At 46.0% G+C, this 257618-nt stretch overlaps 16 protein-coding genes and 16 non-coding genes across 47 annotated transcripts; 21 read left to right on the top strand and 11 right to left on the bottom strand.

Annotated features, from left to right (window-relative positions):
* Positions 1-390: 390 nt before the first annotated feature.
* On the bottom strand, positions 391-18057 carry LOC118081362 (E3 ubiquitin-protein ligase TRIM7-like). The gene is made up of 9 exons (XM_060270931.1): positions 17977-18057; positions 17700-17825; positions 14985-15080; positions 8674-8904; positions 7432-7454; positions 5184-5302; positions 3715-3747; positions 2488-2517; positions 391-1730 (listed from the first exon to the last, which is right to left on the bottom strand). Exons 1-9 carry the CDS (start codon positions 18055-18057, stop codon positions 1213-1215), a joined length of 1257 nt encoding a protein of 418 aa, XP_060126914.1. The 3' UTR covers positions 391-1212.
* A 590-nt stretch (positions 18058-18647) lies between these two features.
* Positions 18648-56842, bottom strand: LOC118081201 (uncharacterized). The gene is made up of 17 exons (XM_060270932.1): positions 56402-56842; positions 54347-54442; positions 52916-53146; positions 52037-52059; positions 51423-51541; positions 50097-50624; positions 48624-48815; positions 37627-38186; positions 35921-36016; positions 33564-33794; positions 32071-32093; positions 30670-30788; positions 27783-27815; positions 27176-27205; positions 25218-26222; positions 21544-22694; positions 18648-18943 (listed from the first exon to the last, which is right to left on the bottom strand). Exons 1-16 carry the CDS (start codon positions 56825-56827, stop codon positions 22177-22179), a joined length of 4230 nt encoding a protein of 1409 aa, XP_060126915.1. The 5' UTR covers positions 56828-56842; the 3' UTR covers positions 18648-18943; positions 21544-22176.
* On the top strand, positions 39000-45200 carry LOC118081219 (zinc finger protein with KRAB and SCAN domains 8-like). 3 transcript variants are annotated; one of them, XM_035107559.2, is made up of 4 exons: positions 39000-39372; positions 40327-41295; positions 42369-42495; positions 44028-45200. In XM_035107559.2, the coding sequence occupies exons 2-4, from the start codon at positions 40573-40575 to the stop codon at positions 45023-45025; spliced, it is 1848 nt and encodes a 615-aa protein (XP_034963450.1). In that variant the 5' UTR covers positions 39000-39372; positions 40327-40572; the 3' UTR covers positions 45026-45200. The 3 variants fall into 3 exon arrangements, with proteins under 3 accessions (XP_034963450.1, XP_034963449.1, XP_060126673.1); XM_035107558.2 differs by having other exon boundaries at positions 39021-39372; positions 42366-42495; XM_060270690.1 differs by having other exon boundaries at positions 39021-39372; positions 40330-41295; positions 42366-42495.
* A 3915-nt stretch (positions 56843-60757) lies between the features above and the next one.
* TRNAV-CAC (transfer RNA valine (anticodon CAC)) lies at positions 60758-60830 on the top strand. The gene has a single exon. It is a non-coding gene; the product is annotated as a tRNA-Val (tRNA).
* A 1832-nt stretch (positions 60831-62662) lies between these two features.
* Positions 62663-71001, top strand: LOC118081143 (zinc finger and SCAN domain-containing protein 2-like). The gene is made up of 4 exons (XM_035107372.2): positions 62663-62778; positions 63737-64746; positions 65357-65474; positions 67453-71001. The coding sequence occupies exons 2-4, from the start codon at positions 64021-64023 to the stop codon at positions 69258-69260; spliced, it is 2652 nt and encodes an 883-aa protein (XP_034963263.1). The 5' UTR covers positions 62663-62778; positions 63737-64020; the 3' UTR covers positions 69261-71001.
* Positions 71002-72782: 1781 nt separating this feature from the next.
* On the top strand, positions 72783-91327 carry LOC118081515 (uncharacterized). The gene is made up of 8 exons (XM_060270933.1): positions 72783-73155; positions 74681-75390; positions 77002-77134; positions 78160-79043; positions 84051-84288; positions 86017-86684; positions 88045-88168; positions 89361-91327. Exons 1-8 carry the CDS (start codon positions 72948-72950, stop codon positions 91085-91087), a joined length of 4692 nt encoding a protein of 1563 aa, XP_060126916.1. The 5' UTR covers positions 72783-72947; the 3' UTR covers positions 91088-91327.
* Positions 91328-93954: 2627 nt separating this feature from the next.
* On the top strand, positions 93955-111672 carry LOC118081179 (zinc finger and SCAN domain-containing protein 20). 2 transcript variants are annotated; one of them, XM_060270590.1, is made up of 6 exons: positions 93955-94115; positions 98533-99236; positions 99859-99955; positions 102319-103055; positions 105636-105765; positions 111621-111672. In XM_060270590.1, exons 2-6 carry the CDS (start codon positions 98559-98561, stop codon positions 111638-111640), a joined length of 1662 nt encoding a protein of 553 aa, XP_060126573.1. In that variant the 5' UTR covers positions 93955-94115; positions 98533-98558; the 3' UTR covers positions 111641-111672. The 2 variants fall into 2 exon arrangements, with proteins under 2 accessions (XP_060126573.1, XP_034963363.2); XM_035107472.2 differs by lacking the exon at positions 111621-111672 and adding an exon at positions 108080-108766.
* LOC132591576 (zinc finger protein 501-like) lies at positions 108847-111651 on the bottom strand. The gene has a single exon (XM_060270787.1). It carries the CDS (start codon positions 111649-111651, stop codon positions 110293-110295), a length of 1359 nt encoding a protein of 452 aa, XP_060126770.1. The 3' UTR covers positions 108847-110292.
* Positions 111673-114782: 3110 nt separating the features above from the next.
* Positions 114783-114853, top strand: TRNAG-CCC (transfer RNA glycine (anticodon CCC)). Its single transcript has one exon. It is a non-coding gene; the product is annotated as a tRNA-Gly (tRNA).
* Positions 114854-115198: 345 nt separating this feature from the next.
* On the bottom strand, positions 115199-115272 carry TRNAN-GUU (transfer RNA asparagine (anticodon GUU)). The gene has a single exon. It is a non-coding gene; the product is annotated as a tRNA-Asn (tRNA).
* Positions 115273-115589: 317 nt separating this feature from the next.
* TRNAN-GUU (transfer RNA asparagine (anticodon GUU)) lies at positions 115590-115663 on the bottom strand. Its single transcript has one exon. It is a non-coding gene; the product is annotated as a tRNA-Asn (tRNA).
* Positions 115664-115771: 108 nt separating this feature from the next.
* On the top strand, positions 115772-115843 carry TRNAM-CAU (transfer RNA methionine (anticodon CAU)). The gene has a single exon. It is a non-coding gene; the product is annotated as a tRNA-Met (tRNA).
* Positions 115844-116283: 440 nt separating this feature from the next.
* Positions 116284-116355, top strand: TRNAM-CAU (transfer RNA methionine (anticodon CAU)). The gene has a single exon. It is a non-coding gene; the product is annotated as a tRNA-Met (tRNA).
* Positions 116356-117179: 824 nt separating this feature from the next.
* On the bottom strand, positions 117180-117251 carry TRNAM-CAU (transfer RNA methionine (anticodon CAU)). Its single transcript has one exon. It is a non-coding gene; the product is annotated as a tRNA-Met (tRNA).
* A 3490-nt stretch (positions 117252-120741) lies between these two features.
* On the bottom strand, positions 120742-120813 carry TRNAM-CAU (transfer RNA methionine (anticodon CAU)). Its single transcript has one exon. It is a non-coding gene; the product is annotated as a tRNA-Met (tRNA).
* Positions 120814-121067: 254 nt separating this feature from the next.
* TRNAV-CAC (transfer RNA valine (anticodon CAC)) lies at positions 121068-121140 on the top strand. Its single transcript has one exon. It is a non-coding gene; the product is annotated as a tRNA-Val (tRNA).
* Positions 121141-121601: 461 nt separating this feature from the next.
* Positions 121602-121673, top strand: TRNAE-CUC (transfer RNA glutamic acid (anticodon CUC)). The gene has a single exon. It is a non-coding gene; the product is annotated as a tRNA-Glu (tRNA).
* Positions 121674-122472: 799 nt separating this feature from the next.
* TRNAN-GUU (transfer RNA asparagine (anticodon GUU)) lies at positions 122473-122546 on the top strand. Its single transcript has one exon. It is a non-coding gene; the product is annotated as a tRNA-Asn (tRNA).
* Positions 122547-123284: 738 nt separating this feature from the next.
* On the top strand, positions 123285-123366 carry TRNAS-GCU (transfer RNA serine (anticodon GCU)). The gene has a single exon. It is a non-coding gene; the product is annotated as a tRNA-Ser (tRNA).
* Positions 123367-124906: 1540 nt separating this feature from the next.
* Positions 124907-124979, top strand: TRNAV-CAC (transfer RNA valine (anticodon CAC)). Its single transcript has one exon. It is a non-coding gene; the product is annotated as a tRNA-Val (tRNA).
* Positions 124980-126443: 1464 nt separating this feature from the next.
* On the top strand, positions 126444-126515 carry TRNAE-CUC (transfer RNA glutamic acid (anticodon CUC)). The gene has a single exon. It is a non-coding gene; the product is annotated as a tRNA-Glu (tRNA).
* Positions 126516-127385: 870 nt separating this feature from the next.
* TRNAN-GUU (transfer RNA asparagine (anticodon GUU)) lies at positions 127386-127459 on the top strand. Its single transcript has one exon. It is a non-coding gene; the product is annotated as a tRNA-Asn (tRNA).
* Positions 127460-128778: 1319 nt separating this feature from the next.
* On the top strand, positions 128779-128850 carry TRNAE-CUC (transfer RNA glutamic acid (anticodon CUC)). Its single transcript has one exon. It is a non-coding gene; the product is annotated as a tRNA-Glu (tRNA).
* A 1112-nt stretch (positions 128851-129962) lies between these two features.
* LOC118081414 (zinc finger protein 160-like) lies at positions 129963-137434 on the bottom strand. Of its 3 annotated transcripts, none has more exons than XM_060270748.1 (3): positions 137371-137434; positions 135706-135801; positions 129963-133287 (listed from the first exon to the last, which is right to left on the bottom strand). In XM_060270748.1, exon 3 carries the CDS (start codon positions 133166-133168, stop codon positions 131783-131785), a length of 1386 nt encoding a protein of 461 aa, XP_060126731.1. In that variant the 5' UTR covers positions 133169-133287; positions 135706-135801; positions 137371-137434; the 3' UTR covers positions 129963-131782. The 3 variants fall into 3 exon arrangements, with proteins under 3 accessions (XP_060126731.1, XP_060126730.1, XP_060126729.1); XM_060270747.1 differs by having other exon boundaries at positions 135702-135801; XM_060270746.1 differs by having other exon boundaries at positions 129963-133290; positions 135702-135801.
* A 322-nt stretch (positions 137435-137756) lies between these two features.
* On the top strand, positions 137757-147196 carry LOC132591577 (zinc finger protein 664-like). 3 transcript variants are annotated; one of them, XM_060270789.1, is made up of 3 exons: positions 137757-138165; positions 141243-141367; positions 143968-147196. In XM_060270789.1, the coding sequence occupies exons 2-3, from the start codon at positions 141334-141336 to the stop codon at positions 145278-145280; spliced, it is 1347 nt and encodes a 448-aa protein (XP_060126772.1). In that variant the 5' UTR covers positions 137757-138165; positions 141243-141333; the 3' UTR covers positions 145281-147196. The 3 variants fall into 3 exon arrangements, with proteins under 3 accessions (XP_060126772.1, XP_060126774.1, XP_060126773.1); XM_060270791.1 differs by having other exon boundaries at positions 143971-147196; XM_060270790.1 differs by having other exon boundaries at positions 137770-137842.
* A 4156-nt stretch (positions 147197-151352) lies between these two features.
* Positions 151353-168288, top strand: LOC118080239 (zinc finger protein 665). Its single transcript, XM_060270934.1, is given in 10 exon segments — positions 151353-151572; positions 153577-153659; positions 154064-154190; positions 155075-155161; positions 155340-156292; positions 158330-158339; positions 158737-159016; positions 160001-160079; positions 161136-161262; positions 163691-168288. Coding segments are annotated over 9 exon segments (3345 nt in total). The 5' UTR covers positions 151353-151572; positions 153577-153644; the 3' UTR covers positions 165358-168288.
* Positions 168289-170076: 1788 nt separating this feature from the next.
* On the bottom strand, positions 170077-189754 carry LOC118080240 (zinc finger protein 420-like). The gene is made up of 11 exons (XM_060270151.1): positions 189629-189754; positions 187548-187628; positions 183976-184050; positions 180424-180630; positions 179749-179771; positions 179022-179134; positions 177758-177808; positions 175187-175266; positions 174190-174316; positions 173247-173366; positions 170077-172643 (listed from the first exon to the last, which is right to left on the bottom strand). The coding sequence occupies exons 2-11, from the start codon at positions 187566-187568 to the stop codon at positions 170413-170415; spliced, it is 3048 nt and encodes a 1015-aa protein (XP_060126134.1). The 5' UTR covers positions 187569-187628; positions 189629-189754; the 3' UTR covers positions 170077-170412.
* A 4637-nt stretch (positions 189755-194391) lies between these two features.
* Positions 194392-206972, top strand: LOC118078704 (zinc finger protein ZFP2-like). Of its 6 annotated transcripts, XM_060270387.1 has the most exons (9): positions 194402-194442; positions 195157-195235; positions 195638-195713; positions 196381-196452; positions 198205-198414; positions 199239-199261; positions 199728-199840; positions 201743-201775; positions 202657-206972. In XM_060270387.1, exons 3-9 carry the CDS (start codon positions 195699-195701, stop codon positions 204378-204380), a joined length of 2190 nt encoding a protein of 729 aa, XP_060126370.1. In that variant the 5' UTR covers positions 194402-194442; positions 195157-195235; positions 195638-195698; the 3' UTR covers positions 204381-206972. The 6 variants fall into 6 exon arrangements, with proteins under 6 accessions (XP_060126375.1, XP_060126378.1, XP_060126370.1 ...); XM_060270392.1 differs by lacking the exon at positions 195157-195235 and having other exon boundaries at positions 194392-194442; XM_060270381.1 differs by having other exon boundaries at positions 195157-195713.
* Positions 206973-206995: 23 nt separating this feature from the next.
* On the top strand, positions 206996-218349 carry LOC118081178 (zinc finger protein OZF). Of its 4 annotated transcripts, XM_035107470.2 has the most exons (9): positions 206997-207932; positions 208268-208342; positions 210897-210968; positions 211321-211392; positions 212599-212775; positions 213707-213729; positions 214546-214658; positions 215376-215408; positions 216129-218349. In XM_035107470.2, the coding sequence occupies exons 2-9, from the start codon at positions 208319-208321 to the stop codon at positions 217247-217249; spliced, it is 1635 nt and encodes a 544-aa protein (XP_034963361.2). In that variant the 5' UTR covers positions 206997-207932; positions 208268-208318; the 3' UTR covers positions 217250-218349. The 4 variants fall into 4 exon arrangements, with proteins under 4 accessions (XP_034963360.2, XP_034963361.2, XP_034963359.2 ...); XM_035107469.2 differs by having other exon boundaries at positions 206996-208342; positions 216132-218349; XM_035107468.2 differs by having other exon boundaries at positions 206997-208342.
* A 1174-nt stretch (positions 218350-219523) lies between these two features.
* On the top strand, positions 219524-225621 carry LOC118081231 (zinc finger protein with KRAB and SCAN domains 8-like). Its single transcript, XM_035107592.2, has 4 exons — positions 219524-219653; positions 221321-222087; positions 222229-222355; positions 223368-225621. The coding sequence occupies exons 2-4, from the start codon at positions 221362-221364 to the stop codon at positions 224264-224266; spliced, it is 1752 nt and encodes a 583-aa protein (XP_034963483.2). The 5' UTR covers positions 219524-219653; positions 221321-221361; the 3' UTR covers positions 224267-225621.
* Positions 225622-229910: 4289 nt separating this feature from the next.
* On the bottom strand, positions 229911-234471 carry LOC118081248 (zinc finger protein 397-like). The gene is made up of 4 exons (XM_035107634.2): positions 234299-234471; positions 232478-233345; positions 231324-231456; positions 229911-230737 (listed from the first exon to the last, which is right to left on the bottom strand). Exons 2-4 carry the CDS (start codon positions 233186-233188, stop codon positions 229911-229913), a joined length of 1671 nt encoding a protein of 556 aa, XP_034963525.1. The 5' UTR covers positions 233189-233345; positions 234299-234471.
* A 15698-nt stretch (positions 234472-250169) lies between these two features.
* LOC118081240 (zinc finger and SCAN domain-containing protein 31-like) lies at positions 250170-256157 on the bottom strand. The gene is made up of 4 exons (XM_035107616.2): positions 256069-256157; positions 254016-254918; positions 252747-252876; positions 250170-251146 (listed from the first exon to the last, which is right to left on the bottom strand). The coding sequence occupies exons 2-4, from the start codon at positions 254739-254741 to the stop codon at positions 250290-250292; spliced, it is 1713 nt and encodes a 570-aa protein (XP_034963507.1). The 5' UTR covers positions 254742-254918; positions 256069-256157; the 3' UTR covers positions 250170-250289.
* Positions 256158-257618: the final 1461 nt, after the last annotated feature.

Consider the following 257618-nt stretch of genomic DNA (forward strand, 5'->3'; position numbering starts at 1 on the left):
CCTCTTGGGTGCTGGACCAAATGGGCCCCTTTTGTGTCCTTCAATGGGGTGAGAGGTAGCCCTAAGGCAGGTGGGGGGGAATGTGTTTATTCTGAAAGGAGAGCAGGCTGCACCGCTCAGTAGTCAGTGGCCCTGATAGTGGAGCCAGAGTGAGTCCTGCCTGATCTTGAGAGGGGTAATAAGCATTTGTTGTTCCAGCTGTTAGTATCCAAGGAGAGAAATCAGATGCAGTTGGTGCCGAAATGATGCTCTTTTGGGGGAGCATTGTGTATTTGGGGTGGGGCTGAGGAACACAGGGAAGGTGCCCTGCATAATGTATAGGGCAGCACAGCCCATGGGGCGCCTTCCGGAAGCTGACAGATTGCAGCGCCCATCCTCTGTGCCCCCTGGCCATGCTGGATGGGTCGGAAGGGGGGTTGGAGTCCAGCATTTTCCAGAGGAGACCCCATTTGATGCCCCCGATAGACAGAATCCAGCCTGTAAATAAGGAACATTAATACATCCACTCAGAACACCTATAACTGGGCAGAAGCCCCACTCAATGCAATGAGGTTTATTTCTGACAATGTGTGGAGATGGTGAGCCTGTATTTGCAGAGGGCATTTGAAGCTGATGCCCAGTTCAATTTCATTTTCATTTTCTTCCCCTCCAAGGTCTCCAGAGCAAGGAGCTATTCTGACTGATGTGGGTGAAGGGAGTTCATTTTCTAGTCCTCTATTAATCCAATGATGCATGCATTTTAAAAGCTGCATGAGGTATTGTGGGGAGAGGAAGGTTTCCTAGAATTGCAGAGTTGCAAGGGTGCCTGAGGGCCATCTAGTCCCACCCCCCGCAGTACAGAAAACCTTTGCTGCACGTGGGGCTCAAACCCACAACCCTGGGATTAAGAGTCTCGTGCTCTGCCAAATCAGACATCTCAAAAGGAAAACAAGATTGAAGGTGAGGAAAATATTATTTATTGGGACTGTTAAAAGTGTGACTGTCTCCTGAAGAAGTAAGCTGCAGAGGGAATTCTGGGGAAAGAGAGGAAAATACAGTACAAAGCAACAGCAACCCATTTTTGATTTGCTGCTGCTTTTGACTGGAATGAATCCTCTCAAAGGGCCCTTGAAAAACTGCCCAATGTACTCTTGGCGGGTAAATGTTTTTTATATCAGTCACTCTTGTCTGGTGAGAAACTCCTGCTGGGCCTGAGAGGCAGATTTAGTCTCCTCAGGAGATCCTGAGGTGGGTTTTAATGTCATCCAGATAAAAGAAAGGGAGGAGGGTCTCTCCAGAGAACGAGGCTCCTGAGAACGTGTAGAGTTCGGCTCCTGAGTCAGCGTCAGAAAAAGACACACATCCCCCTTCATAGTCCAGAGTCACCCGGATCCTCCTGGGCTCCTCATTCAGGGACAGACGAGAGGAAGAAGGGGAGGTTAAGGCCAAGTACTTGCCTTTGCACTTCTCCACAGCCCAGATCCCCTCCTCAGGCCTAAAGGGGAAGCTGCCCTTTCTCCTCGCAGACTTCCTGGCAACCCCCACATCCCACTCTTCCCCACTTCCCACATTGACTTCCCAGAAATGTCTGCCTGCTGTGAATCCCTCACGTCCCAACACACAAAACCAGTAGCTGAATCTCTCAGGGTTGTTGGGCAGGAATTGCTTTTTGTTTCCCAATCTCACTATTTTCCGATCCTTGGACAGGATGAGCCAGGGATGGGCTGTGTCTGGATCCAGAGTGACATTTGCTGTTGGGGAGAAGATGAGGGAAAGAGAAGATTAGGCAGAGTCAGCCAAGAGACAGAAACAGACATCCTTTAAACAAAATAATAATAGTAATAGTAGTAGTAGTAGTAATAATAGCTTGCCACATCTTTGTGAACATAAGTGTGCACAAAACAATTTATTAAACTGTTAAATATGCACATACTGTATAAACACTCTTTAAGGACAGGAGGATGTTAACTCTTGCCCTCCCAGACTCCTTCTCCAAGATCTTGTAGCTGAGCCAGTGTCCTTTTAGTTCAGCCACAAGAGAAGGGATTTATACAGTAGGTCGCTAGCTTAAGATACAGCTCTGGTGTGATTCTCTGCTACAGACTAGCTTAGCTGGATGCCTTAGATATGAGTCTAACGCACTAGAAAATTAACCAAACCAAACAAAAAATCTTGGGGCATTTCCCCAAATTTTAACCCACCCTGTTAGAAATTTTAATCATTAAAATAGAGGCTGTGGCAGGGAAAAAGAGGACACGTGGCAACCAGGCCTGAAAAAGGTGACATGGAAAAGCAACCCAACTCTAGGCAGGAATGAAACTCTTCCCTGCTCAGTCTGATCCTTCTGGGTAATTTATCTCACCCCCTCTGCATCTTCAAGTCCACCCTCTCTGCCTTTGTGGTACAAACAGTAGGGGCTAGAGTCAAGTTGGACAGAACAGACTCTTTACCCCCCATGAAACACTAGTCCCCCCCTCCTGTGAATTGGGGTCTCCATGTGAAATTTACCTCTCTGGAGATTTCTGATTGACTGGACATCTGAGGAAACAAAAAGAGAGGCTTAACAAGCTACAATGCAATAGAGAATAAGAATTAATCTTTTTTACAAAACATTACCATAACATAGCATCTGTTGTTTCCTTATTTCAAGCAAAATATTAAATCATAGAACAAATAATTGCAAAGACAATAACTGTAGGCCTAAGGAATTAAAACGACTAACGTGTTTAGCTATGTTTCTTGCATTTCAGGGGGTTGGACTAGATGATCCTTCGGATGCTCTCAAACTCTACTATTCCATGATTCCATGGGAAAATTAGGAATGGTAATCCATACTAGAAAATGGTGGAATACAATCATTCAAATCCACGAATGAAATGAGGTTGTGTACTGGAGGGCTGGAGGAAGGTAACATCTGCCCCAAGTAATCTGGTGGGGAAAAGCTGTTGAAACCGGAATTTCCAAATATGCTGACAAACCAAATTGCAGAGGAAGAATCGGCAGAGCTTTGCCATGGAACTCCAAGGGTCTCTTGCAATGGAAAGTCCTCCCTCATGGAATGGGGCTGATCTCAAAAGGACTGTGAGAACTCTGAGGAGATTGGGATGGCTGAAGCACGAGAAATGGCTAGTGAGGTTGAAATTCTGAGGAAGAGGGACATCAGTCGTTGCCTCTGCTAGGTGGAGGAGGGACTGGGTGCTTGCGGGTGCCCTTTAAAACACTTCATGAGGGGGAAATTCAAGCAAATCTCGAGAAGCTGCAAAAAACCCTCTCCAGATTATGTGGAATAAAAAATGCAAGGGAGGTTCTGTATACATGAGAACTTGACAAGATGGACATTGGACTGACCCTGCAGGATTCTCCTTAAGAGCTTTTGTAAGATATTGTAAGGCTCTGAGGCTTTTTCCTACAAACAAGCAGTATATATATTTTATGAAATAAAGCAAAATCTATAAAATTAAGGGGGGAACCAGGATACTAGTCTATAGGCAGGAGTGAAACTCAGACTGGTATGCAGGTTCTTTGCAGGGGAAAACTCTGCCCCCAATGCAAGCCTTCAAACCCCCTCCCAGTTCATTCATGGGACAGACAAAGAACCCAAACACCACTAGAGGACTGTTACCCAGAGTTACGACATTGATGGGGGTCCCAAAGTCTGCAGAACTGACGGTTCAACACCCATGAAATGTCAGTCCCCATCCCTCCTGTAAAATTGTTCCTCCCCTGGAAATTTACCTTTCTGAATCGGTTTTCTGAATAACAGAGCATCTGAGGAAGCAAAAAGATATAAAGTGTAAGGGCAACACTCTCCCACCAGAAATAAATCTCCCTACAAAAATAACACTTCATAACATAGCATCCTTAAATTCAAGTACAATTATTAAATAGTAGAAAAAATAATTAAAAACAAGAAAATCATAGGAAGAATCTATGACAATAACTAAAGCTTTAAAACTCAGGAGTCATAAAGCAAGCTTACAAATAGATAGCAGAAAAAAAATATTCCGCATAAATCTTGATGGTCTCTGAACTATGTCCCTGAAATTGGGCTCTACATTGGAGGACTGGAAGGGGGGGCAGAGCAATAGGAACCCTGTAAAAGGATAAAGAGGGGAGATGGAGGCAGCCTTAACATCTTCCCCAAGTAAAGTGGTGGGGGGAATAATTAAAGCCAAAATTGTGAAACATAGGGACAAGCAAAGGTTGCTGTGGAAGGATTGGCAGAGGTCTCATGCAAAAGGAAGCCCTTCCTCACAAACATTTAAAAAATCTTTCAGATACCACACTGGCTATAAAAAGAATAATTGTGCCCTTTGGGGCTCATGTGGTCTTGCTTCCATCCTCAGTGTGGGAACTCTCAGGAAATCTTGTTACAGGTAGGTAGCCGTGTTGGTCTGACATAGTCGGGGGGGGGGGGAATAAATCCTTCCAGTAGCACCTTAGAGACCAACTAAGTTTGTCATTGGTATGAGCCTTCATGTGCATGTGTATCTGAAGAAGTGTGCATGCACACGAAAGCTCATACCAATGACAAACTTGGTTGGTCTCTAAGGTGCTGCTTACTACATTGCTAATGGCTGACTGTGATTGTGTGGAATAACATATTAATTCTCCTGCTACTAAGAACTCTCCTGGAAAGGTCTCCCAAATATTTTGTAGTGTTGGGGGTTGGTAGTTGGCAAGGGGGATCATCTCGAAGCTATCAACATGAGTCTGACCAAACTGTGGAAGATCTTGACAGCTGAAGCACTAGATAAAGCAGCTGCAGGGGGACGTCTGAGAAGGAGATGGCTCAGGCCTTGGCTCCACTGTTGAGAAACAAGCCGGAGCAGGAGGCAGAGGCGGAACTGGGGACTTCTTAATGCCCTTTGACTCCATTCAGAGCAGGAAAACCTCCAAAAGGGCAACCCCAGATTGTGTAGAAGGGAAACCAAAAGGAAAAGGAGGTTTAGTAGAACTGTAAACAGATGCACATTGGATGAAAAATCCCGATTTTGCTCTATACACTGGTTCAGGACTTATTTTCAAGCTCCAGCGCTACAATATACATGGGCCATTATGGGGGCCTGGAAATGACAGCAGGAGCACCAAGAAGGAATGTATGCTGGGGTTACTCAATTCCATGCAATAAGAGCCTGGCATGTTCAATTCTGAAGAAGGAATAGAATTCCCAGTGTGAAATCCTGGCAGCCATTATGCATTACCTTTCCATTGTTTCATTGTATCCTCCACAAGGTGATTTAGATCACAGGATTCCAAGTTCTGGTTCCTCAGTTCTGGAGGGAAAGGCAGTGGCTTCTCTGGACTCTCTCTTTTCTCATACCTGGTGAAAAGAAAAACAATGAATGGCCCCATTGTGGCCCCATCTGCCTAATCATTGCAAGTGATTTCAATAAAATGGAAAAAGCTGATTTCCCAACAGGTTTATTTCCACCACCGATTGGGGAGACCTCAGTCCAAAACCCCTCAGGACAGCTGTCAGTGGCTTCATAAGGATGCTAAACAGCACAAGGGACTAGATCGAAACAAAAAAAAAATCCCTTCCAGCAGCACCTTAAAGACCAACTAAGTTTTTTATTTTGGTATGAGCTTTCGTGTGCATGCACACTTCTTCAGATACACTGAAATAGAAGTCCCCAGACGCTTATATGTAGAGAAAGGGTGGGGAGGGGTATCACTCTGAAGGGTGGTGGAAATGGGTGATTGACTGACTGAAAGCTGTTGATGACTGTAAACGACTGCAAATGGTCTTGCATGAAAAGGCAAGGGGTGAGATGGCTGAAGATCGCTTTATCATGTATAATGAGATAAGAATCCAATGTCTCTGTTCAAACCAGGTTTTTCCATGGTTTTAAGCTTGGTGATACGGTAAGTTGCAAATTCAGCAACTTCTCTTTCCAGTCTATTTCTGAAATTCTTTTGTAGTAAGACAGCTACTTTGAGATCTTGTATAGAATGTCCTGGGAGATTGAAGTGTTCTCCTATTGGTTTCTCTTTCTTGTAATTCCTGATGTCAGATTTATGTCCATTTATCCTTTGGCGTAGGGTTTGGCCTGTTTGTCCAATATAGAAAGCTGAAGGGCACTGTTGGCATTTGATGGCATACACAATGTTAGAGGATGAGCAACTGAATAGTCCTGAGATGGTATGTTGGATGTTGTTGGGGCCAGTAATGGTGTTTTCTGGGTGTATGTTTAAGATTGGGTGGCTGTCTGTAGGCAATGAAAGGTCTTCTTCCCAGAGCTTGAGAAAGAGAGCTGTCATTGTCTAGGAGAGGTTGTAGATCTCTGATGATGCATTGTACTGTTTTAACTTGGGAGCTGTATGTGATAACTAATGGTGTTCTGTTATTTTCTTTTTTGGGTCTGTCTTGCAGCAGGTTCTCTCTAGGTATCAGTCTGGCTCTGTTGATCTGTTGTTTAACTTCATCAGGTGGATATTTTAGTTCTAAAAAGGTTTGCTGTAGATCTCTTAGGTGAGATTCTCTGTCTGTAGAGTTGGAACAGATGCGGTTGTAACGTAGGGCCTGGCTGTATACAATGGATTGTTTGGTATGTTTGGGATGGTAGTTAGAAGCATGTAGATATGTTTGTCGGTCAGTTGGTTTTCGGTATACGGTGGAGTCTATACGTCCATCCTGTATTTTTATAGTAGTGTCCAAAGGGACAAGATGTAACTCCAAGAGACACCACCAGAGGGCTCCAATGGCTTCCAATTATGCTGCCCCATAACAACTTTCTGGTAAGGTCTCAGGACGTAAGAACCAAACCCCTGAAGTGGAATGCCTGCCATCTCTCCATCCCTGAGCCTCTCCAGAGGATGGGAATGATGTCCAAAGCTGCCCAGCGGTCAAGGAGAACAACCTCCACCCTTCCTGCCCCCCTCTCTCACCCAGGAAGGGCACAACTCCATGTCCCATGGGACTCTCCCTCCAGAGGCAGGAAACAACCTGACTTTCACCCCACTCTCCAGACCACCTTCAGCCTCTCACGCTGGAAACGCTTCCATGAAAAAGAACCTACCTATTCTAGACCAACAGACCTTCCCTCCCTAAGTGCCTCAAAGGGGCTGAGTTACCAGAGTTGGGGGGCTTCTAGTTGGACATGGAAAAATATTGGTACGTCCTAAGCTCGTCAAAAATTTTCTTTGGCACTTTCTCTTCTAGATGTTTGAAATTACCAAAATGTAAATGAAGAGAAAGTGCAAGGGAAAGAAAAGAGCCCCTATCCCTGAGTGATGTGGGGAGGGAGGAGGCAGAGCTCTGGCCTTGATCACAGGAGGGAGAATTGGTGTGTTACAAGTTCAAAAGACGGGGCCCTGTTTTACCCGTGAGATGCTGCAGAGTGTGAGTCCTACAGTCTCTCCCCTGCAGACCCTGGAGGGCCATGTTTGAGGTTCTTGCATCCCGGCCTCATGGGGTGATGCTAATAGGAATGAACAGGATCCACTTACCTCTGCAAGGTGCTTCTCACATCCTGGAGGGGAAAAGAGAAGGGAATTCACTGCACACCACAGGCCACACTAGGAAGACCCCCCTCAGACCCCCTCAGAGTGGGGGAACAGCCTGGCCCTCGGATGTCAGTCTGCCTGGCACATGCCAAGGTTTTGGGTAGGGATGGCGGAATCAGCCAGTTTGAGTTTCTCACAGCTTTTATTTTTCCAATCTGAAATGATTGATTTTTTAGATATCATGTTCTCTACATTTCAGTTTGCAATTATTATTTTTAATCCTCAAGAAAATCCACCAGCATTTTAGAGAAATTTAACATTTGTGGTTCAATAGAAGATTCCACCACATCTCTCTTCTTAAATTGTAATTTATTAACTTTAATCCAGTTTGCATTGTGCAATTCAGACATAAGTAAGCCTACGGGATAATCCTACTTGGGCACTGTCCCAAATTGTCTTCCATAGAAGTACCCAAATTTCAAATGGTATTTTCCACCTGGAAATGTAAAATAGAACCTGCAGCATAAAATGCCTCCAAAGAGATAAGAAAACAGCTCCATGTTTCTTTGGGTTAATCTAAACTTCTGCTTTTTCTGTGCCCAGAAAACACAGGTCCAAGTGGTTTTGCCTTTGCCCTGCCACTTTCCCTCAGGAAAAACCTGCTCCTTAGTGCAACATCAAAGCAAACGTCAATCCAGAAAAAAACTGTCTGAGGTTTGCTCTAATTCATAAGTAAACAGCAGGTTTTCCTGGAGGGAAGGGGTAGGACAAGCAGCAGTCTGGATGAGTCCCTCTGTCTTGTTCTTTCGTTACTGTGACTGAGCAGCATTTTGGGCTGATCTGGATCCATTGTGAATGTGATCAACCCAGAAGTTGTGGAGGGAACGGGAAGAGAAGCTTGGTCAAGAGACTGGCTCATGTTGGAAGGAGACCAGAATGCATCTTCGGTGAAGCCCCCCCACAGGGCATGAAGGCAGCATTGCCAAGCTGGAAGGCATTTGGAGACAAATCATCAGCAAAGAACAGAAAATCACCTCCCGCTCCATCAATAACACAGGAGAATATCTACTCTACATTCAGGTGAGTTAAGCATCCCAGGTCTCTTGAGTGTTCCTGTCCATTACAAACCTGACTAGAGGCTCCATCAACTGAGCCCCTGAACTCCTTGCATACATGAAAGGGGCACAGAAAGGATGGGAGGCAGCCTTTTCCTGGAGCCTTGGGCTGCTCCTGCTACCATCTTACCTGCAGGAGTTCACTCGCTGGCTGCTGACACTTTTTCTCCATCTCCTGGATGATGCTGTCAAGAGAGGAGAGTTTCCTGGAGAGTTTGGCCAGCTGCTCATCCCTTCTCCCTGCAATCTCCTTCTCCACCTCTTCCAAATGATTCAGCAGATGTTTTTCTTCTTCTTCCAGGAACTGGCGCAGTTGTCTGAACTTCTCCACAGCCTTCAGCCTCTCAGTTTCTGTTAATTTCTGCAAGAAAAGAGGAGGTCTGAGTGTGGAAGATGGTCAGCCTTCAAAACATCAGGAAGAGAATGATGAGAATTCCACAGGGAGGACACTTCTGATTTTTCATAGACATGAGACCAACACCCAGTGGCTAAAGAAGTCCCTCTTCTGCCCCCAGAAAGCTCAATCTGGGGTTCTTCTGGGGGGCCACGTTGCTCTCGCGGCTCTCCCCTCCCCTCACAACGGCAGGAACCTCGGAGCTCGAAGATTCCTCACCAATCAGCGCTGGCGGTAGACCGGAAGGTGACTCCTCTGCTCACCGGTAAGCTCTCTTTGAGAGCCCTGAGCTAGAGCGGAGTTGCAGTCGCGGGCACCATTTTCGAGCAAATCGCTACCCTCACAGAGCAAAGCTCCGCGCCGGCAGCGGAGAGTGGTGGTATTTTTTGTTTTGTTTTTAAGGATTTGGAATACATTTGACACCGTGAGTAACACAAAGAATTAATTTTTTTTTCAATTGAAAGAATTGGCCACAGGAGGAGATTTAAAATAGGAAGTCAGTCTCCCCCATTGAGAGAACGGCGACACAGTTAACTTGCCTGCAGCCAGAGAGTTTGACAGGACTTTGACAGGACTTCCTGAATTGCTACCTATCTCTGCAGCTCCCATGGAATGTGAGATAAACAGGATGTCAGTAGACACAATATCATCTGGCTCTACAGACACTGTGGATTATCAAAAACTCCTGGAACTGATTTTGGACGTGAGAGATGAACTGCGACAGAACAATATAGAGTTTTGTAAAATAAGACAACTGAAGCAAGAGGAACAAGCATCACCCAGGGGCATTGTAAATGACTTTGAAAAAGAGGAGGAAGACCTATCAGTCCTGGACAATATAACTGAACGTAAAAAAGAGGAGGAAGATGTACGGAATACTGTTCCCCCAGTGGGAGAGGGGGAACAAGGCTTGTATTTGATTCAAGGAGTCCTCAAAGAAGAACCAGTATGGAATAATGCCTCCCAGTGAGAGAGGGAGGGCAGGATCCATTCTGGGGCCTGAGTTTAACGGGGGGGGGGAATTGAGATAGGGCTGAAAAGTGGAAACATATCTGGATGGTACTGTGCTACAGCTAGAAAATTGGGGGATCAGCAGAAGACAAAGAAAGGAGAGTGGTGGACAGGTGGCGAAAGAGTGGGAATAGGGTGAGGACTAACAATGGGTTATCTTCTGACTGATTAAGATGGTCCGAAACTGGAACGTTTTATGGAGCTGGTTGATACATCTGGGAGATCCAGAGTCCAGGGGAAGGGGGGTAGAATTAGACAAAAGTGGTTAAAGGTAAGAAATAATATTTGAATGTATAGAAAATTTGGGGGGTATAAAATGTGAGGCTAAAGGAAGAAAAAGAGATGGATGGAAAATAAAGTTAGATTTGGAATAATTAATGAATTATAAGTTGAGGGTAGTCGAGGTTTTTTTGTTTTTTGAGTAGATTAGAATTGGTTGGGAAATAATGGAAAAATTGTGTCAGAATGATTTAAGATGACAAAAGAAAATTGCTTAATTTAGATTTAATAAATGGACCCAGTGTGGGGAGAACCGAGGAAGTCCACAATGTCAAGTTAATGTAATGAATTGATATGTTTTTGCTTCTTTCTTTCTTTCTTTCTTTCTTTCTTTCTTTCTGTTTTGATTATGTTTTATTTTTGCTTTTTTTGTTTTTCTTTTTGTGTTAAAATGTTTGAAAACTAATAAATATTATTTGAAGAAGAAAAAATAAGTCCCTCTTTGAGCATTAAAGTAAACATTTGGGGGGGGGGTTGTGGGGGGCAGGGATGAGCATGTTCAGTTTCTGATAATTAGTTCTCATGGGAAACTTACAGATTCTTGCTTCACACAATTAACTCAAGGCAGTGTCAATTTACTCTTGGCAGGAAGCCAAGGTCTGCCTGGCCTGGCAAGAGCTCTCTGATTGGTTAATGACCAGCACTGAACTCTGTTATCTAGGAATACTAGCACAGTTGTTTCTTGTTGGGTGTTAGGAGTAGGAGTGCTGCGTATGGTTGGAGAGAGAGAGACAGAGAGGATTTATTTTGCTTTGCTTTGTATGCAGAAACTCTGCTGCCTTTTCTTTTAATAAATCCTGTAAATAGTTATTCTGCGTCTAGCCGACTAGTCATTTCCACCTCAACTAGCTTCTGCGCTGTGCAGGAAAACTCTACGTTTGGGCTAAAGCCACTAGACTATGCCTGACACTTCAAAATTCTAAGAGAGCAAACACTGTCTTCCCTCTCCATTGCCATTTTTGTTGCCTTCCATTTTGAGTTTTTCTCTAGCCACCAATGTTCCCTTCACTTTTTCATACCTGGCATAATCAGAGTTATAAGATGGACATAAAACAGTACCCACTTTGGACTGGAACCTCCATTCATGCATAGGAAAGAAACAGAACCAGACGAGAAAAGCAGAGCTAGCATGAGGAAGCCTGGAAAAGAGGAGACTGAAAGGAGATATGAAAGCCATCCTCAAATATCTAACGGGCTGCCACATGGAAGATGCAGCAAGCTTGTTTTCTCCAGCTCTGGAGGGTAGGACCCAGACCAATGGATTCAAGTTACAAGGAAGGAGATTCTGACTGCCAGGAGTGCATGCAGGAACCAGGCCCTGTTATCAGTAGGGCTTTGCAGGACTGGGGCTTTCCTAAGTTTGTTCTGAAGAGGCAAGGCACGGCCGCACAGGAGAGGCCAATTGATAACGTAGAGCACTTGGTGGCAAGAGCCAGGAACGTCAGCATTTCCCTTTGGCTCTTTGCTACAGCAACACGCTTCCTGCCTTGCTGCATTTGGCTTCTTGACTCCTTGCTTCCTGATCCTCAGACCCTTGGCATCTTGACTCTCGGGCTCTCTGACCCTCAGACCCTTGGCTTCTGGACTCCTTGCTTCTGGACTCCCGTTCCTGCTCCCACACCGACGTCTTGCCCCCGGTCCCGACGTCCTCAGCCAGGACTTTGACCGCCCATAGACCAGACTGTGACACTGACTAAATATCAGGAAGAACATTCGACTCCCTCAGGAGGTGGTGGACTCTCCTTCCTGTTAGGTTTTTCCTTTCAGACTGATGTGGTCAATGGTGCTACACAGAGATGTGTGTTTGTAACCTTGATCTGAATGATAATACACCTGTGAGCTTTTGCTAATTTGAATAATTGAAGGTAGAGTTTGCTTACTGTAATGTGATTGGGTAATTGACTATTTTGAATTCTGTATTTAAGCTACCCAAATGGTTCATGGGTGTGGTGGTGATGGATTGTGAAATGAAATGAATGGAGTAGAGGAGTGTGTTGTATATAATTGTAAATAAAAGCAAGCAAAGATACTGAAGACGACTTTGTTCTTTCGTCGACCCTGCCGCTGTTGCCACTCGGTTGGTGCGTATTGCCCAACATCCGGTTATGGGCCCTGAAACTGCGCATGGGTGTTTGAACTGCTTGCTAAGAGGGCTGCGAAGCTGAGCTATCTGCCGGTCGAAAAGTATATCCAGGAGCCGGAAGTATATCCAGGATGGATGATAGTGAAAAGATGGCGCTTACCTTTCCGCAACTAACTGATGATAATTATAGTCTTTGGTTCTTTAGAATGAGAGGATTACTTGAATGTAAGGACCTGTTTGACTACACCACAGACGACCCTCCTCAGATAATCACTCCTGAATGGACATGGGGGGATAACAAAGCCAAAGCTTTTATAAACATGGCAGTGTCCGACCAGCAAGTTGTATATATCAGAGATAAAACGTTGGCTAAAGAGATGTGGGAGAGTTTGGCTGTGGTCCATTTGAGAAAAGAGTCCGCATCAGCCTTGGCTTTTTACCGCCAGCTTTATCAGGCAAAGCTGCAACCTGGCGGTGATTTGGCAGCTCACCTGAGACATTTACAGGAAATCAGGTTGGAGCTTTTGAGAAGAGACATTGTGGTTCCTGTTAATCAATTTTGTTTTATAATCCTCTGCTCATTAAACAAAGAGTATGGAGGCATGGTCTCCGGGGAGTGAGGGATTGCGGGAGTATGTTTGTCCATTGTTCGTTGAATGTCCACTGGAGGGCGCAATTTATTTGACCACAAATCCAGGTTTTTACCTGTGTTAGCCGTGTCAGTTGATCAGTGTAAGCACATGATTACCTGCTCACATGTGACTCTGAGGTTGTGGCCAAATTTCAGGACGATCGGGTAAGTGCTTGTGGGGAAAAAGTGGGGAATAACACACATGCACCTTCACCATTTATATATATAGACTAGCTGGCTCTGCCACGTGTTGTTGTGGCTAATCCCTGTGATTGTCCCCACCCTGTCCCGATCCATGATCTATTCGTTTGCCCCCCCCCCTTCGGCTTATTCCTGTGAATCCCCCAACTCCCTCTTCCCGGTAACCCCCACCCAGGGGAGGTGCGGTTCCCTGGGTGATCCTGGTATTTGGGCGGTTGGAGGGGAGGGTTGAGGAGAGGTGAGGGTCCTTGGGTGGTGTTGGTATTTGGGGGGTGGAAGGGGCGGGTTGAGGAGAGGTGAGGTTCCTTAGGTGGTCCTGGTATTGGTGGGGGAGGGGAGGGTTGAGGAGAGGTGAGGGTCCTTGGGGGGGTCTTGGTATTGGTTGGGGAGGGTATTGTGGGTGGTGGGTCTGGGGGTAGAGGGTTGTAGTGGGGGGTTGTGGTGGGGCGGGATTCCAAGGGGGTTAGTGTCCATGAGGTTCATGGGTCTTTGATTGTGGAGAGGCATGTGGAGGGTGTAAGTCCGTGGGGTGTGGAGCGAGTTTGATCGGGGGGGGAGGGTTCACGGGAGTTAGTTTGGAGAGGCCTAGGGCTGTTGTGGAGGCAGCCTGGTCCGTGGGGGTGGTGTTATCGGTGGCGGCAGGATCTATGGGGTGGGGGTGGATCAGTGTGATCTCTGGGGCGGGGGTGGGTCCCGGGAGGCGGCGGGATTGGCGAGGGTGTGATCCGTGGGGTGTGGGGGTGTGGAGTGGGGTTAGGAGGGGGAGGGGTCGCAATAGGTAGTTTGGAGAGGGCTAGGCCTGTTGTGGAGGCGGGCTGGTCCGTGGGGGTGGCATTATCGGCAGTGGAGGGATCTGTGGGGTGGGGGTGGATCGGTGTGATCTCTGGGGTGGTGGTGGGTCCCGGGAGGTGCGATCTGTGGGGTTTGGGGTGTGTGGAGTGGCCTTGCTCGGGGGGAGGGGGTCACGGGAGGTGGCGGGATCCGTGGGGTGTGTGTGTGTGTGGAATGGGCTTGGTTGGGGGGAGGGGGTCGCTGGTACGTGATCTCCTGGGCGGGCTTGGTTCCCTGGGTGGGCTTGGTTCCCTGAGGAGCGGCTTGGTCTCCGGGCGGTTTGCTCTCTGTTGGAGGCGTGGTCTCCAGGGCGTGAGGGATTGTGGGAGTATGTTTGTCTGTTCGTTGAATGTCCACTGGAGGGTGCAATTTTTTGACCACAAATCCAGGTTTTTACCTGTGTTAGCTGTGTCAGCTGGTCAGTGTAAGCGCATGATTACCTGCTCACATGTGACTCTGAGGTTGTGGCCAAATTTCAGGACGATCAGGTAAGTGCTTGTGGGGAAAAAATGGGGAATAACACACATGCACCTTCACCATTTATAAATATATAGATTTATGGTAAATCAGGATATCCCAACTAATGGAAATCCAATTCACTCTGCATTCAAAAGTGAATTTACCTGATTAGCACTGCAATCCTTTAAAATTTACACTTCTCCAGATTTTTCAAGGTTTTCCCAGCCAAAATTCATTTATGAACGTAAAATATGCATAAAGATGCATTTTTCAATGATAATGACATAGAAACATAAATTATATTAGGGAAAACTGCATCGCAAAATAACATATATAGGGGAAATTAAATATAAAAGTATTTATACAAGAAGACAGCCACCCTAAAATTTCAATCATTTTCAGAAGGATGTGGGTTTTTTGTTTTAAATACAAACTGATGTGGAAAAATGATAAATGGAGAGAACCTGAAATGGAGAGGTTTCCCCTTCCTCTTTGGTCCCAACTTATTCTCTGAGTACATGCTCCCTCCCGAGTAATAAGAGTGGCACTTACAAGGAGGTCTTGGCTTTCCTTTTCTGTGTCTGCTTGATAAGACAGAATGTTCTCTCTCTCTTTCCTCAGAATCTCCAGCTGGCTATAGAACAGCCGCTAAAGAGAAAAGAAATAAACCCATCAGGCACTAAGTCAGGAAGATATTGGGCATCACACGGCAGGACAGAGTTTCAAACAAAGATGTGTCGTACTCTCCCAAGCTCACATTCCCGGCATGCTTGCACTCTTGTCTCAACAACGTCTATGCTGGCTTGGTCATGTCCATAGAACAGAAGATGGCAGGATCCCCAAGGATGTGCTCTATAGGGAGCGGGCTTCAGGCACCAGGCATTACAAAGATGTCTGCAAATATGACATGAAGGCCGGCAACATCAACCCTGCTGTGTGGGAATACCTTGCAGACAACCATCAGTCAAGTTGTGCATCCACAGCAGTGACCAAAGGAGGAATGACTGCTGGGAGGAACTGGATTCCTTCACCTGTCCTACCTACAGTCTCTACAGCCACAGCAGGTGCTGTGACTCTCCAGTGGTTTGATTTCACCCCCAAAGGCGCATTCTTCCATTGTCTCCCGAGACAGACAGATGCCAACCTTTAGCGCCCAGTTTATTTAAAAAAAATAAAAATCATTTTATTTTATTTTATTTGAGGAGATAATATATGTAACTATTAATGTTTGTATTTTTTGATAAATAATAAATAAATAAATAAATAAATAAATAAATAAAGATAGACTGTCAAAGTTTACATTAAAAACACAGAGTATTTATTGTAGGGGCCTTTTTAGCAGCCTTTGCCAACCTCTTATTTTTATTGTTGTTTTAATTAATATGCAACAAACAAATACAAAGAAACAAACAAAAATAACCCAAGTTACAAAACATAGGAGCAGCACAGTGGTTGCATTTTCCAAATAAACAGAGCAGAGAATGTAGAAAAATGAAAGCAGCAAAACACTTCAGCTCACCTTTTGGGATGCAAAGTGAATCCTGGTTAAAAGGGTGGTGTTATTGCGCTTGCATTCAGCACTTATTGTTGTTGTTGTTGTTGTTTAGTCGTTTAGTTGTGTCCGACTCTTCATGACTCCATGGACCAGAGCATGTCAGGCACTCCTGTCTTCCACTGCCTCCCACAGTTTGGTCAGATTCATGTTGGTAGCTTCAAGAACACTGTCCAACCATCTCGTCCTCTGTCGTCCCCTTCTCCTTCTGCCCTCAATCTTTCCCAACATCAGGGTCTTTTCCAGGGAGACTTCTCTTCTCATGAGGAGGCCAAAGTATTGGAGCCTCAGCTTCAGGATCTGTCCTTCCAGGAAATCAGGGCTGATTTCCTTAAGAATGGATAGGTTTGATCTTCTTGCAGTCCGTGGGACTCTCAAGAGTCTCCTCCAGCACCATAATTCAAAAGCATCAATTCTTCAGCGATCAGCCTTCTTATGGTCCAGCTCTCACTTCCATACATCACTACTGGGAAAACCATAGCTTTAACTATATGGACCTTTGTCAGCAAGGTGATGTCTCTGCTTTTTAAGATGCTGTCTAGGTTTGTCATTGCTTTTCTCCCAAGAAGCAGGCATCTTTTAATTTCGTGACTACTGGCACCATCTGCAGTGATCAAGGAGCCCAAGAAAGTAAAATCTCTCACTGCCTCCATTTCTTCCCCTTCTATTTGCCAGGAGGTGATGGGACCAGTGGCCATGATCTTGGTTTTTTTTTTTAATCCTTTATTTAGGTTGTTAAAAGCTTACAAAATTCCAAAAAGGAAAATTATATAGTTCCAAAAGAAAAAGAAAAAAGAAAAGCATAAAACAAAATATAGCATAAAGAAGCACATTCACAAAATCATATAATACAAAAAGTCAAATAATACAAAATTTCACAAACAAACAAAAGACAGAAAATGCAACAGAAAAAAGAATATTTTACAAAAAAAGAGAACAAAAATCACTTTCTATTATTTACAGCACGCTTCCCTTTTTATATCTGCTTTCCCTTGCTATACCTCCTGTTTCCCCTATTTCTATGTCAATCAATTTAACTTCTCTTATATTTTCATTCTAAGCACATCACTAGCTTATTTTCTATAATTTCTTTTTTCAGATAGTTTTGTACATATTCCCATTCCTTCATTGTTTTCTGTCTTTGTACGTTTCTGATTATTGCCGTTAGTTTCGCCATCTTCAAATAATATTGGTTTTTTTGATGTTGAGCTTCAGACCGTATTTTGCACTCTTATCTTTCACCCTCATTAAAAGGTTCTTTACTTCCTCCTCACTTTCTGCCATCAAGGTTGTGTCATCTGCATATCTGAGGTTGTTGATATTTCTTCCGGCACAGTCAAAGGCTTTTGCATAATAAATGAAGCAGAAGTAGATGTATTTCTGGAACTCTCTAGCTTTCTTCATAATCCACCGCATGTTTGCAATTTGGTCTCTGGTTCCTCTTTCCCTTCGAAATCCAGCTTGCACTGTATTCATTTCAAAGGAGGATCCCTTTGCCCCTCTGTCAGAGATAAAAAGATCTCACCACGCTCCTCCCAAACAGCCCAAGAGTCCTCTGGTTTCTCCTTGGCTATTTTTTACATAACAAATAACCAGCATGTAAACTTCATTCAGGCAATTAACATCATGCTTTGTTCAGCTTTAAGAATTACAGATACCTCCCAAAAAGAATCCACAGATATTCATCCCCTTCAAAATCAATAATGATTTCCTACCTTGTACTCCTGGGATGCCTCCTCCAGAGGAATCACTTCGTGGTATTTGTGCTCCTTGGACCACACACCACACAGATGGGGGCTCCGTCCTCTTTGCAAAAGAGTTTCAGGTGCTCCTGGTGCTTCTCACAGAGTCTCCCTTTTCCTCCTTCCTCCTTTCCCTCTTGAAGGCTGAGATTCTTGATTAATTCTACAAAGTTTGCCAGTTGCCGACTGGGGATGAGGCTCCTTCTCTCAACTCTCTCTCTGCACTGAGGGCAGGAAGCCGGATGGTCACTGGATCCTTGAAGTAATCCAGGCAGATGGAGCAAGTGGCTTCATCGTGGAGGCGCTGGATGTGACCCCCAGAAGCAGCCATGGCTCCCTCAGGACAAAGTCCCCAGTTATGTTTCGCTTTCTCAGTTTTCAGCCACTGGGTGTTTCCCTTCCTGAAATGACTCAGTATCTCAGGCACCACGTGATGTAAAAAAGAAAAAAGTTGACAGGTCCATGCAGTTGCCTCATATTTTCTCAAGTAGCTGTGAATGTTTATGGATTGCTCCCTCCTTTTTTTAATACACACAGAAACACACATGGTTGTCTCCTGCAGACTAAAATCCCACCCCCTGACAGCCCCCCCCCCTCCTGACTGGAGGCTTTATAGCACAAGCCTCCGGCTGCCTGCATTGAGAACCTTGCCAGTTGCCTCTTACTCTACAGATGCAGCTCATGGGAACCTTTTCCACCCAGAGGAGAGATCTTGTGGAGGAAAAACCTCCTGGGTGCCTCCTGCATGCAGAGCAGGAGATGGCAAGCATGATATGATTGTCCAAAGGTGGGAAGGGACCTTCTGTTGCAGGTTGTATCTGAAGCAAAAGCCACAGCCAATGATATGGATGAGAAAAACCATATAGCAGAAAAAGGCTAAAAAAGAAATTATTGTTCCTGTTACATTTCTTTGGAGGGAATCCAATTTGGGGGTGTGCATGCACTCTCTCGCTGTTTCCCTGTGCTGTGGGCACTAACAGGTGGACGATGGAAGTGGACTCTGCATGTCCTCCTGGTTGGGAAAAGAAACACTCACCAGCTGCTCCTCCCTGCCCTTCCTGCCTTTGAACGGACAGCTGGTAATCATCGGTGTTGTTTAGTTACCTATTTGGACATGTTGTCTGTATTGATTTATACGTCTAAGTGAGGATCAATGGAGTGCTATTCCGGTAATTGTTAATGCCAGCTGTTGATATTTCTTTTCTTTTTCTCTCTATCTGCAAATACAATAATTATAAAAATGAAAACAAAAAACTTAAAGGTCCGGCAGTGACTGCACTTGTTTTGGCAGAGAGCGTCCTCTTTTTCGGTCTGCAATCTCTCCGGCCCCTCTGAGCTGCAGGAAGCTCTAGGGCAGGCATCCCCAAACTGCAGCCCTCCAGATGTTTTGGCCTACAACTCCCATGATCCCTAGCTAACAGGACCAGTGGTCGGGGAAGATGGGAATTGTAGTCCAAAACATCTGGAGGGCTGCAGTTTGGGGGTGCCTGCTCTAGGGCTGCCCCTTCCTCTGGACTCAAGCACCCAGCCAGTAGGAGGCACTGCTCAAAGCAGCTTCTGGCACTGTGAGCTGAAAGTGGCATTGCAATTCAGTCCCCACATTACCAAGGCTTTAGCACACAGATGGAGAAATCTGTGATGACCCTCCGGATGTTGATGGGCTCTAGCTCCTAACAGCCCCGTAGGCATGGCAGATATTATGGGAACTGGAGCCCCACATCTAGAGGACCACATAGGTTCCCCAGCCGTGCCCTAACCGACCAGCCCCCTCTATAGCCTGCTTGCCACAGGAAGAAGCACATCCGCCTCAGAATCTTAGGTCCTGAGGCTGAGCCTTAGAGAAGGCATATTGCATGTTACCTGGTTTTTCCTACAAGTGTTGTAGGCTGACCCACTATGGCCAGTGATCAGGGATGATAGGAGTAGGAGTCCATCAAGATATGGAGAGCAGCACATTGGCTACCCTTGCTCCAAGGGCATGGCTGCTACTTTGGGTCTGAGAAGTTGTGAGTTAAGCGTTCCAGATGTGCCAATGTGTTCAGGCCAAACAGAGAGACATTTAATTCTCTTCCACATCAAGCTGAAGAACAGAGGATGACAACCTCATCCATCGTTCCTGGTGGTCTAGTGGGCAGGATTTGGCATTTTTAGCACCACAACACAGGTTTAAGTCCTAGCAAGGGACTCCCTTTTCCCAGGTGGATGAAATCTAGGATTCCAGCTGTGGCCTCTGCACTGAGCAATTTGGTGAAATCCCTACCTGCTGAGACTCCTCTTTTGACTTATTCCCAATTGGTGTGGGATAGTGGTTTGAGCCCACCTGGCACAGCAGCTAATAATAATAATAATAATAATAATAATAATAATAATAATAATAAGTAATATATTTATACCCTGCCCATCTTGCTGGGTTTCCCCAGCCACTCTGGACAGCTCCCAACAGAATATAAAAAATACAACAAAACATCAAACATTAAAAACTTCCACAAACCGGGCTGCCTTCAGATGTCTTCTAAAAGTCAGATACTGTAGTTGTTTATTTCCTTGACATCTGATGGGAGGGCGTTCCACAGGGCGGGCGCCACTACCAAGAAGGCCCTCTGTCTGTACTCTTTGCAGGTAGGAACAAATTCCACCCTTCTTGGCCCTTTCCCCCAGTGACTGGAAGGTCTATACCATTTTTATTTTCTGTTGCGGGGCATTGAAGGGGACATACTACCGGTAGGAGGCTGTGGGGTGGCTCCTCCCAGGCCCCTGTGGCACAGTGGGTTAGCACATCTAGCTGTTAACCAGAAGGATGGTGGTGTGATACTCTGCCTGTGAAGAGGTGGTTGAATGGTGGAGCACTAATCTGTTGTGCTCTGTGCACATGGGTTCAAATCCCACCCTCACTGGCTGTTTTCCCCACCAGCCAGAACCTCCACAGCGTGAACTTTAGGCTGCCTGCATTGTCCTTTCTTCTCTGAAAGGCAAAAGGCAGGGGAAGGAAGGCCCAAGTCAGGACTCACACCCAGGACTTTGCAAGATGCTTCTGCACCCCTGGTGCAGCTGATGAGGACTGTTTCCACCTAGAAGTGAAAAGTGGCAAGTAGTGCCCACGAGTTGTAGTAAAATAGCCGTGCTAGATTGGTCCAGCCAAAGGAGTGGTTGCCACACAGCTAGAGGGTGAGAGTTCTGCTTACCTTTAGAACTGTGTGGCAAAATGCATCTTGGCTTCCAGTAGAAAATGACCTATTTTCCCCTCTGGGTTATGAGCTTGCCATGCTCCTCTTGCGCCACTCAGCTGGAGAGGCCTTTTTCAGGTGAGTTGGACTAGAACGGCATGATGGTGAAACTTTCATATTTACTCCCTTTCCTGGTGATCCCTAAGATGGAGTTCACCTTTCACAGCTGCCTCACACTGTATTGACATCTGCAATTATTATTATTTATTTATTGAATTTATATACCGCCCTATACCCGGAGGTCTCAGGGCGATTCACAGAATAAAATCAAAATATAAAACCACAAAATACATAATAAAAACAACAACCCAATACCCTCCCCGAAAACCCCACATTTTAAAAGGGCATAGGATGTCAATCAAATCAATCAAAGGCCTGGTTAAAAAGGCAAATTTCCCTGGGGAGAGCATTCCACAGGCGGGGAGACACTGCAGAAAAGGCCCGTTCTTGTGTTGCCACCCTCCAGACCTCTTGAGGAGGCGGCACACGAAGAAGGGCCCTTATAAGCCTCCTCCCCACTCAGCCCCCCCCCTTCAGTCATCATTACCTTATAAGTGAAGTTAGGAGCTTTTGCCCCAAATTTCATTACTTACCATTTGCATATTTTTATGTCCATTCAGTTTGGAAATATCCTTACAATCAATCCCTTTTAGTTCCTACCACCTTGGACCATTTAAAGTCCTCAGTGAATTTGGCCACCTCATTTTCACCCAGAAGCCCAGATCATTTCTGAATAACAGATTTCTTCTTTTTAAATTTTAATCTTCTTCTTAGTTGTTTACCACAGAGAAATAAGGCCAATCAAAATCCACATCCCACCCGCAGCTCTCCAAAATTTGGTGCACTCGCTGACACAGTCGGGTTTCAATTCCCAGTCAATGAATATTTGTTTCCTTTCATTTACTTCTTTATTTATTGCTAATGCTTAATAAAGATAGATAACAGCAATCAAGTGATGGAGGCTTTTGAGGAAAAATTATTTATTGGGAATGTTCAGGTGTTTCTTTTTCTTTAAAAACTCAGCTGCAAATTCAGGGAAAGGGAAGGAAAAAGAACCAATTTTTGTTTGTTTTGTTGCTTGTGCCGATTGTGACTAGAATAATTTATCTTAAAGGATCCCGGAAAAGCTGCCGAAAATGCTCTTGAGAGGGAAATGCTGGTTTTATATCAGTCATTCTGGTCAGGAGAGAAACTCCTGCTGGGCCTGTTAGGGAAATAAAGTGTCTTCAGGAGATACTGAGCTGAGTTTTACCACCATCCAGACAAAAGAAAGGTAGGAGGGTCTCTCCAGAGAATGAGGCTCCTGAGAACGTGTAGAGTTTGGCTCCTGAGTCAGCGTCAAAAAAAGACACACATCCCCCTTCATAGTCCAGAGTCACCCGGATCCTCTCGAGTTCCCCACTCAGGGACAGAGGAGGGTCATCAGGGGAGGTGCAGGGCCAGTACTTGCCTCCAGACTTCTCCACAGCCCAGATTCCTCCCTTAGGACTGAAGGGAAGATAGCTCTTTCTCTTCACAGACTTCCTGGCGACCCCCACAGTCCACCATCCCTCGCTTCCCACAGTGACCTCCCAGAAATGTCTGCCTGCTGTGAATCCCTCACGTCCCAACACAGAAGTACAATTGTTGAACCTCTCAGGATTGTCGGGCAGGGATTGCCTTTTATCTCCCAATCTCACACTTTTCCGATCCTCAGACACGATGAGCCTGCGATAGGCTGTGTCTGGGTCCAGAGTGACATTTGCTGTTGGGGGGGGGGAGAGAAGATGAGGGGAAAAGAAGAGAGGCAGAATCAGCCGAGAGCCAGAGACGGACATCCTGATCCAAGAAACAGCCCAGGAACCAGGTTCCCTCTCATAAAAAAACAGGACTTATTTTGCTTTGCATTTAGGGTTAGGGCCCTCCTCTCCTGCTTCCAGTCTCTCATCAGAATAAAGTTCGAATAAAAACCATCCTTGTTGTTTTTATATTCAATATACTTCCTATATTGTGCCCTTCCTGTCAATTCACAAATCTTCGGAGTAAAAACCCCCTATAATTTTTTATTCAGCTCTGCTGTGTCAGCTAAGGAGAGGGAGAGGGCAGAAGAGAAGGGAAACTGCCCTCCTCTGACACATTCTGTGTGAATTGGCTACTTAGGGCTCCCAGGGGATGGGGAATGAGGACAACCAGTTTAGATAGGCAGAAAACAGCAATGGACCCTTTAATGACCTCAATATGGTTAGAATGTGTTCTCGAAGCTACCAACATGAGTTTGACCAAACTGCGGGAGGCAGTGGAAGACAGGAGTGCCTGGTGTGCTATGGTCCATGGGGTCACGAAGAGTCGGACACGACTAAACAATAACATGGTTAGAATTGGGGAGAGTGTCAATGCAGACCCAATTCTGCCTCAGCTGGAGGCAGGACTAATACTGCCTCAAGGGTTCCCTCTCAATGAGGGAGACAAAATTAGGCAACCTTAGCAGATAAATGGCATTCCTGCTGGAAATTCCCACCGCAATTGTGTTCCTTTGTTTCTGAGAAGAGGAGCAAATGAACAGCTGTAATTTCCCTGGTGTTTCTATTCTCACCACAGGGTGTCACCTCGCCACCAATCCAATTCTCAACATCAGATCCCCTTTTAAATGTGTTTGGGTTAAAAAGGTAAATGTACCCCTGACCATTAGGTCTAGTCGTGACCGACTCTGGGGTTGCAGCGCTCATCTCGCTCTATTGGCTGAGGGAGCCGGCATACAGCTTCCAGGTCATGTGGCCAGCATGACTAAGCTGCTTCTGGAGAACCAGAGCAGCGCATGGAAATGCTGTTTACCTTCCTGCTGGAGCAGTACCTATTTATCTACTTGCACTTGATGTATTTTCGAACTTTGGGGGGGAGGGGTGTTATTGATTTTTATTCTTGTTTTTATCCTGTATTTAGTATTTTCTATCTTTCTGTTTTTAATGTTGTGAACAGTCCTGATATCTACAGATGAAAGGTGGCATACAAATTTAATAAATTATAATAATAACAAGATATTTAATGGTTTTTCCTGCAAAATAAGATTGAACCAAGATATCTACAATTCCTGAGTCCTGACATGGGGGGAAGATTCAGCTATAGGAGGCTCTAACAGGGAATGTGGCTATTTACAAGGCTGCCTCTGAATCCTGGGGGTGTGAGGCTTGAGGAATTCTCTCCCCCTCACCCCGCTGGCACCAAGAAGCAGGAAACAAACAAGAAAGTTATTACGTATGGTTTATTCAGTCAACACTGTAAATACAATGTATTCTGGTTGTTCCTCCATAATGGAGTTGCTTCCACTGAACTCCTCCCCCCTTCCCCCACTAGCAACAGCATTTGCTTCTATGGCGTCTGTCAGTGGACAATTGTCTTTGAGCTCTTTGTTCTTGGACCATTAATGAACGCCGCGTTTTGGGAGAAGGGGGGCTGGTTGTGCTGTCCAATGACATGTCAGCTTGCTGCACTGCTTCCCCTTCTCCTAACACTGCATAACTTTGCTGTTCTCTTGTCTCAGAGCTGCTATCTTCCTCAACACCCTGCTGTAATTTGAGACTGTCTCTGTCCTCTCTTGTAGCTACAGGACGTCAGGCTTAGTACGTCTCTCCCACACACGACACAGCATGATGACAGTTTTATTACTTTCAGATTTATTCAGCAATTATAGGGTTTCAGCAGTCCGAGCTTCCTCGGGTCATCCGCCACTGTCGGAGTCAGCAGGATGTCTGATAAGAAAGGGGAACTCCTGGAATGTGGCCATGCACGACTGTAACCCAAACAGCATAACTAAGTAATCAAAGCTTCCATATCTTGTACAAAAAGTCATCTTCCACTCATCACCTTGTCTTGCACGTATCAAGTTGTATGCCCCCCTTGGGTCTTGTTTGAAGCCCCCTCGGGTCTTGCTTGGTGAAAATTTTTGCCGGCCACAGTCACTCCAGCAAATCACCAATATGGGGCAAGGGGGATCGGCTAGAAATCATGATCCTGTTGACCTTTCTAAAGTCCACACCAACTAGCCTGCATTCTGGGGTGTCCTTCTTATTCACAAAGAGGACTGGGGACCCTCCCAGCACTTGGGACGGCCTAATAAACCTGTGTTCCAAATTCTTTGTCAGGAACTCCCTCAAATCGGCCAATTCTGCCTCCAACACGGAGTATAGACAACTGGTGGGCATCTGGGCACCAGGTCTATCTTGCAGTCACAAGGCCTATGAAGAGGTAGCCTATCTGCCTCCTTTTCACAGAACACGTCTCTATAGGCCTTATAGTGCGGGGACATGAACTGGTAATCTCCTGTGAGAACCCCCTGCCTTTTTGCTTGGGCACTGTCGTGCCAAATGTCCTGCTTTGCCACATGCAAAGCAACGGCGAGTCTCTCTGCGGCATCTGCCTCCCTCCATCCATGCAGCTTCAGGAGTCACCCTCCCTGCTGAGCCCAGCTGCATCGGTTCAGGAGAACCTTCCAGTGTGGGTGTACTGCCAGCTCTCTGTTCTGGCATCCTAGGAATGTGGCTTCTTACAAACATTGGCTGTCCTTGCCACCTCTTCTCCAACATCCTCAGCTGCTGTCTCAGGCCAATTTGCAGAGAAGCTCGTACTAAATCATCCAAAGATTCAAGGGGCGCCATTCTCGACAATTCATCCAAGACAGATTCATTCAACCCCTTTCGGTACAAAGCGGCCAAAGGCGGACTGTTTGCTTGCCACCCAAGCCTCTGCACCAACGAGCTGAACGAAGTCCAATAAGTAGAGACTGAATCACTGCCCTGACGTAGGTTCAGCAGCTGCTCCGCGGCCATATCATTCAGCAGGGGATTTTGGAACATGCTATCCATCATTTCCAAAAACTCCCCCAGGTTTGAGAGTGCGCTGTGCTCTCTTGCCATAAGAGTATGAATAGCCCATAATTTAGCGTCCCCTTCCAGCAAACTGATTAGATAAGCGACTCTCTTCTGATCAGTCTCAAATTCTCCCGAATTTAAGTCTAGAAAATAAAGCGCTTCCGTTTTAAAAGCTGGATATTCCTCAGGCTCTCCGGAGTATCGTGGTGGGTTAAACACATACATCTTACTTGCCCTGAAAGTCCTCTCTCCCTCTAGGTGCAATCTATGTTCTCCCAGGGCTCCTGCTAATGTATCTAATTGTGATTTCAGCTGCCAGCTGGATTGCGGGAGTTCATTCAGGGGGTCTCTTGGCTCTGCTGCTCCAGCTCCCACTGCTCCAGCCCCCGCTAGGTCTTGAACTTCCATTGCCGCTCTCTGCCGTCCTTCTGTGTGAGAGAGATTGTAGTTGAGTCAAGCTGTCAGGTTTAGTATGTCTCTCCCACACACGACACAGCATGCTGACAGTTTTATTACTTTCAGATTTATTCAGCAATTATAGTGTTTCAGCAGTCCGAGCTTCCTCGGGTCATCCGTCACTGTCGGGTCTGTCACTGTCAATTGACTCGACTAGATTCCTTTTCCGGCCAAGCCAAGATACTCTCCACCTTTCCCCACACCTCCTTCCGGTTTTACACTGTTCTTCTAATTACTCTTTCTCCTGCTTTTTGGAGATTCTGACACTGCTAGCCCCTCCTCATCTGGAGTCAAGTCTAACCCCCTCCTTTCTCCTGTATCCTCCTCTTTCAGCTCTGTGTTACTTTCAGAACTGACAGGCAGCGTTCCAGAGCGAGAGGAGAGGCTTATCTCACTTTCACTGTGTGAAGGAATCAAGTTTCTACTCCTCTCTGGATCCTCTCTGTCTGTCAGAAAGGGAATGTCTCTGACACAGGATAAGGATGTGTGTGATCTCCATCATTCCTCCTCCTCTTCCCACTTGCCCTTATCAGTCCAGTCCCTGACAGGGGTTTTGAGTCAGAAACTGACGAGATTGGAGGCTTCCTGGTGGCATCAGTTTAGCTCCTGCTGGAAAGAGGATTCTGGGCAAGACAGACTCTTCTTCTGACCCAACAGGGCTATCGAAAAGTGCTTTGATCACACGGGGAAGTAACCACACACTCTCTAGGAAGGAAATAACTCTTTCCTCCTTAGTCTGCACCTTCTCACCCTGTCTGCGCCTTCGAGCCCACCCTCCCTGCCTTTGTTGTACATAGGAAGAACTCAAACAGCAGGAATAGACGCAAGTGCTGGGTCGCTTGAAACTCTGCAGCACAGACACTTTCACCCCCATGAAACACCACCACCACCACCGCATGAATTTGGGACTCTATGTCAAATTTACCTTTCTGAGGTTTTCCGAATGACAGAACCTCTGAGGAAGCAAAAAGATATAATGTTTAAGGGCTACACAGCTATATCTAAAATAAAAATAAAAAATATCATTACAAAACAATGCTTCACAACTTATCTGTTGTTTCCTTATTTCAAGTGAAAGGTTAAATCATAGAACAAATTACTAATGAGAAAACCATACGACTAAGAAATTCAAACAGCCAACTTGTGTAGCTGCTATTCCTGCATGGCAGGAGGTTGGATTAGAGATGATCCCAGGAAACCTTTAAAACTCTTAAAACTATTCTATGATTCTATGTGAAAATCAAAAATGGTAAACCGTACTGGAAAATGGCAGAATAGAATTATTCAGAATCCATGAATGAAATGGGGATCTATACTGGATGGCAGTGCAATTTCCGTCTTTTAAAAGGATGGAGAGCTGGAGGAAGGTTAACATCTGCCTGAAGTAAACAGGTGGGAAAAAGCTACTTAAAGCTAGAATTTTTAGACATGCTGACACTATTGCTGATGGTTCCAAAGTCTAAAGAACAGACTGTTCAACACGCATGAAACACCAGTCCCCCATCCCTCCTGTTCCTTCCCCAGAAATTTACCTTTCTGAAGCTGTTCTCTGAGTAACAAAGCATCTGAGGAAGCAAAAAGATATAAAGTGTAAGGGCAATTCTCTTCCACCTGAAATAAATCTCCATACAAAAATAATGCTTCATAATGTAGCATAATTATAGTTTAAGGAAAAGATTAACTAGTAGGAAAAAAAACAAGAAAACCATAGAAAGAATCTATGGAAATAACTAAAGCTTTAAAACTCAGCAAACATAAAGCAAGCTTACAAAAAGCAGAACAAAAATACTCAGCATTAATCCGGATGGTCTCTGAACTTTGTCCCTGAAATTGGGCTCTACAGTGGAGGACTGGAAGAGGGGCAGAACAATAAGAATCCCGCAAAAGGATGCAGAGAGGAGATGGAGACAGCCTTAACATTTTCCCCAAGTAAAGTGGTGAGGAAAATCATTAAAACCAAAATTGTGAAACATAAGGAGAAGTGAAGGTTGATGAAGAAGGATTGGCAGAGCTCTCATGCAGAGGAAGCCCTTCCTCACAAATCTTTAAGATTGTTAACGAGCATAATTGTGCCCTTTGGGGCTCATGTGCTCTTGCTTCCATCCTCAATGGGGGAATTCTCAGGAGATCTTGAAGGCTGAAGCACTAGGTATGGCAGCTGCAGGGGGACATCTGCAGAGGAGACGGCTCAGGCCTTGGCTCCACAGCTGAGAAACAAGGCTGAACAGGAGGCAGAAGGGGAAATGGGGGCTTCTTAATGCCCATTGACTCCATTCAGAGCAGGTAAAGGTACCCCTGACCATTAGGTCCAGTCGCGGACGACTCTGGGGTTGCGGCGCTCATCTCGCTCTATAGGGAGCAAGACTAAACCGCTTCTGGCGAACCAGAGCAGCGCACAGAAACACTGTTTACCTTCCCGCCGGAGCGGTACCTATTTATCTAAAGTGGTGTCTCTGATTAAGAACTTAATTCGTTCTTAACCTGAAACTGTTCTTAACCTGAAGCACCACTTTAGCTAATGGGGCCTCCTGCTGCCGCCATGCCATCGGAGCACAATTTCTGTTCTCATTCTGAAGTAAAGTTCTTAACCTGAGGTACTATTTCTGGGTTAGCGAAGCTTGTAACCTGAAGTATTTGTAACGTGAGGTACCACTGTGCTTGCACTTTGATGTGCTTTCAAACTGCTAGGTGGGCAGGAGCTGGGACCAAGCAATGGGAGCTCAGCCCGTTGCAGGGATTCGAACCGCCAACCTTCTGATCAGCAAGCCCTAGGCTCTGTGGTTGAGACCACAGCGCCACCCACGTCCCATTCAGAGCAGGAGAACCTCCCAAAGATTGTGTAGATAGGTAACCAAAAGGAGGCTGTGTATAATTGTAAACAGATACATACTTGTCAGGGAATGTTCTAGCAGTGAACATTCCTTGACTATCGAACCGGAGAGGCACCAAGGCTCAGACAGCATCCTGGAGCCCTTACTGCAATCTGAGACAGACACTCAGGGGGAGGGGTTGGGAGAAGTGTCCAGTGAGGAGATGGCCCGCCCTTTCAAGTTTGTGCCTGAATTGAGACATTCCAGAGCATGTAAACCTAAGGGGAGGAGGTTCAGAGTCCCACGGTTGTTATGCTGGGCCAAGAGCAGACAAGGGGCATTAGGGGAATCTTCGTCAGACTGAGCAGACATGTTTTCTTGAAACTGTATTGCACTGTATATATCAGGCACAATAAAAGTCTTAAAGACAGAATGGCTTTGGAAAGCATTTCTCAAGAGTAGACAGAAGCAACCTTGACAATACTGAATGAAAGAACCCTGATTATTATATGCACTTTTATATGCCTTTTCTTCTTCTTTTTAATCGTGACAGACACAATTTCTCTTCTCCGAACCCTCCTGCACCAGAATGACAATGTATATGGGGAATTCTGGGGGAAGTAAAATAATGGCTGCACCAACAAGAAGGAAGGTATCCTGGTGGTGGAAGGAAGGTATCTCATCATGTCTGTGGTGAGAACAGAATACGAAACACTAAGAGCCTAGCGTGCCCAGTTTTGGACCATAGGCAATGACCGTTTTGCACAGGGGTTATGTTCTTGACCCCTGCCCCTACCCCTTTTCCGGTCACTTCTGGGTTGCGGTGATGCACGTGGTCACGGTCCCACGTAAATTAGTTGTTGCCTGTAATATATGCTCAATATAAAACCCTAAATCAACTAACCCGTGTTGCACACTTTGGACTTGAGATAACAGAGGCAACATGTGTGCCAATAAATGATAAGGGCATAAATGTATATCTTTATAAATCTTTATACGTTGCAGTGAAGCAATCCTCAAGAGTATAGTCCATATAGTATCAACGTAAAATTCATTCAAAGAATACAGTCATATAGTATCAAAGTAAAAGTCATCATCCAAAAATTCATCCAGAAAAGTAAACTCATATCGTATGAAACTCATATCGTATTTTTCGTTTGTTGGCATTCAAAAGCTTAGAAAAATCAATATTAGGTAGACTAGATCCAAAGTCCATGGTAATATGATATGAGTTTCATGCATCCTCACTTTCTAATTATTTGAAGTCTAATCGGATACCCAGAGGTTTAAGACTGCAAAAAGCACCTACCCTGTTTCTTCATGATATGGAACTTAAACAAAAATGGATCGCCATTCTGAATAAGTGCTCATTTGATTTAATGTTACTTTTCTGGATGAATTTTTGGATGATGACTTTTACTTTGATATTATATGGCTGTATTCTTTGAATGAATTTTACTTTGATACTATATGGACTATACTCTTGAGGATTGCTTCACTGCAACATATAAAGATTTATAAAGATATACATTTATGCCCTTATCATTTATTGGCACACGTGTTGCCTCTGTTGTCTCAATATAAAACCCTTGCAGCCATTTTTCATTACCTTTGAATTGCTTCATGACATCCTCCAGGAGAGGGTTTATATCACAGAATTCTGAGATTCTCCCCTTCAGCTCTGGAGGGAAAGACAGTGGATTCACCAATGTCTCTCTTTTCTCATACCTGGTGAAAAGAAAGACAATGTGAGTCTGTTCAAATCCACAAATCCACAGAAAGGAATTGAGAGAGAGGAAGGGAGTTGCAGACAGGCAGGCACAGAGGGGAAAGATTCTTCTTCTGCACTACGGACTCCACAGCCAGACATCTCAGGACCAGAACAGCAACCGCAGGCCTCTGAGTCTCCCTGCTTATATTTACGCAAAGAAGAAGCGCCATCATGTGATATCAGGGGGCATGAATTCTCTGAGTGCCTGATGACAGCACAGCATCTTTCTCTAGATGTCCCCCGAGGTGGTGTAGAGAAGAAAAAGATGGCGGCTGCTGTTCATATACGCAAAATGTTCCTTAGAACCTCTCTCCTGAACCTGAATGGCACATTGAAGTTACAAATGACAGGATCAGGAACAAAGGTACACCACCAACTCTCTTCCTCGTGAGATTCCCCCCGCCTGGGGATATATCACACTTGATGAAGTGGCCAAGAGGCAGTAAAGTTTCTCTTGTTTTGTGTGCAAGGAGAACAGCTTTCCATTAGAGTAAATTCAAAGTACAGTGGTACCTCAGTTTATGAACACAATTGGTTCCGGAAGTCTGTTCATAAACTGAAGTGTTCATAAACTGAAGCGAACTTTCCCATTGAAAGTAATGGAAAGTGAATTAATCCGTTCCAGATGGGTCTACGGCGTTCGTAAACCGAAAATTCGTAAACCGAGGTGTTCATAAACCGAGGTTCCACTGTATTTGTTTCTTGAGCTTGGTGATATCTTGCTTTGATATGTAGATAACCTCTGCTCTAGAACCAAGTGATCTCAGAGGATGAGACGGACCTTCCACAGGTGTACAAGCAGACCAAGTTATTTGTCAAAAGCCCATCCAGGCCAATACAAAACAACATTATACAATTTAAATAAGTAAAACAAAAATTAGCAGGGGATATGGCAGTACTTCATTTGGAAACCACCTCTGCCTGAAAGGCCCCATCATGGCACAGTCTCCGAAATTTTCCATGCAACTTCAATAAAATGAAAAACCCTTACAGTAGAAAGATATTTTCCCACTGGGTCATCCATGACCTGCTTAGCAGGATAGCCTGCGGCCATATCCAGAAGTTCGGGGAGCAATTTGAAGGGAAAACAGAAAACAAACTCCAGGACCCCTAAACCCCACAGATCCTGGTGTATTTCAGAGGTAGAAGTCCTATTATCTCCCCCACAATGGTCTTATGTGAAAGACTTTCCCCAGTCTTATGGAGTGATGCTAATGGAAATGAGCAGGATCCACTTACCTCTGCAAGGTGCTTCTCACATCCTAGAGGGAAAAGAGAATGGAAATCACTGCACACCACAGGCCACACTATGAAGACACCACAGACCCTGCAATGGAGGAACACTCTGGCCCTCTGATGTCAGTTTGGGGTAGGAACGGCTATATCAGACAATTTTCTGCAATCGGGTGAATTGCACACACTACTTAGCTGGAGAGCTGCCTTGGAAAGTCCATAGAAGTGCAAACGTTGAGGCAGGTTCACCTTTACGCCTGGGCTCAGTGGAAGCTTGGGATGTCAAAAAAAGTGTGCTCAATGCTGGAGCTTGTGAGGGATTCCCCGTTTCCCACCCCTCACTACTTTAACAGCAGAGGCTCTCCCTGTGCTTCTATACAAATGTGAGTAAACCTCCAGTGTCCAAATTGGACTTGTCTCCAGGGTTCCTCAGGGCTCTGCGTTCGAAACCTATTGCCACCAGTGGAGTCTCCCTCCCATGGATCCCTACTGCTACAATTTGCCTCTCCCTTAGGCAACTATGTGGCTCCCTTGGCTTCACTAACCATCCCTTTGTATGACAGGAGGGGGGGGGAACCAGTTTCCTCTTCCACAGGAAAGCCTTGTTCTCGCCTCTTAGTCACACCTCTGAAGGTACTGAGACACTGCCCAAGTCCACAAAAGTTTAGGCCAGGCTTCTCCAAACTCGGCCCTCCAGATGTTTTGGGACTACAACTCCCATCATCCCTAGCGAACAGGACCAGTGGTCAGGGATGATGGGAATTGTAGTCCCAAAACATCTGGAGGGCCAAGTTTGGGGATGCCTGGTTTAGGCACATTTAACTTTATTATTTAACTTGAAAACATGGATTTCTCTGGTTCTTAAAAGTGCATATTTTCTTTTCATATAATACAGACTTGTTAATACATCTCCTGCATCCTGATAATGATGGTTATAACCTTTCTTCCCATCCACCCAAACCTAACCTCCTGCTCCCTCTCTACCCCTCCACTCCCCAACTGCCAACCCCCAACTGCTTTTTCATCGGTTGTTCCCCCTCCATTTAGAACGCCATCTAGCTCCGCCTCCCAGGGAACACTTGCCTATCATGGGAGTGATAGGTTAACCCATGATGAACCGGAATCATCATCAGGCACTATTCCGCCACAGAGCTCACATCTGCTTTGATTTGTTTTACTTTTGGTAAGCTCTGAGGTGACCAAAGCAGCTTCTGGGAAGCTCACTACATGGCATGAAGACAGCACCGCCAAACTGGAAGGCAACAGGAGGCAAACTATTAGCAAGGAGGGGAAAAACAACACCTGGTTTCATCAACACCGCAGAAGAATCTCTAGTTTGCATTAAGGTAAGGAAAGCATCACAGGTCTCTTGGTGCACCTGTGCATAAGAGACTGGACTAGAGACTCCACCCACTAAGCTCTTTTACTACTTGCGTAAATTAGGGAGGCACAATTTTTTTTGCAGACTTGTCCTTAGGCTGCTCCTGCCACCACCTTACCTGCAGGAGTTCGTTTGCTGGCTGCAGACGCTTCTCTTCCATTTCCTGGACCACCTTTTCAAGAAAGACACGTTCCCTGGAGAGTCTGGCCAGCTGCTCATTCCTTTTCCTTGCAATCTCCTTCTCCACCTCTTCTATATGACCCAGATGGTGTTTTTCTTGTTCTTCGAGAAACTGTTGCAGTTGTCTGAACTTCTCCACTGTCTTCTGCCTCCCAGTTTCTGTTAATTTCTGCAAGAAGCAGGAGGAAAAGAAGAGACCAGAATCTGAAATACGGCCAGTCTTCACGACATCAGAGGGGAGTTATGACATCTCCGCAGGAAGTGCACTTTTAATAACTTTTCATAGGCATGAAATAAACTTCCAGTGGCTAAAGAAGCAGGGGAGGCAAAGATGAATACGTTCTATTTGCCATTTCCATTTCTGTTGCCATCCATTTTGTGGGAAGCAACAGCCCTAAAGCATGGAACATTTTTCTAGACATGGAGGTTTCCTGCATGATTTCATATTCGGCATAATCAAGGTTCTAAGATGTTCAGGTTCTAAGATGAGAAGAGAAGAATCCTTGGAAAAGACCCTGATGTTGGGAAAGATTGAGGACACTAGGAGAAGGGGACGACAGTGGACGAGATGGTTGGACGGTGTTCTCGAAGCTACGAACATGAGTTTGACCAAACTGCGGGAGGCAGTGCAAGACAGGAGTGCCTGGCGTGCTATGGTCCATGGGGTCATGAAGAGTCGGACACGACTAAACGACTAAACAACAACAACAACAAGATGTTCAGAGAGCCTCCATGGGCACAAAATACAGTGGTACCTCAGTTTAAGTACACAATTGGTTCTGGAAGTCTGTACTTAACCTGAAGCGTACTTAACCAGAAGCGAATTTTCCCATTGAAAGTAATGTTAAGTGGATTAATCCGTTCCAGGCAGTCCACGGAACACTTAAACTGAAGCGTACTTAACCTGAAGCGAACTTTCCTACCGGAAGTAATGGAAAGTGGATTAATCCATTCCAGACGGATCCACGGAGTACTTAACCTGAAGCGTACTTAACCTGAAGCAAACTTTCCCACTGAAAGTAATGGAAAGAGGATTAATCCGTTCCAGAGAGGTCCGTGAAGTACATAAACTGAAAGTACTCAAACCGAAGCGTACTTAAACCGAGGTATGACTGTACTCCTCACTTCAGACCTGTGCCATTCACAAGTACTGTACAAAGACAACAACAACAACAACAACAACAACAACAACAACAACAACAACAAATGAAGAAGGAGTCGGGGTGGCAGAGCTAGCATGCTCATGCCCAGCACTCTCCTATTTAAGATAAAGGTAAATATAAATATAAAGGACCCCTGGACGGTTAGGTCCAGTCAAATTTGACTATGGGGTGCAGTGCTCATTTCCGCTTCAGGCCGAGGGAGCCGACATTTGTCCACAAACAGCCTTCCCGGTCATGTGGCCAGCAAGACTAAACTGCTTCTAACACAACAGAACACTGTGATGGAAACCAGGGCGCGCGGAAACGCCGTTTACCATCCCACCAGTGTGGTACCTATTTATCTACTGACACTGGCATGCTTTCGAACTGCTAGGCTGGCAGGAGCTGGGACAGAGGAACGGGAGCTCACCCCGTCGGGTGGATTCAAACCGCTGACCTTGCGATCAGCAAGCCCAAGAGGCTCAGTGGTTTAGACCAGGCATCCCCAAACTTCGGCCCTCCAGATGTTTTGGACTACAATTCCCATCTTTCCCGACCACTGGTCCTGTTAGCTAGGGATCATGGGAGTTATAGGCCAAAACATCTGGAGGGCCGCAGTTTGGGGATGCCTGGTCTAAACTCTCAGCTATGACCTGTTCGTCTTGGGTGGCCCTGCACGGCATAGCTCATAGCTTCTCTGAGTTATTCAAGCCCCTTCGCCACAACATGGCAGTGATCCACTGCGGGAGGCAGTGGAAGACAGGAGTGCCTGCGTGCTCTGGTCCATGGGTTCACGAAGAGTCGGACACGACTAAATGACTAAACAACAACGTCAATATGAATAGGAAAATGTGAGTACCCCTAAACATTTTTTTAAGAAAAAAAACACTGATATTAGGGAAGATTGTCTTGCAAAATTTTAAATATAGGGAAATTGCAGATGAAAATATTTATATACGGAGTAATCCACCCTAAAATCTGATTAATTTTCAGCATGTTTTTTTTTATTAAAAAAACAAGCTAACAAACAAACTAATGTGGAAAAATGAGAAATGGAAAGACACCAAAATTGACAGCTTTGCCCATCCCTACGCAGCCCTGACTTGATTCATAAAGTACTTGCTCCCTGCCTAATAATAATAGTGATACTTACAAGAAGGTCTTGGCTTTCCTTGTCCAGGTCTGCTTGATAGGCCAGAATTTTCTCTTTCTCTTTCATCAGAATCTCCAGGAGGCTGCGAATCAGTCCCTAAAGAGAAAAGAAAAAAAACTCAGGTTAGACAGGGTGGGGTGGGGAAGAGGAATTGACTATTTTGCTGATTTCTAGTTTCAGAAGGCCTTGCACATAATGGTTTGTAGCTTTGTAGCCCCCCCAACTTCTATTTTATCAATTCTTTTTGAGAAGATATAAAATGCAACAGTTAATGTTTGCATTTTTAAAATAATTATAAAGAAATCTTGATAAAAACATAAGAGTATTTGTTTGGGGGGGGGCATTTTTAGCAGTCTTTGCCAACCTGCTGCCATCCAGAAGTTTTTATTGTTATTTTTATTAACATAAAATAAAAAAATACAGACAAAAGAATAAACAAAAATAATAAAAGTTACAAAACAGTGTAGAGGTTATACCCGCAGGTCCCACATCCCAAACACAATTAGATCCCTGGAAATTGTTCATTACGTGACCTTTCGCATAATGAGGCTATGATTTCCATTATTTCCTATGGAATTACTTCTAATGTGGGATCTGTCTGCTTCCTTTCCCCCTCTCTCCGTGTTTTTTTCTCCTGAAATGGCTGCAGCCAATCAGCAAAAAAGAGACAAAGTAAAACAACTGATTTGTCCGATCTCTCCTGCTTTGTAATTTGTCCAATCTCATTTCCCCCACCTCTGTGGTCTCTGCCACCAAAAGGCTGCCACCAACCAGCAAAACACATGTGGAGTTTAGAGCAGTGTTTGAAATTTGCCAGGTGTCAGGCATATTTTGCACCTGGCTATTGGCCACTTGCGACCAAGATGACTGGGTGCCAGGATGGCGCCTGGTCTCCCACCATCTGGAGGTGCATACATCTGAGTTTCTAACACTGGTTTAAGCTCTTTCTCTTCCTGCCATTGTGGCGACACAAATCTCGGAAGCTGCCGTTTGCATTTCAAGGGAAGCTCCTTTTGGTACCCTAGCAAAGAGAGAAAGAATCCAATGCCCTTCTCCCAGCCAGCCCTCAGGTTTCTCCTGAGCTGCTTTTTACATAATATAACCTTAGAAGACATCTGAAGGCAGCCCTGTACAGTGGAACCTCGGTTTATGAATTTTCGGTTTATGAACGCCGCGGACCCATCTGGAACGGATTATTCCACTTTCCATTACTTTCAATGGGAAAGTTCGCTTCAGTTTATGAATGCTTCAGTTTATGAACAGACTTCCGGAACCAATTACACCCATGCTTCAGGTTAAGTACGCTTCAGGTTGAGTACTCTGCGGACCCGTCTGGAACGGATTAATCCACTTTCCATTACTTTCAATGGGAAAGTTCGCTTCAGTTTATGAACGCTTCAGTTTATGAACAGACTTCCGGAACCAATTGTGTTCATAAACCGAGGTACCACTGTATAAGGAAGCTTTTAAAGGTGTATTCTTTGATTATGTTTTTATACATGTTGGAAGCCGCCCAGAGTGGCTGGGACAACCTAGAAAGATGGACGGGATACTACTACTACTAATTATTATTATTATTATTATTAACAAGTATGGAAACTGCATTCATGCAATACCATGCATAATTCAGGCATAAGAGTTAAAGAAAATTGCTGAAGAAGAATCCACAGCTATCCCTCTGCCCCTCCCCCCCTTTAAGATCCTACCTTGTATTCCTCGAAAGCCTCCTCCAGAGGAATCACCTTGTGATTTTCATGCATCTTGGATTTCTCACACACTACACAGATAGGACTTTCGTGGTCCTCACAGAAGAGGTTCAGGGGCTCCTGGTGCTTCTCGCAGACTCTCCCCTTTCGTCCCCCCTCCTCCTCCTCCCTTTGGAGACTGAGCTCCTTGATCAATTCCACAAGGTGAGCCAGTTGCCTGTTTGGGATGAGATTCCTTTTCTGGACGGTTTCTCTGCACTGAGGGCAGGAGGCCTGCCTTCCTCTCGCCCCACAACACTGGACCAAGCAAGACCGGCAGAAGTTGTGCCCACACTCTGCGGTGGTCACTGGATCCTTGAAATACTCCAGGCAGATGGAGCAAGTGGCTTCATCGCAGAGATCTTGCACGGGACTCCCTGCAGCAGCCATGGCTCCCTCGCGCCAAAAAAAATCCACCTCTTCCGTTTTCAGCCACTGGGTTTTCCCCTTCCTGAAAAGGACTCCGGAACTCAATGCCCACGTGGCTTCTTCTTCTTCTTTTTTCCGGTGCTGACGGGCCTCTGCTTAATGTTTTCTTGAGCAGATTTGCAGAGAGAGAGAGGGGGTGAGATGTGCACTGACCCAAGAAGGCAATGTGTAAATAATGTTTAAAACAAATAAACTTAAGCATTGTGGAGAGACAGGCTCTGTTTAAATAAAATCCATCTTCCAGCTCTACAATTCCCCCTCAGTCTAACTTTCCCTGAGGGTTTGTTGCCCGAGCTGGAGACATGACAAGCCAGAGTATGCATGCTCTGGTTATCTCCTGCTTGGACTACTGCAATGCGCTCTATGTCGGAACTACAACTAATCCAGAGCACAATTCAAAGTGCTGGCGCTGAACTTTAAAGCCCTAAATAGCCTTGTCCCTGCCTAAAGGAGCGTCTACACCCCCATCATTCAGCCCAGACACAGGTCCTTTTCCAAGGGTCTTCTACTGGTTCCCTCACTGTGAGAAGCAGTGAAGGAGGCAGAGAGCCTTATCGGTAGTGGCACCCCCGCCCTGTGGAACACCCTCCCTTCAGATGTCAAGGAGATAAAGAACTATACAACTTTTAGAAGACATCTGAAGGCAGCCCTGTATCAGGAAGTTTTTAATGTTTGATATTTTACTATGTTTTATATATGTTGTACGCCGCCCAGAGTGGCTGGGGAAACTACAGCAGTGTAGTGCAGAGGGAGCATGTTGGGCAACTAAGAACACGTTTTCACACTAGTTATCTGATTACTGATTTCAACCTTTTGTATATTTTTTATTGTATGGTTTTATGTCCACTTTGATTTCTAAAATAAACTTCCATTCTAATTTTTTTTGGGGGAAATGCAGGCATCGCTTTGCACCATTGACAGTCAGTTATGAGACTTCCAGCCCATCCATAGCTGCCAAGTTATCCCTTTTTTAAGGGATTTTCCCTTATGCTGAATAGGCTTCCTCGCGAGAAAAGGGAAAACTTGGCCGCTATGAGCCCATCTCTTGCTCGGGCAAGTTTTGTGACAGCAGCTAAGGGTTACAAGCTACGAAAGGGTTAAAGCAACAGAGCTCCGAATCCTAGAGCGGCCCAAGCATATGTCAAAGGAAGATGAGGCGCAGAGGCGGGCGGAAGGAAGGGAGACGCTGCTTTCCGGTTCCCTCCCTCCCTCTCTTGACTGGCACCTGAGAATGATGTAGCTGGCTGCAGTTTCTCTGCGAGGGAAATGAGAGAGCAGGTGAGTGAAAGGTGGGAAGAAGCGGAGAGTCTGCCCAGGTCCGCTTATGTTTTAATTTAATTTCATTTTTAAATTGTTCCTTATTCTGAGCTTGGGGAGGTCTCTTAAGACAAGAGGACCAGGGCAACGGAGGCATCCCCATCGCTTGGGTCAACTGCTGTTAAAAGTTGCAAGCTGGTCCTCCCATTAAGCAGAATGAATTGGGGAACTGGTTTTGAATGGCTAGGTTTGGGTGTTGTGCCTTTTGTTGCTGGATAGCTCCGTTGGTTAGAGCATGGTGCTGATAACGTCGAGGTTTGGGTTCAAGTCCCCATATGGGGCACCTGCATCTTCCTGCGTTGCAGGGGGTTGGACTAGATGACCCTCAGGGGTACCCTCCCATTGCACGGTTAGACTTTCCAAGTGCAGGGTGCTATTTTCCACCCTGCTATAGGCAGCAAAATCTCTTAGGCCAGCCCTGCTTCTGGGCTGCTGAGATCCCTCACCCACTCCCAACCTTATGTATGGCCTTATCTGCACTATACATTTAAAGCAGTCTCATACCACTTTCAGCAGTCACTGCCCCCCCCCTAAAATCCTGGGGAGTGCAATTTGTTAAGGGAACTGAGAGTTATTAAGAGACACATGCCCACATTCCCCTCCAATTCCGACAGGGTCTTCACAATCCAACCCTTTTTCTAGGGGACTCTGGGATTGTTTTAAAGTGTTTTAGAGGCTGCAGCAAGCTACCCTGGCTGTTTACATCACCTTGGCTTGTGAGCACAGGAGGGGAATTAAATACATGTGCATTGAGTATTTTTGTATGTCTGTGGGCTCCTTAGGAATTAAAATAGATTTTTTGGAGGTATGGATATAGCAGACCCAATTAATATGGGGTATTCAGAGATTCTGAGGGGTTTTAGTCTTCAGTCCTATAGATTTTCTCTCTTATTTTTCACTCTGCTTCCCCCTCAGTAGGTGAAGTTTGGTTGTATTAGCTTCAAGGACAGTCAGTTTCTGCTGGTTGTTGAAAGATCCAGATGTTTTGCAGTCTCACTTGAAGAGTCCAGTTGAATGAATATCTTTAGCTGAAGGACAAGGTATTAGCAAGAGTGCTGAGACATCCCTAAAGGGTTGATAGTGAAAGAGAGAGCAGAGAAGAGGCAGAACAAGGCCAGTCCCTGGGGGAAGAAGAGGCTGCGGCTGGTGCTAAAGCTGGTCATGGAACCCGAAATCAAAATGGAGGAGCAGAGCTGGAGCCCTGAATTTGGAGAGCAAGGATCAATTTGTCCGAAAACTGGGAGGCTCAAGGAAGTTCTCCTTGGGGAAGCCCAACAAAACGTGAAACAGGAGCCAAACGATGAGCCGTCAAGGAACTGGGACGCCCAGTTGCAGGAGTTTTTGAAGATGCTACAGGATTCCCATTCTGGAGAGGGAAACCCACAAGTACCTGAGACAAGGGATTGGGACAGTCCCAAAATATTGGAGGTTACTTCTGAGGGAGTGACAGGTGACTACAGCTGGCCCAGAGCATTGTGTGCTTCCCAAATCCAACCACGTCTTGCTGGGGAAGCCCAAGAGGACCATGAGACCAATCTGAATGCCACTCCCAGTGGGAAGGAGGAGGCAAGAACTCCATCTGGGGATGGTGCCGAGATGGAGAGGCAGCGCCGGTGTTTTCGTGAGCTCTGCTACCAAGAGGACGATGGGCCTTACAAGCTTTGCAGGCAGCTCCAGGCGAGTTGCCATCAGTGGCTGAAGCCAGAGACACACACCAAGGAGCAGATCCTGGAGCTGGTGACCCTGGAGCAGTTCCTGGCTGTCCTGCCACTGGAGATGCAGAGCTGGGTGAGAGAACGTAACCCAGGGAGCTGTGCCTGGGCAGTGACCCTGGCAGAGGAATTCCTTCTGAGTCAGAAGGAAGTCAACAGCTGGAAAGGGCAGGTGAGACAATGTTTCCAAAGTTGTGTCCTTGGTCACATCCACAGCATACATTTGATGCACTTATGGATCATGTGGCTTCCTCCAAAGTAACCTGGGAAGTGTAGTGTAGTTTTTTTAAGGGTGCTGTGTGTAGTAGCTCTGTGAGGGGTAAACTAAAGTTCCCAGAACTCAACGGGGAGAAGCCAGTGTGGTGTAGTGGTTAAGAGCGGTAGACTCGTAATCTGGTGAACCGGGTTCGTGTCTCTGCTCCTCCACATTCAGATGCTGAGTGACCTTGGGCTAGTCACACTTCTTTGAAGTCGCTCAGCCCCACTCACCTCACAGAGTGTTTGTTGTGGGGGAGGAAGGGAAAGGAGAATGTTAGCTGCTTTGAGACTCCTTTGGGTAGTGATAAAGCGGGATATCAAATTCAAACAACTCTTCTTCTTCTTCTTCTTCTTCTTCTTCTTCTTCTTCTTCTTCTTCTTCTTCTTCTTCTTCTGTGTACTGCAGGCATTGCAAGCATGCCTGAATTGGGTTTCAAAAATTGTGCCCTTGAAGCACTCTTGGGTCTTGAGTTGCTACTACTACTATTACTATTACTACTTCTTATTATCAGTCTTCTTCTTTTTGCCAATGCAACCCAAAGCGACTTACAACAATGTTCGTAAGCACAAAGCCCCAATTGGGCACCCAGCCACCTTGACAAAGCCAGTGTCAAGGCAGGAGTCAGGAGCAAGTCAGCAGTAACTCACAAAGTGTCCATGAAATCCACTATTTATTCAAAGAAACAAAGCAGCTCAGGCCTAGTGATCACAGCAACTCTTCCCAGTAGATCTTGAGCCAATGAGGCAGTTGGGAGGAACCTGAGACTCCTTCCTCTTGTCTCCCTTTGCTCCACCCTCTTCATTCCCCTTTGTGTTCTGGGAGACTAGGGGGCTCATATTATGTCCTTCCATTCTTGTGATAGATTGTGATAATATCAAGTCCTTGTAATAAGTAACATTTATTGCCGACCCCTAAACACACATTTTGCCTGCACTGTGACTTGGTTTTGAACTGACGCTTCTCCCCTGCATCTTCCCCACCAGCAGATCATAGGGATGTCAGAAAAGGAGCTTGTAAATCCCCACAAGGCAGAACAGGCTCTGCCAGGCATGGTGAAGATGCAGCTTTCTACACGGCCCAAGCAGGGGGACGAGGAGAGAGTGAGTTTATTGGGTGAGTTCCTCCGGGGTCTGTCCTTTGAATACCTCAGGGACTCCAGTTTTGTTGCTTTCCCCCACCTAAAATGGAAGGCTCGTCTTCCCAGGTCACCTTCAAGCTCTGTGGGTTTGGGGGCCATTTTAGAAATGCATGATTCTTAAAACTGTCCACACAACTGGCCATTGCCTGCTAAGTAGTGGTCCTGCTCAATTATGGGGCAGATTAATCATTTTTGCAAATGGGGCAGGAGCACGGAAGGGGAAGCTTGTCAGTCTAGACCAGTGGTGGGTGCTGAGCTTCCCTATTTGGCCAACAGGTCCATTTTTTAAATTGCATTTGTAATTCAAAAAAATTCAGTACCCAAATATGCAATTTAGAAACACACAGATAGATAGATTTAGAACTGGAAAATGTGCAGAAAGGAACTTCAAAAATGATCAACTCCTCTAGAATAAAAGGTTCTGCATTTGTTAGAAATTGATCTCTTATTGTGGTGACACCTACACATTGGAACTCCCTGCCTGTTGACATTAGGCAGACATACCCTTTTTGACTCCTGCTAAAAACATTTTTTTATAGACAACCCTAGCAAGATATTAATAATAATAATAATAAATTTTTATTTATACCCCGCCCTCCCCAGTCAAAAACCAGGCTCAGGGCGGCTCACACCAACAGAATTACAATAAAACATAAAAACAATTAATTAAAATACAGATTAAAATACAGTATTAAAATTTAAAGTGCAGCCTCATTTCAAGTAGTCCATAAATCCAAGCCATGAGGGAGGAAAACACAGGGGTCAGGCTGAGTCTAACCCAAAGGCCAGGCGGAACAGCTCTGTCTTGCAGGCCCTGCGGAAAGAAGACAAATCCCGCAGGGCCCTGGTCTCCTGGGAAAGAGTGTTCCACCAAGTTGGGGCCAGTACTGAAAAGGCCCTGGCTCTAGTAGAGGCCAATCTGGCCATCTTATGGCTCGGGATCTCCAGAATATTGTTGTTTGTGGACCTTAAGGTCCTCCACGGGGCATACCAGGAGAGGCGGTCCCGTAGGACCGTATTAGAATGCTGGTGTGTTTTTAGTTTATTGCTGGTTTTAATTTTCTGAGCATTTTAATTGTTTTTACTGCAATCTTACTGTTTTATTATTTTTTAAAACTGTTTTGTTTTCAAATGGCTTATAAGTTTTGGAGGCTATTTATTTTGGTGGGGGAAACATAGTAGAGCTGTCTACATTTAGGCATGGAATGGAGAAAGGGAATAGGGACAAAAAAGAAGTCCACTTTCTCATAATACTTTGTATCACAAGTGGTAGAAGATTTATGATAGACAAAAAGGGAAGCACTTCTTCACAAAGAGCAAAGCTGGAGCCAGTGCTATTTTTTCTAGAAAAAGAGGTGCCGGAACTCACCATGAATGCTTCTGTGTTCTCTTTGAATGGCAATGGCGCCCACCTGAGAAGAGCCAGAACCAAATTCCAATGTGTTCCGGCTGAAAAAAAATCCCTGGTTGGAGCTGCTTCTTACCCTGATTCTCTTCTTTCTTCCAGCAAGGGATGGGCGACCGAGTGAAAGCAAGGGGCAGAAGCGCTTGCGAGAAAGTCCTGAACAAACAGAGCAGAAGAAGACAACCTTGAAGGCAGGCCAAAAGAAGGATTTCCTGTGCCAGGGAGAAGCTGACAAGAACCAGCGTAGGGCAGAGAGACAGAAGAGAAATGACACGGAGAAGGCAGCACAGCCACTTTTTATCAAACTATGTGTTTGTAAAGATGCCGCCCAGCAGCACAAAGAGAAAGACATGGAATGTGACACGGGTGGGGAAATCTGTGGTCAAAAGGCTCACGGGAGTACGGACGGGGGTATTCCCACAGAGGAGACGCCATACAAGTGTTGGCAATGCGGTCGGAGCTTCAGCAGCAGCTCAGACCTTTTGATACATGAGAGAAGCCACGTAGGTGAGAAACTGTATACATGCACCCACTGTGGAAAAAGAGAGACAATCCAGACCGGCCAGACTGCGCATAAATGTTCCCACTGCGGGAAAAACTTTGACTGGATCCCTCAAGTAAAAACCCGTGGGAGAGAACGTTTTTCCTGCACAGAGTGTGAGAAAAGCTACATGTCCAAGTCGTTCCTCCTCAAACACCAGCAAGTCCACAGAGGCGAGAAACCTTATAAATGCTGCTTTTGCCCGGAAGCCTACACAAATTGGTGGGAGCTCAAAGCTCATCGGCAAATTCACCAAGACGACACGCCGCATAAGCCATATAAATGTTCGCATTGCGGGATGATCTGCCATTGGAACTCGCAGTTTCTGTCCCGCGAGAGTGGCCACACAGCCTTCTGCTGCTACTGTGGGAAAGGCTTCACACAAAACTCGGAGCTCGTTGAACACGAGAAGACCCACACAGCAGAGGAGCCGTTGGCGTGTTTTGTCTGCGGGGAAAACTTTGGAGTCAGTGCCGAACTGCTTGCCCATGTGCAGAAGCACAGAGAGAACCCACTTCAATGCTCGGTTTGTGGAGAGGACTTCAAGAACAGTTTGTAAGACTGTGAACTAGAAGTCATGGGTGACAGCCAATCACTGCCTACCGCTTGCACAACGTACTGTATTTTCCGCTCCATAAGACACGCTTTTTCCCTCCTAAAAACGAAGGGGAAATGCCAGTGCATCTTATGGGGCAAAGGCTCCCTGTCAAGCAAGCAGCGAGAAGCCGGGGGGGGGGGGCGGAGGAGGAGGAGATGCTGCTGGCTCTTCCCCGCTGCCTCTGTTCGCAAAAACAAGCCTGCTTTTGCGAACAGAGGCGGTGGGGAGGAGCCAGCAGCATCTCCTCCCTCTCCCCCATGTTCAGCGAGAAGCGGCGGGCAGCGGAGGAGATGCTGCTTGCTCTTCCCTCCTGGCTCTGTTTGGGAAAACAAGCCAGCAGCATCTCCGCGCCCCCCCCCCCCGCCTCTCACTGAACACGGCGAGAGGCAGGGGGGTGGGATCTAGCGGCCCGGAAGGGGGGAGCTGCCCAGATGCTATGGTCCGTCCCTTCTCCCCAGCTGGCTTTAAAGTAAGCGGGGGGAGAACCGCTAGTTTTGCGCACAGCGTCAGGGCGATTCTCCCCCCGCTTGCTTTAAAGCCAGCTGGGGAGAAGTGACAGACCATAGCGTCCTCCCCTCCTCCCCAGCTGGCTTTAAAGCCAGCGGCAAAGGGGTGGGGGAGGAAGGAGGAACGTCCCCCCTCCGCCCCTTTGCCGCTGGCGGCTACGGCTGCGGAGGGGGAACGTGCAGCCCAAAAGCTGCTTTCTTCTCTTTTGTAGCTGCCACCGCCAGGTTTGAGGCGAAATATTTTTTTTCTTGTTTTTCCCCCGGTGCGCCTTATGGAGCGAAAAATACGGTACTTCTCTTGGTGTTGTATATTTTAGCCATCAAATGCTTCATTTACAAATATTAAAATTGTAATGTTTTAAAATTCCTTGTGAATATGAATGGCGTGCGTGAACCTGTGCTTGGTCAGATTTCAGAGGCATTTCAGGCGGCAATCGATTTAGCGGCGTCTGATTTCGCAGGAGTGTATGGCACCAAACCCACCCAAAGGTCATAAATTGTCACAGGGGGGGGGGGGAGGACGGCGACAGGGCAGAATAGGTTTATGCGTGCAAGCATCCAGAACGTAACCGCCTTGCAAAACGAGGACTGCCTGTGTATGCATCTGAATACTGGTTGGTGGAAAGCAGAGGAGAGGAAAGGACTTTTGTGCCTAGTTCCTGCTTGCAAGTTTCTCACAAGCATCCCTTTAGCTCTTGCGAGAACAGGATGCTTGTGGAATTGGGCCCTCTGAACCAGGCAGGTACCTTCGCCACATTCTTTTTGGCACATGTTGAAAAGCATTTTGTCCAGACATGTAGACATTGGAGTGTTTTAACTTCTCTCCAATTTACTGCTTATTTAAAAAATTTTTAATGTTTCTAATTACTTGTTTTTAACTGCTTTTAACTGATCCGTTTAATATTTCTTGTAAACTGCTTAGAGGTTTTGTCTTTACAATCAAGTGATATACAGTGGTACCTCGCAAGATGAATGCCTCACACAACGAAAAGCTCGCAAGATGAAAGCGTCTTGTGGTTTTTATGGTGACTCGCAAGACGAATTTTTCTATAGCCATGCTTCGCAAGACAAATTTTTTTCCTCCCCCCCCCCCCCGGTTTTTTTGGCTTGTTTTAAATAGCAAAACCATCAATACCCAGGATGCATTGTGTCTGCTTTCTCAGGGCTTTTTTTTAAGGTTTTAACTGCTAGGCAGCCTGGACCGTTCCTGCCCACTCTGCAGCACCTTCTACCAGTTGAACAGCGTTCATGCCATCCCCAGAGAGACCCTCCACAGCTCTGGGTACGTAAAAGATGGTCCTGCCTCAAGTTTGCTGATTTTAAAATGTTTTTCTGTCATGTTTAAAAAGTTGAAGTTTCTGTGCTTGAAATTTTTGAAATCCTCTGTACAGTATTTATGCTTTTACAGAGCACTTTATAAACACTCTGTAAACCAAATTTGACTTCGCTCTGACTTTTTTTGCCCATAGGAACACATCAATTGAATTTCAATGCATTCCTATGGGAAACCGCGCTTCGCAAGACGAATTTTTCGCAAGACAAAATGACTTGCGGAACGAATTAAATTTCATTTTGCGGGGTACCACTGTATTTTGTTATATAAGGCAATAAAAATGCTGGGCTAGATGGACCAGGACTGATCCAGCAGGCTCCTCTTAACGTTGTTGTGCCACCTGTGTGCCAGCCATCAGCTAGCCTGCTTCATCTGCTGGAGTACTCCAGAAAACTAGCTGGAACGTGTGCAGAGGAGAGGGAGGGCGACCAAGGTGATCCAGGGTCTGTAAACCAAGCCTTATGAGAAAGGGTTGAAGGAGCTAGGTATGTTTAGCCTGGAGGAGACTGAGGGGATAGCCATAGGATAGCCATCTTCTAAAAAACGTTGGCATGTGGGTAACCTGATTGAGAGAGGTTAACAATGACCTTTTGGTGTTGTAAAATGTTTTCAGATTTGTAAACTGCTTTTAAATGGCTTAAATGTGTTTTGTGTTCCTTGGCTACTCAATGGTTTGCCACCCTGGGCTCTCTTGGGAGGAAGAAGGGTGGGAATTTAAAATAAATCAATTGATATTTATTAAGGATTGGAAAATTCTTGTGGGCTTTTTGCGTGAAAGAGAGTGAACTTGCAATATCTGGATCTGAAGATTGAAAACAATATTGACATAGAAAATAGAATGATTGGATGTCAATTTGAGTGAATCCTTTGAACAAGTTGTTATATTTACTTGGCAGAGAATCAGAAGTCTTTCTGTCTCTTTCTATTTCTCCCTTTTTTCTTTTATTTTTCTTCTGTTTCTTTTTTCCTTCTCCCTGCTCCTGTTTCTTTTTAGATTAGATTTTTTAAAGAATATTTCTTTTATTCAGGTATAAGAATATACTTTGCACTGTGTATAAACTTTTGAATTATCTTCGGATGAGTATCAATAAAAATAAAATGTGGAAAAAAGGAACCAGTAGTGTTGTCCATAATCTGCCCAGCCCCATATGTTACTCTTAGGTGGATTTGTAGCTGGTTGACTGACTGACCCCAAAGATGATGGTTCCTCATCATCCTGGAAAAAAGTGACAAGTGGGGTGCTGCAGGGTCCTGGGCCCGTTGTTTTCCAACGTCTTTATAAACAACTTGGGTGAAGGTATTTGAGGGGATGCTGGTTAAATTTGCAGGTAACACCAAACTGGGAGAAATCGTTAACGCCATAGAATACTATATCGGGATTCAGGATGACATTAACAGATTGGAGAACTGGGCCCCCCCTAACAGAATGAATTTCCATATGGACAAATGTCTGGTTCTACACTTAGGCAGGAACAGCACAAATTTAAGATAGAGGACACCTGACTTGTTAGCAGTTCACTCCTCCCATTGCTGATATGTTACATGTCACTGTTTATTTTCCTGAGCTGGGAAAGTCTGAGGACAGAAGTTACGTATTATCTCTTCCGTTATGTTGTGCTGTTGCACTGTGTTCCTCTCTCTGTCTGCGGCTGAAGAAGAAAGCAGACGCCATTATGATCTGTTCTGTAAATATTGGTTAATAAATCCTTGGGATGCTCACGTTCATGCTTCCAATCGTTACTGCTATCTCTGCTGATTAACAGAGTGCACAGGATCAGCCGACCTGTGTCACTGGGAGCACCGGGATGAAGATTGATGGCCATCCTGGGGAAGCGCAACACTGGAGGATGCCCGGAGAGGTTTGTCTCATATCGGGGGTTGCTGGGGGCCCCCAGGGTGTATTCGGACAAGACTTGCCAGTTGTACATGTGAAAAGGGTCTAGGAGTCTTAGCAAACCGCAAGCTTAACATGAGTCTACAGTGTGATGCAACAGCATAAAAATCTAATCCTACACAGCCGCACAAGTGCTTAGTCTTTTGGGAAAGTTTTCTGAAATGTCCCTTATCTTAAATCGTATGAAAAGACCCATGCAGGTGAGAAGCCATAAAAATGCTTCCACTGCAACAAATGCTTCTGGAGGAGTTCCTACCTTGCATTGCATGAGAGATTTCACACAGGTTCCCAGACGGCGGGAGAACGTTTGATAGGAATTCCGTCCTTCTCATCCATATGAGAATACAGTACACACAAGGCAGAGACTGTTCATACTGTGGGAAAAGTTTTACCTCAAGCTCCATTCTCCTTTAACACCACAAAATTCACATGGGAGCGGGTGGAGATGAAGTTGTTGTACTGGACTGGAAGGTTAATATTGTTGATATTTAGTGATAGTAACAATTGAAGAGCCCCTTTTGGACTTTTTGCGTGGAAAGGAAATGAACGAATTAGAGGTGTCTGAGGCTGAAGATTGGGGAAAACACTGCTTAGCAGTTTTTCTGTAAAGGCAAAACTGACCGGAAGGCTTAGGAACCAAGAAGACAAGAGTTTTAAGAAAGAATGGGAAAGATTTATAATTTATTTAAGGATTTTAACAACACTTGTAACAAATATGTTGGATAACATGGACTTAAAATATAGATGATGAAATAATATGCAGCTGAAAATGATGACAATAGGACCCATGGAGAGGATGGTGGGAAGTCTTGATTCAGAGAAATCTCTAAATTTGAGTGTATTAGATAATGTTATAACTTTATACTTGTAAAACCAAATAAAAACTATTTTTTAAAGAAGAAGAAGAAGAAGAAGGAGGAGGAGGAGGAGGAAAAGGAGGAGGAAGAGGAGGAGGAAGAGGAAGAGGAAGAGGAAGAAATGAACAAACCAATAATCCACACTCCCACAACACACTTAAAAGGGCATTAGATGCCAATCAGCCAAAGGCCTGTTTGAAGATAAATTCAGTGAATTCCAATTGAGGTATTATTTATTGGAACTGTTACAGTGTTACTGTCTGCTACGAGGGAAAGGCAGGGGAGGGGAGCCTACAATTGTTGTCTGTTTTGCTGCTTCTGCAGATCATTACTGGAATGAAGCCTCTCAAAGGGCAACCCAAAAACTGTTGGTCTTTATACCTGTCATTCCGGTCTGGAAAGAAACTCCCAACTGGGCCTGAGAGGCAGATTTAGTCTGCTCAGGAGATACTGAGGTGGGTTTTAATGTCATCCAGATAAAAGAAAGGGAGGAGGGTCTCTCCAGAGAACGAGGCTCCTGAGAATGTGTAGAGTTCAGCTTCTGAGTCAGCGTCAGAAAAAGACACACATTCCCCTTCACAGTCCAGAGTCACCCGGATTCTCCTGGGCTTCTCCCTCAGGGGCAGAAGAGAGTAATCAGGGGAGGTGCGGGCCCAGTACTCATCTCCCCACTTCCCCACAGCCCAGATCCCCCCCTCAGGACTGAAGTTAGGACCTAAGGAGAAGAGGCCCTTTCTCTTCACAGACTTTCTGGCAACCCCCACAGCCCACCATTCCCCACTTCCCACAGTGACTTCCCAGAAATGTCTGCCTGCTGTGAATCTCTCACGTCCCAACACACAAAGCTGCTCATTGAATCTTTCAGGGTTGTCGGGCAGGTCTTGCTCTTTGTCTCCACATCTCACGCTTTTCCGATCCTCGGACAGGATGAGGAAGGGATGGGCTGTGTCTGGATCCAGAGTGACATTTGCTGTTGGGGAGAAGTTGAGGGAAAGAGAAAAGAGGCAGAGTCAGCCGAGAGTCAAAGACTGACATCGTGAGCCAAGAAACACCCCAGGAACCAGATTCCCTCTCAGATATTGCATCCAGTATTGGGACATTCCTCTCCTTCCTCCAGACTCTCATAAGAATGAGGGGGAGTGAGAGAAAGCAGGAGAGGAGAGGAGATAAATTCCCCTCCTCTGAGACTCTCTGTGTAAATTGGGCATTCAAGGCTTCAGAGGTTTGGGGGATGAGAATTAAGAGAACAGCTATGGGCCTTTTGTGCCCTGAATATGGTTAGAGTTGAGGAGGAGAGTGTCAGGGCAGACCCACCAGGAGATGGATCAGGCCTTTGTTCTACTGCTGGGAGAAGGCAAAGAGGGGAACAGGGTGTTTCAAAATGCCCTTTTATACTGCCCTTCAGAGTTTGAGAACCCCCATGAGGGCCAGTCCAGACTAGGGAGATGGGTAACAAATGAAAAAAGTAGTTCTGCATAATTGTAAACAGATACACATTAGGCAGAAAATCTTGGCTTTGCTATGCACTTCGGTTCATCCTTCCTCTCTTTGCGGCAGACACCATTTCTTTCCTCTGACCCTCCATGCATCAGAGTGACAATGTTTATGGGGTATCCTGGGGAAAATTAAATGATGGCTGCAGCAACAAGAAGGCAGGCATCATGGGGATACCCCTGTCTGTGGCAGGAACAAAACACAATGCAATGCTGCTCAGTTTTGGACTAATTATAACACCCCAAATAAAACCCTTACAGCCATTTTTCGTTACCTTTGAATTGCTTCCTAACACGTTCCAAGAGAGGGCTTATATTACAGAATTCCAAGACCCTCTTCTTCAGCTCTGGAGGGAAATCCAGTGTCTTCTCCAACCTCTCTCTTTTTTCATACCTGGTGAAAAGAAAAACAATGTTAGGCCATTCATAAAATCGTAGAATCGCAGAGCTGAATCTGCCCTTGAGGGTCATTTAGTCTAACCCCCTGCAATTCAGGAATCTCAACTAAATCATCCGTGACAAATGGCCATCCAACCTCTGCTTTTAAACCCCCAATGAAGGAGAGCCCATGAAGGAGTCCTTCCACTGTCAGAAAGCTCTTTATGATGTTGAATTGGAATCTTATTCCTTACAACGTGTATGCATTGGTTCAAATCCTACTCTACTGAACAGGAGAAAACAAGCTTGCTCCATCTTCCATGTGGCAGCCCTTAAGGGTGCTACAAAGCAAAAGAGAGATCTGATGCTTACCTATCAAATGCTGTAAGGTGTGGAGCCTTACAGCCTCTCATAAGGCAGACCCCTGAGGGCCAGGTTTTATGTACTGGGGTCCTGGACCTTTTCTGACCTCACAGAGTGATGCTAATGGAAATGAGCAGGATCCACTTACCTCTGCAAGGTGCTTCTCACATCCTAGAGGGAAAAAGAGGACAGAAATCACTGCCTATAACAGGCTACACTGGGAAGAGCCCCTCAGACCCTGGAATGGATGCACCCTGGCTCTCTGATGTCAGTCTGCCTAATACACACAATTAATAAAGCAATTTTCTATAATTTGATCAATTGCTGCACATATTACTTGGCTGGAGAACTGCACTGGAAAATCCAGAGAATTGCAAATGTTGATGGATGGCTGTGATTCAGTCTGCTTCTTGAGCATAAAGCGCAAATGAGGCAGATTCATCTTTAAGTGTGGGCTCAGTGGAATCCCCCCATACCTAGTTTTCAGTTTTAACCTTTTAATGTGCATCCAGTTTTGTGTGCTAAAAATCTCCCGCCTAACAAACATTTCATTGTGCCGTTCAGACATCAGTACAGTCATACCTCGGTTTAATTATTATATACTAGCGTGAAGGAACTGCAAGATCTGTTACTACAAGTGGCTATTAGCGCTGGGTGACATTTGTGAGTATCTCTGTACTATTGGCTTCACATCAGCCCCTAAAGCAATGGAAAACTGTTTCTGTGGGTGGTTGTCCTATGACCCACCATTTACCATTACAAAACTGACTCTGAGTGAGAGAAGGTGGGGGAAAGGGGGAAAGGACTGGAAAATCTGGGGTGTCATTCTGGAGAGAGAAATCCACATTCTGCTCCATTAACACTGAATCAGCACCACCAGTCTGCATTAGGGGAACAAGCTACATCAGTTCTCTTGCCCCTGTACATGAGAAACCTGGCTAGAAGCCGCATAAGCTGAGCCCCATAAAGGTTTGCAGACAGCCTTGCCCTGGAGTGGAGCTTCGGGCTGTTCCTGCCATGGTCTTACATGCAGGAGTTCACTCTCTGGCTTCTGGCGCTTCTCCTCCATTTCCTGGATGATACTTTCAAGAGAGGAGAGATTTCTGGAGAGTGTGGCCAAGTGCTCATCCCTTCTTCTTGCAATCTCCTTCTCTGTCTCTTCTATCTCATTCAGCATATGTTTTTCTTTTCCTTCCAGAAACTGGCGCAATTGTCGGAACGTCTCTGCTGTTTTCTGCCTTTCAGTTTCTGTTAATTTCTGCAAGAAGCAGGTAGAAAGAGGAAACGAGGATTCTGGAATACTGTCAGTCTTTAGAACATCACAAGGAGCGACATGAGAACTCCGCAAGGAGGCCCTTCTAACTTTCCATAGACATGAAATTGACTTCCAGTGGCAAAAGGAGCTCTCTTCTTCAGACATTAAAGTAAATGGGATGCCCTCTGCAATGCCCTTTCTGCTGCCATCCAGTTTGCCTAAAGCAATCAGCTTTTTTCTAGCCATGGAGGTTCCTTGCACATTTTTGGACCTGGCATAATCACAGTTCTAAAATATTAAGGGAGCCTCCATGGACATTAAACACTTTTAGAACTACTCACTTCCACAAGTAGGAAGGCAACAGAAACAGAACTAATCACCAGTGCTTAGAATGGCCTTTCATTAACATTTTTATGGTAAATCAGGATGACACAACTAATTTATGTTCAGTAGAGCTCGGCTTCCTCAGAAGGAAGAAATTCAATTCTGCTTGCATTCAAAGGTGAACTTACCTCATAACCACTTTCCGGCGGGGAGGAATGCAGACTAAAATACAGTGGTACCTCGGTTTAAGAACAGTCCTGTTTACAAACAATTTGGTTTACGAACTCTACAAAACCGGAAGTAGTGTCCTGGTTTGCAAACTTTACCCTGGTCTAAGAATGGAATCCGAACGGTGGAAGGAGGCCTCATTAGGGAAAGCGCGTCTCTGTTTAAGAATGGTTTCGTTTTAATAACAGACTTCCAGAATGGATTAAGTTTGTAAATCGAGGTACCACTGTACAGCAACCCTCTGAATTTAACATTCCTCTGAATTTCACAGTGTTGCCCTAGTCAGGGGATGTGTACAAAAAATGAACATTCCAGGGTAAAGTATGCATAAAATGCATTTATGAATGAAATTACATAGAAGTATGAAGGGGAAAATGACAGAAGATTGTTTTGAGATATTGTTTAATATATTGGGGAAAATGCATATATATATGCATATATATAATGTATAAAAATGCATTTTCCCCAATGTTTGTGTGTGTATGGGAAAATTCACACTAAAATGCTGTTGAATTTTCATGAGGACTTTCCCCCCTCTTAATCACATGCTACTGTGGAAAAATGAGAGACAGGGAGAGGCTGGAATTGACAGATTTCTCCATCCCTTCTCAGTCCTGACTCCCTACCGGTAGTAATAAGAGTGGCACTTACAAGGAGGTCTTTGCATTCCTTTTCCAGGTCTGCTTGATAGGCCATTATTTCTTCTCTCTCTCTCCTCAGAATCTTCAGGCAGCTACAGATCTCTCCCTAAAGAGGAAACAAAATCTCAGGTTTGACAGAGACAGAGAGTATTTGTGAAGGTTAGTTGAAACTGTTGGGGAAAGAGTGTTTGGTATATCTGAATTTGACACATAAGAAATGAAATCATACCAAACAACACAGAAATGTTCCAGGTCTTCCTTGCCCTCAGAAATTCCTAGTTTATGAATATAAGCATATGTGAGCACATTGATGAAACAACTACCAATTAATTGTGAGGATAGCTTGACTGCCAAGATGGCGTTTGCAGAGCTTCTAGAACAGCTCAACTTTGGTCCAACACACTGGACCAAAAGCAAAATTTAAGCAAAATACCCGTAAGCACGTGCTTAGGGCATCAAGGGAAGGGGGGCACAGAAATTTTCCATTGCCGGATTTACCATGGACCATATTTGTCAGGTTCACACACATTACACACACGTATAATTATACACCTTATAATCATTATACACCTTTAGGCGCCAGACAAAAATGTTCCTCTTAACCAGGCCTTTGGCTGAATGATATCCAATGCCTTTTAAAATATGTTGGGGAGGGGGGGTATTATTGGGTTGATATTGGTTGTTTTTTTTAATTATGCATTTTGTGTTTCTATACAGTAATGCGATTTTTATGTTGTGAAGCACCCTGAGACTTGCGGGTGTAGGGCGGTATACAAATAATATTAAGTAGTAGTAATAATAGAGTGTAATGCTATACATTAATCTTGGGAATACAACAAAATTAGAGACTGGTAACTGGTAAACTGCCACTCAGCCCACTGAGGCTCATATCATTGTTCTTGTTTGGTCATGTCAGCTGTTCAGTCATCCACAGAGAGTGAGTGCAGCAGCGCTTAGTACAGCACTTACAGATTTTTTTGGGGGGGGTATTCAGCCCACTGCTGAAGAATACACTGCCAACAGGCACCTAGGGGGCCAGATCCTGGCTGTCCGTCCCTCCAGCTGAGCCCATGTTGTCAGCTGCTTAGCAGGGCACTAAAGTGGCATCCTGCCAGCTGCAGAAGACATGGACTTACGTGCAATTAAAATGTGTAATGTTTTTATTATGTACACAGGAGGCTTGGGGCCTTGTATGTGTGTATGTGTTTGTTGATCCTTTCTCACCCTGCCACGGTCCCAACACAAATCTGCCATTTGCATTTCAAAGGGAGCTCCCTTTGGCACCTGGCAAGGAGAGGAAGAATTGAACTTCTATCCTCCCAACCCAAGCTTCTCCTTCATGGGCGTACCCAGGATCAAAACTAGGGGTGGGGCAAGGGGAGGGGCCAAGGCACGGAAGGGGAGGGGCCACAAAGTGGGCGGGAACGGTGAACTCGCGCTCCGCCGGGCTGTGCCCCTCCCTAGAAGCAGGGCTGGTGGGTGGAGGCAGAGCCCAGCCCAGCGGAGCGCGAGTTCAGCGTTCCCGCCCGCCGCGCTCTCTGGTTCCCCGCCGTGCTTGGCCTTGCCAGAGGGCGCGACGGGGAGCTGGAGGGAGGGTGCAGCGCGGCGGGCGGGAACGGCGAACTCGCGCTCCGCCGGGCTGTGCCCCTCCCTAGAAGCAGGGCTGGTGGGCGGAGGCGGAGCCCAGCCCAGCGGAGCGCGAGTTCGGCATTCCCGCCCACCGCGCCGCGCTCCCTGGTTCCCCGCCGCGCTTGGCCTTGCCTGAGGGCGCGCCGGGGAGCTGGAAGGAGGGTGCGGCGCGACGCGGTGGGAATGGCGAACTCGCGCTCCGCCGGGCTGTGCTCCGCCTCTGCCCACCAGCCCTGCTTCTAGAGTAGGGCAGCTGCCCTAACTTGCCCCGTGGTGGGTACGCCCTTGTTCTCCTTGGCTGCTATTTACATAATAAACAAGCATTTAGATCACGTTCAGGCAATTATTGCCATGCCTACTTCAGACCTAAGAGTTGCAGAAAACCTCCCAAGAACAATCCTGAGTTATTTCTCCTCAAAATCCAGGGATCTCCTACCTTGTATTCCTCAAAAGCCTCCTTCAGAGGAATCACCTCGTGGTGTTTGTGCTCCTTTGATTTGTCACACACCATGCAAATTGTAGCTTCATCTTTCTTGCAAAAGAGTTTCAGGGGCTCCTGGTGCTCCTTGCAGACTCTTCCTTTTCTTTCTTCTTCTTTCTCTCTTTGATCTCTGAGATCCTTGATTAATTCTATGAAGTTTGCCAGTTGCCGATTGGGGATGAGGCTCCTTCTCGGGACTCTTTGTCTGCACTGAGGGCAGGAAACCTCTGCCTTGGATTCCCCCCAGCACTGGATCAGGCAGGACCGGCAGAAATTGTGCCCACATTCTGGGATGGTCACTGGATCCTTGAAATACTCCAGGCAGATGGAACAAGTGGCTTCATCACTGAGACTCTGGACGGGATCCCCAGCAGCAGCCATGGCTCCTTCGCACCAAGGAGAAAGCAAACTTTCACTTTGTTTCTCTTGTTGTCCACTGCCTGCAGAGGGCAATATGTAAATTCTTTTATGAATAAATAGTCAAGTAAATCATTGGCATCGTGGAGGAACAGCCTCTGCTTCTCTAAAACAGCGTTTTTCAACCACTGTTCCGTGGATGTTGCCTGGTGTGCCGTGGGAGAATTACTTTATATATAGTCAATATAGGCACAGAGTTAATTTTTTTAACATTTTCTAATGGTGGTGTGCCTCCTGATTTTTTTCATGAAACAAGTGGGCCTTTGCCCAAAAAAGGTTGAAAAACACTGCTCTAAAATACACCTCCTTGAGGGAAGAGCTGTGTATCAGCTAGGGAGCTGCCCTCCCCTCCTGGCCTGGGCATCTTGGGCCCCTGCTCAGCTCCAGGGTCTGGGCTGGGGTTGGGGGCAGAGTGGTATTACAGTCTGGGCTGCACTTTCTCTAGTGCTTGGAATAAGCTAGTTTGGGTGAACAAACTTCACCGAATTCATTCAAACATAATCTCTGAACTGTACCCGAGAGTAGCCTCCATAACCATCAGCTGCGGTGAGGACTGCTGGGCCTGCTCCCTTACAAGGCCTTCGCTGGCCGGCCTAGGGGGCAGGGCCCAGGCCTCACACTCCCAGCTCTAAAGGGACACCTATAGCAGTAGGACTGGACCATCGGCTGCAGTGAGGACCGCAGGGCCTGCTCCCTTACAAGGCCTTCACCGGCCGGCCTAGGGGCCAAGGCCCAGGCCTCACACTCCCAGCTCTAAAGGGACACCTATAGCAGTAGGACTGGACCATCGGCTGCAGTGAGGACCGCAGGGCCTGCTCTCTTACAAGGCCTTCACTGGCCGGCCTAGGGGGCAGGGCCCAGGCCTCACACTCCCATCTACTTACTAGAGGCTCCTGGGAAACCGAAGGACCATCTGCTGCAGTGAGGACCGCAGGGCCCATTGGGTGGGGCAGGACTCACTGAAGTGAATTCTTTTTTTTCTTTTTGAAATTTTAAAAAAAGTTTATTTAGATTCTTAAAATACAAACACACATACAGTACATACCAAACAAACAGTAAATAATAAACAAAATGTACAATAATCAAAACATAAACAAATCAAGAAATACAAAATCAGAAACCATACAAACATAAAGACATAAACCTCACATTAACTTTCCATAATTCATCCCATTGTGATCTATAAATTGGCCTGCCTAAGTCTTGATCCTATTTTATCATTACGCATTTCACTTCGTCTTTTAATTCCCACTCTAATAAGTAATTGTATATTTTCACTAATGGTTTAATGGAATTTTCGACTAGAAGGTCTTGCAATTTAGATTTTTTTCCCCATGAACCCCATCTCTTTATGTTTTTTAAATAAACTCTGCATTTGAAGATAATGTAACCAACTTGCACAATATTGTTTAATTTGTTGATATGGTCTTAATATAACTTGATCTTTTTCCTTCGTTATTAATTCTTGAGAAGTTAACCACTTCCCTTCTTTGAACCAACTATTCATTGCAGTCATTTCCATCGGTGAAGCCCACCAGGGTGTCTTTGGCTCTAATAAATCCCTATACTCCTCCTAGATTTTAAACAATGACTTTTTAATTATATGATCTGTATATATATATATATATATATATATATATATATATATATATATATAATTCCCCTTCTTTCCTTGTAATAAATATGCATGCCAGCCTCACTGGAGTGAATTCTTGGGGAAGTGCTTGCAGGTTACATTGAGGCATGAGCAAAAGGCAACTGCTGCCGAGCAGAGGATGGTTCTGATCCATCGATATCTGGGCTATGGGCTCAGCACCCTCCTTCTGTGCCACTGGAGGGGAAATGGCAGGGCGGATTAGATTTAATTAGATTTATGTGGTGGTCGTGTCCAGAGATGAAAAAAATCTGTGACACGATCTATGAGGAAATGAAGATTACATTTCCCCCAAAAACGGAAACGTTCCTTCTTGGGATCTTAACTGATAATATCCCAAGAGGAAGAATAAGACTATTTTTCTACACAGTGATGGTGACTAGGGTAATAACAGCCTGGTACTGGAAGAGTGGCCATATACCAAGTAGAGAAGAATAGCTAAAAAAGCTGAGTGAGTACTTGGAACTTGCGAAGTTGACTGAAGCCCTAAGGAAAAAGTCTAATAAAATAGTCCAGGAGGAATGGGAATGCTGAAATACTTACCTATCGAATCATGGTTCAGCAACCAAAATTTGGCTGTGTCTAGAATAAATCTGTAAACGGGAAAATGTCTCCTTATACCAAGATGAGGAATAGATTGAAATACGGATAATTTGTTGCAGTTATAGGAAATGAACGTTTGTGAGGCTGACAGAAATCAAATTATGATCATTCTGTATTATCTTTATGTAACTAATTTTTTGCGTTGTCTTTGTTTTTGTATAATTTTCTTTTTTCGTCCTTTTCCTCTATTCTTTTTCTTGTTATTTGTCTGTATAATTTGTTTTGTTTGTATTCACATCTGTATTTGCATTTGAATTTGCATAACCCAATAAAATAATTAATTAAAATAATTAAACCCAATAAAATAATTTTAAAATTATTTAAATCACTAGTCAGTAAGACTTGATTTAAATCATTTATTTATTTATTACAGAAAGACTCATTCTTGCTGGTATAATCTTAATATTTACAACCAGAATAATTATTATTCTGGAATAATAAATTTTCGGAGTAGTTTTTTACAGTTATATCAAAAATTACTGATTTGGTTGTACACAGATAATTATGAAATTATTGTGAGATTTAATAAGTTAACTGTTTATATTTGAACAACTTTTCTGCTGTACTTTATTGAAAGGAGAAAAATAATCATTTCCTTAATAACAATTTAAACCATTTATTTAACTAAAACAATACAAAACAATAACATTATAGCATATGCATCAATGTTTGTTAACAGATGTGATTAAACATTTTTTTTAAAAAAACTTAGATTGAGTTTTAGCTCACATGAAAAACTTAAAAGAAATCCTTATTTCCTGTTGAAATGGAAAACTATATTTAGAATGATTTTTCCTCCAAAAGCATTTTATTTTAAAAATCCAATTTGGGCTTGCTGATTAGAAGGTTGGCGGTTCGAATCCCCGTGATGGGGTGAGCTCCTGTTGCTCGGTCCCAGCTCCTGCCAATCTAGCAGTTCGAAAGCATGTCAAAGTGCAAGTAGATAAATAGGTACCGGGAAGGTAAACGGTGTTTCTGTGCGCTGCTCTGGTTCGCCAGAAGCGGCTCCTGCCAATCTAGCAGTTCGAAAGCATGTCAAAGTGCAAGTAGATAAATAGGTACCGGGAAGGTAAACGGTGTTTCTGTGCGCTGCTCTGGTTCGCCAGAAGCGGCTTTGTCATGCTGGCCACATGACCTGAAAGTTGTACGCTGGCTTCCTCGGCCAATAACGTGAGATGAGCGCCACCACCCCAGAGTTGGTCGCGACTGGACCTAATGGTCAGGGGTCCTTTTACCATATATATTTGTTGTTTAGTCGTTTAGTCGTGTCCGACTCTTCGTGACCCCATGGACCAGAGCACGCCAGACACCTCTGTCTTGCACTGCCTCCCGTAGTTTGGTCAAACTCATGTTCATGTTAGCATGTTGGACGCCTTCCGACCTGAGGGGCTCATCTATAATTTATTTTTATCCACCCTGGGAAATGGTGATATCTCAGGGGACAGTTTGAGTCTAGGGGTTTGGAATCTACTCTGTTGTTGTTTTTAAGTTTCTCTTGTTTTTTAATTTCCTTCATGTTCATGTTGTTCTTTCTCCTCGATTGCTCAGCATCCTGTACTATCAGTGGTGCAGGTTGGGTGGATTGACACAGGAAAGGCTGGTCTTCAGCTGGAGGGTGGGAACCAAGGCACAGCACAGTTTCTGTAGTGTAGTGGTTATCACGTTCGCCTCACACGCGAAAGGTCCCTGGTTCGAAACCAGGCAGAAACAGTTTTATTCTTTATTTGTTGAGCTTGTTTTCAGTTGCTCCTCTAGATGGTGCTCACAGCATCCAAAGGCAAAGAAAGTATAATACAATTGAAACAAAATAATAATAATAATGATTCCTTCCAGTAGCACCATAGAGACCAACTAAGTTTGTCATAGGTATGAGCTTTCGTGTGCATGCACACTTCTGGTGCTACTGGAAGGAAAATTTTTTAATTTTTTTGTTTCAACTACATCAGACCAACACGGCTACCACCTGTAACTAATACAATTGAATAAGCAATTATTATTTAGTGCAGAAACAAGCCTGCTGACCAAACGTAAAATTCACATGAATTGTGCCACTCACTTGTACCTCTGGCTCCACCCACCACTGGCAAGGATAACCTCCAAACCATCCTAAATATCTTCACAGAAGCTTGTGGAAAACTTGGCCTATCACTCAAAATTCAAAAAAACAAATGCTGCACCGACAAGCACAAAACAACCCCTCTGAAGTTCAACAAATCCAACTCAATGGTGTAATGTTGGAAAGTGTTGATCACTTCTCCTACCTGGGCAAGTACCTTTCCACAAGGGCCGACATTGATGCTGAAATCCAGCATCGCCTGAGCTCTGCGACTGAAGCTTTCTCCTGTTTGAGGACCGGCACATTATCAGAGAAACCAAAATGCTTGTTTACAAAGCTATTGTACTACCAACTTTACTGTACTGCACGCTTGTGAAACATGGACCACTTATAAACTCCATCTCCAACATTCCATCAACGGTGTCCCTGAAAATTTTTACACATCACTTGCGAAGACAGGCGAACTTATGCCAGTGGACTGGAAGAAGCAAAGATCCCCAGTGTTGAAGCAATGATTCTTCAACATCAACTTTGTAGGACTGGTCATGTTGTTCCGATGCCTTACCATCATCTTCCAAACTTCCAAACTTTAAAATGGAAAGTGTAATGCTGGTGGTCAACCAAAAAGGTTTAAAGATTCTCTCAAGGCAAGTCTTTTAAAATGTAGTATAAACACCGACAACTGGGAAACACTGGCCTGCGAGTGCTCCAATTGGAGAACAGCCTTTACCAAAGGTGTCATGGACTTTGAAGACGCTTGAACTCAGGACGAAAGGGAGAAACACGCTAAGAGGAAGGCACGCTTGGCAAACCATCACCGTAATCAACTCCCGCCCAGAACCTATGTCCCCACTGTGGAAGAACATATGGATCCAGAATTGGTCTCCACAGTCACTTACGGACTCACTTTTAAAACCATGTTTATGGAAGACAATCTTATTTGGCTATGAGTGATCGCCAAAGAAAAATAAGAAGATAGAAGAGGGATTTTCCTGCATTTGTTGAACAAAGCAAATTCTCATTTTAAAAAAGTATTTAAAAGTGTATCAACCAACCCAAGCTAATCATCTTGGATGGGCTAGGCACATAGCTGCCAAGTTTTCCCTTTTCTCGCGAGGAAGCATATTCAGCATAAGGGAAAATCCCTTAAAAAAAGGGATAACTTGGCAGCTATGGCTAGGCATCTTAAGAAGAATGTGTGTGTGTGTGAGAGAGAGAGAGAGCGAGAGAGAGCACAAGCCTTAAAGCAGAGTCACCCCAAATGCAACCACCACGAAAGGAATACACCTTTTTTGCAAACTTAAAAGTAATTGCAGGCTCTTTAAGTTACGCATCGCTCCGCTCCTTTGACTGTTAGCGGGACGCAGCTCGCAGCAGCCCAGCCGCGCGCACTCGAAGGGGTTAAGGCCACTGAGCTCTGAAGCCTAGAGCGGTCACGGTCACGTGAGCAGAGGAAATGCCAAAGTGAAGGCTTTTTCTTTCCGGTCCTCTCCCTGGGATAGGAGAAGCTTCTTTCATTCTATTCTCGGTCTCTGCAGCTTGGGAAGGACTGAGGGGGTTGCAAATCCCCAGCGAGTGAAATGCAGAGGACTAGAAAGACAGGTGAGCGAGAGAGGCACTGGGGAGAGAGAGCAGGGTTTTGCCAGGTGGCTTTTATATCTGTTTTTAAAAATCGCCTTTTCTTCTTTTGCAATCTTGGTTACCTGGAAGCCCTGCTATAGGACAAAATTCATACGAGGGGGATTTTTTTGTATATGCGCTGCTGCAAAGGAGCAATGCAACTTAAAACATAAATAAAATACTTTTGAAACATTTTAAAGCACGAAGAGTATCTAAACAGCATCTAAAGAGATTTTAAAACAATAGCACGTCCTCACAGCTACCGGTAATGCAGTTCCTGGCAAGCTTTATAGTATGTTTTACCCATCAGATGCCTGGGGGATCAAGAATGTTTTAAAATTCCTTCTGAAAGTTATTGATTTGTGGTGGGAAGGAGATGCACCTCACCAGGGAGAGCATTCCAAAAGGAGGGAAGTATCACTGAGAAGGCTGGATGACATGGGTGTTTTGAGAGAACAGAATATTAGACTAGGAAAGCCATTGGCCTCGTCCAGCAGCCACGTGTTTGTCTTTCCTGGTGCTACTATCTGAATTATGAGATGCTGGGGATTGAACCCAATATCTTCTTCATGCAAGGAATATATATATATATATATAGCTGCTCCCCATGATAAATAGAGGCTGCAGGGAAGTGTCCTGGTCTAAAGCACCTGCATTTATCTAACTGCCATTATCAGAAATGTACCATGAAGGTTTCCATCACCTTGATTGTGATCACAGGTTAATGGAAGTGGCTGGGAGGGGAAGGTAACACATAACATATATTTAGTATTTTTGTAGGAGTGGGGAGGTTGTTTGCTTGAAAATCGGATCTGAATTTTGGAGGTTGAAGAAGAAACTAACTGCATGACTGCATTGCATTCATTAATAGATTCCCATGCATTCTCACCCGCATTACAATATTTTTCTTATTTTTCTTCTATGTACATTTCTTCCATAGCGGCAGAAGGCTCAAGACTCCCTCAAGTTGCTGAAAGGTTCAGATGCTTTGCTGTGTCACTTGAAAATAGTGTTGATGGATGAGTGTGTTCTGCTGATATCTCACAGTTGGATTGGTCTCTTGAGCTGATGGATCTTCAAGGATTTAGCAAGAGTGTTGAGGCTTCCCTCAAGGGTTGGTGCTGAAAGAGAGAGCAGCAAACAGCACAACAAGAACAGTCCCCCAGGGAGGAAACATCTGTGACGCAAGAGACAGTGACTGGTGGATCTCTGCTAAAGCAGGGCATGGAACCTGAAATCAAAATGGAGCAGCAGAATGTGGCAGGTCCTGACCCAGGGGAGGGAAGGGAAGGGGAGGCTCTTCCAAAAATGATCAAGGAAGCTCTCTCTGAGAAAACTGAGCAAAATGTGAAACAGGAACCAGATGAAGGGCCATCAAGGAATTGGGATGCCCAGTTGCAGGAGTTCCTCAATACACTACAGACCACGTATTCAGAAGGGGGAAACCCACAAGTACCTGAGCTGAGGCAATGGTGTGGTCCTAAAACATCTCAATTACTATCCCAAAGAAAACTGGATCCCCAAAAGTGGCCCAGATCTTTGTGTGCTTCCCAAATCCAGCCACAACTCATTGGGGAAGCGCAGGAGGACCATGAGACCAATCTGAATGCCACTCCCAGTGGGAAGGAGAAGGCAAGAACTCCGTCTGGGGATGGTGCCGAGGTGGAGAGGCAGCGCCGGTGTTTTCGTGAGCTCTGCTATCAAGAGGCTGATGGGCCTCACAAGCTTTGCAGGCAGCTCCAGGCGCTTTGCCATCAGTGGCTGAAGCCAGAGACACACACCAAGGAGCAGATCCTGGAGCTGGTGACCCTGGAGCAGTTCCTGGCTGTCCTGCCACTGGAGATGCAGAGCTGGGTGAGGGAACGTAACCCAGGGAGCTGTGCCCAAGCAGTGACAATGGCGGAGGAATTCCTTCTGAGGCAGAAAGAGGCCAACAGCTGGGGAACGCAGGTGAGACAACATTTCTAAACTGGTGTCCTTGAGTCACTCTTGGGTCTTCTTGTGTTCACATCCACAAAACCCTAATTGTGCACCCTGACAAGCCGGTGGCTTGGTTGCCAGCAAGAAGGAGCTATTTTAGTTTGGCATATGAGAGTGCCTTGGAATTGGGGGGTGAGAAGTAGCCTGGTACTGCTGCTCAGTAGCTGGAAGAGAGTAAGTAGGACAGCTCCCATCATCTCTGATGAAATACAGTTTAATAGAATCCTAGAATTGTAGAGTTGGAAGGGACTCTGTGGGGCATCTAATTCAGACCCTTGCAATGGTTTCCATCATGCATTTGGGTTCTGAGGACATCCCTGAATTGTTAGGGGTTGAACTAGATGACCCTCAGGGATCCTTCCAACTCTACAATTCTGTAAGTTATCCAAGAACTACAGGCGGACTGGCAGCGGTTTTTAATCATTGTAAGTTGCTCTTAAATGCTCTCCCTCTCTGTATCTTTTCTACACAAGAGGTGGGATAATAGAAGTCCTTGTAAGACTTAAATATGCCTGCCTAAAACATTTTGCCTGCCTCTTAACGTCACTTTAAACTGATTCTCTTAACCTCACCTCTCCAGATCACAGAAGAAGAGTTTGTCAATCTCCCCAAGGCAAACCAGTCTCCCCAGAACACGACAATGATGCTGCTTTTCACACAGGCTGAACAGGAGGCTGATGGGAGTGTGAATATATTGAGTAAGTTTCTCTGGGGATGGTCTCCCTGAGCACTGGGGGTTCCCAAAGCAAGTTAGTCTCTGGCTTTCTCACTTTGATGGACTTGTCTTCCCATATCTAAGTCACACCCCACAGGACTGAGGACCATTGTAGAAATGAGTAATTGCTAAAAACTGTCCACAGATGGACTGAGCATTGGTAGTTGCCCAGTCTGGCCTTTGTTAAATAAAGGGCCTATTTCTTCTGTAGGGGACAGGAGATAAAAGGTGGAGAAGGTGACTTGTCACCCTAATTGAGAACGATGCACTTGGACTAAAAGTGAGTCAATTTTGAACAGCATTGTAACACCTAGTTAGCTTCATGGCTGAGTGGGGATTTCATCTGGAACTTCCCAGGCCTGGCCTAGGATCTTAACCATGATGCCAACCCACAAAAGCAGGCATTCTGATGATCTGGGCAGATGAGGAGGAGTGGTGGGGCCCTCTACCTGAAGAGGTGTCTGGGTAGGAGGAGGATGGAGATACTATGGACCCAGATTCGTGGTGGTGGTGAACAGGACACACCCCAGAAGAAGCAGCAAAGAGTTGGAGGATGAGGAACTGGAGCAAGCTAGCAGATGCTCTAGTCCTGAACAGAGAGACAGGACTCAGATGTGGGAGAAACAGTACAGCAGACAGTGGATACTACGTCACTTGAAAGCCTGGTAGAACCCCCTCCTTCTCCAAGGACCAGGCGATCCCTTCATATCTTAGTGCTGAAGGCTAAATGGAGACAGAAACCTAAACATTAGGAAGAACATCCTGACAGTAAGAGCTGTTCGACAGTGGAATTTGCTGCCAAGGAGTGTGGTGGAGTCTCCTCCTTTGGAGGTCTTTAAGCAGAGGCTTGACAGCCACCTGTCAGGAATGCTTTGATGGTGTTTCCTGCTTGGCAGGGGGTTGGACTGGATGGCCCTTGTGGTCTCTTCCAACTCTATGATTCTGCCACTATAGGCAGCAAGGAGGGGTTTGGAAGCCAGGAAGTGCTGCAAGGGGTGGAGTGGGTACTCTCAGCAACGTCTCAAGACTGAAGGGAGCATAATCCATAGTCTCTCTGTGTATTCTGTTGAATTAAATTAAAGAACTATCAGAAGTTCTCTGCGTCTCTGATTTCACTGGCAGCTAGCCTGGGAGTCGTGACATTCCTGATGGTTCATGCAACCTGGGTTTCTGAGGCCTTCTTCCACAAAGAAGGAGTAGATTTCTATAGTGGAACATTGAAGGGGGCAGGAGGAGTTACCCATTTCCCAAGGACACCACAGAGCAGATGGAAAGAGATGAGTAGTAGTAGTAATAATAATAATTTTATTTGTTTATTTGCCTCAGCCACTCTGGATGGCTTCCAACAAATATAAAAAGACAATAAATATTATTATTATTATTATTATTATTATTATTATTATTATTTATACCCCGCCCATCTGGCTGGGTTTCCCCAGCCACTCTGGGCGGCTTCCAACCGAATATTAAAACAGTACAGCATTAAACATTAAAAACTTCCCTAAACAGGGCCACCTTCAGTTGTCTTCTAAAAGTAAAATAGTTACTTATTGCCTTGACATCTGCTGGGAGGGCGTTCCACAGGACGGGTGCCACTACCGAGAAGGCCCTCTGTCTGGTTCCCTGTAACCTCACTTCTCGCAATGAGGGAACCGCCAGAAGGCCCTCTGTGCTGGATCTCAGTGTCCAGGCTGAATGGTGGGGGTGGAGACGCTCCTTCAGGTATACAGGACCGAGGCCGTTTAGGGCTTTAAAGGTCAGTACCAACACTTTGAATTGTGCATTAAAAAGCTTCCCCCTACTGGTCTACCTTCAGGTGTCTTCTAAAAGTTATATAGTTACTCATCTCCTTGACATCTGATGGGAGAGCATTGAAGGTGGTTTGTGCTTTGTTACCTACCGTACTTCCTTAATTTTAGCCCAATGCCTGATTCCTGTCTGGCTTCTCTCCTTTCTTCCAGAAGGTGGTGGGTGGCTCAGGAAAAGCGAGGATCAGAATCCGTTGCTGGAGAGACCCGAGCAACTGGAGCGGCTGAAGACATCGCTGAAAACAGCCATAGAGAAGGATTTCCTGCATCAGCATGATGCTAATGAGAACCAACATGTAGCAGAAAGACAGAATGGAAACCACAAAGAAAATGGAATGGATCCATTTGTTCTCCAACAAAGTGTTTGCAAAGATGCCAATGAACCCGTCATCCAGCAGGATAAGGAGGAGGCAAAATATGACAAATTTGGGGAAAACTTTGTGGGAAGGTCACTCCTTACTATGCATGAGAGTGTTGATGCAGAGGAGAAGCCCTACCAGTGTTGGCACTGTGGGAAAAGCTTTAGTAGCAGCTCGGATCTTGTGACGCACGAGAGGACCCATGTGGGTGAGAAACTGTACAAATGTTCCCACTGCGGCGAAAGCGAGAGAACCCACACAGGACAGAAGCCACATAAGTGCTCACACTGTGGAAATACCTTTGGCTGGAACTCTCAAGAGGGGCTCCTTGCAGGAGAGAAGCCTTACACATGTTCCGAGTGTGGGAAAAGCTGCAGTCAGAGATCAGACCTCCTTAAACACCAGAGAACCCACACCGGTGAGAAACCTTACAAATGCTCAGTGTGTGGGAAAAACTTTAGAAACAGCTCAGGCCTCAAAGTACACCAGAGAATCCACACAGGTGAGAAGCCGTATAAATGTTCGCACTGTGGGAAGTGCTTCAGTTGGAGCTCACACTTCATATCTCATGAGAGGATCCACACAGGGGTGTGCTCCTACTGCGGGAAAAGCTTTGGCCAGAAATCCGAACTCATTGAACATGAGAAGACCCACACAGCAGATGAGTTGTTTGCGTGTTATGCCTGTGGGAAAACTTTTGAAGTCAGTTTGGAACTGGTGGCACACGTACGAACCCACAAAGAGAAGCCGTTTGAGTGCTCGGTCTGTGGGAAAACCTTCAGAAACAGTTTGCAGCGCATCGCTCATCAAAAGGTCCACACAGGAGAGAAACAGCATAAATGTTCCCACTGTGGGAAAAGCTTTAGCCAGAGACAGAGCCTTATTATTCATGAGAGAATCCATACAGGAGAGAAGCCACACAAGTGCTTAGTCTGTGGGAAAAATTTCCGAAATGTCCCGAATCTTAAATCGCATGAGAGAACCCACACAGGAGAAAAACCATACAAATGCTCCCACTGCGACAAATGCTTCCGGTGGAGTTCCCACCTTGTATTGCATGAGAGAATTCACACGGGAGAGAAGCCCTACAGATGCGCAGACTGCGGGAGAACCTTTGATAGGAGGTCGAACCTTCTTGTCCATGTGAGAATCCACACAGGGCAGAGGCCATACATCTGTTCAGACTGTGGGAAAAGTTTCACCTCAAGCTCTGTTCTCCTTCGGCATCAGAAAATTCACCTGGGAGAGGATGTTTGTAGGTGCTCTGAATGTGGGAAAACATTCAGGCAGCGGTCAGACCAGGCAGAGAAGGCGTCAAAATGTTCGGAGTGCGTCAGAAGCAATTACTTCAGCTCGGATCTTGTCAAACGCACACGGACTTGTGTGGATGAAAAGCCATTCAAATGTTTGGTCTGTGGAAAAACTTTTGGGAACAGTTCACACCTCCTTACTCATCAGAGCGTCCACACAGGAGTTCAACCGTATCAGTGTTCAGACTGTGGGCGAAACATCGTCAGGCGTCCCAATCTCTTAGCGCCCATAAGTGACCAGGCAGGGCAGAAACCCTATAAATGTTCCAGCTGCAAGGAAAGTTTCAGCTAGAGATCAGTTCTCACGAGAACTTGGAAAAAAATTGATATTGAATCTGCTTCTTTTCACATCCCTTACCTTTTCCTTTTTTCCTGGACCTTTAAAAACGAAATATACCTTGTGTTTACCGTGCTCTTGTTGGGGGCCATAGAAGCTGGTGGCTTTAAATAAATAATACTCCATTAGGAGAGAAACCAGGTTTGTGGATAGCATATATGCTCTGCAGACTATGGAAACACTTTCCTCCAAGGGATGACCTTAAAGAATTAGTTTTGTTTTTATTGGCAATCACAAGGATTCAAATTGGTGGGAAACCTATGGCCCTTTAAATGTGATTGGACTACAGTTCCCATCAACCCCAGCCAGGATGGCCACAGTGAGGCAGTTGTAGTCCAGCAAGTTCTGGAAAGGCACAGATTCCCCGTCCGCACTATTAACAAAGGCAAAGCCTCCCCACTTAATCACATGGGTTTTTCTAGAACTGGGATGTTATTGCTATGGGGAAAATATTCCTTCATATCCCAGATACAGCAACCATGGCAGATTCTATTAAGAACTGGACTTTGCAAATTCATATATTCTATTACATTTTTATATATTTTAGGATCCATTAGTGTACCATTTCACTTAGAGGTTTCTGGAAGCCTTCTCCAGTACTCTTTCCTAAGGCCTAGGAACTTGCTCCTTGAAACAAGAAGACGAAAAAAAAGAGCAAAGCTGTGATTGTCAGAAGAATTTTTTATTGATAACCATCATCATGTGAGTTGTCTGAACTTGTACAAAATGGCAGTGTTCAGACACACCTGTTCTTCGATCCTCTATCTCTTTTTCATCAGTTGCCATAAGCATTGTTGGGCTGATTTTGCCATCAAGCATGGATGTGATTTACGCTATATCGTTACTATGTGAAACAGAATGATTAAAAAGCAGACATGTGGTTTATGAGATATAAAAGGCTAGCTCCAGAAAAAGCTTTTGCTCTCACAAGGACAACTGTTAGGATGGTAGAAGCCAAAGTTGCTTGTGGGGGTAATTCTTTTATGCAACTGTTTATCAATTCTCTTCCCCCCCCATCCCTGGTAAAGAGGCTGGCACTCAAAGACCCTAGTGTTTGAAGTGCATTGGGATGCATATCCAGGCACCCAAAATGTTGCCATGGGGAGTGCGCCTGTCTGGTGTCCCATCCAGCCACACCCCCTTTTCCAGGATACTCTATTACATCTCTTCCCACTCCCAGTTTTCCATTTTTCACCTGCAACGGAGTATCTTGCAACCAGTGACCTTTCCGTGCTGCTTTTGGGGTTCCCCCACCCCAATGTTTTTGCCTGCTTCCCCTGAACTTGCCAACATGCCCCTCTTTTGCAAAGATGGTATTGTTTTGGCTACGTAAGGATTTGCACTTGGAGAGTGAGCTCCCTATTGGTGTATAGAATTTGAATAAACTTGCCTTTTGCACCTGTTGCATTTTGTCTCCCTTTTCCTACTTTTTGGTGCTGCACTTTGTGTTTTGTCCAGCAGAAGGCGGGAGGGTTCTCTTAAACCAGCACCTGCCTTGTCTTAACCACAGAAAGGAACAAGGCAGTTGAAGCAGCCACTGCAATTTCCTTCCTTTAGGCTTGATTACTTTCCTTTGAAACTGTTTCCCCTGCAATCTTTCCTTGTTGTGAATGGGAGGGTCCCTGCAGCTGTTTAGAGAAGGGCTATAACTCAGTGGTATTACATCTGTTTTGCATGTAGAAGGTCCCTGCTTCAATCCCAGGTACATTATTGAATTATATTGCTCCTGTAACTAGAATTATATATATATATATATATATATATATATATATATATATATATATTCGTAAAAGGGACAACGTGGATCATATTGGACAACCCCCTGCCGTGCAGAAATCTTCCTCAGTGTGAGACTGGAATTCACAGCCCTGAGATTAAAAGTCTGATGCTCTACTGACTGAGCTAAATTGCTTCTATTAATAAAAAATAAAAAATATCCAACAGCAGTAGAATAAATGAAGTGTAAAAACAGAATAGACTGCAAGCAGTAGCATCTGTTGCTGATATTAACAGCCCTGGCTTCACCTCAGTTTGTATAAATCACCTTTTACTAGAGATTTTTGCGGGGAGGAGCATTTTTACGTTTCTAACTGATTTTTTCCAGGTCCTGCTTCAGTGGGACTTGGAGTAAAAACAGTCCAGGAAGAACTGAGTAAATGAAAAACATATAATGAAGGTGCCAAAAAGACCTGTCCAGTGTTAATACAGGGGTGTGGCCTGAGGGGTGCAATCCCTTTTGTTTGGGGGAGGGTGAAGAGGGGATTTCAAAAAATGATTTAAGTATCTCCAGCCTCCTGTCTCTGGCTTATTATATGTATCTTCGTAATCCAGCTCTCCCAAGCTGCCCTTTGGGTTCCATTGCTTTGTTGTTGTAAGCGTTGCCCGTAGCAACGGGGCCTCCGGGCATTCCAGAAGCCAGGCCCCTCACCAGCTTGCCTTCCCTTTGGCCTTGGTGGTAGAGGAGAGGGTGCAAACTCAGGATGGTGGCGACTTGACTTGCACCTGGGAAGCGGCCCATGTGCTTGGTCTGCGATGATCATTTCCCATTAAGCAACCAGTCATGTTGAGGAAAGAGTTTTACTCAGGTTGATGTTGGGGCTGACAGCTCTCAGCCCCACACACCCCACCAGCAGTTCTGTATAAGAGACAGAAATTCAACAGGTGAATAAGGTTGCTGCCCACAGGCAATCCTAGAAAACAGCTTTTCTTCAGGACTCCAAGCAAGCCAGCCTCTGGCTGTATATATCAACATTTAAACAGAAAAGAAGATGTGAATTTATTCCAGGGCTTGTTTTGAGGAGGGTGTTATTCCAGCTTGTAGCTTTCCCCCAAAACTTATTCCTGTTCCTTTTATAGTAGTAGCCTGAGAAGAAAAGTACATAAAGCATTTCTGTTTCTTGACAGCTGTTTATTAATTATGCTGCCTTTCCTCCAGAGAACTTGGTGCTGCGAGCATTGTGCTTCACTCACATTCAGTTTTAATTACCCCAATTAATTAGAACATTTTATAAGCCCTTCATCAGAAGGTGGGAAATTCATCCAAATTAAAGCAAATATTAAAAATCTCCAATGAAGTAGAGTCTGTTCCACTGTCTAACAGCTCTTCCTGTCAGAAAGTTCTTCCTGATGTTTAGTCGGAATCTCCTTTCTTGTAACTTGAAACCATTGGTTTGAGTCCTACCGTTTGGAGCAGGTCTGACCAAGGCCATAGCTGCCAAGTTATCCCTTTTTTACAGGGATTTTCCCTTATGCTGAATAGGCTTCCTCGCGAGAAAAGTGAAAACTTGGCAGCTATGACCAAGGCAGAATAGAATGGTATTTATAACTTCCCTTGATCTGGATACTGCAGCCTAGAATAGCATTAGCTCCTTTTGTTGCTGCATCACACTGTTGATTCATGTTAAGCTGGTGGTCCACTAAGACCGCTACTGGCAAGCCAGGTGTCTCCCCATCTTATACTGGTGCCCTACTGCAGAAAAGGTGAAATTTGCATTCATTGTTCCGCCCTCTTTCGCCTCTGGCCCCGCCCACTGCTGCTATGTGCCCCGACTCCCCTCAAGCGAATGCAACCTTTGGCTGAAAAGGGTTCCCCTCTCTTGCTTTAGTGTCTCCTATGCATCGCCCAAAGGGGCGGGGGGTTAAATGCACAGAGATGTCTTTCCTAGAGAGACCCAGCAAGGCACAACAGATGCAAAAACTCGGAGGACCGCTCTTCCGGCTTCCTCTCCTTGCAGCTGCATCTCTTTTAAGTTCTGCACATATATATTTTTATTTCTAGTCTGGAAACAGGTGCAAGATCGCCAGATTGCAGATCGCCCGAAGAGTGCAATGCAACGGCTGAAAAGGGAAGGTGAGTTTAACGGAAGGGGGGAAAGAATTCAGAGGAACCGGAATGTTTGCGCGGGGGGGTGGGGAGTGGACCGCAGAAAATCCATGCTTGCAGAGAGGGAGCTTTGCAAACTAGAGGCACTTTAAAGCCTCTTTCCCCCGCCAGTTTAGAAGGCGCTCCCCTTCACTGGCATCAGCGGGGTATAGGGAGGTATACAAAGTTAATAAGTTGTTGTTGTTGTTATTTCACTGGGACCAGGAGCAAAGCTAGGGGTGGTGAGGGGAAGGAAGAGAGGCTCTGGGTGCAATGTTTGTTGCAACCATCCATTTCCAAGGGGGGTTGCAAGCAGCAGGAACATTGGAAGCTGCTGTGCACTGAGTCAGACTATTGGTCCAGCTAGCTCAGTTGTGTCTGCACACTGACAGGCAGCAGCTTCCAGGGATCTCTCCCCTTCCTACCTGGAATTACTTGGGGGGTAGAATCTGGAACCTTCTGTGTGCAAAGCAGATGCTCTGCCACTGAGCTATGGCCTTTCCCAAACAGAAAACGTTGTTTATGAATAAACAACGTGGGGTGGGGTGGTTTAGCAAGAACTGAGTTCCCTTACCTTTTCAGAATTAAATAATTGGGGTTTTTTTTGTCTGGGAGGAGCTGAAATGGATATACACTGAATGCCTGAGCAAAAGAAATACCACCTAAATATGTAATAAATAAAGCTGTGGTCATTTCTAATCCAGATCACTGTCAGCTTGAGTTTATTAATCACCCACCGCCCGGGGTGTGTGTGCGCATGTGGCACTGCGACTAGGCCTGAAAGAAAAAAATAAATAAACAAACTTTGTGGTGAACTCGCCCTCCCCATTCCCACAAAAAAGCAGTGACTAATAGTAAGGACATAAAAAGAGCCCTGAACCAGGTGGCCTGATCCAGCAGAACTTCACATTCTTATTTCTTCATGAGGCCTGTTGCCATCATACTTCGCTTGCAGGCACCCTGTATGTATGTGTCTGGCACCTGAGTGAAAAGGATTCTGAACTACACAGTCTTTTGGTCTGATCCATCAGGGCTCGTCTTGCAGGGTGGAGGCTGCCCCAGTCGAAAGAGGCGGATCATTTAGTGCACCTGCTTCTCTTTTACAACCTCCACAGAGAGGCAATAGCAATAGCTGCTAGCTCTGGGGGCTATGTTATCACTCCACTGTCAGAGGCAATGTTTGCCAGCTGCTGGGAGTCACAGGGAGCGGCGGGCAGAGCCCTGCTCCCGGACTTCCCACAAGCATCTGCTTAGCCAAGGTGAGAACAGGATACTGCACTAGAAGGACCATAGACCCAATCCAGAAGGCTTGTCTTGTGTTCTTACGGTCTCCCCAGACAGGGCATATGATTGCTGGATTGCTGTCCTTGTGACTAGTTAAATAGTTACCGTACCTGATGAGGGGCTGATAAACCTTCCTCAGCAACAGATTACTTTCAACACCTTTGGGAGGAAGGTGGTGAAATGAGGTCAAAGATTTGTTGTTGTTGTGACACTGATTGTTAATTCGCAGGGCAGAAAGAAATAAAAACAGAGAAGCAGGACTCTGATGGATCTGAAAAGGGGGACAAGCCAGAGGAGGGCGAAACAGACATTCATGTCACCCAGGTGGGGACCAGCACAGAGCTTCTGGCTGGGATGGCTCCAAAGCCAATTAAGCAGGAACCCGAGGAGGGGCTGCAGCCGTGCTGGGAGGCCCAGTGGCAGGAGTTCCTGAAGACCATGCAGGCCCCTTGCTTAGGATGGAGACCCTCACAGCTGTCTCTGCTCCACTCAGGGGAAGGCCCAAAGGAATTCCGGGCCTCCTCTTGGCCGAGAAGAGAGAGTGCCACCCCGATTCTCCCCAGCCTACCTCGAGAAGCCCTCCAGAAGACCTATGAAAGCAGCCCAGATCCCCCTGCAAGAGTGAAAGAAGAGATTATGGAGGAGGAAGAGCCCATTGGCCTGGAGACTCGGTGCCAGTGCTTCCGGCGGTTCTGCTACTGGGAGGCTGAGGGCCCCCGCGAGGTGTGCAGGCGGCTCCAGGGGCTTTGCCGCCAGTGGCTGAAGCCGGAGAGGCACAGCAAGGAGCAGATCCTGGAGCTGGTGACCCTGGAGCAGTTCCTAGCTGTCCTGCCCCAGGAAATGCAGAACTGGGTCAGGGAAGGCTGCCCGCAGACTTGCGCCCAGGCGGTGGCCCTGGCGGAGGATTTCCTGCTGAGGCAGGAGAGGAGGGAAGAACCGGTGAGTGCATTCTGCTTGGACTCAATCCTGAAGACTTAGACAGGAAATGCACCCTACTCTTGCATGCAATTAATCTCTCTACCAGGTTGCACATCATGCCTCTCTGTGCCATTGTGGTGGGGAATAGTTATATCAGGGGTGTGGAAACTGAATCATACCTCAAGGACCACGTCTCCCCATATGAAGCAACCTGAGCCCTGCGATCATCATCTGAGGCCCTTCTTTGTGTGTCTCCTCTGCAAGAGGTCCGCAGTGTGACAACGTAAGAACAGGCCTTTTCTGCAGTGGCTCCCCATTTGTGGGATGCTCTCCACAGGGAGGCTTGCCTGGCGCCTCCATTGTTGTTGTTGTTTAGTCGTTTAGTCGTGTCCGACTCTTCGTGACCCCATGGACCACAGCATGCCAGACACTCCTGTCTTGCACTGCCTCCCGCAGTGGCACCTCCATTACATACAGACAAAAACCAGTCCTCTTTTCCCAGCCTTTGACTAATTAAACAATCTATAGCCTTTTAAAGGGACCCAGGTGGCGCTGTGGGTTAAACCACTGAGCCTAGGGCTTGCTGATCAGAAGGTCAGCGGTTCGAATCCCTGTGACGGGGTGAGCTCCCGTTACTCGGTCCCAGCTCCTGGCAACCTAGCAGTTCGAAAGCACGTCAAAATGCAAGTAGATAAATAGGAACCGCTACAGCGGGAAGGTAAACGGCGTTTCCGTGTGCTGCTCTGGTTTGCCAGAAGCGGCTTTGTCATGCTGGCCACATGAACTGGAAGCTATACGCCAGCTCCCTCGGCCAATAATGCGAGTGGAGCGCGCAACCCCAGAGTCGGTCACGACTGGACCTAATGGTCAGGGGTCCCTTTACCTTTACTTTATAGCCTTTTAAACTGCGGGGGGGATTGTTTTTGTTTATTATTATGATATGCATTCTTATATTTTTTATATTATAAACCATCTGATTTTCAGATGGGCAGTATAGAAATTTAATAAATCACCATCCCTGATGGTTGGCATGTGCTGGCTGGGGCTGATGGGAATTGGAATCCATTCGGGAGGATTCCTCACCTCTGAGTTAAAGGAGTCCTTCGTGTGCAGAGGCAGTCTATCTTTGTAATACCAGGTTGCTGGGATAAACAATGGAGGCAGGTGAAGTTTTTAAAACCCCTTTTGTTTAAAGGGGACATTTAGTTGCCTGTTGTGCTGAATTATTATTATTATTAATAATAATTACATTATTATCCCATCTTGCCTCCCAGGAGCTCAAGGTGGCTTACATATTCCTCCTCACAACAACCCTGTGAGGTAGGTTAGGGTGAGAGTAAGCAACTGGCCCAAGCTCACCCAATGAGCTTCATGACTGAGTGGGGATTTGAACTTTTGTCTCGTAGGTCCTAGTCCAACACTAACCGTTATACCACAATGACTCATTGATACATATGAGATAGTTACCTGCTATATAGATAAGCCTTTCCCAACCTGTGGTCCTCGAGATGGCAACTCTTGCAGGTGCTGCTCCACTACTGCTCCCATCACCTTAGGCCTAGCTGGGCCTGATGGGAGTTGGAGTTGGCCTGATCTAGCAGGGCTGTTTTCTGAATGGTATCCCCTGTTCAGTTTCAGGAGCTGGAGCCTTTCGAGCAGGTGATTGTTAATTCCCCCAAGGCAGAACAGGACCCATCGGACACTGAAGAGTTGCAGCTCCCCATAGCGGTTGAGCAGGACAGTGATGGGGAGACGAACTTGCTCAGTAAGTGTTGCTGGAAGAGAAGAGCCTGGGGCTGATTTAACGGGCTCATATTGGAACCAGATCTGGTGAAGAGAGAGGCATTCCCTTAGGGGGGGGGCATTCCTCGGGGGATGGGGATGAACATCTATCTTCTCATGCCAATGATACTTCTCCAGTGGGTGGAGGGGTCATGGTAGTGGGCAATTTGACTTGCTGCATTTACAAGAAATCTATATTTTAACGTACACTTTGGAACTCACTGACTGTTGATGTCAGGCAGGTGCCTTCACTGTATACTCCTTTTGGTGCCAGCTAAAAACATTGTTGAGGCAAGCCTATGAAGACATGTTGAACATTGACATTGAATATTAACCTGTTTTTTAACTCATTGTTGATTTCAGTTATTTTTGATGGTTTTAAATTGTTGTTTTAAACTCTCTTCTTCCTGATAGTTTTGTTGTTTTATTCTTTTTGTAATCCTCTATGAGGGTCCCCCCCCCCCCGCAATCAAGTGGTTATATACAGTTTATGAAATAAACTGATAAAATATTGAAGATGGATATACTGACTTTTTCTACCCCCTGCCTATTTTTTTTAGCCTTCTTTCATGCCACCCCCTGTCACTGCTCCATGCTTTTTCTAAATGGAAAAACATCAAATTCTTTAAAGCAGTGGTTCCAAAACTGTTTCAGGGCATCACCCCCTTGATTCCATAAACTCATATGACTCCAGTGTCCCCTACCCTATAAAAAGCATTCTTCAGAATAGTGGTTTGCACAAGCCACAAAAAAAGACAGTAACACAATAAGGTTCTAAACAGTAACAATCAATTGCGCATTTATTCAAAATCCAGTTAAAACTATTTAGTTTAATTACTTCAACAAAATGGATGAACTTGATCCAGTAATCACAGCTTTTCAAAGTCCGATAGAGACCTCTAGGGCCTGCCCTGCCACCCACTTGCCTCTTAGCACCCCTCCCTAGCACCGCCCACATTGGGAACTATTCCTTAGACCCACATTGTTGTTCTCTCTTTATTTTATTAGGTGATGGGCAGCTTAGCGAGAATGAGGAGGAGAATTATCAGCTGGAGAGACATGAGCAAGCTGAAGCAAGCTGGGTGCCCAGAGAAAAAGCCCGAGGGGAATTTACCCCGGATTCTCTGTTTGTATCTGGAACTGAGACTAAGGAGAAGAATCTTCATGTAGAAATACCCAAGGAAGTGGAACTTAGCGAGATCTCCTTGGAAAAGGGCAGGGGGGCTTTGTTCCAGGTGTCTGAAGGGCCCGCAAGTTGGCAGGGGGTGAAGAAACTTCAGGAAGACCCTCTGGGAAGCACCCTGAGGAAAGGCTTTGAGTGCAGAGAGGAAGATGCTCTACGCTTCAACAAAAAGCCCTCCCAAGAGAGAATCCCCGATGAGATGCCCGAGAAGGCGGAGTGCAGGAAAGGCTTTGCCCAGAGCCCCGACATATCTCATCCGGAGAAGGCGCCATCGTATGAGTGCTCCTACTGCGGGAAGAAGTGGCCTTGCCAGTCCCAGCTGCGCCGGCACGTGAAGATCCACACAGGGGAGCGACCCCACAAATGCACAGACTGCGGGAAAAGCTTCAGTACCAGCTCCAACCTCAGCCAGCACAAGCGGGTCCACACTGGGGAAAGGCCATACAGCTGCAAAGACTGTGGGAAGAGCTACCGGCGCCGAGCATCGCTGCTCCAGCACGAGCGGGAGACCTGCCGGAAGGGTAACCACTTAAACGCCCCGGCGATGGGTTATGTGGTCCTGGGCAACTGCACTTTGCTGTGCATGAAAAAGTCGGCGCAGGGCGGGAGGAACCGCGTGATCGCACCAAAGGGAGGGGAGGCCCCCCTAGCCCCTCAGCCCTTAAATACGTTGGTGGGATATGTGCCGGAAAGGAGCCATCCCAATGATTAGAGCGCAAGGGGGTGGGGACAGAAGCAGGATGGAGAAATCCTTCAAAGAGCATGGTTGGAGCTTTATTTGGGAATCGACAGCGGCAGGAAGTGCACCCTTTGTGATGCTGATCCCCTGTGGCAGCTCAGTGTGTAGAAACCGGTCCTAGCTAAAGAGTTTGGCCTATAGAGGAAGGGCGAGAGCAACCAAGGAGATGCACTGAAAAGGTGTGGTTTGTTGGGCCTGATGCATTACTGAGTGGGAATGATTTGCCATTGCTTTTAATGCAGAGTGAAAATATGCTGGCCCTGATAACATCATACATCAGGAATGCACTGAAAATGTTGTTGGACTTCAGCTCCCCATCAGCCCTAACCAAAATGGCCAGTGGACGAGGGTGATGGGAGCTGCTGGTCCAGCAACATGTGGAAGGCACCACATTGGCGATTCCCACCATACGTTTTCAAGAAGCAAGATCTGCCACATCAAGCAGAACACGCTAGCCATGTACGGGTGGCCTGCCAGGCACTTAACAAGCAGCCTTGTTTTTGCAGGCCCCAGCAGGCCACCGTACATGGGCTATGTAACATCTGGGCTCACTCAGCTGATGGGCGAGGAATCTGTGTGTCACGTGTTGTGCAGGCTTCAAATGCAGTATGCAACAGGAGTGGGTCTGGAAGTGTGTTCGGATTGTGAAAATGCCATGAAACCTTGGTCAATGAGCACAAGTCTTACCTACTTGCAGGAACTATATAAATATACTGTTTGAGATAAACATCAGCTGTTGCCTTTGTCTGTATTCAGTATCAGAAAATAAACCCTGGGAGATCAACCAAAAGGGAGACTGTCATTGGGAATGTGAAATTCTATCTTTTAATTCCTTAGGAGGAGGATGTGGGGGATTCTTAAAAAAAGGTTTGAATTTTCATCAGCTCAAGCTGGATGTCAAATTGCAACCCTCCACACTACAGTGAAATCTCCTAAAATTTGAGTTATGAGATAGAGGTGAGACTGAGCTTCGGACATGATCAGCAACTCCATCAGGGAGTTATTATTATTATAATAACCTCCTTGTGTTTTCTTTTTGTATTCCTTTAAAATATGCAAATAAAGATTTTTTTTTAAGGGATAGGAAAACCTTTGCCCCTCCTGATGTTGCTGAGCTACAACTTCCCTCATCTCCATAAGCTTCCTTGCAGGTAGACTGACCAGCTATACCAAGACTGGATCAAAACCTTCAGTGGCATTTCTCAGCCTTTTTAGTTAACAGCCAGTTATTTGTTTTGGCTAGGACTGGCTTTGTACAACAGCAGCTATACACACCCATACCTCGTGTTAGAAAAAGGTTGATAGGATCCACAGACTTTCCACCACTACCACACCTTGACAGACCATGGGGGGTTGCTCGTAGCATTTCAGGATATCATGCTCCTCCATTTATAAAATGTATTGTTTTGGAATAATATGGGTTGTACTAAAGGTTTCAAGCTTCCAATGCTCATTCCCTAGTATAGTAAAGACCACACGTTTGGTAAGTTAAAAATGGTTTACTTACAAATTCTCCAAAGGACAGGTTCATGTGCTTTTCCATACACCATTCACAAAAGGTTGCACAGGCAGGAAACATGGCTTTGTTACAGTGGCGAAAGTTCTTAAATTATTGGTATAGGAACTCAGTGGGGCTTGTTGGAGTTACGCGGCCTGAGCTTGGAGCAACCAGCTCTTTACATGCTGAGTTTCTCAGGTTACTTGAGGGTACAACAATAGGCTTGATTACCTTCCTCCCAAGGTGAGGGGGAGTGACCTAGGCTAAGCCTGGCAGGACAGCTTACTCTGTGGTATAACTTTGTCTATTAATTAGACTTGGTTATAGAAGGTTGGTTATCCCACATGAATGGTAATCCTCACAAAAAGAGAAGAAAATCCTTGCAGAATCAAAACATGGCATGAGTGAGGTTCAATTACAGTCTTTCCCCACTGACATTTAGTTTTCCCTATACGCAGTATGGAGGCGAGCCCATTAGGGCCAATAGGGCACTGCTGCATCAAATAGCTTTCAGCCAGCCCAGACTGGCCTGCCTTTTTACTTGCCTCCAGCCTCAATTTTACTTTCATGGAAATCAGCACAGGAGAGGATCGGAACAAAACCAGAATAGTTGGCTGTGTGTTTCCACCTCTACCTGCTCTTGATTCTGGTTCCACCTACTGTTGGCCCCCATGCCACCTTCCTGTAAGAAAGGCAAGACTTCCCCAGACATTTGTCCCCCCTGCAGCCAAATGTCTGTGACTGGCTAATTAAAGGACAGGAAAGGTTCCTCCTGTGAAATTTTACGTGAGCTTCTCTTAGGATCCAACCGTCCTCCATCCCTGCTGGCCACTGATGCTCGCTCTCTGGGCTTTCAAGAAATTAAAGAACCTTTTAATGAGAAGAAAAGAATCCTTGGAAAAGACCCTGGTGTTGGGAAAGATGGTGGGCACTAGGAGAAGGGGACGACAGAGGACAAGATGGTTGCGTGTTCTCGAAGCTACGAACATGAGTTTGACCAAATTGTGGGAGGCAGTGCAAGACAGGAGTGCCTGGCGTGCTATGGTCCATGGGGTCACGAAGAGTCGGACACGACTAAACGACTAAACAACAGTAGTAGTAGTAGTCGTCGTAGTAATAAATTTATTATTTTTATACCCCCCTCCAAATCTGGCTGGGTTTTCCCAGCCATTCTGGGCGGCTTCCAACAAAAGATTAAAAATACATTAAAACATCAGTCATTAAAAACTTCCCTAAACAGGGTTAAACAGAAGACAAGAACTCCAAGAAAGAATGGGAAAAAATTATAATTTATTTAGGAGACCACTGTAAGCAGATGAAAACATTAGCAGGATTTTAATAACACTTGTAACAATATAGACAATATGGAGAAATACAAACTATGGATTACGAAATAATATGCAGCTGAAAATGTTAACATTAAGACCCTTGAAGGGGGTGGTGTGAAGTCTGGAGATTCAGAGAAATCTCTAAAGGTTTGGCATTGTTATAACTTTACACTTGTAAAATCAAATAGGAATTCTTATTATTTTTTTAAAAAAAGAAATTGGCCTTCTTATGGTGCTGTTGGATGAGCATTTTAGGAATTTTGTATTGCACCTTTGTTTTAAATTTGGCTTTTAAATTCAGTCTACACATTTGTATTTTGTTTTGTTTTTACACATGTCCTTTTTGAAACATGTCCTTTTTGGGGGTTGGACTAGATGACACTTTGGGTCCCTTCCAGCTATACAAATTAATGATTTTATTGGCCAACATCCAGTCCTCTCAAGCCTGTTTTCGGCTCTGAACGTCATCCATATATTAATAAAAAGCCTTAGAGGGCTGGACTAGGTCCTGGGACTGACTGGGTTTCAAATCCCCACTCAGCCATGAAGCTCACAGGGTGACTTTGGGCTGGTCACTGTCTTCTCTCAGCCCAGCCAACCTCACAGGGTTGATCTGAGCATAAAATGGGAAGAGAGAGGATAATGAAGGCCACCTTGAGCACCTTGGAGGAAAAGTGGGATAGAACTGTAATAAAGAAAGATGGAATAAGAATAAAAGGAGTGCCCCAAAACAGGTTACCGTAAGTCATGTGTCTGTATGTATGAACTGCTCCTAACCACAAAACAATCCCTGTACACCAGGCATCCCCAAACTGCAGCCCTCCATATGTTTTGGCCTGCAACTCCCATGATCCCTAGCTAACAGGACCAGTAGCCGGGGAAGATGGGAATTGTAGTCCAAAACATCTGGAGGGCTGAAGTTTGGGGATGCCTGAATTAAGCCATGCATAACAGAAATAGCAACCTGGGGCTGCAGTTCTGTGGTCTCACAATTGGAAGCTAGTTCTATTGAACCCAAACATAGACAGGTCTGGATTACATTGTATTTTAAATATTTTATTGGAATACGCCCAGAGTGGATGGGAAAAACCAGCCAGATGGGCGGGGTATAAATAAATTATTATTATTATTACATGTCAGACAATTATTAGCCACTCTTCCTACCACACACCTCCATTCACACTTTCTAAACTCATCTTCACAGGGGTGGGGGGTTTGCAGGGTTTTCTTTAGGGGAGGGGAACCTATGGCCCTCGGGATGCTGGTGGCTTCAACTTCTGTCAGTATCCGCCACCATAGCCAATGGTCAGTGTTAATTAGTTATACCCAATGGTCAGTGGTCATTAACGTTATATCCCAGAACATCTGGAGGACCAAAGGCTGACCAGGATTGCTTTAGAGCAGGCACCCCCAAACTTCGGCCATCCAGATGTTTTGGACTACAATTCCCATCATCCCTGGCCACTGGTCCTGTTAGCTAGGGATCATGGGAGTTGTAGGCCAAAACATCTGGAGGGTCGCAGTTTGGGGATGCCTGCTGTACACAGTCATTCAGGAGCCTTGTTTGTCCTGACATGCTAGTTTTCTATCTGCAATGCCTTATCTTAAAATATCATAGAACTGCAGAGCTGGAAGATACCCCACGGTCATCTAGTCCAACCCCCTGCAATAATGTACAGCAATCTCAACTAAAGCATCTGTGATAGATGGCCGTCCAACCTCTGCTGCTATCTTTCTATGGGCAGGGCCTTTCACGTGTGTGCGTGCGAGGGCGTTTCAACCTTAAAGCAGCATCCAGTCCTGTCCCCCCCCCCCACCTCCCCTGAAATCAAAGGGCGCCGAAGGCTCCCTTGAGAAAGCCTGAGGACGCTTTTCAGAAGTTAAGCCACCGCTCTCAGCTTAGCAGCGGTGCCTGCCCTGCAGCCAACCTGCATTTTATGCATCGCGGGCAGGCAGGCAGGCATTCAACCGGCGCAGCTTCTCCCGCGCAAAATTAAGACACGGCGGGGAAGGTGGGCGCGGGTCGAGTGAGTCATCCGATGCCCCACCGCTGCATCCTCCCGCCCCGCCGGTGCTTCTGGGGGGCGGCGATTTTAAGAGGAGGAGCCGCTGGGCTGAGAGGTGGGGTTGAAAGGGGTTAAACGCACCGAGCTCTTATTTCTAGACGGGCGCGGCCGGCTTGCAGAAGAGGAGCCGGGAGGAGGTTGGCTGCTTTCCCCAGCCTGGTCTCTCCTTCCAGGAGGTGCATTTCCAAATCCGCCCATCAAATCCGCCTTATCTCTTTGCATTTATTTTTGCAAAAAGAATAAAGAAGAAGAAAAGAAGAGTGGATGGGGGAAAGCCGCGCATACTCGCAGGACTAGCGCCATGCAAAGCCTTCCTGGATCAGGTGAGTGCAAACCAAGGAGGGCTGGCCTGGGACGAAGCATCCTTGGCTGGAAAGATGAAAGCAGAGGCTTCTCCCACCTACGAAATAAAAGATTCTCACCTGTAGCAGGTCAGAGACACAGGCCGGCAGCTTATTCCCAGTAAGAGATCTCAGCCTGTTTAGTAGGGAGAAGAAAAATGCTGCCGGCACTGAGGATATTTGGGGGGGGGCATGGTACTATTTGGCTTTTTTGTGCGTGCAATCGATTATGCCGGTCGGGGCTTACCTGCACACCTCTCCCCCAATATTTTATTCAGGTTGGCACCCCTGGGAAGGCTTGTGTGATTCTCACTCCTGGTTGAACCTGGGTTCGAATTCTGTGCAAGCCCATAAGAAGTTGAATGTCTCCCTCTATGCATGCAAAAGCTCCCTGGTATTCCCAGGTAGGGCTGGGGAAAGACCCCTGTTTAAAACCCCTGGAGAGAGGCTGCCAGTCAACTGTTAAGGACTGTGCAATTGGTCTTACAGGAAGAGAAGAGAGACAGGAAAAAGCAAGGGGTGAGATGGCTAAAAATAGCTTTATCATGTGATTCCAAGACAGAGAAACAGAATCAGGGGACAGAGAAACCAGTAGGAGAACACTTCCATCTCCCAGGACATTCTATACAAGATCTCAAAGTAGCTGTCTTATTACAAAATAATTTCAGAAATAGACTGGAAAGAGAAGTTGCTGAATTGCAACTTACTACCAAACTTAAAACCATGGAGAGACTTGGTCTGAATAGAGACATTGGATTCTTATTTCATTTTACATGATAAAGCCATTTCTAGCCATCTAATCCCCTTGCTTTTTCCTGGAAGACCAATTGCAGTCATTAACAGTCGTTCAACAGGTTTACCACACCTATCAGCCAATCACCCATTCCCACCACCCTTCTGAGTAGTACTCCTCCCCACCCTCTCACTATATATAAGGGCGTGGTGACTTCTGTTTCAGTGTATCTGAAGAAGTGTGCATGCACACAAAAGCTCATACCAATAACAAACTTAGTTGGTCTCTAAGGTGCTACTGGAAGGTTTTTTTAAAAAAAAAATCGAACAAACACAGTGTTTTAATTTATTGGAATTTGTTTTTACTACAGCAGACCAACACGGCTACCTACCTGTAACTGAATGAATGAATAAATGAATGAATATGAAAAGGGATGGCTAGGCTCTGCCTATGCTGCCAGAGGCAATATGCCTGGGTACCAGTTGCTGGGAACCACAGGTGGAATGACTCGGGTCTTGCTTGCGGGGCTCCCATTGAGGGATCTGCTCGGCCACTGTGACAAAGTATGCTGTACTAGAAGGGCCATTGGCACAATTGAGCAGGACTCTGCTTATGTTCTAGAGCAGGGTTTCCCAAACTTGGGTCTCCAGCTCTTACTGGACTACAACTCCCATCATCTCTAGCTAGCAGGATCAGTGGTCAGGGATGGTGGGAATTATAGTCCAAAAACAGATGGAAACCCAAGTTTGGGAAACTCTGTTCTAGAGGCAGCCTGCCTCTGAATACCAGCCACTGGGGAGCTTCAGCGGCTGTTGCCCTTCTATTAGCTCGTGGGCCACTGGCGGAACCAGGATGTTGTCTGAGATGGGCCCTTGTTCTAACCCAGCGGAGCTTCTCTTCTTAAGTTCCCTGAATGAGTAGCTCCCGCCATCCATCACACATGACTTCACACTTTTCAATGCTGATTTTGTTTGCAGCACAAGGAACGAAGATGGAGGAGCACGACTCAGCGCAACCTGGGGAGAAGTCAGAGGCAGGTGGGCCGGCCCCTCACGATATCCAGATCAGAACGGTCCGGGAATTCTGGACAGGGGTGCCTCCAGGAGCGATGGGGGAACCCCTGTGGCAGGAACTCTTGAAGATGATGCAGTCTCCTAATTTTGGGCTGAGAAACCCCCACCTGATGGAGGAAAGTTCCTTGTGGAACGACGCTGCTGTTTTCCACCCTTCTTTCAAGAGGGCAGCTGATGCTGGCCAGTGGCCTAGAGGAGAGCAGGCCCCAGATCCAGGGGGAGGCCTCCCCGAGGCCTACATGAGCCCAGAAGCCTCCGGGAAAGTGAAGGAAGAGATTCCAGATGAAGAAGACTTGGAGGCACGATGCCGGCACTTCCGGCAGTTCCGCTACCGAGAAGCGGAGACCCCCCGAGAAAATGGCCGGCAGCTCCTGGAGGTTTGCCGCCAGTGGCTGAGGCCCGAGGGACACACCAAGGAGCAGATGCTGGAGCTGGTGGTCTTGGAGCAATTCCTGACCATCCTGCCTCTGGCGATGCAGAGCTGGGTGCAGGAACGCAGCCCCGAGAATATGTCTCAAGCAATGGCACTGGCCGAAGGCTTCCCTCCCCTCTCTGAAGAGTGGGAGCAAAAGGTGAGGCGTTTTAAGCGGTGTGGCTGGTGCCCCTTTGGGACTGGTAGGGCAGAAGGGAGGGAGCCCGACAGTAGGTGGCGCCACTTCCCAATGAAAGCCAGAGCCAATGAGTTGTGGGTTTGTCCCCCATCCTGTTTTTTCCTCAGCAGGTACATATATTGGCCTGGTTCTCATCGAATGCTAAAAGAAACTGTGGCTTAGTACAAACGAGCAAGATCACATCCACGCCATACATTTTAATGCATATTTAGCACTCGCCCCAAGAATCATGGGAACTAAGTTACAAGTAACGCAAAGGCGTTTACATTCCTCTGCACTTTATTATTGCAGTACATTATGAAAAGGCTCTATTTCTCAATGAAGGCATTATTTTGTCTACCCTCTGGAAAAACCATCTATGAGAAAATGGATAACTAAAATTTGGAGCACAGTATGTATGGTTAGCTTACATATATGGTGAGAACCAGAGGGGGCAGAGTTCCAGTGGTGTCCAAAGTTGTTGACCTTTTTTTAGTATTGAAGTTGTTGAGCTTTTTGAGCTTCTTTTAGGGTTGAAGTTGTTGAGATTGAAGTTTTAGCGTTGAAGTTGTAGACAGACATTCATTGAGAAGTGGAGCCTTTTTATAACGAACTGGAGGAGTAAAGGGCAGGAGAATGTTTGTGTTACTTGGAACTTCGTGATATTAATTCATTGCATGTGATTTTGGTATGGAATTCTGTTCCTATATGTTTGGCTCTATATATCCCCTTTACTCCACATCTATTTCATTTTATTAAGCATCTGTTATTAGATTTTGCTGTGTTTTATTATAAATAAATGTATACCGGTGTGTGTGTGTGTGTGTGAGAGAACTGTTGTTTACCCCTCACAGAGCAGCAATTCCCAGGGCCCTTAACAAACTACTTTTCCCAGGATTCTTGGGGTGTGCTACAAATGTATTTGGGGAAGAAGAGGGGAAATGTTAATCTATAGCACAACTTTCCGGCAATGGATTAAATTTTGTCAAACTTCAATCTTAAAACGGTGTTAAAACTTCAGTGTGTCTTAATTAACTGCAAATATTTACTATATTCAGTAAATGGCTTGCAGTTTGTTGAAAGTTTATCTTGCCTTTGTCTCCCCCCCTTTAAATCTGACATTATGTCTCAACCTGGCCATTGAGACAAGGCTCCAACATTCTTTAATGTTCCAGTTCACACAGAATGATGCAGCAGAGCAGCTAACTTCCTGCGTCTTCTCGGTAGCCAGACTTGAAGACCTTTGAACTCTAGACATTTACCGTATTATATCTGTAGCATTGACTGGGGATTCCCCACAGCATCCCTGCAAAACTCCCTAACCTGCCCGCTTCTTTTTCAGCCCCCAGGACCATTGAAGGAGGACCCTGTTGATTTTCCCTTATCGGAGCAGAGCCCATCAGACCCTCACCAGATCCTCCAAGGGGAGGCCAAGCAAGAAGAGACGGGAGCAGCCTGCTTGCTGGGTGAGCCTTCTTGCTGGGATGGCAGCTGGGACCTGGGTTCCGCAGTACCTGTCCCTGTCTGCTTCCTGTCACCCGGACCAACATCCGAGGCCTTGCCCCATGCTAAACTACAGGAATCATAACATCTTGTAGGGATGCTCATCAGCTTTAAAAAGGTGATTAGGCAAATTCAGGGATGATACGGCTATCAATGGCTATTAGCCTCTTGATGGTGGATGCTGACGGTTTCTGCAAAAAGACTAAAAAAAACCTCTGTCCGCAGTTCGTATACAACAGAGATCACAGACTTGTGGAAATGAAAACCAAAGCACCCTTGAGGATAGCACACACATCCCAGCAGTGGGAAGCTAACTAACACCTGGAGTGTTAAACGCCAAGACGTTCCTGTTCTCATCAACACTTGTTTTATTTAAGGGCCTTTGATGTCATTGTAACATGTATTTATATATATATATTGCATTTCTGATCTCCCTGCTTGAAATTCCATGATACACAAGCACACACTTCCAACTGTGTGAAACTTTTACATAAATTTTAACATCACAATTTACAAGATTATTCAAAATGATTTGCGTGCCGAAGCGTTTTCTTTCTTATTTGATAAAGTTCATCAAAGATTGCTACATCGCTTATTCTGGCAATTTAAAATAAATTTAACAGTTTCAAGTTGTGTGCTTTTCATTTTTTTCTGCAAGAGATCTGGCTTTTAAAATTGACAGTAGCAAGTCTTTGGGGGGGAGGGGGAGAGTAGTTAACCTTGCCTAGGGCACAAAGTAGCCTACTACTGGTACAGACTAGACCCCATGATTTTTTGGGGGGTACACTTAGGGGGCTCTGGCAGCAGTGACTACAGCTTGGCAGCCCTGTAGTTTCCTGCTCCCCTTCCCAACAGGCCTTTCCCACTTCCTCCCATTTCCTACAGCAAGACAGGAGAGGGAGGAGGCAGAGGCCGTTGATTTTAAACGGTTGAAATATGTTTTTATCTCATATTTAATTGTACTGCTTTATCACTTTGGTGTTTGCTGCCCTTGGGAGCCTTTGCGGGGGAAATGTGAGCTAGAAACATATTTTCCACCAGCAGAGTGATGACACCGTTGGACACAATTCATAAGAACAATAGACAATCCGTAGAAGCAACTGTCGTTTCCATGGACCATGTTTGACTGAAACCAAGATCCTCTTTCTGTTCCAGCAGGTGACCAGCAAGTGAGGGAAGATGAGGTGGAGACATTTCAGCTGGCAAAAGGACCCAAGCAACGTGAACTCAACGGGATATTACTGGATGGAGCAACCGGGAATATTTCTCAGGGACCAAACACACAAGAAACATTTGGAAACCAGCAGGTTCGGGAAAACCCTTTTGGTGGCAGAAATTCTCCTGAAGCTACGTCCTTTGAGAGAGAAACAGAGGGACCCAACCGCAGAGAAGGACACAGCCAGAGCTCTGACCTCCCAAAGCGGCGGCTGGCCCGCAGGCAAAAAAAAGTGCATGTGTGCTCTGAATGCGGGAAAACCTTTGACCGGCTCTCTGTCCTGGCAAACCACCTGACCATCCACACAGGAGAGAAGCCCTACCAGTGTGTGGACTGTGGCAAGGGCTTTGGCTACAAAGCGCTCCTTGTGAGGCACAGCCGGAGCCACGAAGGACAGAAGCCGTACAAATGCTTGGCGTGCGGGAAGATGTTCAGCACCAGCACTATCCTTTCCGATCACGAGAGAATCCACACGGGAGAGAGGCCCTTCACCTGCGCCGACTGCGGGAAGTGCTTCGTCAAGAGGGGCCACCTGATGAGGCACCAGCTGACCCACACGGGGGAGAAGCGCTACAAGTGCTCTGAGTGTGACAAATGCTTTGGCGACAAGAGCCTCCTGACCACCCACAAGAGGAGCCACACAGGGGAGAAGCCGTACACATGCGCCGAGTGCGGGAAGAGCTTCAGCCAAGGATCACACCTCATCACTCACAAGAGAATCCACACTGGGGAGAGGCCACACCAGTGCTCGCACTGTGGGAAGAGCTTCAGCCGGCGCTACGACCTCCTCATCCACGAGAGGACGCACACGGGGGAGAAGCCCTACCCGTGCCCTGAGTGCGGGAAGAGCTTCCGCCAGAGCTCGCAGCTGTTTGTCCATGGGAGGATCCACATGGGAGGGAAGCCCTACCAATGTGCCGAGTGCGGCAAGAGCTTCCGCTGGGAGAGCAGCATCAAGATGCACATGAAGAACCACGCCGGCGACCGGCCGTACGCCTGTTCCGAGTGCGGCAAGCGGTATGGCAGGTCCTCGCACCTGATCCGCCACAAGGCCACGCACACGGGCGAGAAGCCCTTCCAGTGCTCGCAGTGCAAGAAGAGCTTCACCCAGAGGTCCATGCTTGACCTCCACGAACGGACGCACACAGGAGAGAGGCCCTTCCAGTGCTTGGAGTGCGGGAAGTGCTTCCGCTGGGAAAGCAACTACCAGATGCACGCCAAGAACCACACCAGGAAAAAGCCGTTTGAGTGCACGGAATGCAGCGAGAGCTATGACAAGGAGTCTCAGCTCATCAAGCACCAGAGGATCCACACGGGGGAGAAGCCCTTCAAGTGCAAGGAGTGCGGTCTGTGCTTCGACAGCATCTCAGCGCTGACAGGGCACCGCAAGGCCCACCGGAGCGAGAGGCCCTTCAAGTGCGCCGACTGCGGCAGGAGCTACAACGAGGAGCCCGAGCTCCTCAAGCATCAGAGGGCCCACACAGCGGGGAAGCCGCACAAGTGCCTCGATTGTGACAAGAGTTTTGACTCTCGCTCTGCCCTGAGGGTGCACCGGCGCATGCACACCGGGGAGAAGCCCTACAAGTGCTCAGGCTGCGGGAAAAACTTCAGCCAGAGTTCAAACCTCCGGACGCACATGAGAATCCACACAGGAGAGAACGTGTGAGAGGCAGGCCTCCCAAGGATGCACGGGGGAACATGGTGGCCACTCAAGTCCAGGAAGCTCTGGGAGGCCAAAGGTTCCCCATCTCTGATTTTGCAGATATTTTTGCCTGGTTGGGTAACGTTAGGGATAGAGCTACATGATGTGGGTAGAACATAGAGAGGTGGGTTTAGAAGAGACATTGACTGACCTTTTTTCATTCTTTCCTTTCTTTTTTTATAAAAAATAAATAAATGTTTTAATTCCAAATGTCTGTGTGTGGTTTTGTTTTATGCTCCTTTCTGATGGTGAGGCTTGGGGTGGGGTGGGGGCGCTAGCTCTCTTATGGTGCAAAAGGTATTGGATTAAAATAATCCTGCACAAGTTGTTTCGTTTTGTTTCCAACTAAGGTCTACTCAAGGAAATCAGCCCTGAGTGCTCCCTGGAAGGACAGATCGTGAAGCTGAGGCTCCAATACTTTGGCCACCTCATGAGAAGAGAAGAATCCTTGGAAAAGACCCTGATGTTGGGAAAGACTGAGGGCACTAGGAGAAGGGGACGACAGAGGACAAGATGGTTGGACAGTGTTCTCGAAGCTACGAACATGAGTTTGACCAAACTGCGGGAGGCAGTGCAAGACAGGAGTGCCTGGCGTGCTATGGTCCATGGGGTCACGAAGAGTCGGACACGACTAAACGACTAAACAACAACAACAAGGTCTACTCATGACCATGGCCATCAAGTTTGATGGGTTAACAACAACATATTATTATTACAGTGGTACCTCCGTTTTTGAATGCTTCCATTGTTGAACGCTTCAGTTTTCGAACGCCGTAAACCCGGAAGTAAATGCTTCTGTTTTCGAACACGCCTCGGAAGTCAAACATGCCACACTGCTTCCGTGTTGAGTTTTCTGTATAGAGGCTTCTGTATTGAGTTTTCGGTTTTCAAATGTTTCGGAGCTCAAATGGTCTTCTGGAATGGATTACATTCAAAAAACCGAGGTACCACTGTATGTGCTACCCATCTGACTAGGTTGCCTCAGCCACTCTGGGCGGCGTCCCACAAATTATAACCCTAACACTAACCACAGTTAAACTTCAACCATTAAAAACATCCCTCAACAGGGTTGCCTTCAGATGTCTTCTAAAAGTCAGATAGCTTTTTATCTCCTTGACATCTGACGGGAGGGTGTTCCACAGGGTGGGCGCCACTACTGAAAAGGCCCTCTGCCTGGTTCCCTGTAACCTCACTTCTTGCAGTGAGGGAACCGCCAGAAGGCCCTCGGAGCTGGACCTCAGTGTCTGGGCTGAACGATGGGGGTGAAGACGCTTCTTCAGGTAAGCTGAGCAGGAATAGGACTGGAGACCATGGGTTCTTAACCTGAAGTCCACAGATTGGCTTCACATGGTCTGTAAACCGAGAGGGGGGAAAAGAAAGAAAGAAGTGCATAAAATGTTTTAATGTGCATTTTTCTGGTGACAGGGTCCACAACTTTCATCCAAATCCCAAAGGGATCCGTGACCCAAAAAAGGTTAATATCCGCTGCCAGAAAAAATAAAATAAAAAAGAGAAGTGTACTAAAGAGAATGAATGGGTTTTAAAATGCACTGACTTGTTCCAGATGGCTACCTTGGGTTTGCAAATGGTTACTGGATTTCATAAGCTCCAGGGGGGGTTGCTGTCCCACCTTTTTCTCCAAGAAGCTCAAAATGACTTAAATGGTTCTCCCACTCCTTAGTTAATGCCAACAACAACCCTGTGAGGTAGGTTGGGTGTGAGCTTCATGGCCAAGTGGGGATTTGAACCCTGGTTTCCCAGGTCGTAGTCTGACACTACTACTATACCACACACCGTGTTGAATTTCTGCCTGCAGGGCAGGTGCTTTCTTTTTTATCCCCACCTTCCTATGGCTAACCTAATCAAAACATCCTCCCTCCCCACTCACACAAGAAACTAAAGATCATCACAGCCAACCACAAATGAGCAATCACACCCCAAGGCTAATCCCAACCTCTCTCGCCAACAGAGAAGCACGAACAAACAACAGAGAACCTGCGCAAATGACGCTGACGCCGAACCCCTACATATATCAAGAAAAACAGAAACATTGACAATCCACCACAGCCAACTCCCCATCCCACCCACCTCTTTCCCCCCTTCCTCATAATGTCTCAATAAGTAAAACCGAGAGATTATTGTTAGACCAGTATCATCTGGTCAGCTTTAGTGTTACAGAGGGGAATGTCTTTCAGCCTGGTACAAGCCACCACAGTATCTCGGCTGATGAGCATGTGCTCTTCACGCATGCAGTGGACTCAGTCAAAGGGCTATCACATGGAAGATGGAGCAAGCTTGTTTTCTCCTGCTCCAGAGGGTGGGACCAGAACCATTGGATTCAAGTTATAAGAAGGGAGATTCCAGCCGAACATCAGGAAGAACGTTCTAACAGTAAGAGCCCATTAGTTGATTCCAGCATTGCAGGGGGTTGGACTAGATGACCGTCGGGGTCCCTTCCAACTTGACAATTCTATGGAATTGTAGAATTAGAAGGGACCACAATTGTCATCTAGTAAAATCCCCAGCAACACAGGAATCCGTTGCCCAAGAGTCTCATGCTCTACCAGCTGAGCTATCCAAGGTATTGTAGAGGTTCTGTTTCTATGTTTCCAAGTTAATAGATTAATTTAGGTCCATTAGTTTCACCGGGTCTAGTCTACTCTGAGTAGGACTTAGTTGGCCTTTGTCTTGACTTCCCGCTCCATAAGGAAAAGTCAGCTTTCCTGAAAAGAGACTGAACGGGTTAAATGCAGAGAGTTCTCCTGCCTAGAGAGCTCCTGAAATGGGAAAAGGGAGCAATGCCAGTCACTTTCCTGTCCCGCCCCCCCTCTTTTTCCCTTTCTCGGTAGGGGAACTAACCCCCCCCCCAAAACAAAAAAAACTTCCCTTTTGCACATTCCAGCTTGCGATCATAATCGCGCAAGGCGTGTTACCCGGGGACTTCCTGCCCGCCTCCCCTCGTGGAAATCCTTGCCAAGGAGAGCTGGAAAGGGTGAGTTAAAGGGGGAGGGGGGAAAGCATGATTCAGAATATGAGATCCCCCAGTACGAGAAGCAGATGCAGAGGAGGCAGAAGGGCAGGCGGCGGGGGTGGGGGGGGGGAGAGACACCTGCCCCTTGAAACAGCTGCGTGCAAGCACGTGGCTTGCCAGAATGCTTTCCTCTTTTGCACATTGTTGTAAAACAAAATCCTGTTCTATGTATTTGGGTAAGCTAGTTGCTTTTACACACACACGCGGCCCCATTTGCGTTGCACATTTCAAGCAGTGTCATACTACTCCCAGCTGTCATGGCTCCCCCCCGGAGAATTGTGGGAGCTGTAGTTTCCTAAGGGTGCTAAACGTTGCTGGGAGACCCCGTTCCCCTCACAAAACTACAGGGCGGCATATAAATTCAGTAAATAAATAAAAAATAGAGAAGGAGAGATGGAATGCGTAGGAGGGAGAGACTCACAAATGCAGCACACACGAAATTCAAGGCTAATCTAAAATGTTAAGTGCAATTAAAGTAGCACTATTAGAATAATGAAATTATACACCTGGAGTCTCTAATTCTTATATCAACCCTAGGCCCACTTTGAGCTAAAATTAGTTTGTGATGCGCTCCCCATTCACAGCAATGGGGTTGGAGTTGGTCTTCACGGTCAGATGAGTCCTACTTTAAAGGTTTGCCGTTGGTAACCGTGTACATCAGACAAGGAGGCAAACCTACTTCCTAACTCTGCCAGTTTAGACAACAGGTGAAAGCTCACATGACTGAATGTTTCTCCATTAAAATATAGCAAGATTACCTGTATTTGGGGAAACTAGTATGTCAGGGAAAAGCTTCTTCCTGACCAGCTACTTTTCTATGTGCAAGATATGTTTGTTTGTTTGTTTTGTGTGTATGTCATGTGAGTTCACCTCATTAGGAGACTCAGAAAAAGTTTCACGACCTCCTCTGCTTGTGAGAAGAAAGCTTTCGTCACAATTAACTTTAGCAGGATTTTAGGCCTTGATGTTCCTTTGTTTCCATGGCAACCACAACCAAGCAGCCTCTGAGCAGATTACACAGATTAAGCAGGTGTGCGTGCATTGTGGGGATTAATTTTCACATCCATTGTAATCAAATGCCCTATTTCATATTCAGCTTCTTTTTTTAGAAAGAATTATTAAAAAGTGAGGGTTAATAAAAGGGGATTTTTAGATGGTTTTGAATATAGTTAAATCAGTTACCTGTGGGTTTGGCAGGAAGGTAAACGGCATTTCCGTGTGCTCTGGCACTCATCATAGTGTCCCGTTGCGCCAGAAGCGGTTTAGTAATGCTGGGCACATGACCCAGAAACTCTCTGTGGACAAACGCCCGCTCCCTCGGCCTGAAAGTGAGATGAGTGCCTAAACCCCATAGTCGCCTTTGATTGGACTTAACCATCCAGGGGTGCTTTACCTATTAACTTACCAGGTCAGCCTGTGAGCTAACTGGGCCTTTGGTCTCGCAAATGGACACTTCTTGTCTTGTCTTGCCAAATGCAAGGTGGTTCTTTTAAAATGAGATCCAGAAGTAATACAAAACACAAGTGAGTGAGAAGGTTAGAGATTTTATTCTACACAGCACACAATATATACATACCAAGCAAGCAATCTTTTCTGCCACTTGGAAGCCCTCAAGAAGTGGCGAAGCGACTTCCCAGGTAGCCTTAGTTTGCTGATCAGTCCCTGCAAGAGCTTCAAAGAACTCGGCCCAAAATCATCTGATTTATAGATAGCTAACCACAGAGCCTAGGGCTTGCTGATCAGAAGGTCAGTGGTTCGAATCCCTGCGACGGGGTGAGCTCCCGTTGCTCGGCCCCAGCTCCTGCCAACCTAGCAATTCAAAAGCACATCAAAGTGCAAGTAGATAAATAGGTACCGCTCCAAGCGGGAAGGTAAACGGCGTTTCCATGTGCTGCTCTGGTTCGCCAGAAGCAGCTTTGTCATGCTAGCCACATGACCTGGAAGCTGTACGCCGGCTCCCTCGTCCAATAGTGCGAGATGAACGCGCAACCCCAGAGTCGGTCACGACTGGACCTCTAATGGTCCGGGGTCCCTTTACCTTTACCTAGCCTGATAGCTTGTGTGGCTTGCCTGACTGGCTACGCGCAGATTATTCATTAGCCGCCTCACTTTCTTCAAACAATGTCCAACCTCAAAAGAAGGGACCCAACAATATCACTTCCTTCCAACAGATTAGGGCATTAAAGGCTGTTCTCAGCCATAAAAGAGCTCAAAAAGGGGGGGGGGAGCAAAGAGAGGCAGGAAGGGTAATCACTAACTCCTTGAAATGCAATTTATCTTCCAGAGATTGCCCATACAGGTCTTATACTCCACCGGCTTCTCTTCAACTGTAGAAGAAATTTTCTTCCAGAAGCTTCTCTCCCTTTCTGACTCTTCCCAGCTAGGCCAAAGAGATGGATCCACCCCGGAGCTGAACACAGTCCCTTCCCTCGCCTTTTGAGACAAAGACCCTGTCGGGAAACGCTGGCAGCCAGTCACCTGTCGTTTCATGAATTTTCAAATATATAAAACTCCACAAAACAACTGCTGAAGGAAGGGTGCCGGTTTTCTGCACCATGAGCAAGAGGGCCGCCGAGAGGAAGAGAGAGAGCCGGGCAAGGCAAAGCGACGAGCAGAGACTCCTTGAGCGAGAGAAGGCGAGGAGAGCAATGAAGATGACCAGGGAAGACCGGAAGATGGACAGCGCATACCAAAAGAAGCACAGGGAAGACTCTTGGAAGAGGATGCGCCTCATGAGGCAAAGGAGGAAAGATGCTGAGGAGGTGCTGAGGAAGACAGGCTCCTCTCAGGCATCGCCGCTTACGCCACACCAAACATTTGGTAAAAGCTACAGAAATGCATTTCCGTGGCTCTTCCTGGGTTGAGTTTAATGTCATCCCTGGGTGTGGGGGAAGCGAGTTTTATTTTTAATTTTATAATAATTTTTATTAATTTTCAGTTACAGTAATCCAATACTTGCCTCATTAGAACAATGCTAAATTATAATACAATTACTAATACCAATCATTCAGATACAAAATTATATAATTTAGGTGCACCCCCCCACACACCCGCGTGCTAGAATTGATGGTTTGATGATTTACTTTATTTCTGCGTGCCAAAATCTTATTAATTTCAATTACACTCTGGTCAAAATACCAATCCTTTATACAACAACTGCAATATTAACAACTTCCATTCGTATTGACACATAAAATAATTATAAAATTATTTATAAAACTACAGCTGAGGCACTCCTGTATGTGGCAATTACTCTGCGGGGGGCGGGGAGCAAGTTTTAAATTATGTTTTACAGATTGCTTTTATGAATGCGTTTAATTTTTGTGTTACCGTACACTGCTTTATAAGAAATATTTAGTCAGACTGTTGGTCTGCTGAGCTCAGAATTGTCTTCAGTTGAATTCCATGTGCAAGGAGGGGTGAAAGTGAAGAGAAACAAATGCAGCAGAAAGAGAGAGAAATAAAATGGGGTTCCCCACATCCTTTTTGGTCCCATCCAGTTTTGGCTTTCTCACTGCAGCCCTCCCTGCCCACTGCCAGTACACAGCCCTTGACAGATGACCGCTGAGAGAATTCAACTCTTGCTAGGAAAAAACAAAAGGTTCCTCATCCCTGGTCTAAAGCTCTAACCATGGGAGTACAGTGGTACCTCAGTTCTCAAACCTAATCTGTTCCGGAAGACCGTCTGACTTCCAAAATGTTTGAAAACCGAAGCACAAAGGGCTGGCTACAAGTTCAATTGGAAAAATGGAAAAACACACTGTGGAAGCCGTTCGACTTCTGAGGTGTGTTCGAAAATGGAAGCAATTGTTAAAGATTTGTAGGCTGTCTGTAAATACCAACTACACCAGTTGGACTTTAACAGAGTAAGCGCAGGCACAGTGGAAACTTTTGGTCGCAGTTGAAGGCAAGTAGCTTGACACAGGAACTCACTGCCACTAGTACTGAGCAACTATATACAGGTTTATTTACAAGAAAACAACAAAGAGTACATAGATCAGTAATTCTAATTCTCTCTCTAGCTCTAACAAACTCCAGCATAACCTCTTCACACCATCCACCATCTCCACTAACTCTCCACACCTCTCCACACAGAGCACATGTCTTTATTGTTCTCTTTACCAATCAACTGGCTGTTGCTAGGTAGAACTTGGCAGAACTTCAGCCACGTGCAAAGCTGAGTCATTCCCCAGGTGCTTAATTGGTGTGGTGTGTTGAACTGCATGTTCACACAGAGAGGCCAGATCTCTAACAGCAATTACTTCCAGGTTTTTCAGCGTTTGAAAACTGAAACATTCAGCTTCTGAGACGCTCAAAAACTGAGATACCACTGTACATAGTTCTGATGTGCCTGGTCCAAGATGTCTTTTATTTACAGGGCACTGGATACCACCAGAAGTAAAAATGGAGGACCAGGACCTTGAAGAGCCTGAAACAAGCTTGATGCCTGAGGCCGGAGGAAGGGACCTGCATGTTGTCCAGGTTGAAGAGCTTTCAAGAAGGCTGCCTCCATTCCCAATAAAGGAGGAACTGGAGGACGGATACTGTGAAACCCAGTGGCAAGACTTCATGCAGCTGGCACAACCCCCTCACACAGAACATGTTGACCCATGCTTGCTTGATCCTGAATCTGGAGAGCGCCCTGGGGATCTGCTCATTCTGTCTGCGAATGGAGTGACAGACACCACTCAGTCGCCTCGGAGCGAGCTTACAAAGCGAACCCTGCCAAAGGTCTGTGAGCATCACCTGGATTCTCCCGCAAAAGTGAAAGAAGAGAGTCCAGACCTTGGCAGCTTGGAGGCACGCTGCCACCACTTCAGGCACTTCTGCTACCGAGAAGCCGAAGGACCCATGGCACTGTGGAGGCATCTCCAGGAGCTTTGCCACCAGTGGCTGAGGCCAGAGGAGCATACCAAGGAGCAGATCCTGGAGCTGGTGATCCTGGAGCAGTTCCTGGCCATCCTGCCCCCAGAGATGCAGATCTGGGTTCAAGGACATGGCCCAGAGACTTGTGCCCAGGCGGTGATTCTGGCAGAGGATTTCCTGCTTGGGTCGCAGGAGCCTGAGGAGCAGAAGCAGCAGGTGAGAACAGCTCTTTCTTTGTGAATCCTTCAAGGGCCCCCAGAGACAATCTTTGCAGGGAGGCAGCGGAGGACACTTCCAGATACCAGTCACTTCAGTTTACAATTTCATTTCACTTTTAATTTGCATACGGTCTTTCTATGTTACTATACACAAGGCACTTCAGAATACAAATTTTAGAGGAAACAAATTTTATTGTTTTTTCTTTGTTTTTACTCCCTATTTCATTTTGTAATACAATCGTACCCTGGTTGTTGAATGCCATGTGACTCGAACGTTTTGGCTCCCAAACACCGCAAACCCAGAAGTGAGTGTCCCAGTTTGCAAATGTTTTTTGGAAGACGAATTATCCAACGCGGCTTCTGAGGCTTCCAATTGAGTGCAGGAAGCTCCTGCAGCCAATCGTAAGCCACGCCTTGGTTTTCAAACTTTTTGGTAGTCAAATGGACTCCCAGAACGGATTCCATTCGAAAACCAAGGTACGACTGTATCTTGCTTCTAAACTGTTAAACAATAAAAATAACAATACTGGCCTATTTTGCAGAGTTGTCAAAATCACACAAACTGCTTTGGGTGCTTTGCTTAACGTATTCTATAAATCCTTCATATTTTTTGTTTTTAGGTTAACCTGATGCTTGAAGAGGCGGTTGCTAGCTCACCAGAGGCAGAGGAGGAGCCAATAGCACAACTTAACACAGGGGGACTGTGGAGAGGCAAAAGTAGAGCCATCATGTTGGTTAAAGATCTGTTCCTCAGTGTGGTGTAGTGGTTAGAGTGCTGGACTACAACCTGGGAGAGCAGGGTTCAAATCCCCACCCTGGGAGAGCAGGGTTCAAATCCCCACCCAGCCATGAAGCTCACATAAGTCCCTAAGAGGGGCCTAGCTGATAATTTAGCATAATTTAGCATCCTGTTCTCACAGCAATCAGCCAATCGCCTGCGAAAAGACCCCAAGGAGGACCTGAGCACAACTGCACCACTCTCTACACTTGTGATTCCCAACAAACTGGTGTCTTGCCTCAGTATTGGACTAGATGAGAGCCAACAGACTGAAGCTCGATCCAGATAAGACTGAAGCTCTGTTGGTGGGTGGTTCCCTAGACCAAACGACTGGGAGGTTGCCTGCTCTTGATGGGGTTACACTTCCTCTGAAGGAGCAGGTTTGTAGCCTGGGGGTAGATCCCAGGTCCTTTGCTGTCGCTCGAGGCTCAGGTGGCCTCAGTGGCCTAGAGTGCCTTCCATCAGCTTCAGCTGGTGGTCCAGTTGCACCACTGTTTGGACAGTGATAGCCTAACTACTGTTGTCTATGCTCTGGTAACCTCAAGGTTAGATTACTGCAATGCGTTATATGTAGGGCTGCCTCTGAAGACAGTTCAGAAACTTCTGCTAGTGCAGAATTCAATAGCCAGGTTGCTCAACGAAGCAAGATGCTTTGAGCATATTACATCAATCCTGGTCTGACTCATTGGCTACCAATTAGTTTCCGGGCCCAATTCAAAGCGCTGGCTTTGACCTACAAAGCCTTAAACAGCTCAGGACCACAATACCTCAAGGACACCCTCTTTCCATATGACACTACGCAGATCCTGAGATCATCTTCCGAGGCCCTCCTTTGTGTGCCTCCTTCTCGAGAGGTCCGGAGGGTGGCAACATGAGAACGGGGCCTCCTCTGCAGTGGCTCCCCGTCTGTGGAATGGTCTCCCCAGGGAAGTTCGCCTGGCGCCTTCATTATACACCTTTTGGCACCAGGCAAAAACGTTTCTTTTTAACCAGGCCTTTAGCTGATCTGATTTACATCCTATGCCCTTTTAAAATGTTTTTTTTTGGGGGGGGGTGCTATTGGGTTGTTGTTTTTATTTTTATTATGTATTTTGTGGTTTTATATCTTGATTTTATTCTGTGAACCGCCCTGAGACCCCCACGTAAAGGGCAGCATATTAAATAAATAAAAAAATAAAATATACCACTTATATGCCAAAAATGGCTTCTAAGAGGGAAACTGCCTCTGACAGAGAAGAGCACCTTGGGCAAGTCACTGTCGCTTTCTCCGCCAGGGTGGCTAAACTGGTGACCACGGGGATCATGGTGACCATGACGGCTCTCAGTCGTGCTGCAGGGCAGGTGTCCCAGACACTGAGCTTTCACTTTTAAAAAGCAAGTCTTTAACCCTCATGGGTTAAAGACCATCAAGGGGCAAATTGTGCAGGTACTTTCTAAGCAGCTTCTGTGAAATGAGAACCCCTAACAGCAGCCACTTTATGTTATGCCACACCTTCCCCAGTTACCTTTTGTAACTGCACCTCCTCTCAGAATTTGAAATGTGCCCACTAGTTCAAAAAGTTTGGGGACTCCTGTTCTGTTCTTTGCTGCTAATATAAGAGAGCCAGTGTGGTGTAGTGGCTAAGAGCGGTAGACTCATAATCTGGTGAACCGGGTTCGGGTCTCCGCTCCTCCACTTGCAGCTGCTGGGTGACCTTGGGCTAGTCACACTTCTTTGAAGTCTTCTCAGCCCTGCTCACCTCACAGAGTGTTTGTTGTGGGGGAGGAAGGGAAAGGAGAATGTTAGCCCCTTTGAGACTCTTTCAGGTAGTGATAAAGTGGGATATCAAATCCAAACTCTTCTAAGTGTAAACTGACACACAGGATGCTTTCATGAGCACGTGCTCCTCTGTCTCTTCCCAAAGATCCTTGCATATAGAAAGCTACCACGTCAGAGGGAAGGCTAGGCTAGACCTCTTTTCCCTGACAAGCTAGTTTTCTGTGTGCATGGCTTCCGTATTCCTCATGGAGGAGCATTCCATTGTTTGAACCCTCTACCCACCGCCTGAAGTGAAACAGCCCAAACAGAGGCTGACCACTTGGGTGAGAATTAGACCTTTTAGGGTGAGAATTAGACCTTTAGTCAAAATGGTGCCTTGCAGATCTTGATGGACTACAAGTCCCATATCATTGGCCATGCCTTCTAGGCCTGGTGGGAGTTGGAGTCCGGCAGTATCAGGAAGGCACCACACTGGCTACTCCTGGCTTGTGCTGGTGTTTTAAGGGAGCTAGCAAATAAAACCCATTGCTTTCTCCTTTGCAGCTCAGGCGCGGCCTGAAGCGAAAAGGAAGGTGCAGGACCAAGGACAAGCCGAATCGGGAGAGAATTTGGCAGCGCAAGAAGGAGACCTGCACGTGGTCCAGGTGGAGACCACAGGGGAGTTCCTGGAAGGGGCAGCAGCATTGCACCGTGTTAAGCTGGAGCCTGAGGAGGGACTGCGAGGGCGCTGGGAAGCCCAGTCGCAGGACCTCCTTAGGACAATGCAGTCCCCTCCCTCAGGGTGGAGGAACCCACAGACCCCTCTTGCCTCGGGGAAGCCTGCAGAGGAGGACAGCAGGGTCCTCTCAACGATGGGAAGGAGTGATGTCAGCCAATGTCCCAAAGGACTGTGGGTCACCCAAAGGCAGACAGGCCTGAGCAGAGAAGCTGACGACGCAGACTCCTCTGAGAAAGCAGAAGAGGAGGTGCTTCTTGACGAGGACGCAGTCAGCGTGGAGGCGCTGCGCCAGCGTTTCCGGCAGTTCCGCCGTCGGCAAGCCGAGAGGCCCCGAGACGTTTGCAAGCGGCTCTGGGAGGTTTGCCACCAGTGGCTGAAGCCGGAGAAGCACTCGAAGGAGCAGATCTTGGATATGCTGATCCTGGAGCAGTTTCTGAGCGTCCTCCCTGTAGAGATGGAGAGCTGGGTGAGGGAACGCCATCCAGAGACTTGTGCCCAGGCGGTGGCCCTGGCGGAGGTCTTCCTCCTGAGGCCGCAGAAGCCAAAGAGCCAGGAGCCAGAGGTGGGTGTGCCAGCCTTTGGGGTCATCCCAGCCACCTCCAGGAAAGGCTGTAGCTCAGTCAGAGAGCATCTGCTTTGCCTGAAGGTCCCAGGCTCAATCCCTGGCTTGTCCAGTACAATGTTGGCAAAGATCTCCCAGTGCAGCTTGGGGAGTATAGAATCATAGAATCATAGAGTTGGAAGAGACCACAAGGGCCATCCAGTCCAACCCCCTGCCAAGCAGGAAACACCATCAAAGCATTCTTGACATATGCCTGTCAAGCCTCTGCTTAAAAACCTCCAAAGAAGGAGACTCCACCACACTCCTTGGTAGCAAATTCCACTGCTGAACAGCTCTTACTGTCAGGAAGTTCTTCCTAATGTTTAGGTGGAACATTATCCAGGTATGCTACCTGGAGAGCCATGGCCAATCAGAGTAGACAGTATTGAACTAGATTGACCAATGGTCTGACTTATTATAATGCAGCGTCGTATGTTCCCATCTTAATAGTACGCCTGCCTCTTTTACAAACTTTCCTCTTCAGATAGCCCCCAAATGGAGGAATGTTGTGTGGGAAGAGGGCAAGAGCTACTAGAGCACAAAGCAGTTTCCAAGTGCCTTATCTAGAACCTTGAGGACTAGAATCTTACTTTACAAAGGTAAAATTTGTATTGGTTGCTCTGCCGACTTTTGCCTCTGGCTCCACCCACCACTGATCTCAGAAGGTTGCTCAGATGGGAATTTGCACCCTTGGGCTGAAAAAAAATCCCCCCACTCCTGACATAGCTTTTATTATTAAGAAAAGTTTAACTGAACAACGTAAAATAAAAATAAAGCTGTACTATATCATTGCAAGTTAACAGTTCCAGTTCCATATAAATGCTTATCTAATGTATAGTCATTATTACTATCCATATATGTTTATTTTTAACCTGCTATATTTTGTATAAATGCATTCCAAATGTCATTCTACTTGTCCATGCAAAGTCTACGTCCATAAGCAGTCCATTCATAAGTTGCAAGTCTAGTTATATCTTCAATCCATTGATTAAATGGAGCTGTCCAGTTGTCAAATTCCATATAGCAGGCATGTTGTTCAAAAGAATAGATTCCTCTGAAAATTTTAACTTTTTCCACAGACATATTCATATCATCCCTGGTAGATATAGCTTGATACAACACATATTATGCTTCTATGTGTTGTATAAAGACCTCAAAGGTATTTCTCAATATCCCAACATAATTGAATTCAGATGTCTGATTAGGGTAAAAAAAAAAGCAGTGTGGCTTAATTTCTATGTTCAGACCATTTCAAAGCTTTATGTGGAAATTATTTTTATTGTATTGTTTTGTTTTCCGAGACAAAATGGCAAAATAGAACAGATTTCCCTTCCATTGTTTATATTTGAAGGGGCATGGTGGAGGTTGAGACAAATAGATGTACTTTTTAGGGAGAGTCCCCCTGAATATATATATATATATATCTCAGGGACGTTGAACTCCCAAGAGACTGTGATCTACTCACAGAATACTCTACCAATTGGTAGCGGGGCAGGTCAAAGTTGTTGACCTTTTTTTAGGGAGCACAGGAAAAAGTCACTCACCAGACGATCGCTCAGGAAAAATAAAGTCTTTTGTTTTGCGATTGTGCACAAATGGAGGAGGGGGCAGATGTTCTTTTTTTCTCTGCGAAGAAAAAAAAGCCGAGCAGTTGGACATCCCTGATATATATATATATTACAGCTTCAATTGGCATTGAATGCACCCCAAATGCCCAGTTTGCCTGGTGCTGTGTTAGCCCAGTACAGCTTCCTGTATTTCCTGAGTCAAGCCTTTGGTGCATCTAACTCAGTCCTGTCAGTCCAGGGATCTTTTTCTCATCCCTGCCTGGAGATGTCAATTGAACCTACAACCTTTTGCATGCAAAGTAGATGCTCTAGCATTGAGTCACCGTCCCTCCTCATTCATTCATTACGTTACTGCCTAATTGAGGGGAGTGGGTTGTTTCGAAAAGTGGGAAATTTCCCGTGGAAAAAATATAGCAGCAGAAAATTTAGTCATTTTGTTTAGATACCTGTATTTGTAATGGCAAGGGACCCAGGTGGCGCTGTGGTTAAACCACTGAGCCTAGGGCTTGCTGATCAGAAGGTCGGCGGTTCGAATCCCTGTGACGGGGTGAGCTCCCGTTGTTCGGTCCCAGCTCCTGCCAACCTAGCAGTTCGAAAGCACGTCAAAATGCAAGTAGATAAATAGGAACCGCTACAGCGGGAAGGTAAACGGCGTTTCCATGTGCTGCTCTGGTTTGCCAGAAGCGGCTTTGTCATGCTGGCCACATGACCTGGAAGCTACACGCCGGCTCCCTCGGCCAATAATGCGAGATGAGCGCGCAACCCCAGAGTCGGTCACGACTGGACCTAATGGTCAGGGGTCTCTTTACCTTTACCTTATTTGTAATGGCACAAAAGTCCATCCGACGTTGACCCTGGTTCCCACCTTCCTGTTTTGCACTGGGACTGCCACTTGATTTTTCCTCTAGGCCAGAGAAGGTCCTAGTCCCTTGTCATTTGTTCACTGAACTATAGATACCTATTTGAATTGCAGGTGCTGCTCCCATCAGAGGATGAGTTGAATTCTCTGAAGTCATCCAGAGCCCCTTCAGATTCCCCAAAGATGATGCAGCGGCTCCCCCTGGAGGCCAAAACAGAGGATGAAGTGGACATCAGCTTATTAAGTAAGGGTTCTGGTGCCTGATTCATTAACGTTTCAATATTTCTGAGGTCATTAAACCATGGCTTTTGCACTTGTGCTGGGGACATAGGAGTGTGTGTGGAGGGGATGCTAACCCTGTATCCCTTGCAAAGCAGCCCTTAAGTAGATTGCTTTCCCCCAGAGCTGCTGTTAGCTGCAGAGAAGGAAAAAAATGTAAGGGCTTAAATTTGTAAACCTACACATTTCTCTCTGCAGCTAACAGCAGCTCCTGAGGGGTGAGGGGTGTGACCTGATTGGGGCTATGGCACAGAGGAAAAGTCTCCCTCTCCCACAGGTGCACATAGATAGATAGATAGATAGATAGATAGATAGATAGATAGATAGATAGATATGGTGGGAGTTTGAACATCATATAGTTTGGCCCCAAGGATGTGAGGTTCAAGTAGTAAGGCAGGAAGTCCCTAGTTTGCAGATCTCATAGAATCATAGAGTTGGACGGTACCCCCAAGGCTGATCTTTGACGCCTCCCTTTCCATGGAGGCGCAGGTTGCATCCACAGCAAAGGTGGCATTTTTCCATCTCCGCCGCATCAAGCAGTTGGTCCCTTACCTCTCTCGCCCCGATCTGGCCACAGTGATCCATGCGACGATCACCTCCAGGCTTGACTATTGTAACTCGCTCTATGCAGGGTTGCCCTTAAAGCTGACCCAGAAACTCCAGCGGGTGCAGAATGCCGTGGCGAGGCTCCTTACAGGGTCCCGGCCGCGGGATCACATTCATCCAGTGCTTTACCAGCTGCACTGGCTCCCGGTGGAGTACAGGATCAGGTTTAAGGTGCTGGTTTTGACCTTTAAAGCCCTATGCGACTTGGGACCCTCGTACCTACGGGACCGCCTCTCCTGGTATGCCCCGCGGAGGACCTTAAGGTCCACAAATAATAATATTCTGGAGATCCCGAGTCATAAGATGGCTAGATTGGCCTCTACTAGAGCCAGGGCCTTTTCAGTACTGGCCCCAACCTGGTGGAACGCTCTTTCCCAGGAGACCAGGGCCCTGCGGGATTTGTCATCTTTCCGCAGGGCCTGCAAGACAGAGCTGTTCCGCCTGGCCTTTGGGTTAGACTCAGCCTGACCCCTGTGTTTTTCTCCCTCATGGCTTGGATTTATGGCCTACTTGAAATGAGGCTGCACTTTAAATTTTAATACTGTATTTTAATCTGTATTTTAATTAATTGTTTTTATGTTTTATTGTGGTTCTGTTGGTGTCAGCCGCCCTGAGCCCGGTTTTTGACTGGGGAGGGCGGGCTATAAATAAAAATTTATTATTATTATTATTATTATTATTATTATTATTATTATTATTATCTAGTCCAACTCCCTGCAATGCAGGAATCTCAGCTAAAGCATCCATGCAGATGGTCATCCAACCTCTGTTTAAAAACCTCCAAGGAAGGAGAGTCCACATCCGTAGTCATTGGGTTTCCCCAACCCAGCTGCTCTCTCTGTCACATAGGCACATCAGAAGTTGCCTTGTAACAAGTCAGCCCATTAGGGTCTCCAAGGCTGCAGACAGAAGCCTCTCCCAACCCTACTGCACCCAAAACATTTTTTAAAAAAAATATTTTGGAATGTTTTTGAGCAACTGAAAGTGCTTAAACGTTCTTTAATAAAATTCACTCTTGGCTCGGAGACCAAAAGGAAAGTGGCCATGAATATCACATCCTCTTCCATGTCTAAGCAAGATTAAATCAGGACTCTGGACAGCTCCCAGGGAGCTCTGCTAGCTGAACATAGGGAGAGGTTGGCTCAGCAAAGACCTTCAAAAGCCTGACAGTACTTGAACTTCCCAGGTACTGCTTCCTTTAACCTTTACCTTTAACTATGTTAGCTGTTTAAGTGCTGGACTAGGTTTCAACCTCTCCAGGTCCGAGTTTAATTGAAACTATTCTGGGTTCAGGACAGACTTAGTGTTTATTTGAAGAACCATGATAGCAAATAAGGGGAGGGCCATAGCCAGGTGGCAGTGCATCTACTTTGGGTGCAGAAGGTCCCAAGTTCAAAACTCAGCATCTCAAAGTAGCACTGGGAATGTCCCCTGAATGAAACTTTGGAGAGCTGCCCCAGTCAGAGCAGATGGTTTCGCTCAGTAGAAGGCAGCTTCCTATGTAAAGTCTGCCAGCAATGCGACTTAAACATTCTCACATCGCCAATCCCCTCTTCCCTACCTCTTCCCACTTACTTCAACCTTCCATGATCCAAGCAATTTCTTCCTGCCCTCCCCTCCAAACGCAAACCCCAAATACAATTCGTCCCGCATCAATTTTGACATCCTTGCAGATCAGTACATACAGATGAACGTATGCTTCAACGTGGAAACTCGAGAACTGCGGAAGAGGCTCCTAGCCAGGCAGCGGCAGAGACGCCACAGAGCACGGCAGACCCCAGAGCAGCGTCTGCAGCGTCGGCGCCTCGAAGCCGAAAGGAATGCGCGGCGCCGGGCTACTGAAACCCCCGAACAAGCGGCGGTTCGCAGGCAAAAGGATGCACAGAGGAAGTTGCAAAAAAGGAAGTGTCCCCTTGATGCCCATCCTTTGGCTGTTCTTCAGACAGACTCTTGTGAGACCTTGGTGGGGGCAGAAGATTCCATGATCACCCCCAACGTCCTTGCCACTGGAGAAGCCGGTGAAGTGGTTGAAAACAGCTGTGGTTCCCCGGCCCTTTCCACTTTTGGCGTTGTACCAAATATTTATCTGGATGAACAGGGCTAGAGGAATCCCAGGCACTGGGTCGCCGGGGCACAGAGATATTTGAAATACTTTTCTAGCTCTGTTGGAGAATGTATACACTCAGCCATAAGAAAAGTTAATGTTTGATTGTGTAGGAGGGATATCAGTTCTAGCGTTTCGTCGTGTTTTAACTGTGTTTAATTTATCTGTGTTTTAATTTATCTTTTGGAGTCTGTTACTTGCCCAAGAGCTGACATGAAATACACATGCATAATAAAAAGTTAATTTTTATTTATTATTTTGAAGTACTGTATCTGTCTGTACAGAGTTTTCAGTTGAGCAAAATACCTCACCAGACCAGCATGAGTCACTGGTATCGACTCGCGTTGGCATCTGTCTTGTCTCGAGAGACAATGGAGTGCGCCTCCAGGGGTGATGTTCTGCAGTTCACCGCAGACTACAATTCCCATCTTCCCTGACCACTGGTCCTGTTAGCTAGGGATCATGGGAGTTGTAGGCCAAAACATCTGGACGGCTGCAGTTTGGGGATGCCTGCTCTAAATGGCAACAGAAGTTCCCCCCTTGCCCTCCTCTTAATGCAGCACAGCCATGCTGGCCTAAGACTGATGGGAGCTGTGATCCAAAACATCTGGAGGGCACCAGCTTGGGGAAGGCTGCTCTAATGGGACGTGTTGTGGCATCACAACGAGATCGGACAATACCTCTCCCTGATCTTGCCCACATGTGTAGCTGGTGGTGGTGTGACGTAAGACTGAAAGAGGGCGGCATCAAGTCCAGCATCCTGCTCTCAACAGTGGTCAACCAGATGCCCCAATGGAAAGCCCAAAAGTAGGACCCGAGAACAAGAGCCCTTTCCCCTCCTGTGGTTTCCAGCAACTGACTGGTATTCAGAGGCATGTGCTGCCTCTTGACAGTTAAGGTAGAAAGTAACATTGGAATATCCAGGGTGCACAGGTTCAGATGACACAGTGGAACCTCAGATTATGTTATCCTCAGGTAACGTAAACTTTGGGTTTCAAAAGCGGCAAACCCAGAAGTATTTAGTCGCTCGCACATGCTCAGAAGAGGTCTACCACGAGCGCATGCACAGAAGCGGTCTCTCTGGTTGTGAAAACTTTGGGATACGGCTGGACCTCTGGAACGGATCCCATTCACAACCAGAGGTACCACTGTATCTAATTTCAGATTTTAAAAACCCTAGCACCACCTCCTGGTTAATTTTGTCCCAATGTGGAATAGGTCTTCTAAATGTTTTGCCGAAATCTGCTTCCCTGCACTTTCCACCCAAGTCTTGCCCTCTGGAGCCACAGAAAACAAGCCTGTTCCATATTGTGTGTGGTTATTTGAAGACTGGTATAATCTCTCTCTTCCCACAATCTTCCAGGCTAAGCACACCCGGATGTTTCAGCTATTCCTGAAGGGGGATTTTCAGACCCCTTGCCAGACCCCTCCTCTAGAGACATCCCACTTGGGCAATGCACAGCCCAGAAATACACAGTATTTCCGATGCTGTCTGAAATTCCTGTATTGCATGGGGCTGAACTAGATTACCCTCGGGGGTCCCTTTGCCCTCTACAATTCTATGACCAATGTAGGCCAGAAATGGACCACACTCTATCTGGGTACTGCCCACACAAATTCAACCCAGGTACACATCCATATTTCAATATATGGTCCCATGTGGACAGCTGGTGATGTCAGAGGTGGGGAAGCACGAAGTCTGTAGTCTCCCCCCCTACCATGCATTTGTAGGTCAGACCAAGGAGAGGCTTTGTCCAGTCAGGCCCACTGAATTATACTGTTCTATGAAAGCACTGAGTTGCACCTGAAGCGTTGCCCACCATCTTTACAATCATAAGCTTTCTCTCCTGTATGGGTTCTCTTGTGCTTAATAAGCGACTTTTTATCAATGAAGCTTTTATCACAGTCAGAACACCGGTATGGCTTCTCCCCTGTATGGATTCTCATATGTGAAACAAGGTTTCCTTTCTGACGGAAGCTTCTCCCACATCCTGAGCATTTATATGGCTTCTCTCCCGTATGAACCCTTTTGTGATTCACAAGCAGGGAGCTAGTGTTGAAGCTTTTCCCACACTCAGGACATTCGTAGGGCTTCTCTCCTGTATGGATTCTCACATGTTTAGTAAGGGATGATTTAACCCGGAAGCCTTTCCCACACACAGTACACTGATAGGGCTTCTCTCCTGTGTGGGTTCTCTTGTGTGTGATAAGGTTTGATTTTGAATTGAAGCTTTGCCCACAGTCTGAGCACATGTAGGGTTTCTCCCCTGTGTGTAGCCTTTTATGCTCTATAAACTGAAAGCTGGTGCTAAAACTTTTCCCACAATCTCTACATTCATAGGGCTTTTCCCCTGTGTGGATTCTCACATGTGAAACAAGGTTTCCCTTGTTGACAAAGCTTTTTTCACAGATGGAGCATTTGTAAGGTTTCTCCCCTGTGTGAGTTCTCACATGCATCATCAGCGAAGTGCAATGAGAGAAGCATTTGCCACACTGGGAACATTTATATGGCTTCTCCCCTGTGTGGATCCTCATGTGGGAAACGAGATTTCCTTTCTGGCTGAAGCTCTTCCCACAATCTGAGCACCGATAGGGTTTCTCTCCAGTGTGGGTCCTCTCGTGCGTGACAAGATGTGATTTCTTACCAAAGCTTTGCCCGCATTCAGAGCACTCGTAGGGGTTCTCTGCTGTGTGGGTTCTCTTGTGTGCAGTAAGGTTTGATTTCAGATGGAAGCGCTGACCGCAGTCCGAACACATATATGGTTTCTCCTCTGTGTGTACTCTTATATGATCAATAAACCCATAGCTCGTGCTAAAGCTTTCCCCACAATCTGTGCATTCATATGGTTTATCTCCAGTGTGGATTCTCTCATGTGCATCCAAGTGGGTTCTGTCGTGGAAGGTTTCCCAGCATGATGAGCATTTATATTGATGTCCCCCTGTCTCCACACTCTCATCCTCTAGAACCTCAAAGCTCTGGTGGAGGCTTTTCCCACAGCCTGTGCCCATAGTTTCCCCTTTACTTATGAGGATTCCTTCTTGGAAAGTACTTTCATTTAAACTACTATCTCCATCTTCACTGAGGAAAGCTCCTTCTGTTGCCTTTTCAGGTTGTCCTTGTCCCTGTTGACTTCCAGGCATCTCTTCAACCCCAGAACTTTTGCCTCTTTTGGATGATAATAGGATGGAGAAGCTCACACCTTTCTAGTGAAAGATCTTCCTCCTGCTTGTCTAAGTCATCACCTTCTGGAACAAAACAGAAAACACGGGACGATACTTTACATTTAGATGTGTCTAATCCTGCCAACCTAGCAGTTCGAAAGCACGTCAAAGTGCAAGTAGATAAATAGGAACCGCTACAGCGGGAAGGTAAACGGCGTTTCCATGTGCTGCTCTGGTTTGCCAGAAGCGGCTTTGTCATGCTGGCCACATGACCTGGAAGCTATACGCCGGCTCCCTCGGCCAATAATGCGAGATGAGCGCGCAACCCCAGAGTCGGTCACGACTGGACCTAATGGTCAGGGGTCCCTTTACCTTTACCTTTTTAATGAGCATATATTGATTTAATAAAGGTGATATAAACCAGACTTTGGGCAGCCTCTTTACTCCTCTGTTTGCAGGAGCCAGCAAATAAGTCAGGATTTCTTTAACCCACTCTAGTTTCCATTTCAACTGAACCAGGAAGCCATGATTAACAGCTTCACAACAAACCAAGATATTTAGCCAGCTTCAAACAATGGGTTTATATATACCCTGGCTTGTTCTGAAACAGTTAACCACAGTTTCCTGGTTTGGACTAAACTGAAAAAGCTATTGAGTTGAAGAGTTCCTGGTTTGTATATATTTGTTTTTCCTTTGGAGTGCAATATCTGGAATGGGATGATTCCTCCTAAGAGTTGTTGCTAAGAAAAATGACAAAAACACACCACAGGTTGGCAAAGCCTGCCCTAGAAGATGCATTTGTATCAGTTGTTTCTTTGTGATGTTTCATTACCTCCTTGTTATCGCCCCACCCTTGTTTTTGCTCTCTTTATTTTATTATTTTGTTTCAAGTATTCCTTTGCTGCTTTTCAGGACAAGCCATCCGAAGGCAGCGTGCACACGTGATTCAAAACCTAAAACAGAACTGAAATAATTAACTTTGCCGTGACAAAATAAAAAAGCCACAGTCTAATGGTTTTAAAAGACAAATTCACAGTGGGTAAGGCTGTCAAGTGGCTACTAGCCACGATCTCACATAGTAAGCTGCCTTCTACAGAGTCAGGTCCATCCAGCTCACTATTGTCAACACAGACAGCAGCTTCCAGGTGTGCCAGCTTGAATAAAATATTGGCGGAGGGACAGGTAAGCCCCACCCCACATAATTTATTACATGACACAGCACACACACCCGTTTGAATGGCAATGCCCATCAAGTTTGGGAGGGGGCCCTGAAATACAGGTGAAACTCGGAAAATTAGAATATCATTGAAAAGTGCATTTATTTCAGTAATTCAACTTAAAAGGTGAAACCAATATATGAGATAGATGCATGGCATGCAAAGCAAGATATGTCAAGCCTTTATTTGTTGTAATTGTAATTATTTGTCATTAGGCGGTTCAATTATAAATGGAATGTAATTAATGAAATGTAATAGCGATGCTTATTTTTGTATTATTGTAACTATTTGTTTTATTACTGTGGAATTTCCAAAAGAAAGCATTTGTAAAAATTAAAAGAAAAATTAAAAATAATAAGTTGCATTACTGAAATAAATGCACTTTTCAACGATATTCCAATTTTGCGCGTTTCACCTGCATTTTATTGAGGGGGCTGAAGGGACCTCGGTTCCTAGGAGTTGGCTCCTAGGGCAGCTTCGCAGTTTCGGACAGAGCTGTTTCCCAGCCCCACTTGGCGATGCCGGGGACTGGACCTGGGACCTTCTGCATGCAAAGCAGAGGCTCTAACACAGGCATCCCCAAACTGCAGCCCTCCAGATGTTTTGGCCTACAACTCTCATGATCCCTAGCTAGCAGGACCAGTGGTCAGGGAAGATGGGAATTGTAGTCCAAAACATCCGGAGGGCTGAAGTTTGGGGATGCCTGTTTTATGACCACTACCTCTACCATGGCTCTAACCACTGAGCTGCAGGCTGCAGCCCCTCCCCAAGAAAACAAACACCTGCCTGGAAGCTCTCTCAGAAGCTCCCTTCCAGCTCCCGGCTCCTCAGCAATCTGATAGCCTTCGAGGCTCCACAGGGCTCTTTGTCTGCATTTGGCTGCTGCAGAAATGGGCTCCTCTGTTCTCCCCCGCCGCCTAGCAGCTGTTCCTCCTAGGCTTTCTGTCTCTCCTTCCTTGCTTTAGCTCACCTGCTCCACACGGTCTTTTTTCTTTGCATTGCACCCGCAGCCAGGAAATGCAATCGGCAGCAGAGGCTCCAGACCTAAAGGCTATTTCGCAGCACTGTGGAGGCGGAAGAGGAAGGTGCCCTGCGCTGTTTACTTATTTTCTCCAGCCTCTCTAGGATCCACAACTCTGTTATGTTAACTCCTAGTCGTCTGGAAGAAAGTATAAGTGTCCAAAAAAATCCCCAGGGCTTGAGGGAACCTGTTTGCCTGAAAGGATTTATGCCAAGGAAGGGACCGCTCAGTTGCGCCACCGATGTAGAAAGAAGCCTCATCATGCAACAGTGTCAGTCCTGTGTATGGCATTCATTCAACGTTGGCAGTGCTACGGGTGACCTGGGTGCGAATCCAGACTGGCATTTTCCCTGCTGACATGCAGAGAAGGCAGTGGCAGACAAAAGCTTGCAAGTGTCCTGTGAGGGTGGGATTCAAACCCACAGCACAGTGCACAACAGATTAGCAGTCCATGGCCTTCACCACTTGACCATGTCACTGGGAACATGATACCGGCAGCTGGGTGGCCTTGCATCTTTCCAGCCAAAGCCAAGATGTGCTAAAAAAAATTCATCACAGAGATCTCCACCCCTCTTGGCCTGAGGTTTTACTCAGCTAAGAGAAAAACAGTTATACAAGCCATTTCAGGCTCCTTTCCCCAAACCAGAAGGGGAGCATGCTGGGCACATATCCCAGAGGTTGATAGAAGAAAAATATCATCTTCTATTCTGCTGTTGCCTTTTGCTTCTGCATTGGACACAACATGCAAAAGGCTAGAGATCCCTACACATTTTTGGTCAGGATGCTGAAAATCTCCTCTGAGCCATCCAGCCACACAGGAGGTTTTTCCTCGGCAGACATTCTGCCCAGGAAGGAGAAGGTCCTCATCGTCTGCACCAGTGGTGTAGAGGCATCATACGAGGTTCCCAATCTTGTGACCCGGGTTCGAGTCCCGGCTGGTGCATACCTTCCTGTGTTTTTTCTTTCCTTTCAGAGAGTTGAAAACAGTATTAGCCTGCCAGCTAGAAGTTTATGCCCTAAGACAGGGTTTCCCAAACTGGTGGTCCACAAGCTTCATTCAGGTGTTCCGGAGAGTGCGGTAAGGCTAAAATTAAAAATCATTTAGCACAGTGCATTACAACTGCTACAAGAGGCAGGAAACGTATTAAGTGGTCCACCCTCAGCAATTGTCAAGTGGTCCTTGGGGGAAAAATATTTGGGGACCACTGCTCTAGGACTTCCAGCCAGTGGGGAAAAGGGTTAGCAAAGATAGGAACTGAACTGATTCAGCCACCTTAATGCCTGCAAACGTCCCTGGGTGGGCTTGAACCACCAACCTTCTGGTTAACAGCCAGACGCGCTAACCAATTGCGCCACAGAGACCTGGAGAAAGGTGCCCCTCAACCTCTTATTATGCTTCCTTTGATGCCATGCAAAAGAAAGAGGTCCAATTTTATGCTCTGCAAATAACTGCTGTGGGCCAGGCAAGCCCACTGGAGGTTTTCCTTAGGCAGGATCACTCACCTGGAAGGAAAAGACCCGCATCAGCTGCACCAGTGCTGTAGACCAGAGGCATCATGTGAGGTTCCCAATCTTTTGACCTGGGTCCAATTAATGGGAAAAAGGGATGGTGAGATAGAATCCAAACCCACATGTGCAGAGGACAACAGATGTCTCACCCTGAACAAAGTGCCTGCAACCGTCCCTGGGTGGGCTCGAACCACCAACCTTCTGGTTAACAGCCAGACGCGCTAACCGATTGCGCCACAGAGACCTGGGCAGGGCTGACCCTCAGTCTCTTTTATCCTGCGGTTTTGTTGCTGGAACTGGATAGATGACAAACGAACTGATGGTACACACTAGGCTCTTTCTTGCTCCATCCAGCAGAGTGGCGCAGCGGAAGCGTGCTGGGCCCATAACCCAGAGGTCGATGGATCGAAACCATCCTCTGCTACGTACTTTTGCTTTTGCCTTTGCAAAATGTGGGTGCGAGTGGAATTTTTTCCCCTGCAGCTCCTAAGTAGGAAGCTAGGAAGATGATGTGCTCTGGCACATCCTCTGGCAACAGGCCTGGGAAAATGAATATTGTTGAAAAGAAGGGAGAGCTGACATGCTAATATTGCTTTGCTTTAAGACGTTAGCAGGATCCAAAGGCACACGCCTCCATTGTCTCCTGAGATAGGTGGATGTCAACCATCTGCAATAGCCCAAGTGGGAAAGTCTGTATCTTCCATTTGTAGAATAAAAATAGCCACAGCAACTGGGGACAGTGAATGTTGGCATGATACTGCCTCATTACAGATTAGGGAATCCAAATAAAGTCATTCCCAGACTGGAGACATAGCTGACAAATGATGCAATGATCCACAGCCAGCCACTTTCTCCCAACCAGCCAGCAGAGTGGCGCAGCGGGAGCGTGCTGGGCCCATAACCCAGAGGTCGATGGATCGAAACCATCCTCTGCTAGGTAGAAGTGTCCGCCTTTTCCTTTTTCCTTGGGCAACCCACAAAATAAAAGGGAAAAGGGATCCCTTGTTGGTGCTGCTGAGTAGGACAGCACAGCAACTCCCTCCTCTGGCAAAAGGCCTGGGAGAAAGGATCCTACCACCACTTTCCATGTTTATTCTCTTCCAGCAAGAAAGCAGTTTTTCCTTTCCCTTATCTTGGCAGGGGGTTCGAGGTGGATCCATCTTGGTTGGCTGCTGAGAAAAAGCTGTGTGCCTACCTAGTTTATCCTTTGAATCAGAATGTGAATGTTGGAAGGGCTCCTGGGGGTCCTCTAGTCCAGCCTGATGCTGAATGCCACATTGACAATGCAGGGTGCAATAATAGTTTGGATGCTGGAAGCTGGAGACAGAGGCATGTATTGCTCAGCGCTGGACACAGAACTGTGGCTTGGGGCTTCTACTGCAGACTGAATGCTGCAAACCCCTAAATCTGGTGCTCAGATTGTATAGCTTCAATTAAAGTCATATATCCTAAAGGCACCACAGTCTCCATTGAGCTTTGTTCAAAGGAAACTGAACCCTGGGTAAAACACTGCAAGCCCTGGAATCTCTTGCCACTTGGAGACTGGGGTGTGTGCAACACTATCAAAGCAGAGCAAGCACCTTACTAGCAGGTTGGATCAAAGCAATAGCAGCACACCATCTTCCTTGGAGGCGATTCCTTCTACCAGGCCTTTTGCCAAAGGAAGGAGTTGCTGTGCTGTCCTACTCAAAAAGGGATCCCTTTTCCCCTTTTCTTTTGTGGGTTGTCCAAGGAAAAAGCAAAAGGCAGTCACTGCCAACTAGCAGAGGATGGTTTCGATCCATCGACCTCTGGGTTATGGGCCCAGCATGCTCCCGCTGCACCACTCTGCTAGCTGCTTGGGAGAAAGTGGCTAGCTGTGGATCATTGCATTGTTTGTCAGCCATCCATCCCTGCCTGGGAATGTTCAGGCCAAAAGAGGCTGAGAGGCAGAGTCTCTCTGTAATGATAGGTCTGTGCATCTGGATGCACAGTGTGATGCAGCAGCAAAAAAAGCCAATGCAATTATGGGCTGCATCAATAGGAGTATAGCATCTAGATCTAGGGAAGTAATAGTACCACTGTATTCTGCTCTGGTCAGACCTCACCTGGAGTATTGTGTCCAGTTCTGGGCACCACAGTTCAAGAAGGATACTGACAAGCTAGAACGTGTCCAGAAGAGGGCAACCAAAATGGTCAAAGGCCTGGAAACGATGCCTTATGAGGAACGGCTTAGGGAGCTGGGTATGTTTAGCCTGGAGAAGAGAAGGTTAAGGGGTGATATGATAGCCATGTTCAAATATATAAAAGGATGTCATATAGAGGAGGGAGAAAGGTTGTTTTCTGCTGCTCCAGAGAAGCGGACACGGAGCAATGGATTCAAACTTCAAGAAAGAAGATTCCACCTAAACATTAGGAAGAACTTCCTGACAGTAAGAGCTGTTCGGCAGTGGAATTTGCTACCAAGGAGTGTGGTGGAGTCTCCTTCTTTGGAGGTCTTTAAGCAGAGGCTTGATAGGCATATGTCAATAATGCTTTGATGGTGTTTCCTGCTTGGCAGGGGGTTGGACTGGATGGCCCTTGTGGTCTCTTCCAACTCTATGATTCTATGGATTTTAATTTGGAGGATGGCTGTGGGCACTGCATCCTCTGGTGAAGCGGATGGACTGCTAATCCATTGCATTCTGCACACATGGGTTTGAATCCCACCCTCCTCAGCTGTTTGAAGACTTTTGCCTGCCTGCACTGTTTTTGCTTGTTGACTGAGCAAGAGGCAGAGGAAGAGATGCTGGGCAGGACTGTGATGTCATCCCTTTTAGATCATAAGACAGATAACATACACATACACACCAACCTATCCCAGGGGTTTCAGGGCGGTTCACATAAAAGACCAACAGAAAAACCACAATATATAAAAGCAACATAAAAACAACAACCCAATAACACCCCTTCCCCCCCAAAAGCCACATTTTTAAAAGGGCATAGGATGTCAATCGGATCAACTAAAGGCCTGGTTAAAAAGGAATGTTTTTGCCTGGAGCCTAAAGGTGTATAATGAAGGCACCAGGCGAATTTCCCTGGGGAAAGCATTCCATAGACAGGGAGCCACTGCAGAGAAGGCCCCTTCTCGTGTTGCCACCTTCCAGACCTCTCAAGGCACACAAAGAGGGGCCTCAGAAGATGATCTCAGGGTCCACGTAAGAGCCATTTCAGAGGGGCAGACCAGCACTCCCCAACAAAAGGGCTGCTTAGATATTGTACTCCTAAGGGGCTACTGAGGGTGGGCTTGAACCCCCATGTCTGCAGAGGACAACAGATTAGCAATTCATCACTCAGCCACCTCATTGCAGGTAGAAGGCCAGCAGCCGTCCCTGGGTGGGCTTGAACCACCAACTTTCTGGTTAACAGCCAGACGTGTTAACTTATTGCACCATAGAGACCTGGGCAGGGCTGCTTATTGGCCTCTTGTTATGCTCAGTTTGCTTGGGAAGTTCGTTTTTATCAATCCTGTGCTGTGGTACCATCAGAGATATGCAAGGTGATCTCTGTCCTTCCATTATTTTAAGCGATAATCACTGTATCCAACTGCCAATATATGGCTCTCTGCTCGTCAGACGTCCTAGCAGCTGGCAGGTTTTCCTCAACTCTGTCCATTGCACTTTGCAGCCAAAGGAACCCACATGGTAGATAGTTAACTCTTATTTGTCAAAGCTGACACTTAACACTCTTTTCTACAACTCTGAATACCCAGGCACACCTGTCAAGAGTCTAGGCAGTTTTTCCCCGCAGCAGCTGCAGCCACAGGGGTCCACTCCATGAATTTACGCATCTTCTCCCAATGGGCTGTACACACACAGCCAGAGACTGCGCCTGCATGGAAGCTGCCTCTGCTCATCCCTCTTCAATCCCCTCCTGGTTCTGGGAGACAGTTATGGAGGAGAGGGTGGGGAAACAACTGGCCTTTGTTTCCCCTTTCGGAGGGGGAACCTTTGGAGGAGGAGAGGGGAGCTAGCCCCGTTGTATATCGGGGAGGGGGGGGCTGTGTGGAGAGAGTCTCTTCCCTCTAATACCTGGGAGTCATAGAATCATAGAGTTGGAAGAGACCACAAGGGCCATCCAGTCCAACCCCCTGCCAAGCAGGAAACACCATCAAAGCATTCTTGACATATGCCTGTCAAGCCTCTGCTTAAAGTTAAGTCCATCTTAACTTGGAAGGTCAATACAGCCCAGGTGGTTAGGAAGGCCCAATAGAGACTTCATTTCCTTAGGGTCTTTTGAAAGAACAAGGTTGGACAGCCACTGATGATTTCCTTCTATCGGTCCACGATAGAAAGTGTTCTTTCATACTGCATTACGGTGTGGTATGGTGGTTTGACAGCCATGGACAGAGAGGCCCTACGGAGGGTGGTGAAGACAGCACACGATATCGTGGGCTGTCCCCTGAGTCCGCTAGATGTTATCGTGGGAGACCGTTGCCTCAGAAGAGCGAGGAACATTCTCAGGGATGACTCATACCCTGGCCAGCACCTTTTTAATCTCCTGCCCTTGGGGACCGCACCAACAGGTTAAAGAACAGTTTCTACCCATGAGCCGTGAGGAAAGATGCTGAATGGACGTTTGGGGTTGGTGGTCGTACAGCACACAGAGTGTAACAAGGACTGGGAGATTGTGGGGTGGAGGGAGAGGCTCGTTTAATCTCACTGTAAACAAATGGTACAGTGACAATAAAGTATTTCTATTTCTATTTTCTATTTCTTTAACTTTCCTGGTTTACTCTTCTTCCCCTTCTACTGACCGAGCCTGTGCTCCACCCTCCAACTCTGACATTTCCCCTGCCTCCAACTCTTACCTCCAGGCTGGCACAGTTCCCCACAAATCACTGACCCCTTCCTCCGAGTGAGACTGCAGCCCCCCTTCCCAGTCTCAGACTTTCCAGTATCCTGCCATTCCCCCCCTTTCCCTGCCAAGTGCTTCAACTCCATTGAGGAAACCCTGCTTCTTGGCATGATATCCGAAGGGCAAAGAGCCAATTATTAGCAGTTTGATACAGTGCTCATCGTTTGAAAGAAGGGAGGGACAGAAAACACACTGCATATCCCTGGTGGTCTAGTGGTTAGAATTCGGTGCTCTCACTGCCGTGGCCCGGGTTTGATTCCCAGTGAGGGAATTCTTTTGCCAAATGGCAGGATATGTCAACAGTACTGAACCTTTTCCAGAAACTCGTGCTCTTGCCAAGGCCTATTGCCAAAGGAGGGAGAGTACCCTACTCGGGAGCAAGAAAATACCCTTCTCCTCAAATTTGGGGGTTGTCCAAGTCAAAGACAAAAGGCAGCCCTTGCCACCTAGCAGAGGATGGTTTCGATCCATCGACCTCTGGGTTATGGGCCCAGCACGCTCCCTCTGCGCCACTCTGCTGGATGGGGCATGAATGTGTGTTTGTCAGGGACCAGGAGTCGATTCTTTTTCATCAAGTGAGGCGAGGAATCTGAACTCAAAAGGCTGGCAGGGACAGCCCCCAAGGTGCTGCAGCCAGAAGGCGCTGTGGGGCCAGTGCCCCACCCCATCCATTGGGAGCATGTGGCATTGCCATTCTCTGAGTGCCAAGAACTCCAAGCCAAAAGGATTTCTCTTGGCCAGGGGGCAGGAACAAAGGCCACAGCTAAGGCAGAGTTTCTGTAGTGTGGTGGTCATCACGTTCGCCTCACATGTGAAAGGTCCCTGGTTTGAAACCAGGCAGAAACATGGTACTCCACTTTTCTTTATATATATATTTGTAAAATATGGAAGAAGGAACATCTAAAGTAACCATAGTGCACTACCCCAAAGAAAACATAGACTGGATAGCTACCCACAACTTGAGCATTACAACGGAAGCCAGAGAGTTGGAAATCATTTTATAGTCTCACAATAAAAACCAATAGCAAATTACACACCTCATATGTTGTTTGCCGATAATGCTTGGGTATCCTATCTGGCCACAGAGATTTTTTTAGGGTAAGGTAGAATATTACCCAGTTGTGGGATCACATAAGTTATGCCAGAGCACAGTGTACCATCAAATGTACTTTTCAGTTTGACTCCCCTCAAATGACTGTTCCACCCTTTAACTTCTTCAACTCAGACCCCCCTAAAAAACTTTCCTCCACCAGCCTTTACAGTGCTCATTGCTTGGAATAATGGAGGGACAGAGATCACCTTGCACATCCCTGATGGTCTAGTGGTCAGGATTCGGCGCTCTCACCGCCGCGGCCCGGGTTCGATTCCCGGTCAGGGAATTCTTTTACGCAATGGGAAGAGGGTCATTCCAGATTCACTTCTGTTATACCACCAATGCTGAGCCCCTTCCAGGGACTCAGACCCTGAAGCCTCATTTATTTTGGTCCCGCAGTTGTGGTGCCAGTCATGGACTACCTCAGAAAGTGGTGGACTCCCTTTCATTGCAGGTTTTTTTAAGCGAGGTTGGAGGGCCACCTGTAAGGAAGTTGGACTAGGTGATCTTTGGGGATCCTTCCAACTCTACAATTCTGCACAATTGCTATTCTACACATCTCAGGGCATTTCCCTCCTGCTGTCTTTATTTGCAAAAAAAAAAAATCCATCTTAGGGGAAGGGGTGTTTTGTGCAATAGATCCATTTCAACTACAATTACACCCTTTGCCTTTGGTATCCTGGCAAATTAGTCCTGCCTATAGCCAAGAGCAGGGCCGGCCCTAAGGCAAGGCTGGGTGGCGTAAGGCGGCAGGGCACCGGGCCGCCAGGGGGGCACTGCGCTGCTCCGCCCGCGCGGCAGCCACACTCAGAAACGGGAGGGGGGGCGCCGGAGGGATAGTTCGCGCCAGGGCACCAGCTATGCTTAAGACGGCCCTGGCCAATAGAAGATGCCATCCTCCTTTTATTTGCCCAAGAAGAGCCAAATGTGGGGGTGCCATCCAGACCAGTTGTTATTTTGTCTGCTAGGCCTAGAACATCATTCTTCCTGGAACTGGTTCCTCCTTGAACTTGAACTAGTTCCTTTTCAAAGTGAACTTTCGCAGCACCGAGCATAACAGGAGGCAGAGAAACAGCTCTGCCCAGGTCTCTGTGGCGCAATCGGTTAGCGCGTCTGGCTGTTAACCAGAAGGTTGGTGGTTCGAGCCCACCCAGGGACGGCTGCAGGAAATCTGCCTGCAATGAGGAGCCTGAGTGGCGAATTGCTAATCTGTTGTGTTCTTCTCACATGGGGGTTCAAGTCCCCCCTTAGTAGCTCTTTTCCCTAGGAGCTCAGCACATTATCCAAGCAGCCAAAAATAGTCACTATGACTGTGAATATAGTGAGAGCTTTAAAATAAGAAAGAGGAACTTGGGATAGTTTTTTTTCTCCCAGATCACTTTATGTCATTATTTCACCCTTTGGCAATAAGCATCCAATACTGCTTTTCCTCATCATAATAACTGCAGTATAAATTAACAAACGTGTGATTTTTACTGCTTTATTGCTGGTGAGGTGGAGAACACGGCTGAAACTGAAAAGCAGAGCAAAGGAACGTTCAAAGGGTGGAGTCTAACTCTAGCCCTTTTAACTCTTCAAGGCTTGCTTGTTGAGTACCCTGCTTCCACTCTACTTGTTGAGTTGTTGAAGGGGACACCAGTTCTGCCACTGACCCTTTAAGCTGCAGAACAATTCCTCCTCCCCCTTTCTCCATTGAAACTGGGAAATTGGTACAGTATAAGGACACATGCCCATCCCATCCTTAGTCTTTCAGTAGTGTTCCAGTACTGTATTAAGATCTCAGACCAAGGATGCTACCACCCAGGTCTCTGTGGCGCAATGGGTTAGCACAGAAGGATGTTAACCAGAAGGATGGTGGTTCAAGCCCACCCAGGGACAGCGGTGGGCAGGATTCCTGGACGAGGTGGCCGAGTGGTGAAGGCGATGGACTGCTAATCCATTGTGCTCTGCATGCGTGGGTTCGAATCCCACCCTCGTCGGCCCCTTTTTTGGATCTTCTTCTTTGGTGATTGCTTGTAGCCGAGTAGGGTCGTCTTCCATGAATATGGTCTTAATGGTGTGTCCATAAGTGACTGTGGGGGCCAATTCTGGATCCACAGTGGGGTGGGGACATAGGTTTCTGGGTGGGAGTTGATCATGCTGAGGATTAGATGGGTTTTTAGAAGATGCCTGCGCTTGAAAAATTTTTATGTGTGTAGATCAGTGCACGCTGACCAACGCACAGTCTTCGCAGTTAGGCTCTATTCCAGGCATAGGCAACCTTCGGCCCTCCAGATGTTTTTGCCTACAATTCCCATGATCCCTAGCTAACAGGACCAGTGGTCAGGGATGATGGTAGTCCAAAACATCTGGAGGGCCGAAGGTTGCCTGTGCCTGCTCTATTCCAATGGCATGAGTATCACGACGACCAGTAGATTCTTATCTGCTGCAGCCTTCATCCGTCTTCATAGCTGTTGTAACATACCGCTTGTTATCATCCGCCTGTTCTGCCATTGAGGACTTTTTGGATCATTCTTTGTCTAGCTCCTCCCCTTTGACCTTACTGCCTTTGGTGACCCTACTGGGAGTACGAGATTCGCGGCGGCTTCACTCACAAGGGTCATAGCTACGTGCAAGCCCACTCACCATGACAAGGTGATGATCCTGCAAGTGAGCCTTTTTGGGATATTCCTCTGTAGCATAAGCCTTTGGTTTACTATACTGCCTTTGCCACCCTGTAGGGTCAGGTGTTGATTTGGCCTACAGAAGGAAAACATGCCCATTGACTAGGAGGCTGGCTGGCTAGTCAAGTGCCATTTCCTTGCAGTTGGTCGATCACATGAAAAGAATAGAGAAGCAGAGATTACCATGCACATCCCTGGTGGTCTAGTGATTAGGATTCACTGCGGCCCAGGTTCAATTCCCAGCCAGGAAATTATTTTACCAAATAGAAGGACTGTTGCAGCTCCAGCTTCTGTTCTATGGCCTGTGTCGAATTATGTCAAAGAACGGAATGAAGCCTGGACTCCAGGTTGTACTTGGGTCCCTAAGGAGAGGGATTGTGGCGGCGATGATTATAGCAATCTTCAAAAATAAATATAAATAAATAAAAATTGGTGCTCTAAGCACATGCTTCTTCTGCCTATTGGTTGATCCAGTACTGTGTGTTGGGGGGGAGGGGAAGAGATGTTATTTCTCCCTTAAAAGAAGTGCCTTCCCTTCTGTTCTGCAACAGGATTCGTTTTCCCAGATCAGTTGCCAAAGGAGGGAGGGCCTGCAGCATCTCCTCCCCGCATTTGCGGGTTGTCCAAGTCAAAAGCAAAAGGTATCTGCTGCTGCACAGCAGCCAATGGCTTTGATCCATCACCCTCTTGGTTATGGGCCCAACACGCTTCCACGACGCCACTTAGCTGGATGGGGTATGCCCCACCCCATCCACCTGGAGCATGTGGCACTGCCATTCTCTGAGTGCCAAGGACTCCAAGCCAAAAAGATCTTTCTTGGTCAGGGGGCAGGAACAAAGGCCACAGCTAAGGCAGAGTTTCTGTAGTGTAGTGGTCATCATGTTCGCCTCACACGCGAAAGGTCCCTGGTTCGAAACTAGGCAGAAACATGGTGCTTCTTTTCTTTTTAAAAAAATATGCCTACTGAATTCTTTTGTAAGGTGTAGAAAGAAATATCTAAAACAAACAGGAACAAGCATAGTGCACTACCCAAAACAAAACACAGACTGGATATCTACCCACTAACCAAGGCTCCCTCAACCTCGGCCCTCCAGATGTTTTGAGACTACAATTCCCAGCATCCCTGACCACTGGTCCTGCTAGCTAGGGATCATGGGAGTTGTAGGCCAAAAACATCTGGAGGGCTGAGGCTGAGGAAGCCTGCACTAACCCTAACATTAACGTAGGGGGTGCAAGAGGCCCTTGTGACATAAGTGCCACTATTATTTATTCTCTCTCAGTCAGGACTCCACTTGCAAACAGTGTGACCTATGTAGTTGGCACCCGCTCTTCCAAGAGAGAGTTCACCTGATAAGCTTTGTGGTTGGAAAGTTCCTGTTGTCTGAACGAAATGGTTCACAAGGGAGAGGGTTGAAACAGAACAACCACATAACCTGCTTTAAGAGGAATTGAGCCCTCAAGTCTCACTAGAGACAAATCACAAAAATCTTCCTCGGATACCCTTGTTCACGCTTGCTGCAGATTTGTAACCAAGTAACCCATGCTGACGGGACACGGTGGCGCTGTGGGTTAAACCACAGAGCCTAGGGCTTGCCGATCAGGTCGGCGGTTCGAATCCCCGCAACAGGGTGAGCTCCCGTTGCTTGCTCCCAGCTCCTGCCAACCTAGCAGTTCGAAAGCACGCCAAAGTGCAAGTAGATACAGTAAATAGGTACCGCTCCAGCGTGAAGGTAAATGGTGTTTCCGTGCGCTGCTCTGGTTCTCCAGAAGCGGCTTTGTCATGCTGGCCACATGACCTGGAAGCTGTACGCCGGCTCCTTCAGCCAATAACGCAAGATGAGCGCCGCAACCCCAGAGTTGGTCACGACTGGACCTAATGGTCAGGGGGGTCCCTTTACCTTTAACCCATGCTGAATGTTAGTCAACCAATCCTATAATCAGGTGCCAGCTAAGCAGGTCACGCTAACTGCAAGCAGGTGCAAACAGCAGGCATCTCCTGCTGGAGGCTAATGCCTCCTTCACCCCACAAAACATAGAATCATAGCATTGCAGAGTTGGAAGGGACTCCAAGGTGGGCAGGCAGGGGGGGAGACTCCTTACAACTCTCAGCCCTGAAAACAAACTAGGAGCTCCCAGAATTCTTTGGGGGAAGCCACGACTGTTTAAATTGGTACCATGGAACTTTAAATGAGTGTGGCCTTGGTTTCCCTTCCCCAGGAAAGCGGATGATTAAATGCGGCTTTCCAGCTTCCTAACAGAGTTGGAACTCTTCACAGCAACTAAAGAAAACCTGCCATTTGTCAGAATGTCTGACTGGCAGATCACCATTTCTTAGGAGTTTGATCCGGTGCTCGTCGCTTGAAAGAATGGAGAGACAGAGATCACCTTGCACATCCCTGATGGTCTAGTGGTCAGGATTCGGCGCTCTCACCGCTGCGGCCCGGGTTCGATTCCCGGTCAGGGAATTCTTTTACGCAATGGGAAGAGGGTCATTCCAGATCCACTTCTGTTATGCCACCAGTGCTGAACCCCTTCCAGGAACTCAGACCCGGAAGCCTCATTTATTTTGGTCCCGCAGTTGTGGTGCCAGTCATGGACTACCTTGGAAGATGATGGTGGACTCTCCTTCCTTGCAAGTTTTTTGAACAGAGGTTGGAGGGCCACCTGTCAGGGGTTCTTTAACAGTACTTCCTGCATTGAAGAGGGTTGGATTAGGGCAGGCATCCCCAAACTGCGGCCCTCCAGATGTTTTGGCCTACAACTCCCATGATCCCTAGCTAACAGGACCAGTGGTCAGGGAAGATGGGAATTGTAGTCCAAAACTTCTGGAGGGCCGAAGTTTGGGGATGCCTGGATTAGGGGATCCTTGGGTTTCCTTCCAACTCTACGATTCTGTGTTTCTATGGACCTTCATCCTTATTTGTTTGTGGAGAGCTTAGATGCCATTGCTGCAAGCAAATTGCAATTCTACACTTCTCAGCGCACTTTCCTCAGGCTGTCCCTTTTTGCAAAAAAAAATCCAGCTTGGGGGAAGGGGCTTTTTGTGTAATAGATCCATTTCAACTATAATTGCTCACCCTGAATTTGGTATCCTGGCAAATTGGCCCTGCCTATAGCCAAGAGAAGGTGCCATCCTCCTCTTTTTTTGCCCAAGAAGAGCCAAATGTGGGGGTGCCATCCAGACCTGACAATTTATCAGTGGTTATTTTGTCTGCTAGGCCTAGAACATCATTCTTCCTGGAACCGTTTCCTCCTTGAACTTGAACTAGTTCCTTTTCAAAATGAACTTTCCCAGCACCGAGCATAACAGGAGGCAGAGAAACAGCTCTGCCCAGGTCTCTGTGGCGCAATCGGTTAGCGCGTCTGGCTGTTAACCAGAAGGTTGGTGGTTCGAGCCCACCCAGGGACGGCTGCAGGAAATTTGCCTGCAATGAGGAGCCTGAGTGGTGAATTGCTAATCTGTTGTGTTCTGCCCACATGAGGGATTCAGCCCACCCTCAGTACATCTAGAAGTTTAACACAATAGCAAAGCAGCCCTTTTGTTGGGGTGTGTGCCTCTCTGAAAGGGAATCCAAGGCCACACTCATTTAAAGAGAAGTAGGTTGGGAGTTTTGTTTTGTTTTATTGGGTTGTTATTTTCGTTTTGATTTCATGTGTATTCACCATTTTATGAGAACCACCCTGAGACCTTAGGGTATAGGGCGGTATAGGTATTAATTAAATAAATAATGATGATAAATAAAAGGCAAAAGGCAGAGGAAGGAATGCACCAGCCACGACTCAAGCCAAGATCAGTAATGAGACCATTCCTGTCATCAGTCTTAACATCTAAAAAGGGATGGCACAAAAGGACAAAGGATTGGGAAATAGGAGGAAGAAAGCAAACTCCATCAAAAGTTCTTAGGGATGAAGTTTTTATAGTAACTAGCTCTAAACTGGCTGATGGGCCACACCCAGCTCATTTCCTTCATCCAGGCAGAACCCACAGTGGGCCCATAACACAGAGCTCAAGAGATTTAAACCAACCAGCCACCCCCTCGCACTCCCCACAGGTGCCAACTCTGCCAGGCTTGGTGCCAGAAGAAGAGGCTTTGGTGTCCTGTTCTCTTATTCGGAGGGGCCCTTTCCCCCCTTCTTTTGTGAGATATACAAAGGAAAAGGAAAAGACAACAACCATGTAGCAGAGGATGGTTTTGCTCCAGCATGGAAAAGCGCTTGCAGTGTCAGATTAGATTGGAGTGTCAGATCAGGATCTGGGAGACCACAGTTCCAATCCCGACTGGGCCATGAAGCTCATTGGTTGACCAGGGCCAGTCCCTGCCTCTCCCGCAACCTACTTCACTTTCAATGAGTGTAAGGTAGTCTTTATGGGAGTATATTGTATTTAATTATGGGGTACCAGAGCCTGTGGGGGGCTAATCAGGATGGAATAGCAGGCTTGTTGGTTTTGAATGTCTGATGTAGAGTTTTTTTCAATTTCGTTGTTCTGTATGGGGCAATGACAATAAAGATTATCTATCTTGGTTTCCCTTCCCTGGCAATAACTCCCCCTGGAAGAGGATGACCAAATGCTGCTTTCCAGCCTCCTAATGGAGTTAGAACTCTTCACAGCAACTTAGGAAAACCTGCCATTTGGTAGGATGTCTGGCTGGCAGAGCACCATTTCTATGCAGTTTGATCCGGTGCTCGTCGCTTGAAAGAAGGGAGGGACAGAGATCACCTTGCACATCCCTGATGGTTTAGTGGTCAGGATTTGGCGCTCTCACCGCCGCGGCCCGGGTTTGATTCCCAGTCAGGGAATTCTTTTACGCAATGGGAAGAGGGTCATTCCAGATTAACGTGTGTTATACCACCAGTGCTGAGCCCCTTCCAGGAACTCAGACCATGAAGCTTCATTTATTTTGGACTCACAATTGTGGTACCAGTCATGGACTAGCTCGGAAGGTGGTGGGCTCTCCTTCGTTGCAGGTTTTTTGAAGCGAGGTGGGAGGGCCAGCTGTCAGGGGTTCTTTAGCTGTGCTTCCTGCATTGAAGAGAGTTGGACAAGGTCAGTGGTGGCCAAACCTGGCCCTCCAGCTGTTTTGGGACTACAATGTCCATCATAGAATCATAGAGTTGGAAGAGACCACAATGGCCATCCAGTCCAACCCCCTGCCAAGCAGGAAACACCATCAAAGCATTCCTGACAGATGGCTGTCAAGCCTCCGCTTAAAGACCTCCAAAGGAGGAGACTCCACCACACACCTTGGTATCAAATTCCACTGTCGGACAGCTCTTACTGTCAGGAAGTTCTTCCTAATGTTTAGGTGGAAGCTTCTTTCTTGTAGCTTGAATCCATTGCTCCATGTCCGCTTCTCTGGAGCAGAAAACCACCTTTCACCCTCTTCTATATGACATCCTTTTATATATTTGAACATGGCTATCATATCACCTCTTAACCTTCTCTTCTCCAGGCTAAATGTACCCAGCTCCCTAAGCCGTTCCTCATAAGGCATTGTTTCCAGGCCTTTGACCATTTTGGTTGCCCTCCTCTGGACACGTTCCAGTTTGTCAGTATCCTTCTTGAACTGTGGTGCCCAGAACTGGACACAGTACTCTAGGTGAGGTCTGACCAGAGCAGAATACAGTGGTACTATTACTTCCCTTGATCTAGATGCTATACTCCTATTGATGCAGCCCAGAATTGCATTGGCTTTTTTAGCTGCTGCATCACACTGCTGACTCATGTCAAGTTTGTGGTCTACCAAGACTCCTAGATCCTTTTCACATGTACTGCTCTCAAGCCAGGTGTCACCCATCCTGTATTTGTGCCTTTCATCCCCCCGCCCCCAAGTGTAGTACTTTACATTTCTCCCTGTTAAAATTCATCTTGTTTGCTTTGGCCCAAAAAAGACACTTTCAACTTTTCACACTTCACCACTTGAATCTTTTATTCTTTGTGTATTTAAAGCATTAATTTAAAAAGAAGATAAACATTAGTAGTGAAGTTTTCAGGTGCAACTGATCCATTTTTAAAAAATTACATTTCAACCGTTACATTAAAAATGGACCACACACAAATCACCAACAACCTCTAATCTCTAAAGTAACTTTGACAGGAAATGCAATTTGCAAAGGATGGAGTTCAATGTTGCGCCATTACAAATGTTTCATCTGCACAAGCATTCCAGCTAGCTGGTTGCAACACCTCCCCCTCCCCCTATGCTCTACTTTGGCGATTCTCCTGAACTGCCGCTTCAGCCAATTTTGGGGGCTTGGGTGGGGCCACCCCCATTACACATGACTTCTGCTGATGGGATTGATTAGGTGAATCTCAACCAGTGTTGGAAAGTATGCAGTGGGTCTCAGAAATGCACCTAAGAAATGGATCCAGAAAACTAGGGAAGATGGGAAATCAGCCACCATATATATTACGACTACTTCTACACCATCTAACAACTGGAGCTTTTATAAACTTGGTCCCCTCTCTCAAATACAGACTGGTCACACATTTCCTTCCCCCATTAATTACTGCAACACATTATTAGCCTCACTGCTTCCTTTCTCAAACCTGCCTACTCCCATCTTCTGCTAATTTAATCTACACTGTCCAATTTTACAACCAACTAATTATTTCCTACTATTCATATCCTCTCTTTTTAATCCACCCCATTAACCTTGGATGTGGGTGTAGGGGGCATTTTCCAAAGACATTTACCATGCAGTGTGTGTTCCCAATGGACAACCTTCCTTGCTGCACAAATAAAAACTGTAATCCAAAGAGCAAATTCTAATGCAGGCACACTGATGGAAGGATAACCCCAGGAGCATGAGTGACGAATACCTACTGTATTTGGGGGAAACAGAGAAAAGCATAATCTTAATACATCCTAAAATATCAAAGAATTTGTCACAGAAGCATGCCAGTGGGTTCTCATCCGTGTAGGTTCTCTAAAGTCTAAGACAGGGATCAGCAAACATTTTCAGCAGGGGGCCAGTCCACTGTCCCTCAGACCTTGTGGGGAGCCGGACTATATTTTGAAAAAAATATGAACGAATTCCTATGCCCCACAAATAACCCAGAGATGCATTTTAAATAAAAGCACACATTCTGCTCATATAAAAACATCAGGCAGGCCCCACAAATAACCCAGAGATGAATTTTAAATAAAAGGACACAGTCTACTCATGTAAAAACATGCTGATTCCCGGACCGTCCGCGGGCCGGATTTAGAAGGCGATTGGGCCACATCCGGCCCCCGGGCCTTAGTTTTTGGACCCCTGGTCTAAGATGATTTGTGTTGATTCTGCATCACACGCATTCCAGATGTTTCTTTCTTATGTGGATTCCTTGATGTCCCCTGCGAAACTCATTTCATATACCATTCATATGGCTTCCTTCCTGTGTGGGTTCTTTCCTGTGTAGCAAGTCTGTTCTCAGAGTGCATGTATTTAAATAATTCCACTCCTGCCTACATTAAATAAGAAACCACTCTATCTAAATCTTTCTTAATTTGTACATTTATTATTTCCTCCCTTTGTTTTTTGAATATTTTGTAACCATTTTGCTGTGCTCTTTCCACTACCCAGGGGTCTCTCTTATGCAATTTCTTTTGATCCATACTAAGATCTTTATTGATGATCATGGGCCATATTAGAGTTGGAATACAACAACTTCTGTGGGAAGCCAGGGTGGGAAAGGTTCCCTTAGGCATTTATATTCTTCTCACATTTCTTGATGCCAAGAAAGCTTTCAATCAAGATTGAAGCTTGTTCCAAACTCCATGCATTTATATAGTTGTTTCTTTGTGTGGGTTCTTTGATGAGTAGTAACACTTCCACTCTGACTGAAGCTTTTCCCACACACTAAGCATTTATATGGTTTCTCTCCTGTATGAGTTCTCTGATGTGAAGTAAGGGTGCTGCTCACACTAAAGCTCTTTCCACATATCATGCATTTATAAGGTTTCTCCCCTGTGTGGGTTCTTTGATGTTTAGTAAGGTTTCCACTATCATGGAAGCATTTCCCACACATTAAGCATTTATATGGTTTCTCCCCTGTGTGAGTTCTTTGATGTGTATTAACGTGTGCACTCTGGCTAAAACATTTTCCACACTCCATGCATTTAAATGGCTTCTCCCCTGTGTGGGTTCTGTGATGTGAACTAAGCTTTTCACTATTAATGAAGCTCTTTCCACACTCCACACATTTATAAGGTTTCTCTCCTGTATGGGTTGTTTGATGTGTTTTAAGGTTTGCACTTTGGCTGAAGCACTTTCCACACTCCATACATTTATATGGTTTCTCCCCAGTGTGGATTCTTTGATGTAGAGTAAGACTACCACTCACACTGAAGCCTTTTCCACATTCCATGCACTTATATGGTTTCTCCATAGTGTGCATTTTTTTATGTTTAGTAAGGCTTCCACTGCCATGGAAGCACTTTCCACACAGTAAGCATTTATATGGTTTGTCTCCTGTGTGAGTTCTTTCATGTGTTTTTAGATTTACGCTCTGGGTGAAGCACTTTCCACACTCCCTACATTTATATGGCTTCTCGCCTGTGTGGGTTCTCTGATGTGTATTTAGGTTTGCACATTGGCTGAAGCACTTTCCACACTCCATACATTTATATGGTTTCTCCCCAGTGTGGATTATTTGATGTGCAATAAGGCTATTGCTCACACAGAAGCCTTTTCCACATTCTATACATTTATAAGGTTTTTCCCCTCTGTGGATCCTTTCATGTGAAGTGAGACTTCCGCTATCACTAAAGCACTTTCCACACTCCGTACATTTATATGGTTTCTCCCCTGTGTGGGTTCTTTGATGTTTAGTAAGGTTACAGCTGACACTGAAGCTCTTTCCACATTCCATACATTGAAATGGTTTCTCTCCTGTGTGGGTTCTTTGATGGATAGTAAGGTTACCACTCACACTGAAGCCCTTTCCACACTGCATGCATTTATAGGGTTTCTCCCCTGTGTGGGTCCTGCGATGATTATTTAGTGTTGATTTGTCTTTGAACATTTTCCCGCACACTGGACACTTTTTCACTCTTTCAGTATCTGGTGGAAATTGAGGGTGGCCTGAACATGGAGAAGCAGAGTATTTCTTCCTACAATTCTTTGACCGCATTCTGTCCTGCCTTTTTGATGTCCTTTGGTTTCCAAATGTATTTTTCCCCACTTCATGCTTGATTGTTTTCAATGAATCCAAAGATGGCTCCTCATGAATCTCATTATCCTTCCCATCACCTGCTTGGGAAGAAGAAAGGAAGGGGGTGGTGGAAATGTTATTCAGTTATTTCCCAGACACTCAGGTTCTGAGGCAATGACCTACAAGATGTTACAGAACAGAATGGAATAAGAATTTTGGTCCAGGAAAAAAATCACTTATCTATAACAGGGTTTCCCAATAATTACTCTGGTTTCTCCCTGCAGAGCTGTTCTGTGTTCCATTTAAAAAAAGAAAAGAACTTAGACATTCATTTGCGTCTTTTTTCCTCTCTCCCAATCCATTTCCCTTTTGCCTTTTCAAACTGCAAATCTGAGGCAGGGACTGACTCACTTCTTTTAGCCAACTGTATGGCCACTCTGAGAGTCTTTATTTTTGCTGAAGAATAGGATAAACAAACTAACTAACTAATGAAGGAGCATGATTACCAGCCAGCAATAAAGACATCTGTTTATATGTGAGTGTGACTGTATATTCCTGGAATACTTGACTTCAGGAATAATTCTGAATTATGTTTTATTCATTTTCTAGCTGTAATCTACAACACCTCACCAGCAACAGGCAACACAGCAGATGAAACTTAGCAATGTTTGGGAAAGGAGATTGCTGGAACCTGCTGCTCTGTTTATCAGGTTCAAACATTTAAAAAATAAATAAATTAAAGTTTTCCATATTAGCACAGTTCTATGATCCTATCTCTTATTCTGCTCTTTTAGATGCAGCAGACATTACGTGTTATTATGCTATGCCAAAAGAGCGATTTAACACTATGGCATGCTCCCACAGGGACATTTTTTGTGACTAGAGCTCACGACACATTCTCATAATTCTGAATGTGTCCAGGGCCCCAAAAAGATTTAGCCACCACTGACCTCAAGAGTCCCTGAATGTTATGCTGATGCCTGGGCTGGTGACTCCTCCCAGAACTGCCCAGTGTGCCAAATGTGGCTTGCACCAGTGAAGAATCACAAAGAGTAGGGCTCGAGTAGCAAGTTGGGAAGTCCCATATTTATAAGTCTGAAAGGGCCTTTGAGTGGAAAGAGCCACTATTACAGGTCAAAAATACTATACAGTATTCTGTAACAGAAACACCACACTGCACTGAGCCTGCATGATCAAGGCATTAGACGATTCATTGTACGCGGGAGCTACTTCTCTCCCTTTCCAAAGAGACAGCTGCCTTCCCTCAAATGTCAACAGTTCTTTTTTGCCATTTGCTTGCAGAAAAAAAGTGCCAGCACTACATTTGTTTCTGGCCTGCAGCATGCTGAAGGGAACCTGAGCAGTGAAGTTCTGCCTTTGTTTCCGAGAGAGAGAGAGAGAGAGAGAGAGAGAGAGAGAGAGAGAGAGAGAGAGAGAGAGAACCAGGTGGATAGTCAATCTCTCATTGATTGGAATTAATTTTGATTGGTTCTCCTGCTTGGAACAAAACACACACTCATAGACTCACTTAAGTGTAATCTTGCTTATTTGAATCCTATCATGCAATAACCATTTTGTTGTTGTTGTTTAGTCGTTTAGTCGTGTCTGACTCTTCGTGACCCCATGGACCATAGCATGCCAGGCTATAACCATTTTAGGGTTATAATAACCATTTTAGGGTTATAATAACCATTTTAGGGTTACTTATTTAAAAATTGTTTAGATTTTACACTCTCCAAGTTTTATTTACATATGATGTACAGTGGTGCCTCGCTTAACGAATGCCCTGCTTAACGAAATTTCCGCTTAACGAAAGGATTTTTCGAGTGGAGGTTGCCTCGCTAGACGAATGCGTTTTACGAAAAATTCGTCTAGCGAATCGCGCTTTGCCATAGGAATGCATTGAAATTCAATTAATGCGTTCCTATGGGCAAAAAAAATCAATAAAAAAATCAATGCATTCCTATGGGATTCGCTAGACAAATTTTTCATTATAAGAAAAGACCCGTGGAACGAATTAAATTCGTCTAGCGAGGCACCACTGTACTTTTGATTTCTCTATCATAACATTGTCTTTTCATAACATGAGCTGCATTCACTCGTCCACTGCTGATACATTTAAAACAAAACTTTATTAAAGGGTTTTAGCCTCTGGGCCACAAGGATATAGAAAGAGCTCTGCTGGATGAGGCCAGTGGCCCATCTAGTCCAGCATCCTGTTCTCACAGTGGTCAACCTGATGCCTGTTGGAAACCTGCAAGCAAATGAGAAGTCTCTCCTCCTGCAGTTTCCAGAAATGGTTTCAAATTTGGAGGCAGAGCATAGCCATCATGGCTACTGGCCACTGATAGTCTTATCCTCCATGAATTTGCTCAATCCTCTTTTAAAGCCATCTAAGTTGGTGGCTATCACTGCCTCCTGAAGGCCCTGTTTGGTCACCACTTGCTTGCTCACTGGTGTGATTTAAGAACTTAATTTTCAATACCATCCAAGGGGGAAAAGACATTCTTACCTACAGAGGCCATGTTTTCATTGTTCTCTGGCATGACTTCCTTGTGAAGAGATCTTTGCCCTGAATTTTGGAGATCTCACCCAGCTTGGTGAAATATACACTGAAAGAAAGAAAGAAAGATTCTCTAATCAGAAATAATATATTCCTGAACTCTATATTTCCATTGAGTTTTTGCATTTCAATATTCTCCACTAAATACCACTTCTTATACATGCTTATTCAGAAATGTTTTAGCTGTCCATTTCAACCAGGGTCCAGTAACCCTCATGATATGATAGATGCACAGATTCTCTGGACTTTGTTTTTGAGCTGTTTACACACCCCATGCTTTAAAGGGGTTTTTTGTCATATACAGTAACATACATCATTAACTTATGGAATTTGCTGTCTTAAGTTGTGCTAGTTGGCACTAGCTTGGATGTCTTTAAAAAGGAGATAAAACCAGGTAACAGTGATGCAGCAGCTAAAAAAGCCAATGCAATTCTGGGCTGCATCAATAGGAGTATAGCATCTAGATCAAGGGAAAAGATTATTGCTTACCCAATCTTTTACATCTCCATTAAATCCAAAATTCACCATTAAACTACAGGTGTTATTCCAATTCTATTAACGATTTTAACAGTTTGCAATGGTTTTTAAGATAAATTATAAATTTTCCCCAGTCTTTATTCCAATTTTGGTCTTTCTGATTCTTCCGGTCATTTTTGCCATTTCGGCATAATCAATCAACTTAATCTGCCATTCTTCTCTGGTTGGGGCATTATCTTCTTTCCATATATTTTCAGGACCCAGGTTATTTCTAGGGTTTTGTTTTGAACGTTTATTTTTTGTTGTAACCTACCCTGGGACCTCAGGGTGAAGGTCGAAGGTATATAATACGGTATTGATATCAACAAGAACAATAATAATTTGCGGTCAGATAAACTAGCGTTCTTAAGGCTGGGGGGGGTGTCATTTCTTTCTCTCTCTCTTTTAAATAGAGCTCTCCCCTCGCCCCAGGACTGAGCCTTTTTTCTCTTTCTGCAGCTCCCCCTCCCCATGTCCTGGGCAGGGAGGGGGTTTGAACCCCAACTGGGTGTTCAGAGGAGACCCACTTTGGTCCATCTCCAAGAGCCAGTGGTGGCGAAGTGGTTAGAGACTGTTGGACTAGGGACTGGGAGGTCATGGCTGGAAGACCCCGCGTGGCCATGAAACTCTCACTGGGCTTGACCTTGGGCTGTCGGCCGTCTTCTCGCAGCCTAACCCACCTCACAAGTTGTGAGGATGAAATGGGGAGTTGGAGGGGGGGGGGAGAACAACCAGGGAAGTCACCTTGAGGAAGGGCAGGGAAGGAGCGGTGCAAATGCAATGAAATAGCAAACTAAATAAACAAACCCACCCGACAGAAGCCCTACATGCAATTCCCAGAGGAAATTGGGGTGAGGGTCTTTCTCTCTCTCTCCTGCCTCTTCCCCTCCCCCCCCGCTTAATTTTTGGATCCTACCCCACTTCCACTGCTGCACCTGAGTACCTGTCAGGGAAAAAGGCGGGGTATTAATAAATAACAACAATTCTATTAATACGTTGTAACAACAACAACGACAACGACGACAACGACAACAACAACAACGACAACGACAACAACAACGACAACAACAACAACGTTGTCCCGCCCTGTACGCGCACCCACCTCGCAGAGCAACCGCTCAGTCTGTCCGCCAGCCTCTCTCTTGTTGGAAGACAAAAAGGAAGCGCCCCCCCGCCGCTATTCCTCCCCCATTAGACCATTTTCCTGTCGCTCTAGGAAACAGAGCTCAGCTCGTTTAACCCTTAGAGAGCAGAGTGGGTGGCAGAAACAAAAAAGGCGCGCTCTTATCCTATTCTCCTGTCAGAGCTACAATTCCCGGAGTTTCCTGACTGTTAAAACCGCTCGGAATTGTGAAGGTTTGCAGAATGCGACGTGGTAGTGGGGGGGGGGGGAGCGAGAGCGAGAGCGAGAGCGCGTACTGCCCGGCGCTCCAAAGGTTAAACGAATTGAGTTGAGATTCCTAGAGAGGCAGTAAAAAGGAAAAGAAATTGAAGTGGGCAAGGCAATAGTAAAGCGCGCTCCTTTTTATGTTCCAGGAAAGGGACTGACCTCCTGAGATTCCCTTGGCAAAGAGGTAAAGCCTCAGTGTTGGGTGAAAGATGCTTGGATCCTGTATGCCTCCCTCTGGCAACTGCTGCAGCCCAGCTGGTGTCAAATGCATTGCTCTGCTTTCCTTTGGACCATATCCGAGAGGCTGAGAGGCGGGTCGTGTCCCCTGGGCACCCCAGCAGGACCTCCAGAAACACAGCCCAGGCTTGTGCCGGCCCCCGCCCCGGGGGGCCACTTGGGTGCTGCAAACGCAGCAAAAACAACCTGAGAGGCAGCAGGGAGGGGACACCCCAAATTGCAAGGAAGGGGACAATCCCGCCACAGTTTTGCTCTCTGCCGCAAAGGAAGGTAGGTAATGGGGGTTGATGTGTCCAAATCCAAAGTGGGCCCCAAATATCTGCATTCTTTCCATTGCAAGGGCCTCTTAAATGCTTCACCCCCAATATGAGCTCAGGCCTCACTGAGAGGGAGCTGAGTGATGCAAAGCTGAGCTCAGGGGCTAGGTGGGTGTGTTTGTGTTCTCATGTACTGTCTGCACTTTGGAAAGTCTGGACTTTGAAGTCATCTTATTTTACTTGTTATATTGTATCGTATTGCATTGTTTTAATTAGTGTTTTGTTCCATATAATTTTGGATTATGTGGAATATCTGAGCTTTATCTGAGTGGAGGTGGTAACTGAGTAATTTTGTTGTTCCCTCAAGGGGACAATGACAATAAAGATTATATCATCTTATCTTATCTTATCCTATCATCTTATCTTATCAGTGAGCTAAGGTGGCAAAAAGCAAGCGGACTGGACTAGATGGCTCTCGTGATCCCTTCCAACTCTACGATTCTGTGGGCAATCTCTTCCCCCCCCTCCAAAGCTGTGCATGTTGTTTGGGTACTAACTAAAAAAAAAGGGACTTCCTTCATTTAGCTTTAAAGTGTGTTTCTTTTTCAATTTCCTTTTTTTTTTAAATAAATACTTTATTAAGGTTTAAAATTAAAATACAGTCCACGCATACTCAAAGATCACAATCATACCAAACATAAATTCAAATATACAAAATCATATAAATCATAACGTACAGAATCATACAAAATCATGTAAATTATAATATACAAAATCATATAGATTATATGATAGTAAAGAAAAGAAAGAAGGAAGGGGGGAAGGGTGTATTGGGAAGAGAAGGGGAAAAGAAGAGAGGGGAGGAAAAAGGAGGAGAAAGACAAATGAAAAAAGAAGAAAAGAGAAAGAGAGAAGAGAGAAAGAGGGGAAACATACATTCATCTCATCATTCTCATCCAGAAACAATCCGTAGCGATGTTATCTAAACTCCCACTAAAGACTCCCACTTATCCCTATTCTCAGATTTCTCTAGATATTATTTCCTATTACCGCATTCCCCATTAGATATAATTCAATACACATGTCCAATATCCATTTCATAAGGTATCAGATTAATAACATTAATAACATTTAAATTGTAAAAAAAAAAGTATAATAAGATAATAAATTTCTCCTTTCCCTCATCTCCATATGTTTTATTTTCTTTTGGCTCAATACGGGGTGCTAGAAGTAGACCCAAGACTTTACCATGGGGCACTGTCCCTTCATGTACTCCCCAAATTTGTCCCAATTTTGCTGAAATTTTTTTTAGAGTGTCCTCTAATTGAATTAGTCAGGTTGTCTAAATCCAAATAACTTAATAGTTTCTCCTGCCATTCCAATATGCTGGGTATTTCTTTCTTTTTCCAATAGGATGCGATCAGAGTTCTCGCCGCTGCTGTTGCGTACAAGAACAATGTCTCATCCTGTGGCTTAATTGTACTATCTGTAATACCCAGCAGAAAGGATTCAGGGCTTTTCTTTATGTTATATTTAAGTATTTTTTTGATTTCTTCAAGAACTTGATTCCAAAATTTTTCAATTCCCTCACAGTGCCACCATGTGTGTATGTATGTCCCCGTTTCCCCCCTGCACTTCCAACATAAATTATCTTTGGTCTTGTACATCTTGTGAATTTTGACAGGGGTTAAGTGCCACCTATAGAACATTTTGACCATGTTCTCTCTGACTCCCTCTGAGGCTGTAAATTTCCATGTTGTTTTCCATAAACGTTCCCATTGATCAACATGTATACTTTTCCCTATGTCAATAGCCCATTTTGTCATCACCTCCTTGCCCATTTCATCTTTGGTTTCCCATTCTAACAGCACATTATACATCTTTGAAATGATTTTGATTTCCGGTTGTATTAAATTCTTTTCCAATAAAGAGGGTTCTTCCAGAAAGCCTAATTGTTTCTTTTTCAGTTTCCACCTTGATATCATTTGCGCAATGTAAAAACCAGAGGCAACTTAACCAGAGCGCTTAGTGCTTATTTCGATACAGTGAGTTTATTACAGTCATAGACCAGCATTTAACCCTGTAAGCTCTATAGTATTAGTAATAATAATAATAATAATAATAATAATAATAATAATAATAATAAATCAAGCTGCAAGGGGTCAACTGGATACCTTTCCTTTGTTTTGGAATTTTTTGTTATTATTTTTAAATATAAGAATAATTTATTATTTATTATTTATATATTTACTATTTCAAAATATAAAAATAATGAATATTCTAACGCATACCACAATACAGGAACTGCTGCTGCCAAACATTCATTGTGAAAAGTAAGTCCTGTGATGGTTCTGCTGTGTTTCACAGTGCACAGCTGCTGCAGATGTGGCTTTTTGAGCTTTGGCTTGTGCAAAGTGACTGAGAGGTTTTGAGCAGTGTCATTCTGGATGGGTTGTGAGCCTGCCATCCACCACAATAGATCACAAGTATATATATATATATTATTTTTGCTTCTTCGGTCATACTTAAACCAGTTGTAAAATGTATCCTTGTGAGAGGCACCATGGATACGCTCAACGAATCCTAGGAACGGTAGTCTCTCCCTTCCCACCGAATTTAACAAACTACTATCCCCAAGGTACCTTTGGGAAAGCCATGTGCTTTGAACGTGTTTTAGATGTATGGTGTGGAGGTGACATAGGCATGTGGCTTTGTTGTGAAACTCTGTCTGAAAGGATTTGCCTCTTTCATTTTTCTAGCACTGCCAGATATTAAGATGAACCAGCAGAGAAGGGTGTGTGATCTTCAGGGCCTTGACTCTTGCACAATTAAAATAATAATATTTGTTTGGAGGCTTATTGTTATTGCTTGTTATTATGGTATGCATTTCTGTGCTTTTATATAGTAAACCACCCTTTGATCAAGGGTAGTATAGAAATGTAAGAAATATTAATAATCAAATAAAAACGAGACACAAGTCTCTTCAGTTATTGCACCCCTTTCATTCTTTGCTGGGAAACGTAGTAAGATTTTTTTTTTAATGTACATGGGCATTTATTTCTTAATAGATAATTTTCTTTATTTTTTCAGGGGCTGGAATCCTTTGAGGAGGCAGCTGTGTATTTCACCAAAGTGGAGTGAGATCTCCTCGATCCAGGCTAAAAAGATATCCAAGAAAGCCATGCCAGAGAATTGTGGGAATATGGCCTCTCTGGGTAAGGACTCCTTTTCCTTGGTTGATACATGTTTATTGATGTATTTTATATATTTATTATATTTCTATCCCACCTTTCCTCCAAGGAGCTCAGGGTGGTGTACATAGCTCTCCTCTTCCATATTTTATCCTCACAGCAACCCTGTGATATACCGTGTTTCGCACATTTTAAGACACCGTCTTATATTAATTTTACTCAAGAAAATAAGCCTATGGCTTATTTTCGGGGGGTGTCTAAAAATGTTTATTACCATAAGTACCGCATGGTTCTGGGCACCTGCCGCCTCCTGCTGCATTGCTGCTGCTGGCTCCCGGAGGCTCGGGGCGCTCTGCGCGGCGCTGTTGGGCACCTCCGGGAGGAGGAGGAGGCGGCCTGCCAGGTCGGCGCCCAGCAACCCCGAGCCACGTGGCGTTTTCAACCGTAAGCAACAAAGCAAGGCGCAAGGGTAACTGAAAGGAAACACATTTTTAAAATGGCAAAGGGGGCAAGCCGCTTGTGCACTCGGCGGTGGCAGCGAAGCCCAGAAGCCTATTTGACTATGAGGAGCGGGAGAGGAAGCGGCGGGAGCGATAACAAAACCCCACTTCTCGCCCCTTTTTCTCAACTCGCCTGAGAGAACCAAGAGAAAAGCACGGTGTTTGTTGTTAGTTGCCTTGGCAACCCGAAACGGGACGGCAAGTGGGGAGGGACACAAGAGCGAACCGTTAGTGGATCTGTCGGCCGATCGCTCTTGCGCTCGCGGCATGGCCAGAGAAGGAGGTGGTGGCGAGACCAAGCCTTTTGGCCGAAGCAGGGAGCCAGCGCTCCTGTTGTTTCTAGTCAGGGCCCATTGACTTGGGACTCTGCGGGGCGGAGCGGGAGCCGGCAGCCGCCTCAGGGGCTCGCGGAGCGCCCTGAGCCTCCAGGAGCAACGCTCGGGGCGCTCTGTGCAGCGCTGCTGGGCGCCGACCTGACAGGCTGCTTCCTCCTCCTGCTGCCGCCGCCGGCGTTATTGCCGTACTGAATCCACGAAAACCGAAGCGGCTGGGGTCAGGAGCACCCGAGCCAGCGGCCTCGTCTCTTCCTGGCCCTGCCAAGGAGGCCTGCCGCCCCGCCGCCCGGAGCTGCTGGGCGCTCCATCCGCGCTGCTGAGTGCTCTGCGCTGCAGCAGCCGGTTCCGGGTGAAATCACTTCAAACGGCGTTTTTAAACGCCATTTTCCCTCCTCAGCGCTGAAGTACCTCCTAGGCGCGCGCTACAGCTGAGCCAGGAACAGCTGATTCCCGTGCTTCAGCTGATCTGCACCTCCCCGCTCTGCTTCCTTGCTTCGCCGGTGCCTGGGTGCTCCGTGCTGCAGCAGCCGGTTCCAGGCCCCGAGCTGGCAGGCATGTCTTATTTTCAGGGTATGTCTTACATTTCTCAAATGCTTAAAATTGCTGCCCTGGCTTACTTTATGACTACGTCTTAAAAAGGGGGAAACACGGTAGGTCATGCTTAGAGGCAGTGACTGGCCCAAGTTCACTTAGTGTTGGTCCTTTTTGTGATATTTCTCAAGGCCCTGTAGGGATGCCAGTGTGGAAATGGGAGGCTGGGCCATGTGTTCTGGACATGCCTTCCCTGCTACACTGTGTTAGACCTGACCTTGGCTGTTGCCATACACACACACTTCCATTGAGGGAGAAGTGATGCTTGCAATGTTAGTCATGGATGTGAGTGTAATGCTATATCCTCCTGCTGCAGGCTTTTTCTCCCAAACAGTAGATGAGGTGGTAAACCTCAGGCTCTTGGTAGGAACTAAGTGGAATTTAATCCTCCCTTTCACACACCCGTTGCAAAAAGAAAATATCATTGCATGTAGAAAGCTAGCTGTCAGGGAGCAAGTCTTACCAAGCTGTGTCCCTGACATGCTGGTTTTGTGTGTGTTTTGTTTTATTTTCATTTTTTTATGCCTTCCGTAACTTGGGCACTTGTCCTGCAGCCTGAAATCACACACTAAAATCACATACTGCCCAGGCCTCTTGTGGCAACAAATTCCATAGTTAAATTATGTGTCATGTGAAGAAGAATTTTCTCTTTCTCATCCTGAATCTTCCAACATTCAGCTTCCTGGGCTGACCCAGAGTTATAGTATTATGATAAGGGGAGAGAATCTCTCTTAATCTCTCTCTCCATCATGCATTATGCTATTTGCATCATATACCTGCTTTACTTGCCATTTTTCTTGCCGATAAAGCTTGGTTCATTGTCACATTTCCTCTCAGGAAAGTTGTGCCACCCTCTTGGTCACTTTCAAGGTCCTTTATAAATATACAGAGTGCATATATTGCTGGGGTTCTCATACACACAAACACCCTTATTATATTAAGTTGCAGAAATTGAGATCAAAGTTGTATCGCAGAAGGAAGAAAAAACTCTCATCCATTTCTACACCTACTGAAATCAAGTAGGAAATGGACCAAAATGAACTCAGGTTATTTTCTGAGACAGTAGCATATTCAAAAGGTGATACAGGTTTCAGGAAGGGGAGATTTTGGAGTTGTTTTTAAAAATAGTAACTGGTAATTGTGCTTGTTGAAATCCTTGGCTACTGTTTTAATCTCTTTATGGGATTTCCACCCCAAGCAGGTGATGAGCAAGACAGCGTGAATTATAGAAACCCATCAGTGGTATCACTAGAAACAACCCAAGCTGAAGCCAGAACAGAGACATTTGGAAATCAACAGGAACAAAAGAGGCTCAAGGGAAACCATTCAAAGAATGTGAAGATGCCCAGTGCTTCTCAGGATGCTGGCATCCACAAACCTCTGGCCGCACAAGATCAGAAAGGAAAGAGAAGCAAAAATATTCTAGTGGAGGAGAAAATATTAAAAAATGAACCAATATTAAATGGACACTGCAGAAACCAAACAGGAGAGAAACCGTATAGATGTATGGAATGTGGGAAAAGCTTCAGCGTGAGCAGTAGCCTTGCTACACATCAAAGAACCCACACAGGTGAGAAACCATATACATGCCTGGAGTGTGGGAAAAGTTTCATTGACAGTGGAAGTCTTTGTGCACATGCAAGAACCCACACAGGAGAGAAACCATATAAATGCTTGGAATGTGGAAAATGCTTCAGTGTAAGTGGAAGTCTGGCTTCACATCAAAGGACCCATACAGGGGAGAAACCATATACATGCCTGGAATGTGGAAAAAGCTTCAGTGTGAGCGGTAGCCTTGCTTCACATCAAAGAATTCACACCGGGGAGAAGCCCTATAAATGTATGGAGTGTGGAAAGAGCTTCACTGTAAACAGTAGCCTTACTTTACATTTAAGGACCCACACAGGGGAGAAACCATACGTATGCATGGAGTGCGGGAAAAGCTTTAACAAAAGTGGAAACCTTAATACACACCGACAAATTCACATGGGTGAAAAGCCATATAAATGTTTAGAATGTGGAAAGACCTTCAGTCAACATCAACACCTCACTTCACACAAAAGAACCCACACAGGGGAAAAACCATATAAATGTATGGAGTGTGGAATGAGCTTCAGCGATGGTGGAAGTCTTACTGCTCACAAAAGAACCCACACAGGAGAGAAACCATATAAATGCTCGGTATGTGAAAAGACTTTCAGTCAGTGCGGAAACCTTACGGCACATCAGAGAATCCACACAGGAGAGAAACCATATCAATGTATGGAATGTGGGAAAAGTTTCAGTGTGAGTGGGAGCCTTTCTGCACATCAAAGAACCCACACAGGAGAGCAACCCTATAAATGTGTGGAGTGTGGAAAGAGCTACAGCGTGAGCAGTAGTCTTACTTTACATCAAAGAACTCACACAGGCGAGAAACCCTATAAATGCAAGGAGTGTGGGAAGAGGTTTAGCAAAAGCAGAAACCTTAAAATACATCAGAAAACCCACACAATGAAGAAACCTGCCTGAGGTCTGTTCCTCAGACTTTCAGACTAAACAAGCTAGGCCTTAGCAATTGTGAGGGCATAGCTGGTACAGAAGCAGGATTCACAACACATACATACTGATGTGCAGGTAGAAGGGGCACCAAAGGCAACCAAGGCCTGAAAATAACTAGGACTGCCCAAAGAAGACCAGTGATAAGCTGTTATCGCAACAAAGGCCCAGGAATTTTTGCTCCTAATGAGCCCTCCTGGTTACTTGCTAGGTGGCAGGGAGCAGGAGTATCAATCATTGCTGAGGCCCACCAAAAAGGCCTGGAGGGCCACATGCTCTAGGTGATTCAGCTAGATAAGACATGCAACTAGATTATTCCCACTGGGTTTTTTGCCTTATTAGCTCCATGAAGAAAGGTTAGAATCTACAAGAGAAAACCTGGTGAAACAAGTCAAGTCAGTTCCTTTGTTAAAATAATTGCCCTGGCAGGTCTCATCAGCATCTTGAAGAGTTAGGTAGGAAGATATGTGTTGCCGAAGTGACAACTGAAGATGCTTCCAGGAAGGGATAAGCACTTCCCCACCCACTCACCTGATTGCATGCCGAGTCATCCTCAGGGGAGTTTGTTTTTGGTGTGAGATGCTGGAAGCTAGAGACTGACCCTGGAAACCTAATGGGAAGGCAAGATCTGAGTGTTTATGCTGTGAGCCCCTGCATCCTTTCTTAAGGCTGTATATAAATAAAACCATATATCCTAAATATATGTGCAAATAAAACCATATATCCTAAAGATAACCACCGACTTTATTCCAAGGAATCAAAATGATGGGTAAGCATTGGAATGTCTGGATTCTCTTGTAGCTCAGAGATTTGGGGGTGGAGGGCAACAACAAAAATTCTGTTTAGTTTTACAACATTTCATTTCATTCATTATATGTGGAGAACAAAAGCTGCTGTTCTTTATTATAAAAGAATAAATGAAAGGTTGCAAAAACACACAGAAAACAACATTGTGAAGAGAGGGAAACATTACTTAGAGAAACATTTGCCTAATGGCAAAATTCAATGCATTTCTGAGTAATTTTATGCCAGAGGTTATTTTTGTTTCCCGAAGGAAAACAGTAAGTGGTAACAGGTAGGTAGCTGTGTTGGTCTGGGTCGAAGTAAAATAAAAAAATTCCTTCAGTAGCACCTTAAAGACCAACTAAGTTTTTATTTTGGTATGAGCTTTCGTGTGCATGCACACTTCTTCAGATACGAAGAAGTAAGTAAGTGGTAACTGGCAGAAATTTGGGGTCATTGCACAGGTGAGAGTTTGTGAGAATGTCATAGAACAGGCACCCCCCAACTGCAGCCCTCCAGATTTTTCGGCCTACAACTCCCATGATCCCTAGCCAAGAGGACCAGTGGTGAGGGATGATGGGAATTGTAGTCCAAAACATCTGGAGGGCCGAAGTTTGGGGACTACCTTCAGACACAGTCAGGCCAATTGAGTTTTTGACATACCCCTCCCTCTTCAGCCAACAAATGATCAAGGGCTTCCAACTGTTTTCCAATATTGCCCCTCTCATCTGGGCCAATTGTGTGGCTATGAGATCATCTCATCAACACAAAGAAGCCTTTCTCTTCTGACCTTTCATATTTGTCAGAGTTGAAAATCCCTGTTCACAACAATATGTGATTTTCCTCATAGAATCAACAGTTGGAAGAACCTCAAGGGTCATCTAGCCCAACCCCCTGCAATGCAGGAATCTCAGCTAAAGCATCCATGACAGATGGCCATCCAACCATCTTAAAAACCTCCACCTCTCGTGGGAGACCATTCCACTGTTGGACAGCTCTTACTGTCAGAAAGTTTTTTCTGATGTTTAGTCGGAATGTCCGGGCCGATGCTAGGGTTTTTTGTGCCCTAGGCGAGATCACCTTCTGTCCCCCCCCCCAAAAAAAACATATTTCAAACACAGATATATTATAGGAAGAATGAAAAGCAGAATTTGAAATTGTTAATTTATGTTTTAAAAATTGTGAAAACAAGTCATTAAACAATTTCTGATTATTTTGTCAAACAGAACACAGTTTTAGCACAGAAATCACTTTGAAAATGTTAAATGTAATGCTGAATTTTAAGTCTCTTTAATGTTTCAATTTCAAGCAAGTCAAAATCTTATTTTACGTGCCTTTTCCTTTGCAAATTTTGTTAACAGTTCCTTCAGGTCAAGTGCTTATGCTTCAGCATGTTCGATTGATATAGTTGCCAAACCAACTACTCTCTTTTGGAGCATAGTTGAGCGTGTGTTTTTATAAGTTTGAGTTTTGAAAAACTGCGTTCACCACTTGCCACTGACACTGGAAGTGTGAGAAGGATCCTAAGAGAAACAAAAACATTAGGCACACTATTCATTTGTTCAGTATGACAAACATCAGGTGCAGAGTCCAAAATAATTATCAATTGTTTTTCCTTTCTGGAAGCGCAATTCAAGTTCTCTCCACGCCTGGTAATTGTATAGATGGAGAGGACTCCTCTCATGTGCCGACAGAATTGCTCCAATGTTCTTCCAGTTTTTTGAACCTGGGTCTTTTAAAGCTGTTGCTCCACCATCTCTTTTGCTGAACAGCCTACAGCAAAAGCAAAAAACCACATCTTTTGAGGTAGAATATATCAGCCAACGACGGCACATTTCTTGCCAGTTTCCTCTTATAATAGACAGGAGATAATTTTCTTTTTTGGGAGTCTTTTGGAAATTCATATGATACAATTTGTTGTGGGCCATGCTGAGCAATAAGCTGTCGCAAATTTTCACTGCAATTGTTAGGCCAGTTAGCAGGGTCACTGTAATCCAAGCCAGGCACAATACCAACGTGTTTTGTAGTAATTGCAGTACTCTCTGTTTCCTCAAAATCCTCGGTTTCCTCTGTGTGTTCCACTGGAATATCTCCAGACTGCGAGACTTTGTCCTCAGAAGTAATACCACTTGTAGTAAGACCAATACTACTTGTACTAGGAGCTTCCTCAGTGGTAGTTTCACCAATGGTACTGTCATCTTTTCCTTCTGTACTTGTTTTACAAAGGTATTTCCGGAAGATCACCGCTTGCTTGGCGTCTTCCTTGGCTCTTTCTGCCCTTCGTTTGCGGAACTGAGCTCCAGATGGTTTTTTCCTGCCAGCCATTTAAAAAACCTTTAAAGAGCTGGAAATGGGAGGAAACAGTGCAGTGCAGTGAGCACATCCCATGCAATTTTGAAAGTGGACCCCTAGCTCAGCTTCTCTTCCCCATAGTAGTGATGGAGGGAAGGGTCCACATAGATGCTTCCCGCAGCCTGTCCCAACCTACAAACTTGCAAAAGCATTCCTTACTTCTCCCTGTCACAACCTGGCCTCCTGGAACTGTCTTGAGTCGTGATGTCTCCCAGATGTGTTGGCAGAAACGACCCACCGGTTCCAAGAAATCCTCCTCCAAATCATCTTCCAGATGCTCTAGCTGATGCAAATTCTTGTTAGCTGGACGGTCAAACGTGAAACATTTCCGTGACGGAAAGAATTTGCGGATACATGACTTGGGCACGTTTAACTTCTGGATTTGCTCAGTGTCACCTAGGGAAGAAGTGTGAACACACAAGACGATTTGTTAATATTGACAAATTAAACAGAAAACGTACCATTCATCTCCCCAGTGGGGAAAACTTATTTTGTTGGTCTGACGTAGTCGAAACAAAATAAAAAAATTCCTTCTAGCAGCACCTTAGAGACCAACTAAGTTGTCATTGGTATGAGCTTTTGTGTGATTGCACACTTCTTCAGATACGAAGTGCGCATCTGAAGAATTGGTATGCACACGAAAGCTCAAACCAATGACAACTTAGTTGGTCTCCAAGGTGCTGCTGGAAGGAATTTTTATATTTTGTTTAAGACCAATGCATAGTATGATCTAATCTCTATGCGGTTCTAACTACAGAACTAAAAAATGACAATGTGTAAATTTCCAGGGTGGAGATTCACACCATCTACCTACGCATGCAATTAAGCAAACAGGGATTGACCAATATTCACAGCACTTCAGTCAGGATAAATTATCAAGCCCCTGATTTCTACCCCCCCTCCCAAAAGATCTACAGCTCCCTTTAACTAGCAATGTGGAATAGTACTCCTTGCAGACTGGGTATCTAGTTCACAATCCCTCTGACCAGCACTGTGTGTGGGGGGAGCACTAAGCTCTCTGGTAATGTACAGAAAGACCTCTTAAACAGCTCTGCATACCTTACTTTCTGAATAGCCTTGCGGAGAGACGCCTATGGCCACCCCATTTCCACGCACTGGATCCATAAACCGTTTTCTTACCCCCTTGCACTTTTATTCTCCTGCCCTGCCCCCTAAGGCCCATGGCGACTGCCTAGGCAGCCCAGAAGACACAAACACAAACTCTGTCCTTCCCCCCCCCCCCCAACCTCAAAGCCTAAAGCAGCGACCCACAATGGCAATATTTAACTGGAACCGGGAGAAGGAAAACGGGGGTGGGGTGGGGGAGTGGGAAGCGTTGTTTACCCCCAAATTCCCAGGCTCACCCCGTTTCTTCCACCCTGTTTTCCTAACCCAGGCTACCTTCCTCCGTTACCCACAGAGACGCACGAGCCCCCGCCCCAAAAGGGCTGGCATCTCCTGCCCAGACACCCGCCTTGCCCCAACACGCACACCATCTACTACACACACACCCAAGCACATCCACATACCGTACTACTCCGTGTACACAGATAGCCCACCCGCCCCCCCTTTTCCCAGACTCAAGGTTTCTCCAACCCCCCCCCCCCGGCCGTTTGTCCCTCATACGATGGACACGCCTCCTTCCTCCGGCCTCCTCCACGGCTCTCCTTCCAACATCATGCGGAGGATCCTTGCCCGCCACCCCTGGCCCCAGGTGGTCTTGGTGAGGCCCCCCGCCGCCTCCTGGCCTGGAGCCGCCGCCTTCTTACCTCGTCGTCCTCCGACCAGCCTGCAGCTCCGCCAGCAGCCCAGCACCTCCAGATGCCAACTTGGTGCCGCCAAGGCGGGAAACTGAGGTCTGCTGCTGCGCCTGCGCGCCTCCGGAGGGCGGGCCGCGGGTAAAGAGAAGTGGGCGGGCGCCAGCAGGCTGTACGTGGCGCGTGTAAGAAAAGGAGCAGCACCGGGCCGGCGGCAGCGGTGGGGTGCGGTGGGGGTGGGGCAGGCAGGCTGGCCGGCCGGCCAGCGCCCCCTCCATTTTGGCGCCCTAGGCAACTACCTAGTTTGACAAGCTTGTTCCCTCTTCCATGTGACAGCCCTTGAGATAATTGAAGGTAGCTATCATATCTCTTCTCCATGTCTTCTCCATGCTAAACGTACCTAGCTCCTTCAACTCGTCCTCATAAGGCTGTTTCCAGACCCTTGATCATCTTTGTCGTCCTCCTTCGCACACATTCCAGCTTGTCAACAGCCTTCATAAATTGTGGTGCCCAGAACTGGATACAGTGGAACCTCGGTGTGAATTTTCGGTTTATGAACGCCGCGGACCCATCTGGAACGGATTAATTCACTTTCCATTACTTTTAATGGGAAAGTTCGCTTCAGTTTATGAACGCTTCAGTTTATGAACAGACTTCCGGAACCAATTACACCCATGTTTCAGTTTATGAACGCTTCAGTTTAAGTACTTCGCGGACCCGTCTGGAACGGATTAATCCACTTTCCATTACTTTCAATGGAAAAGTTCGCTTCAGTTTATGAACGGTTACTCCGCGGACCGTCTGGAACGGATTAATCCACTTTCCATTACTTTCAATGGGAAAGTTCGCTTCAGTTTATGAACGCTTCAGTTTATGAACAGACTTCCGGAACCAATTGTGTTCATAAACCGAGGTACCACTGTATAGGAAGATCGCAGAGGTTCCTTCCAGCTCTATGATTTTATGCCTTTGGGTGAGGTTAGCTTTCCCTCCCTCCAAAACACACGTTTCCCCTTTGCTCTAAAAATTGGTCTCTCTGTCCCCCTTCTTCATAAGTGATTTGGGCAGACCTCTTTCTGCTGTTTGCTTAAAAAAAAAATCCTCCCAGCTACATGCCTGCTTAAAATATCTGCGCATGGGCAAAACGCTCTACAGAGAATGAGATTCTAGTCCTCCAAGGGTTAAACCCACAGAGACCTGGTTCCTGGAGAGGCAGGAAATGTCAAAACGGGGACTATAATGTCGGATGCACTTGTATAGTGGTTGTTATTACAGTATTGTTATGATTGTTATTCCCGGAAGGGAAAGAGGCTTCCTGGGATTCCTTCGTGCGGAGAGGAGAGCTTTGTGCGCGTAACGGGCCCGGCAGGAAGGTAAAGGCTGCCCCGCTTGCGAGGAAGGAAGGCCGAGGCCCCTGCTATTTCGGGGAAGGGAAGCCCATAGGGAGGAGGAAGGCGGTGGAAAACATCCAGAAAAGGGCAATAAGAAACGACCAAGGGCTGGGAACGACTTCCCCACCCTGCAAGGAGCAGAGCTTGCAGCTTTCTGGACTCCTTAGTGTAAAGAAAAATATTGCTATTGTTATATTTATTTCTATCCTGATCTTTTCCAACATCGGGGAGGGGAGGAGTGGAATATTCATTAAAATGCAATTAAGCACTATTTAGAATTACAACTAAATAGAGAGGTCAGTAAGAAGCGACATGTTTAGAAAATTATGCATGGCAGGGAGAAAGTGGATAGAAAAAAGTTTTTCACCCCCCACCAAACAAAAAACCACTTTTCTCTTAAGTCCATTTCAGCTTATTGTTGGAAGATGCAGGACAGATTCAGATGCAAAGGGCGGAACATTGAATGTTTATTATTACAGCCAAACGACCAGCATACTCAAACCAATATTTTTGCATAGTTCTTTTCAAAAAGAATAGAAACAATCAAGGTGGAATTTAACAATCAAGCTACTAATTAAGTAGACTTAAAATGTGTATCCGAGGAAATAAGAACTCCATTTAAGAATTTAAAGAATAAGAAAATTTAACTATAAGCTGTAGCGATTTATAACTGTTTGTGCAGCTATGTAATCTTTTGCTTACTTTGACTTGCAATTGCACAAACTATGGGACTCTCTCCCACAGGAGGCAGCGATGGCCATGAACCCTAATAGCTTCAAAAGAGGATCAGATAAATTCATGGAGGAGAGGGCTGTCATGGCTAATAGCCACGATGGCTATGTTCTGTCTCCACAGTTGGAGGGAGCAATGCTTCTGAAAACCAGTTTCTGGAGAGTGCTCTTGTACTCAAACCCAGCTTCTGCATTTCCCAGAAGAGGCATCTGGTTGGCCCCTGTCAATCAATCAATCAGTCAATCAATTTTTATTGTATATAGCCAAAGGCCTTTACAATGGACAACAGAGAATAAAAGGACTCTTTCATCTAACCTTTTTGTGGAAAAAGTTCAGAGTAGAGCAAGGCACAAGTAAGGGATTTGTGTGTTGAAACCAACCAGGCTCCTGTTTTCTAAAGTTACTGTTAAAAGGCAGAGACTAAATTATTTTATTTATTTATTGAAATTAATTTATATCTTCCCCCTTCTTGCTGAAAGAGCGCAGGGTGGCAAGTACATCAACATTTCAAAAACAAAACTGGAAAACAGTTAAAGCGTTCTGAAGACAATTGCAATAAGAAACTTCTAAAAGCAGGTACAGTTAAAAACATGACTAAAAACATTTATTTCATCCAGTGTGCTCAAGAATGACAGTAGTCATCGCACAACAAAGGCCTGAGTAAACAGGAATGTTTTAAATTTCCTCCTAAAAGTTAAGAGTGATAGAGACAGGTGCACCTCACTAGGGAGGTCATTCCACAACTGGGGAGCCACTTATGGAAAGGCCCTGTCGCAGGGCAGCACCAATAGGGCAGCCCCTGGTTGCAGCAGCACCAGGAAAGCCTCACCTGCCAGTTGTAAGATCTGAGATGACTGGAAAGGCACTGTTTTAAGTACTTGGAGTTCCAAGCCATTTAGGGATTTATGTGCTGGTACTGCCACCTTGAATGGGGTCCAGTAGCTCAAGTGCAGTGCTTTCAGGATTGGTATCACAAGGTCCCATTGGCTGCTCACTCACCAACCTAGCAGCCACATTCTGCACTTGCTGCAGCCTCCAGACCCTTCTTTCTACCGTAGTTATTTACATGGTCCAAAAATATGGGTCAGCTCGGAAGCGTTAAAGCCGTGAAACACGCATGAGTTTCCCAAAGGATGATACTTTTCTCGTCACCTTTCCTTCTCTACCCTGCCCGCAAATGGGGACATGAATGACACAATTTCACTGCTGCCCCTAGACCCAGACTCTCTTTCCTCACTTTTGTCTCCCCCACAGGCAGAACAATGGCATCAGGGGTGCAGTCTGGGCCATAACTTCCTTGTGGCGCAGCGGAAGGAGCTGCCATGCACTCATCTCAGGTAGGAGAGGCATCCTTGTGGAGAGAGGTTGGGGCATAGCTGCCAAGTTTTCCCTTTTCTCGCGAGGAAGCCTATTCAGCATAAGGGAATTTCCCTTTAAAAAAGGGAGAACTTGGCAGCTATGGGTTGGGGTCACCTTGGGGGTGTTAGAGCTTCAAGGAATGTGCCTCTTTAGCTTTTGTTCCTAGGAGATGTCAAGTTGACCAAGTAAGGCTATGAACTCTGCAGTATCCCTTGCATGATGCCTTGAGTCCTGCAGAAAAAAATTAGGAAGTGCACACAAACCACCCGGTTGGTTCTTCCCCTTTCAAACTGGGAGCCCTGTTTAATACACAGAGATTTTTGTGTACATGGGAGTACATTTCTGAGTATAGGCCATTATGGTGTGTTGTTGTTTTTCCCAGCAGTTGGTGTCCTTTGAAGCAGTGGTTGTGTATTTCAGCAAGGGGGAGTGGGATCTCCTGGGTCCAAGCCAAAGAGCTCTCTACAAGGAAGTCATGCTGGAGAATTATGAGAGTGTGGCCTCTCCAGGTAAGGATGTTTATTCATTTGTTGAGAAAAAGAAAATAAAGCACCGTTGTCATTGTCAGACCACTTCCTGGTGAAGTTTGGGCTTCCATTTCCAATTTCCGGTAGGGATGAGGGACCAGTTAGGATGGATGGTCTGCACCTATGGAGTGCAATGGATTCCTGAATGCTTTGGGGGATTTTTTCAATGGTTAGAGCTGGTGACTCACCACGGAATAGCATAATACAGAGGAGCGTGGATATGATCACTTCTGAGCAGCCTTTCCGATGCTGTGGAGTATGTCTGGCTACCTGGTATACTGGGGAGCTACGTGTCATGAAACTAGCTAGCCAGATGATGGCTACAATGCAAGTGGCAAAAGTCCCACTATGGTTATGAGCTAGAGAACACAACCGTGTCTGCCGTGTGGCAGTGAAACTGTGAAGAGGGTATACTTCACTGCTTCCATTGCATCCTTCAGTAATTGCCTAATAATGCCCAATTCTTTTTCTTTGTAACATCCTAATTGGGAGTGGCAGAAGGCCCTAGACTGGAGTCTGGATACAGTGGTGGACTGGATGAGAACAAATAAACTGAATCTGAATCCTGACAAGACAGAGGCTTGGTGGATGAGTGTCCTGAGTCTAGGAAGTCAGTAACTGACCTTCCTTGGATGTTGTTGCACTTTCTCTGAAGGAGCAAGTGCGCAATTTGGGGGTGCTCCTGGATCCGGCTCTGTCCCTAGAGACACAGGTCCTTGGTGGCTTGGAGTGCCTTTAACCAACTTTCGTTGGTAAGACACCCACTTTCTAACTGTTCTTACTATGTTGTGTACCTCAACTCCTATATATGGAAGGCAATTAATGAATGAGATAATGGCTGAATATTTTGTCTGTTTCTTTGAAAGAAATTCCCAAACCAGACCTCATCTCTCGTCTGGAAGGAGGTGAAGATCCATTTGTCTGGAACTGCGAGGAAGTAGAGAGATTGGCAGGTATGTGCTTCAGTTTGTGGTGGGACCAGGTCTTGTCTGGGTATTCAGGCAGATTCCTTGATGATCTTGCTTTTTAAACTTGTCAGGGGTAATCAGTCTTGATGTCTAATGAAATCCTTGATTTTGGCTGTGAAGTCCTAACAAAATGGGCTTTTTTGTATGTTTATTTTTCTCCAAGGAGGTGATCAGTACAACACTGAAAACTATAGTGAGCCAGCAGGAACACCCAAGCAGAAAGCAAGAAAGGAGATGCTTGGAAGTCCATCAGGACAAAAGAGACCTGAGGGAAATCAAAGAAAGAATGGAAGGAAAGAATCCTCTACTTCTCTGGGTGCTGATGACCTTGAACTTCTGAACCCAGAATATCACCAAAGAAAGCAACTGAAAAAGTGTCCCATCTTTGGGGAAATGATCAAAGATAAATCAGTACTAAATAGATACCACAGAACCCCCACTGGGGTGAAACTATATGATTGTATGAAATGTGGGAAGAGCTTTAGAGATAGGGGAACTCTCACTAGACACTGCAAAACCCACACCGGGGAGAAACCATACAAGTGCATGGAGTGTGGAAAGAGCTTTAGAGATAGGGGTAGTCTTACTGAACACAAAAGAACTCACACAGGGGAGAGACCATATAAATGCTTAGTATGTGGGAAAAGCTTCAGTGCAAATGGAAACCTTAAAGCACATAAAAGAATCCACACCGGGGAGAAACCATACAAGTGCATGGAGTGTGGAAAGAGCTTCAGAAACAGTGGAACTCTTAGTGAGCATGAAAGAACTCACACAGGGGAGAAACCATATAAATGCTTGGTATGTGGGAAAAGCTTCAGCGTGAGTGGAAGCCTTAAAACACATGAAAGAAAGCACACAGGGGAGAAACCATACATATGTATGGAATGTGGAAAGAGCTTCCGTGACAGTGGGAATCTTGTCATACATGCAAGAACCCACACAGGAATGAGACCATATAAGTGCGAAGAGTGTGGAAAAAGTTTTAGTGTGAATGGAAGTCTTACTAAACATAAAAGAATCCACACAGGAGAGAAACCATATAAATGTATGGCATGTGGAAAGAGCTTCCGTGATGGTGGAACTCTTAGAAAACATGAAAGAACCCACATGAATGTATAGACTAGAAAACGTTCAGCACTGGTGGAAGCCTTTATATACTTTGAGGGGGATTCCCCATCTAAGAGAAAAACCATATAAATGCAGAGTTTGTGGAAATACTTCTGTTCATTGAAGCCTTGCTTCACATCAGAGAACCCCCATAGGGAAACCATAAAAATCCATGCCGCGTTGAAAGAACTTGAGAAACAAATGTTTAATACACATTTTTTAAAAAATACATGGGAGAAAGTTATCTAAGTTACATTTCTCACATCATGGTTAGGAGCTAGGTTGTCAACTGAATTTATATTCTCGTCAGAATGGACGCATCTGGTGGGGCTACTGGTCCAGTGTTAATTTATATAGTCCCATAGTATTATTATAAGCCCTTTAATATAGACATCATATATATATATATATATATATATATATATATATATATATATATATATATATGGACAGTAATATAAACAGTAAAAAGCATTAAAGAGTCCTTCAGATCTTCCTAATATCTCTTTTATTCTTCAAGTAAAATAAGGCAGGCCACATTTTGAATCCATGATAAAAACTCACAAATTCAGTGTTGGCAAACCTTTCCCATTTGAGTAGTGTAGTGGTTAAGAGCAGTGGACTCGTAATCTGGTGAACTGGGTTTGATTCCCTGCTCCTCCACATTCAGCTACTGGGTGACCTTGGGCTAGTCACACTTCTCTGAAGTCTCTCAGCCTCACTCACCTCACAGAGTGTTTGTTGTGGGGGAGGAAGGGAAAGGAGATTGTTGGCCACTTTGAAACTCCTTTGGGTAGTGATAAAGCGGGATATCAAATCCAAACTCCTCTTCCTCCCTGCTCACTCCATTTGCTTGCTGAACTTCAGGTTGGCTACTAGATTTCTCTTCTGCAGCTTTTTGGAGCCCAGCTGACCTTTCACCCTCTCAGAGAGTTTTAAGCTGTTTTTCCCCCATTTCCCTCTGAACCAGTCCTTTTGCATATGGGGCTTCAGGAATAATTTTCATCAGGCTTAGCTTTTTGTAGTTTTTAGCATGAAATAAGAATAGTGTCTGTCTCTGTGTGTATACATATATAATTTGCCCTCCCCATTTAAGCTCTTTGTATCCTAGATTCACCTCTTAAATCTCCAAAGAATCCACAGAACCTTTCAAACTCCTGCTTACATAGGTAGTTATAAAATTCAACGTTTTTTTAAAAGTGACTGAATAGAGGAAATATAGCAGGGGCACTGACCAGTTTGATCTGTTGGGAGTAATTTAGTAAACGAAATCATGACTAGTTTGTATACCATATGGCTTCTAATAGACATTTTATTCAATGCTTCAAAATTTCCTTCTATTTCAGTATACTGTAATTATTTTGTGTCCTGTATAATGCTTGTATCCTGTTTTCCCCCCTTGCATTCACAGTTTTCCTTTCCCAGGATTCATTTTTTGTGCAACGTGCATATTACTGTTTTTGATAATTATTATGATGTAGATGTCCTTCATAAACTGAAATTCACTTATTTCCTGCTATTGTAGTTTAAATACATTATACAAGCTGATTTCAGCTTCTGGTCAGAAACCTTCCTGTGGACTGGGGCAGATTAAGGACCTCACTGTCGAATGTCACCAAGCCTAATGGTGTTTTTGCTGACCACATGCTACACCTGAACTTGTGTACAGGGGAGTGATATTTTAAGATCTTTGGCCCAGAGTCGTGACGTGATATGCGATAGGAAGTTGCACTGTACATCTATACTGGGGTATTGGGGTGTGTGGAATTTTTCAACTTTCAAATTCAAAAAATGAGGGATGCTAAAAAGTTGTAACATGACTTGAGAATTCAAAAGATATTTTGGTTAAATTGATATAATTTGCTTGGTAAGCAAAATGTGTGTAAAATTGCATAGAAATTATTAAAAATGATTGCTAAGTACTTGCTATTATTATTATTATTATTATTATTATTATTAAGCTTTGCCTGACATTTTCAGAAAGTAAAAATAACATTCTTTGGTTTTCCGACAGCAGTTTATGTGCTTCTTTACCAAACGTAGACTCACCGAGGTAAATGTTGTCCAATCACAAAAAGAACAGCAGACTTTAATTTCTTACAGCCAAAAACATTTTTAAAAGACCCATCACTGAAGAACTCTGCAAAAATTTATTGGGACCTTGCAGTGATGGCAAAAACTTAACATAATAGATCCAAAGATGGGATAATAGATCCCAAATAGATGGGATTGGGGTGTGTGTGTGTGTCAAGATTGGATATATTTATGTAGTACTGTATTGTAAGAGACAGAGATTTATTTCCTTTATTTGTTACGGGTTTAACATGTTTTGAAAAAAGGAGACAAATAATTATCATTATATTATATATTCATTTATAATTCTGGGTTCAATTACCCTGAGTTGGAAAGCAGAACTCCATCTGTTTGCACATATATGCTTTGTGGCTGAGCTGCTCCCTGGTTTGCCGGATGCATAAATTTGATGTATAAATGCACCAAAAGCAACCACAACCCTGCAACTTTCCATCTGGAACGAAGAACGACGTGCGCGCAGGGCGCCGCTTTGCGCACAGGGAGGAGATGCAGCCCTGCGAGGGTTAAACAAACTGAGCTCCTAGAGAGGCAGGAAGTTTTGAAACCGGGGGAAGGCCTTCGCCGACGCACCTCCATTTGGATTTGGAGGAAAGAAGCTCGTCGTCGGGATTCCCAGGAGACGAAAGAGGCGATGAGGTGCCACGCGGAGGGTGGCGGTGGGAGACCCGGAGCTTGAATTTGGGGGAGGAATCTGGGGAGGGGAGGGGAGGGGAGTCGTCTTAATGGGTGAGGCCATAGCTGTCAAGTTCTCCCTTTTTTAAAGGGAAATTCCCTTATGCTGAATGGGCTTCCTCGCGAGAAAAGGGAAAACTTGACAGCTATGGTTGAGGCTGATGCGCCCAAATCCAGCTGCAAAAGGAGGCGCCCCTCAACAGCTGCACGAGTCTCTTGGAAGCCTCTCTTTCCCCTTGTTCTGGGCGACCGTGGTTTTTATTCAGGCGGAGGAAGGGAAAGGCCCTTGGGTGGTGGTGGGTCTGGAAAAAAGGGTTTTCCCTGTCACCCCACCCCCACTCATAACCAACATTTAGAAAATGTTGTGGCTGGGGAGGCCCGGCCAGATGGGGGTATATTATTATTATCATCATCATCATTAAATGTTGATGCTCCCAATCCCAGATACACGTTGTGAATACCCTCAAATTAGATACCTATTCCCTCCCCACTCCGCTTGTGCTTTTGTATAATAAAAACAGCTTCTTATGTTCCTCTGCACGTGGGGAAGTTTTCAATGTTTGCCTCTAGGCTTGCGGGAATGGGAAGGCTTTGTAGAAACAGGAGTGGATAGAATACGACATCAATATGTTTGGATTGATTGAGGGTGTGTGTGTGTGTGTGTGTGTGAGAGAGAGAGAGAGAGAGAGAGAGAGAGAGAGAGAGAGAGAAGAGAGTCCCAGGCAGGACAATATGGAATAAATTAAAAGGAGGGCGAAGTAAAATGGATTTTATTTATGTGGTCCAAAAGCCATGAAACCAGAGGGTGAAAGTCCTGCCCTCACCATTCAGCTGAAATGTGAATAACTCCACTTCTCAGTTGCCCCCAGTTTGGGGCTTTCCTTCCAGCCATGTCCCAGAGATGGCCTGGTTTACCCCTTCTTTCTCTCCCTCTACCCCCCATGACAGAGCAATGGCATCAGAGGCCCAATCTGGATCATCGCTTCCTGGAGCTGGAGTGGAAACTTCTGCCATGGACCCATCTCAGGTAAGAGGCAGGCTCCTTGTGGAGACAGGCAGGGCACAGCCTGGGTGCCTCCCTCTGTGTTGAGCTGCAAGGTTTGCAGGAAACGTGTGCTGCCCCTTTTCTGCTGCTGCTGCTGCTACAAAATGTCTAGGTGACCCAACTTAAGCTATGAACTCTTGCGTGATATCTACAGTCCTGCAGAAAAAAATTTAAAGCTTTCCTAGCTGGATTTTGCAAAGCTCTCTGCCATTGGTGTGTCCATTTTGCATTATTATGTTTTGTACAACACCTCAGGATGTACAGTGGTACCTTGGTTCTCAAACTTAATCCGTTCCAGAAGTCTGTTCCAAAACCAAAGCGTTCCAAAACCAAGGTGCACTTTCCCATGCAAAACGGATTAATCTGTCCACACTTTTAAAAACAACCCCTAAAACAGCAAATTAACATGAATTTTACTATCTAACGAGACTATTGATCCATAAAATGAAAGCAATAATCGTTGTACTTTACTATAAAATAAATAAGACAGTATTGTAGATGATAAAAATTAAAATCAATTTTTTCTTACCTGCGTTGTTTCAATGGGGGTCTTTTATCCATTTCCACAGTCACACAATCAATCAATCAATCAGTAGCTGAACTGGGTTCCACACAGTCACAAAAACAAATTAACCGAAAAAGCCTCAAAAACAAAAGCGCAAAATATATAGCAAAAACAAAAGCTCCAAACTTAATCCATTCTGGAAGTCCATTTGACTTCTGAAATGTTTGAAAACCAAAGTGCAGCTTCTGATTGGTGCAGGAACCCTGGAAACAATAGCTGGCAGCCGCATTGGACGTTCGGCTTCTGAAAAACGTTTGAAACCCGAAACACTTGCTTCCAGGTTTTCGGCGTTTGAGAACCAAGGCACCACTGTAGGTAGAAAGTGATTAACAAATAACATTATTAATAATAGCAAGAGCAATAAAGCTACCAGGTTAGCCCTTTTATTTTCATGCTGGGAGCCATGTCAGATATACGTTTATTATCTACATAAGAGTTCATTTCTGAGTAGAGAATCTATCTTTTCCTTTCAGCGGCTGGTGTCCTTTGAGGAGGTGGCCGTGTATTTCAGCAAGGGGGAGTGGGATCTCCTGGGCCCCTGCCAGAGAGCTCTCTACAAGGAAGTGATGCTGGAAAACTATGCAAATGTAATGTTTCTGGGTAAGGATGTCTTGTCCCTTGGTTGACAGGTGCTGTTGTTAATGCATCTTACGTAGATTTGGATCTATAAATACTGTTGGATAAATACTGTTACAGGCTGACTTAAATCTGTAGGCAGACAGCAGTGCAACAGAACAGACCTGCTGCTCTAACTGTTAGGACAGTTCATAACTGTCCCAACTGCCATAACTGCCTCAGGCACATGACGTCACATTCTACAGCCCTTGTGAGCATTAACCCTTTCCTTAGCATTTGGGTTGCTTTCATTGCTATAGGGCGGCAATGACCAGGGCCAGAATAATCCTGGTCAGGCCATGCAGGCCCTAAAAGCAAGAGGAACTCCATTTTCTAAATCTCTCTGCCTCTGATAGAAAGTAAACCAGACAGCACTTTGCACACAGGCACAGCATGTTTGCACATCTAATGCAAAGATCTAACCACACACAGCACTTCTGAGAAACTCTAGCAAACTAGACAGGGCCTGTTTCAACCCACTGTCAGAGGATGTAGCCCTGCCACAAAACCGCAGTTACACGTGTATGAAAGTACCAGGTACATAACGCCACTTAGTGGAGTTAGGTAAATGACTTTGCATCTTGGGGTGCTCTCTCTTGATTGGTTGATGAAGTACTGCAGAAAGGCTGGCCTTCACTCTGTCAAAAAGGTATAAAAGCACTCTGTGTATGCCCATGGGTTGGGCAGAATGAGAAACTCATTCTCACTGCCACCATTTATTGCAATAAATGTTTTAATAAATCTGTTTTATAATATGTACAACTGCCTGAGATTTCGTCTGGTCAATTTGGGAAGCCAATCATCCACCTTACATTGCGAAGTCTTCATGTATCGCTTCAGGGGCTTCCCAGAGGCAGTTTGTTGGCCATGGAGGGAATGCTGGACACCATGTTGAGAGGTGTCCCAAAAATTGAAGCAGCTGCTGCTGTTGCTGCTACGTTACCAATGAACTGGACTTAATGAACATTGAGTGCCAGGTGGATCCCATTGAGCCCAGTCGCCCCCATCATACTCAACAAGAAGGGGATGCAGTGGACTACTCCCCCATTACATTTGGGAGGGGTCAGATCCTGGGTGAATTTGAAACGCTTGAATATTTTGTGGTTATTAGACTGCCTTGTTTCTTTGAAAGAAACCCCCAAATCAGACCTCTGGCTAGAGAAAGGGGAAGATCCGCTTCTGAGGGACTGTGATTGACTCTGTGATGGGCCAGTTCTTGTCTGGGTGTTCAGGGCATTCCTTAATTCTGTGTTTAAACTCCTGGTAGACATAACTTGTGGCTTCCTCCTTCCCACTGATGAGGTGATTTGAAACACAATAGGTCTCTCTTAGTTAAAACTAGGGAACCATTGGCTCTCTAGATGTTGCAGAACTACAGCTCCCATCAGCCCCAGCAAGAATGTCCAGTGGCTTGGGCCTGATGAACCAAGGCTTCTTTTAGGTTCTGCTCACCTTCCTTACGGGACAGTCTGTTTTCCCTCCCTCTTTCAGTGTTTAGGTTCCATTTCCCCATTAGATCTTGGATTCCAGGGTTGAGTATTTGACACATACACACAACCTTTTGAATTTCCTTGTCAGAGCAGCTAGCAAAAACAGAGAACTCTTTTGCAAACAAAGGCACATGCCTTCACACCCTACTTTAAAACAGAGGTGAAGACCCTCTGGCACACAGGCCCAATTAGGCCAGCAAGACCACCCCATATGGCCCACTGGTCTGCTTGGGTTAAACCATGCCCACCTTCCCTGCAGCCGACAATCAGCTGATGGGTGGCACCTCCAAAGTGCTGTGCGTAGGGGTTATTGTGATGTCAGGAGATTGACAAGTGAATGGCCCCATCCACCTGTCAAAGTTGACCCATTGGGACTAGGAGAGGTAAGTATTGGGGACCACTTCCCTATCCCTTCAGTGATAACCATTTTTATTTGCTCGTCTCATTCCCCATTTGCTGCACCGGAATATCTCCAGCCTGCTTTGGACTATGTAACTGTGGTGTTTATCACCATCTTTCAAAAAAATTATGACCCATTTAATAGAATCCATAGAAGAGTTATCTTTTTTCAGTTTGGTGTGTCCCTTCTTCTCCTGGCCTTCTTGCAGTTTCACCCCCCCCCCACTTTACATAACCTTGTGGAACCCCATTTCATTGTTATATCGGGGGGGGGGGGAAATAATCCACACATGTACACCCTTCTGTGTCTTGTTTAATCAATGGGAAATAAATAAGAAAGGCATTAATGCTGCTGAGTAACAGATTCAAAAGGTGACATAGGTTTCGGCAGGGTGTCCAGAGAGGGGAGGGGACAACCTAGGAAATCAGAGAAAAGAAAAGGGTAATTGGGCTTGATAACTCGTGTCGCTTTTAGCATTGAAGTCCTAATAGGAAATATGTGTTTTCTTTTTATCTCCAAATAGCTGATCAGCGGGACAAGAGTTATAGTGAGCCACTGCAAACAGGCCAGCATAAAGCAGGAGAAGAGATGTTTGGACATCAAAGGGAGGGAAATAGGCTAGAAGGATACCGATCGAAGAATGGGAGGAATAATTTTTCTATTTCTCAAGGTGCAGATGACCATGAAGTCCCAAACCCAGAAGACCACAAAAGAAATCAACTGAAAAAGTGGATAGTGTATGGGGAAATATGCGAAGATAAATCTGTGTTAAATAGACATTCCAGAACCCACACAGGGCAGATCCTATATAAATGCACAGAATGTGGAAAGAGCTTCAACAAGAGAGGAAACTTCATTGTACATCAAAGAACTCACACAGGGGAGAAACCTTTTAAATGCATGGAGTGTGGAAAAAACCTCAGTGATAGGAGAAGTCTCATTGTACATCAAAGAATCCACACAGGGGAGAAACCATATGAATGCCTGGAGTGTAGAAAGAGCTTCAGTGATAGAAGAAGTCTTTTTGTACATCAGAGAACCCACACAGGGGAGAAACCATATAAGTGCATGGAGTGTGGAAAGAGCTTCACGGTGCATCGTAGCCTTACTTCACATCAAAGAACCCACACAGGAGAGAAACCATATCAGTGTATGGAATGTGGACACAGTTTTATTGATAGAGGGTATCTTGCTAGGCATCAAAGAAGACACACAGGAGAGAAACCCTATAAATGTATGGAATGTGGAAAGAGCTTCATTGAAAGGGGAAATCTTGCAAGGCATCAAAGAAATCACACAGGAGAGAAACCATATCAGTGCATGGAGTGTGGAAAAAGCTTCAGTGATTCACGAGCTTGTTCTAAACATCAAAGAACCCACACAGGGGAGAAGCCATATCAATGCAAGGAGTGTGGAAAAAGGTTCACTCATAATGGAAGCCTTAATGTACATTTGAGAACCCACACAGGGGAGATGCCGTATGAATGCTTGGTGTGCACAAAGACCTTCACACAGAAAGGTCACCTTATTTCACACCAGAGAACCCACACAGGAGAGAAACCCTATAAATGCTTGGTGTGTGGAAATACCTTCACTCAGAGAAGTAACCTTATTTCACATCAAAGAACACACACAGGGGAGAAACCATATCAATGCACGGAATGTGGAAAAAGCTTTAGTGATAGGAGAAGTCTTACTGTGCATCGAAACACCCACACAGGGCAGAAACCACATGAATGCACAAAGTGTGAAAAGAGCTTCAGTGATAGGAGAAGTCTTATTGTACACCAGAGAACCCACACAGGGGAAAAACCATATAAATGTATGGAGTGTGGGAAAGGTTTTTGTGAAAGAGTGTATCTTGTTAAGCATGAAAGAAGGCACACAGGAGAGAAGCCGTATCAATGCTTGGTGTGCACAAAGACCTTCACACAGAAAGGTCACCTTATTTCACACCAGAGAACCCACACAGGAGAGAAACCCTATAAATGTTTGGTGTGTAGAAAGGCCTTCGCTCAAAGAAGTAACCTTATTTCACATCAAAGAATGCACGTAAGTGAGAAACCATAAAAATGTATGGAATGTCAGAAGAACTCTAGCAAAAACAGAAACCTTACTATAATTCACAGAATAAGGAGGGAGAAACTTGTCCTAGTGCTATTTTTCTTACTTGGTGGCCGGCCAACTTAATTGGTATCAAGGGTATAGCTGGTATAAAAGCAGGGTCCGCAGCACAGCCATATTGATTCCAGAAAGGCACTGATGCAATGGAAGACCAGTTAGTACCAGGAACTGGGAGAGAACCTGAAACTAAGCCAAAGGTTCCCAATAGCATTGAAGGAATTGAACATTTAAAATAAGTAAACAATGTATACAGTTGAGTTTGGGAATTTGGAGTTGTATCCATTTCTGCTCATGCAACAAGACCTCGCCTTCCTCTCCCCAACTGCTCCTAACATCTATTGTGTTTGGGGCAAATTTTGAGAGAGCCTGGGGCAGAGATCTGAAGTCCCAGAAAAGAACTTAGAAATTGGGGGGACATGACATAGGTTTGTTTCCTTATTTTTTCCTGGTTTCCATCAATATTTTGGAAACAAATGACGAAGTGTGGGGAGGGCAGATTCCAGAGTTTATCCAGGCCTCCACATCTCTAGCCTGGGAGTGGGGCTGCAGGGGAAGGGAGAGGGGAGTTCTGTTGCTTAAGTGGAACAGCAGCCTTGGGTGCAACATCATGTAGTTAATTGGCTTCCTGGAGTGGAAGGGTCATAGCTCAGTGGAATAGCACCTTGCAAGCAGAAGCACACAGGTTCAATCCCTGACATCTCAGAATGTCTCCACCCTCATCTTTCACTGAGGTCCAGCTCCGAGGACCTTCTGGCGGTTCCCTTCCTGCAAGATATGAGGTTACAGGGAACCAGGCAGAGGACCTTCTCACTGGTGGCGCCCGCCCTGTGGAACACCCTCCCATCAGATGTCAAACAGATAAACAACTATGGCTTTTAGAAGACATCTGAAGGCAGCCCTGTTTAGGGAAGTTTTTAATGTTTGATATTGAATTGCTTTTTATTTTGTTGGGAGTACCCAGAGTGGCTGAGGAAACCCAGCCAGATGGACGGGGCATAAATAATAAATTATAACCTTGCAGGGTTTCGAAGTACACAAGGGACTCCCTTTGGCTTCCAGGCTAGACCTTGCATCTCGAGTAGATCCCTGATGGGGAAGCTTTCTTACGGCTACACTTCCACTCTTATTGGCTCTGAATGTCAGTTGGTAGGTGCAAGGTAGCTTGGGATGCTGTGGTGATCTTTGTCGCTTTGTAACGGAAATATATCACCTCCCCAAACAGGAAAGGATTTGACGGAAATATCCTGAATCTAGGATGAGAGATTCCCATGTGATGATGGAGTCCCATTACGTGATGATGCTTGTCCTGCCTTAATACACGTGGGTCCGTGGCATTCTTATAAGCTCTTTATACAGATTTCTTTAAAAAGTGAATATAAACAGTAGTATAAAGAACCGAAAACACCAGAGTCTTTCATACACTCCTAATCTTCAACACCCAAAGAGGCCCTCCTTCTTCCTCTGAGCCTGCCAGTCCATGTCTGATCCAAATTGGGCCACAGGGAAGGAACTGGGTTGCTTAAAAAATTAAAATGTATGTAATTGTTTTGGCCAAAAACAATTTGGCCACCTCATGAGAAGAGAAGAATCCTTGGAAAAGACCCTGATGTTGGGAAAGATTAAGGGCACTAGGAGAAGGGGATGACAGAGGACGAGATGGTTGGACAGTGTTCTCGAAGCTACCAACATGGGTTTGACCAAACTGCGGGAGGCAGTGCAAGACAGGAGTGCCTGGCGTGCTATGGTCCATGGGGTCACAAAGAGTCGGACACGACTAAACGACTAAACAACAACAATTGTTTTGGGGATTATGGGATTCATAGGCTTCCTGAGTAGTAGCATTGCCTAACTAGAAAAGGAAGCTACTAATTAATATTGCTTATCTGCAAACAAACTGTGTCTAACATAAGATGGAGTTAATGGTTTTTGCTTTAAAGCTCCGAAATGTTTGTACATTGAAATGCAGGACAAAAAGTAACTCCAGGTTATAAACCTGCATTGACATTTAGATCTGGAGGATCTCACAAAGTGAAAGAGTCACCATATCGGAGAATGAAGAAAGCAAGACTTTAATGGTGACTGTTAGGGGATCATTGGGTGTACATTTGCTCCAGATGCACATTTGCTCAATTTTGGGAATGGCTTTTTCTGTACGTAACCATTCTTATGTTAAACCTTTCCCCCTAAGAACCGCCTTTTCTAAACTTACAGTAAATCTTTTAACTTAATTCATAAAACTGTGTCGTCTCTTAATTTATATCCACCCCTAAGCCAAACCTCATACTCTACCACGAAGTGTTCTCGAAGAGACAGAAGAAGTATATTTAACTACTGTATTGTTTATTTTAGGATGTTTAGTGAAAGGCAGCCTGGCAAAATAAAGACATTTCACCTGGTAGCAGCAAAAAGGCTTCCCAAGATGTTTTGGGCTACGTGTTGCTTCAGCCGGACATGGAAATGATTTCATTAAGGGAGAAAATGTACTGTAGCTTGTGTTTCCTCACTGGCTCTGAGAAAGTTGATGAAAATAATGAACACAAATAAGAAGCAAAGGCCTGAGGAGGCAACAAGTACAGCATTCTGGGTAATCTCTGTAAAAGGAGATGGCCCCAGATTCATGCTCTAAAATGGGTGGCAAACATTTTTTGGGCCTGAGGGTCATATTCAGGTGTGGGTGTGAATTAAGGCTGGTGTCATGGGTCCAGCTCAGAAAACTTGTGGTCTGTCAAGAGCGTCTGAGGACTAGATGGGACCAGAAGGCCCATTTGGCCCCTGGAGCTGAAGTTCCCTATTCCTTCTCTAAAAAGATGGGTCCCTCAGGCTTGGGGTTACATGAGACAAAAGGTATACTACCGGTAGTTGTTTCCAGTGTGGCAATATTAAATACACTCTTGAAGCACACATTTTTTGGGGTGTGGGTGTGTTCCCCATTGAATAAAGCACTGTAAACTGTGGGCCATTGTAATGGATTGCTTTGAAGTCATTTCTGCACCAAGCAAAGTAAATTTTGGGCCCCCAATTCCCCCCTCCCCACCCCATATTTTGCCCTACAAGCGCCTGCCGTCACAATATTGTTGGGCGAAGCACTTTCGTCGGAAGGTGTCTCTAGTCTTATTCTAGATAAGTTTGCAGTCTCAAATATGCAGTTAGGGCAGGGGGTAAATGTAAAGGGTAAAGGGACCCCTGACAGTTATGTCCAGTCGCGAACAACTCTGGGGTTGTGGCGCTCATCTCGCTTTACAGGCCGAGGGAGCCGGCGTTTGTCCGCTCTGCAGACAGTTTTTCCGGGCCATGTGGCCAGCATGACTAAGCAGCTTCTGGCACAACGGAAAACTGACACCAGAGCAGCGCACGGAAACGTTTACCTTCCCGCCAGAGCGGTACCTATTTATCTACTTGCACTTTTGACGCACTTTCGAACTGCTAGGTTGGCAGGAGAAGGGACCGAGCGACGGGAGCTCACCCTGTCGCGGGGATTCGAACCGCCAAGCTTCTGATCGGCAAGCCCTAGGGCTCAGTGGTTTAGCCCACAGCACCACCCGCGTCCTGTATAGGGCAGGGGGTGCTTGCTATTAAATCCAGCCTTATCTGTGGACACCAAAGTGGCTTCATTGCATGGCAGCTCAGGCTGCTGTGCCAACCGTGACTCCTCCCTCTGGGACAAAGATAGCCCAACCATACTCTGGTAACATTTTGTTTCGATTAATGCAGCAGTTTATTTATATGGGAAAGTGGTGTTCAAATTTAAATAAACAAATAAATGGACAGAAACCCTTGCTGATCTATGGCAAGTCACCCGGAGAGCTAGCAGTAGGCGCCATTTCTACCAGCAGATCTCCCCACTCCTGCTGTGGGTGGGGGGGCGTGGCATGACCAGCAGAATGTGTGTTTGGGGTATATGTGCTTCTGAAAGTGTCTTTCTGCTCATGAAAGGCATCTTTGGATCCAACCATCGTTTTGGCACTTTCATATGCTTTTAAGCACCAAAGTCAGGTATACAGCTACTCAGAAGTAAATACCACTGAATGCTTTGGGTAAGTGGATATAGCCAAAGTGGGCAGATAACCTTTATAAAATAAAATTAAAACAAAACAAAACAATTCTTTAAAATTATGCATTTATTTAAAATAGTGATTGATACCTTGCCTTTTTTACCATTTCTACTAGCAAAATTAAATTACAATTAAAAAATGTAGTTATGAAGAAAATAAAATGGTCAAAACAGCTAAAATGCCAAAGACAGCAGTTAAGAATAAAAACCAGCAAGGCGGTAACTCTAAACAACTTTACACTCTTTCTTCAGTTAAATTACAGTACTACTAAAATGTTACACATGAAGCAAATGAATGCTAATCAATTAATGCTAATCAATAAAAAATCCTGGACAATAGAAGGTTCTTTACAGCAGCAGAGGGAAGAAAATGGATAGAGAACTTGGAGACATCCAATGAACTTTGAAAGATTTAGAAGAACCGATAAAAGTACTCACAGTACTTTTGAACTGCTAGGTTGGCAGGAGCTGGGACACAGCAATGGGAGCTCATGCCATTGCAGGGATTCGAACCGCCGACCTTCTGATCAGCAAGCCCAAGAGGCTCAGTGGTTTAGATCACAGCACCACCCGAGTCCTGCCACATAAGATAGTTAACAAAGGATGGTGTGGCAACCTCACGTCATCTGCCATTCTAGGGTGGCCATAGGGGCTAAGTTCCAGTATCCTACAGGCCTAGCTGCACCAGTAAGTGGAATATGGTGGGGAGGCAGTGCAGCCGGGGGGGGGGGAGCATTTAAATTTGGAGGAAATCCACACCACACATTTAAAGCACATTGCTTCCTCCAGAGAATCATGGGAACTGTAGTTTGTTAAGGATGCTTGTAGCTCTGTGAGGGGGGAAATCCCAGAATGCTTGGTGGGGAAGTCTTCTGCTTTAAATGTGTGTTGGACATGCTTTAAATCTATGGTGTGAATCTGCCCTTTGATGCAGGGAATCAAAAGCGGAACCACTCACTGTTTCTTTCAATATAAAGAATAAACTAGGATATTTCATCACAACTCTCCCATGGCACATCTGCTCTGGACCCATATAATCCCCCTTTCACAATACATTTCCTTAAGCACAATTAAGCTTTGGCCAATCTCTGAACGTTTCTACGGTTTGACTTCCTTGTCGATCCTGTGGCGTCAAGTGAAGCAGTAGCCTCGACAGAAACTTTCCCAGCAGTCTGAGCATCCAAGTTGTTTCTGTGTCGTCTCTCGTGGCTCATACATGCTGAGTTCAGTTTAAAGCTTTTGCCACAGTCCGAGCACTTAAAAGGTTTCTCTCCCGTGTGGATTCTCTGATGTGAAATGAGATGTGCTTTCTGGCTAAAGCCATGGCCACAGATAGAGCATTTGTATGGTTTGTCCTTCGTGTGGATCCTCTTGTGTACAATAAGATGAGACATCTGGCTGAAACCTTTCGGGCAGTCTGAACATTTATATGGCCTTTCTCCTGTGTGGATTCTTTCATGTTTAATAAGGCTAGAGCTCAGACCAAAGCTTTTCCCACAATGCAAACATTTATGTAATTTCTCTCCTGTGTGGGTTTTCTGGTGCCTCCTGAGGTCAGGCCCCCGACGAAACCTCTTCTCACAACTTGAACATTTGTAAGGTTTGATTCCTGTGTGGATTCCTCGGTGTGAAGCAAGATGGGAGCTCCGATGGAAAGCTTTCCCACAGTCCAAGCATTCATATGGTTTCTCTCTGCGGTGAGTTCTCCTATGTATATTAAGGTGGGAACGCTGGCTGAAGATTTTTCCACAGTCCAAACACTGATACGGCTTCATTCCCGTGTGGGTTCTCTTATGCTTAAGAAGCAGTATACTCTGACTAAACACTTTCCCACATTTAGGGCATGCTTTTTGCCTCTGGTCCTTGCAGATCTCCTTCTGGGCAGTGGTTTGACCAATGTCCCCACCGTCATCCTGAGAAGGAATTGGTTTCTCCTGGCTGGTCTTTTGTGCAGCTTTCTGCTGCCTTTCTGATCTGCGCTGATGCCAAGATGCATCTTTCCTAGCATAACCCTGGAGCATTTTTTCTTTGCACATTCTGAAAGAGGTGTCTTCTTTAGAATTTTCTGGCACCAGATTCTCCCTCAGAACATCTCCCTTAGAATGTCCCATTTCCTTAGAATTTCTAGGAACTCGATTTTTCCTCAGAATGTCTCTCCTAGAATGTCCCATTTCCTTAGAATTTCCAGGAACTCGGTTTTTCCTCAGAACATCTCTCCTAGAATTCCCAATTTCCTTAGCATTTCTCAGCACTAGATTTTTCTTTGGAATGCCTCCCCTAGAATGCCCAATTTCCTTAGGATTTCCAGGAAATAGATTCTCTCTTAGAACATCTCCCCTAGAACACTCAATTTCCTTAGAATTTTCTGGCACCAGATCCTCCCTCAGAACACCCCCCCTAGAATTCCCAATTTCCTTAGAATTTCTCAGCACTAGAGTCTTCCTTTGAATATCTCTCCTAGAATGCCCAATTTCCTTAGAATTTCTGGGAACTCGATTTCTCCTCAGAACTTCTCTAGAACATCCAGTTTCCTTAGAATTTCCAGGGATTCGATTTTTCCTCGGAACATCTCTCCTAGAATTCCCAATTTCCTTAGCATTTCTCAGCACTAGATTTTTCTTTGGAATGTCTCCCCTGTTGCTGTTTAGTTGTTTAGTCATGTCCGACTCTTCGTGACCCCATGGACCAGAGCACGCCAGGCGCTCCTGTCTTCCACTGCCTCCCGCAGTTTGATCTCCCCTAGAATGCCCAATTTCCTTAGGATTTCCAGGAAATATATTCTCTCTTAGAACATCTCCCCTAGAACACTCAATTTCCTTAGAATTTCTCAGCACTAGATTCTTCCTTTGAATAAATCTCCTAGAATGGTCAGTTTCCTTAGAATTTCTGGGAACTTGATTTCTCCTCAGAACTTCTCCTCTAGAACGTCCAGCTTCCTTAGAACTTCCGGGGACTTGATTTTTCCTCAGAACTCCTCTAGAACATCCAGTTTCCTTAGAATTTCTGGGGACTTGATTTTTCCTCAGAATATTTCCCCTAGAATGTCTAATTTCCTTAGAATTTCCAGGAACTCTGTTTTTCCTCAGAACATCTCTCTTAGACTGCCCAATTTCCTTAGAATTTCTGGGGACTTGATTTTTCCTCCTAAGAATGTATTCCTTAGACTTTTCAACCACCTTAGTATTTCCTGGCACTACGTCTTTCCTTGCCTTTCTTACATTGCCTTTCTTAGGATTTTCATCTCCCTTTGTATTTTCTGCTGCTGGATTCTCCTCCTCCTTTTTCTCCTGCCCATCTTGCACTGCAATAAAGAGAGGAAAGACAGGTCAGTGAATACCTGAAGGACTGCAGCAATTCCACATATGAACCTGCCTGGACTCTGAGGTAGTCAAGCTGAGTGCAACTCAGAAAGGGGTCTGGAGGGTGAGGACCAAAGAACAGGTATTCTCTATAGTAGCCCCTAGTCTATAGAATGCTCTCTCCTGGCATCAACTCTGCCATAGTTTCTCTCTGCCGCTAGCCTATGGAAAGCCCGCAAAAGCACTCTCCTTAGTTGCAATTCCTAGCAACTGGCATTCAGAATTATACTGTCACAAACGCTGGAGGCAGTTCCTAGCCACCATTGCCAGTAGCCATTGACAGTGCTGGTCTGTCTTGTGCAGTGGTACCTCTACCTACGAATTTAATGCGTTCTGAACGCACATTCGTTAGTCGAAAAAATTTGTAAGTCGAATCCCATAGGAATGCATTGGGAGAAAAAATTCGTAAGTAGAAGCAACCCTATCTAAAAATTCGTAAGTAGAAAAAATCCTATCTAAACCGCATCCAAGATGGTGGACGGAGCTCCGTTCGTAAGTAGAAACATTCGTAAGTAGAGGTACCACTGTACTTCCTTTTCTCTCACCTGTTCTGGTGACTTCATGTTTGTTCCCTTTCTCAGAGCCCGGAGGGTGTAGACCCAGGGAGATCAACTCGTTCCCTTCCTCCACCCAGGAGTTCCGATCCGAATTGGTGAGGGAAAGAACTAGGCGCAAAAGTGAAATCAGAAAGAAGAAAAACTGTGTTGTTAATTCAGCTTGAGGTGTTTTCTTCTGAACCATCCTAATAAAATTTCACAGCATGCCTTTAGTTGTTATTCCTGCATCGTTTCGCTTTATGACACTTTCACACGGCCACATTGGATGGATTCCTGTATTCATGTCAGGATTTTCTAGAGGGTCAATAACTAAAATAATTTTCGAAATTAGATGGTTGTTGGCTGATATACAGACATTTGTTATTTATATGCACAGGCACCGAGAAGCTATAAGATACTTTTTTGAACCAAAACAGTGCTGAGACTCCCAAGGTGATTTTTTTTTCTTAACGTAAATGAATTGGAGTAAATTTAGAAGACAAATGGTTGTGTCCAACGCCACACAAGTTGCTCACACAATCTTCTCTTTTCCCCACAAGTCCCCAAAATCTGCTCCAGAAAAGGCGGGGCTTCCTGTCCTCGCTCTGATTGGGCTTCATAATGCCACTGTGTAGCCAGAATGAATTTGTTCTTCTGCTACCCTGTCTGATTTCTGATTGGCTGTGATTGCCTTCCCATGAAGCCCTTGTTTTTAAAAAAAGAAAAACAGCATCAAATCTGCCAATAGACAAAGAAGCAGCTGTGTGAATAGAGACTGGGGGGGGGGGACATTTGGAAAAGGTAAGCATGGTCTCAAGGTATGGTCTGAAGGCACTTGTAAATAAACAAAACCATGCAAACTTTCTTGATTCCCATAACACCAGGATGGGAACAAGTGGGTACGAAGTTGCACACACTCCACACTCAAAATACAAGATAAAGAAATTCTTACCCAAAGAGGTCACATTCTCATAGTTCTCCTGCATGACATCCCTGTATAAGGCTCTCTGATGGGGGTCCAGGAGAGCCCATTCACCCTCAGTGAAATGCACAGCTATCTCCTCGAACGACACAGGCTCCTGAAACACAGAAGACAGTCAACAGGGATGGAGGAACACAGGGCCATTTCTGCCTTGCTTGTTGACACATGATGCTCTTCCTTCCAATGACATGTGAAGCACCAAGGAAGACAGCACCTCTGAACAGATGCAGAGGCCTTTCAGCTTGTGGTCAAGCGGAACCCTATGCATCACAATCATATCATGGTTGCACAAGCTGCCATTTCATTACTGGTCCAAGTTCAAGGTGATAATATTGGTTTATAAAACCTTAATGGCTCGGAACTAGTTAACTAAATGGATCACCTTGTCCTCTATGTGCCTATTTGATCACTTACACTTTTATAAGAGCTGTGCAATGCTTGTACTTCATTTGCAAGGAGTCATTCCTTTAGTTATTCTAGCTGAGTGAGAAGTGAGGTCACAGGGAATCAGGCAGAGGGCCTTCTCGGTAGTGGCGCCCGCCCTGTGGATGTCAAGGAAATAAACAACTACAGTACCTGGCTTTTAGAGGACATCTGAAGGCAGCCCTGTTTAGGGAAGTTTTTATTGCTTTTTAATAATTATTATTAATAATGTTCTGTTGGGAGCCACTCAGAGTGGCTTGGGAAACCTAGCCAGACGGGCAGGGTATGCATAAATAAATAAATAAATGCTATTATTACTATTATTATTCCCTCCCCTGCTGACATTCATGGAGGATAAGACAATCCATGGCTACTAGGCATGATGGCGATCGTCTGCTTCCATGGTCAAAGGCAGTAGATTTCTGCACACCAGCTGCTGGAAACTGCAGGAGAGCTATTGTGCTCGAGTCCTGCTTGGCGGCTTCCCATACTCAGCTGGTTGAGAACAGGATACAAGACCAGACATATTTGCAAATCCCTTTACCTGAACCAGCTCTATTTTTCCTCCACATCTTCTGTGAAGATGTAGAAACCTGGAGTAGAATGATGACCTTCCTTGGCACCCTGGGGAAAGAGAGAGTGATTTTTCAGATGTCTGTTGCACATAATTGTCTGTTCAGTCGTTTCTCTACTCAGCAATACACCCGTTTCAATGGTCTCTCAAGGCAGCTTGCACAGACAGAGGAAAATGAAGCACATTAAAACAGCAACATGAAACAGTGCAATTAAAACATAATGATGGGACAGAGAGGTTAGGAACCTTTTCTGAGCAATCTTCCAAGGGCCAGAGGCAAAAGTGGGTGGAGCAACAAATGCAAATTTTTACCTTTGTGCACCAATGTGGTTTCCACACGCACAACTCTCTCTTTCTTCCATCTGAGCAAACAGGAAACACTGAAGGGCACATTCCAGCCAGGCAAGAACTCCCAAGGAGGGTGCAAAGCCAGGCCGGTCAGGGGTATGGCTAGGAAAGGGTTCCAAGGGCTGGACAGCAAAGCCTGGACAGTCATGTTTGGTCTCTGGGGCCTGAGGTTCCCCACTACTGCCATTGGGCAGGAAGAACCCAACCAGCAGGAAATCCAGTTCATGAAATAGTTGAAACAAGTATCAAAAGAAATCCTATGGAATGGATTTCCCCAAGGAGGTGCAGTCCCGTGTGGCCATTTTCCCAGCCTTTTCCCTGAGATACTAACTTTCTGTGTGCAGGGAGCTTTTTTGACATTACGGAGCATTCTAGCTTGTGATTTCCCACCACCAATACCTTTGTTTGCAACTTGCACAGTCTCCGGAAAGATGTTCCACATGCTCTTCATAGCAAATTTTAAGAATATACGGTAATCAATCCCCTCAATGAACAATAGTTAATCAAAAGCCAGTGCAAAGCCATTGGCTTAACCCCTTATTCATTGACCCTTGGCAGATGCAATTTGATGTCATTTTAAAATAAAATTTCATTATGCATAATTGTTCTAAGGTGGCTGATTTTATTTTTGATTGCTCAATTTAAAGCGATCAGAATCCTGCTTGATTAAAAATAAAATGTACATTCAGTAGCAATTGCTCGCACTCATTCAATCCTACCCTTATTTCTCCTTCTCCCACTGTACTTTTGTCCACCGCTGATTTTCTATTGTAGGCTCCTTGAGGGCAGAGACCAGCCTACATTTATTCATCTTATTTATTTCATACAAATTATACACCGCTTGATTGTTTAATAAAAAGAAATACACCCAACAACTTCAAAGCAATTTAAAAAAAGATAAAATTGAGGGAAAATCCACAGCCATACTTTAAAACACGCAAAAGTTAAAGTAGTAAAACAGATTAAAATTACCTCAACCTTCTAAGCCAGGCACCCCCAAACTTCGGCCCTCCAGATGTTCTGGCCTACAACTCCCATGATCCCTAGCTAACAGGACCAGTGGCCGGGGAAGATGGGAATTGTAGTCCAAAACATCTGGAGGGCCGAAGTTTGGGGATGCCTGTTCTAAGCATATGGGAAGACTTATCTAAACAGAAATGTTTTTAACAGGTACCGAAAAGAGTGCAGTTAAGGTACCTGGTTGATCTCAATAGGCAGGAAGTTCCAAATAGCAGTTGCTGCCACACTAAACAATCAAGCTATTACAAATGCAGAATGCATATTACTGGTATGTGGCACCTCTATTAGTGCCAATTCCACCTAATAAAGCAGTTGAGTTGGTGCATGTTGGGGTAATGCGATCTCGTAGGTAGACTGGCCTCAAGCTGCTAAGGGCTTTATATGCTAACAGTAACATCTTGAACTTGGCTCAGTAGCAAATCAGCAAGCAGGGCAGATCTCTGAGCGCAAGTGACAAGGCAATCCTGTCAGCAATCGTACTGCAGCATCCTGCACTAACTGCAGCTTCTGGCTAAAGGGTGAGGAAAGCCCCACATAGAGCTCATTGCAGTAATCCAGTCCAATGCTGGAACTACAGTGGCAAGGCTGTCCCGCTCCAGGAATGGCGGCAACTATCGAACCAGCCCCAGTAGCTAAAAAGGGATTTCTAGCCGCTAACGCTACCTGAGCCTCCAGTTGACAGAGCTGAATCCGGTGTGATTATGGAAGTCTGGAAGGTGCTATATACACTGATACCCTGTTTCCCCGAAAATAAGACATACCCAAAAAATAAGCCATAGCAGGATTTCTAAGCATTTGCGCAATATAAGCCATACCCCGTAAATAAGACATAGTGATAGGAGCAGTTCTGGAGGGCGCCAAGGAAGAGGCGAGGCTGGCCACGTAATAAAAAAATAAGACATCCCCTGAAAATAAGCCATAGTGTGTCTTCTTGAGGAGAAATAATTATAAGACAGTGTCTTATTTTCAGGAAAACACGGTAGCAGACTGTTGGCATATGTGACTATGTATAGATTGGCTCTGAGGCTACTAAATTTCTAATATGAGGCTTAACATCCACCCAGGTATTTAAAAAGCTGCCTCGTGCCATCTCGAGACTAGATGGTCCTTCAAGCCTAGTACTGTCTAAATCGACAAGCCTTAGGCCATTTGGAAGTATTCACACTGCCTTACCAGGTAAGAAAGATGGGTCTGCATCGTTCCCCAGCTCCAGCTGCAAAATCTCTGAGGAAAGAAAGAATGGAAAAGATAATAATCCATTCCCCATGTTTGGTCCTTACCAATGGAACGTGCAACAAAATTTTGCAGGGTGGATTGCTCTTGTTTCGAGTTTCAGCTACGCCTTTTTCAGGATACTCCATTCCATCCCCCCCCCCTTCCCCAACAGCCAGCCAGCATTCAGTGCCCACTAAGCGTGCTCTATTTTCATTGGGCTGTTTTGGAAGATTCCGTGTTCCCCTTAGGGCTCTTTTTCTAATGGCATCTTTACACTTCTGCAAACCTTGGGGTCCCACAGATTGGCACTTAGAGAATTGCTTCTTATTGCCAAAACCTTAAAGTGGGAGAGCAGGGAGACATATATGTACATAAGAGTCTGCCTAATTTTTGTATGTGCAGGTCTGGAGGGCATCTACTCAATGGGATCTCCTTCTCTCAAATCCATGTTGCTTAATCCAACCTGTTGTACATTAATGTCATTCTTCTCTACAGACGGTGCAATACGAATACTATTCTCAAGATGTTATATTCCGCTCATGCTGACCTTCTGTAATCCTGAATCCTGTGACAGCCTTTCTACAAGGCCCATTTAAAAATCTGTAAACATTCAGTTCCCTGTTTATGCAGCCATAAGACTACAAAATGCAAGCGTAAACAAAATGCACCTGCGCAAAAATATTTGAGGGCTACAACTGCAAATGTCAAAAAGTATGATCTCATGAGCAAAATCAGCAAAAATCCAAAAGTAGAGGCAGAATTACTTTGAGCCAAAATTTTGAATTTCAAGACAGAATTCCACCTGAAGAATTCAGACTCTCCAAGTGACCCTATTTTCCAGGGACATCCCTGATTTAGAGAAGCCATTCTGGTTTCTGAATGTCTCACTTTTCCTTAGGATGTCCCTATTTTCATTGGGAAAATGTTGGAAGGTGTGGAGTTATCCAAACCCCAAGCTGTCTAAAGGCAATCCTGTATAAAGAAGATTTTAATGTTTAATGTATTATTATGTTTTTATATATGCTGGAAGCTGCCCAGGGTGCTGGGGCAATACAGTAAGATGTGTGAGGTATAAACAGTGAAATTATCATTATGGAATGGGACATCCCCATTTTCATTGAAGAAATGTTGGAGGGTATGAGATTTCATAATCCTTTTCTTGAATTAATATCCTGTGTGGATATCAACTCTTTTAACTCAGACTCCAGCAGGCTGACCTCACCTTTAAATGCCAGTAGCACCTCTTGCAATACCATCCTCTTTTCTGAAAAATGTCTTATCCTCTGTTCCAGTTCCAGAAAACCGCTTTCAAATTCAGGAAATGCCCCATTCTTCCTGATGAAGAGACAGTAAGTGAATAAACGATCCCACTTAGTGTTGTTGCAAAAGTTCTCCTGATTTATTTTCATCTTGTAATTAGCAACTTCCTGGAGCTGAGCACCCCTAAACCCCTTTAACCTTACTTTTCCTATACCGCTTTCCGCTATAATGTTTTGTCTCCCTGTGGCTGTTTTGATGTCATTCATTTCCTGCTTCGTTCTTCTTGAGTGATCCCAACCAGAGACCCCAACCAATCAGAGACCCCATACAAAATGTGATCCAGCACTTGGGGCAAACTAATTGCTTTGAAAAGGCAGCAATGCTTCCTGGACTGGCTGTAGAAATATTTTGCAGTAAACTACCCTCCTCCTCAAAATCCCCAAAGGATGGAACCTTCTGATACAAAGCTGTCAAGTTCTCCCTTTTTTTAAGGGAAATTCCCTTATGCTGAAAAGGCTTCCTCGCGAGAAAAGGGGAAACTTGACAGCTATGTTTCGATAATGATAAAGGAATTTAGGAAAACGGACACCTCAACCCCCGCGTTCTAGTTCCACCTCTATCTACAGCATTGTCCACGGCAGTTCCAAAGTAGTTTAACACATTGAAAGATAATATTGGGCAAAACATACCTGCCTTCAGCCGTTCTGATGCTCTGCAGGAAAAAAGATAAAGGGGAGAGAGAAGACATGAATCAGGCATCTGTATCATTTTTGTTAACCCCTTCCTGTAAATTTCCCCATAAAAATGAACATAGGTTTGTTTTTTTATTCTCTTATTTTGGTTTGCATCTATCTTCTAAAAACTTCAATAAAACAAAATATTTATTTTTAAAAAATAGATACGTGGCTTCCAGTTTTAATTAAATACACAGCAACAAATAGTTCATCCTCTGTTATTTTTTCTATAGAGAGGGAGAGGGAGAAAGGAGGGGCGGAGGGATGTCACCACTGAGCCAATTAATCCAACATGGCTGCAACCCTATGCTCACTTACTTGGGTGTAAGCCCCATTGAATTCAATGGGGAGACACACAAAGAATTGCACTGTTTAAAACTTTTGATTTGTCCTTGGCACAGTGTGGCATAGTGGTTAGGGTACCTGGGAGACAAAGGCTCAATCCCCAATTGGCCATGAAGCTTGTTGGGTGACCTAAATCCAGTTGCTATCTCTCAGCCTAAACCACATGGGAGGGTTCTTGTGAGGCTAAAATGAGGGGAGAACGATGTGTGCCACCTTGACTTGAACTCCTTGGAGGAAAGGCAGGATACAAATGTAATGATGATAAATAAGACAGGGATTCCCCACCTTCACAAGTGGATTCTGGTTGCTTTCTCTGTTTTCATGAAATGCTACTTGCTCAGAACCTTCCAAAACACTCTCATCTCTCCTCCGAACAATGTCATTGTCCAGCTTTTGCAGCCTCCTCAACACGAGTTTTTCTTGGTCTTCGACAAACCTTCGCAGCTCCTCCCACTCCCGGATTATATTCTTCCTCTCAGCTTCTGTCTCCCTCTGCAATTCATAGGGGAAAGGTCATGGTAGCGTCACACTCTCCCTATTGGGGTTGACCAATTTGGGGCTATCGGTGTACTCACTAATACCACATAAAGCACCTAAATATCCTCTCAAAAAACTCACAATACTGCTCGGTTTGTGCTTCACTGACTTGGCCTCCACTACATTGAACACACTCCCTTAAATGTGACCCTGCTCCAATGGTTGCCAAGACTTGGACAATCTCTTCCTGCTTTTGAACAGTGAGCAAGCACAACCTTAGCTGCTATAGGTTCCTCTCATTTCCCAATAATTTGTGGGGTGGGGAGAAGAAATGCCATGCCATTTTGTGTTCCTGCCTGAGAGTTGTTCTCACTGGGCTACAATTCTCAGAGTGGTTTAACAAACAATCCCTCTTCACAGGAAACTCTAAGAATTGTAGCTCTGTGAGGGGAAATGTTGCTGTGCACACCATAGAGGGGTTGGGGATGTCTTCAGATGATGCCTCTTGCCTGATTTCAGGCTTCCCTAAACTCCAGTTCACTGAAGTTGCCATCTGCACATGCTCAATGGCTGCCTGAACTGTGCACACCTCAGCTTAACCGCAGCTGGACGGAAGCTGGTTTGATGGAAAGCTCATCATACAAGAGTATTTCTTACAGTAGCTATACCTACAGATGGTGGCCAATGTCCATAGCTGTCAACCTTCCCCTTTTGTTGCTGGAAATTCCCTTATTCCAGCGCCGTTTCCCGCTGCTATCCTGGATTGTTAGATGTACCGTAGACTGTCCCCGGAACAGGTGAGGCTGCTGATCCCTTATTTTCAAATCCGAAAGTTGACAGCTATGCCAATGTCACATGTACAGTGGTACCTTGCAAGACGAATGCCCTGCAAGACGAATTTTTCGCTTGCGATCTGATGGTGACTCGCAAGACGAATTCATTTTGCGAAAAATTCATCTTGCGAATCACGGTTTCCCATAGGAATGCATTGAAATTTAATTAATGCGTTCCTATGGGCAAAAAAAGAACTCTCAATGCATTCCTATGGGAAATCGCGATTTGCAAGGCGAATTTTCCGCAAAACGAATTGACTCGTGGAACGAATTAAATTCGTCTTGCGAGGCACCACTGTACTTAGCTTCAAACACCCGCAGTGGACGGTGCCAGAGTGAGCGGCACAGTCAGTTGGCTCATTTTTGCTGTGTGTAGCCAATCTCTGAGTGGTGATATGATGATGATGATGATGATGATGATGATGATAATAATAATAATAATAATGATAATTTATTATTTATACTCCGCCCATCTGGGTGGGTTTCCCCAGCCACTCTGGGCGGCTTCCAACAGAAGTATTAAAATACAATAATCTATTAAACATTAAAAGCTTCCCTAAACAGGGCTGCTCTTCAGATGTGAGAGGTTTCAGGGGTACCACCACATACCTCGGATCGGTTTCCTTGGAACGAAGGCCATTAGAAACTGTGGTGTCTTAGGCTACGTACACACCTTCCCGAAACGAGCAACCCTAGAAACTGTAGGTTGTTAAGGGTGCTGGGAAAGGCAGCTCCATGTGGGACAAACTACAGTTCCCAGGATTCTTTGGGAGCAGCCGTGTGCTTTAAATGTATGGTGTGGAGGCAGCCTTTGTGTTATATGGTTTTATTTACACCCACAGGTGGAGCATATGATGGAAGGGTTCGTGACATTACCACCACAAAAGATGTCGTCCTCCCCCACTGCATTAGGTTTCCTGGATCATCCCCTATTGCTCTCTTACCCTCTAGCACAGTGGTTCCCAACAGGTGGTCCGCGGACCCCCAGGGGTCCGCAAGCTATGCCAGAGGGGTCCGCAAGATGCTATTAGAATTAAAAATATATTAAATATATTTTGTATGATAACAGATTTTTTGTTTTGGCCGCTTCCTGCATGAGCAGAGTCTAGATCAAAATTAGAATTAGATAGAGGCAGTAGTTCTGCTGTATGCCGTTAGGTGGCGCTTTACAAACACTACTGTTTTGCAAAGAGGCAGCGCGCGCATTCTAAACGCTCACCTCCCCAAGATGCTTTGCGCGCGTCGGCTTCATTTGTGCGCTACTGCGCAGATACCCTGTCTTCTCCATTCCCCTCCCTCCTCCCTGGCGTGCGCTGCCTCTTTGCAAAACAGTAGTGTTTGTAAACAAAGCGTTGTTTTTTGCGGAAGCTACAGTTCGCATAGTTAAAAATGGACCGTTGGTTTAAAAGTGGTTCGTTAAAACGACAAAGGCCTACAGATGAAGAGGAAGATAATACATTTGATGTTCAAGAAAGTAAGTCAATTAATGGGGGTCCTTGTCACAACAGCGGCTCGATGAGGGGTCCTCAAGAAAATTTTGTTGGGAACCCCTGCTCTAGCAAGGTGTGGTGTGGGAGGGAAGGCCTGCTCACTGCTCCTGAAAAGCATCCTTGGCTAGCCATTTCTATGGCAACACACCTGTACTGGGCCAACTCTTTAATCCCCTTTAACAAAAAAATGCTGTTCAAGGCTTCCCTAAGGCCATTAACTTAACAAAGAGACTGGTTTAACACAAAGAGACTGGTTTGACCACTTCAGTGATTGTGAGGAGGGGCTCCGCATACCAGTGTTACGCCTTCCAGGCCTCTCCCTCCTCCATTATGGCTCAAGGGCACATTCCAGCCACACAAAATCAGTAGAGGAAGGGGCAAAACAGAGCCCTAAAGGGATCATAGAATCGTAGAGTTGGAAGAGACCACAAGGGCCATCCAGTCCAACCCCCTGCCGAGCAGGAAACACCATCAAAGCATTCTTGACATATGCCTGTCAAGCCTCTGCTTAAAGACCTCCAAAGAAGGAGACTCCACCACACTCCTTGGTAGCAAATTCCACTGCCGAACAGCTCTTACTGTCAGGAAGTTCTTCCTAAGGTTTAGGTGGAATCTTCTTTCTTGTAGTTTGAATCCATTGCTCCGTGTCCGCTTCTCTGGAGCAGCAGAAAACAACCTTTCTCCCTCCTCTATATGACATCCTTTTATATATTTGAACATGGCTATCATATCACCCCTTAACCTTCTCTTCTCCAGGCTAAACATACCCAGCTCCCTAAGCCGTTCCTCATAAGGCATCGTTTCCAGCCAGGGATGTAGCCACAGGCCTGATAGAGAGACCTGGGAGACAGCATTATTCCCCACCCACAGGAATGAGGTTTCCCCACTTAAGAAGTCACCATGAAAGTAATAATCTGCCTCCCCTTTGCCCAATTTTCAGCTCACTAAAATGCCCTCTCCCTCAAAACTGGATTCAGGCAAAGGAATTAGCAAATTTCTGGGCATCATTTTTAAAATTTCCATCTTCATATGCTTACCAGCAAATCCTCACTTTTTCTTCGACATTGTGCTTTGATTTCTTCTCTCTTGTCAGTCACGCTGTCCTGCAGCACCTAAAGTTCCAGGGGCAGGGGGGGGGGAGGCTATGATCATTTTAATTAAGGAATGTTCCCACATACAGTACAGTATATCCCAATAGAAGGGTTTTTTTAAAAAAAATAAGTTTATTTATCTTTGTTTATTTATATATTAAAAAATTCATTCAGTAGCACCTTAAAGACCAACTAAGTTTTTATTTTGGTATGAGCTTTTGTGTGCATGCACACAAAAGCTCATACCAAAATAAAAACTTAGTTGGTCTTTAAGGTGCTACTGAAGGAATTTTTAAATTTTGTTTCGACTCAGACCAACACAGCTACCTACCTGTAACTTCATTTTTATATTTATTTATTTATTTATTTATTGTTTATTTATTTACCAATTTGCAAGCCACACTTTCATAAGAAATGTAATAACAAGGCAGAATGCAAAATATAAAAACAAAATCAACAAATATATCCACTAAGGTCATCATTATTAAAGCATCAACATAACTGATTGGATTACAAAGAAAATTTATTTTGCAAAGGGCAGCCTAAATAGGAAAGTCTTCAAGAGATATCTGTGCCTCTCCCAACCGGGGCTCCTATGCCGGCTCTTGCGAGCGGTAGAGGCGGCAGAGGGACGAGCGGCTCCGCCACCGCCTCTTGCAGGGGCAGGCTTGTTAGCCGCGGTTGGGGGAGGCGCTGTTGCTGGTGGTGGCCATGAAGGGGGCGGGAGCAGCCCAAAATCGGGCTGTTCCCGCCCCCTTCATGGCCGCCACCAGCAACAGCGGGAACAGCCCGATTTTGGGCTGCTTCTTCCCTTCCCCACCGCTGGGAGCCATGGCTCCGGTGGCAGAGGCATCCTTCCGCATGAGGGATCCCGCTGCTGTCCGTGCCTTTGCTCCATAAGACACACAGACATTTCCCCTTCATTTTTAGGAGGGGGAAGTGCGTCTTATGGAGCAAAAAATATGGTACCTTTGGATATTTGCAGTGAATTCTAGAGGAATCGCCTTAGCAAATGAGAGAATATTTAGCCTCTTCTTCTTTAAAGGGTCAGTATGGGAATGCTGAATTATTAAACAATTTTGGAATGAAATATATGAAGAAATTAAAAAGATGTTCAAAATAATAACTTTTAGTAAAAAAAACCTGAGGCGTTCTTTCTAGGTATAATTACAAAAGATATTCCTGGCAACCAAAGGAAAATATTCCTTTATGCAACAATAGCTGCCAGGTTGCTTATAGCAAAAAACTGCAAAAGGGGGGAAATCCCATCTTCTTTGGTGATCACTCGTAGCAGAGTATGATTGTCTTCCATGAACACGGTCTTAACAGTGAGTCTGTAAATAACTGTGGAGGCCACACGTCTTTCCACAGTGGGGATATTGGTTTTCAAACGGGAGTTGATCACAGTGAGGGTTTGCCAGGCATGCCTTCCTCTTAGCACGCTTCTCCCTTTCATCCTGAGTTCGAGTGTCTTCAAAGCCCATGACACCTTTGGTAAAGGCTGTTCTCCAATTGGAGCTCTCGCAGGCCAGTGTTCCCCATAACAAAAACTACCACTGAGATATCTAAATTTTCGAAAGTAGTGAGTCCATGAAAAACAGGAGGCCCACAGTACTTAGCTAATTGGGAACCATTCTTCTATGGCCTCTTAAATGTGTTTCTGGGAGGGGGGGTAATTGGTTTTGTTTTGTTTTATTAGGATTTTGTGTTCTCCTTTTTTATTTTTATGTGGCCTTCTATATGATCTTTGGATAAAGGGCGGCATACAAATTTAATTAATAATAATACTGATACTAACAGGTAACTCCTCCTGCAACTCACTTCCTTGCTCAGCCTGGCTTCCTCTCAGCAGTGAGACTGATCCTTTCTATCTGAAAGAGGTAGAGCGAAAGGAAATTCCTCCCTTCCTTGAGAGGCACAAAAACCATGCGCCAGCTGCGCTTTCCTCGGTCCTTTCTTCTTTGAACGGACAAAAACAAGTGTTTTAACCTTCGCCTCTGAGACATGCAAGGGTTGCATCAGCAGGAGCAGCTGGCTGAGGCTTTCCTGCCTCCCTGGTCATTTGTTGACAGGCAGAATAAAACCGGAATTCTCAGGCCGCAAATACAACCATACATTTAAAGTGCATGATTCCCCACAAAGGATCCTTGTTAAGGCTGCTGGGAATTGTAGCTCTGTTAGGGATAAACTGCACTTCCCAGGATTCTTTTTTAATTTATTTGTTATATTTACGGTACAGTGGTACCTCGGGTTACAGGCGCTTAAAGTTACAGGCGCTTCAGGTTACGGATTCTGCTAACCCAGAAATATTGTTGTTGTTTAGTCGTTTAGTCGTGACCGACTCTTCGTGACCCCATGGACCAGAGCACGCCAGGCACTCCTGTCTTCCACTGCCTCCCGCAGTTTGGTCAGACTCATGTTGATGGCTTCGAGAACACTGTCCAACCATCTCATCCTCTGTCGTCCCCTTCTCCTTGTGCCCTCCATCTTTCCCAACATCAGGGTCTTTTCCAGGGAGTCTTCTCTTCTCATGGGGTGGCCAAAGTATTGGAGCCTCAGCTTCAGGATCTGTCCTTCCAGTGAGCACTCAGGGCTGATTTCCTTCAGAATGGATAGGTTTGATCTTCTTGCAGTCCATGGGACTCTCAAGAGTCTCCTCCAGCACCATAATTCAAGAGAGTCCCATGGAAATATTATACCCAGAAATATTACCTCAGGTTAAGAACTTTGCTTCAGGATGAGAACAAAATTTGTGCTCTGGCGGCGCGGCAGCAGCAGGAGGCCCCATTAGCTAAAGTGGTACCTCTGGTTAAGAACAGTTTCAGGTTAAGAACGGATCTCCAGAACGAATTAAGTTCTTAACCCAAGATACCACTGTATATACCATCTTTTATACAGTAGTGCCTCGACTTACGAAGGTAATCCGTTCCAACGGCACCTTCATAAGTCGGAAATTTCGTAAGTCGAAGAAATGCATGGAGGGGGGGAGACGGAACATTCGGAAGTTGAAGAAATTGCATCTAAAACTTTGTAAGTCGGGGAAACCCTATCTAAAGCCGCCTACGGTTTCTCTTCGGATGTCGGAGAATTCGTTAGCGCGCAGCCATTTTCCCCCTTCGGATGTCGAAAATTTCGTAACTCGAGTCATTCGTAACTCAAGGTACCACTGTATATTTATTATATTCCATACATTTATATAGCCATGCTGGCTAGGTCTGATAGGAGTTGTAGTCCAACTGCATTGTGGGACCCAAGACTGAGAAACGCTGGGTTAGAATGTTGGACTAGGACCTGGGAGACTAGAATTCAAATCCCCGCACAGCTCACAGGGTGACCTTGAGCCAGCCACTGCCTCTCAGCCAAAACATACCTCACAGAGCCGTCATGGGGATTAAATAGCGGGCGACAGGGGAAGAACTGTGTATGCAGCCTTGAGCTGCTTGGGGGAAAGGTGAGATATAATAAAGAGGTAGATAAATAAATAAATTTGTTGCCTGCTAATTTTAAGGCTCTCTTACCCAAGTTGCATCACTTTCCATCTTGCTGCAAAAGTCAATAGGATCTCTGAGGAGAAGTATGGGCCAGATGCCTCCGCCTGTCTGGAAGAAAGAAGACAGAGAAGGAATTAAAAAATAAAGCTTGGCGAGTGCCAAATAATGAAGCAATTATCGGTGTGGTCTCCCTGCACTCACCGGCAGCAGCTCTCCAAGCTTTCAGGAAGGGGGAAATTGCTACCCTACTGGCAGATCCCTGGGATTGGCCCTGGGAAATTTTGCATGAAAATTGTGTGGTGTGCTACTGAAGTAAAGCCTGTACCCCTTTACTGTATATTGTTATTGATTAAACAGTAGTTTTTTTGGGGGGGGGGTTTGGTTGTTTTTTTACCAAAGTAACTCAAAGCAACTTAAAACAATAAATAACACATATCTTTAAAAACAGCAAAACAACATCTAAAACCTAAATGATTCCATATTAGGGCTCATGAGTACCAGCTTGGCCCAGCAACTGTAGATGCCCGGGGCTGTGGGTACCATGAAATTTGTGGCTGCCCAGCCCCTTCATGGAGAATTTTGTGGGTGCTTGGGCACACAGGACCCCAGGGAGTTGGCACCTACGGTAGGACTACCCAATGTAGTGCCTTCCATGTGTTGTCGAACAACAACTCTCACCAGCCCTAGCCACAAGCCTTACAGCCAGAAAGAAAGGGGGGGGAAGAACCTTAATTTCAATCCGTTCTGTTTCTCCACTGAAAGACTTAACAAGTTTTGGCTCCTCCCCACCAATCCCTCCATTCCAGATGGCCATTGCAACAACTCCATAACTAAGACCTGGTGCCTGAGCTTGTGTTTTTCCTCTTCCCTCCCAGCCCCGTTTTTCCTTTTGTGTTGTGTCTGTTGGATTTGTAAGCCTGATGACAAGAGCTGTCTTAATTTCTATTTGCAAGCTGCTTATTGAGAAGCTTAATTTGTTCACATGCTTCAAATAAACGAAATTTAAACCCAGTAAATAAATAAGAGAAAGTGCTAGCTCACAATTTGATAATTGTGTGGTGCATATGTACACACAAAGATAAGATGTATCTGATGCCCAGTCTTGAGATTAATTTTATGGAGACCCTGGGGGCTTGGGAAGGCAGCTCCATCTGCAATCCTATGAACACTCACCTGTGAGTAAGCCCAAATGAACATAGTGAGACTGACCTCTAAGCATGCATAGGTTTCTGCTGTGAATCCTAAAGGCTGAGTGACATGAAGCAACTTTTACAATGGATAGTACAGGAATAGTTTAATATTTGAACAGCATCCTCAACAGGGGTGGGGTGGGAGTATTATTAGTCTGTTTCTCTCCAGGAAAGACAGAAGGCTTGTGCCATTTGGTTTAAAATCGAAATTCAGTGAAAAACGTTCACAGAACTTCCTTTTTCCTTGAAGGAGAAACCGAATCTTAACAGCAAGATTACTAAATGTTTTTATTACTTGTGTGGTGTTTCGTAACCTGCAGCAGCGACTTTTCTTTTCGGATTAAGCCTCTTGTTCCATCAGGCTTTTGGGGAAACTGACTTATTTTAAGGAAAGTGCTGGTGCTGCGATGTTTTTATTGCAATGTTTTTTTAATAGATCAGATACAGAGATAGAAATATATTCTGTTGGTGGTTAATTGCTTTCAAATGCTTGTTTCCTTTCCACCCCAAATCTTTTTAGCTCTTTCTATTTTAGCTCAAAACAAAATAATAGTAATAATAATAATAATAATAATTCCTTCCAGTAGCACCTTAGAGACCAACTAAGTTTGTCATAGGTATGAGCTTTCGTGTGCATGCACACTTATTTTAGCTGTAAGTCACCTTACATCTGCCAGGGGAAAATACATTACTGTATTATTATTATTATTATTATTTATGAGAAGCTGCAAGAATGATCGGGCACATACCAGAAAATACGTCCTATTGAACTCAGTAGGATTTACTTCTGGGTAAAAATGCAAAAGACTGCATCGCAAGCTTAACTAAACAATAGGCTGCGGTGAGAGCACCGTGGTCTGCCGGTTCAGCGTAACAAATCAGATCTTCAGATCCTTGCTCCCCCCCCTCCACACTTACCCTTTCCAGACTTTTTCAACGCCTTTCTGCCGCAGCGGGGAAATTCAGCACCCGGGTCCTTCCTCCACCGAAGCCCCGTTGCTGATGGGGAGAAGATGCAGCCGCCGCCGCCGCCGCAGTGCCTTGGTCCTCAATTGCCCGGGTGCCGGGAAGGGGGGTTGGCGGGCGGGTGGGCGCGGATGCCGGATGCCGCTTCAAAACAAAGTTCTGGGAAAGCCGCGTTCATCTCAGCCGAAATCAGAGACGGAGAGAGGAGCAAGCAAGCGACCAGCTCTCCCGCCTGGCGAGGATTTTAGACAGCCCTCTGCTGGCCACAGGGAAGGCTCAGCCCAGGGCAAGATGGGTGGTCCAAATTTTAAACTGAGAGGTTGAAGCCTCTCCGCCCAACCTACCTCACAGGGTTGTTGTTGTGGTTTGGGGAAGAGCTCTGTACCCCGAAACCTTGAGCTCCTTGGAGGAAAGGTGCAATCATAAATGAGTCATAATAATAAAGGGCACTTTGTGGGGAAGTGAGAGCTGGACCATAAAGAAGGCTGATCGCTGAAGAATTGATGCTTTTGAATTATGGTGCTGGAGGAGACTCTTGAGAGTCCCATGGACTGCAAGAAGATCAAACCTCTCCATTCTGAAGGAAATCAGCCCTGAGTGCTCACTGGAAGGACAGATCCTGAAGCTGAGGCTCCAATACTTTGGCCACCCCATGAGAAGAGAAGACTCCCTGGAAAAGACCCTGATGTTGGGAAAGATTGAGGGCACTAGGAGAAGGGGGTGACAGAGGACGAGATGGTTGGACAGTGTTCTCGAAGCCACCAACATGAGTCTGACCAAACTGCGGGAGGCAGTGGAAGACAGGAGTGCCTGGCGTGCTCTGGTCCATGGGGTCACGAAGAGTCGGACACGACTAAACGACTAAACAACAACAACAATAAATACAATCAAATATAGGTAGAAACAACATTTTTTTAAAATCCTTCCAGTAGCACCTTAGAGACCAACTAAGTTTGTCATTGGTATGAGCTTTCGTGTGCCTGCACACATCTTCAGATACATGCACACGAAAGCTCATACCAATGACAAACTTAGTTGATCTCTAAGGTGCAACTGGAAGGAATTTTTTTATTTTGTTTCGACTAAGGCAGACCAACACGGCTACCTACCTTCAAATAGGTAGATTGGCTAAATGAATTGTTGGGTAGCTGCAAAGTGGTAACGTTTCTAGGTACCCTATTGTGCCCTAGTCATGGAACCAGCCAGAAGGGATTTCATCCTAAATGGTGCTGTTATAAGAATTCTACAGTCTCAGGTATAAAATAAATGTTTGCAAATCTACAAGGCAAACACACACATAACTATATAAACCGTGTGCCTGAAATAGTACAGGAGAGCAATCCTGAAGCCATTTTGACTCTCCCAGTGACCTCAAAAGAATGGCCAGGCTGCCCAGGGAATGCAATCAGTTACCACTATCAGGTATCCTGGCAGGCAGGATTTCTCCTGGAGACCACTTCCTTCTGTGATGTATGTATGATGTTTTTGGGGGTGGTATTGGGCTACAGGGTGGGCAATTTCATAAGGGCTTGCGCATCATTGTTCTGGGTTCTCTCTTCCCTCCTGCATGTGGGGAGTGGAGACCCTGTTGCAACAGTTTAATAAAAATCAGGCTTACCAGCCACTTTGCTTCTCTATATACTCTGGTTGGCCTCTGTTATTTTCTCCTACCAATAGGGAATCCACTTAAGGACTCTATACGGGCTCTTGGATACCCCATAAGGGAAAAGGAGCAGGGCTTTTTTCTTATAACAGTTCCCAGGTACAAGGTGGGTGTTGTTGTTGAAACAACCTGATACAGAGAGCACCATGCTATAAAATACACTGATACAGCATGTATGTAAGTTGATGGACTTCACTCACATGCGAAGACGGGCTCCGGCAGACTGAGCGGACAAGACCAAGCATGGGTCCAACAGTCAAGAAGGCAGTTTCTGCACATACTGTAGTGTAGGAAGTGAGGGGCAGATGGGGCTCATAACCTGGGGAAGGTAGCCCATCTAGGAGAAGGAAAAAACTGAGCCAAAATTGCAGAATATCTTTGGGAGAAGGAAAAAGCTAAGGAGCAAACCTTACACGAAAGGCTGGACTAGATTAATCCCAAAACGGAATTAAGATTGCCGGAAGAAATATCAACAACCTCAGATATGCAGATGACACAACCTTGATGGCAGAAAGTGAGGAGGAATTAAAGAGCCTTTTAATGAGGGTGAAAGAGGAGAGCGCGAAATATGGTCTGAAGCTCAACATAAAAAAACTAAGATCATGGCCACTGGTCCCATCACCTCCTGGCAAATAGAAGGGGAAGAAATGGAGGCAGTGAGAGATTTTACTTTCCTGGGTTCCTTGATCACTGCAGATGGTGACAGCAGTCACAAAATTAAAAGACGCCTGCTTCTTGGAAGAAAAGCAATGACAAACCTATACAACATCTTAAAAAGCAGAGACATCACCTTGCCAACAAAGGTCCGTATAGTTAAAGCTATGGTTTTCCCAGTAGTGATGTATGGAAGTGAGAGCTGGACCCTAAAGAAGGCTGATCACCGAAGAATTGATGCTTTTGAATTATGGTGCTGGAGGAGACTCTTGAGAGTCCCATGGACTGTAAGAAGTTCAAACCTATCCATTCTTAAGGAAATCAGCCCTGAGTGCTCACTGGAAGGACAGATCCTGAAGCTGAGGCTCCAATACCGGTACTTTGGCCACCTCATGAGAAGAGAAGACTCCCTGGAAAAGACCCTGATGATGGGAAAGATGGAGTGCACAAGGAGAAGGGGACAACAGAGGACGGGATGGCTGAACAGTGTTCTCGAAGCTACGAACATGAGTTTGACCAAACTGCGGGAGGCAGTGGAAGACAGGAGTGCCTGGCGTGCTATGGTCCATGGGGTCACGAAGAGTCAGACACGACTAAATGACTAAACAACAACAAACCCTACACAAATATTGAGTCCCTAAGATGGTTGGATGGCACCTTGTACACCTCCTTCCGAGAACTGCAGCCAAGCTTTGCTTTCCTACATCAGTGAGGCGGAGACGGGGGCTTGTCATCTCGGCAGCCCAGGATGTCCATATACACTGCCCAGGCTTGCGCCCCAGGGAAATCACTGTGGTGCTGCTATTGCAGAGGTTTGACTTGACCTTCAGAGGCACACTCCATTGTCTCTCAAGACAGATGGATGCCAACCAAACCATGTAAAAGTGGGAAATTGCCAGCACAGCCACAATTGACTTCAAAAGAGGAAACTTGCCTCCCGAATGAGGAGAGTGGTAAAAAGGGAGTTGAAAGGCCAAACCGAGATGGTCAAATCTTTTCCAGAGGCTTGGAAGTTCTTTAAAACTGTGATATTAGAAGTTAAGATTGAATGTAGACCAGGAAAAGTACTACCAGGGCTAAGAGGATTCCAGCATGGTTGTTGAGCAGAGTCAAGGCAGCTTTTAGAGGCAGGAAGGTTTCCTTCAGAAAATGGAAGTCTCGTTCAAATGAGGAGGACAAAGCTTAAGCAAAAGAAAGCATTCATTTTGCCATTTGTTATAGGAGCATATTGGTTTTTTTTAAAAAAAAGTTAAAACCAACCGTCGTAATTCTGCAACCACATCAAAAGCTGGAAAGAGACTATGAAGGCCATTGAAGAACAAGGTAATTGCAAAATAAAAAAATTCCTTCAGTAGCACCTTAAAGACCAACTAAGTTTTTATTTTGGTATGAGCTTTCGTGTGCATGCACACTTCTTCAGATACACTACAATCGTGCTGGAGGAGACTGCAGAGGAGCTGAATGAATTCTTCCTGCTCTTTTGTTCATGACCATGAAAGGGAGACTGCAAGGTGATTAAGGATTAAATTGGGGTGGTTCCCATCTGCCTGCCAGTTTGGTTATTTTTACTCTTGGCTTGATGATTAGCTTGAACTGTCTGTACTCTGATGCGATTTGATTTTTTAAAAGGGTTTTTTGCTTTATATTAGTGGAAATTCACTGTATCGTAAAAAGAAAAAAAAGAAGTATAAATATCTGCCAACTGAGGACAGCACCTTACGCATTGCTGCCATCAGAATGCAATCTTTGGCTTACCTTCTCAGGGGTCTAGATTTAACCCACAACACTTATGTGGATCCCCAGAGCGTTGTGACACATCCAGACAATGTGAGGGTCCTGGTGTGAGCATTCTTTGTCTTGGAAGCCTCACTACAATCAATTCTAGCTACTGAGCAGAGACACACTTTGCACAAGCTCAGAGGCGCCCTTGGTGTCATTCATCAGTGCACACGTTCCAAGTCTGAGCAGGGCAGAAATTGAAAGCAGTTGCCAGGGAGCTCAGCCTCTGAAAACCTCCCATCAAATTTAAGGCATCAGTTGGTTTGGGAAGGGCTGCTGGTCGGTAGCAGGGTCGGTGGCAGGGAACCTGCTTTGCATGCAGAAGGCCCCAGGTTCAATCCCTGCGATCACTAAGTATGGCTGGGGAAAACAGCTGCCTGAAACCCTGGAGAGCTGCTACTGCCAATCAGCGCCTGTCAGTATTTTGCTAGATGGGCCGATGGTCTGGCATTGCATAAGGGTAAGGCAGCTTTGCAAATCTGCTTAAAGACTTGAAGAGATTTTAGAACAACGCTCCACACTTGCACACAAAGGGTTACGCTGATAGAGATACACGGTCATGCCTAGATCGGCCAGGCAATTTGAGAAGCTGATGAAGCCACTTCCTGTCCCCACCTTGCCCTTTCCTGGGGGGAAACTGAGGGTTGCTGCTCTCAGCTTGCAGGGAGAGGTGAGTTAAAGGGGAATTTAGGAAGGAGGGGCCATTTGCAGAAAAGCTGGGAGAAAATGATAGACAATCCCAGAAGATCAAGGGTGTCAGTGGCTGCAGAAAGGACATGTTGTTGTTGTTTAGTCGTTTAGTGTGTCTGACTCTTCGTGACCCCATGGACCATAGCACGCCAGGCACTCCTGTCTTCCACTGCCTCCCGCAGTTTGGTCAAACTCATGTTCGTAGCTTCGAGAACACTGTCCAACCATCTCGTCCTCTGTCATCCCCTTCTCCTAGTGCCCTCCATCTTTCCCAACATCAGGGTCTTTTCCAGGGAGTCTTCTCTTGGCCCTTGTGGTCTCTTCCAACTCTATGATTCTATGATTCTCTTCTCATGAGGTGGCCAAAGTATTGGAGCCTCAGCTTCAGGATCTGTCCATCCAGTGAGCACTCGGGGCTGATTTCCTTCAGAATGGATAGGTTTGATCTTCTTGCAGCCCATGGGACTCTCAAGAGTCTCCTCCAGCACCATAATTCAAAAGCATCAATTCTTCGGCGATCAGCCTTCTTTATGGTCCAGCTCTCACTTCCATACATCACTACTGGGAAAACCATAGCTTTAACTATACGGACCTTTGTCGGCAAGGTGATGTCTCTGCAAAAAGGACATAGGAAGCCCCTTTGTACTGAGTCAGACCAGTACAGCTAATTTTCTTTATTTCTTTTTTAATGCAGAGAGAATAAACAGTTTGAGGAGAAGCTGAATGAATTCTTTGCTATGTTTTGTTCATGAACTTCAAAGGGAGGCTGCAAGGTGACTGAGGATTAAATTGGGGTGGCTTATTTTTACACTTAACCTGGGCTGCCTGTGTTTTGGTGTGATCCAGTTTTTTGTTCTGTAATAGTGGAGACATGCTATATAGCAAGCAAATGTACAAATATCTGCTAATCGAGGTTAGCACCTTATGCAGTGATGCAGAGTCAGCTGAGGCCTGAGTAAAAAGGAGCAATGCCCCTCTGGGAATTGCAGATGGGGTGGGAGAACAGGGTGCTAAGATTGCTGGAGTGGTACAGCAGCTGCCTTGCATGCAGAAGGTCCCAACATTCCCTGCCTGACATGTTCGTTATGTTCTTCTGTAACCTCCAGTATCAAATATTTTTGTTTCTGCTCTGCTCAGAAAATACACTGGCTTATCTGAATTTACTCCTCTTCCAGCTGCTTTGCTTTGCTGCAGATTCCAGTCATAGTTTGGTCTGGATCCACCCCTTGAAGGAGAATGGCTGAAGCACAGGTAGGGAGCCACCAATGCTCCCCCCTCTCATTTTGTTCCAGCAGTGGGGGCTGGTGCCCCCTTGGACAGGTAGTGCGGGAGGCAGGGAGCTCAAATCATAGCTGCCAAGTTTTCCCTTTTCTCACGAGGAAGCCTATTCAGCATAAGGAAAAATCCCTTTTAAAAAGGGATAAAATGGCAGCTATGGCTCAAATAGAGGTGGTTACACAGAGCCAAATGACAGGCAGAGCCAACTAATCTAGGTTTATCCCTGTTCTCCTCCTCCCTGATATGAAGGCAAAATTGAGAGGGAGGAGGAGAGGAACCCAAGAAGCAGTGCACCCCCTGGCCTTGTTGTAAGAAGGCAGGCAGGCAGGGAACAGTAGGTTGAGGACAAACTGAGGTAGATGGGGCAGTCCTTTCATAATGGACCAGCCTTCCCTGCTTTCTTGGAGTACACAGGAAATTGTGCTTTATTATATTTGTCTGACACAGCATATGAGGACAAAGGACTGGGAGGGAGGAGAGGAAACCAAGCTCTGCTAAAAAGTCTTTCACTAGCCAAAATCCCTGCTCAGAAGTGAGAACTCAAGTCGTCTCCCAGTGGACTAGCTAGTTGAGGCTATATTTTAATCAAGAGAGAATTTAATGTTTCAAAATGTGCCCCCTTTCACACCTTTTGTTATAGCATCCTCTGGTTTGCCCGAAAAAAGAGGGAGACATCAAAACTGAGGATCAGCAGAGTAGTGAAGACCTTCTGGTAGGCATCCTTAACCCACTCACTAAAGTAAAAAGATGGAAGGAACTTCTTCACTATTAATGCATGGAACTCCCTGCCACATGGTGTGCTGATGGCCACAGGCTTGAGTGGATTTAAGAGTGGATAACACCCGTTCATAGAGGGACGCGGGTGGCTCTGTGGGTTAAACCACAGAACCTAGGGCTTGCTGATCAGAAGGTCAGCGGTTCGAATCCCTGCGACGGGGTGAGCTCCCGTTGCTCGGTCCTAGCTCCTGCCCACCTAACAGTTCGAAAGCACGTCAAAGTGCAAGTAGATAAATAGGTAACGCTCCAAGCGGGAAGGTACATGCCGTTTCCGTGCGCTGCTCTGGTTCGCCAGAAGCTGCTTTGTCATGCTGGCCACATGACTCGGAAGCTGTCTACGGACAAATGCCGGCTCCCTCAGCCAGTAAAGTGAGATGAGCGCCGCAACCCCAGAGTCGTCCGCGACTGGACCTAATGGTCAGGGGTCCCTTTACCTTTTAACACCCGTTCATAGGGACATAGGAAGCTGCCATATAACAAGTCAGGCCAAACTGGTCCTGCTAGCTCAGTATTTTCTACACTGAATGGGAGCAACTGACCAGGGCTTCAGGCAATCATTTTTTCCCAGCCACGCCTGGAGAGCCTGGGGGTTAAACCTGGAACGTTCTATAGGTTGTCTGAGTCTTTTTGGAGGGGCAGTGCGGGATCCAAATTAGTTAAATAAAAATGTGAAGTAGGAATTCAACATCCTGAGAATCTCACCTTCTTTCTTTTTATTTGTGATGTAAAATGCACACTGCTAGCACTGCTGTCAAGATACGACTGAGAAGGCATGGGCAGAGACCACATGAGCAGGCAGTTCTTCCTCTCTCATAATAACTAGAACCTAGGACCATTCAATGAACATTGGGAGATTCAGGGCAGCCAAACCTAAGGATTGCTTCACACAGTTGAACTATAGCATTCGCTCCCACCAGAGGCAGTGAAGGCTACCGACTGAGATGGCTTTAAAAGAGGATTAGCATCTTTGAGAGATGCTCGGACAAATTTATGCAAGATAAGGCTACCAATGGTTACTAGCTAGGATGGCTGTTCTCTACTTTCACTTCTGAGGCAATATTTGTTAAGGGTAATGATTTAATTGCCCTGAAATGGGAATGTTTGCTTCTGTTGAATTGATGTGTATTTTTAGCATGGGTGCCCCCCCCTTTGGCAGTTGCTCTCTCATGTGATTGGCTGGCTGTGAGTCACATGAGAGAGGCATTCCATTCTGTTGTGACTGTTATTCAAGTAACTGTCGTTTTTAACTGGCTTTCTGCTTCTGTGTGTTTGTGTGTGTGTGTTTGTGTGTGTGTGTGTGTGAAGGAGAATGGCTGCTGAGAGGTTTCTCAGGATCTGCTAAGGACAGTGTGTTTTTCTGAAGTGAATCAGACAGAGGAGATTCCCTAAATGTGAATAGGGAGAAACCTGAGCATGATATTGTAAATATATTCTTCTAAGTTATATGCTTATGGAAGTAAAGGGTTATTTGCTGTTGTGCTTAGGTGCTGCTTAGAGGCCTATTGTCTAAGACATCTGGTTGGCCACTGTGAGAACAGGATGCTGGACTAGATGGGCCATTGGCCTGATCCAGCAGGACTGTTTTTATGGCAGTTTCTAATCATAGCTCATAGAGCTATGGATTCTCTGATCTTTGGGTTTTTCTCCCAGGCTCACCACCCACTTCTTAAATCTTGCCTTCTGACAGAGAGAAATAGAAGCTGAGAGGATTAAGATTGTCCGGGAGTGGAAGGAGATGCACCAGATTCTCGATGAGCAGCAGCAGCTCTTGCTGAGGTGGCTACAGAACATGGAGGGTGACGTTCTCCACAGAAAGAAGGAGGTTCTCCGAATCACCAGGGAGACTTCCCTCCTCGGTGACCTGGAAAAGGAGAAGGCGGCACAGCAGCCATTACAGGTAAGAAGAGTGGGATCTTGGAAAGTTAGTGGCAAACTAGGAATCTGTGCGCTTCTGACTGTTGCTGGACTACAACTCCCATCATGTTGCCTGGGGCCGATGGGAGCTAAAACTTAATTAAATTAAATGTATTTTCATTGATTAATCAGTTACTTGATTGCTTAAAAAGTGCAGATGAAAATGGTTCTGACGAAAAAAATAAATTTGTTTTCCTTGCAGCTTTTAGTATAGTAAAAATAATGTTTCATTGCCCAACAATGCTCCTATTATTGATCAAAAGGATTTTTCATTGATTATACCAGGGGTGGGGAAATCCTGACCTCCCCTAAGGGGCCATTTCTGATGAGTGGACATAGTTATCAATGACATCAGATGAAGCATTTTCTTTTGCCCGTACAGTCTGTAACCAAACCACCCGGCAAAGTTGAAGGTCAGCTGTGTCCTTACCTGCCCCACACCTGGTGTCATATGGGGTAGGTGGGTGTGGCTTGAATAAAACACCCTCAGGGGCCAAATTAGGAACCCTCCAACTGACAATTGAATCTGCCATGAACATTTGGCCTGTAATATACAGCATATAATAATTTCTGATAGTTCAAGGCTGCATACCCTCTACATTTTAAAAGCACATTCAAAGCACATTTTCCCTCTTAATGATTTCTGGTGCACAGAGTTATTATTACCAGGTGCCCTTAACAAACTACAGTGTGTAGCATTCTTTGAAAGAATTAGCTTCGAATTACCTTGCCTGTCATGCACAGCAGAGCAAGAATATTCTTTGGCAACTCCACATACTGTTCTTTTCATCTTTTCTTTTGTTGCAGGGTTTACACAGCACTGGCTGCAGGTGAGCTCTGGATTCAATTTCACTAGCTCCTCTTGTTGGGCAGCAATCAGTGGGTGGGGGAAGGAATTTGAGGGAGAGCCCACACACAGTTTCTTAAAATGTCCTTGTACCAGGAGCAGCCAACATTTTGTCCCCCAAATACTATTGAACTCCAGCTGCCATCATCCCTGGACAACAGCATATTCTTAGCCATCCCTTTCCTGGGCCCTGCACTATAAATTGAAAGCAATATCATGTCACTTAAGACAGTCATGGCTCCCCTCCCCGCAAAGATTCCTGTGAATTCCATAAGTTTCAATCCTTATGTCAGGGTGTTGGACTAGACAGGCTCTTTGGCCTGATCCAAGAGTTCATGGATGTTTCTCCTCTTCCTCCTCCTCCAACAGAGACACTTAACACTCTCTCTCTCTCTCTCTCTCTCTCTCTCTCTCTCTCTCTCTCTCTCTCTCCTTTCTTTCTTTTGCAGAGACGATACATTCTTCCCAAAACCACAGCCAGATTTGGGGGAGCTGGAGCAGAAGCTGAGCGATTTCTCCCACAAAAGGGCTGCTTTCCTGGAAACGCTGCTGGCATTCAAAGGTGAAGAAGGATTTTTATTTGCTAGGATCTTTTGAAAAGCCACAATGACATATAGGTAAAGTGAAAACAAAAAAATGCACAGTTGTGTCTAATGTTAGTCCTATGCAAAGTGGACCCATTGGAATTAATCCAGAGGACTATGGCCTCATCTGCATTTAAATATACAGTACAGTCAAACCTTGGTTGTCAAATGTAATCTGTTCTGGAAGCCCGTTCGGCTTCTGAAATGTTCAACAAGGTGCGGCTTCCGATTGGTTGCAAGAGCTTCCTGCACTCAAGCAGAAGCCGCATTGGATGTTTGGCTTCCGAAAAACATTTGAAAACTGGAGCATTTACTTCCGGGTTTTCGGTGTTCGGGAGCCAAAACATTCCAAAACATAGCCGTTCGGGAACCAAGGTTTGACAGTACATTTAAAGTACAGTGGTACCTCAGGTTACAGATGCTTCGGGTTACAAACTCCACTAACCAGGAAGTGGTTAAGAACTTTGCCCCAGGATAAGAACGGAAATCACTGCGCAGCAGCAGCAGGAGGCCCCATTAGCGAAAGCACACCTCGGGTTAAGAACCGTTTCAGGTTAAGAACAGACTTCTGGAACGTACTGTTTTAAATGAGAATGGCTTCCCTCAAAGAATTCTGAGAAGTGTAGTTTGTTAAGGGTGCTGAGAGTTGCTGGGATACCCCATTCCCCTCAGAGTTCCCTGCAAAGAGGGATTGCTTGTTAAGCCACGCTGAGGACTTTTGTCTACTGATTGTCTGTGACATCAGTGTCGCCATGCCGCCGATGTATGAGAGGCAGGGCTTCTCCATATGTCCTTTAAAATTGTGCATGCATGATGATTTGGGCTCATGATGACATTGGGGAGGTTATCCCTGCTTTCAACCCTGTTTCAGCCTGCAAACGTTTTAGGGCGGACCTACTGATAAGTTTCCAATCAGAGCATGTTCCCCAACTTCCTGCTGGAATCCTGTAACTTTTTACACCACACATGTTCCAGTTTATTTTTTGGACCTGCTTTTGTGGCGCTGTAAACCCAGGAGTGTCGCTCCAGATGATAATATTGTGGTAATGTTGTGAAAGCATCACAGGGCTACAACCTCTGGTTCGTCCTGTTTGAATACAGCATGAATGGGCTAATTAGTGTGTTAATTGCTAGGACGTCCACCAGCAGTTGGAAGGGGCCCTGAGAGATAAAGAGAAAAAGGACAAAATTGTGAAGAGTGTTACCGTATTTTTCGCTCCATAAGATGCACTTTTTCCTCCTAAAAAGTAAGGGGAAATGTCTGTGCATCTTATGGAGTGAATGCGTCTTATGGAGCAAATCCCCCCCCCCCCCCCAATTTTCTGTTGCATGAGATTTTTCAACTGTTCGTAAATGTTCTTTCAATGCTGATTTCATATCTGAAGTCAGTTTTGTTCTGTAAGCTCTAGGGTTGTTGTTTTTTGGCAATTCATGTTTTTCACTTTTCGCCATAATCTTCGTTTTTCGCAATGCAAGAATTCAATATTTTATTAAACACATAGCCAAAGTAATACAATTGTACAATATGATTATAAATGTAAGTGACTTATATAGCATTGAACATGACCATAGCTGCCAAGTTTTCCCTTTTCTCACGAGGAAGCCTATTCAGCATAAGGGAATTTCCCTTAAAAAAAGGGATAACTTGGCAGCTATGAACATGACATGTACGGCATTGAAAATGACATGCATATCTATGTACAGTTGAAGGTATGCAAAAAAAATGTATTCCCTTGGGATACAGTATATACAAGCTGCTGTTATTCAGGTAAGAATTTGTGCTTGTATTTTTCCTGCTCTAAAAACTAGGTGCATCTTATGGTCAGGTTTGTCTTATGGGCAGCGAAAAATACAGTGATTTTCTTTCTTTCTTTCTGCAGGAGATCTGCATCTGGAGTTGAAGAGGAATGGAGGTACAAATACACTTTAACTTTAAAAATAAAATAAAATTACATACAAGAGACCACCAGTGAAGGCTAGCCCAACACATTTTGCTGCCTGAATGAAGGATGATAATATATAAGTATTTTTATAGCTCAACATTTCTAATCTTGCAAGGTTTAAATTTCTTTTTATATTATTATTACAAAATAATAACCATAAATAAATAAGAATAAAAATGTGCACCCCACCACCGAGACCATTCCATTGTAACTATCCAAACTCCCAAAATTTCAACACCTTTTGTGATGGTTTTACCCCTTCCACTTCCTAGTTATAATAATTTGTGTGGCTGTCAATAAATTTGTGAGCAAGTCCTTCATAGCCTGTGAACCTTCCACCCCATCGTAAATGGATATAATGCTACTTCTGGACTTTCAGTAAGCTTTAACCCAGTAGTTTCTGTTATCTCCTTAAACACCCTTTGCCAAAAAAAATTGTTCATATTTACACCCCCACCACATGTGAACATAATTCCCTGTTTCCTGGCATCCCCTCCAACATAACACTGAATATTCCTTTTTTGATTTAATCTGACTGGTGTTAAATACAATCTCCAAACTAATTTATAATAATGTTCTTTTATTCTTAAATAAATTCCATGAAGATAGGAACACAGGAAACTGCCTTATCCTGACTCAAAACCACTGGCCCATCTGGCTCTGTATTGTCTACTTTGACTGGCAGTGGCTCACAAGGGTTTCAAAGAGAGTCCCTGCCTGAACCTGGGACCTTATATGCAAAGCAGATGCTCTGCTACTTAGCTAAAACCCCTTCCCACAATGATTGAAAACATAGAATTAATTAGATTTTGCTGCATTAATATAACAGTATCCAACTTGCTTATTTCTAGCAGGAGACGGCCAGGTGAGCAACATGGAGGATGAGAAACCTCTGATGGATTATACTGAGCAACAGGAACGGAATGATAGGACAACGGAAGGAGCAGCGGAGAAAATGTCTCTGTGCCCTGAATTGAAGGCCACTTCTGAGAGTGAACATGGTTCAAAAAGAGAGCGGAGGAAGTGTCTGGACAAAGGGGAGGAGGACAAATCTATTCCCTGCAAAGGAAACAACTGTGACCTTGATGGGCACAAAGTTCTGCCAAGGACTCAACAGACTAGGAAGCAAAGTATGTGTGCCGAGTGTGGGAAATGCTTCAGCCAGAAGTCAAACCTTATTACACATCAGAGAATCCACACTGGTGAGAAGCCGTTCGAGTGTGCAGACTGCGGAAAGAGCTTCTGCCAGAGATCGGGACTCATTTCGCACCAGAGAACCCACACGGGTGAGAGGCCGCACAAATGCTTGCAGTGCGAGAAGAGCTTCCGGTTCCACTCCAACCTCATCGTGCACGAGAGGACTCACACGGAGGAGAAGCCGTACAAGTGCTCGCGTTGCGGGAAGCGCTTCAACCAGCGGTCGAACCTCATCAGTCATGAAGGGAGCCACCGGCAGGAGAAGCCGTGCAAGTGTTCCGAGTGTGGGAAAAGCTTCCGCCGGAGCTCGGAGCTCACTGTCCACATGATGACCCACACGGGGGAAAAGACATACAAGTGCCTCCAGTGCGGGAAAGGGTTCAGGAGGAGGACAGACCTCATTGTGCATGAGAGGACCCACACGGGAGAGAAGCCATACAGCTGTCCCGATTGCGGGAAAAGCTTCAGCCAGAGGTCGGGCTTAATTGCGCACGAGCGGATGCACACAGAAGAGAAGCAGCACGAGTGCGTGGTGTGCAACAAGGGCTTCAGCCACACCGCACACCTTGCCGTGCACGACCTCGCCACGCACCACCAGAACCACACAGGCGAGAAGCCAAACGAATGCGCAGGCTGCGGGAAGAGCTTCTGCCAGAGATCGAAACTTGCCGTCCACCAGAGAACCCACATGCGTGAGAAGCTGCACAAATGCTCTCACTGTGAGAAGAGCTTCGGCTTCCAGTCCTACCTCATTGCACACGAGAGAATCCATACCGGGGAGAAGCCGTTCAAATGCTCGCATTGTGGGAAGGGCTTCAGCCAGCGGTCAGCCCTCAAAGGTCACGAAGGGACTCACCAGGAAGAGAAGCCGTACAAGTGCTCCGAGTGCAGGAAAAGCTTCTGCCGGAGCTCGGAGCTCCTCGTCCACCTGATGACCCACACGGGGGAGAAGCCGTACAAGTGCCCTCAGTGCGGGAAGCGCTTCAGGAGGAAACCGGAGCTCACCGTCCACGAGAGGATCCACACGGGCGAGAAGCCGTACAAGTGCACAGACTGCGGGAAAAGCTTCAGCCAGATGTCGGGCCTCCTCAGTCACGAACGTACCCACCGGGAAGAGAAGCCGTATGAGTGCTCCAAGTGTGGGAGGGGTTTCAGGAGGAAGCCGGACCTCACCGTGCACGAGAGGACCCACACAGGGGGAAAACCGTACAAGTGCGCTGAGTGCGGGAAGGGGTTCAGGAGGAGGACAGATCTCATCGTGCACAAGAGGACCCACACAGGGGAGAAGCCGTACAAGTGCCCTCACTGCGAGAAAAGCTTCAGGCAGAAGTCAGGCCTGAACATGCACAAGAGGACCCACACAGAGGAAAAGCCGTAGAAATGTGTGGTTTGCGACAAGAGCATCAGCCATGCCTCACACCTTTCTGTGCATGAAATGACCCACCTGGAAAAGCAGCCATTTAAGTGCCAGGACTGTGGGAAAAGCTTTGGCTGGAAGCTGGATCTCACTGTGCACTGCCGGAACCACACAGCGGAGAAGCCATACGAATGTGTGGACTGTGGAAATTCAGCCAGAGGCCAAGCCTACGTACGCATGAGAGGACCCACTTGGGCAAGAGGCTCTGCCCGTGTGTCAAGTGCGAGGAGAGCTACCAGAACAGCTCCAACCTGAAGTCACACGAGAAGACCCATGTCAGGTGCTCAGAGTGTGGAAAAAGCTTCATGGGGAGTTTGGATCTTAGCAGACACCAGAGATTCCACACTGGAGAGAACTCATGAGCAGCCCAATTATTTGGAAAACTTATTTAAAATAAATAGTGGTTTTGCACATTGCTGTTCACTGTTGGCTGTTGACTGGCGTATGTGGGTGTTGGTTGTTTAGCATTGTGGGACGCCATCATAATAAAATGGTGCTGTAGCTCTAGGTTCAAGCAAGGGGGCTGAAACGAAAGGTTTGGCTGATTATTTAAAATAGAGTAGTTCCACTCTCCTTGCCTCTACAGCTTCCAGTGTTCTTCTCTCACCCTCATTTCACTCCCCTTATCAGACAATTCCTTCTTGGTTTCCTCTGGACCAAGGATGGGGAACCTGCGGCCCTGCATACATTGTTTTATTATTATTATTATTATTATTATTATTATTATTATTATGGAACATAATGTATTTATATCACACCTTTTTCTCCAGGGAGCTCAAGCTGGCATACATGGTCCCCCCCTCCCCAGCTCATTTAAAACCTGCATATCTTTGCTAACAGATAGACTGTGTGATTCTTTTTTCTAATGAAACAAACTTTTCTTCTTTTTAAAATCATTTGGAACTGTCCCCCCCCCCTTTACTTTTACTCCCAACGGATGGAGATTTGTTAACTGTAACAGCCAAAACTCTGAAAGTATGATATTCCCTTATTTGAAAGTAAAACATTCCCTTATTTGCAAAGTTAAGTGTCTGTGATTTATTCTAATCTAAGTATTTTCATGGGAAACGTTTAAGGGCGGGTGAGAGCAGATGTAAAATCTAACCCAAGTTTTAATGTACTTGGAGCAATTGGCCATTGTGCCAACTCTGCTACAAGAGAGTAATAATCTTTTTCAGACCTCTTTCTCCAACAGTTAGGAGACCCACTTAGTGCCCTCCCAGTCCCAGAACTGCCATTCCAAAGTAGCTTAACATCACTCCCTCTTCTCAGGGAACTGCAGGGCTTCGCCCACATATGGTTTTTACAGGAAGCAAAATATCAGTGTACTTGTGCACGTGATCTTGCAAAACATCTGCCTGTGTGCGTGTGACCGAGATCTTGCAAAATATCTGCCCTTGTGTGCCCATACACTGGGCCAGGCTCGGGTGGCGCTGTGCTCTAAACCATGAGCCTCTTGGGCTTGCTGATCAGAAGGTCGGTGGTTCGAATCCCTGCGATGGAGTGAGCTCCTGTTGCTCTGTCCCAGCTCCTGCCAACCTATCAGTTCAAAAGCATGCCAGTACAAGTAGATAGATACCGCTGCGGCGGGAAGGTAACCGGTATTTCCATGTACTCTGGCACTCGTCAACAGTCCTCTGTGCGCCAGTAGCGGTTTAGTTATGCTGGCCACATGACCCGGAAAGCTGTCTGCAGACAAATGCCAGCTCTCTCAGCCTGAAAGCGAGATGAGCGCCGCAACCCCATAGTTGGATTTGACTGGACTTAGCCATCCAGGGGTCTTTTACCTTTTACACAGGGCCAGATATTTTCCAAGATCTCTCTCTGTCTCTCTCACACAAAACATGGGCAGATATTTTGCAACATCATGTGTGCACACACAAGTTCCTTCCTGTTAAAACCTAGAAGACAGTTTCTAGCAAGGGTTGGGAAAGATCTGAATGCTCACCGGCTGCATTCTGAGGCTGTCCCTTTCAGGGCACTGAAAGTGAGTCCAATGTGCTAATTCCAGGAGCTGGGGCGAAGGAGAGAGAGCTTCAAGGGGGCACATTTGGGCCTCAAGGCTGAGGTTCCTACCCCTGATTTAAAATCCCTAGATGACAGAACAGGCAAAAAGTTAATTGTTCATACAGGCACAAATCAGGAAAAATGAGATACGTTCCCATGGTGGCGTGGCAAGAGGCAAAATGGGCAGAGCAAGAAATGTAGTTTTTACCGTTGCACAATAAGGGAGTTCAATTACCACCATCATCAAAAATTATAATTTATGTCGCCCACCTGATAAGGTTACCCCAGCTACTCTTGGCAGCAGCTTCCAATAAATTAAAACACGGTGTTCCAACCTGCACTGGATGATGATGCTGGTATTGATGATATAAAATGAAAATGAATAGTTGACAGTTGGATTATTCACAGGTAGGTAGCCATGTTGGTCTGCCGTAGTCAAAACAAAATAAAAAAATTCCTTCCAGTAGCACCTTAGAGACCAACTACGTTTTTCATTGGTATGAGCTTTTGTGTGCATGCACACTTCTTCAGATACACCGAAACAGAAGTCACCAGAACCTTATGTATAGTGAGAGGGTGGGGAGGGGTATTACTCAGAAGGGTGGTGGGAATGGGTGATTGGCTGATAGGTGTGGTAAACCTGTTGACGACTGTTAACGACTGCAATTGGCCTTACAGGAAAAAGCAAGTGGATTAGATGGCTATAAATGGCTTTATCATGTATAAGGAGATAAGAAACCAATGTCTCTATTCAGACCAGGTCTCTCCATGGTTTTAAGTTTGGTAGTAAGTTGCAATTCAGCAACTTCTCTTTCCAGTCTGTTTCTGAAATTATTTTGTAATAAGACAGCTACTTTGAGATCTTGTATAGAATGTCCTGGGAGATCGAAGTGTTCTCCTACTGGTTTCTCTGTCTTGTGATTCCTGATGTCAGATTTAAGTCCATTTATCCTTTGGCGTAGGGTTTGGCCTGTGTTTGCCCAATATGGAGAGCTGAAGGGCACTGTCGGCATTTGATGGATTATTGGCCTGATCCAGCAAGTTCTTATTCCCTGAATAAAAAGGATGTCGAGAGAGTCTCCTGTTTAAATAATTTATACAAAACAGCCGCTAGAGGGCTCTTTTTGTATTTTCTCCTTTCCTAAAATCCAGAGGCGTTTTGCGCTGCTTCTGAAATTGCCTCTCTGTGTTGTGAAATGCAACACCAAGAGGGGCTGGGCTTCCCATGAAGAGGCTGCATCCGGTGAGAGAAATACAGGGAGGGAGGAGGAGGACAGCCAGGGGGGGAAATGCACGGGAGATCAGGCAGGGAGAGCTCGGAGTCCCTTGCCCTTGCCTGCATCCGAGCCTTGGAGCAGATTTCAGGGGGGCTGTCGAGCATCGAGGGGCCACGATGGCAGATTCGAATTATTAGATGCTCTTGCTGATCTGCTTTTCACGCACAAATGCCTCAGTGGATCCCCTCTGACGTAAAACCACGGAGCGTCGTGACACCTTCCAGACAATGTGAGCATTCTCCGCCTCCAATTCCGTTACAGCTACCGAGCAGAGAAACACTTTGCACAAGCTCAGAGGCGCCCTTGGTGTTGTTCATCAAGGCACGCCTTCCAGGGCTGAGCAGGGGGAAACTTGAAAGCAGTTGCCAGGGTGCTCACCCCCTGAAAGCCTCTATCAAATTTAAGGCATTGTCTGGTTTGGGAAGAGCTGTGGCTGGGTGGCAGAGAACCTACTTTGCATGCAGAAGGTCCCAGGTTCAATCCCTGCGATTTCATGTTCCTCTGTTGCTGGCCAATCCCATCTCTGCCCCTTCTGAATTTGCCAGCTGCTTCTCTTTGCTGCAGATCCGGGTTGTCCACCTTAGTTCATTCTGGAACTCCAACCCTGGAAGGAGAATGGCTGGCACCGAGGAAGCGCAGGTAGGGACCCACCAAATGCCTCCTCTTTCCTTCCCAGCAGTGGTGGCTGGTGCCCCTCGGGACAGGTAGGGCGGAAGACCAGGAGCCCAACAGGAGGTGGCGCCAGAGAACCAGTGACCAGCAGAGCCAACTAATTCTAATGGTTTGTCCCTATCTTCCTCCTCTCTGCTAGAGAGGGCAAAACTGAGGACCAGCCTCCCTTAGTTCCTAGGAGTACATCTGGGATTATAATTCATTATATTTGTCAGTTGCTTTTCTCACAGAGTGACTCAAAGCAGCTCACGTTAATTGTTATAAACAGTGCTTTTTTCTTAAAAACAATGTTTAGGGGTACTTTCATTTTGACTCTAGAAAATCACCATTTTATAGTTCAGGTTGGGGAAAATAAATACAGTAAAAAAAAGTACAAAGACTCACAAAATGTTTAGTGGTGTGCGTACCCCTGCGTGTGTGTCCCCCCCCCCAAAAAAGCACTGGTTATAAACAAACGAAGATTACAGCTCTTGTTGTTTAGTCGTTTAGTCGTGTCCGACTCTTCGTGACCCCATGGACCATAGCACGCCAGGCACTCCTGTCTTCCACTGCCTCCCGCAGTTTGGTCAAACTCATGTTCGTAGCTTCGAGAACACTGCCCAACCATCTCGTCCTCTGTCGTCCCTTTCTCCTAGTGCCCTCAATCTTTCCCAACATCAGGGTCTTTTCCAGGGAGTCTTCTCTTCTCATGAGGTGGCCAAAGTATTGGAGCCTCAGCTTCAGGATTTATCCTTCTAGTGAGCACTCAGGGCTGATTTCCTTCAGAATGGAGCGGTTTGAGCTTCTTGCAGTCCATGGGACTCTCAAGAGTCTCCTCCAGCACCATAATTCAAAAGCATCAATTCTTCAGCGATCAGCCTTCTGTATGGTCCAGCTCTCACTTCCATACATCACTACTGGGGAAACCATAGCTTTAACTATACGGACCTTTGTCGGCAAGGTAATGTCTCTGCTTTTAAAGATGCTGTCTAGGTTTGTCATTGCTTTTCTCCCAAGAAGCAGGCGTCTTTTAATTTCGTGACTGCTGTCACCATCTGCAGTGATCAAGGAGCCCAAGAAGGTAAAATCTCTAGTCTATAATTAAAAGGCAGGACTAACAGCTCTAGTCTATAATTAAAAGGCAGGACTAACTGATCCTGCCTCACAAGAGGGGCCACAATGCCACCTTTCAATTTATTTATTTTATTGTATTCATATCCCACCTTTTTCTCCATGGAACTCAAGGTAGCTTGCATGCTTCTCCCCTTCTCATATAATCCCCACAACGACCCTGTGAGGTAGGTTAGGCTGAGAGTGAGTGACTGGCCCAAGGTCACCCAGTGAGCTTCATGGCTCACATGGGGTTTCGAACCCTGTTCTCCCAGGCTTTAGTGTGACACTCTAGCCACTACTCTCTGGGTAAAGGTAAAAGGCTTTGCTGGTGCTTAAAGATAACTGAAGATGGCACCAAGCATACCTCCCTGGGAAGACCATACCACAGACGGTGTGTGTGTGTGTCACTACTGAAAAGGCCTGTTCTTGCCACCTTCCAGATTTCTCATGGAAGGGGGCACAAGGAGAGGGTCCTGAGATGGTGATGACAAATTGTTTCAACACATACTGTATCTAGAAACATAATGGGTGAAAAGCAACATGCTTGTGTATTGCAGCAGCACCAAACATGCCTTTACACCACCCACACCCTATGTGCTTAATTTCTAAAAAATATATATGAAAGATTGATTTGATTTTTTCCATTCTGCTTTTTCCAGCAACAAATGTTGAGCTCAAAGCAGCTCACAATAATCACAAAAGCATCGCAGAACAACAAAACTTCGCAATCTCTAAACTATTTCAATCACAGCAGTTTTAAGGTTTCAAAATGTGCCTCCTTTCTTTTCTTTTTTTATAAAGCATTTTATAAAATTTTCCAAATAAACACATTAAAGACAATAAACAAAACAAACATTCAAAAACAAATACAACACACACACTTATCTTTTTAGCAATTCTTTCCAAATTTCTCCTTCCCAATGCTCTGCTGAGCTTGACTTCCCTCCCTCCCCTCGTTTGGTTTTCTATTCAGCTCTTATCTCGCAGTTCCTTTATTCCACCCATTTCAAATCAATTCGTAGGATTTATTTCAGTCCTGCAAGTGTCTTTAAACTTCTACAGTTCTTTTCCATATAGTCCACAAATTTACTCCAATCTTTTTGGAACCTTGTTTCCCCCTGGTTCCGGATCCTGCTAGTCAGTCTCGCTAGTTCCGCATAGTCTATCATTTTTGTCTGCCACTCTTCAATCGTAGGTAAATCCTGAGTTTTCCATTTTGGGGCTAACAAAGTCCTAGCCGCGGTTGTTGCATACAAAAATATTATATAGTCCTCCTTTGCAATCTCTTGTCCGATAAGTGCTAATAAAAATGCCTCTGGTTTTTTGGGAAAAGTATACTTACAAATCTTTTTCAGTTCATTATATATCATTTCCCAAAATCTTTTAACTTTTTCTCAAAATGTGCCTCCTTTCACCCCTTTTGTTACAGGGTCGTCTGGTTTTCCTGACAGGAGAGGGAGACGTCAAAATCGAGGAAGAAAAGAGCAGCGAAGAGCTACAGGTATGCATCCGTTAGCCATCCGCTCGAGTGAGAAGGAAAGAAAGGAACTTCTTCACACAGCGCATCATTAAAGCATTGAACTTCCCGCCACATGGTGTGGTAACAGTTGCAGGCGTAAGGAGCTTTAGGAGCGGGTTCTGACATTTCAGAGCTCTTTGTGTGTTTTCATGACACAGCATATGAGGGAAAAGGGCTGGGAGGGAGGAGGGGAAACCAAGGTCCACTAAAAAGTCTTTCACCAGCCATAAACCCTGCTGAGAAGTAAAAGCTAGAGTCTTTTCTCTGTGGACTATTTTAATCAGAGCGGTTTTAACGTTTCAAAATGTGCCCGCTTTCATTCCTTTTGTTACAGGATCGTCTGGCTTGTCTGGCAAGAGAAGGAAACATCAAAATCGAGGAGCAAAAGAGAAGCGAAGATCTGCTGGTAGGTATCTGTGAACCACCCACTTTAGTGGGGAAGAAAGAAATCATTAATCCATGGAACTCCCCGCCACATGGTGTGGTGATGGTCACAGGCTTGAGTGGGTTTAAGAGTGGATAACACAAGTTCATGGGGACATAGGAAGCTGCCTTATAGTGAGTCTGGCTATCTGTCATGGATGCTTTAGGTGAGATTCCTGCATTGTGGGGGGTTGGACTAGATGACCCTTGGGGTCCCTTCCAACTTTGCAATTATATGATTCTGTGAGTCAAACCAAATTGGTCCAGCTACAGTGACTGACAGCATTTCTCCAGGGCTCCAAGCAAGGAGTTCTTTCCCAGCCCTTTCTGGAGGTGCTGGGATTTGAACCTGGGACCTTCTGTATGCAGAGCAGACGCTCTGCCACTGAGCTACAGCCCTTTGGGTGATTGGCAAGGTGGGAGCCCCAGCCACCTGTCAAAATGTCCTGTGGAAGGTCAGGCTCTGAGCCACTGGCTGGTTTCCTATTCCCCTACCCCTGTGCTAAACCATGGCTTATCAAACTGTGGTTTATTTACACATGGTTTGTTTCATCATCCGAAGCATGAATACAAACCATTGGTTATAGCAAAATAAAAAAATTCCTTCAGTAGCACCTTAAAGACCAACTAAGTTTATATTTTGGTATGAGCTTTCGTGTGCATGCACACTTCTTCAGATACACTAGAAACAGAAGTGTCAGACCCTATATATATACAGAGGGTGGTGGGGGTGGGTGGGAATGGGAGATGGGCTGATTGGGGATGGGTGGGTGGGAATGGGAGATTGGTTATAGTTTGCCTTAGTCACCCCTGCGAATCTGCAGTTCCCTGAAAACACTTCCCCCAAACAGCCACTTTCCCAAACCTCAGAGCATGTTCAACAGCCCATCAGAGGACGGATGCTATCCCACCTTGAGGTTCCTGCCAGCTGTTGAACAGATCCTTCTGGCTTCGCCTTCCAGCGGCTCCAGCAGAAGCAGAGGCAGCTGCCTTGTAGTTCACTGGTCCGCCCAGATCAGTATTGTCTACATGCACTGGAGCTCTGGTTGGCCACGGTGAGAACAGGATGCTGGACTTTGGCCTGATCCAGCATGCCTGGTCAACACTCATTGGCCTAGGGGATTCTCTGATCTGTGGGATCTCCCCCTAAGCTCATCATCCCCCTTTCTATAATCTTCTCTTCTGGCAGAGAGAGATCGAAGCGGAGAGGATGAAGATTGTCAAGGAGTGGAAGGAGATGCACCAGATTCTTGACGAACAGCAGCAGGTCCTGCTGAGGTGGCTAAAGAACGAGGTTCCCCGAGTCTCCAGGGAGACTTCCCTCTGCAGTGAACCAGGAAGGGAAAAGGCACAGCAGCTGTTGCTGGTAGGAAGAGTGTTGCAAAAATAAGGTTGTAGTAAAATAATGTTACATTGCTCCTGCTGTTGATTAACAGCGTACCTGAGGCCCAGTATACCTGAAGGAGTGTCTCCACCCCCATCGTTCTGCCCAGACACTGAGATCCAGAGCCGAGGGCCTTCTGGCAGTTCCCTCACTGCGAGAAGCAAAGTTACAGGGAACCAGGCAGAGGGCCTTCTCGGTAGTGGCACCTGCCCTGTGGAACACCCTCCCATCAGATGTCAAGGAAATAAACAACTATCTGACTTTTAGGAGACATCTGAGGGCCGCCCAGAGTGACTGGGGAAACCCAGCCAGATGGGTGGGGTATAAATAAATTGTTGTTATTGTTGTTGTTAAAAGGATTTTTAATTGATTATAGCAGTGTGGGGAAGTGTTCTAGATCCTGCCCTGCCCTAATGAGCCATTTCTGACAGGAGGACATAGTTAGCATGACACCAGGTGAAACATTTTCTTTTGCCCATACCAGCGAGGCAGCGTAGGGTGTTCAAAGTCAGCTGAGCAATTATATGTCCCAGACCTGGTGTTATGTAAGCAAAACAGCCTTGGAGGCAAAATTAGGACCCCTCTGAAAGACGGTTGAATCTGCCATGAACATGCTGGCTGTAATGTGCAGCATTTTATTCCTTTTTATTTCTGATCAAGTTTTAGACTCCGTGCACACAATATCTTTAAAGCACATTCAAAGCACATTCCCCACCCCCTCAATGAATTCTGGGCGGTGCAGTTAACCCCTCACAAGGGTACAATTGCCAGGTACCCTTAACAAACTACAGCGCCTATCGTTCTTTGAGAGAAATAATTGGCTTCAAATGGCTCCGCCTGTCATGCACAGCAGAACAAGAATCTTCTCTGAGAAACTCCATAAACTGTTCTTTTCATCTTTTCTTTATTGCAGGGTTTACACAGCACTGGCTGCAGGTGAGCTCTGAATTCAATTTAACTAGCTCCTCCTATTGGTCAGCAATCTTCTCTGAACTATGAGGTGCCGGGATCAGTGGGTGGGGGAAGGAATTTGAGGGAGAGCCCACACTCAGCTTTTTTGAGGTTCTTATACCAGGGCCAAGGGACGTGGGTGGCACTGTGGGTTAAACCACACAGCCTAGGGCTTGCCGATCAGAAGGTCGGCGGTTCGAATCCCCGCGATGGGGTGAACTCCCGTTGCTTGGTCCCAGCTCCAGTCAACCTAGCAGTTTGAAAGCACGTCAAAGTGCAAGTAGGTAAATAGGCAGGAAGGTAAACGGCGTTTCCATGTGCTGCTCTGGTTCGCCAGAAATGGCTTTGTCATAATGGCCACATGACCTGGAAGCTGTACGCTGGCTCCCTCGGCCAATAACACGAGATGAGCACCGCAACCCCAGAGTCGGTCACCACTGGACCTAATGGTGAGGGGTCCCTTTACCTTTTTATACCAGGGCCAGCCAACTTGATTTCCTTCAGATGCTGTGGCACTCCAGCTCCCATCATCCCTGACCATTGGCTGTGCTGATTGTGGGCTCATGGGAATTGGAGTACAATGGCATCTTCCTGGCTACCACCTGTACTGTAAATGGAAAGCCGTATCATCACACTTTAAGCAGTAATGGCTCCCCCTACCCAAAGAATCCTGGGATTTCTAGAAGCTTCAGTCTTTATGTCAGTGTGAATCGTTTGGCCTGATCCAGCAGGGCAGTTCATTGATGTTTACCCTTCTCTTCCTCCAATAGCAACACCTATTCTTTTTTTTCTTTTTCACAGAGGTGATACATTCTTCCTGAAACAACAGCCGGATTTGGGGGAGCTGGAGCAGAAGCTGAGCGATTTCTCCCACAAAAGGGCTGCTTTGCTGGAAACGCTGCTGGCATTCAAAGGTGAAGCAGCTCATTATAATATGAAGGCATTAAAACCTAGCAAACGGCATTTTCATCCATGTAATAGCATCTTTTAAAAAATGACATATAAGTAAAGTGAAAAGAAACAGTTCACAGTTGTATCCCGTGTCAGTCATATGCAAAGAAGACCCATTGGAATTAATGGAAAGGGCTAAGGCCACTTCCGCACCAAATATTTAAAGCTGTATCATACCACTTGAAGTAAGTATGGCTTTCCCCAAAGATCCTTGGGAAGTGTAGTTTGCTAAGGGTTCTGAGAGTTGTTGGGGCACCCCTGTTTACCTCACCGAGTTACAACTTCCAGAGTTCTCTGAGAAGAGAGATTGATTGTTAAATAACCCTGAGAACTGTTGTCTGCTGTCTGTCTGTCACCATGCCATGGATGGCGAAGGGTGGGGAGAGATTCTTCTCCTTTATGTACTTCAGGGCAGTTATCCTCGAGTGCTTTCAATACTGTTTGTGCCTGAAAAGGTTTTAAGACAGATCTACTGACCTGTTTCCAATCTGAGCGTGTTCTCCAACTTCCTGTTAAAATCCTGTAACTGTTTATACCGCACATGATCTGGTTTAAATTTTTTGTCCAGCTTTCGTTGCCCCCCCCAAAACCCCACCAGCAAGTCTGAAGGGGTTCTGAGAGAGAAAGATGGGAAACTGCAAAATGGTGCATGCTGTTAATTGTCTAATTTCCTTCCCTAGAAAATCTGCATCTGGAGTTGAAGAAGAATGGAGGTACATAGATATATATAATTTTAAATATGGATACTAGATGCCCTCAGTTATATTTTACTGCCTGAAGGGAAGGATTATAGTATATAAGCACATTTATCGTTCAACATCTAAAATCTTGCAAAGTTTCGTGAAGATAGGAACACAGGAAATTGCCTTATACTGACGTTAGTCCATCTAACTCAGTATTTTCGACACTGATTGTCAGTGGCTCTCCCGGGTTTCAGACAGTGAGTCTTGAAGTATAGGTGGGTTCCCATGAGGCAAGACACAGTGATCACAGCAAGAACCTTTATTGAACTACATTACTAGATAACAGGGGCAAAGCAACTGCTTATACACATTTGTGAAGGCCTGGGCCACTCCCGCTCCCAACGTGATTCTAAACTTCCAAGTTGCAAATCATGAATCAGAGTTTAGGGGCCAATGGCAGAGGCCCAAATCCAGAACTGTTCTGTGATTGGATATCGTGTATCAAATCAGAACACAGGAGCTCAGAATCCTTAGTCCAGACTCGAGCTCAGGCAAACACACACCACTGAATACATAACGAGTCTCTCTCAGCCCGACTTGGGAATGCCTTTGGGGACTGAAACTGAGACCTTGTGCATGCAAAGCAGATGCTCCGCTGCTTAGCTACAGCCTTTTGCCATAATGATTTCAATCACCGAATCAATCAGGTTTTGCTGCATAACAGTATATCCAACTTGCTTTTCTCTCTAGCAGGAGAAGGGCAGGTGAGCAAAATGGAGGATGAGAAACTTCCTGAATCGGAAGCAGCTTCTGAGGGTGAACATGGATCTAAAAGAGTGCAGAGTCTGGACAAAGGGGAGGAGGGGAAATCTGTTCCCCGCGAAGAAAACAACTATGACCTTGATGGGCACAAAATTCAGCCAAGGACGCAACAGGTCAAGAAGCAGAAGATGTGTGGCGTGTGCAGGAAGAGCTTCAGCCAGAGGTCAAACCTTATCACACACCAGAGAACCCACACGGGCGAGAAGCCGTACAAGTGCGCAGATTGCGGGAAGAGCTTCCGCTTCCGCTCCAACCTCCTTACGCACAAGAGGATCCACACAGGGGAGAAGCCATTCAAGTGCCCGCTTTGCGGGAAGGGCTTCAGCAACCATTCGGGCCTCGTCAGTCACAAAGGGACTCATCGGGAAGAGAAGCCGTACAAGTGTGCCCAGTGCGGCAAGGGTTTCAGCAGGAGGCCGGGCCTCGTTGTCCACGAGAGAACCCACACAGGGGACAAGCCGTACAAGTGCCCCGACTGCGGGAGAAACTTCAGCCAGATTTCGGGCCTGATCGCGCACGAGCGGAGCCACATGAAGGAGAAGCCATTCAGATGTGTGGTTTGCGACAAGTGCTTCAGCCATGCCTCTCACCTGGCTCTGCACGAGATGACCCACATGGAACAGAAGGCGTTTGAGTGCCTGGATTGCGGGGAAAGCTTTGGCCGGAAGCTGGACCTCGCTGCCCACCGCCGGAACCACACGGGGGAGACATCGTACGAGTGCGCGGACTGCGGGAAGCGCTTCAGCCAGCGGCCAAGCCTGCGTGCCCACGAAAGGACCCACTTGAAGAAGCTCTACCCATGTGTTGAATGTGGGAAGAGCTTCCGGAGCAGCTCCAACCTGAAGTCCCACAAAAGGACCCACATCGGAGACAAGCCCTACAAGTGCTCAGCGTGTGGGAAAAGCTTCAAGTGGAGCTCCAACCTCATTGCCCACGAAAGGGCCCACACTGGAGCAAAGCCTTACAGGTGCTCGGACTGTGGGAAAAGCTTCAAAGGGAGCTCAGATCTTAGCAGACATCAGAGAATCCACACAGGAGAGAACTTGTGAGCAGCCTAATTATTAGGAAAAGGTGTTTTAAATAGTGGTTTTGCATAGCACTCTTTGTTCCCTGTTTGAGGGGTTTGTTGTTGTTGTTGCTGCTGCTGCTGTTGTTGACAGGCATATGTGAGCATTGGTGTATGTCATGGGGCGGCATCATTATAAAATGGTGCTGTAGCTCTAGGTTCGAGCAAGAGGGCTGAAACGAAAGGTTTGGCTGATTATTTAAAATGGATTACAGTGGTACCTCTACTTACGAATTTAATGCGTTCCGAATGCACATTCGTAAGTCAAAAAAAATTGTAAGTCGAATCCCATATTTTTTCATTGGGATAAAAAATTCGTAAGTCGAAGCAACCCTATCTAAAAATCCGTAAGTAGAAAAAATCCTATCTAAACCGCATCCAAGATGGCGGACGGAGCTCCGTTCATAAGTAGAAACATTCGTAAGTAGAGTTATTCGTAAGTAGAGGTACCACTGTATGTGCTGATATTGACAATGGTGTCTTCAGAATTTTACATAGCAGGAGATAAGCATACGGATACAAACCAAGGTGCAGATTAAGTTTCGTTCCCACCCAGGGGCCACAGTTTACACACAGGGAAAAGTCGTTCCAATTTCCAGGTGACATGTTAAATGCATTTGTTACATACAGAGAAAAGCGATGTCATTTATGCAGTCTTGAAACATTGGAATAAAGGCATTTTTTCACAGTTGTGCAGTGTGAATGGATTGTTTCCTTTATTTGACAGCATTTAATATGAGGTTACTAGGTGCTCCAATTCTAGGGGCCCAGGCTGCCGCCCCCCATATTGAGGGGGCCTGGTGCAACGTCATTGCATGAAGCTACTTTGGCCTGCAAAGCATCTCCTGATGAAGCGGGGACTGGCAGGGCCTAGCATAAGGATGCACTGGGCGGCACGTTGTTGGGAAATGTGTGTGACATTGTGCGCTGTGCTCCAGCCCCCCACCCTTTCCCCCAATCTTGGGGGCAACCCAGAGCCACTGGAGGTTAGCAACCACAATTGGAACCCTGCAGGTTTGAGGCTCAATGCTGCTTTGGTAGGCAGGTCTTGTTCAGTGGTGTACCAAGCCCAGGCGGTACCCAGTGCGGCGCCTGTGCAGCACCCCGTACAGACTGCACATGTGCGGTATTCCACATGTGCGCACTCCGTATGGGGGTGCTGCACATGCGCAGTCCGTACGGGCTGCCACTCTTGCGCACCGGCCGTATAGGCTGCCACGTGGGCGGCATCCCGTATGAACAGTGTGAGAGAGCGGTAGCCCGTGCGGACGCTGCGCCCTCGAAGCAGCGGGGCTCGGCTTGGGAGTCGCGGGGGGTGTCATCCAGGGTGGCACCCGGGGCAGCCCGCCCCCAACACCCCCCCTTGCTACGCCCCTGGTCTTGTGAAACTGCTTCCCTGCGTTCTATGGCAGCTCCAGGCAGGCTCTGCAAAAGAGGCTGAGCAGGAACTTGACAGCTTGGAGGCAGGGTTCTATCCTAGGAAGCGCAGGGAAGGAGCTGAGGTGTCGTCAGGTAGTTGTTTACATGCCCTGGAGTTGGCAAAATGGCAGGTGGGTGTCTTAACAATTAAATTCTTATATCACTCGTAAGAATTAAGCTGCAGTGCTGCATTTCTGCAGGCTTGAACATGTGAGTGCAGAAACATTCCAAACAAACACATAAGTAGAGATACCCAGGTTTCTAGTCCATAAGGCTGAGAGGGTTGGCTTGAAAGTAGGTTAATGAAATCTCCAGATCCAGCTGACCTGAGCTCTGATCTTAAATTTTCAGTCACTCAGATCACATGTAAAGAGCAGCAATAAGATGGTGTGTGCTGTGTATTCTAAACCCTTACTCAGAAGTAAGCCCTAACCATTAAGTTTGATACAACCCACTTCCACGTGATTTTTTCCCTAACAGACATATGGCTGCATGAATTGTTAGCTATTTGCCTGTCACAATTCAAGCAGCTTCTACTCTTTTCTTCTTCTTCTTTTTTAAAGGTGGCTGCCTGCCAGCCAAGGTTGCCAACTGATAGAAAGGAAAGCATCTGGTCCTTGCTCTGGTGCCTTGAACCACAGCATCTGCTGCTGAAAGCAGCCTCTGGAGCTCTGCATGGCGCGTGAAGGGTTACGCTGATAGAGATCCGCAGGCATGGTGCCTAGATCGGCCAGGCCATTTGAGAAGCTGATGAAGCCACTTCCTGTCCCCACCTTGCCCTTTCCTTGGGGGAAACTGGGGGTTGTGCTGCTCTCAGCCTGCAGGGAGAGGTGAGCTAAAGGGGAATTTAGGAGGGAGGGGCCGTTTGCAGAAAAGTTGGGAGAACCTTATAGAAAATCCCAGGAGACCTAGGGCTGCAAAAAAGGACATAGGAAGCACCTTTGTACGGAGTCAGACCAACAAGTCTGGTGGACTGCTTTCCAGGATTTTTTTGGGGGGGGGGGTGTAGGTAGGAGGGAGGGAGGGAAATCTCTCCTGGATCGGGGAGGGTAATGCCAAAGTATGGAAGAGAAAGCGTTGGGTCCTGTAGTCCAAATCAGCCCTCTCATTTCTGAGTTAAGTTTCAATATTGTTTAGTGGAGAGAACACTCTTCCGTGCTTTTTAAACCGCTGCATGGTATGTGGAGGGGAATTCAACAGGTGCAGCCTTATTAATTGCCTCTCTAAGCTTGGGAAGCTCTGCCTGTTGAATTTCTGCCTGTCTTGAAATTTTGACTACATGGGGCGCTTTTCTGTTGTTGTTGTTGTTTCAGTTGACAAACTCATTGGCAGATCATAGCAGACTGCCGTTCAGACAAGGGCATCTTTGAGTAAATGCAGAGCGGCAGAAGAGACCTTTTGGCAACCTTTGAAAGCTAACAACAGTTTACACACGGGCAAAATGCAATAAGTACTGCCTGTGACAATTGAAAAGTTTTAAGGATATGCAAATAAAGATGAAATGACACAGTTAATTCTTCACAACGACAGTAATTGTTGACAATGCAATTGTCATAAGTATTGTTATTAACATTGGAAGTGGGACAGAAAACCGCTGGGTTGTTGCCAGCTCCCAGTAAGTCTACAAGTTCACTGTATATTTAAAGCCGTATCGTCCCATTTTAAACAGTCATGGTTTCCACCAAATAATCCTGGGAACTATAGTATAACTGCAATGCATTATACGTAGGGCTGCCTCTGAAGACGGTTTGGAAACTTCAGTTGGTGCAGAATTCAGCGGACAGGTTGTTCAACAGAATCAGTTAGTTTCCGGGCCCAATTCAAAGTGCTGGTTTCGACCTATAAAGCCTTAAATGGCTCAGCACCACAACACCTCAAGGACCGCCTCTTCCCATATGAACCTGCTTGGACCCTGAGATCATCTTCTGAGGTCCTTCTTCCTGTGCCTCCTCCTCGAGAGGTTCGGAGGGTGGCAACACGAGAACAGGGCCTTCTCTGCAGTGGCTCCCCGTTTGTTGAATGCCCTCCCCAGGGGAGTTTGCCTGGCGCCTTCATTATACACCTTTAGGTGCCAGGCAAAAACATTTCTTTTTAACCATGCCTTTGATGAACCGATCAACATCCTATACCCTTTTAAAATGTGACTCTTGGGAGGGTATTATTGGGTTATTGTTTCTATTTTGATTTTATATATTGTGATCTTTTTTGTGACCAGCCCTGAGACCTCCGGGTATAGGGTGGTATATAAATTCAATAAATAAATAAATAAAAATAGTTTCTTAAGGGTGCGGAGAGTGGTTAGGAAAATCCCCTCACAGAGATGCACTTTCCAGAGTGGTTTAACAATCAATCCATCATTCCAGGGAGCTCTGTGAGTGGAATAGGGGCCTCCTAACATCTCAGGACTATTAAAGAACCGCATTTCCCAAGATTCTTTGCAGGAAGCCACGACTATTTAAAGTGACACGATACTGCTTTAAATGTATAGTGTAGATGTGGGCTTAAGTTATATATTCAGAGTAGGCCCTTTGAAATGAATAAACCTAAGTTTTTCATTTTGATTCATGTCAATGGGTCTACTCTTGAGTAGCACTAACACCACTGACAGACACCACTGTGCTCTTTTTGTGTACAGATCCTTGGACTAATCCGTCTGCGCTCACCTCGCTGAAGGAAATGGCCGAAGGGGAGAGGATAGCCAATCTGAAAACAGAGGAACAGGATCCGGCAGGCCCCAGGTTATGGGATGGCATGGAGGAAGCCACAAGCGAAGGCCCACCAGTTAACAATTTGGTCGGTGGAGCCAAGTTGGTTTTGACGGAGGAAGCATCGCAGCGGGTTAAGCAGGAACCGAGCGAGGGTATGCTCCAGCAGTGCTGGGAAGGCCAGTGGCAGGCCTTCCTGAAGGCTGTGCGGTCCCCTCGCTTGGGAGGGATCGACCCGCAGGTGCCCCGGCCTGTGCCAAGGGAAGACATCAATGAATGTCAGGTCACTTCTGAGGGAGTGGACGAAGCTGGCCAGTGGCCCCGAAGAGAAGGCAGCGAGGAGATCCTGGACTCCTCCAGAGAACAGGTCAAAGTAGAGGTTCTGGACAAGGACCCCGTTGACTTGGACGTGCGACGCAGGCGCTTCAGGCAGTTCCGCTATGAGAAAGCCGAGGGCCCCCGAGAAGTCTTGAGCCGACTCCGGGAGCTTTGCCACCGGTGGCTGAAGCCAGAAAGACACACCAAGGAGCAGATCTTGGAGCTGGTGGTTCTGGAGCAGTTCCTAGCTGTCCTGCCCCAACGAATACAGGGCCAAGTCAGGGAGCAGGACCCAGAGACCTGCACCCAGGTGGTGGCCCTCGTGGAGGATTTCCTGATGAGGCAGGAAGTCCAAGATGCCAGGAGCTGGGATCAGCAGGTAAGAAGGTCTGTACGCTGCCAACAGCATCTTGAGAGCACCATGTTGGCTACCCCGGCTTAGATGTTTTATGTACAATCTAGCAGTAGACATGTTTTGTTAAATAAAAGTGGATCAATGGGACTCCCGTGGCTGTTTCAGGTGCTGAGGCCTTCTGGAGAAACAGCTGTGAATTCCTCTGAGGCAAGCCAGGTTCCTCCCAACTTTTGGAAAGGGCAACTCTGCAGAGCAGCGGGTCAGGTAGAGGACAAAACTGCAGATTTGACAGGTAAGGAATCTCTGTGCATGGAATATGCTTGATGTTTTCAACCCCTGGGAAATTTCCCCCTTCAGGAATTTCCTTGTCTCCCTTGTTTCTTAAGCCCAGCTCTTGCTGGAGGAGGTCTACCTACATCAGTTCAGACCATGTGTCAGACAAAATAAAAAAAGAGAAAGTGGCTTCCTTTTTTTAAAATGTTTTCATTTAATTATAATATTTCTTTGTTTATTAGATTCCATTTCTGAATCAGTTCCCCCCAAAAATATTGACGCGATGTCACAGTAAAAGCATTAACCATTAAAACCATTTAAAACAATTCCATACATAAAAACAACTTTTAAGGCTATGGGGGACATACCCCATAATTTAATTACTACTTCTATTGTGTTTGTAAATAGCTTAAAGTCTTTTTTACGAGTAAAACAGTGAGTAAATATTCATAATAATAATAAAATATATATCCACAATAGCTTTTTGTAGTTTCATTGTATAGTTTTACGGTTTTATTGCTTTACATCTCTGTTTTTTATGATACAGAAGTATTCAACTATTTTTTATAAATAAAAAATAAACAGGGAGTTATATTACATGTCTAATTAGAGACATAATGGTTATCAATGATGTCCAATAAACTGACCAAACTGCGGGAGGCAGTGGAAGACAGGAGTGCCTGGCGTGCTCTGGTCCATGGGGTCACGAAGAGTCGGACACAACTAAACGACTAAACAACAATACTTAGTCGGACTCAACTAAACAACAATATATTAAGACAATACTTACTTATGTTCTAAACATCATTCTTGCATTCAAAACATGATATTGAGATCATTCATTTCTGGTAATGAGCTTGAATTTTTTTTACTGTGATCAACAAACTTTTCCATCTTGTCACAAAATTCTCACACCTCTGTTCCCTCCCCCCCCCCTAACTCTAATCTAATGAGTCAGTTTAGCTATTGTAGCTGTGTAAAAATGGACACAATATGGGAATTGCTCATTTGACCATTGTTTACTGCTGCAGGTGACAGGCAAATGCATGAGAAGGAGGGGATTGGCCTTCAAAAGGAACGTTCAGAGCAAGTGGAACCAAACGATGCAACCTTACGAAGAGAAAAGGGTTTCAAGAAGTACAGGAAGGGAATAACATTTGGGAGTCAGCAGGAAGCGGAAAGAGAACCAAAGAGAACTCTAGAGAAAACTGTTCCCTGTCTGGAGGATAACGAGGATGGGGAAGAAAACAGGGTCCAGCCTCATGACAGGCAAACAACCAAGAGAAGCTTCAGGCCCACTCTTAACCATCAGAGAATCCCCGCTGGAGAGAAGCCCTATAAGTGCTCTTTCTGCGGGAATAGCTTCACTCGGACGTGGGACCTCCTGGTACATACGAGGATCCACACCGGGGAGGCCCCGTATAAGTGCTCCTACTGTGGGAAAAGCTTCAGCCGCGGTTCACTCTTCAGGGAACACGTGAGAACCCACACGGGGGAGAGGCCCTACAAGTGTTCACACTGCGGGAAGAGCTTCAACCGGAAACGCTACCTTATCACTCACGAGAGAATCCACACGGGGGAGAACCCGCCTCTGTGCCTTTATTGTGGGAAAAGCTTCTCCCAGAGGGCCAGCCTCATTGCCCACGAGCGGATCCACACGGGGGAAATCCCATACAAATGCAGTCACTGCGACAAAAGTTTCTCCCAGAAGTCCAAGCTCGTCATACATGAGAGGACCCACACGGGAGAGACTCCCTTCAAGTGCCCTGAGTGTGGGAAAAGCTTCAGCCAAAAGGGGAACCTTAGGACACACATGAGAATCCACACTGGAGAGAAGCCTTTCAAATGCCTGCTTTGCATGAAAAGCTTCTCTCAGAGGGCCAAACTCCTCGTACATGAAAAAATGCATACTGAACCGATCCCCGTATAAGTGCAGGCGATTGGTACAACAGAGGGGCTACTTAGGTTTTGTAGGAGAACTAAGGTAAAGACAAATTTGTGAGAGGATAAGCTGCATGTCTCTAAACGCCAGTGGTTGGGGAATGATTTCGGGGAGCTGTTGTGGCTTTGTCCTGCTTTTGGGCTTCTCACTGGGGCATCTGCTTGGCCACTGTGAGGAACAAGATGCTCAACAAGACAGGCCTTTGCTCTGATCCTGCAGGATTCTTCTTGTGTCCTTTTTGAGCTGGGAGACAAGAAACTTCCCCCATGAAAATTTCACCCCCTCCTCCTGGGTGGCAATAGGTAGAGCTCAGGCGGCTCTGGGTGTTTGCTGAAGTACAGCTCCCATCGTCCCTGGCCATTGGCTGTGCTGGGTGTTGCATCCCAACAACACGTGGAAGCTCCTCGCCCAGTCTCCTCGATCCCCAGCCCCTGATCTGTTGAACCAAACTGGACTTGATGGGAGTATATTGTGCTCCAGGAGGCTTGGTTTGGTCAGAATCGAGTGTACGCTTCCAGAGTTGATGCTGGCTGCCCCAAAGCATCATGGGAACTGTCATTTTAGGGCATTGGCAGATACTATGAACCCCCTCACAGAACTACCATGCCCATAGTTTTCTGCCAAGAGGGACTGAGCTTGTTCTGGATTAAGAGCAGGGCTGAGAGCGACGCATGTCTAGTTTGGCCACTTATGGGTCTAGCAGTGTGGTATGGCTTGTGGGTGTGAGGGGCTGGTAGTCCTCCAGATGATTGTTTGTTTTCTGCTCCAGAGAAGCAGACACGGAGCAATGGATTCAAACTACAAGAAAGAAGATTCCACCTAAACATTAGGAAGAACTTCCTGACAGTAAGAGCTGTTCGGCAGTGGAATTTGCTACCAAGGAGTGTGGTGGAGTCTCCTTCTTTGGAGGTCTTTAAGCAGAGGCTTGACAGGCATATGTCAAGAATGCTTTGATGGTGTTTCCTGCTCGGCAGGGGGTTGGACTGGATGGCCCTTGTGGTCTCTTCCAACTCTATGATTCTATGATATTTGGACTTCCGGGGCTGGCTCACCCAGGGTATTCTGCCGCTGAGGCAAAACAGTGTTGCTGCTGCACCCTCAACGAGTCCTGCCCCACACACCTACTGAGGGTGACTCCTTGTGTCCCCCACCGATGACTACGCCAACTCCAATGCTGCCATTCCCACCCATCCCCCAAGACAAAGGGAAGAAAATGGAGACTGAAAAGGCAGCGGGGAATGGGGCAAAATGGAGCAGGCCGCAACAGTGGCAGATCAGGAGAATGGTTCACTCTTCGTGGGCCTAGATCTGCTGCCCCACCCCACCCCCCCTCCGAGCCTCCTATCCTGAGGCAACTGCCTCCCTGAGACTCGTGGATAGGGCAGCCCTCCCATCTGCTCCTAGGCAGCATACCCTGCAGTTAGGCATTATGGAAACTAGGAGCCACAGCTGGAGGGCTGCAGATTCCCAGTCCCTGGCTTAAAGATACTTCCATATAACAAACACTGCTTTTCTCCCCAGTCCAGACACCTCAAACTAATAGCTTTTATTTCTATTAACCTGACTTATAGTGTAAGTCAGGGTTGGGGAACCCTTGGCACCCCAGATATTGCTGGACTCCCATCCTCATTTATCATTGGCCATGGTAGTTGCAGGGGCTGATGGGAGTTGGAATCCCAGCACCATCCGGGGGGGGGGGGGCAAAAGGTTCCGCAGACCCTGATCTAAAGTGATTTGGGCTCTGGAAATGTCAAAGTAAAGCTTCTTTGGACTACAAGATTCAAGGAAGCTGAACGCTGAAAGATCCGGGGCATGTAAACGAAAGTACTTGTTCGCACACCATTGGCAAGGGCCGTGTTACCTCATAAATTGGCACTGGGGAGTTTAAAGCAAAGTTGTTCAACGAATCACATTCATCAAATAAATGTGGATACAAGAAAAAGAAATGTTCTAAGGGAGGAAAGGCAATATTTGTTCCGAGATTATTCATATATATGAGGCAAGGGTCCCCCATTTCAGGAATGGCTCTCGAAAGAGGGCGCTTGCGGTCTTCAATTTTTATATGCATGCATTGAGCAGAATAAAAGCTTTTATTTAAACTGGCCTTACTGTTAGCTCAGCATTTCTTTTAAGCTTCCAGTCCTAGAGACTTTTTCTCCCCATTGCTGGTTTCTGCCTCTTAGGGACAACCCAAGGCTTCACCATCCAATGTCGTAATGTTGTCAGGTGATTGACACCCGGCGAAAGTCCTTTGCACAGCTCTTCCCAACACCCAGTTGGGTCCTGGGCAGAGGGGCAGAGCTGGGCAACGGACCATTGCAAAACCCCTTTAGCTCATTCCCAGCTACTCACTCTTTTACCTGCTCCACGGTAGACATCTGCTGTAGGACAGCTGGGTGGGGCCTGCTCCAAAGACCCGGCAGGCTAAACAAGGAAACCTGGGCGGCTGGATTAGACCTGAGGTCCAGATGTTCCCCAACCCCTGGTTGCTGGATGCATCCAAAATAATGCTCCACATGCAGAGTAGCAGAGGGGGAAATGCTGTATTTTTGTTGTGAAAACAAACCCCTTACCAATAGGATCAATGACAATTTTTAATGCTCCATGCCAGAGATTTTGCAATTTGTGGCATGAATGAAGCCCTGGTCAGATCTAACTCGGGGCTGTGAGGTGCCCACAGAGGGATAAAATGTATAAAGCCCTTCTGGAGCACACCTTGCCATGGTTTTTCTTCCAAGAGCAAAGATGCAGGTAACTCTGGAAACTTGCAAGCAAGGCTTCCAAGTGGAAGCTCTCCCTTGTCTGGCTGCAGCCTCATGCTGGATGGGCTAAGGTGGCTTGCTAGGCCTCTCCACCTGCCGCTCTGAACACACTCTCCACACACCCATGACCCTCCCTGCTCCACACCCTCCTTGAGAGTTTATGCCTGGCTGGAATGTGTCCTTTAACTCGGACGATGTCGCTTGCTTCCCTGGAAGGAGGCTAGATTGGGGTGTAAGTCTTCCTATCATAGAATTGTAGAGTTGGAAGGGACCCTGAGGATCGTCGAGTCCAACCTCCTGCGATTCAGGAATATGCAGCTGTCCCCGACAGGGATTGAACCTGCAACATTGGCATTATCAGCACCTCACTCTAACCAGCTGTAGAAACTAGCCTACTCCCCCCTACTTTTGCCTCTGGCTCCACTCACCCCCGGCATGCGACTTCCTGATAAATTTGCTCAGAAGGGAATTCAGCCCTTCAGCCGGAGACAATTCCCGCCCTCTTGGGCTACAGCATCAACCAATCAGCAGAGGTACACTGCCTTGGAATATGGGTGCTCCACTTTTCTGAAGCTTTTGCCTGCTTTGCACCATTTCTGCCAATCAATTTCTTTGCACCGTCCTGGAATCTAGGGCTTAGAAAGCAAATACCAGAGAATTGCAATGTGGAGCCTGCCCAGATATCGATTCCATAAAGGCAGATATGTTAATCCACCAACGCAAGAAAAACAAAGTGGCAAACAAATTTTATTGCAATGCGAGCAAACTTTTGAGAGTTAAGCTTTATAACACTGAGGTTCGCCCTTTGTTGTGCCCTTTCCTAGTTAAGTAAAACGTTGCTCATTTTTAAAGCATCTTCCTGGGATTTTATTATCCCCTCCCCCATGTAACAGTGTCCCATTTTGCTTTTTTTGGTGCCCATTCCCTACTTGCAGCCATTGGCTGAGCCCCTGTGAGGTCACAGAGGGGGACTGATCAGCTACAGAACTTTGGCAAAAATCAAACTTCTGCTGAGATGTTGAACAGGATGCCAGTTGGGCTGTAAGAAAATTCTAACTCGGGGCCAAGGGAACAGGAATGGTATGAAGCTTTGTGGGGAAAGTGAGTTTTGGAGGCTGGGAAGGCAGAGCACAGAGGCCAGTCTAATCTGTTCAGTGTGTCAGTCTTCTCCAGGCACCCCCAAACTTCGGCCCTCCAGATGTTTTTGACTACAATTCCCATCTTCCCCAACCACTGGTCCTGTTAGCTAGGGATCATGGGAGTTGTAGGCCAAAACATCTGGAGGGCCGCAGTTTGGGGATGCCTGGTCTTCTCCAACCAGGCACCTTCAAGATGTTTTGGACTACAGCTGGGGCTGATGAGAGATGGACAGCATCAAGCTGGTGACTGTTGTGGCGCATTAATCGCATGGAACCCTCTCATGGTCTGCATAGATTGTTTTTGTAATTATTTGGTATATATAACTACAATCCGAAAACACTGGATTCTAGGAGGTGGTTCTTAAAATAATAAAAAAACACACCACAATTTCCCACTAACCTTTTGAAGCAGTGCTCTGGCTTTTTATTTTTATTTTATCAAAAATTAAAATCATTTCGAATGCAGCACAAACAAATGGTCTGCGCCGGTTGCACTATGAAGGCAACCTAGAGAATTGTGTGGGGTGCCTAAAGATTCCAAGCGTGCCCTCGACTTCGTTAAGGCCTTGCAGAAAACATAGCAGCTGGCTTGCAGAGTGATACGGTGGTAACTTGGTTGCTGAACGGCTTTGCTCCTGAACAAATCAGCTCCCAAACGCCGCAAACCCGGAGGTAAGTGTTCCGGTTTGCAAAAGTTTTTCGGAAGCCAAACATCCGATATGGCTACTGCTTGAAGCTCCTGCAGCCAATTGGAAACCATGCCTTGGTTTTTGAACGGTTTCAGTAGTTGAACAGACTCCCAGAATGGATTAAGTTCAAGAACCAAGGTACCACTGTATCCCCTACGCAGAGCCTTCTGATACTGAATCAAGACCCTCAAGGCCATTGACTAGGACTGTCAACTTTTGAAGCAGCCTGTTGGTGTACCTTTAAGACATGCTCTTCTGCAGCAAAGTCCACAGGACCACCAAGTTTAACTGCAGGGCATCTGCCCATCTCCACCCACGTAAACCCTGGTCAGACCTGGGCTCCTCCAGGCAACCTGTTTCTTCAGCATTCATTCCAATTTTCTTACAGAACGGTTACACGGAGGTCAAACTATGTCTGGCCTTTACCGAGCATTGGTTCTGCAGATGAATGCCCTACCTGAAGATGCTGAGAATCGAAGCTGAGACCTTTTGCATGTAAAAGCAGATGCTCTACACCTCTTGAGTTTTGGTCTATTTTCTTAAAGACTAAGTGAGATCCCAGTCCTTCTGAATGAGAGCTGCTTAAACAGAGGACGCTGCCTCATTCTGTGGCAGACGACTGGTCCATCGAGCTTAGCATCATTGACACTAATTGGAGATGTCAGAAATGGAACCCACACGCTCTACCACTGAGATGCAGCCCTTCAGAACACTTCTCAGAGAATTGTAGAGTCGGAAGGGACCACATGGGTCATCTAGTCCAACCCCCAGCAATGCAGGAACCCTTTGCCCAACATGGAGCTCGAACCTACGACCTTGAGATGAAGAGTCTTGTGCCACACAGCCTGCCGTTTGATGAGTTGCGAGTGATAGTTCTGTCCCAGTGTCATTCAGTCGCAGCATTTACAGGATTTCTTCTCAATCCTACGCGTCCGCAGCCTGTTTCTAGCACAGTTGGGAGTTCTAAGGGTTTCCTTCTTCCGTTCCTTTTCCCCAGACAAAGAATGTTTTCAAGCTCTGCACGGAGCGTCCCAACCAATTCCTAAGCTTCTACGGGGCTCCCCTCTTGCCCAGATTCGCTGAGGTTTAGGAAAATCAGATACCCCAATGCGGCTTTCCCTACGCTGTTGATTTTTATGTGGCTCTTCCTGTGTGAGGTGAGGCCCGCCCTCTGGCTGAAGCGCTTCCCACACTCGGCGCACTTGTAGGGCTTCTCCCCCGTGTGGATCCTCACGTGGGTCATAAGGTTACCCTTCTGGCTGAATGTTTTCCCACAGTCCGAGCACTTGTACGGGTTCTCCCCCGAGTGGATCCTCTTGTGAGCAATGAGGTTCCACTTCCGGTTGAAGCTCCTCCCGCAGTCTGAGCATTTGTACGGCGTCTCCCCTCGATGGATCCTCCGGTGCCCCGCCAGGTACCGCTTCTGGTTGAAACTCTTCCCGCACTCGGAGCATTTATATCGCCTGTCCCCCACGTGGCTCCTCTCATGCGGGACAAGGAGGCCTGGGCTCAGAGGAAAGGCCTCCCTGCAGTCCGAGGACTTGAACGGTTTCTCGTCCCCGGCGACCGCTTCCCGCTTAAGGATGCCTTGGCTCGGCCAGAAGCTTCCGCTGGTGTCGCTGTGTGGTTTCGCCTCCACACAATCTTGGGCTTTGGGTTCCTTCCTGCGGAAGCCGCCTTCCCAACAGGCTACCGCTCCACCCGTTCTATTTTCGGGGTCCTGCTGGCCTGCCAGCGCCTTCTGACCCAACAACACCGTTCCCTCCTCGTAATTCTGGAAGACCAAGCCGATTCTCATGGACGCATCGTGCGGCTCCACCTGGTCGGAGCCTTCCTGGTGATGAAGGTCATCTCCCACCTGCTCGTCGGCTGCAGAGATAAGAAGAGCTTATTATACAGAGGCAAAATGCTCAGGACTGCAATACCTCAAGGACCACCTCTTCCCATATGAACCGTCCCGGAGCCTGTGACCATCAATTGAGGCCCTCCACGAGAGGTCCGGAGAAGGGACCTCTTGTGAGAAGGGGCCTTTTCTGCGGTGGCTCCGTTTGTGGTGTGCTCTCCCTAGGGAGGTTCACCTGGTGCCTTCACTGTGCATATTTAGGCACCAGGTAAAAACGTTCCTCTTCAGCCAGGCCTTTAGCTGATTGACATCTGGTGCCCTTTTAAATGTGTCGTGGGAGCGGGGATTATTGGTTTGTTTTCGTTGTTCTTTTTATTATGTATTTTGTTTTTATATATATATCGTAATTTTATGTTGTGAACCGCCCTGAGATCTACAGATGAAGGGATGTCTAATAATAATAATAATAATAATCACAATAATACACCTCTTTTGCCGCTGACATCACCCACCCCTGGCATGCGGGTCTCAGGAGGTTGCTCAGGAGAGAGTTCAGACCCCCAGGCTGAAAAGGGTCCCCAACCCCTGATCAAACAGACTCTCTGTGTTCACCATTACTGAGTTGGTTTTCCTCCTTGCTCTGATCCTGCTTGGCTATTCTGCAGAGCTGCTTGTTCCAAGTGTCAGACAGGATCTGGTCCACTTTGGAGGAATTCACAGCCACCTCCGCAAAAGGCACTGGCAGCTGAAAGAGAATGGGGAGGCAGATGGACCGACATTGAGAACATGCATGAAAACCTAAGGAGCAGGCAGCTAGAAAACAGGTCAATAGCCCATCTAAGCCCAGCATCCTGTTCTCACAGTGGCTAACCAGATGCCTGTGGGAAACCAGCAAGCAGGATCTGAGCACAAGAGCCTTCTGCCTCCCCTCCTTACAACCGGCGGTATGTGAATAATAATAAAGTGATATTTAGAATTGTTACACCATTGCTCCTTAGGCTGCACTGGTAGGCATCTCCAAGGGGGGTGTTTGCGGACACTGTGGAGGCCCCATTTGGGAAAGCAACCATTTTACGTGTGGCACCTTCACCACAGCCATTATTTGCCTGCCTGCCCCCCACTCCCTGGTGGCCATCAGGCTGTTAATAAATGAGATGGGGAACCAGATGATGATGCTAACCTACATTTTGCCTGTTATATATGTTACTATAATAGTAATAAATGGCAACACTAGAACAGGGCCTTTTCTGTGGTGGCTCCCCGCTTGTGGAATGCTCTCCCCAGGGAGGTTTGCCTGGTGCCTTCCTTACACATCTTTAGGTGGCAGCAGGGGTGCCAACTTGGAATAAAATATTGGTGGGGAGGTGCCAGGTAAGCCCTGTTCCGCATAATCGATCACAAGACACGGCACACACACACAAACACCATTTGAATAGCAATGCCTATCAACTGGGGGGGGGGAAGACCCCTCAAATATTTTATGGGGGGGGGCGAAAGGACCTTGGACCCTAGAAGCTGGCTCATATGGATGCCAGACAAAAACATTTCTCTCTCACCAGGATTTTAAACTATCTATGGCCTTTATGCATGGGAGGGATGTTTCATTGTATTGCTTAAAATGCTGTAAGCTGTTTTGAGTTTCTCTGGCAAAAAAGCAACCGGTAAATTTAATAAAAAGAACAAAATAAAGCAACACACAAAGTGGATCGCCTCCAAGCCCAACCCACACTCCTTCTTTCGATTTGACCGCCATTGAGGCCTCTCACCTGCTGCCCGCATCTCTTGCCGTTTTGCCGCCCCAACAGGAAGCCTTCTGCCAGGGCCACCGCCTGGGCACAGCTCTCTGGCTTGCTCTCGCGTACCCAGCTCTGCATCTCCAGGGGCAGGATAATCAGGAACTGCTCCAGGATCACCAGCTCCAGGATCTGCTCCTTGGTGTTCCTCTCCGGCTTCAGCCACTGGCGGCACAGCTCCCGGAGCCTTTGGCAAACATCGCGGGGCCCTTTGGCCTCCTGGTAGCAGAAGTGGCGGAAGCGCTGGCGCTGTGTCTCTGGCCGCAGGGCCCCCTCACTCGTGGCCTCCTCCTTCATCTTCATGAAGGAGTCCAGGCTTCGGTAGACCTTCTGGGCTTCCCCGCCGAGGCCCGGCACAGCCTGGGTCACCCAGCCACCCCTCGGCCACTGCCCGGCATTGGCGACACCTTGGAAGGAGGCCTGGATCTCCTTGGCCTCCTCTCCGGAGACGGGATGAGGCTGCGATCTGGAGTCTGGGGCCTGCACGCTCTGCAAGAACTGCTGCCACTGTGTCTCCCAGTGCTGCTGCTGCAACCCCTCCTCTGGCTCCCGCTTAATCTGTGGTGGGAGATCCTTGCTCAGGAACGTCCCGGTGCTCCCCACATGGACCACTTGCGGGGCTCTCTTTCCTTCCCCCTGCATCCCCTGCCACAATTTGGAGCCGGCCATGTCCTGCGCCTCCATTTTCAGAGGTTCTGGGGTGCCTGCAACCAGCTGCGTCCCCCTGCTTCTCTTTCAGACTATTCCAGTCTCCCACTTCCAATGGGGGACAGCCTCCAGTGTCTTAACCCTCTAGAGTTAAGGGGCTTCTCTTGGAGTCACAATCAAGGGGCAGTGATAGCTGCAGAGCAAAAGAACATAAGGAGTGGATTTGTAAAGACTTTCTTTTTCTGGCTAAAGTGTTTGTAAAAGCTGAAAATCAAAAATTAAAATTAAAAAAGGAAGAAGAGTCCTGCTCTGGTTTACAGCACATTGAAACATCAAATAAAACAATCCAGGGCAGGCATAGGCAAACTCCAGCCCTCCAGATGTTTGGGACTACAGTTCCCATCATCCCTGACCACTGGTCTTGCCAGCTGGGGATGATGGGAATTGTAGCCCAAAAACAGCTGGAGACCAAAATTTGGGAGACACTGGGTTACAGTGTCGGAAAAGGACCTGAGAGAATCCCCACCCAGTCATGAAGCTCACTTGGTGACCTTGGGCCAATCACAACCTCTGTACCTACCTCACAGGGTCGTTGTGGGGATCAACTGAGAGGGGGAGGTGAACCATGATGTACTCCTTGGATAAAAAGGCGGGATATAAATGCAACAAACAAGCTCTTCTGCTTAAGAAAGCTGGTGGGGGGAGCCAGATGGAGATGTCAGTCGCATCCAGAGATCTCCACATGGTCATGACTCCTCCATGAATTTATCTAATCCTCTGTTGAAGCCATCCGAGTGTCACTGCCTGCCAGACTACAGCTCCCTACCCCACTGGTTTTCGGAGGAGGTGGGCAAAATCTTGCCTTTGCAGGTTTCCACCCTTACTAACAAGAAGCCACAGATTTGGAGGTCAGACCCAAGCGAAATTGAAGTGTGCCCCCCCTCTCTCTCCACCCCCCCCCCCGCGTATTTTTGCATCTCTCAGCAGGCTGTTCTCCTCTTCCCCTCCCCTCTCGCCTTGCAAAAGCGGTTTCGCCCTTTTGCAGCCCGGGGTTCCCTTTGCAGCAGCTGCTGCTGTTCCTTTGTGCTGTGAAATTATTTCTAACCTTTCAATGCCCACCCCTCCACCCCCACTTTTTGCACTCACCTCTCCTTGGCTGGTTTAGCAATCCTGTCTGCACTGTGCATGGCCCAGGAATAAGGGCACTTCTGATCCAGACTCACTCATAGCAGCCTGAGAAATATATATTTATATTTCATTTCATTATTATTATTATTATTATTATTATTATTATTATTATTATTATTATTATTTTATTTTAAAAAGCCAGTTTCCCACCAGGGCTCTCTTAGAAAGTGGGGGGGGGTGTTTGGGGGGGGAGGAAGTGGCTTCACAATTCCTGATACTTCCCTTCTGACATTGCCAGGCGTTGCTAGGAATCGCGGTTGCACTCGGTAGATTTAACCTTTTCCAAACAGGCCTGGGCTGGTTTTCTTTGAGTTTTCTCGTGCAAGAACAGAACAGGGCTGGGGAATCCTGCGGCCCGCGGGTCGTCAGATGTTGCTTGGACTACAGCTCCCAGAATTCCTGGCCATTGGGCCATGCCTGCTGGGAGCTGATGGGAGTCGTAGTTCATTAACATCTGGAGGGCCACTGGAAAGAGCTGCTCTTAGGCAGGCATCCCCAAACTTCGTCCCTCCAGGTGTTTTGGACTACAATTCCCATCATCCCTGACCACTGGTCCTGTTAGCTAGGGATCATGGGAGTTGTAGGCAAAAACATATGGAGGGCCGCAGTTTGGGGGTGCCTGCTCTTAGGCATCTATCCCTCCCTGCATCAGTATTGGATTCGAAATTGTTTTTGGAGATGAAAGCGGTTTTTACATATATATTTTTAATCATTGTAATGGTTTCAATATACAGTACAGTAAAATTGTGTCATTGCTTTTATTGCTGATGCATATTATGGGACCCAGGTGGCGCTGTGGTTAAACCACTGAGCCTAGGGCTTGCTGATCAGAAGGTCGGCGGTTTGAATCCCTGTGACGGGGTGAGCTCCTGTTGCTTGGTCCCAGCTCCTGCCAACCTAGCAGTTCGAAAGCACGTCAAAATGCAAGTAGATAAATAGGAACCACTACAGCGGGAAGGTAAACGGCGTTTCCATGTGCTGCTCTGGTTTGCCAGAAGCGGCTTTGTCATGCTGGCCACATGACCTGGAAGCTATACGCCGGCTCCCTTGGCCAATAATGCGAGATGAGCGCGCAACCCCAGAGTCGGTCACGACTGGACCTAATGGTCAGGGGTCCCTTTACCTTTTTTTTTATTATTATTACAGTATTTAGATTTCATTTGGATGAATTTAAACCTGCTGCCACCCTGCAAAAGGAGTATGTCCTAACTCCTGAGGATACTATTCTGACAGAGCTACAATTCTCAAGGTTTCCTGTGAAGAGATATTGACTGTTACACCACTCTGGGGTTGTAGCTCTGTGATGGGACTAGAACATCTCCTGGCAATTCCCAGCACCCTTAACTACAGCTCCCAGGATTATTTGGAGGAAGACATGGCTGTTCCAAGTGATATCACAGTGCTTTAAACCAGGCATAGGCAAACTCCGGCCCTCCAGATGTTTTGGGACTACACCTCCCATCATCCCTAGCTCACAGGACCAGTGGTCAGGGATGATGGGAGTTGTAGTCCCAAAACATCTGGAGGGCTGTGTTTGACTATGCCAGGCATCCCCAAACTTCAGCCCGCCAGCTGTTTTGGACTACAATTCCCATCTTCCCCGACCACTGGTCCTGTTAGCTAGGGATCATGGGAGTTGTAGGCCAAAACATCTGGAGGGCCACAGTTTGGGGGTGCCTGGCCCTATGCCTGCTTTAAACGTATGGTGTGAATGTGGCCTGTATCTTCTCTCTGCTACTCAGAATCTTAAATCATGACTTAAGTCATCAACTTTGCCTTCCCACAATGACAGCACTTACACACCACATTTCCTTCTGTGTGGGATCATTCTTGTGGGGTGAGGCTCTGGCTTTCCTGGATTCATTGCCTTCTTCCTATCCCCCCTTGCTGCCTGAGTTTGGGTGGGTGGTTGGGAAAGACGGGGTCTTTTTGAGCGTGGCACCATTCGCTGTGGAATGCCCTCCCAAGAGAAACAGATGTAGCTATGCCACTGCTCACTGTCCATCACACAGGCTTTTTCAGAACATTTTGGGGATGGGCAATAGCATTCACAGCTTTTGCTCACCAATGTGGAGTGGTTCACTGCTGCATAGTAATTCTGTAAGACTAGTTTTATTTTAAAGCTTTAATTGTTGAAAATTACTTTAGTTGCCTTGATTTCCACACTCCCCATCCCCAAGGAAAGGCATTTTTAATATAGCCTAAATATATAAAATAAAACTTACTGACACTTTCAAGGCACAAGCTATGCAACCAGTGTTATAACCTTTTTTCAGTACTGTGAGGATTTTTATTTTTAGGGAAATAATTTTTATTTGATTTTACAATTTCATTCACATTAAAAATCACAGATAATTTAAAAAATACACAAGATTCTTCTTAATCTCAAGACCTCCCCCCCCCGTGGGTTCTTTAGTTAACTTTTTCAGCTGCATACTATAAGTCAGGCATCCCCAAACTGCGGCCCTCCAGATGTTTTGGCCTACAACTCCCATGATCCCTAGCTAACAGGACCAATGGTCAGGGATGATGGGAATTGTAGTCCAAAACACCTGGAGGGCCGAAGTTTGGGGATGCCTGCTATGTCCTCCTAATTTTCAGCCCTCCATTGTACCCAGAGTCTATGTACTGTAACATTACAAGAGTTATTTAAGACCTGCCAAAGTGTTCAAGTGTTTACAGTGGTCTGTCAAGTATAGTATAGTTTTCTCCCATTCTTTGCTTGTTTGTTTTGTTTTTTCTCCCATTCTTTGTTGAAGTTTCAATCCTTCTGGTTTCTGATTTTCCCCGTCATTTTTGCCATCTCTACATAAGCCAATAGTTTGCTCTCCCAGTCCATTCTGATAAGGACCTTGCTTTCTTTACAACCATGGGCGAGCAGCATTCTTGCAGCTGTCGTAGCATACATAGACAATGTTTTCGGTATCTCTGCACCTACAATTCCTAGCAAAAAGGCTTCTGGTTTTTTTTAACAAACATGATTTTAAACATTTTTTTCAGTTCATTGTATATCATTTCCCAGAATTCCTTTATTACTTTACAATTCCACCACATATGGTAAAAGGTGCTTTCCTTTTCTTTACATTTCTAGCAAATATTTGAGCTTGTCCTATACATTTTTGCTAATTTACTCAGCGTTAAATACCAGCGGTACATCATTTTCATATAGTTTTCTTTTAATGTATAAAAAGGTAAAGGACCCCTGACAGTTAAGTCCAGTCATGGACGACTCTGGGGTTGGGGCGCCCATCTCGCTTTACCGACTGAGGGAGCTGGTGTTTGTCCACAGACAGTTTTTCCGGGTCATGTGGCCAGCATAACTAAGCTGCTTTTGGCGAAACCAGAGCAGTGCACGGAAACGCCATTTACCTTCCCGCCGGAGTGGTACCTATTTATCTACTTGCACTTTGATGTGCTTTCAAACTGCTAGGTGGGCAGAAGCAGGGACCGAGCAATGGGAGCTCACCCCATCGCAGGGATTCAAACCACCGACCTTCTGATCAGCAAGCCCAAGGCTCAGTGGTTTAGACCACAGCGAATTTCAAATCCTCTCTACATATTTTTTCCCCATGCTGAAAGCTGTATGTTATATCAAAAATCCCTTGCCGATTGTATCATATCCAGTTTAACTTCTTCATCTTTAGTAAACCATTCCAATAACAATTTATACATTTCAGAGTAATTTCACATTATTCTCCAACAATTATCTCTCAAACCTCGGTATTTCATTAAAAAATCCCTTTGTGTTTTAAAAACATCTCTTTAACTGGTGATACTGTAACCAATCCGTTAAAAGATCTCTTATATCCTCATTTTTTCCCCAATTTCAACTGGTGCTATTCTTCTACTAATAATTCCTTATATGTTGCCCAACCCTTTCTCATATTCAATTTTTTCACATAAATCGCTTCTAGTGGGGAGAGCCACCATGGGATTTTCTGCTCCAAGAGATTTTTGTATTTCTCCCATACGACATATAGTGACTTTCTTACTAAATGGTTCAGGAAATCTCTCTGTACTTTGACTTTTTCATACCATAAATATGAATGCAACCAAATCTATTATTGTTACCCTCCAAATCTAAAATATCTGTATTTTGTAATGTTATCCATTCTCGGGGCCAGCAGGACACCTCATAATATAACCTTAAATCTGGCAGGGAAAATAAAATTATTATTATTCTTTATTTATTTATTTATTTATTTATTTATTCTCCACCCTCCCCAGTCAAAACCGGGCTCAGGGTGGCTAACACCAATAAAATTACAATAAAACATAAAAAGCAATTAATTAAAATACAGATTAAAATACAATATTAAAATTTAAAATGCAGCCTCATTTTAAGTAGTCCATAAATCCAAACCATGAGGGAGGAAAAACACAGGGGTCAGACTAAGGCCAGCCCAAAGGCCAGGCGGAACAGCTCTGTCTTGCAGGCCCTGCGGAAAGATGACAAATCCCGCAGGGCCCTGATCTCCTGTGAAAGAGCGTTCCACCAAGTTGGGGCTGTTATAAGGGGCAGGGTAAGAGGAATTTGCCCCCATGCATTACGAGACTACCAATGTACAGAGAGGGGACAGTTTAGCCAGAGAGAAGCCATTTTCTTGACTTCATGGTTCAAAAGTCAAGAGAAGCCTATTCTGCCGTATCAAGGTAAATTAATCCCCTGCTGACCCAGACAGTTCCTCCAGACCTCTTGGAAAACACACGCACCCTTTTACATAACCCATTGCTAAATCCTGTCTCACACCCACATGGAAACTTGCATAATCGCACCTCCAGCCAGATAACCAAAAACGATAACGATCACCCATTCTCGGAACTTCCACCCTCCCAAATCCCCGCCTGAGGTGCCCTCCCTTGTACTTTTCATGACCCAGATTCAGCTGAACCATGGACCTTTTTAAGATATATATATTTATCCCTAATAAACTATTCCGTTGTTCCTTTAGTAATGTTATGGTGTCCTCTATCATGTTACCCGATGCATCTCCCTATTCTCTACTCTGTATGAAACTGTATCTATTTACGAAACCGCAATAATATAACCTTGCACTGATACCTTGAACCTTTCTATCAAATTGTACCTGTTTAAAAAATCCTGCCATCCTGAAGAATTAATTGTTTGACTCTACTATTTGCAAAGGTTTCCACTTATGCACCCTTCTAAGCTTTTAGTTCGTTGTCCTTGATAAAATGTTATAAGCTGTCAAACATCGCTCTGAACTGTGAACGTTTTACCGCTGTTAGAATTGTATCCTCTCTGTGTATTATTAGTTACTGTATAATATCTTCTTCTTCTTTAACTTTAAGTGTAGTCTTTTCTCTCTATTGCAAACGTTGAATATTTGTATAAACTTTGTTGCAAGTTAATAGGCACCTCTGTGGCACAACATATTTTACGGACTGTTTCCACTTCTTCTTGATACCACACTGCCACCTAGCCAGTCTAAAAGAGCACGACTCAAATACACACTTTCAGTGAGAACAACAATTTTATTTGATAAACAGGTGTTATCAACAATCTTCCCACATCCGCAGAGTCTTCCTGTCAAACAATAAGGAGACATGCATAATCATTACCTGGACTATCACCATGATATCTTACATCAAGAATTCCATCAACCCCTTTGTCCTCTCGCGATTACCCCCTCCCAGAACCCATTTCCCCACCTTTTATGCAATTCTGTACTATTGGAAATGAAACCTATAAATTTGTGAAGCTTCCTTTGTTCGGGGTCCCTTCACTTCAACTTGCTTGTGTGGACGGATCGCTATTGCAATAGCTTTATTATTTAATTAATAAAGTACCTTGCTTCGTACGTCCTGGTTTGGCCTCTGTTATTTGGTAGGCAGGAGACGCTCAAACTTCGTCTGCCTGCCAGGATACCTGGACTCTTCCTGGGTCAAGGATCCACTTAATTCTAGGACCGTGTAGCTCTGCAAATTTTTACAACAGTTTGGCGACCACTTCGGGGACCCAGTTTTGCCTTGAGCTCCGGGTTCACTGAGGAAGGGGAGCCCAGCGCGCCCTTGCCTCTTTTGCAGGGGGGTAAACCAACCTCAGGACCCGAGGCGCTTGGTAGTAATTGAGAGTCCAAGCGGGACCCCCAGGACGAAGCAACGTTTAAAGGGACAAGGCTGTTTTTTCTTCAGGAACCAGTGGGAAGCTGGAGACAACGGGATTCGACTGAAAGGATCGGTCGTGAGTATTAAAAGGGGACACGCGGTGGGCTGATTACTGCAGCAACTAAAATTCTAAAACTTCACTCTTCACTGTTCTCTCCTTTTCTGTTTCTTATCTTGGGCTCTAGTTGCAGCTAAGCTGTAAAGGCATAAGGGATAAAGAAGAATTAGAGCCTTTGGGATCCGTCCTTTCGTTAAACGAAATACCCAGAAGGACGGACCCAGCTCGCTCCTGCCAATCTGCGCAGGAGTTCTGAGCAATCTACCCAACCTTTTTTCCGTATTCCTCTGCTCTTAATCTTCGGGTGAAGCCGCCCCTAGACACCCCCGATCCCCACCGGGAAGTGACGGGGTTGTTCTAGATCGCAAGGTCACCCGTTCTTTTCAAAAAACCTTCCTTCCAAGGCTAACCACCCGGCATTGCGTGGGCAAGCGTCCAGGGCAGGTAGTCTTTCTATTAGATTGTAAGAGGCAGGAAAGTTGCTGCAGGACCCTAGGCAATTGATGACCAGAAGGGGGTCCTTAGGTATCAAGCTGCACCAGGCCGCCTAGTAGTTAGTGCACGCGAACGGCAGGCAGGAACACCACAAGGACGTGGGGGTGAGTCATAGACTCGGGAAGTTAAGAGTGTCCAGGAACAGGGTCGGGGACCCAGAACTGCAGTATAAAGAGCCAGAATAAACATGGGTGCGCATAATTCAAAGGAATTCCTGTCCCAGACTCCCAGCCGTGGCAAAGCTCAATGGAAGCTTCGCCAAAGTGGGGACTCTGAGGATGAAAGCCCATTACAATTCATATTCGAACATTGGCATGAATTACCTGGGGTGGAAAAACTTGACAAAAATCGGCTAAAAAGACTCTGTCAGAAAGACTGGATCCGCGTCACTGCGGACCATCCAGAGGGGGAAAAATGGATCCCGAGAGGTTCCCTTAATGCCCAGCGAATCTCTGCACTAAGAATAACACTGGAAGACCAATACCCCTTGCAAATTCGATATCTCAACTTATTTGAAAAGGCAAAAATCCTTCTTAAAGGGACTGAAGGTCCAACAGCCCCACAAATGCCAGTAATAACGGAAAGGAGTTCAAGACCCCCACCGTACCAGGAAACAATTATAGAAGAGCCGGTAGACCAGCTCTGCAGCCCTGCCGAAGCCCCGGCACCATCTCCTTCTAACGCAAACAGACAACGGGAGGCTGAGGTCCAAGACTCCCGGAGTGCAGTGGAGGGCGGATCTGTAACTCCTGCCATGCCTAGTCTAAGTCCAGCACCTCAGGGCAACCTCGAAGCCCGAATTCCTGCTGAAGTACCCCCCCAGCTAAGTCCTGTTGCTAGCAGAACTCGTAGTCGTGACCCAGAAACCAATTTAGTGGAGCAACTAGTGACAGTTTTATCGGAATTAAAGGGATCGTCCACAAAGGAAAGAGACCCCATAGAAAAGGAACCAGAGGCTACCGAGAAAACCCAGGGACAATATCCCTTAAGGTCAGTCCCAGTTTCAGATGGGACGAACTTCGTCTATTCCCATGTTCCCTTTTTAACCTCAGACCTACTGAATTGGGCTCAGCAGATGTCGACCTTAAAAGACAATCCTGACATGTGCTATCGTAAAATTGCCATTATTTTTTCTACTCATAATCCCTCCTGGGCAGACGTACACATGCTCCTGAATGGTCTTTTTAATGAGCCCGAACGGGAGGAGATTTTAGAGAAAGCAACAGAAGCCCTAAAATTACCTGATGTCCAACTCAATAAACCTGCAGGGATCGAGCCTCTAACTGCAGCCCAACTTAGAACCGAACCAGAATGGGACTATAACACCACGCCTGGGATTTGGTATCTGAAGGCGTTTCGAAAAGCCATCTTACATGGGATAAGGCTCGCGGGAAAAAAATCTACAAATTGGACTAAGATCAGGGAGGTAACCCAAGAACCTGATGAAACTCCCACCGCCTTCTATACCAGGCTAATAACCGCCTTTCGAACATGGGGGGGGGATCGATCCTGATACCCCAGACAACCAAGTAGTGGTGAAAAGCTTCTTTAAAGACCAAGCTTGTCCAGACATCAGAAAATTCCTCTCCCTCCAAGTAGCCTATGAAGGGAAACCCATGAGTGAGATCCTCGGGCTTGCGAAAACCATTTATGATGGAAGGGATGAGAAAAAGAAAAAGGAGGCAAGGAAGGAAAAGGAGGACGATGCTAGAGTCCTCGCCTTGGCTTTGAGTGCAGCCAGTACCGCATATAACCCCCAACCTAGTTACCCCTTCAGAAATTCAAAGGCTCCCACACAACCTAGAGGGATGAACGCACATGCAAATCGACAAGCCTCTCCTTACCAAAGGGCTAACAATGTCCAGCATCGAGAGACCACCTCTCAATGCTTTTTCTGCAATCAAATAGGGCATTTCAAGCGAAATTGTCCATTATTCTTAAATACCGTGGCACCAAAACCAGCTCTAGGGATGGGATCCAATGCAGCACAAAACCCTAACCCGATAGCGCCAAACCCTTTCCAGAATCAGCGCCCATTCCAACTACCGCTGGAATTTAACCAGGAGCAAATGCAACCCACTCTTAATTCAGAGACTAACCAATGACAATTAAACGGGGATCCTTCAAACCTTGCCCTGGTATGCCCGACAATTGCCTTATCAGCCCATGACCCCATATGCACAATCACCATAGATGGCCATGAGTATCAGTGTTTACTAGATACAGGGGCAACTTTCTCAACTTTAAACGACAGTCATCTGAGGTCCAGTCAGCAAAAACAACGTATAATGGGCATTGATGGGATCCCCAGGACATGCGCTCTTTCAGAGCCAGCGAAAGTAACGATAGGGCCCCTGACTGCTGAGCACTCATTTCTACTGACCCCGAGCCCTGTCAACCTACTAGGGCGAGACCTACTATGTAAATTACAGGCAACTATAACTTGCAGCACTGAGGGTATCTACCTCCACATGCCAGAAGAGGCGGCAGTCTCCTTTCAAGGCATTTTAAAGGAAGAAAACCTGACTGATTTAGAAATACCAACCCCTCTGATTGACAAGGTACCAGTTCACCTATGGGGAAATACTAATACCTCTGTGGGACTCTTAAAATCGGCAGATCCCGTTGTTATTAAATACCGCACTGATGTCCCATACCCCTCCATCAAACAGTACCCCTTGCCGCAGGAGGCAATAGAAGGATTGAGGCCAATGATACAGGATTTTATGGATCAAGGCATCCTTGTTCCCTGCGTCAGCCCATGCAATAGTCCACTCCTGCCGGTACGCAAGCCATCACCCCCGGGTGCCCCAGTTAAATACAGGCTTGTCCAAGACCTCAGAATTATCAACAACTTTGTGATACCCCGCCACGCCATCACCGCCAACCCTAATACAATTTTGACCGGAATCCCACCAGATAGTACATATTTCAGTGTCATTGATTTATGCTCCGCCTTCTTTTCCATAAGAGTGCATGAGAAAAGCCAATTTCTGTTCGCCTTTACGTGGGAAAAAGGACAGCTGACTTGGACTAGACTCCCACAGGGATATGTAGAGAGCCCAACAATTTTTGCTTGTGCATTGCATAGGGACCTACAAGACCTCTCCTTTCCTGCTGGCTCCTCCCTTTTAATATATGTAGATGACTTGATAATTTGCTCCACCTCCGCAACTAATTGCCACATGGACACCGTCCATCTACTAACCGCCCTTGCCGACAAGGGCCACAAGGTCTCACCAAAAAAACTACAATATTGCCAAACTGAAGTAAAATACTTGGGCCACATAATTGGCCACGGAACAAGAGCTTTGACAACTGAAAGAGTAGATGCTATAGCTAAGGTTCCCCTGCCAAAGACCAAGAAACAGCTCCGCGGGTTTCTAGGAATGAGCGGATTTTGCAGGTCATGGATCCCAGGGTATGGAGAATTAACCAAACCCCTTGTAAAGATGACTAATAAGGACGAACCAGAACCCCTTGAATGGTCCAAAGAAAGCCTACAAAATTTTGAAACTATCAAAAGGGAACTGAGGTCCGCTCCAGCCTTAGGATTGCCAGACTACCGTCTCCCCTTTTCGCTGTTCGTGCATGAACAGAAAGGGGTAGCCTCCGGAGTTCTGACACAAACCTTCAGAGGCCAGGAACGTCCTGTCGCCTACTACAGTATTCAATTAGACCCGGTAGCTAAGGGGACTGTAGGTTGCCTCAGGGCAATTGCTGCCGCTGCGGAATTAGTGGACAGAGCCCTAGAAATCGTTCAAAATCAAGAACTAATCCTAAATGTACCACATGCTGTAGCCACCTTGTTAAACTTACGAAACTGTCAACATTTTAGTAACGAACGACTAAATCAGTACGAAGCTGCCCTGCTCACACCATCCAACGTGCGCATTAAAAGAGTCAATACCCTAAATCCAGCCACCCTACTGCCTCTGCCCGACGACGGGACCCCCCATCACGATTGCACCTTAGCAGTCCGCTTGGCCGAAAGGCCACGGGAAGATTTAGACCACCTTCCCTTGGAAAACCCAGATATCTCAATCTTTACAGATGGAAGTTCCAAGGTCGTGGCTGGAACAAGACAAACTGGGTACGCTGTGGTAACACACGACACCATCCTAGAAGCTGCACCTATAAACCCGCGCTACAGTGCGCAGGCAGCTGAGCTTATTGCCCTTATCAGAGCTTGCGAATTGAGTGAAGGCAAGCGCGTAAATATCTATACTGATTCCAAATATTGTTTCGGACTGGTACACGCTACGGGTACCCTCTGGAAACAGAGGGGATTCCTAACAGCTGCAGGAACACAAATCTCTCACGCACCGCTAGTGAAAAGACTAATGGACTCCATACATTTCCCGAAGGCCATCTCAGTAATACACTGCAAAGTACACACAAATGGCACGGACTTTGTCTCCTTAGGGAATAGTATTGCGGACGCCGCTGCCCAGAAGGCAGCGGCCATGAGAGGGGAAATGTATGAAAATGAATTTCAAGCCATCTTAGTTCCAGCCGATGTAGACTTCAATCGAATGTATCGCACCGCTAGTGTAGAAGAAATAAGCTCATGGCAACAACTGGGGGCACACCAAAGGGACAATGCGTGGGTTTTGCCGGACGGACGTCTAGCAATGCCTAAAGCCTGGGTACCCCGCCACCTCCGGGTTTTACACAATTTCACACACTGGGGAGCAAACCGCCTAGCAGACAGCATCCTTAGGCATTGGTATGCCCCAGGTGCACACCAATTTGCGAAGGCAGTATCCAAAAATTGCACCATCTGCGCCGGATTCAACCCAAAACAAGAACCACGCAAACCACCAGGGTCTAGACCTTGGGCATATATACCCTTTGAAAGCCTACAACTAGATTTTGCAGAACTCCCGAACTGTATGGGGTTTAAACAATTACTTGTCATAACAGACCGACTTTCAGGTTGGCCAGAAGCTTTTCCATGCAAACGAGCAAATGCTCAAACCGTTGCCAAAATCCTCATGCAGGAAATAATTCCCAGATACGGAGTTCCACGTCGATTAGACTCTGACCGTGGGACACATTTCGCTGCAGAGGTAGTTCAGTCTGTCACCAAGGCATTTGGAATTAAATGGGAACTCCACACCCCGTACCATCCGGCCTCTTCAGGTCAGACGGAGCGGATGAATGGACTTATAAAAACCCAATTGGGAAAAATCTGTAAGGCTACCGGGCTAAAATGGATAAATGCTCTTCCGTTAGTCCTACATAATATTCGTAGCCAGCCGAGAGGACTCTTGAAACTATCTCCCTATGAACTCCTGTTCACCAGACCCTCCCCGACTCATACCACCCAACTCCCCGTCTCTGAGCTAGAGACTGGGGAAAACGAACTGACTGTATATGTTACACAATTACAACGACAACTAAAGAAACTACACCATTATGCAGCAACCTGTCAGAATGTTCCCCTTGATGTCGATGCTCACTCCTTCACGCCTGGACAGTGGATTTGGGTTAAAACTTACAGGCGAGCCACCTTACAACCCCAGTGGGAAGGACCCTACCAGATTCTCCTGACGACCCCAACTGCAATCAAGGTCTCTGAACGTTCTGCCTGGATTCATCACACCTTCTGTAAGTCCGCACCAAACCCCAACGACCTGGGTGACGTTGCAAGGACCTCCCCATCTTCCATCAACTCCACCGAAGACACCGTCCCACTCGACAATCCCGCGCCAGCCATCGAATCCCCCCAAGACCCTCCCGAGGAACCCACCTCGATCCCAATAACAGCCAAGGAAGGTGACCAAGGAGACCTGGAGAAGTGGATGTCAAAGATCCTTGTAGTACCTGAACCAGACGACCCAGATCATCCACCCATACGAATGCAGTTCCGGAAACAGAAATGCCACGACACCGGGAGCGGGACCTGAAACCCCAGTTTTTGTTTTACCTTCCCTTTCTCATACCACCTTCCCAAAACCCAACCCAGTTTTCCCACCCTCCTCCCTTATCTTTCTCAAACCCAAAAACCACCACCCCCTCCCTTCCCTAACTGTATCGTGTCTGTCGAGTTCTTTCTTTATTTTTATACAGATTTTCGCCTCTGCCAACCCGTGAGATGGACCGGACCCTGCTCCTGGGATACTGTCTCGCCTTCATCACCTACGTCGCAGCCCAGCAGCTCAATTGTGGAGAAAATCCTTCTGAGTTCTTCTTCCTGGATCATCGGACCGTCGACTCCTCTGACCCTACTTCCTTGAACAACCTTGGAGACTTCAAATTCTGCCTTCCCGGAACTAAGAGGTGGCTACCACATGCCTTTCGACCCCAACTGCGAGGCACCCAAACCTGGGAATTACTTATAAGGTCTGCCTCCTTCTCTATATTGGGACGTGCTTTCTTTACCCTTGACCATTCCTGGAACCGGTTAACTTGCCACAATGGAACTTCTCATCAGACCCAATGGGGCACCACTATTAAGACTTTTGACCCCGCAGAACAAGGACAAGGACTTTGGGGGGAATACACGGACTCTATGCATTATGACTTTTGGACTTATGGATTCATGTGTACCAATCCATCCACTGCTACGACCATTCAAGGTATCTGCGTTCGAAAATTTTGTTGTATATGGGACATAGGGACGGCATCAACCTGGGAAGGAAATAGGTATGTCGAGGGATGGTTACACTCAGTTGGAGGTGGGGCTAGTACGGAATGGGACCATGTAGGACCCCAGAGATGCGGGGGAGTCTCAACTGACCTACACTTACTCCACCGACAGGACCCTTTACAGCCCCTCGGCACTGCCCCTAGAAACGTCAACCTTACAGGACTTCCCTTGCCCCCGCGCATTTCCGATATCTCTGCATGGCAAAGTAATACGTACGTCCAGCTCCTTCAGCGGGCTATTCTGGCTCTGTTCCTCCCGAGGTTATACGTGGGTCAGTATTCACATGAGAGGATCCTGCTTCCTCGGCCACATACACCCAGGGTTCCGGGTAACCCAGGACTTACCTACCGGCCGCTTGAGAAACAGGAGGTCCCCGACTACCCCGTTAAAACCTAAGGCAAAGGCAGAGACCTGGCTCCGCGCAGTGTTCCCAGCCTATGGGGCTTTCTCGAACCATATGGACATCTTAAAACTAACGGATATTTTGTTGCGGTTCATCAATGAATCTGAGGCCGCCACGCTAGCAGTGTTAACAGAACTCACTCAGGTCCGATCCCTCTCTATTCAGAACCGCTTGGCTCTTGATCTCCTCCTGTCAGCGCAGGGCGGGACCTGCAAGCTCATCGGGGCGGAGTGCTGTATGTATGTATCCGATCAGACCCTGAATATAACAGCACACCTCCGAGCCATCGATTCCCTAACAAAAGATCTCCACGAGGTGCAGAATGAAGGGGTCTCAGACTGGGATATCTGGTCGTGGCTTCCCAATGCCTCCTGGCTCAGGGAAATCGTGAAAGGCACCCTTTTTCTAGCTCTATCTTTGATCCTCCTCCTTACCTCCCTTTGCTGTTGCCTCCAATGTTTCCCGGCTATGTTAACTCCCCGCAGACAAAAGCCCTCCCCAACCTCCTTTCAAGCTCCGTTATGTCCTTCCCCTGAGTTCCCCGAGATAGTACCGATGTTCCACCTTGGGAGTGGGGAGTACATTACCCCGGTGTGCGGAAATAATTTTTAATTACTTAAAAATTAATCCGCAGAGAGGGGAAATGTTATAAGGGGCAGGGTAAGAGGAATTTGCCCCCATGCATTACGAGACTACCAATGTACAGAGAGGGGACAGTTTAGCCAGAGAGAAGCCATTTTCTTGACTTCATGGTTCAAAAGTCAAGAGAAGCCTATTCTGCCGTATCAAGGTAAATTAATCCCCTGCTGACCCAGACAGTTCCTCCAGACCTCTTGGAAAACACACGCACCCTTTTACATAACCCATTGCTAAATCCTGTCTCACACCCACATGGAAACTTGCATAATCGCACCTCCAGCCAGATAACCAAAAACGATAACGATCACCCATTCTCGGAACTTCCACCCTCCCAAATCCCCGCCTGAGGTGCCCTCCCTTGTACTTTTCATGACCCAGATTCAGCTGAACCATGGACCTTTTTAAGATATATATATTTATCCCTAATAAACTATTCCGTTGTTCCTTTAGTAATGTTATGGTGTCCTCTATCATGTTACCCGATGCATCTCCCTATTCTCTACTCTGTATGAAACTGTATCTATTTACGAAACCGCAATAATATAACCTTGCACTGATACCTTGAACCTTTCTATCAAATTGTACCTGTTTAAAAAATCCTGCCATCCTGAAGAATTAATTGTTTGACTCTACTATTTGCAAAGGTTTCCACTTATGCACCCTTCTAAGCTTTTAGTTCGTTGTCCTTGATAAAATGTTATAAGCTGTCAAACATCGCTCTGAACTGTGAACGTTTTACCGCTGTTAGAATTGTATCCTCTCTGTGTATTATTAGTTACTGTATAATATCTTCTTCTTCTTTAACTTTAAGTGTAGTCTTTTCTCTCTATTGCAAACGTTGAATATTTGTATAAACTTTGTTGCAAGTTAATAGGCACCTCTGTGGCACAACATATTTTACGGACTGTTTCCACTTCTTCTTGATACCACACTGCCACCTAGCCAGTCTAAAAGAGCACGACTCAAATACACACTTTCAGTGAGAACAACAATTTTATTTGATAAACAGGTGTTATCAACAATCTTCCCACATCCGCAGAGTCTTCCTGTCAAACAATAAGGAGACATGCATAATCATTACCTGGACTATCACCATGATATCTTACATCAAGAATTCCATCAACCCCTTTGTCCTCTCGCGATTACCCCCTCCCAGAACCCATTTCCCCACCTTTTATGCAATTCTGTACTATTGGAAATGAAACCTATAAATTTGTGAAGCTTCCTTTGTTCGGGGTCCCTTCACTTCAACTTGCTTGTGTGGACGGATCGCTATTGCAATAGCTTTATTATTTAATTAATAAAGTACCTTGCTTCGTACGTCCTGGTTTGGCCTCTGTTATTTGGTAGGCAGGAGACGCTCAAACTTCGTCTGCCTGCCAGGATACCTGGACTCTTCCTGGGTCAAGGATCCACTTAATTCTAGGACCGTGTAGCTCTGCAAATTTTTACAACAGGGCCAATACTGAAAAGGCCCTGGCCCTAGTAGAGCCGCCTCTATCCTTAGAATCTATTAATAATTTTTGTTTTATGCTTGGCTTCTTCTCCTGCCAGATAAATTTTGAAATATCTACTGTGCTGTGTGGATTTTCTCATGTGCACAAAGGTCTGACTTCCGAACGAATGTTTTCCCACAAAGGGCGCACTTGTATGGCATCTCCCTCATGTGTATTATCTCGTGTTTTACAAGTTTGGACTTTATAGGGAAGCTTTTCCCACATTGCAGGCACTCATACGGCTTCTCCCCTCTGTGCTTCCTCACGTGGTTGTTCAGGTAACGCTTTTTGTCAAAGCTCTTCCCGCAGTCTGAGCACTTGTACGGTGTCTCCAGTGTGTGCAGCCTGACGTGTTCCTGTAAGACTGAACAATCAACAAAGTTTTTGCCGCAGTGAGAGCACGTGTACAGAGACTCTCCTGTGTGGATTCTCATGTGCTGCATAGAGCCTGAACTGCAACTGAAGTTTTTCCCACTGTTAGAGTAATTATACGTGTTCCACAATCCTGTGTGGGTTCTCTCATGTGCAAGAAGGCCCTGCGTCTGAATGACACTGTTTCCACAATAGAATGACAGGTATGGCTTCTCTCTGATGTGAATGCTCTGCTGTACCATAAGGTCTGAACTACGTTCAAAGTTTCTTCGACAGTCAGACGATGCTTTTTGTACCTCACTACACTCTATTCTTTGTGATTCAGCGGATTCTCTCTCCTCTCTGCTAACTTCTGCATTGAAAGTGGATTTTTCCACCAGACTACTCTCATAGCTTCTCTCTTGATCATTCAACAGCCCTGGCTGATTCTCAAACATCATTCGCTTTTGATGGTCATGGAAATCCTCATCTCTTCCCAAGCAGGTATTGCTTGCTTCTCCTTGCACAGAATCTTCCTGGTGGAGGGTATTTGTCTCATTCTCCAATACCCGCTCATTACCTGTGGGAATAAAAAAATCCCAGAGAATCTTATCTGTTCTGGAGTGATTGTTCCAAACAGAAAATCAACAGAGTTTAGTATCAGAGCTGTTGCAGGCAGAATATCTGAGAATATTCTCTTTCCCCCCTCATAATATGAGAATTAAAGTATTCCACTGAAATTGTGTAGTCGTAGCTTCAGCGCAGACAATAAAAAGCACTTCTAATTAAAATTTAAAACTTAAGGCAAGGCAAGCTGGACCATAAAGAAGGCTGATCGCCGAAGAATTGATGCTTTTGAATTATGGTGCTGGAGGAGACTCTTGAGAGTCCCATGGACTCCAAGAAGATCAAACCTATCCATTCTGAAGGAAATCAGCCCTGAGTGCTCACTGGAAGGACAGATCCTGAAGCTGAGGCTCCAATACTTTGGCCACCTCATGAGAAGACTCCCTGGAAAAGACCCTGATGTTGGGAAAGATGGAGGGCACAAGGAGAAGGGGACAACAGGGGACGAGATGGTTGGACAGTGTTCTCGAAGCTATGAACATGAGTTTGACCAAACTGCGGGAGGCAGTGGAAGACAGGAGTGCCTGGCGTGCTATGGTCCATGGGGTCACAAAGAGTTGGACACTACTAAACGACTAAACAACAACAACAACAAGACAAGGCAATGGCTGCTGGCTTAGTTTATGAGAGTCTTTTTTTATTTTAAAGGATTAGAGAAATTCATGGAAAACAGGTTGGTCATGTTGTACTGGATCTCTCTAGGCAAATATTGTCCAGCTCTGAATATCAGATGCTAGAGTAAAAAAATAAATACATGAACCCCCAGAAAATAGAGGGCTGAGGCCTATAAGCCCAGTTTAAGGAAAGGTTACAGCTTTTAGGACTTTTAGTTTACAAGAAAGAGTAGTAAGGGAAGGAATGTGACTGTGATATGGAGAAAGTGAAGAGAGACATTTTCCACCTTATCTCATAATACTAGAACCTGGAGAAATCCAATGAAATTGAACAAGGGCTTGTGGCTATGAGGGGGTTGAGTGACAGGGGAAGTGCCGTGGTGAGGGAGAACTGTGGACAGGGGTGCCAACTTTAATAAAATATTGGGGGTTCAGGTAAGCCCCACATAATACACATAATAGATCACATGATGCAGTGCACTACTCCATTTGAATGGCAACGCCCATCAACTTGGGGGGACACACCCCTAAAATATTTTATTGGGGGACCAGAGGGAGCTCATCCCCTAGGAGTTGGCTCCTATGTGGAGGTTTGGTGAGGAGGAGCTTAGGGGTGGGAGACTTTGGCATGGAATGAGCTAAAGTGGAGGGTAGGGGGGTGAGCAGAGCTTAGCATGAGTGTCACCCCCTAGAAGTAGCAGCAGCAACAATGATGGGATTGTTGGCACCCGTCTGTCTTGGGAGGCAATGGAGGAGTCCGCCTTGAGGGGTGAAGTCAACTTGTCGGAAGTTGCAGCGCCTGATGTGGCTGTAGAGACCGATGTGGGATAATGATAATAATAATAATGATGACAGACAAGTGCATATTTGCCAGAGAGGTGAAAAGAGGAGTGAGAGGAGAAACAGCCTCATGAAAATCTGAGCATGGTGAATCCTTACTCGGCAATCTCGTCGCATCACTCTGCTCGTCCGCAGCTTCTCTGAAGACCTGCCCAGCCCAGGTGTCCTGTGGCAGAAGCTGGCCTGCCTCAGAAGGACCGGCAGACATCACCGCAAAAGGCACAGGTACCTGAAACAGCAGTGAGGAAGATCATGAACGGAAGAGGCCATATGGCTTCCGCCAGCGTGAAGTTGGATAACAAGTAATGGTCCGAAGGAACCCGACATGACATACACTTTCTGGCCACCAGGATCTGGGCTAGAGCCAATCCCTCCAAATACATTGATTTCTATGGGTTACTTAACACCCAGACACTTGAAATAGCAAATTACCGTATTGTTGTGAATATAAGCCGCACCTGCAAATAAGCCACACCTTTAAAATTCAGTGGCTTGGAGGAGGCTTGGGAGCTGCAGACGGGATGTGCCCAGGCTGCTCTTTGGGGAGGGGGGGGGCACGTCTCTTCCCTCCATTCCGACGGCTCGGGGGGGAGACGCTTGGGAGTGGCGGGCTAGCTGGGCGCCGTTGTCCTGCACTCCTGGGCTGCTTCCTGGAGGGCGGGGGGACTGCGGTGTAAAGTTGTGAATATAAGCCACACTTGACTTTTCACCATTGGAATTTGGGGGGAAAGTGCGGCTTATTTTCGGGTCAATACAGTAACTGATAGAAATCCATTTCGGCACTATATCACAGACCAGGCTTCCTCAACCTCGGCCCTCCAGATGTTTTGAGACTACAATTCCCACCACCCCTGGTCCTGCTAGGTAGGGATCATGGGAGTTGTAGGCCAAAAACATCTGGAGGGCCGAGGTTGAGGCAGCCTGTCATAGACACCATATGCCAGCAGGTGAAGAACTGGATGTGTCCAGCAGTCTGGATACTTATCTCCCCCTCCCACCCTGCAGGCCAAATCTGACAGGTAGGCGGGGCTGCCCACCTGTCAATCCCTCAACATCACAGTGACATGATGAGGTGCACACACATGCAGCCGTGTGCAAGCTCTAACAACCAGGTGATCGTCATTTGCAAACGCTCACCATTAGCTGACCACAAGCCCAATGGAGAGTCCTGGAAGGTCTAAATCAGTCATCCCCAAACTCAGCCCTCCAGATGTTTTGGGACTACAATTCCCATCATCCCTGACCACTGGTCCTGTTAGCTAGAGATGATGGGAGTTGTAGTCCCAAAACATCTGGAGGGCTGAGTTTGGGGGTGCCTGGTCTAAATGAACCAGCCAGAGAGAGCTTCCCCACTGCAGAATTTCTCACCTTCTGTTCTGGACCCTCCATCTCGTCCCGGCCCAAGAGGAATTCCTCCGCCAGGGCCACCGCATGGGCACAGCTCTCCGGCTTTTGCTCCCTGACCCAGCTCTGCATGTCTCCCGGCAGGATGCTCAGGAGCTGCTCCAAGATCAGCAGCTCCAGGATCTCATCCTTTGTGTGCCTCTCAATTTTCAGCCACTGGCCACAAAGCTCTCGGAGCCGGCCATAAACGCCTCTCGGACCCTCCGCCTCCCGATAGCGGAGTTGCCTGAAGTGCTGCCGCTGCTTCTCCCTCGCAATGGCCTCCCCTTGCAAGATGGCCGCCTTCACCTTCCTGTAGTCTCCCTTGTCCTGGGCACTGAGGCCGCTGAAGGCCTGCTCAAGGTCTCCGCTGAGAGCCGGCAGGAGGAGGGTCACCCACTTGTCCTGAGGCCACCGGCAGGCTGAGGCTACTTGCTCAAAGGAGGCCAGGAAGGCCTTAGCATCCTCCCATGCTGAGGGCTCCTCAGATATCTGTAGGTTCCTGCATCCTGAGTTGGGGGCCTGCAGCATCCTCAGAAACTCCTGCAACTGGGCTTCCCAGCGTTCCAGCGCCCCTTCTTCCGGCTCACGTTTTATATAATGGGAAGGTGTCCCAATAAGGAACTGCCCTCTGCCCCTGTGATGTGGGGCTTTTGCTACACCTTCCATTTCTTCCCATGCTCTGGAGCCTGTCACATTTCGCATGTCCATTTTGAGAACCGGACTGCCCCTTCCTCCGCCTCCTCCTCTCGTTTTCTCTCCCGTCTCTTGTCAAAAATGGAGGTGGTCCAAGACCCTCAAGGGGGTCTGCAAAATCAGTAGAAGTGGTTTATTTCTAAGTGACGACCAGAAATTCTCAAGCCAAGCCAGCGAGGGAGGCTCTTCCTCCTAACAGCAAGAAACAAAAAATAAGTGAGAGGAAAGAGTGCTCATTTTATTTTTTTGCTTGTTATTTTGTTAATGTTGTCAATATTGTTTTATAGATTATGACTGCTGTAGTACTTTGTGAATCCTATAAGACTTTTGCTGTAATTGTGCTGTTTTCTTCAGGTGGTGGTGGTGTTAATAGTGTTTTATATATTATAATTGTTTTACTGATTATTTTTAATTCTTTTGCTGGTGATTTGTTATTCATTCTATATGGCACGTATTTGTGATATTGTTGTGTTATTGTTATTTATCTATCCATGGGATAGCTCAGCATGAGACTCTTAATCTCAGGGTTGTGGGTTCGAGCTCCACATTAGGCAAAAAGATTCCTGCATTGCAAGGGGTTGGGCTAGACAACCCTCGTGGTGCCTTCCAACTCTGTGATTCCATTGTTCGTCAGCTGCTTTGTGATTCATTTGAATGAAAAGTGGCATAAAAGGGCCCCTGACTATCAGGTCCAGTCGTGTCCGACTCTGGGGTTGCGGCGCTCATCTCGCTCTATAGGCCGAGGGAGCCGGCGTTTGTCCGCAGACAGCTTCCGGGTCATGTGGCCAGCATGACAGAGCTGCTTCTGGCGAACCAGAGCAGCACACAGAAACGCCGTTTACCTTCCCGCCGGAGCGGTCCAATTATAACAAATCAAATCAATTGAAGAGGACGAGGAACTGGCTATGGCACTGAGACTGACCTGAAAGTGGCCCAGGATTGGACAAATTCATGGAGGTAAAGGCTACCGGTGGCTACAAGCTATGATGACCATTGTCTGCAAGAATGCTGGGGAGAGTGGCTCATGAGGGCTTTCCAAGAGGCATCTGGTTGGCCACAGGGTGCTGGACTGGATGGGCCACTGCCCTGATCGAGAAGGGCTACTCTTATGTTCCATAGAACCTCCAAGGCCAGAAGCAGGCTACCTTTAAGTTCCTGATGAGGAACCGCTTTTAAAGGTGAACTGGCTTTTAGCTTACTCTGCCCACCTTCAGCTCAGCATCCACGTTCCCTTTTTTTGGGGGGGGGGAGCAGGATTTCTCCTACTTTACCTGCAATTTCTTTTTTCTCTCTGCAGCACTCTGGAACTAATAATAATAATTATTATAATAATACAACTCACCTCTCCCTATAAGCACCACCAATTTGCCTGGGCAGCGCCTGCTGCAGTTCCACAATGCTTTGACAAAGAAGGAAGGAGGAAATTTCAAAAGTCAGATTCCCACCAGGAAGAGGAGGGAAGAAAGGGCACCGGAAATGACTTCACCGAGCACGTTTCTTCCATAACAAAGAAAAAGGATTCCTTCTTCCCTTCCTCGCCTCCCCCCTCAATTTCCTTTCTAGGGATCAGAGCAGAGCTCGATAGGTTTAACCCTTTGGGTGAATTTCTCAACTTAAAAAAAATGCCCCTCTGTGATTTGCTACAGAACTGGATTACATAGTACATACTATGCATTTAAGACCCATTTAAAGCACATTCAACACCCACCCCCCAAATTCTGGGAACTGTAGTTTACCCCTTCAGGGAGCTACAATTCCCAGCACCCTTAGCAAACTACAGTTCCCATGATTCTTTGGGGGGTTGACCTAGGAAGCTGGGGCAGGAGATGGGTGAAAGAGGAGCTTTCAAGCAGAGGGAACCAAATTATCCTCCAGCTCAGGCATAAGCAACCTTGGCCCTCCAGATGTTTTGGGACTACAACTCCCATGATCCCTAGCTAACAGGACCAGTGGTCAGGGATGTTGGGAATTGTAGTCCCAAAACATCTGGAGGGCCAAAGTTGCCTATGCCTGCTCCAGATCCTCTGCACTAGAGCCCTCTGCTGGTCCAGCTCAGGGAAAGGCCCTCTCATCACTGCACGATGGCCTCTTGTTTATTTATTTCCTAGATCCATAAATGGGACCCAGGTGGCGCTGTGGTTAAACCACTGAGCCTAGGGCTTGCTGATCAGAAGGTCGGCGGTTCGAATCCCTGTGACGGGGTGAGCTCCCGTTGCTTGGTCCCAGCTCCTGCCAACCTAGCAGTTCTGTAAGAGAGAGGGCTTGCAGAGAGCAGCCCACTCTGCTTACTTCCATCAGATGGGAGAGCAGCAGCAAGTCTGGGAGTTCAAATCAGGAACAGGAAGGGTTAAGACGGGTCCAGGGCTCTGCAGAGTCCTGGTGGCTCAGCTCCAGGTTGGTAGCAGGGAAGCAGGGGAGGAGCTAGCTTCAGCAGGGGCTGGAAAGGAGGGAGGAGAGAGAACGGCACCTCAGGAGCCTGGTTTGGGACCACGGAGGACCCATAGAGCAAGGAGGAGGGGCGTTTGGAGTCTTAAAAGGGGGGTCAGAGCCCACGAGACGCCATTGTGGGCTTCTGCCCCATGCAGAGCAGACATGATTTGAGACATCTCACCACTGTATATAGCATGCACAATAAAACTATGAAAATCCAGAGGATGTGTGGAGTGCTTACTCGGGAGTAGCCAACACCCCATCTGTGACAAGTTCGAAAGCACGTCAAAGTGCAAGTAGATAAATAGGAACCGCTACAGCGGGAAGGTAAATGGCGTTTCCATGTGCTGCTCTGGTTTGCCAGAAGCAGCTTTGTCATGCTGGCCACATGACCTGGAAGCTATACGCCGGCTCCCTCGGCCAATAATGCGAGATGAGCGCGCAACCCCAGAGTCGGTCACG

This window comes from Zootoca vivipara, chromosome 2 (assembly GCF_963506605.1).
Source record: "Zootoca vivipara chromosome 2, rZooViv1.1, whole genome shotgun sequence".
Lineage (NCBI taxonomy): Eukaryota > Metazoa > Chordata > Lepidosauria > Squamata > Lacertidae > Zootoca > Zootoca vivipara.

Bases quoted from the DNA above. Each gene is read 5' to 3' on its own strand.
- LOC118081362 (XM_060270931.1), bottom strand. From the start codon at position 18,057: ATGGCTGCTTCTGGGGGTCACATCCAGCGCCTCCACGATGAAGCCACT. The intron at 7,455-8,673 runs GTAAGATGGTAG...TTTCCCCTCCAG, and splicing joins CAGCGAGTGAACTCCTGCAG to GATGTGAGAAGCACCTTGCA. The intron at 1,731-2,487 runs GTAAATTTCACA...TCTCCCCAACAG, and splicing joins AATCAGAAATCTCCAGAGAG to CAAATGTCACTCTGGATCCA.
- LOC118081219 (XM_035107558.2), top strand. From the start codon at position 40,573: ATGGAACCCGAAATCAAAATGGAGGAGCAGAGCTGGAGCCCTGAATTT. The intron at 41,296-42,365 runs GTGAGACAATGT...CTTCCCCACCAG, and splicing joins TCAACAGCTGGAAAGGGCAG to CAGATCATAGGGATGTCAGA. The intron at 42,496-44,027 runs GTGAGTTCCTCC...TCTTTCTTCCAG, and splicing joins GGAGAGAGTGAGTTTATTGG to CAAGGGATGGGCGACCGAGT.
- LOC118081201 (XM_060270932.1), bottom strand. From the start codon at position 56,827: ATGGCTGCTGCTGGGGATCCCGTCCAGAGTCTCAGTGATGAAGCCACT. The intron at 53,147-54,346 runs GTAAGTGCCACT...TGCTTCTTGCAG, and splicing joins AGGAATGCAAAGACCTCCTT to AAATTAACAGAAACTGAAAG. The intron at 27,206-27,782 runs GTAAATTTCTGG...TTGCTTCCTCAG, and splicing joins CAGAGAACAGCTTCAGAAAG to AGGTTCTGTCATTCGGAAAA.
- LOC118081143 (XM_035107372.2), top strand. From the start codon at position 64,021: ATGGAACCTGAAATCAAAATGGAGCAGCAGAATGTGGCAGGTCCTGAC. The intron at 64,747-65,356 runs GTGAGACAACAT...TCACCTCTCCAG, and splicing joins CCAACAGCTGGGGAACGCAG to ATCACAGAAGAAGAGTTTGT. The intron at 65,475-67,452 runs GTAAGTTTCTCT...CCTTTCTTCCAG, and splicing joins TGGGAGTGTGAATATATTGA to AAGGTGGTGGGTGGCTCAGG.
- LOC118081515 (XM_060270933.1), top strand. From the start codon at position 72,948: ATGCACAGAGATGTCTTTCCTAGAGAGACCCAGCAAGGCACAACAGAT. The intron at 77,135-78,159 runs GTAAGTGTTGCT...TTATTTTATTAG, and splicing joins TGGGGAGACGAACTTGCTCA to GTGATGGGCAGCTTAGCGAG. The intron at 79,044-84,050 runs TAGAGCGCAAGG...AAACGCACCGAG, and splicing joins AAAGGAGCCATCCCAATGAT to CTCTTATTTCTAGACGGGCG.
- LOC118081179 (XM_035107472.2), top strand. From the start codon at position 98,559: ATGGAGGACCAGGACCTTGAAGAGCCTGAAACAAGCTTGATGCCTGAG. The intron at 99,237-99,858 runs GTGAGAACAGCT...TTTTGTTTTTAG, and splicing joins CTGAGGAGCAGAAGCAGCAG to GTTAACCTGATGCTTGAAGA. The intron at 105,766-108,079 runs GTAAGGGTTCTG...ACATCCTTGCAG, and splicing joins AGTGGACATCAGCTTATTAA to ATCAGTACATACAGATGAAC.
- LOC132591576 (XM_060270787.1), bottom strand. From the start codon at position 111,651: ATGCCTGGAAGTCAACAGGGACAAGGACAACCTGAAAAGGCAACAGAA.
- LOC118081414 (XM_060270746.1), bottom strand. From the start codon at position 135,735: ATGCCAGAGAACAATGAAAACATGGCCTCTGTAG. The intron at 133,291-135,701 runs GTAAGAATGTCT...CTTCTTCCCAAG, and splicing joins TGAAAACATGGCCTCTGTAG to CAGGTGATGGGAAGGATAAT.
- LOC132591577 (XM_060270789.1), top strand. From the start codon at position 141,334: ATGCCAGAGAATTGTGGGAATATGGCCTCTCTGG. The intron at 141,368-143,967 runs GTAAGGACTCCT...TTCCACCCCAAG, and splicing joins TGGGAATATGGCCTCTCTGG to CAGGTGATGAGCAAGACAGC.
- LOC118080240 (XM_060270151.1), bottom strand. From the start codon at position 187,568: ATGGAAAGTGATGCAACTTGG. The intron at 179,772-180,423 runs GTGGGGAATCCC...TTTTTCCTGCAG, and splicing joins ACCAGAATCCACTTGTGAAG to AGCATCAGAACGGCTGAAGG. The intron at 174,317-175,186 runs GTAAAGGGATTT...TCTGTGTTTCAG, and splicing joins GAAAAATAGAGCTGGTTCAG to GAGCCTGTGTCGTTCGAGGA.
- LOC118078704 (XM_060270392.1), top strand. The intron at 199,262-199,727 runs GTGAGCTCTGGA...TTTCTTTTGCAG, and splicing joins TTACACAGCACTGGCTGCAG to AGACGATACATTCTTCCCAA. The intron at 199,841-201,742 runs GTGAAGAAGGAT...TTCTTTCTGCAG, and splicing joins AACGCTGCTGGCATTCAAAG to GAGATCTGCATCTGGAGTTG.
- LOC118081178 (XM_035107468.2), top strand. From the start codon at position 207,872: ATGCCTCAGTGGATCCCCTCTGACGTAAAACCACGGAGCGTCGTGACA. The intron at 214,659-215,375 runs GTGAAGCAGCTC...TTCCTTCCCTAG, and splicing joins AACGCTGCTGGCATTCAAAG to AAAATCTGCATCTGGAGTTG. The intron at 215,409-216,128 runs GTACATAGATAT...TTTTCTCTCTAG, and splicing joins GGAGTTGAAGAAGAATGGAG to CAGGAGAAGGGCAGGTGAGC.
- LOC118081231 (XM_035107592.2), top strand. From the start codon at position 221,362: ATGGCCGAAGGGGAGAGGATAGCCAATCTGAAAACAGAGGAACAGGAT. The intron at 222,088-222,228 runs GTAAGAAGGTCT...TGGCTGTTTCAG, and splicing joins CCAGGAGCTGGGATCAGCAG to GTGCTGAGGCCTTCTGGAGA. The intron at 222,356-223,367 runs GTAAGGAATCTC...TTACTGCTGCAG, and splicing joins CAAAACTGCAGATTTGACAG to GTGACAGGCAAATGCATGAG.
- LOC118081248 (XM_035107634.2), bottom strand. From the start codon at position 233,188: ATGGAGGCGCAGGACATGGCCGGCTCCAAATTGTGGCAGGGGATGCAG. The intron at 231,457-232,477 runs GTGAGAGGCCTC...ATTCTCTTTCAG, and splicing joins GCAAGAGATGCGGGCAGCAG to CTGCCAGTGCCTTTTGCGGA. The intron at 230,738-231,323 runs GTGAACACAGAG...TTATCTCTGCAG, and splicing joins GGAAAACCAACTCAGTAATG to CCGACGAGCAGGTGGGAGAT.
- LOC118081240 (XM_035107616.2), bottom strand. From the start codon at position 254,741: ATGGACATGCGAAATGTGACAGGCTCCAGAGCATGGGAAGAAATGGAA. The intron at 252,877-254,015 runs GTGAGAAATTCT...CTGCTGTTTCAG, and splicing joins TGGAGGGTCCAGAACAGAAG to GTACCTGTGCCTTTTGCGGT. The intron at 251,147-252,746 runs GTAAGGATTCAC...TTATTCCCACAG, and splicing joins TGATGCGACGAGATTGCCGA to GTAATGAGCGGGTATTGGAG.